At 45.4% G+C, this 256,817-nt stretch overlaps 1 protein-coding gene across 1 annotated transcript; it reads right to left on the bottom strand.

The window, feature by feature from the left end:
* Positions 1–104,851: 104,851 nt before the first annotated feature.
* LOC144797643 (hydroperoxide isomerase ALOXE3-like) lies at positions 104,852–231,975 on the bottom strand. Its single transcript, XM_078668344.1, has 14 exons — positions 231,779–231,975; positions 151,640–151,844; positions 149,406–149,487; positions 144,567–144,686; positions 135,051–135,154; positions 134,776–134,948; positions 134,293–134,436; positions 132,967–133,170; positions 120,270–120,356; positions 114,107–114,276; positions 112,621–112,742; positions 109,555–109,655; positions 109,181–109,351; positions 104,852–105,442 (listed from the first exon to the last, which is right to left on the bottom strand). The coding sequence occupies exons 1-14, from the start codon at positions 231,923–231,925 to the stop codon at positions 105,263–105,265; spliced, it is 2,010 nt and encodes a 669-aa protein (XP_078524470.1). The 5' UTR covers positions 231,926–231,975; the 3' UTR covers positions 104,852–105,262.
* Between the last annotated feature and the right edge of the window lie 24,842 nt (positions 231,976–256,817).

Genomic DNA, 256,817 nt, shown 5'->3' with positions numbered 1-256,817 from the left:
AGGATGGCCTTCAAGATCCAGACGTAACAGGGCCTAATACCGCAATCTCTCCTCCAGCAGATATTGGAGGTTTTCACAACTTAATGGAACGAGCATCCAAGAGATTTGGTCTTCCAGTTACCTCAGTTCAATCTGACTGTTTTTTGTATGACTTCAAAGAACCATTCCGGAAGTCAGTTCGTTCAATCCCCATCATTGAACATGTTTAGTCAGAGGGCTTAAAGGCTATGCACAATCCAGCCACGGTCCTCCCAGTACTCCCCAGACTGGAGAAAAAATATAAGGCGCCGGAGGGCAGCCCAGCATGTCTTCTAGGTCAACCAAAACCGGACTCTGTTATCTCCCAGGCCGCACAGAGTAAATCAAAGAATCCATCCACGCCGCTAACGACACCACCTGATAAAGAGGGGAGGCGTCTGGACAATGTTGGAAAATGATTCTCCGCAATGGCCAGCCTCCTCGTTAGGGCGGCTAATGCTTTGGCGATCCTGGGGGAGATATGATCGCCAGATGTGGTGTGACCTCTCCCTGTTTGTGGAAGAACTTCCGCATGGGTCTAAGGACGAGGTCAGAAAGATCTTGATGGAAGGGGAGCGTGCCTCTTCAGAGGCAATCGACCGCGCTATGGATATAGCAACTACGGCTTTCCGAGCGCTAGCCGGCTCGGCAGTTTTAAGACGCCAGGGTTGGCTGCGAGCCACGTGGTTTCGACAGAAGTACAGAACAAAATTCTGGATCTACCTTATGATGGAGAGATGTTGTTTGGCAAACACGTGGATGACGCCCTACAAGGCGAATGCCCCCCCAGCGTGCTACAACGCCTGAGTTACAGCGGAGTGGGATGGTGATGTGTATAACAGTGCTCTAACTGAAATGTGAGTATAACTGTGAGTGCAAAGTTAAAAAAAATACGAGGTTGAAACCTGTACAAAAATCTTTAATAAAGGCCAACCCGTATTAAGATTAAAAACAGTGTATGCGGACAAGACTAGGTTCTATATTAGGAAACCTGTGTCCTTAGATAAAATAATCGGTCAACATGTTTCTGCTGTTAACTACGCAAAATCGCTCAGCATTCGTCAGGACCATAACAAGTAGCACTCCGGTGGTGTGCATGCGCTAAGGAGCACCCTCCCGTGAGGCTATTTACCCGTGGCAGCTCACTGTGATTCACAGGAGCAAAAAGTACAGACTAAGAGAAAAGTGCTCTCATCCTGGGTTATGACGGCGCGGGTTCTTTTCACGCGGTGTCAAGTTTGTGCACATGCGACTCCCCGCATAGTACCTACGGTCAGGATTGCCGTCAGCCCGGAAGTCCTTTTACAAAGAGAAAGACTTGTCTTCCTCTCTTATTTGTAAACACACAAGGGCAAGGGTCGCCTTTTTGTGGTTTCCCAATTAGGGGTTACCTCACATTGGTTCACTTTTGTTTGGTGGGGGATTAATATAGTATAACACATTTATTATTGTGTGTCTCACTGAGTCACTCCTAAGTTGTTTTTGACATCATCAAGGAAGGACACACGTTGGAGTTTCAAGATCTTCCTCCAACGAGAGCTCCAGACGCCAATACATCCAAACATCTAAGACTTCTTCATCTCGAGGCCCACCAACTCTTCATCAAGGGGGCGATAGAGCCTGTGCCTCATTCCCAGAAGGGGAAGGGGTTCTATTCCAGGTTCTTCCTGGTTCGGAAGACGAAGGAGAAGTGGCGTCCGATTTTAGATCTACGGCAGCTCAACACTTATCTCATCAAGTTGCCCTTCAGGATGGTCACTCTTCAGGACATCCTCTGCCTTCTCAATCCAGGGGACTACATGGCAACCCTAGATTTGGAGGATGCTTATTTCCATGTGCCCATTCATCCAGCTCACAGGCAATATCTTCGATTTACAGTAGGCAAGAGCCATTTTCAATTCAGAGTACTGCCTTTTGGTCTCCGGTCCGCACCGAGGATCTTTACAAAGGTACTGGCTCCCGTGGCAGCTTTTCTCAGGAGGCAGTCTTTCAAAGTCTTCCCATATCTGTACGATTGGCTGGTAAAGGCTCCTTCATTCCAAGAAGCGTCCAGAACAGTCACGAGCTGCAGTCAACTGTTCGAGCAGCTGGGCCTTCGGCTCAACAAGGAGAAAACGATTTTGTGCCCCTCCAAGACAGCAAAGTTTTTGGGTGCGATCCTAGACACGGAGTGCTGCCTGGCTTTTCCTTCGGAAGAGCTCCAGACCAAACTGATTCTCTCAGCTCGCCTCCTACAGACAAGGAAGTTTCTGTCAGTTCGCCAATACAAATCGCTTCTCTGATCGATCTCATCCAGCATACCACACTGCAGGCTGCGAATGCGTCCACTGCAGGAACAGTTGGACAAACAATGGCGTCAGGTGACAGGCTCCTTCGACGACAAGATAGTGATCACACCGGTAATGCGAAAGGCCGGCGCTTGGTGGTTGCTAAAGGAGAATCTTTCAGTAGGTTTGCCATTCCAACTTCCACCATCTCCCATGGTATTGACAACAGATGCTTCCATGGAGGGGTGGGGAGCGGTCCTCCAAGAACTGAAAGTCAGTGGTCATTGGAGCACAGTCCAAAGCAAGTTCCACATCAATCTTCTGGAACTTATGGCCATTCGTCTAGCCTTACAGGCTTTCCTTCCAAGGATCCGCAACCGTTCAGTGCTGGTTCGTACAGACAACACCACAGCCATGCACTACATAAACAAGCAGGGCGGGACGAGATCTTGCACCCTTTCGAAGGAAGCATAGAGGCTTTGGAATTGGGTGATCCAACACAATATCACTCTTTCAGCGGACCATCTAGCGGGCTCGCTCAATGCCACAGCGGACGCTTTGAGTCACCAAAAGACTATCAGCCACTATTGGGAACTGGATCAGACCATTCTGGACAAACTGTTTTCGCGTTGGGGGACCCCAACCATCGATCTGTTTGCGACTCCTCAGAACACCAAATGCCAGTCCTACGCAAGCAGGGTTCACCATCAGGGATCCTTGGGGAATGCGCTTTTGATTGCCTGGTACGGCGCATTTGTTTACGCCTTTCCTCCTATTCCGCTGATCCCGAGGCTGATCCGCAAGCTCAAGGCGGAGCCGTGCAGAATGATTCTGATTGCACCAGCATGGCCCAGGCAGTTTTGGTACACAGAGCTTCTTCTTCTCTCCCAAGATCAACCGATTCTCCTGCGGCCTGTTCCATCTCTATTAACGATGGCTCATGGGCAGGTTCTGCATCCAGACCTGAAGTCACTACAATTGACAGCGCGGCTCCTGAGTTCAGAGAGTTCCAGGGTTTGAATCTTTCAGGAGAATGTAAATACATTTTGGCCCAGGCCCGAGCGCATAGTACGAATAAAAGTGGAAGAGATTCTGCCTTTGGTGTCAGAGACAAGGTCTACATCCATATACTTCTGCACCGCACCAACTCTTGCCTTACATCCTTTCTCTTGCAAAATCTGGATTGGCTCATTCTTCTGTAAAGGTACATCTAGCGGCCATTTCTAGATTTAGACGATCATCATCTAGTCTTTCCCTTTGGTCTGCAAGGATCATTAAACAGTTCCTGAAAGGTTTATTCAGGGTTTTTCCACCAGTCCGGCCTCCACCACCAGCCTGGCATCTTAATTTGGTGCTGTCACATCTAATGAAGACCCGTTTGAGCCTATTCATAGAGCTGACATGAAGTTTCTCTCATGGAAACTGGCTCTTCTCTTGGCCCTGACATCGGCTAGAAGAGTTAGTGAGCTCCAGGCTTTCACAATTGAGGAACCCTTTCTGCAATTTAAAAATGATGTTCTCATCCTACGAACAAATCCCAAATTTATTCCTAAGGTCCCCTCAGAATTTCATCTGAATGAGCCGGTGATTTTAAAGTCCTTCTTTCCGCGGCCCTCCACGCCAGCAGAGAGGGCGTTGCATTCTTTGGACATTCACAGATGTCTCAAATTCTACTTGGAGCGCACAAGACTGTTCAGGAAGTCTTCCCAGCTTTTTGTTTCATACAGTGCTCCACGAAAGGGTTGTCCAATTTCTAAACCCTGCATTTCCCGCTGGATTTCCAGTGCAATCCAGTTTTGCCATCGAGAAGGGGGAAAACCACTTCAGCGAGCAGTTCGTGCTCATTCTACGAGATCAATGGCTTCATTGGTGGCTCTCTTAGGTGTCCCGATCAAGGACATATGTAGAGCGGCGACATGGAGCAGTGTCCACACCTTCACTCTCCACTCTCCACTACTGCTTGGATTCTTCTGTGAAAGAGGATGCGGCAGTGGGCCAGGCGGGCTTGAGGAACCTTTTCCAATAAGTCGGTGAGCTTTCCTTTCTATCCTGCCTTCCTGTATTGCATATTTTATATTACTTGTTGTTGTTCTGCTTTGTGATGCAAATGTGTATCTGTTTTTCTTATCAGGATTATGTATGACATTTACAGGTACACAAATGACAAAATATGCTTTTCTCTTTACTGCTAGCTATTCTGATACAAAGCATGGGAATCTATGAAAGTTCCAATACTGGGGCAAGAAAATATGTTACTTACCTGTAACTTTGGTTCCCCCAGTATTGGTAACTTTCATAGATTCCCATGCGCCCACCCTCCTACCCTGGGAAAGCTCAGCCTTATTATCCAATGATGTTGCTGTTCACAACGGCTACGAAAATCTGAGGCTCTGAGGCTCTCTCAGAAAGGTTCTATGGGGTGAGGCTGCTCTGATTGGCTACTGCAAGAATTTGGTCTCTTTTACAAAAAGAGGTGGATAAGCTACAAAATGAGATGAGGCCTAGGCCTAGGCCTATTTTTTCACTTTGTGCTTACTACTATGGTATTTTTTATTTACAGAGGATCCCATTCTGACGACGGGGAATGATACAAAGCATGGGAATCTATCAAAGTTACCAATACTGGGGAACTAAAGTTACAGGTAAGTAACTTGTTTTCATTCTTGAGTTAGGCCCATGTAGCAAAGCATTGTCCTAGAAAAGAACATTTCAGCAAGGAACTTTTGCATACATTTGCATGGACGACAATGTTGGATTTGTTTCTCTGAAACTACTTTGTTTACACATCCAGCTTTGCACAACATTATCACAATGCCTTGAACCTCATGTACTAGGCCTCTCTACGCACTAGGTACAAAAGTTGTTCTGTCTTCATCCACGGGGTGACAGCGCTATCTACATATCCATAACATCACTAATGTAGCATGCACATCACGAAGGCTGCTTTTTTATTCTAAATAATAGGCATCTGATAGATTGGTAGATGAGGCACTTCTGACACTGAAGGTCCCTGCATGCTGAGAAATCACCACGCACCAGTCTGACATTCTGTGAGGGGGTGTCCAACCTGAGACAAGACTGGGTCATCAACTCTCTCCTATCAGGTAATGGGGTTGGATCATCCCTTGGGGGGGGACGGGGGGTGTTTCTTGGTTCTACACCCATATACACTAGGTACACTCAGAGTAGGGTCCACATCATAGGAGTACGTTAGATTAGCATTTTGCATTTATGCCTGCATATATTCATTGCTGCAGCCCCATAGTAGAAATATATCTACTCTTTTTCTGCTTGTAATGTCCTTTATTTGCTCCGGTCTTCTAATCATTGCAGCACATGTATTTTATACAAGAATCACATTGGTTCATTGCAAACGTCCCACTGTGTATTCGGTATACTTCTCTGGGAGAAAGTAAGCACGAGTGACTGAGCAAAAGATTCTGTACTGTTTCCACGATCCCCTGAGTGATTTAGGATTGTCATGTTCAGTGGTTGCCAGAAACTGCTCGCTCCCTGGTAGGTGAGGGGGGGGGGTGCTTACATTAGCACTGTGAGCTAGCTGGTCTATAGGCCAACACATCCTGCGGGGGTTTCCGGAACCAGTCTAGGCACCAAGACCTTAATTTACGTTGTCCAAATAATGCACACATTCTATGGATTGGTAGGAACTACACGACATGGCGCCCAATGTGGAGTATTTATTTAATGGACAAATCTGAGTAGTTCAGTCGTGCTTTCTCAGAGACCCCTCCTCACATTAAATCGGTGACTACTGTAGTGGGGAAAAGGGAATCCGTCTTGACTGAGTAGGTACGTCCTATGTATTGGCTATAGGTTTTATCAAGCTTGAAATATTAAAGAATATTCCCATATTGTACAAACAATCTCAATAAATAAATTTTCATAAAAAAAACTTTTCATTTTTACAATGTCCCAACATGGACAGGATGTTTTAGTACAAGCAGGTACTCTAAATATTTCAGAAAATTACAGACAGGCAGTTACTATGAGACTATTACAACATGGCCTCCCTGCAACGGGTGGAGATGTTACCTTTGTGGTTAAGGCACACGAAGCATTCAGGACAGAGGTATGCTATTCTTGGGTTCGTTTTCCAGCTTCGCACGCACACACAGTTGTTTCATACTTACATTGAAGAGGAGATACCAGAAGAATATGTTCCATAAGTGGACATAGAAGTCCCGTTAACTTACCAAGAGCATACAAATTGGTTTAAAGGCACCCTCCCCCCACACTGTAGAAAACTTGAGACTCTGTCCACTCAGAATACAAGGAGTAACCTTGCTGGTCTTAGCTACCTAGACATTCACAGGTCACCAGCAGCAGAAATGCACACACTACATGAAGATTTGATAAAAATTTACAGAAATCTCACACAATTCCTAATGCAAACACTTATTGTTCAACCTGCGAGGGCTGCTCATGCTGCACAAACTAATTTCTCTACTATGGGTATCGGCTCTCTAATGCTGAATGCCGTGATGGGACAAAAAAAACAGCACAGCTTGAAGCGTCTCCCCCCCCACCCCATACGGGTCCACAGGAAAAACACTGAATTCTAACAATTCGTTTGCGGGTCTGACTCCCCAGATGGTAGATTGTACCACTTGGTGTACAGTCTTTGCTGACGGTTACACCAGAACTCATGGTACCCCTTCAGTAGTGGTGATACCAGATGTATTGAAACAAATACAGAATGAGTACAGGGCAGAACCAGCCCCGGACTTTGGGATGAAACTAATTGGCGATTTTGCCCAAGTTTCCGCAATTATGTTATGCAACATAAAAGGGAAGGCAGATGTGATGGCTAAATGCCAAAGCCTAAGGGAATTCACTCCTATACAACAGGAGAGGGAGTTACCTAAGATTTTCATAGAAACACACGCTTCTCTGGGAAGAGATAATCTGGGAGCCAGACCTGGGAAACTGGTGGTTAAGGGTAATTCTGAAAAGGATAACTCTAAGCAAGCACTAGATTCTTCTAAAAAGACATGGGATAATAAACAAAATAAACAATAGTCACGGAGTGGGTCTCCTCAACGGGAGCGCACTGAAAAGAGATACAGCCTCAGAAACCTTGATAACATTAGAAAACCTGACATATCAGGATACTGGTACATGTTCCTCTCCGGATCAATTTGAGAAATGCTCGGAGAGAGGAGGACGGTCAGAGCAAAGAACAGAAGAGCGAGTCAAGCCGAAAAAGGAAACCATTGCACTTCAGACTACATCATCAAACAAGTAGATAAAAAAATGCATGAAACCTGGATTTAACAATAAAAAAGTAGCAGAGGTTAAGATCAGAAATGCCTAGGCTGCTGAGGACTCTGCTTCTGAACAGGGAATGGGCAGTGACGATGCTGGACAGCTCAGCAAAAGTCACAATAGCTTGCCAGAACCTGATGGATTTTCTGGAAGTAGCAGTGCTGAGTGAGTATATCACTGTGGAAATACCTGATACTAGAGTAAGTGTCCAACATCGTTTACACAAAATAACGCTCCAGAAAGAAGGGGACATATAAATGCAGGGGAAGGGTCTCTTTTGGGAGGACCTGACACATGGTTACAACATTCTTTTAGTTGAAAAGAATTGGCCACCTGAGTTATTAATAGATTGCCCAAAGGGGGGAGAAGTCATTTTACCTGCTTTCTCTGACCTCGTAGCAGGATCAGTTAAAAGCGTCTACGCACTGGAGTGGGCATCCGCTTTAGCGCCTGCTCTATACTGCAATCATATTGGGTACGATGATGAGTCTCCGCGATCCTGTTAAAAACGATCCCTAAACCACAGAGACAGTACCCAATTAAACATGAAGCTAAGCAACAAGTCCGAGATCTTAGATCAACTTGAGTACCAGGGTGTAATAGAGAATTACACCTCATTTATAAGTAATCCTTTGTTTCCTGTAATGAGAGAGAAGTACAAAACAACACTAGACATCTCAAATGTTGTTTTCTGCCAGAATATAGCACCTGGAAGTAGACATTTGACCACATTTTAAGCGCGAGCGTCTCAGCGGCAATTTTTTTTGTTAACCACGAGGGTTAAAGAATAGCCCTGGGCTATTTTCAGCCAGAGTAACAGTTACTTCAAAGTATTGATGAGGAGGCTGTATCCTATGTAGATGATATTTATCTGACGGACGACGAATTAATGGAACATTTGGCTAGAGTGAACAACTTTATAGTTGGGTTTGCTTACGTGGGCTACAAATTTAATTAAACAAAAATCTTAACTAGCCCCCCTTAGTGTCTTAATTTTTGGGATAAGAGTTATCAAGTGAAGGCAAAAGCTTGACAACATATTTTTTAGAAAAACGTTAATAGCTCCAACCTCCAACAACTCTGAAAAGACTGCAATCCATTTTAGGATATTTGGCAGAACTTACATTTTGGATTATGCAGAAAGAGTTAAACCATTCTACGACATAATTAGACCTGATTTTTCAGTACAATACTGGACACAGGAACACACTGGTAGTTTGCGTTCCGTACAAGCTGACATGCTACCTTCCAGGCATTTACATACATGTTGCAAAACAACAAGAGAGAGTGAGGGTGTTTTACAGGAATGTAAGGTAGGAACTCCTGGTCCCCTTCTTGAGAATTTAACACAACAGATGGAGGAGTACCCCCTGAAGGCGTGACAGAGAGAGTCTCTGTGCCTAACGCTTAAGGCTTAATCAAGCACTATGTGCCCAACCTTTACGCAGGACAAAGCATGGTACGCCCCCACGGGGTGTACCGTCTATGGAACCAAGTAGGTTACCAGTTTGAGGAGCAGAAGCCGCAAGTAACGTGAGCATCACCCTTGGAACCCGGACGCCCATGAAGCGGATTTATACCGCTCTTTGAGTTTTTCTTCCAGATTGGGGAGAAGACAACATTTTGTAAAGGAACACAAGTTTGTGTTTCCATCTTTTTATTGATCGAGGGCAGGGCGCGCCTTAGCGTGTGCGTACCACCCAGGTCATTGTCACTGGTCATGACGAAAACCCACAATCGCAAGATGGTTGAAACATGTAGACCTGTATTTTAAATCACATAGCACACGTCGCTATTTTATAACACTACACGTCTTGAACACTGGAGTCTACCTAACTAGATATAGCTGTCACAGTTCTTTTATTAGGGTGTCCAGTCACTCAGGAATAAATTCTTGTAGTGAGTAGAATTGGCCCCTTTTTAAACCACGTATCACTTTTGATATCACCGTTCATATAAAAAAGAAAAAATACCTGCTCCACTGTAATCAGGTGTCGAAGCACACCCTGTTGGCACTCGGCCTTCGGGGTGGGACCCCGATGATGAAGAATGTCACCAACTTGGTTGGTGAGTGAGGGGTCTTCTAAAAGGACATGCTTTGTCCTGCGTAAAGGTTGGGCACATAGTGCTTGATTAAGCCTTAAGCTTTAGGCACAGAGACTCTCTCTGTCACGCCTTCAGGGGGTACTCCTCCATTTGTTGTGTTAAATTTACATACATGTGTCAAGACAACTAACCTGGTGATCCACGCAGTCGCTGTACCAACCGGGTACACCTATATGACTTTCAATGAAGGTGATACGGTACCTATAGCATACAAATCACATTTGTATACAAGCCCTTAAATGCGTTTTGCATCCACTGAGAAAATTCTCACTGTAGTACAGACTGCTATAATGAGAAAGACAGAGAGCCGGGCTCAGAGAAAACGCATAATTGTTTTTACCCCAGTACTGACCCTAGAGGCCATTATGAAAGCAAGCATTCTGAATGCTAAGGCTCTACATCCAAGAGGGTTTCAGTGGGCTAACTCACTGCAACAAATGTAGATTATAGATTTAACGCTACACGACAAACAAGCATTCCTGCAGTATGATCAAGAATATCCTCCGCCGAATGAAATAATGCCTCCGGATCGAGAAGAATATATCATTTATACCTAGGCTGTGGGGTTTTAGGTTTAAACCTATAATAACTGATAAAACCCCACTGAAAGAAAAATAGCCCTCACCGGTGAAAACATATAAACACTGAAAAAACACCTGCACAACCACAAAATAAATGCCAATCAAAGACAGGAAAAAGAGAGTGAAAGAGTCATTTTTTTCTTCCTGAAGAGGTCAATACAATTTAACTTTGTTATACAAGCTAGCAGTAAGAAAGACTGGCTAACATTATTCTGCTTGAGTTTTGTTCTTTAGGAATGCCACTAAAATATTGTTTCTCCTTCCTTTTACTTTTTCCAGTTTGTGACCTTTGGTCTAAAGATGCAGGGTTTAGTTTTATATTTTAGGTGTAGTTTAATTATTTTATAAACTGAAGAGAATCAGGAAATATCAAACTCATATTTGATATTTTAGCTGTATTTGATTCTTTCACTGATAGGTAAAATGGCTTGTTTCATAAAAATCTTTCCTAATATGTGTCATCACATTTACCCAGAGAGAATGGGTAAAAACCCTTAATACATCAGACCATAGTTTCTAGTGGGTCAGTATTGATAGTAGGTGAATTACCAACACCTCAGGCTTTAAACATTCAATGCAAGGTTTAGTGACAAGCATGGTTCCCTCTAACCTGCGCGCCTGAGCGGCAGCGCACACCTAGGTTTCCCTCCGCGCAGACACCTACTATCTGCGCGCACTACAAAGGATTCCACGCATTCAGTAAATACTTTACTGGAGCCTCTGAAGTGCGGCTCCTGGTGATGCTGCTCCGCTTCCAAATGCATTTCTAAAGACGTGTTTTTCGTCTTTAGAAATGCTAATGGGGACGTTTAAATGCCTGCAACGCTGTCATTAAACAGCAGGAGACAATTCCCAGAGCTTTTTCTGCAGCCCTTGTCCCGTTTGCAAAGTCCACGGACCTCTGGCTCCTCCACATAGCTGCCAGGGTTTCAGATTGCCATGTGTGACATCTTTGTGATTCTAGAGTAATTATGAGTGCATTTCAATGACTATGAGTGACACTGAAAATGTCATTATAAATAAAATTGAGACCATTTTTGCTGAATGTATAGAAGAAATCTTTCAAGCTTTTAAAGTGAAGTAAAGGGGGTATAACATATAATTAAACTGCCGTTAATCAGGTCACAAATGGGCAATTTGGAAAGTACCAGGGATTGAGACTGCAAGGTTTAACGTCCCTAAGAAACATATGTGTTTACCTTTCGTATTACGCACTGTGGGACACATTTCAACTTGGAAGGAGGAGGAGGCACGAAAGGGGCATCTCCCACCTTACGAATAGTGATGATACTTATCCGTGCTTTGAGGGGTCCCATGAATCAGAAGCTGATTAATGATGCAAACGTTTTGTGAATTGTTCTGATCTGTTCCTTTGTAGTACGAGGGCATTTTACATCCCTGTAAAGAGAGCCTGAGCTGTAAACAATCTCTTTTGTACATTAAGAGATGTTCACTAAAAAATCAGCTTCACAGATTTGGGATATCCGTAGTTATCACTAACAAACATGGTTCCCTCTAACCGAAATCGATGACATTCAGAAACTAAAACAAGATATTTATCCACTGTACCAGTAAATATATCGATCCAAAACATTAGTATTGCTAAATCTCTCTCATGTAACAGATAGCAATGGCATTACATGCTGTGTCAGATACGTTTTTTTTTGTCGCCCGACTGATCTGAAAAAATAATGCCTGCATGTTCGTTTTTGTATGTGATTCATTTTACTGGTCAGGCATAGGAAGTAGAGCGGTGTGAAAGCCCACGTATTTAAGATGCAACACCATACTTATATAAAAAATATAGCATCCTACAACACTGAAAAGGAAGCTAGTAAAATTTGCTTTACTAGAGAACCCATAATAATACGTTGATTTTTTTATATAGCATTTTTCACTGCACTTTTGGCGCTTCTCGCTTCTCTATGTAACAGGTGTTTCCTAAACTAATGGCATTCAATTTATCGAGAGAAAAATCAAGCAATGAAGACAAGGGGAACACATAAATATCAGAAAGTTCACCCATTTGAGCAATGAGAAACTAAGTTAACTACTGCAAAATGTAAGAAATATAAACTACTTTGCGTTATCAGACTCTAGCCAATATTGCAGACGAAAGATAAGGCACACTAAAAGCTGCGTGACTCGCAGACTCACACACAGCGACATGATCAGTAAGCACAGCTGCATTCGAAAGCTGAGAGTGGGAGACATGCATTAGGTCACAACTAAGCAGGCAGCTGTACTTATTGGGAAGACACTGTGATTGACATGAGCCACACTTTACATGTACAACTGGGTGAGATGTTCACCTATGTTTGCACCGTCTGTTTCCATTAGAATACTTGCTCAAAATTCTTTGTATTTTAAGAAGATGGCCTAATAAATGGAAAGTAAACTGTGCCATTTAATTGGGCACCAAGAATAAACCGGACACAGCCTACGCTATTTTACAAGACACTCTAATGAATATTTGATCCCAATGGGATATAGTTTGCTGTGCTCTGATAGCTGATCAGGCTGGCCTGGCAGACTGAGGGTTTCTGGATTAGCTAAGTGAAGAATCCACCTTCATGTGCGGTTTCTGACTTTTTTCCCTCTGTATGTGAGGAAGAGAGACCTGGAGCTGTCAAGAAACAGGGGGGGCATGGGCCCTTGACCAAGAAATAAAACAAGCCACAAACTGCTTCAGATACCCGCTCTCCCAAGGCTCCACTGAGAGACACCCAAGGCGCAGCGGAACACAGGCCATGAGGATATATCAATATAAAACTAAACACTGACCTGACTGGGAACATGGACAACAGCAATTGGGGGGCCCCGCTGGCCGTAAGCAATGATTATGCTGAGTACCGTTGACTGACTGGCTCAGTCCTGTGGCAATGATTCTTCTGCTCAGCCCTGATTACACACATCTATCCATGATGGCGCCGGTGGGGCCGGGTCCGGTAGCAGCTGCCAGATACCACAGGTGTGCAAGCTACTAAAAGTTTTGCGGCAGTCAGCCATGGGGATGGTATCACAATGGGTCCATCAGCCAACCTTGATCTGCGTGGCGGCCCACCCGCTCCCGCCTCAGGAAGCTGAAGCCAGGCCCATCTAAAGTCACTAGCCAGTCAAGACACTAGGTAGCAATTGGGCTCTGACCCATCCTCCTCTGACGTTTGGGATATCGCGGCATGTTGGTGTATTTGTAACATTGTAGCACACCACTCTCTACAGCTGAACTAAGCTACAGCTCAGCCAAAGAGCACCCTTAGTTTGCCGGCAGCAGCGCACACCGCACGCTGCCACTGCAGCTTGTATGGTGCTTTATAATTATAGCAGCGCTCTCAGCTTTATAGCTGAGGCGCTATAATGCAGGACTTTGCATTTCACTGCGGTGATGCGGATCACCACACTGAAATGTGTTAGTATAATGCCTGATGCATGGTACTTGGCAGAGCTGCCTCTGCCTTTTGCTTTCTCCTTCTGTGTCTGGCTGTGGCATCACACATGCTTGTCTGAGGCCTTATCAGTCGGTATGCTGGTTGGTCTCAGTTCAGCAGCCTCTGCTATTTTTGCTGGCTATTCACCTCTGCAGTGACTTGTTAAACACTCATCACCAGCATGCCTCTGACCAGGCCACCTCCTGATTTCTCCAGTTCTTCTCTTTTTTTTGCACTGTGTGGCATCACTGGCTTCACATGTGCATTTACTGTTTGTAAGATGCTTCGTTCCAGTACAGCACCTTCAGCTGTTATTGTTAGTCAGTTAACCCCTTGGGCGCGGCCGCGATTCTGCGCCTGCGCAGCACTTCTGAAGAGTGGGCGGGTTCATGACGGCCCCTAGCCGTCATCAGCACACACCCAACGTGTTGCATGACGGACGGGGGCCGTCATCAGCATGGAAGGGGTTAAATATGTAGTGACTCCTAAAATGCTCCCTACTGCATGCTGCCATTCACATTCGTGTCTCCCGCCTCAAGCTGCTCAATATGTTAGTTTTTCATTCCACTTCTCGAAACTGTCAGGAGTGCTGCAGTATGTGCCGATGACACTTTGGCAGCGATTACACACACAGCAGCAGGGCTAGTTCTAGGGTTGATTTGGAACAAGTGAGTGCCCTTTTCGTATCTTTTATTAGTGAAACAGGTTATTGCCAACTGCATATACATGACAAAGCAAAAGATGAACAAATAGGGCAAACATTTTAGGCGTAGCAGAGAGTACACTCTAAGTGGCAACTGAAAATGCCTGCCAAGGCACTAAGTACTTAAAAGATCATCAGGCGTTTAGGTGCATTTGGGGAATGATTTCGTAATATTACTTATCTGTTATAAAAACAAACGTCAAGTACTTCGGAACGTGAGCCAGAAAGCAAGGACTGTCCGTGGACTTCCCAAACAATAGGTCTTTGCCTTTGCCCACAAATCAGTTCACAAAGTTCTCCCACTCACCTCCATTAGAAAAGTTGCTAATCAACATATTTCAAACAATCATAAGCTTTTGTAAAGTATCTTTATTTGAATCAATCAATCACTCAGCATTTCTAGTGTGCAGCGCTGTCACCCCAAAGGATACATGGGTGCTGGGATGCAAGGCCTCAATCAAAAAGCCAAGTTTAGAGTTTGTTTCTGAACTTCACCATGGAAGGTGTCCTGGGGGGAAGGAGGGGCACTGGGCAGCAGGAGGAGGAAAACGGCAGGAAGCGGGCAAGAGACGAGCAGAAAAAAGCAAAACAGAGAGCAAGAAGTAAGCAGAAAAGGCAAACGGAGGGTGAGAAATGAGCAGAGCAGAGAAGGCACCAACCGAGGGCAAGAAATTAAAAGAAAAGGCAAAAAGAGGGCAAGAAATAAGCGGAGAAGGCACAAACAGAGGGCAAGAAATTAGCTGCTTTGTTTAACTTTATTCTTGGACACATATGTCTGCCATTTTTAGCAGATAGCATGTTGTATTTTTTCTACTTTTATTCTTTCAATTTATCTTGCAAAGACTGGGTCCAAAGACAAAACCTCAAGAAAGAATATAAAAAGAAAATGTGGGAACACAAAAGATCTCTGAAAGATGACTTCTGGGCAAAACTACTCTGCACCGCCAAGAACACCAACTCAAACGCATTTTGGAGGATTATCAACAGCTTAAATCACCCTTCAAATCCAACATCATCGAATGTCCAAGAAGCAGACTGGGCCGCGTTTTTAACAGAGAGGTTCGCAGAGATAACACCAGATCAGTCTAACTCGGGGGCAATCCAACAAACTACCAACAAAGTGGCCCAAAAAAGAAAAGGGAGTATCACTCCCAGCGGTGGAATTAGAACTGCTTGTATGCAAACATCAAACAATAAGGATGAACGCAGAGAAAATCCATCACCAGACGGGGATCTCTTGGTAACCAGGCTTTACTGTGACGTGGCTAGCCCACAGGAGAAGAAGGATGTATCAAACAAGGTCAAACAAGCAAGGTACAGCGAAGAGGACATAAGTAGAATCATAAGGAAGTCACGTGGCAACGGTGCTCCAGGGCCGAATGGGATCCCCCCAATAGTCTACAAAACTGATCAGGACTTTTGGAGTAGGAAATTAAAACAATTATTTGAAGAGATAACAACTGTAAATAAAATACCGTCAAGCTGGCAGGGCTCCATAATATCACCAATTTTTAAAGGAGGAGACAGAACATCCCCAGCTAACTATAGACTGATCGCACTCCTAGACGTAGAGGCGAAGTACTTTGCATCCCTCATCTTGGAAGATCTAATAAACTGGTCCGACGACACAAAGAGAATTCCGTTGAACCAAACAGGCTTCAGGAAAGGAACCGGGACACTGACAAATATTATGTCTCTCTCAGTGCTAGCCGATAAATATCTTCGAAGAAAATAGCCCCTTCACCTGTGTTTTATTGACCTAAAGGCAGCATTCGACAGTGTAGATCGGAATATCTTATGGAGGAAATTGCGCAGTTGGAACATCCCGGATAAAATCCTGAGAGGGATCCTACTCCTTTATTCCAACACTTGGATGGTAGTTAAATTGGGGAATGGAACACGGCTCTCAAGGAAAATTAACACCAGTAAAGGTCTAAAGCAGGGCTGTGTCCTAGCCCCCCACCTCTTTAATCTTTTTATGGCAGACCTAACATCAAGTCTGAATAAGATCCCATCCCATCCACCTAAACTTGGCTCCTTTCCGCTAACTCATCTATCTTATGCGGACGATGTGGTACTGTTGAATCTAACAAAGATTAGCATTCAAAGGTTATTAGCAGGGCTGGCAGAATTCATAAAAAACAACAACCTGGAGATAAACACAACAAAAACAAAAACAATGCTGATCACCAGGCGGCAGACAGCCAGCGCATACATCTACCTGGATGGGTCAAAGCTAGAGGCCGTGTCCAACTTCAAGTACTTGGGCTTCCACTTTGATAACCGACAAAGCCACCAGCAGCAAATGTCCTACATCTCTCAGAGATCAAACTCACTCTCATTTGCTTTTAGATCTTTGGCTAAAAAGCTCTCGGGGCCATCATATAAACCTTTACTGGCAACAATAAAAGCAAAAGTCCTTCCAACCCTGTCATATGGCAGTGTAGGATTGCATGGGAAAGACGCAGATCTGCTCAACAAAATGCAGACAGCCATCTTCAAATCCACCTTCCACATACATCAGGGAGCCTCACCAGCTCAGACGAGGTTAGAATTCGGAATAATAAACGAGACACTGGGAAGAAAGTACGCAAGCATTAAGTACTGGTATACACTGAAACACAACACGTCAGCCTCGGAATTGCACCAAGCATTATGGGAAGAAATAAGATCTGATGTTAACTCCCCATACAATCAGTATCTCGAAAAGGCTATAACTGAGACCGGAACAAGAAAACTTTGGGAACTCAACCTGCCCTACCCGGCGTTCAAACAAGCTATAAACAAGTCGACAAAATTTCACTCCCTCTTACTCGATAAAGCCACGTTTAGCACCAGGAAACACGCATGGATGGTCATATCAAACTACAAAACACTCGTGGCAGCCCCATATCTAACAATCACATTCCCAGCTCACAGAAAACAGAAATTGATGGAACTCCGCTTGGGGAAATTTCCATCGACTATGGACCAACCAATCTGGGTGCACGACGGACCCAAAATCTGTAGATTATGTGGGAGGAGTAATGAGGACTTCATCCATCTTGTCTGTATCTGCCCGAATCTTGCTCAAGCTCGAATATCTCTTTTAAAAAAGTCTATGAACGAGCGGGGCATAACAACGTGCAGATCTGCAATTATGGCAACTTTGAACCCAGTAGACACGCGATTGAACTGCCTACTACTAAAGTTCCTTGCAGTCCACACCCAAGCGCTAAAGTACTCCCTGGCACCCAGTCAATAAAAGGATAACATAACTGTGGTAGCTCGGGGAGAGAGCTCTCTGGAACATTAAAAGTGATAAAAACCAAGACCTTCTGCACTAAATCAGACAGATTGTATTTTAATTACGTTTTATTCTATTTAAATAACAAATTTGGTATTAGACTGGAATTCTCTAGAACATACCAACAGAGATCGCACTTATATATTAAGAAATGTTAAACACATTAGTCGACTCTTTTTAAATGTATTGTTGTGGTTTTAACTAACTGAAACAATAAAAGTTTTCTACTACATTTAAAAAAAAAAAAAAAAAATGTATCTTGCAAATGTGGCTCAACTTGTGTATGTGCTGTATTATGGTTGTGTAAGTTGGTGAATGCAAGAATGAATAAGTGATTTATGGATGCATAAGTGCAAGGATAATTGACAGGGTGCATGTGTGATGACTTATTCAGTGTTTAAACCAATCAGTGACCAAAAAGTCACTTTAAATTAAAAGCAAGGCTTATTGACAGTGCCAATGCTTGTTATTTACCTATAAGTGGTAGCGGATCGACTTGCCTTGTTGCACATCTTATCACTCAGTTGCGCACACAGGCAATAAAAGAGTGCACACCAACATTCTATTGCCGCACATAAGAAAGAAAAATTAGAGGGAACATTGGTGACAAGTATATATATCACCAAGCATCTGGGATAGAGGTGAAAACATGACACCAGACTTTTGGAAAACATGGAACGCAGTGTCACTTGTAATGCTCTGCAAAAAAAGGTTCTTTCCAAGTTCAACAAAGATTGGAGTGATATTGTTTGTATTTGCAGTGATTCAGCTATGTATATAAAAAAGTTCTGTGATGACCTGTCAAATTGATACCCGAGCTGAAGTGATTCCCTGTAGGAGATCCTTGCCACTTGTTAGGTGGTATGCTGAAAGCATCTTTATAATCTTCAGCATTAATAAGGGATGCTATTGACTTTTTAGTCCATTCTGGTGCACTGTTTTCTTATGCACAGGAACTAAAACGCAAATATTTATCATTTTGTGCTTTATGTGGAATCAAAGAAAGAGTCATCCCAACTGTGTCCCTTAGCTGATGGTTCTCATCCCAAGGGGCTGTGAATGCTGAGAGGGCCTTTTCACAGAAGTTTACATGGGAAGGAAAGAGCGAGCGCACATGACCCAAAGACTCACTGAAGAAGTATTGTATGGTGTACTACAATAAGATTAATTTGCAAAAATCTATTTTGACCTCATATACACTATCTGTACACTGTTTATATACCATGTTCTTTCAGTGCAGAAAGCAAGCAATAATAAAAGCAAAACGCCCTATAAACACCGGAAAAACACTTTTTCTGTTGTTTTTAGTGGCACGAAAATGTGTAACCACTGATAACAACTGTTTTTTAAGATATTGAAAACACTGAAAAAACCCCACCAGAATTTACCAAAAATAGAAACTGAAAACAGGAAAGCCTATTTATACCAATGGATCTGCTCAACCTGTAGTAGGATCAAAACCGCAATATTCAGCGGCATGCGCAATAGTAAAAGGGTGCATGCGAAACGGAAAGTTTCTTCCTGAAAAAACACACACAGAGTCATAGGTGACTGTACAGCGTAGCTGGAAGAACTAAAATCCCTGATACTGGCACTACAAAATATGAATCTCAAATTCCCCACACTTATCATGTGTGATTCATTTTACTGTGTCCTGTCTTACAATGAATACCTTCACTATTGGGGCCAAAGTGAGTTTTGACATTCCAAGGGTTGTAAATTAAAGGACAAGATGCTTTGGGAACAAGTGGCAAAGCTGAAAGAAGGCCTGCAACACGCTCTTATTATTCCTACATTAAGTCATCAGAGTGTGGGCCTTCACGTTGAAGGGAATTCAATGCTGGATGAGGCCATCAAGGCGACCGTGTGAACCGTCATGGCTGCAATCACTCGTTCTAGTATGATGATAAATGGAACAACGAAGATAGCTGTCGGTGCCACACGCAACAACTCTTTAAACAAGGAACAAGAGCAACCCATATGTCCATGTGAACTGGGTGTAGCTAATCCGCCATTAAACAATGTTCACAAGGAACTAATTTCTACAATGGATGTGGAAGATATGATAAGGAGTGTTACTTCCTTTTGACAAACTTCGAATTTGTAGTTAGAATGGGGAGTTCTATCCTTCTCTGTTATATTAGATAAATGTAGACTCAATCAAGATTCTTAGAATTGAAGCCCACAAACAATGAATTTCTCTCAAGCCCACTTCAGCTGAACATGGGTGTAGCTTTTATTTTGCAAACAGCAATCATAAAAAAGGAGTTGAGCTAGTACTGTGCATTCACACTATATACAGAATAAACAGTGATCTAAGTGACTTTCGTGCCCTAGAATACTAACCTAAACCAACATTGACATATAATACAGTGACTAATGAAAAATGAGCGGTTAGTTATTGGAATATACTGGGAGGTCCCGAATGGAATCAATTTATCGGTTCAAATGATGGGGATTTTTTCAGTTTCCTAAGACTCTCCCTTTTAAAAGTCGATGACGTTTTGACCCTCTTGTGTTACTGGGTCTCTTCAGGACAAGGGATTCTGGGGACCCAGGCAATGATAGCTGAAGGTTTTAAATTATTTTGTCTTGATGTTGATGGTCAAGGAAGGGCGTCCCTTTAGTGGGTCAGGCAGACTCTGGCAGGAATCTGTAAATAGTAGTATGCAATGGTTGTCCAGTCTCAGAGGTACCAATCATAGGGATTCAGCGAAATTAATGTAAGGCACTGGTCACCCTACCAATTGATAAGGGCACTGGTCACCCTATCCTAGTAGTATAACCACCTTGTACTATAATCAGGCAAAAGGGAGGAGCACTGACCACCAGGGATTTCACATAAGTTACCTCTCTGCCACAGTCAGCAGTGGTGGAATTGAGCGCCAAGAACCCATTAAGTAAATCCCGGGCACTGGTCTCCCTAGCGTGACGATAAGGGCCACTTGTCACCCTATCAAATTAATGTAGCAGCCTTTCATTAAGATCAGGCAGGGAGGAGGGCACTGGTCACCCTGGAAACATTTAAGATCCCCTAGTGCTTCAGTCCGCATATATTAAGGTCTTAATGACGGATAATGTATTTCGTGATGCAGTGCTGAAACAACAGCTTAGCACTGCTGAAACATTACCCACTCCAGTACTCCTACAAGTAAGATGCACAAAATATTCTGAATGCTAAAATTCCAGGAGTGGGGTATTGAGTAATACCAAACACTGATTGTAGATTGGGATTGATACTAGCTGCACATGAGGGTCTGGGTTCAGCACATGCAGGGATTACTGCTACAGTTTCATTACTGAAGCAGCGCTACTGGTGGCCAGGGCTCACTAAACTGACCAAGGACTTAGTCCTCAAGTGCAACATCTGCCAGCAGATGAAAGGCTCCACCGTAGCACGTCCACTGCAAACACCTTTATTGTTCTCAGACAAACCTTTTGCATGTGTCTATTTGGATCACTGCAGCCCCTTACACTCTGACGGGGCTTATAAGTATATCTTGATGGCAGTGAATTTATGCTTTTGATTCCTATAGGTTTGGCCCCAGTGCTCTGTTAATGCCCTAACTGTTATAAAGGATTTGCAAGTCTTTATCGAGACATACACAATTGGCACACTACATTCCGACCAGAGTCCGGCTTTTAGCGGTCGGGCATACAAAGAAGCCATTGGAAGTTTGGGTATGGCCTTGCAGTACTCCTTCCCCCGCCATCCCGAGGGAAATTCGGACACCAGTCTAGGCACCTGCAGGGGTATCCGGAAACCAGTATAGGCACCAAGCTCTTAGTTTATGTTGTCGAAACAATGCACAGATCCAACGGATTAGTAGGTACTACACGACAGAACCTGCCCTGCAGGTGTGTGCGGTGAGTTACTGCACCCACCAGTAGGAGCTGCCAGATTCCCACTCACGATAGTCACCTTGAGGTCGAGGTGGGGGCTCACTGACTGGGCCACCTCTATGTACACAGTCAGAGCATCTGAAGGCCTTTTTGGCTCTGCACCCACGCCTGTAATGTTGCATGCACAAAGGTTTTGGTTGTTTGCTTGGCGCAGGCTTCCATGCAAATGAGGGTATACCCCCTGGGCATGAAGGTGCACATTTGGCATGAAGGCAATCCATATTACAGCAGGGTCATCTCCTTCTGCAATACCAAACTGCCACAGGGAGCAAAAGAACTCCTAGTGATCTTTGTATAATGGAAACCCAAGTGTCAGACCCTGTACGGGGAAAAGGGGTTGGCGCCCCACCCACGCACCCAACCGTCGAACCAACGCCCCCCACCGCCACCCTTCGCACCTGGACCACGGTGAACACCGAAGACACAGCCCGCACGATGAACACCATCCACTCCGGATCACCGACTGACCCCTGCCCACACCACGTCTTCAACAAGGCCGACTCCACCATCGCACCCCAACTCCGGAACATCATCAACGCCTCCTTCAACACCGCCACCTTCCCGGAGAGCTGGAAGCACGCCGAGATCAGCGCCCTCCTGAAGAAACCTACAGCGGACCCCACCGATCTCAAAAACTTCCGCCCCATCTCGCTCCTCACTTTTCCTGCTAAAGTCATCGAGAAGATCGTCAACAGACAGCTGACCGCCTTCCTCGAGACAAACGGATCCCTCGACCCCTCGCAGTCCGGCTTCAGAGCCAACCACAGCACCGAGACCGCCCTCATCGCAGCCACTGACGACATCCGGACCCTGCTCGACAAGGGGGAAACAGTGGCCCTCATCCTCCTGGACCTCTCCGCTGCGTTCGACATGGTCTGCCACCGCACCCTAGTCCAGCGCCTCAGCAACATCGGTATCCAAGAGAAGGCACTGGAGTGGATCATCTCGTTCCTCGCCGGAAGAACACAAAGAGTCTGCCTCCCCCCATTTCGCTCCGAGGCCACCGAAGTCATCTGCGGCGTCCCGCAAGGATCTTCACTCAGCCCCATCCTCTTCAACATCTACATGAAACCTCTCGCAGCCATCGCACGCCAGCACAACCTCAACATCATCTCTTACGCCGACGACACCCAGCTGATCCTCTCCCTCACCAGAGACCCCGACACCGCCAGAACCTGCCTCCACGAAGGGATGAAAGACGTCGCCGAGTGGATGAAGGACAGCCGCCTGAAACTGAACTCGGACAAGACGGAAGTCCTCATCCTGGGATCTTCGCCCTCTGCTGGGACGACTCCTGGTGGCCCCCAGCCCTGGGCACCGCACCCAAGCCAACCGACCACGCACGCAACCTGGGCTTCATCCTGGACCCCTCCCTCTCGATGACCACACAAGTCAACGCCGTCTCCTCATCGTGCTTCAACACCCTGCGTATGCTTCGCAAGATCTTCCGCTGGATCCCGACCGAGACCAGGAAGACTGTCACCCAGGCACTCGTCACCAGCCGACTGGACTACGGAAACGCCCTCTATGCCGGAACCACAGCCAAGCTACAGAAAAGACTCCAGCCCATCCAGAACGCCTCCGCCCGACTCATCCTGGATGTCCCCCGACGCAGCCACATCTCCAGCCACCTGAGGAACCTGCACTGGCCCCCCCGTCAACAAGAGGATCACGTTCCGGCTCCTCACCCACGCACACAAGTCTCTCCATAACCTGGGCCCCAAGTACCTCAACGACCGCCTGACCTTCTACACGCCCACCCACCAGCTACGGTCCACCAGCCTCACCCTCGCAGCCGTACCACGCATCCGAAGAGCCACCGCCGGAGGAAGATCCTTCTCTTACCTGGCTGCCAAGACTTGGAACTCCCTCCCCATCCACCTTCGGCTGACCCAGGACCATCTCGCCTTCAGGAAACAACTCAAGACCTGGCTGTTCGAGCAGTAGCATACCCCTCCCCCCAAGCTCCTTGAGACCCTCCCGGGTGAGTAGTGCGCTATACAAATGGCATGATTGATTGATTGATTGATTGACTGGGCAAGCTGGGATTATTGGGCCTATGGCGTGGTAACCGGGGTTCTGTACCTCTGAACTCAAGCTGTCCTACTATGGCTTTTTGAACTGGTCTGAGCGCAACTCCTTTGGCACTTGACTCTCAGTGGTAGTGATGGCAAACTGTCCTATGCTAATCAGGTAGGCTAGTGTGCGGGTACAACAGGCTCATTACTCAACAGATTTCCAACAGCTCAATATAATTGTCCAGCCCAGTGCTTATCTTTATATAATGAGAATAGTTTATTACTCAATGAAACTCCAAACTACACACTAATGTAATATAAATACTATAAAATACCTGAAGTATAGGCATTAAGGCGAATACTCCCAGGTAAAGGTGCCCCCCCCCCCCCTTTCACTCTGCCCCTTTCTATCGTTTTCCTTATTCTAGGTTTACTCAGGTGTTGGGCAGTAGTGCAGATGCAACCCTATCCTTTTCCCCTCCCCTAGTTACCAGTCTTTGGAAGTTACAGCAATTAGTCTCACCCTTATTCTGGGGCTGTGATATGTTTCGTATCAGCCTCCTGCTCTTCAGTTCTTGCTTTTCCCTTCTCTGGGTAGTCTGTCTGTGGGTGAGGCAGATGCTCCTCTTCTAGCAGGTAGACCAAGGCGGCACAGCTGTGTTCCAGAGGCAGCGGTGGCATGTGGCTGTCTGCAGATGGTGGTCCTCCTCTGGATGGACCGTGTTGGCAGCAGAGTAGCCCTAGTTGGGCTGCAGTCAGGCCTCCTTTTTCCGGACTGGGGAGTCTTAAGAATCAGCCACTCAGGCCTCCCTGGAATGAGGTGTTGGTGCAGGCCTCTTCCAGGCACAGGTCCGAAATTGTGACCCGGTTGCTGCAAGGCACTTCTGGACATCAGCGTACAGCACCCAATCAGGAGTACTTGCGGATAGCACCACTAGCAGCCACTCTGTCTTTTCAGCCCACTTACAGGTTTCACAAAGTAAAAGCTTCCCCTTCCTGCTGTTTTGTCTGCACAGGTGCACAATTGACAAGTGTTGTGGCTAGCCACAATCGTAATCCGTCGGTCACACTTGGGTGAGTGCCAGTTCATCAATGGATTCTTTCGTCTGAGCAGTTTGCTCCATGGAAGAAGTGTGCAAGTGCTATGGCTAAGTCATTGAGTCACTTCAGGCACATGAACACGTGCCACAACTCATGGTTGATCCCTAATTCAATAGAGCATTCTGCTTGGGCACACATAGACAAGTGCCATGGCTGCAGTGGCTGGGACAGTGAGCTGTTCTGCTCAAGCTAACTAAAGCAGTGTCATAAATCCTCAGCTTTAGCATCCATGATCGACTCATTCAGGAGACTGCCAGTCTCATTCTTCGCAAGTCTTTGGTGGTTTGACCAACAGCACCATGGTCATCTGGTCTTGTCCTCATTAGTGGTGGGCTCCTGCAGGGATTGCTTCCTCCTTTCTCTTTCTTCCAGGCAGCACTTTGCTATTCCAAAACAGGAACAACAGTTGTTCCTCGAGATTAGACCTCAGGTGGTATCCCCTTACGTCTGGAAAGCTAGCTGTCAGGCAGGCACCAGCTATGGTTGCACAGTAGTCCTTTGGATATTATGTGAGTAGTACCCCCTTCTTGGCCAAATGACTTTGAAATGTAACCAATGGATCAACAACTCTCACTTTTATGCAGTGGTGGTAGACACTATGGGCCCGATTTGCAAAGATTTGACACAACGTAGCAAGACAACTTGCTGCACTGCGACAGATGGAGAGAGCAGGAATGCCCTATATTTACAAAGATATGGCTTCAGTGGCGGTTTCTCTACGAGGGCGTCTGGGCTCCGCCCCCGCTACATTGCTGGATTCAACAAAGCTCAGCTCCTAGGCATTTACAACAACAACAAAAAATTTACATCACTTGCCAAAATGCATTAATAATATCTAACAAGTTTGGTACAACAGTACTTGCAGACGGGGCTGTGGGGCACTGTGTATGCCCCACTCACTGTTATCGCCGCTGTTGGACATCACGTGACTGGTTCTTTAATCTCTCCCCTGCCGTAAACATATGTGCCTACGTGGGTTTTTGCCGGCTGAGAATCTCACAGCCCTGAATGCTGTGATGTCATCAGCTCGGCAAAGACCTAGCTGCGAGGCACAGTCTCCACCCCCTGATGGTGTGGAGGTAAAGTTAGCGCCGGGTGTTTTAAACACAAGCCCGGGATCGCTAACCCTTCACGTCAATCAGAGGGAGTGGAGACTCTGAGCTTGTCACTCTACCCTTTCCCAACTCGTTACAGGGCGTGGTGGGACCCACCCTGTGACGACTTGGGAAAGGGGTGTGGCAGGCGGGAAGCCAATGAATCGAGCCTGCGCAGACTCGACTGCAAACGGCTTCCCGCGCATGATCCTGCACTGCAGTGGGACTGTGGCAGTCAGAGTACTGACAGGAAGCCATATTGGTTACTGCGTCACGGACGGACTACATTTTTGGAGCAGAGAGTTCATTACTGCCGGCAAGCAGCTAGTAGTCCACCATCTACTGCAGGTAGTTGCTGTCTGACGTTGTGACTCGGTCAGTTGTATTTCACCAGCCCAGGTAGGGCCCAAGCCGGCATTTTTAAACTTCTTACATACTATAGGCCCTTTTAGGGCCTTGTCTTCGCATGATGCCAATGGCATGGATGTCAGCCGGGGTGGGGGAGAGGGGGCTGGCACACAGTGCAATGTTTAAGCGTTTGCACTATGGGCTGTGTATTTGTTTTGCATTTTTCAATCGGCAGTCTGGCAAAAACTGCAGTTGCTGTTCTCCGGTGGCGGTGAGATGATTAGCGTGATTATTTTTTCCAGGCGATGGATTAAGAAGTGCCATTTTATGGATTGAGCTATGGACAGCTCAAATCCATAGCTCAATACTTAAAATGCACTTTATGGATTAAATAAAACATCGTTTTGCAGTTTTGAAGTTCACTAACGGGCCTCACTTGTATGGTGAAATAATTGAATTAGTCCTCCACAAATGTCTATCTTCATAAAACGTCTCTCCCCTCAAGATTTCTGTCAGGTTAGGGGTTGTGCACAGCTGGTAGCAGCTTTGCACAATAGGCTGGTAGCACTCTGGTGTGCACCACACACATTCTACACGTGTCAACTGTCTCAGCATCCTGACACTAATATTATGGTTTATTGATAGCCACAGAACTTTACGCGAGTGAGCCAGTAGGACTTCACTCTGATTATACAGATAAAAAAAGGTCTGGTGACAGTAAGATTAGTTTAGTAGTCCTAAAGCTTTCCATAACTTCAGTTCTAGCCAGATGGGGTGTAGGACTTTGTGGCTCCTTTGTAGCTTATATCCTCCAGATGACCTCCATGTCGTCTTCAGTTAGTTGATCATGGGGTCTGCACTGGACAGCAAATCTTCCAGCAGTCTGGCTTCTCAAGGTCCTAGGTCTGGACATGGTGTTGTAAAAAAATATCAGCACAATCATATTTGCTGGTGCACTGAGCGCCTCCTCCAGTCCGATCAAAGTGCATATACTGGCTTGAGGGGCCAAAATTTATGTAGGTTTGGGGTCACTGCTGGATGTCGAGGTGACTTGAAGCAAATCTTTCTACAAATATTTAGATACACTCTCACCGCAGAACATTGCATTTTTGCAGATACTTGCAGGACAGATTTGGAGGGCAGCCACCAAATGTCTGCTATATGGTAATTAAGTAATAAAACGTTAGTAAAAGATCAATACTTGCACTGCTATATTCTTAGTGTACAGGATTTCCTGAATTCGTATTAAAGTAGACTGGAAGAACTATGATAAGCTGCCACCAATATTAGAGTCCCCTCATCCTGATATGAGGCAGTAGCAACTTGTGACTGGAGGTACTCTTTGCATACCTCTGATACCTCTGAGCCTTCTCTGAGCCAGCAGATACTTGTTTTGCATTGGTGGACCCTAAGGGGAAAACATGGAGTTCATTACATGAACTTTCACATTTTTGAGTCTTCTGGGGGAATATCACAAAGAATGTCAGAAAATAGTCCCACAGCAGGCTGGCATAAATTTGATTTCTATTCAGTGATGGTTACTTTATTTTATTTTATTTATTTATGCGTTTTTATATAGTGCGGACTTTACCCGAAGGTGTCAGAGTGCTTCACAATAGGAACAGAACTGATACATGAGAACATTACAAGTGAGCAAAATACAAAAGCAAATGTTACATTAAATGAAGCAAAAATGACAATTGTGAGCCAACAAAATACAAGAGGTAGCAAACGGTGCATTACAAAAGTGACAATCGTGAGCCAACAAAATACAAGAGGTAGCAAACGGTGCATTACAGGAGGAAAAAGTGACGTGTGCAGGTTACAAAAGCGTACAAAGTAAACATAGAGGTATAATACTGCAATATATGGAGGACACTCAAGCACAAGAACAAACGTTACGTAGGCACTGGTGACACTTGTGCAGGTATCAAAAACAAACAAATGTAAGAGGTAGAAAACAGTGTGTTACAAGAGAAAGTGACGGGTGCATGTTACACACGAGTACCAAACACAGGTAGAAGGATAATACTGCAATAAATGGCAGACTCTCAAACCACAAGAACACACTGGGAAGACACTTCCATAGTCATGTAAAGTAGATTTTTCTATAATGGAAGGGCTTCCTTCAGATAATAGAGAGGGCATGGATTACATTTGGAAGTGTCTTTGAAGGAGGAGAACTTTGAGGTCAGTTTTGAAGGCCTGGGAGGAGGTGGTGGTCCGGAGCTGAGGCGGAAGTGAGTTCCAGATTCTCACTGTGCTGCCTGAAAAGGATTGGGCCATCGATCTTTCCTTCTTGAAAGTGGGAGGTTCAAGCAGTAGATTTTCCGCATTTCGTGATGGTCTAGAGCCCCCAGAGAGTTTCAGTTTATTCGCCAGGTAGCGCGGAGAGGAGGAGTGCAAGGCTTTGTGGGTGATGCAGGCAGTCTTATAGATAGCTCTAGCCTCGATGGGAAGCCAGCGGAGGGTGGATAACATGGGAGTGATGTGGTCGCTTCTTTTGGCCCCATTAATGAAACGAGCTGCTGAATGGAGAACAGACTTAAGGGGGGACAGGTGGGATTTGGGGAGGCCAGTCAGAAGAGAATTGCAGTAGTCCAGTCTGGAGAGGACCAGCGATTGGACCAGGGTTTTAAGGTCATACTCCAGGAAGAAGCAACGAATCCCCCAAATAAGGCGCAGTTGGTATCGGGCAGACTTTGCAATTGAATTAATGTGGGAGAGTAGATTGAGTTTTGTGTCGAGTATGACACCAAGGGATTTTGCGCTGTCGACAATGATGGGTTTATTGTTCAGCAGATTCATCTGGTCCATCCATGATTGAACCGGGGAGGAGAAAGTGAGGAGGAGAGGAGGAGGAATTCAGTTTTGGAGGGATTCAGAATCAGTTGATGTGTTGACATCCAGTTTTGAATGGAGTCCAGGGTAGAGCTTAGGACGGAAAGATCGTGAGTGAAGGCGACCTTAAGGTAGATTTGAGTGTCGTCTGCGTAGAGATGATAGTTGACCCCAGATTTACTTAGGAGATTTCCCAGAGGTTCCAAATAGAGATTGAACAATGTGGGTGCAAGAATAGAGCCTTGGGGAACACCTTGACCCACCACCAAAGGAGATGAAAGACTGTCCGCTATTTTGATCATTTGGGATCTATCAGAAAGGAAAGAAGCAAACCATTTAAGCACAGTGCCCTCCATGCCCATTCTCTGTTTAAGAGTGTTGAGGAGGGTGTCGTGATTGACAGTGTCAAAGGCTGCCGAAAGGTCAAGGAGAATTAGAAGACAAGACCCCCCCCCCCCGAGTCTAGTATTCGCAGCGCGTCATCTATCACTTGCAGCAGGGCAGTTTCAGTGCTGCAGTTTTGGATGAAGCCGCACTGAAAATTGTCGAGAAGATCATTGTCCTTGATATGACGAGAGAGTTGTTTCGCAACACATCTTTCTGTGATCTTCGCAAGAAAGGGTAGGTTTGTGATGGGGCGGAAGTTGTTGAGGTCATTCGCATCTGCAGTGGGTTTTTCAAGCAGAGGGGTGACCTGCCCAGTTTTGAAGGGAACAGGAAGGGAGCCTTGACAGAGGGAGAGGTTGCCCAGAGTGGTCCAATAGGGAAGAGAATGGGTATAGAAGTCAATGGCAATGGCACTAGGGATGGGGTCGAGCGAGTGGTTGGAGGGCTTTGTTTCGAGGATGCACTTGAGGAGGACATCTTCAGAGATGGGGTCGAAGTTCTGCCAAATGGCTAGTGATTTGCGCTCCTCTGGAGGGGTAGGATGAGCGACCTGAACCACAAGTGATTTCACATTTTCGTCAAAGAATACAGCGAAATCAGTAGATTTCTTTGTAGAATCCTCCAATTTGGAGGTTGGGGGAAAGTAGTTAGTATTCTTGATGAGTTCAAATAGTTGTTTGGGTCTATTTTTGGCTGAGTCAAGGAGGGTTCTGAAGTGTGATGCTTTCCCAAGGAAGATGTGCTTGTGGTACATGGATCTTGCTGAACGAAGAGTAGCCAAATTATCGGTGGAGGGTGCTTGCCTCCTTTGTTTCTCCAGGAGTCTTAGGTGCTTCCTTTCTTCATATAGGGATTTGTTGAACCAGGGTGTTGAGGGAATGGGCCTGTTCTTTTTGCTTTGGAGAGGAGCGACGCTATTGATTTCGACGGCAAGGACTGAGAGGCATTGTGAGGTGAGATCGTCAACATCTAGGTTCGGGTCTAGCCTTGGAAGTGACAGCAAAGCTGATTCACAGAGGGAAACAGTGTAAATATTTTTAGCGTCACAGAACCAGGAGGTAGCCCTCTTAGGTTGGCCAAGAGTTATAGAGTGTGCTAGGTGAAGAGAGAATGGAATGAGGAGGTGGTCAGACCAGTCTACGTGAATAGGGGTAGCGATAGAAAGCATGCCTGCTTTAGAAATAACTATGGGGCATATTACCAACGTTAAGCGATATTTATCGCTAACGATGCTTAGCAACGAATTTTTTACCGCTAAGCATACTCAGAAATTATCGCAGATAAACCTTTCTATTATCAAGGTTTATCGCAAATGCGATAAAAAACGGCCGCAATGCATGAATATCGCTGAAAAGTCAGCGATATTCATGCATTACCGAGCTAATGCTCTTAGCCATGTTATCCACCTCCCATTGGATAACATGGCTAAGAACTGCTCAGGGCAGGTGTTAGCTTTTGGAGATATTCACGCTTAGCGCGAATATCTCCAAAAGTTGATAATAGGAGATAGCGATGTTAGCGACTGTTTCCAGTAGCTAACATCTTGGCACGCCCACTTTGCATATCATTAGTGATAAATGTCACTGACATGCAAAGTGGGGCCCAAGATGGTCACTATCTCCTACTAGCTGTCGCTAACTGGTGTTAGCGACAGCTAGGTAATAGGGAGATAATTTTATCTCCGCTTTCTTGGCTTTTAAAGCCAAAAAAGCGGAGATAAACCCCCTTGATAATATGCCCCTATATATTATATTACTTAAGTTACTATAAGTGTCTCGGGAAAGACTGGCCCATGGTTCCAAGCCGAGCTATCACACAGCCATCACTCAAGCTCCTGAAGGAAGAGGGCACACTCAACTTACTCATTTCTCAGTGTTTCTTCAGGCAGGTGGTTCTTTATGATGCAGTGGTTCTTTGACAATCCAACCTTAATGTGTGGGTACTTGTGGTACCTATCATGCATGTAGAGGGAGAGTTTTCTTTTACCACAGTTCCTTTGGGCATGTTCTATGGGTTGTCTGCAGCAACCAGTGTTCCACAGAAAGAAAAAGCTTTTACCCAATATAGCTCAATCACATCAAATGCCTGGAAGGCAGATACCAGACTGGCCTCATCTTGCCAGTTTTGAACAGATGATGACTGTTGATGGAATCCAGTAACTTCACAGAGTAACACTTCAGTGCTCACCTTTGGTCAGTCAGAGTGTTTAATTCCTAATGACCTGCTGTCACAAAAACTGTAATTAGTGCACTCTTGGGTTTTCCCTGTAAGGGATTCTGTGGACACATTTGTGTGAAGAACTAGGCTACCCTAAAAATAAAGCTGGTGGGGATGTAGAGGTGGGGCATATTAGAAACAATCTACTTGTAGGACAGAGGGCATAAATAACAATGTTTATGAGTTTTCCAAACAAAACTGTTGTTGCTGGTCTTTAATCAGGAGGCTAGAGACAAATCTCATGATTGGCAAGGTTACCTAGGGATGGTACTGGTGGGCAGGGTATAGGAAAACTTGAAGGGTGAACGTTGGAAGGGATGCGAGGTATGAATACCTGTAGGAAATAAGCCTTTTTTGTATGTTCAACCCAGGTTTAGTTTGCCGTTTTCTCTACCATATTTGGGCTGGTTGTAAAACTCTGTGCACTTTACCCCTGCTAACCAGTAGTAAAGTTTTTGTGCTCCCCTTTAACCAAGGATACAATGGCTTGTTCCTGATTGACATTTTTAACTCTCCTGTAAGTTTCAAGTATGTGGTGTAAAAGGTGCACCCAGAGCCTGAAAGTTAAATGCCACATGTGGACTGTGGTACCTAGTGTGCCATCCATTACAGTAGCAGTACAAACGTGGCTTGAGGCCTAACCATGTTTATCCTGTCCACTGCTAGTGAAATCATGGAGTGCGAACTGTTAAAATAACCATTTTAACAAGTATAAACCTGCCTCTTACATATTAGTAAGCCACCCCAATGTAAGCCCTGTAGTCCACAGGGTAGGGTGGAGGATAGTTTAAGGTAGGGCATGTAGAAACTTATATTACCATCTCCCTGAAGGGAGAAGACCCAAATAGACATTTTTACTATGGGAGGCCTATCTGTCATATGTGGAAAACCAGAGCACAGATTTAAATGCTAATACCATTGAGTGGTGAGTCCGATTTTAATAAATATTAAGGAACAGAAACATTTAAGTCACATTTCGGCTAACTGGAGTACCTGGAGGCTTCACCTCTCCAGCTTTTCCCAGCCTGTGCTCCGCCTTGAATAGGTGTGAATGAAGTGTGAAATGCCTCCTAGGAGCAAACAATAGGCTGACCTGAATGGGCAGAAATGACAGGTCTATGGAGCTGCATGTAAAATTTGGATTGCGCTTGAGGAGAGAACAGGTTGCCAAGACAATTCTTATGTATTCTCTGTATGGTTGCTGAAGGATAGTGCTTTTATCCTACCAGACTTCTGTCTCTAGGTTTGTTGTGGGTACAGTGCCTCTTCAAACTGGATTTTTGTGTTAGATGTGGGAGGACATGAGGATTTGCACACCCCAGCTTTGCACACAATTTAGTGTGTCCGAAAACAGCATCTTGGATTTGACCAGACACATTGCATTTTGGGTGGGTGTGCCGTAAGGCACATAGGAACTACTGCAAAAGTAGGTGTGGAAAGGCCTTAGAACCTTTACTTCAGTGGTCTAAGAGGAAGTAGGGGGTTTAATGGTGTCCCCCACCCACATGCTGGTGAACCCTGAAAAGCTGGACCCTCAGCCAGCCTTATTCAAAACACCTACTGGACCTTCTGTCTGTGACCTGAAAGAAGCCCCTGAAGAATGGACCCACTTCCTCTTGTACCCAGGACAAAAAAAGTGGACTTCAAGGGTCAGTTAACTGATTTCGTTTGTGGTATGGGGAGACAACAAGCTGCAAGAATCAGTTTCCTGGCAGTACCCAGCTGACCAGTGGCAACTGGACCTGGTGGCCTGTGCTTGACACCCTGTGCGTCTGTCAGTGCCTTGCCTGAGGCCCTGGGAGCCTTAGAAGTGTACTCTTGTGGTTGGTTAAGATGTAAAAGACCAAGGCCCTCATTATGAGTCATGCAGTAAGTGGTTGCGGCATGACTCGCATGTTTACAAAGTCCTTAGGAGCCATCGGTTTAATTATGAGTGTTTCCGATGTATTATTCAGTGCATGTGTTAACTAACAATGGGTGGTATTTTCTGCATTAGGTTTTCACATGTGGTAAATACCAATAAGTGCTAATTAGTTCATGTGTTAAAGAACTTGTGCAATAATTTAAGAAATAATTAGGCACTACAAACGTTAAACAGAATTTAAGTTATCATTGACATCTTAAATAGCTACAGGCCTACATCTGGTGGTAAATATTTGTACTGTACAAACGACAAAAAGTTATTTGCATGCTTCTTAAAATTGTTTGTTTACATTAAAAGCATAAATATACATTTTAAATAGGAACAAGTGAATGACTTTCACTTCTTAGGAGACACACCTGCACCAGGAAAGGGTGTATGCTGAACATGGCCTTTTCAGTAACAACCATTTATATCCTAGTGAATTCCACCATGGATGCAGCTGCACTTGGCCACTTTATTCACCTACGCTAAATCCATGTGCTACTCAACGAGATATACAAGAATATGCATATAACCAGGCAGCACGCATTGTAGGTAAAGGATAGTCACAAGACGCCAGAGACAGCCAATAATAGAAAGAATCAAGTTAGATCTACTAAACCTGACTGAAACAGAACTTTAAAAAAACAGGTTGGACATGTGTACTATACAAGACGTCCTTATATAAATAGATGATGTTAGACAACCCTAATATAAGCATACGCCCAGCCATACCACCTCCCTTTGAAATTGTTACTGTTTGAATTTTTAGCTACTGACTCCACACAGCACACAGTGGTATGGCTCATGGTATAGCACAGTCAACCTATTGTAAAATCTTCAAGCAAGTTATTGATGTTTTCTTCAGTATTAGTCATAAACTCTTTTTCCAGCAGACAACCAACGAATTTCATCAAAGTCAAATGTTATGCTTTATCTAGTTTTCCTGATGTGCTAGGTGCCATAGACTGCAACCATGTTTCTTTAGTGGCTAGAACAAGTAGACATCGGAAAATGCAACGCACCATAGATGTGCAAATGGTGTGTGTTGGACTGGTCAGCCCTTTGGGTGGTCCCTCCTATTTATTTTTTTTTTTCCCATTTTCTGAATCCTAACTCCTTTTATTCTTTTATATGTCCACTAGCATTTTTGGTGTTGTCCTTGGGGTTAGGTGCTACCTTTTCCCTATACCATTTTTTTAGGCATAGGCGCTTTCTTAAAAAGGTGTATACAGAGACACAAAATGGTGGCTGCCAACTGACAAGGAATTTTACCTCAGGGACTGGCCCATAGACTAGTGAGAGGTTCTGGAACCTTCTGGGTGGAACATCGGCCTGGAGTGGACCACGCCAATGCAGACGGTCTCTCTAGGTATATCCGCCTTAGTGATGAGAACTCCCAATGGGTTGGGTACCTCTCCCCACTTTCAGCTGGGGGGGGACACATGTTAGACCTGTCAGACCTTCGGGTGGTACCCTCCTATTTATTTATTTATTTGTGTCCCCTTTTCTGCCTCATAACTCCTTTTATTCTTTTTTATGTCCACTAGCATTTTTGGTGTTGTCCTTGGGGTTAGGTGCTACCTTTTCCCTATACCATTGTTTTAGGCATAGACGCTTTCTTAAAATGGTGTATACAGAGACACAAAATGGTGGCTTCCAACTGACAAGGAATTTTACCTCAGGGACTGGCCCATAGACTAGTGAGAGGTTCTGGAACCTTCTGGTCCACTCTGGAACCTTGGGCACAGGCTATGTATAGGGGGACTGTGGCGCGACCATTTTGTGAAGACAGTGGACACTGAAGGGGTTGACTGGAGTCCAGGCTGCTGATTGAGGAGGTTGTCGCACTGAAGGGGTTGACTGCCTCCAGAGGCTGCTGCTTCCGCAGTTGATGCTGCCCCCCCATCTGTTGACCTGACCCGGTAATTATTAAACCAACTGGGCCCCTCTTCTATTCCACAGGAGGGAGATTTCCCTGACCAGGACGTGCGAGGGAAGCCAGGACAATTATCGAGGTGGTGAGTGCTGTTGTCCCAGCTTGGAAGGTAGCCTGGGTGAAGTTGTCCCTTGACGCCCTACTGTTGCCCGGAGCGACGGAGAGACTGAGTTTCCCCATGCATGGCCTCTAAGAATTCAGGGTTCTGCTCAGGATTCTGGAGCCCCTCTGTGTAGCCACCGCACTCAGTCAGGGATAATATTACCCCTCCCCCCCTCTCGTAACAAGCCTTTTCCACTCACCGCAGCAGCTTCCTGGTGAGCGGGATTCCGGGGGAGGGTTCCGGAGTACGGCGGCTGGTGGGCTTGCTGCTGGGGCGAGTCAGCTGGCGCAGCGACCTGGCCTGAGAAGGGGAGCCGGGCCGCGGAGACAGGAAACTGAGGCAGCGTTGGGAGAGACGCGGGGCGGAGTCGCCTGGGGACCGAGGCTCCCGCCCTGGCGCGTCACTCTCTCACGTCTATACTGCCGGCTCAAAATACCCCGGCGAACAGAGAGGGGTCAGCGGGTGAAGTGTCAGAGCGGCTGTGAGCCCTTTTTCCCGTATGAGCACCAACTGCATGTTAGTGAGAAAAGAAACCCACAGGTGAGGCGCTTGGAATAACGCGCTGGAGATGAGGTGCGGAGTTAGCGCATTAGCCACAGCTGTTAGGAAATCGAGGGAGCTGTTCTCCCATCTATCAAGGCGTGAGCAAATCCTGCCTGTCCGAGGAGGTGAGATCTCACGGTTGTGTGGGAGAACTAAGTGAGTGAACCTGCCATCTAAGGGGTGGTTGTTACCTTGAGTTCCTCAGGTCAGTGGTGACTGGGCAGGGGCATAGACTCGTGAGTCATCCTGTGTGGATCAGCTACCTTGTTGAACGACTGCAGCAAAGGAATTGGCCCATAGCACCTATACTTATCGGCCCTTGTTAAAATTGTGAATTGGGCCCGATCTCCTGCACGAGGTGGAGTTACCTTATTTTCTCACCTGAATTGTTGTCACAGCGTGGTACCAGGAACTGTTCACTAGAGTTCCATCAACTTATGAAACTGTATGATCTTATGTTGCGTAGGAGGGTAAGGAGTTATGTTGTTTTCCAGAACATGCACGCCTGCTAAGTGATTAATTGACCATAAAGACGTGTTGGCAATCTTATGTAAATTATTACCTTGGGACTATTCATGAATTTACGTGCTAATGTAATGAAAGATGTAGTCAATCACCTAATGTTTAACCCGTACCATTCGTCTCACTTGGTTATAGAGTTCTACCCAGGGCACATTGACCTGGTTACTGAAGATTGCTTGATGAGGTGTTAAGTCAAGTGAAACAGAATTGTCTTTTCTTATTTGAAGTTTATGCTGGGAATTTTTACCAAGCTAATAACCTGTCTATTTGTTATTTGCTTCAATTAAAACTGTGGAATATTCAATGCGTATATAAGGGCCAAGAATTATCACTGAGCTCCTTCCATCTGGTGAGGAATGTGTCATTAATGCTAATTGTAACTGTGAATGTGCTAACAATCAAATGCAGAGTTATTTTATGAACGAAATCTAAACACTGCTAAGAAACCAAGAGAAACCACAAAGAGAATTTTATAAAACAGCCCATATTTTTCTAAACTGGTGTAGTGTCATTATTTTCAGTGGTGGAGAGCTGGGTTACTGTGAGTGAGTGATGTAAGCACAACACAATTGCCTTTGGAGATTAGCCTGTTCCTACTCTGTGCCAGGCTACCCTATGTGGACTGGTAACTCCAGGTCTAACATAATTGGTGTTCAGCGGTGGGATTAGAGCTTGTGCTTGCATTCACTTAGTAGTAACGCGGTGTTTACCACATGCCTACACCTGGAGTTTTCTCCTAGCGGACTCGCTAATTAAAAGGTTTTTTTTTTTTCAAATTCTTTCCTGGTGGTGGGTGGAGGTAGCTTTTAATTATCGCCCCTTCTTGACTTCTTCCAAGTGACTGTCAGAGACACTGTTGGCAAAATGGAATTTGAATTGGAGGAGTTGGAGACCTACACTGCGGCCCATCTCAGGGAATTTTGCCAAAGTAAGGGGGTGTTTTTCAAGCGTGGTGCTAAAAAGGGGGAACTCCAAACCAGCTTGAGAGCATGGGTGGCATCTCACCCAGATCGGAAGAAGGAGGAGGAAGAGGGGGATCGGGACACTGTCATCGGAGTGGATGTACTGTACCAAACCGAAGGGGGGAACCTACTAACAGGTCCTAGGACACTTTCGAGGGAGGGCATTAGTGTCTCTGTAAGGAGCTTGACCGAAGCCGAATTAACTGACCGGAGAGAGAAAAGGCAGTTGAAGTGGGAGTTAGCTGAGAAGGAGAGGGAGGAAAAGAGGATGGCTCATGAATTGAGTTTAAAGGAGTTAGTACTCAAGGCCCTGCAAATAGGGACTCCTAGTACTCCTGTTGGTGGCAGCGAACCCAAAGAGATAACCAGGGAACCCAGACCCTATTTGCCAAAGGACGTAGTCGCCAGCTACAGTGTGGGGGACGATATTGCGAAATGGTTGGCTGCCTATGAGGTCTCGCTAAGAGCCCATGGGATATTGGAAAGACACTGGGGGGGTGGTCTGTATAAATACATGCCTCCTGTGGGAAAGGATGCACTTTTGGCCCTAGAGCAGGAGGAGCGGACTAACTACCCCACCATGAAAGTGGCACTGATGAGAAAGTTTGGGCTGACTCCTGAGAAGTACCGACAAAAATTCAGGAACAGACACAAACTGGCAATACAGAACTGGGTGGATTTCCTAGATTATGCCAAGAAGGCCTTAGAGGGTTGGGTGCAAGGCAGCGAGGTGGGGGACTATGAGGGGTTGTATGATCTAATCCTAAAGGAGCACCTACTCGAGAAATGTTTTCCCGAGCTGCGACAACACCTTGTGGACAGCAAGCTGACCAGTCCCCGGAAGCTTGCTGAGGAGGCGGACATCTGGGCTAGTACCCGGGTGTCCTCAAAGGGGACTGGAGGGGATTCCCAAAGGACTGGTCAGGGCGCTCCCCAGAAGAAAGAGGGGGGAGACAAGAAAAGGGAGTTCTCTAAAGGCCCCGAAAACAGTTTCCAAGGAAAGGGATCAGGATCCATTCCTAGGGCCAACCCGCCGAAAAACCCTCATCCTGACCATAGTCAGCAGCCAAGGGTTGTCCGCTGCTATGAATGTGGTGGGGTTGGGCACTATAAAGGAGACGTCAAGTGCCCAAAGAGACCACCCCCTCCCACTGGAGGAAAAGCCCCGGGAGTAGCTAGTGTAGTGCTCGGGGAGGAGTTGCCCTTCGATAAGGGAGGGGAGTGGGCGGGAGTCACCTTAGTGTCCCTGTGAGATCGGGAGATGGTTCCTAAGATTCAGGTGCCCTCAAATACTACCAAGTATGGGCAGTGGGTCACCATCAATGGCCAAAGAGGGGACGCTCTGAGGGATACAGGAGCCAGTATGACTATGGTAAGGAGTCATCTGGTGTCCCCAGAGCAGTTGATTCTACACGTACTCCACCCCGCCGCGATGGCTGACGGCAAATTAGGCCACTACCCGGTGGCTGAAGTTCCCTTTGAGTGGGAAGGGGTCGCAGGTCCTCTTTGAGTTGCCGTAAGCCCTGCCGTGCCAGTAGATTGTCTATTGGGGAATGATATGGAGCACAATGCTTGGAAAAAGGTGGAATACCGGACTCACTCAGAGATGCTGGGTACACCTGACTGGGCCTGTGCCAGCACAAGGTCCACGACTACCCGGAGGGGGAGTTCGCCAGGGCTGGAGCCTGGAACAAAGGCCCAGCCAGCTGCTAAAAAGGGAAAGATCCGGGGACAGGAGACACCTGCCTCGGCATCCACGCCCCGTGAGATGGATGGGCCATCGGTGGTGGTGGACCCGGAGTCCACGGAGGGGGATGTAGTCTCCCTGGAGAACCTACCCATCCCTGCTGAATGGCACGTGGAGGGGGGCCTACCAGGGAAGAGATTTGTAAGGGCCAAAAGGAGTGCCCTACCCTTGAGGGTCTGAGGCGACAGGCCGAAGCCCAGGCAGCAGGTAACATTGCAGGGAACTACCACATTTACTGGGAGGATGGACTCCTTTACAGTGAACCCAAGGCTCCAGTGCACGGCTCGTCACGGGCCTTGGTTGTCCCCCAGCGTTACCGAGCCTTTCTCTTAGAATTGGCTCACGAAATACCCTTGGCAGGACACCTGGGTCAGGACAAGACCTTTGCCCGGCTTGTCCCCCATTTCTACTGGCCTCAAATGAGGGTGGCGTCCGACACTTACTGTAGGACGTGTGTGTCTTGCCAAGCCAGTGGGAAAACAGGGGTGAAGCTGAAAGTTCACCTTGAACCACTACCTGTCGTTAGCACCCCCTTTGAAAGGGTGGGCATCGACATTGTTGGGCCATTGGATCCACCAACTTCAGCTGGTCACAGGTTTAATCTGGTACTGGTGGATCACGCCACTCGGTACCCAGAGGCAATTCCTTTAAGGACCGTTACTGCACCTGCAGTGGCTAGGGCCCTGATGGGGAGTTTTTACCCGAGTGGGTTTCCCCAAGGAAGTTGTGTCCGACAGGGGGATCAACATCATGTCAGCCTACATGCGGGCCATGTGGAAGGAGTGTGGGGTTACCTACTGGTTCTCCACCCCTTTCCATCCACGGACCAATGGTCTAGTGGAAAGGTTCAACAAAACCTTGAAAGGCATGATCAGAAGTCTGCCTGAAAGTCTGCGTAGGAAATGGGACGCCCTCCTACCCTGTCTGTTGTTTTCATACAGGGAAGGGAGTAGGCTTCAGCCCCTTCGAACTTCTGTATGGGCACCCTGTTCGTGGACCTCTCAGCCTGGTGAAAGACGGATAGGAAAAGACTCCCAGGTAGCTTCCCCAGGATGTAGTGAGCTACATGCTGGCCTTCCGAAGCCAAATGGCTAAGTTGTGGAAGCAAGCTTCTGACAACTTGGAAGCCAGCCAGGCAGTGATGAAGGAGTGGTATGACCACAATGCTCTCACTGTGGAGTTGGAGCCTGGCCAGAAAGTGTAGGCGATGGAACCTGGAGAGCTTAGTGCCCTCCAGGATCGCTGGACAGGCCCCTTTGAGGTGATTGAGAAAAAGGGCAAGGCCACCTACGTAGTGGACCTTAGGACCCCCAGGCAGCCCATCGGGTGCTCCATGCCAATCGCCTCAAACCCCACCATGAGAGGCCCAAGGTCATCTTGATGATGGTGACTGATGGAGCAGAGGAAGAGGAAAGTGAGCCTCTCCCTGATCTATTTTCATCTCAGGAAAAGGATGGGTCGGTGGAGGGAGTGATTCTCTCCCCATCCCTAACTCCTGAACAGCGTAGGGACTGCCAACAGGTCCCGGAACAGTTTTCCTCGCTGTTCTCCCTTATCCCGGGAAGGACCCATCTGTGTATCCATGATGTGGACACAGGAGACAGCCCACCTGTGAAGTCTAAGGCCTACCGGCTGTCAGATAAGGTGAAGGCCAGCATTCATAGTGAAGTCACTAAGATGCTGGAGCTAGGAGTAATTGAACCTTCGAGTAGCCCCTGGTCCAGTCCGATGGTTCTGGTACCAAAAGCTGCCCCGCCAGGCACCACACCAGAACTCAGGTTCTGTGTGGATTACCGGGGACTAAAGTCAGTGACAAAAACTGATGCTCATCCAATCCCGAGGGCGGATGAGCTCATTGACCGGCTGGGAGCTGCCCAATATTTGAGTACTTTTGACGTCACCTCAGGGTACTGGCAGATCTCCCTTACAGATGGAGCAAAAGAAAGGTCAGCTTTCTCCACGCCTGAGGGCCACTACCAGTTCTGTGTGATGCCCTTTGGGCTCAAGAACGCTCCTGCCACTTTTCAGCGGCTGGTGAACCAGGTCCTCTCCGGGATGGAGGCCTTCTCTGCTGCTTACCTAGACAACATTGCTGTCTTTAGCAGCAGCTGGGAGGACCACTTGTGTCACCTACAAGCTGTTCTCCAGGCCCTGAAACAGGCTGGCTTGACAATCAAGGCCAGCAAGTGCCAGATCGGGCAGGGGTCGGTGGTGTACCTAGGCCCCTTGGTGGGCAGGGGAACGGTGCAGCCCCTTCAGGCCAAGATTGAGGCTATCATGGCCTGGGAGCCCCACAAGACCCAAACCGATGTCCGAGCTTTCCTGGGCCTCACAGGATACTACCGTCGCTTTGTGAAGGGGTATGGCACCATTGTGACACCCCTAACTGAACTCACTTCCAAGAAGCTACCCCGACGGGTAGTCTGGAAGGAGGCTTGTCAGCAAGCCTTTGTCACCTTGAAACAAGCAATGTGTGCGGCTCCAGTCCCGAGAGCCCCTGATTTTTCTAAGGAATTCATTGTCCAAACGGACGCATCAGAGCATGGCATTGGGGCAGTGTTATCGCAAATCAACGAAGAGGGTCTGGATCAACCTGTTGTCTTCTTGTCCAGGAGACTGCTTCCCCGGGAACAGAGGTGGAGTGCGATTGAGCGGGAAGCCTTTGCGGTGGTATGTGCTCTGAAGAAGCTGCGGCCATACCTGTTTGGCTCGCACTTCCTTGTACAGACAGACCACCGACCCCTTCGTTGGCTGATGCAAATGAAGGGAGAGAATCCCAAGTTGTTGAGATGGTCCATCTCCCTACAGGGAATGGACTTCTGGGTGGAACATCGGCCTGGAGTGGACCACGCCAATGCAGACGGTCTCTCTAGGTATATCCGCCTTAGTGATGAGAACTCCCAATGGGTTGGGTACCTCTCCCCACTTTCAGCTGGGGGGGGACACATGTTAGACCTGTCAGACCTTCGGGTGGTACCCTCCTATTTATTTATTTATTTGTGTCCCCTTTTCTGCCTCATAACTCCTTTTATTCTTTTTTATGTCCACTAGCATTTTTGGTGTTGTCCTTGGGGTTAGGTGCTACCTTTTCCCTATACCATTGTTTTAGGCATAGACGCTTTCTTAAAATGGTGTATACAGAGACACAAAATGGTGGCTTCCAACTGACAAGGAATTTTACCTCAGGGACTGGCCCATAGACTAGTGAGAGGTTCTGGAACCTTCTGGTCCACTCTGGAACCTTGGGCACAGGCTATGTATAGGGGGACTGTGGCGCGACCATTTTGTGAAGACAGTGGACACTGAAGGGGTTGACTGGAGTCCAGGCTGCTGATTGAGGAGGTTGTCGCACTGAAGGGGTTGACTGCCTCCAGAGGCTGCTGCTTCCGCAGTTGATGCTGCCCCCCCATCTGTTGACCTGACCCGGTAATTATTAAACCAACTGGGCCCCTCTTCTATTCCACAGGAGGGAGATTTCCCTGACCAGGACGTGCGAGGGAAGCCAGGACAATTATCGAGGTGGTGAGTGCTGTTGTCCCAGCTGGGTAGGTAGCCTGGGTGAAGTTGTCCCTTGACGCCCTACTGTTGCCCGGATCGACGGAGAGACTGAGTTTCCCCATGCATGGCCTCTAAAAATTCAGGGTTCTGCTCAGGATTCCGGAGCCCCTCAGTGTAGCCACCGCAGTCAGTCTGGGATAATATTACCCCCCCCCCTCTCGTAACAAGTCTTTTCCACTCACCGCAGCAGCTTCCTGGTGAGCGGGATTCCGGGAGAGGGTTCCGGAGTACGGCGGCTGGTGGGCTTGCTGCTGGGGTGAGTCAGCTGGCGCAGCGATCCGGCCTGAGAAGGGAAGCCGGGCCGCGCAGACAGGAAACTGAGGCAGCGTTGGGAGAGACGCGGGCGGAGTCGCCTGGAGACCGATGCGCCCGCCCTGGTGCGTCACTCTCCCGCGTCTGTACTGCTGGCTCAAAATACCCCGGGGAACAGAGAGGGGTCAGCGGGTGAAGTGTCAGAGTGGCTGTGAGCCCTTTTTCCATATGAGCGCCAACTGCATGTTAGTGAGAAAAGAAACCCACAGGTGAGGCGCTTGGAATAACGCGCTGGAGCTGAGGTGCGGAGTTAGCGCATTAGCCACAGCTGTTAGGAAATCGAGGGAGCTGTTCTCCCATCTATCAAGGCGTGAGCAAATCCTGCCTCTCCGAGGAGGTGAGATCTCACCGGTTGTGTGGGAGAACGAAGTGAGTGAACCTGCCATCTAAGGGGTGGTTGTTACCTTGAGTTCCTCAGGTCAGTGGTGACTGGGCAGGGGCATAGACTCGTGAGTCATCCTGTGTGGATCAGCTACCTTGTTGAACGACTGCAGCAAAGGAATTGGCCCATAGCGCCTATACTTATCGGCCCTTGTTAAAATTGTGAATTGGGCCCGATCTCCTGCACGAGGTGGAGTTACCTTATTTTCTCACCTGAATTGTTGTCACAGCGTGGTACCAGGAACTGTTCACTAGAGTTCCATCAACTTATGAAACTGTATGATCTTATGTTGCGTAGGAGGGTAAGGAGTTATGTCGTTTTCCAGAACATGCACGCCTGCTCAGTGATTAATTGACCATAAAGACGTGTTGGCAATCTTATGTAAATTATTACCTTGGGACTATTCATGAATTTACGTGCTAATGTAATGAAAGATGTAGTCAATCACCTAATGTTTAACCCGTACCATTCGTCTCACTTGGTTATAGAGTTCTACCCAGGGCACATTGACCTGGTTACTGAAGATTGCTTGATGAGATGTTAAGTCAAGTGAAACAGAATTGTCTTTCCTTATTTGAAGTTTATGCTGGGAATTTTTACCAAGCTAAGAACCTGTCTATTTGTTATTTGCTTCAATTAAAACTGTGGAATATTCAATGCGTATATAAGGGCCAAGAATTATCACTGAGCTCCTTCCATCTGGGGAGGAATGTGTCATTAATGCTAATTGTAACTGTGAATGTGCTAACAATCAAATGCAGAGTTATTTTATGAACGAAATCTAAACACTGCTAAGAAACCAAGAGAAACCACAAAGAGAATTTTATAAAACAGCCCATATTTTTCTAAACTGGTGTAGTGTCATTATTTTCAGTGGTGGAGCGCTGGGTTATGTGAGTGAGTGATGTAAGCACAACACAATTGCCTTTGGAGATTAGCTGTTCCTACTCTGTGCCAGGCTACCCTATGTGGACTGGTAACTCCAGGTCTAACATAATTGGTGTTCAGCGGTGGGATTAGAGCTTGTGCTTGCATTCACTTAGTAGTAACGCGGTGTTTACCACATGCCTACACCTGGAGTTTTTTTTTTTCCAAATTCTTTCCTGGTGGTGGGTGGAGGTAGCTTTTAATTATCGCCCTTTCTTGACTTCTTCCAAGTGACGGTCAGAGACCCTGTTGGCAAAATGGAATTTGAATTGGAGGAGTTGGAGACCTACACTGCGGCCCATCTCAGGGAATTTTGCCAAAGTAAGGGGGTGTTTTTCAAGCGTGGTGCTAAAAAGGGGGAACTCCAAACCAGCTTGAGAGCATGGGTGGCATCTCAGCCGGATGGGAAGAAGGAGGAGGAAGAGGGGGATCGGGACACTGTCATCGGAGTGGATGTACTGTACCAAACCGAAGGGGGGAACCTACTAACAGGTCCTAGGACACTTTCGAGGGAGGGCATTAGTGTCTCTGTAAGGAGCTTGACCGAAGCCGAATTAACTGACCGGAGAGAGAAAAGGCAGTTGAAGTGGGAGTTAGCTGAGAAGGAGAGGGAGGAAAAGAGGATGGCTCATGAATTGAGTTTAAATGAGTTAGTACTCAAGGCCCTGCAAATAGGGACTCCTAGTACTCCTGTTGGTGGCAGCGAACCCAAAGAGATAACCAGGGAACCCAGACCCTATTTGCCAAAGGACGTAGTCGCCAGCTACAGTGTGGGGGACGATATTGCGAAATGGTTGGCTGCCTATGAGGTCTCGCTAAGAGCCCATGGGATATTGGAAAGACACTGGGGGGGTGGTCTGTATAAATACATGCCTCCTGTGGGAAAGGATGCACTTTTGGCCCTAGAGCAGGAGGAGCAGACTAACTACCCCACCATGAAAGTGGCACTGATAAGAAAGTTTGGGCTGACTCCTGAGAAGTACGGACAAAAATTCAGGAACAGACACAAACTGGCAATACAGAACTGGGTGGATTTCCTAGATTATGCCAAGAAGGCCTTAGAGGGTTGGGTGCAAGGCAGCAAGGTGGGGGACTATGAGGGGTTGTATGATCTAATCCTAAAGGAGCACCTACTCGAGAAATGTTTTCCCGAGCTGCGACAACACCTTGTGGACAGCAAGCTGACCAGTCCCCGGAAGCTTGCTGAGGAGGCGGACATCTGGGCTAGGACCCGGGTGTCCTCAAAGGGGACTGGAGGGGATTCCCAAAGGACTGGTCAGGGCGCTCCCCAGAAGAAAGAGGGGGGAGACAAGAAAAGGGAGTTCTCTAAAGGCCCCGAAAACAGTTTCCAAGGAAAGGGATCAGGATCCATTCCTAGGGCCAACCCGCCGAAAAACCCTCATCCTGACCATAGTCAGCAGCCAAGGGTTGTCCGCTGCTATGAATGTGGTGGGGTTGGGCACTATAAAGGAGACGTCAAGTGCCCAAAGAGACCACCCCCTCCCACTGGAGGAAAAGCCCCGGGAGTAGCTAGTGTAGTGCTCGGGGAGGAGTTGCCCTTCGATAGGGGAGTGGGCGGGAGTCACCTTAGTGTCCCTGTGAGATCGGGAGATGGTTCCTAAGATTCAGGTGCCCTCAAATACTACCAAGTATGGGCAGTGGGTCACCATCAATGGCCAAAGAGGGGAAGCTCTGAGGGATACAGGAGCCAGTATGACTATGGTAAGGATTCATCTGGTGTCCCCAGAGCAGTTGATTCCACACGTACTCCACCCCGCCGCGATGGCTGACGGCAGATTAGGCCACTACCCGGTGGCTGAAGTTCCCTTTGAGTGGGAAGGGGTCGCAGGTCCTCTTTGAGTTGCCGTAAGCCCTGCCGTGCCAGTAGATTGTCTATTGGGGAATGATATGGAGCACAATGCTTGGAAAAAGGTGGAATACCGGACTCACTCAGAGATGCTGGGTACACCTGACTGGGCCTGTGCCAGCACAAGGTCCACGACTACCCGGAGGGGGAGTTCGCCAGGGCTGGAGCCTGGAACAAAGGCCCAGCCAGCTGCTAAAAAGGGAAAGACACCTGCCTCGGCATCCACGCCCGTGAGATGGATGGGCCATCGGTGGTGGTGGACCCGGAGTCCACGGAGGGGGATGTAGTCTCCCTGGAGAACCTACCCATCCCTGCTGAATGGCACGTGGAGGGGGGCCTACCAGGGAAGAGATTTGTAAGGGCCAAAAGGAGTGCCCTACCCTTGAGGGTCTGAGGCAACAGGCCGAAGCCCAGGCAGCAGGTAATATTGCAGGGAACTACCACATTTACTGGGAGGATGGACTCCTTTACAGTGAACCCAAGGCTCCAGTGCACGGCTCGTCACGGGCCTTGGTTGTCCCCCAGTGTTACCAAGCCTTTCTCTTAGAATTGGCTCACGAAATACTCTTGGCAGGACACCTGGGTCAGGATAAGTCTTTTGCCCGGCTTGTCCCCCATTTCTACTGGCCTCAAATGAGGGTGGCGTCCGACACTTACTGTAGGACGTGTGTGTCTTGCCAATCCAGTGGGAAAACAGGGGTGAAGCTGAAAGTTCACCTGGAACCACTACCTGTCGTTAGCACCCCCTTTGAAAGGGTGGGCATCGACATTGTTGGGCCATTGGATCCACCAACTTCAGCTGGTCACAGGTTTAATCTGGTTCTGGTGGATCACACCACTCGGTACCCAGAGGCAATTCCTTTAAGGACCGTTACTGCACCTGCAGTGGCTAGGGCCCTGATGGGGATTTTTACCCGAGTGGGTTTCCCCAAGGAAGTTGTGTCCGACAGGGGGACCAACTTCATGTCAGCCTACATGCAGGCCATGTGGAAGGAGTGTGGGGTTACCTACTGGTTCTCCACCCCTTACCATCCACGGACCAATGGTCTAGTGGAAAGGTTCAACAAAACCTTGAAAGGCATGATCAGAAGTCTGCCTGAAAGTCTGCGTAGGAAATGGGACGCCCTCCTACCCTGTCTGTTGTTTTCATACAGGGAAGGGAGTGGGCTTCAGCCCCTTCGAACTTCTGTATGGGCACCCTGTTCGTGGACCTCTCAGCCTGGTGAAAGACGGATAGGAAAAGACTCCCAGGTAGCTTCCCCAGGATGTAGTGAGCTACATGCTGGCCTTCCGAAGCCAAATGGCTAAGTTGTGGAAGCAAGCTTCTGACAACTTGGAAGCCAGCCAGGCAGTGATGAAGGAGTGGTATGACCACAATGCTCTCACTGTGGAGTTGGAGCCTGGCCAGAAAGTGTAGGCGATGGAACCTGGAGAGCTTAGTGCCCTCCGGGATCGCTGGACAGGCCCCTTTGAGGTGATTGAGAAAAAGGGCAAGGCCACCTACGTAGTGGACCTTAAGACCCCCAGGCAGCCCCATCGGGTGCTCCATGCCAATCGCCTCAAACCCCACCATGAGAGGCCCATGGTCATCTTGATGATGGTGACTGATGGAGCAGAGGAAGAGGAAAGTGAGCCTCTCCCTGATCTATTTTCGTCTCAGGAAAAGGATGGGTCGGTGGAGGGAGTGATTCTCTCCCCATCCCTAACTCCTGAACAGCGTAGGGACTGCCAACAGGTCCCGAAACAGTTTTCCTCGCTGTTCTCCCTTATCCCGGGAAGGACCCATCTGTGTACCCATGATGTGGACACAGGAGACAGCCCACCTGTGAAGTCTAAGGCCTACCGGCTGTCAGATAAGGTGAAGGCCAGCATTCATAGTGAAGTCACTAAGATGCTGGAGCTAGGAGTAATTGAACCTTCGTGTAGCCCCTGGTCCAGTCCGGTGGTTCTGGTACCAAAAGCTGCCCCGCCAGGCACCACACCAGAACTCAGGTTCTGTGTGGATTACCGGGGACTAAAGTCAGTGACAAAAACTGATGCTCATCCAATCCCGAGGGCGGATGAGCTCATTGACCGGCTGGGAGCTGCCCAATATTTAAGTACTTTTGACCTCACCTCAGGGTACTGGCAGATCTCCCTTACAGATGGAGCAAAAGAAAGGTCAGCTTTCTCCACGCCTGAGGTCCACTACCAGTTCTGTGTGATTCCCTTTGGGCTCAAGAACGCTCCTGCCACTTTTCAGCGGCTGGTGAACCAGGTCCTCTCCGGGATGGAGGCCTTCTCTGCTGCTTACCTAGACAACATTGCTGTCTTTAGCAGCAGCTGGGAGGACCACTTGTGTCACCTACAAGCTGTTCTCCAGGCCCTGAAACAGGCTGGCTTGACAATCAAGGCCAGCAAGTGCTAGATCGGGCAGGGGTCGGTGGTTTACCTAGGCCCCTTGGTGGGCAGGGGAACGGTGCCGCCCCTTCAGGCCAAGATTGAGGCTATCATGGCCTGGGAGCCCCCCAAGACCCAAACTGATGTTCGAGCTTTCCTGGGCCTCACAGGATACTCCAGTCGCTTTGTGAAGGGGTATGGCACCATTGTGACACCCCTAACTGAACTCACTTCCAAGAAGCTACCCCGACGGGTAGTCTGGAAGGAGGCTTGTCAGCAAGCCTTTGACACCTTGAAACAAGCAATGTGTGCGGCTCCAGTCCCGAGAGCCCCTGATTTTTCTAAGGAATTCATTGTCCAAACGGACGCATCAGAGCATAGCATTGGGGCAGTGTTATCGCAAATCAACGAAGAGGGTCTGGACCAACCTGTTGTCTTCTTGTCCAGGAGACTGCTTCCCCGGGAACAGAGGTGGAGTGCGATTGAGCGGGAAGCCTTTGCGGTGGTATGTGCTCTGAAGAAGCTGCGGCCATACCTGTTTGGCTCGCACTTCCTTGTACAGACAGACCACCGACCCCTTCGTTGGCTGATGCAAATGAAGGGAGAGAATCCCAAGTTGTTGAGATGGTCCATCTCCCTACAGGGAATGGACTTCCGGGTGGAACATCGGCCTGGAGTGGACCACGCCAATGCAGACAGTCTCTCTAGGTATATCCGCCTTAGTGATGAGAACTCCCAAGGGGTTGGGTACCTCTCCCCACTTTCAGCTGGGGGGGACACATGTTAGACCTGTCAGACCTTCGGGTGGTCCCTCCTATTTATTTATTTATTTTTGTCCCCTTTTCTGCCTCCTAACTCCTTTTATTCTTTTTTATGTCCACTAGCATTTTTGGTGCTGTCCTTGGGGTTAGGTGCTACCTTTTCCCTATACCATTGTTTTAGGCATAAACGCTTTCTTAAAATGGTGTATACAGAGACACAAAATGGTGGCTTCCAACTGACAAGGAATTTTACCTCAGGGACTGGCCCATAGACTAGTGAGAGGTTCTGGAACCTTCTGGTCCACTCTGGAACCTTGGGCACAGGCTATGTATAGGGGGACTGTGGCGCGACCATTTTGTGAAGACAGTGGACACTGAAGGGGTTGACTGGAGTCCAGGCTGCTGATTGAGGAGGTTGTCGCACTGAAGGGGTTGACTGCCTCCAGAGGCTGCTGCTTCCGCACTTGATGCTGCCCCCCCATCTGTTGACCTGACCCGGTAATTATTAAACCAACTGGGCCCCTCTTCTATTCCACAGGAGGGAGATTTCCCTGACCAGGACGTGCGAGGGAAGCCAGGACAATTATCGATGTGGTGAGTGCTGTTGTCCCAGCTGGGTAGGTAGCCTGGGTGAAGTTGTCCCTTGACGCCCTACTGTTGCCCGGATCGACGGAGAGACTGAGTTTCCCCATGCATGGCCTCTAAGAATTCAGGGTTCTGCTCAGGATTCCGGAGCCCCTCTGTGTAGCCACCGCAGTCAGTCCGGGATAATATTACCCCCCCCCCCTCTCGTAACAAGTCTTTTCCACTCACCGCAGCAGCTTCCTCGTGAGCGGGATTCCGGGGGAGGGTTCCGGAGTACGGCGGCTGGTGAGCTTGCTGCTGGGGCGAGTCAGCTGGCGCAGCGATCCGACCTGAGAAGGGAAGCCGGGCCGCGCAGACAGGAAACTGAGGCAGCGTTGGGAGAGACGCGGGCGGAGTCGCCTGGAGACCGAGGCGCCCGCCCTGGTGCGTCACTCTCCCGCGTCTGTACTGCTGGCTCAAAATACCCCGGGGAACAGAGAGGGGTCAGGGGGTGAAGTGTCAGAGTGGCTGTGAGCCCTTTTTCCATATGAGCGCCAACTGCATGTTAGTGAGAAAAGAAACCCACAGGTGAGGCGCTTGGAATAACGCGCTGGAGCTGAGGTGCGGAGTTAGCGCATTAGCCACAGCTGTTAGGAAATCGAGGGAGCTGTTCTCCCATCTATCAAGGCGTGAGCAAATCCTGCCTGTCCGAGGCGGTGAGATCTCACCGGTTGTGTGGGAGAACGAAGTGAGTGAACCTGCCATCTAAGGGGTGGTTGTCACCTTGAGTTCCTCAGGTCAGTGGTGACTCGGCAGGGGCATAGACTCGTGAGTCATCCTGTATGGATCAGCTACCTTGTTGAACGACTGCAGCAAAGGAATTGGCCCATAGCGCCTATACTTATCGGCCCTTGTTAAAATTGTGAATTGGGCCCGATCTCCTGCACGAGTTGGAGTTACCTTATTTTCTCACCTGAATTGTTGTCACAGCGTGGTACCAGGAACTGTTCACTAGAGTTCCATCAACTTATGAAACTGTATGATCTTATCTTGAGTAGGAGGGTAAGGAGTTATGTCGTTTTCAAGAACATGCACGCCTGCTAAGTGATTAATTGACCATAAAGACGTGTTGGCAATCTTATGTAAATTATTACCTTGGGACTATTCATGAATTTACGTGATAATGTAATGAAAGATGTAGTTAATCACCTAATGTTTAGCCCGTACCATTCGTCTCACTTGGTTATAGAGTTCTACCCAGGGCACATTGACCTGGTTACTGAAGATTGCTTAATAAGGTGTTAAGTCAAGTGAAACAGAATTGTCTTTCCTTATTTGAAGTTTATGCTGGGTATTTTCACCAAGCCAAGAACCTGTCTATTTGTTATTTGCTTCAATTAAAACTGTGGAATATTCAATGCGTATATAAGGGCCAAGAATTACCACTGAGCTCCTTCCATCTGGGGAGGAGTGTGTCATTAATGCTAATTGTAACTGTGAATGTGCTAAAAATCAAATGCAGAGTTATTTTATGAACGAAATCTAAACACTGCTAAGAAACCAAGAGAAACCACAAAGAGAATTTTATAAAACAGCCCATATTTTTCTAAACTGGTGTAGTGTCATTATTTTCAGTGGTGGAGCGCTGGGTTACTGTGAGTGAGTGATGTAAGCACAACACAATTGCCTTTGGAGATTAGCTGTTCCTACTCTGTGCCAGGCTACCCTATGTGGACTGGTAACTCCAGGTCTAACATAATTGGTGTTCAGCGGTGGGATTAGAGCTTGTGCTTGCATCCACTTAGTAGTAACGTGGTGTGTACCACATGCCTACACCTGGAGTTTTCTCCTAGCGGACTCGCTAATTAAAAGTTTTTTTTTTCATATTCTTTCCTGGTGGTGGGTGGAGGTAGCTTTTAATTATCGCCCTTTCTTGACTTCTTCCAAATGCACAGGAGCAAGCATACAAGAGGGCAGTGGTTCAAAACCGTTTGACTTCTGTGGACACCCACTAAATCATTACTGGAACTCGGGGTCCCCACTGAATTATTGTTGGACTTCAAGGACCCCCACCATGGGCGTAACAATAACCCCCGCAGCCCCTGTGGTGTGGGATGGGGCGGGGTCCTGATCTCCAGGGGGCCCCCTTGGGCACTTTGCATGGCCAGGCATGAGAACTCATGTCTGGGTCCGGACCGTGACCCAGCCGTGCCAAGTATGGCCCCCCACTGACTCATTATTGGAAGCCAAGGACCCCGACCTAAACATTTTCAGTCACTTGAAATGCAAAACAATATCCCAAAAATACAGAAACAACCTTTCATGAAGCAAATACATAAGTGATGAAATATTTTATTGAATTCCCAAACCAATGTAAACAAAAAACTGGATTTTAATTTTATTGTGAAGGTTAGAGCTGTTCTAACGTCCTCTTCCATGATCTAGTCAGTTTGATTCACTTGCTTTGTTCCCACTTATCAATCTGAAGATACTAACTTAATTTTTAGCCTGCAATTTCAATTTCCTTCACATTTACAGAATGTTTTAACATTTTCAGTTTTGTTTGCTTCTTCATTGATATACACTCTATTAATATGTTAATATTATTTAATTTTCTAAGTAGTCTTGGACCCCCAGAGGTCCCTGGACAACAGGTTAAGACCACTGCACTATGGGCTCATAGCTCCATGGAATGGGCATTTGCACTTCTTAAGGCCAAAGTGCTATGTCTGCATCAAAGTGGTGGGGACTTGGAATACCAGCATGATAAACATTTGTGGCATTATTGTAGCGTGTACCATGCTGCATTGCATTGTTGTTACATGACGTGTGCTCATGCCTGGGGATGTGGAGGATATTGTTGAAGCTATTGATGAGGAGGGTGAGCCACCAGTAGCAAACCCGAGACTACAACTTTATGTGAATGCTAATGTGTAAAAATCCACAAACACAAATTTCTTCCTAAAAGCTTTAATCTGAACACGACATCTCCAGCTGAGCTCAACGCTCACCAGCTTCTTTAGTTACAATGCCTTAACATTCTCTTCCTAGATCTGACCTCATAACATTCCATGTTGCCAGCTTTGCATGTCTCCACACATCTACCCCCTTACAATACCTTGAATAGGAAATTCACACTTGTAAAGCAAAAGTTACAAACCAACTACAATACAACAATAACAGAACCCCCAAAATAAAATGCACATTACAATGTCATAGTAGAGTCATTCTGCATTCTTGTTCAAAAAGTTGCAGAGCACTTATCCCATAACCTTACACACATCACCCAGACTCCTTGTAGTGCCGTTCTGCAAGATCACCACACCACGTTTGACTTCCCTCACTCTGCACGGGGTAGAGTACTTGCTTTGGAGACAAAAGCTCTTTTCCACACAACACCCCAATTACCAGGCCTTACACTACACTTTCTCACACCCTTCCTTTAGTTGTAATATGCCACAGCTATATCAGGCCTGATGCTAGCAGCACTGTCTTCAGCAGTCGTGGTAGGTGCAGCTGAAGACTTAGAGGCAGGTGGCATAGCAGAAGTACCTGGAGCATCGACTTGTTTGAAGTGTTCCGGTGGGTTAATTGCTGAAGCAAAAGAGGGGTCCTTATTAGTAAGGTTTAAAATTATTCAATTATGCATAATAAGTTCTACTGGATTTGGTTAAAAAAATAAAAATGTAATGAATTGTGTCAGTTTCAAAGGTTACATAAAGCCTTCCTGTGAGTACATTTTATTTTGTAATATTGTTTTAATATTTTAGGCCAGTTGGTCTGGCTTTGTTGTTGCTCAGTGTATTTTATTTACGAAGTTATACATTGTTTTGAAAGATGCCAGGCCCTTGATCATTTGATGAAATATAATTGGAACAAATAAATCCCAAAAAACACCTGAAAAGCCATGGCAGTAGTCCCTGGCATCGAAGGGAATTACTTTGTGTGAGGAAGGGCTCCTGGTGAAAGGGTAGAATGTCTTCACGAACATTGAAGTTCGACAGTGGTTGCTGTTGATTGCTTCATGCTACACACGATAGGTAGTGGTTCAAACAATTGATTGATACTATTAAAGAACAGTGTTTGAAGAGGGTTCTGTAGTAGACGATGTAAATAAGAATATTATACATTTATTTAAGATTTCAATAATACTATTGGCTAATCCCAGACCTAAATAGGGCAATATAGGCTATGATATTAGGATGTATGTCGTTACAACGCATGCTTTTTCCATGCATGCCTTTACAACGCAGGTTTTACAACGCAAGTCGTTACAATGACTTGCGTTGAGGGGCGCTGGATAGTGAATAGTTTAATTTACTATTCCAACTCCAGTCCCCGTGGATAGTAGGGAAGGTTTTGGATAGTAAATTAAACTATTCCCTATCCTACAGCGCCCTCCAGCGCAAGTTGTTGTAACGACTTGCATTGTAATTCCTGCGTTGTAAAGGTACTGCGTGGAAAAAGTTCAGTTGTAAAGGATGTTTCCCATTATATTATATGGGAAATGTGTTGCTTGACAACGAATTCAGGCACTTTCCGCTCGATTCATAGTATCTTTTCCTCACATCTTTCATATCTTGAGGGTACGAAGATACATCATTCACTTTCACTTTTAATTGCTCCCACACTCGAGTCCTAATTTTAGGATGTGTTTTCATCATTAAATGATCCGATAATGGTGCTTCACTCTGCTGACATCTTTAATTCTGGGTTTTTTAACATATTTTCTTATTCTACAGGCAGCTATAATGCCATATACATAATTGTGTGGGAGTTCACTGTCTGGACGGTAATGCATGGCAGTGGTTTGAATCCACTTCTTACAAAAAGAAATAGGCAAAATCCAAAATGCATCCTTATGAAGGCCTGTGGAACAAGAGTAGGCTAAATAGATACCCCAATACATTAGAGAAACTTTGACAGAAGTTCCCAACTGTATTGTAGACTGGGTCAAAGATGCTGTTTTCCTTCAAATGTGCATAGGCTTCGTATAGCTCATGCTCTCAATAGCGTAAGTGCTAAATAGTGCATGAGATATTTACTGCTTGCAAAATGTAACCAATATCGATAAATAATGATTTCTTGGGGGGTGCTACAAACTCACAATCGGTCAATTTTCACCCTGCGGAATCGGTATTTAACGATACAGATTATGGTGCGATATTTAGCACCATACTCTTAGGGGCCTAAGTCAGAAGGTAAAATCTTTGACTAGGAAGAACCTGGTCGGTGTATCTGATTTGCCCTTCATCATTATGAGCATCATCAAATCACCCATAGGTCCCAGTCTACAGTAACCATTGATTATCATTGGCAAAGCTTCATAACACTATTTTTACTTAAAATGTTAAAAGCGTATATCACTGGTTCCCCTTATGTCATTTTGCGTATTACATTTTACTCTATTTTTCTAAATCGATTTGGGATTTTCATTGTTTGGCATTTTAATTTAATTACTGTTCTGGGACTGCATATATACTTTACACAGTGGCCTAAGTTAAGCCTGTCTGCTCTGTGCCATAGCTACCAGGGGATTTAGCTCAGGTTAATTTAGTGACTTTATGGGTTCATCCTGAGACGAGTTGTGATTAGTCATTGAGATGGGCAGTTGCCCACCCTGAATAATCATTTTCCTACTCTAACCATGCCTTTGTGTCCTCCAATGCAGGTAGCACAAATAAAGCTCCCGAACAGTACCTTTGAGCAACAAGGGGAGCCGATACCTAAAGAACAATGGATGGTTCACAATCAATTGGGAAGGGCATTCTTGCCTCTATGGAAAGAGATGAGTGAAAGGGGGTGGCACCATTGCGCCAAAATAAATAGAACGGGTGGGGGTGATATGCCTGGGTCATTAAGATGGGAGTTGTCATCAGAAAATGTTGCTCGACATGATTACATAGCTGATCGACTGAGGACTGGATAATGACAAAAGAAGGAATATTGCCTTGAAACTCACTGATTTCTACTAGTTACTAAACACACTTTTCCCAGGAGTCGTAGAGAGTATTGTGATAATGTCTGACCAGCCTCTGCTGTTATGGCAACACCCTAAGATCCACGGTAAGAGGAAAGAACCATCTCTCCCTCTTCTTTTTTCAACTGTATAATAAGGATCCTCAAAAAATCTTGATGGGGTAAAGCATATTCAACACTAAGCATGGTGATTTACAGCCTGATTCATCAATCTCCCGTTTTGCGAGCCCCTAATAGCGATTCATAAGGAATCGCTATTAAGGACTTGCAAAACGGGATTCATGTAGGAATTGCAAAAAATATTGCGATTCCTACATGTTCCTTATTTGCGATTAGCAAATTGCTAATCGCAAATAAGGAATAACTCCCCATGCATTCCTATGGGCCTACAGGCCCATAGGAATGCATGGGGAGTTATTCCTTATTTGCGATTAGCAATTAGCTAATCGCAAATAAGGATGCGATTTCAAGGGTGCAGGGGTGTCCAAAGGACACCCTGTAGCACCCCTGAAATGTAATCTACATTGGTGTTGCGCACACACATGTCCAAAGGACATGTGTGTGTGTAACATGCAACTTAGAAAAATGACTTTAAATGCATTTTTCTAAGTTTTTGCTATTTACCACGAGGTCTGACCTCTCGGTAAATAGCGGCCCAAAATTGCAATTTTGCAATTTTAAAATGATTCATGAATTGCATTTAAGGAATCTCAAATAGAGATTCCTTAAATGCAATTCTTCGCAAATGTGCGAATTCTTTAATAGCGAATTTTGCATTTTGGATGATGAATCCGAAATGCAAAAATTGCACTCGCAAAAGGCAAGATTCTGAGAATCTTGCCCTTTGCAAGTGCAATTTAGCTTGATGAATCAGGCAGTTAGTGTTAAAAGCAGGTCCTTTACCTTCAGATGATGGAGATGCATCTGGGGCTATCCCGCTATGGCGGAGGAGCGTCGCCCCCCCCTGCCAGCTGCCTCAAAAGTGCAGGAAAGGAAAAATAAAAGGATACTAAACATGTTTTATTATCATTTTTCTTTTCCTTCCCTGACGAGTCTTTGGGGGCGACAGGCACAGAAGGAGTAGTAGTGCTCTGTGATCAGTGTGCATGATGGTTTGGCAGGCCTTCTCTGGCAGGTCAAATTGTCATGCGCACTGTACCTGCCTCCAACCCAGCTGAGTTGCTGTCTGTGTTGGAGACAGCAGGCACAGGCTCCCATCCTCCCTGGGAGGGCAAATCCTTGGCGCTCAGGCCAATCCTGATGCGTCAGGATTTTCCGCTGTGAAGTCTGAGAGCCTGTGCCTCCGAAAAGAGGAGCAGAAGAGCGAGACACAGCCGGCCGCAGGTAAGTTTTTATTTATTTTTGTATTTCGTCCCCCTGCACCCTTCCCCCCTCACCCCTCCTCAACATTTTCCATAGCACCAGCCACTACTGAGGAGATGTTGGCTAGTCACCACCAGCTAGCTGTGGACTTTATTTGTTCCATCAATCAGACATTTAATGAGCACGCCAAATCACCAGTGAGGGTCTCAAGGAGGCTTGATTCTTCACGAACCAGAAAAAGGTCAATAATGGTAAAAAGTCAATTGTCCACACAATACATGATGACCTTACAGCTTGCTATGGGCAATCTAAATGAGCACATTACAGCAACCAGATAGTAAATCTAACAGAGCGTAAAAAAGTTTAAAAACATTTTATCATGGTCTACCTGACGTTTATGTCCTTTCTCCTAACTAGAATGTGACTATAGGATGAAGCCAGACATTTGAGCAACTCAGATATATGGTAAGAAGTTTAAATGTGGAATCATCTAATAATCAGTGCGTGTATAACGTAGGGCACCACCTAATTTCCCCCTCTGCAAGTAACTGTGTAAGTGATCCTCCAATTTTTGGCATATTAACGTGCCTACCATGCCTTAAGAAAGGGTAGACCATCAGCTGATGCTAAGAAAATTATAAGGGGACACTCTCCTCACCTGTGACTTTTGGGACTTAACATTTGACACAACATAATCTTGGGAAGTGCACATAGCCAGAATGGACAGCCTCCAGCCGTTAACGTGTGCAGTGAGTGCTTTATGCTGACAATACAAGCACCAGTCAATCTTGGGGAATCAATATATGGCGGGCCTCCTTTTTAACAGAGAAACCCCTTCCTAGATCACGGGTATATGGACACAGTATGACTTTTGGTCACTGATCATCCTTTTTCTGTCCCGAAGTATTTTTGACTTAGTACTGACTCATGTATATGCATGTAATGCACGGGTAGTTAAACAGGGATATACACACACACAGCCCTGACTAAGGCCCCAGACCCAATTGGGCTCTTGGTGTGTGCCGAAACATGTTGGCACTGTAAAATCAGGGTCAATTGAGCAACTAAAACTCAATCTAAACCCTGTAACACATTTTAATTATACCCCCAGTACCCTACAAATAAAGAATCCTTTTGGGTATACTGTGAGGTATGTTTAATCTTTCTTCCTTTTATCTGGATCCCTCCATTATCCAGTAAAATATTATTTAAGAAATTCCAATCTTTTGGTTTAGTCCGCCCTGGTGGTAAAATCCTACCAGGGTGTGGATAGGAGCCAATGGTGAAGCATGCCACGATTAAGTGAGTGAGACGTCTACTTCAGTATCTTTGGACACCCCCATAGAATGGCGGAGTAGTGCCATTATTGGACTCTGCTCCTTCCTCTTTTCTTTCGCCCATTCGCCTGTATGTGAAATAGTGATTATTTGGGAAAATGCACCTGGGTTATGTGAGATAGTTATTATTTGGGAGAATGCAACTGGGTATGTTATCTCTCGCTCTCTTATTGAGAGAATTATACCCATTACAAACCAACAACCTTTGGGAGCAAAAATGCCCCGCTTCTTTGATCAATGGTGGCAAATAACATCTGAAAGATGGGTTTGTGTTGGGGAGTAGGAAGTAGTGGCGCTCTGAGCAGTATGATACCGTAGCTGAGAATAGTGTGCAGTAAGCACGCGGTGCAACAGGATAGGGGAACACAAACCCTTCGGAAAAGAGGCCCCTGATTATGGTCTAGACCAGTCTAGATCAAATGTACTAAGAAGTGGTTCCTGTGCACACGCACGTTTGGTAGATGGTCCGATTGTGCGGACTACGTTGTCTACTTGTGTAGAGTAAAGGTTAAAAAAAGAAGCGTAAGATTCAAATTTCTTGTGAAAAAGTCTTTATAAGTCAAATAGTGGACCGTACAGTGAAGGAGTAGCCAGCCGACACGTGTTTCGTCACACCGTGAAGGAGATGTGACTCATCAGGGCTGTAGGGCTACAAGGAGGAGGTATCGATGGATTGAAAAGGTACGGTTAAACGTTTAGTCCGCCTTGAACAAGCGTTTCGAAAACGTGTGGTGAACAATTGCCTGGTGTCAGCAAGAATTAACAGGGCCAGTGGTACCATATCCCAGCAATAGGATGCACGGACCCTGTGCGCACCCTTCACAATTAGCCGCCCTTTCAGGACGCCACTGGCCCTGTTAATTCTTGCCGACACCAGGTAATTGTTCACCACACGTTTTCGAAACGCTTGTTCAAGGCGGACTAAACGTTCAACCGTACCTTTTCAATCCATCGATACCTCCTCCTTGTAGCCCTACAGCCCTGATGAGTCACATCTCCTTCACGGTATGACGAAACACGTGTCGGCTGGCTACTCCTTCACTGTACTGTCCACTATTTGACTTATAAAGACTTTTTCACAAGAAATTTGAATCTTACGCTTCTTCTTTTTTTAACCTTTACTCTACACAAGTAGACAACGTAGTCCGCACATTCGGACCATCTACCAAACGTGCGTGTGCACAGGAACCACTTCTTAACATCTGAAAGATGGGTGTTAGACCTGATCACCTATGGTCAGACTTTAGAATTCATACAAAATCTGCCAAACACTCCACCAAAGAGAGTGCACCCACCTCATCTCCACCTACCCAGTAAGGAAGTACTCACCATGCTAAACAAAGAAGCAATAGAAAAAATTCCCCACTCTCAAAAAGAAATGCATTTCTACTCCTGTTTTTTCCTAATAAAAAAGAAATCTGGAAATAGTGACCGGTTTTGGATCTCTGAAAACTAAATATCTGAGGAAACAATCCTTTCCCATGATAAACCTACAAGACATCCTACATCGCCTCAACCACTGAAATTACATGACAACCGTAGATCTACAGGATGCTTATTGTCATATCCCCATACATCCGAAACCTCAGTCAGTGATTCAGGGTAGCCGGCACTCACTATCAGTTCAAAGTCCTCCCCTTTGAGTTCAAATATGCCCTTTACAAAATGTCTAGCTCCTTTTGCAGCCTCCCTAAGGCAGGAGGGTGTTCAGGTATTCCCATACATCAATCATTGGCTAATAAAAGGACCAACGGTCCATTAAGCATCTTGTGCCACATGGGCTTGTCTAGCATTATTCAAAAATGTAGGTCTGAATGCCAATCACCAGAAGTTATTGATTCTTCCAACAAAAAGGATAATGTTCCTGGGAGCAGTTTTGGATACAACCCAAGACAAAGCATTCTTCAGGAAAGGCAAAAAAGGCTCAAACAACTAGCCTACAGGCTATAGACAAGAAAGTCTGTTTCAGTACACCTATTCAAATCGCTTCTAAGGATGATGTCCTCTGTCATCTCACTAATTCCTTTCTCCCGTCTGAGAATGAGGCCTTTACAGGAGGTATTAGGCAGACAATGGATTCAGATGGAGAGAACGGTCAAAGTTCTGATCAAGATAACTCCAGGCATGACAGAGACTTTACCCTCGTGGACAGAAGCCGACAATCTCTCAGAGGGACTAACATTCTTACCCCAGGGACCTGATTACTTGATTATCACACATGCTGCCTCAGAAGGTTGGGGTGTCCATTTGCAAGACCTTCAAATAAGTGGGAAATGGTCTCTGGGTCGAGGGAGCATGCACATAAATTGGTTAGAACCCAAAGCAATTTTATTAAGTCTCCAGGCATTTCTGCCAAGGATAACAGGCCCATCAGTGGTAATTCGCACAGACAATACCGCCAGTATGCACTATGTGAACAAATAAGGGGGCACAAAGAATCTGGAACTGTATTATGACACAGAATAACACTGCAAGCAGAACATGTTCCTGGTACGAGCAACATCTTGGCTGACACATTGAGCAGAACAAAGAACATCTGTCATTAATGGGAAGTGTGAGAAAATAGCTCTATGTATACTGGACCAAAGTAAGGTACAGTGTGTATAGAGTCCACAAACCCCAGAGGTATAACAGAGGTTAAAGTCAGGGCTGACCTTACTCTCAAAAGTGGTAGCTTGGTCGAGCAGTAAGGCAGTACCAGAGGACAGTGTAATGCACATGTTGTACACACTCAGTCAGCAAAGGGTTTCACACACTCAAGGACTGAACTCCAGGCCAATTGTTTTATATCAAAAGATATAGTTGTTTTATTTTTAGAACCAACAGGCATCAAAATATACTTTTCTCAATATGAGTGACCTCCGATGAATATTTTGTAGAAAGGCAATAAGCTTTGTAATCACAATAGGTACAGGGGTTGCAGTAGGCAACACAACTCTAAACACAATTTAGCATTGAGCTCAATGGGTTTTTCTTCCTAAATGCAGATAATTACTTAATAGATTAATTTTGTAATCCCAGGACTGGATCCTAGATTCAGTCTTGGGGTCTAAGCTGGAAACAGTTTAGTAAAAACGTTTTGGTTATTGCAGTGATTTATAAGGAATAAAAAGCTATTTTAAAAGTTCACACTTAGAAACTTTTCAATGGAAATCTGGCAATGTTATCCAATGGGTGAAAATTCAGGTTGCAGGTAAAGCACAATCTCGTTACTTTTGTAATCCAGTACTGGGCTCCTAGGTCCAGCACTGGGGTCTCAACTTCAAACAGGTAAGTAATTACGGTTCAGTATTTCGTATGATTTTTGAAGAAAATTTCAAGTTTTCAAAAGTAGACAGAAGAAATTTCATAGAAAAGCAGACAATGGATTCTTATGGAGAAAATACAGGTTACTAGTAAACTCGGTTAGGATTAATTTTGCGGTTCAGTACTGGGCTACAAGGTACAGTACTGGATTCTCTCCTGATCCCAGGTGAGAATTTGGTTGATTTTATATGAATATTGTAAGTTTTCAAAACTTCACACTTAGAAGATTTTTTGAGTCAAACCAGTCAATGTTATCCTACGGCAGGTAAGTGAGTTACCGGTTTCCAGGTGAGTACTCGACTGGTGAAGTTAAAGTTCTGGGCATAGACTCAGGGGTCCCCCAGGGTCAGGTAGGTACAGTTGGTTCACCCTCAGCTGCACAGGGGCGGCCGGGTGCAGAGGTAGTTAGGCCCAATGTTATCCAATGGGGGGCAGGGGGCCTCCGGTTGGTGGCTGCTGCCTAGCAGGCCACACGGCTGTGGGAGCTGGGCGCCTGGTCACTTGCTCAGGGCAAATGGGGAAGTAGGATAGGGTACAGGTTGCACTGCCAGGGGCACTCGGGCGGCTGGGTGCAGGGTGCTTTTGAGCCGTCAGGCGCTCAATGTTATTCAATGAGGAACTTGAAAAGGGAACAAAGGCTGCAGGCTCGGGGACGGAGGATCTTCTGGAGCGACCAACACTTCGAGGGGTAAGTTGGGATCTTGGAGGATAGGTAGGCACCCAGGAGTTGGGCACAGGGGCCGTGGGACGCCGGTGCAGGGGTGTCTTTCGAGGTCGGGAAATCTTACCCCTGCTGGTCGCGGTCAGAGGGGTCCTTTGTCCTGAGGCTGCAGGCGTCGTCTGGGTCGTCGAGGAGGGTCTTTGGGCACTGGACTTCAGGTCCCAGTCGCCGGGGGGACGTCCTCGTGGTCCTGGATCACTCGGTCACGGGCCGGGCTCGGCGGGTGCAGAGTGGGTTGGTCCGGAGCTTCCTGGCTGGCACCAGGGGTGTTGTTGCAGCAGATCCTCTGCTGATGGGAGTCCCAGGCTTTAAGAGGGTCATGGCAGACAGGTCCTCTGGGTGACCCAAGGTTGCTGTCCGCAGGGGTCACCGGGATTAGGCAGGAGCAGGTTCCAGGATCGACAGGCCGGTAGGGCTGGGGCCAAGTCAGTTGTTGTCTTCCTGTTGTTAGCAGCTGCACGGCGGGTGTTCTTCTTCTTGATCTTCTTTCTTCTTTTCTTATCGGGATCTGGGGAAGGAAGGTTCAGGGTGCCCCTAAATACTAAATTTAGGGGCGTTACAGGTAGGGCAAGGCCAGGAACCAATAGGTCCCTCTCCTGGGGTGGGTACACCCCCTAGCCTGCTCCTCTCCTGTGGGAGGGGGGCAGGAGTCTATCTGTGATTGGGCAGGGCTCCCCATCTTCAAGATGGCCGGAGCCCGGGGTCGTGCTTCGCCTCTCCCACCTGAGGGGTGGGGTTGGCACATGCTGGCCACCCCCCTTCCTGACATAGGGTATCTTGCCAGTCTTCCCACCAGAGTGGGGGTTAGAACCGGTGGGGGCCAGTTGCTGAGTACAGCAAAGGGTCTGGAGAAGCTCACAGAGGCGGCATTCCTTTGAAGCTTCCCCCTGCCCATCCTGGGGGAGGAGACCTAGCGCCTCGCCCAGGATGTGCATTTTTGCAGGCCGAGGAGAGCGGGGGGGCTCTCCACCCAGGGGTCCAGCAACATGTCTGCTGTGTGGCAGCCTCTGCAGCCACTCAGACCAGGCGTGGATTGTAGGTTAGGTTTTCAGGGGGCATCTCCAAGATGCCCTCTGGTGCATTTTACATTAAATCCCATACTGGCATCAGTGCGGGTTTAATGTGCTGAGAAGTTTGGTACCAAACTTGTCAGTCTTCAGTGTAGCCATTATGGTGCTGTGGAGTTCGTAATGACAACCTCCCAGCACCATATACTCTTAATGGCATCACTGCACTTACAGTGCCCAGGAATGGCCCTGGGTACTGTAGGGGCACTGGGCTCAAGCACCTGTGCCCACACCACTGGCATAGAGCACCCAGCTAGAAGGGTGACTGAAGTATGCCAGGGCAGTGGGTTCTGTGGGCATGGCACACAGGGATGTGTGCCATGCCGACTCTTTGTTTAGTTCTGTACTTAGACACTCGGCCTGCAAAGGCAGGGTGTGGGTGTCAAGGTACAGGGCCCCTGAGGGTGGCACATTAAGTGCTGCAGCCCTCAGGGGTCTTCTCTGGTCACTATGCCCTGGGTACCTAGGGTACCATTTACTAGGGGCTGACAGGTGGCCAGAGATGCCAATATGGTTTTAGTTTCAACACAGTTTTAGGGAAGAAACACAGGCCCTGGGTACCTGGTTGGCAGGAACCCAGGGCACACTCAGTCAAAGCACATCAGCAGTTCAGAAAAAGTGGGGGCATACCAATGCAAGAAAGATGGCACTTTCTCACAGGAAGTCGATCACTCCGTTCTGAACAAGATCTTTCCCCTATGGGGCAAACTCACACTGGATCTCTTGGTAACACAAGTTAACTGGAAATGCCTGTTTTATGCAAGTTGGCACCCACTACTGACTCCTTGGACAAAGCCTCGTGCAGCTTTTGATATCCCTGTTACCACACAACCATCTAAAGCTTGGAGTTCACTTCTTAGTCCTGGGTACAAGTAGGAGCAGTCCCAGTACTTCAGGTCTTCACACAGTAACAGACGACCAAAGCCCCAGTCTCCTTCTGTTCGGCCACAGGTTCAGAACATATTCGCTGGGGGTGAGGTGCTTCTTTTGTTCAATTCATTATCCAGTGTGTGGGGGGTGACTCCTAGACATTTCCTGAGAAATAGGCAGACCATTCCCAAGTGCAAACATTCCCACTTTTTCAGCGCATTCTGTTTGACTCATTGCAAACTATCCCACAGTGCACAGTTCTCAGTAAAGTTCAACATGGGAAATCCTTCCCTGGAGGGAGCATGTTGAACACCCATGGGTGTGTCTAAGGTAATCAAAAACCCCTCCCACTCAGCCACTTCAAAATGGTTCTTTGCCCATCTCCCTCCTCCACTGAGACTAAAGCCAGGAGACCAAAGTGTATTTTGGGATCAAAACACACTACCCCACCCATGTGACATTTTCCCAAGGTTGGCACCCCTGTGACAAAAGGGGACATGAATCAACATGTATGTCAAAGGTCAACTGCCGAGAAGGAAAAGGAAACGTCACATTGTACCAGTAGTTTTCCTCTTTTCTGTTTATGCTTTGGGTCTAGGCAGGTACACAGATACAATTATCCAACCCTCGAATAAACACTGAATCGAATTTAAAATGTTACATCTTGTTGACAATTCTGTTCACAGCTGTGTACCTTTGCATCTCTCCGTGGGAAGGATGAAGGAGAAAGGTAGATCTGGAGATAGGAAAACAACCAAAGGCAGACAGCAGGGATGAAATAGTGAGATAAAGAGACAGGAAGTATAGAGAATTGGATAAGACACAGGCACTTGAGGGAATCAAAAAGTCTTGACATTCAGAAGTGTTGAACAGGTAAGAAAATGTTAAGGTTCTGCACTTCCTTTTTTTTTTGTTTACAAATTAAGTAGACGCCTCTCCAGCTTTGAGACACCTTATCTGACGCTTGCAGTCAGACACCCAGGAAAGACGTCCATTAGGTGAGAGAGAAGGATTTGGGGGGTAGAATGCCCAACATAAAGGATTCCACTCTCTTGAACCTTATTTCCTGCCCTTAATCTTGAAGAGCACTTTTCTAGTTTTTGAAATATCCTGAAAACACATTTGTTCAGCCAGGCCTTTGAATTAACACTGTGGCACGTACAAATGTGGGAGATCGCAGTATGGCCAGGTACTACCTAGACCCCCTCCTCCACTGTCAATATTAAGATAACATGAGAAGATTTTTGGATTAGGGGGTCATAAACCCCCGGCCGTATTTATTTACATGAAAATATTAAAACAAAAATTAATATACAATATTTACACAATACGCAGAAAACCATTACATTACATTGATTACATTGATAGGTGCAGATGTTAGATGGCTAACCTTAACATATCTCTAATACAAAGGTATTCCTATCCAAATCTAAACATACCATAATCAATAATCATAATAACATTTTATTATTCTGCATATCCCTATTGTGAGGCTACCGCAAGGTCGATAACTGGCGCCAGATCCTTATCAAATTATGCCCGCCCTCTAACCGGAGTGCGCATGCCCAGTGGGCCCGTTCCCTGTGAGGGTACTTCTCCCCCCCCCCCCAGGTCACCCCCGTAAGCCCTGTAGATTATCTCCATAATGGGGCCCTTGCAGTTATGCGCCGTTTATTTGCGCCATTGTGCACATGCGGGGTGGCCAAGCAGCCTACCGGAAAACGTAACTCCCCCTCCCCCGCACCCATCCAGCCAACTGGCTGTAACTGCCCCTGGAGTTCTAGGAGAGACCACTTGTCCCTCCCCCTTGGGCGACCCCATTCAAGAATGGCGCCGCCCTCTTAGGACCTTCAATTTACTGCTCACCAATCATGACCTTACCGCCACAGGCCTGCATAGTTGCCAGACTATCAGGCCCCCCAAAAGCTCACTGAAAGGTCATGACCTGTCCCTATACACAACTAATTAGGCCAGTAGATTCTCCCTGAAGATTTCATTCTTTACTTTGGACAAATAGACATTGTCTTTTTAAGAAGCACAACTCCCCCCAGATGTACCCATGTGCTATAGTCTGCAGGTGTAAAAACCCTAGATAGCCTCCCCAATTTGTTAATTTTTTACAGAGTGGCTCAATGTCCTCACAGGCTCACTTCCCCTCCATTGGAATCACTGCAGTCTCTGTACCGAGGTGTACCCCGGGCATAGACGTGTCAACCCACTCACTTCAGTGAGTAGTGTTACAAACAGCCCCCCTTCTACCCAGGCGTACCCAGTCATTCGTCCTAAATGCAGGATAATAATACTAGGGCTTGCTGACCCAGAGAAAATTGACACACTCTCTTGGAGCCACTAAATGGCCTCGATTGATAGTATCCCAATGTGCCCGATAAACACGTTGCCCCAGACAATGATACTCATTGCTGGTGTAACTGCACCATTGGAAGGTTACTCAGGGAGTGCCCCACAGGCCCCAAGGTCTCCCTTAAGCATATCATGGAATCCGGGAACAACCTACACCTGACCACTATGTTCAGGGATCGGCTCTGTGTAAGCTTATCCCCCTAATACGGAGCATCCCAACCACATAGTGTCCACTATGATGGCACCTGCGAGCACAGGCGCCGTAATGGCAGAATACTTTTTAACGACAGGGGATTTGAGGTGTTGCATCCGCCCGTTACCCCTGGATTTGGTCAAGCTGGTAAGGCATACACCTGTAAGTGGAGTGGTGTGGCTCACTGGTTAGAGGCGGCAGACCCGGGAGCAGAAGACGGCCCGGGACCAGGGTTCAATTCCCGACGCGGCAGGGTCTTGGACCAGGGTCAGCGGACTCGATAATTCTCGCCTCGGTGCCTACTCTAACTAGGGATCACACTCGGCAACTCTGGGCATTAGCTTGCCTCATCTCCACAACGGCCCCACACATACGCCGGGGATGCCTGGTTTCACCTTGGAGATACCCAGTAGGGACCATCTCACAAGGAAAAACCAGGAAGGGTTCCCCAGTGGTCTATAGCGTAGAGATACTCCTTCGGGAGTCGATTCTAGCGCGTTAGAAACCCACAATTAATCAATTCATTAATTAAGGCAGAGTACTGCTAAAATATCCCGACTGGCAACAACAAATGGTTGACACACCCATACTCAACCAATATAGTGCATGGGCTGCACCATCTCACCCACTGCATGCTGGCACCTCTTGAGCTTTTCCAATGATCGCCCATCATACTTGATGCAGTCGCCTGCCACTCACGTTCCGGATCTTCCAGTCCCATTGCCTGTCCACATCTTGCAGTCATTGCGGTGTGGAGCTCCTCCCATGCATCACAGTCATGGATCCAGCCATACATAAATGAAAATCAAACAGATGATTAGTGCTTTTAGTCCTTGGATAAAAGATAAAATGTACATGCCAGCCCTATTGACTAAATCAGGAGACTGTACCCCCCCTTGTCACCCACACCCTCAGCCCAAGATGCACCGGTAATGTGTGACACAACCCGGATGTATGACAACATAGGCATCCAAAGCACTAAATGTGCACAAGCCCACGGGAAATAGGTACAGTGTAACAACAAAGAAATAGCGTGCAGAGATACCGCGTGACAAACCATAGGCTTATAATGCTTGATAAAGCACATAGGGTGCCACGGTACTGTCGGACGGACCTCCAGTGCACCAGTGCTCAGGCACCTGGGTGCAGAGGTACTGTGTGACACAATATATTAGTAGTATGCATACGTGTGGAGCACACGGGTGCACCGGCACCGTGTGACAAACCACCGGTCTATATTACTATACCCCCGTGACATAACCCCCATTCTAATGCATACGGGTACCTGCAGTAGGTGCCTAGATGCTTTTGGTACAGACCCCTAATTCATATGTGTAACCCCACATTCGTGTTCAAGTACTCCTGAAGGTGTGACAACAAGGCCTGGGACATGCTGATGCGACATCATAAGTGCTGATAATTGAGTACCCTCAAAACTGTGGAATGGGTTGCTGTGGTATGACGGCTTGGAATATATTGATGTGATGCAAACAGTAAGGCAAATAATGTTTCGCACTGAAGACGTTCATGGTTTGCCCATTCCGGTGGCAAGAAACTGCCACGGCCAAACCTTTAGTACTAAAGGCCTGACGCTGACACACTTAAAATGTGATAAAACCACCATGGGTGCATAACATTGAGCTCTTCACACTCTGATTAACCAGCCCCCTCATCAAGTGTAACTTCCCGGGTAAGTAATAGCACAAAATGTGGAATGAGTGTGTAACCGGTAAATGCTGAATCTATCCTTGCGTTTCTTGTGATGCGGCCCAAACAATTTTTTTTACCATGAATGAACCTTGGCCTGCGATGGCTGGCTTACATTGAAATCAGATTTTTTTTTGTGAGAGACTAGCATAGCATCAGTTTTATCAAATAAGGAACATTGAAAGCGTACTTTCAATAAGAGCACCTAGCATAGCACCAGTTGGATTACATGGGACCCCTTCATATTTTTTGCACGAGAGGTTAAATGATCTGCCCAGCATCACCTGTGTCCCCTTTCATTGCCAAGATATTCTGTTGACCCGATAAATGCAACCTTTGAAGGGGAAGGACAGGTGACATCTCCCCTCTTGGATCTCTATGAGAAGAGCTGCGAAAAGAGTGAAATGCCCATGGCTAACCCACTGCGCAGACTGGGCTTTAAAACTTACATTGAAATCAGACGATTTATTGTGCAAGTCCAGCCTGACGTCCGTTGTATTACGCGAAGAACCTTGAAATTAGACTTTCAATGAGAGCGCCTAGCATAGCACCAATTGCATTACCATCAGACTTTCAACTGAGTGCGATTAGCTTTGCACTAGTTGTATTACATGAGAAACATTGAAATTAGGCTTTTAATGAGAGTACTTAGCATAGCACTAGTTGCATTACAGGGGGACCCCTTCATATATTTCCGCAGGGGATTAAATGATTTGCCCAGCATCACCTGTGTTCTAGGTCATTGCTATGACCCAAAAAATAAAACCCGTGAAAGGGGAAGGACAAGTGCCATCTCCCCTCTTGGGTCCCCATGGGAAGAGCTGAAAACAAAATGAAATGCCCGTGGCTAACCCCCACCTTGTCCGATGCGAAGGGAATGCAATCCACTAATTAATTTTTTGGAAAGGGCTAATGTTTACCAACATAACATGTACCCGGCTCCCCTGAAAGTGTACACCAAAAGTGCGAGCCATACTAACTGAAGAATAGACCTGCATTGCAAAGTTGAGTGTAATAGTCCTGATTACTTAAGGAATGCTGAAGCTAAAACGTCTGGTCAAAATCAAAGCAGAATCCACACATGATGGTTTCACTTATCTCCAGATCTAAAAGAAGTCCATTGTACATGACTGCTCATGCAAAGCTCTTGAATGGTATGCTCCCTGCCCCTTAAAATAGCAACTCGCAATTATCTTTGCCCCTTTATCTCTGTGTAACCGAGGCTGTCGGTAATCAAAATGACTGCTCAAGGGATTAGAGGAAAGATAAACGGGCAGATGTGGCTACTGTGCTAATAATGCCTTTGGGCCCTAGAGAAACACTTGTGGCAAACCAGTGAAATCCTTCCTTTGACTATTTGATGTATGCACTTATGTAAGGAGCTGACCCAGAGAAAAACGGAAGAGCATTTGCCAATATCTATACTAATATAATAAAGAGAGAGCCTAAACCTTTGAGGCGGGTAATCGCAGGAACCACAGCACCAATCACAACACCCAATACAGCGTTAGAAAGGGCAGTTGTCAGCTTGTTGCCTCTGGTCACAATTAAACCGATCAAGTGTGGCCTCTATGCGAGGCTGAGGGGGCAATAAGGCAACTGCCCACCCTTGCTCCCTTTGCGATACCACCCCACACAAAAGAACACAATCGTGCTGTTATTACGCTGTCTCCAGATCACCAAACAGATTCAGTGTGGCCTCTATGTGAGGCTGAGGAGGCAATGTGACAACAGCCAGCCCTTGCTCCCATCACTGTCTCCCCCACACAGAGAAACAACATCGCACTGTAAACGCGCTACCCACAATGCACAACTGCCCTCCTTCTAAAACGACATGCACTTAATATTGGCAATTTCTTGTCCCCCGCAGCCCGGCTGATGCTCTGGTCCGTACGCGCTGCACTCCGCTAGTGCTCTTACACCTCTCCTTTTGCGCCGGCGCTCGCACTTTCACACACGCTGCACCCTCACCTCTGATCCTTGTAAAAATATGAGGAGGCAGATGCTACCCCGCACCGGCAGTACCGTTAAACGGCCGGCGATCGTCTGCCCACCGCTCTGTATCCCCGCAAAACTCCGGGGCATATTATCAACAACTAGCGACATTTATTGCTAAATAAGCTTAGCGACATTTTTTTTTATCGCCGTGCATCGCCGGATTTTATCGCAGAGATAACGTGCTATTAGCAACGTTTATCTCCAAAGCGATAAAATATCCGGCGATAGCGGCAAAATCCGTGAATATCACTGGAAATCCAGCGATATTCAGGCATTACCGCTAATGGGGACTTAGCCTGAATATCCACCTCCAATTGGATATACAGGCTAAGAACTGGTCTGAGCAGGCGTTAGTTTTCAGCGATATTAGCGCTTAGTGCAAATTTTTTTGTCGCTACGCCTGCGTTGATAATAGGCGATAGCGATGTTAGTGACTTCTTCCAGTCGCTAACAGGTTGGGTACGCCCACTTTGCATGTCATTAGCGATTAAAGTCGCTGACATGCAAAGCGGGCCCCAAACCGCTCGCTACCACCTAAAAGCTGTCGCTAACTGATGTTAGCGACAGCTTGCTAATAGGGCGATGAAATTATCGCCGCAAAAGCAGCTATAATTTCATTTCGACTGCCTTGGTAATATGCCCCTCCGATCCTTAAGCGGCTCGCCGACGTCCCGATAGAGTCTAATTTTGTGCGCCAAGTAAAGTAGTGTGCCTCAGATGCTCAGTCCGACGGCACCGAATCAAGCGCATTTCTTTCCGCCTCTGATGAACTGCAAAACAGAAAAAGAAATAAAAATACAGCCTCCTAGCGAGGCTGGTGTGACTAATGGCAGGCTGAGGGAGCAGCGAGCAAAGAGGCAGACTCCGTCGCTCCCCAGCCTTTTATTGGCCAGATTCCAGCCAGGCCAGTTCTAACCGGCCTGGCGTTAGCCCAAGTGCGTGACCCGGAAGTGCTTTCAATAACTTCCGGGTCACGCCCTAAACTTCGACCAATTAGTGGCGGGCGCGCCTGTCGCATCATCAATGCGCGTGACATGCCCGCCCCTGTATGGTCATCGGGGGCCGGCACGACTGCCATAGCTTCGGCGTGGCCGATGCCGGCCCGCCTTTCAATTATTTATGCTTCAATAGCAAATCTTGTGTTCATCTGCACATTTACTGGCCTGGCAGTTACTGAAAACTGTGGGGCAGATTTATGTGAGACTTGCGCCATGTTTACGCCGCTGTTGCTTCACACAACGGTGCGGAAACGTGACGCATCCCTGCAACCTATTTACAACGTGACGCATCTAGGCAGATGCGTCACGTTGTAAAGCCCTGCGTCACATGAAACCTGCGTCAGGTTTCATGTGGGCGTTCTGTCGCAGGGTGGGCGTTCCCTCGTAGTAAAGCCCCGTAAAACTGACGCAGTGAAATCTACAAGATTTCACTGAGTCAGTTTTACGACGCTGCTGGGTCAAATCCTTACGCCTGCTTGAAGCAGGCGTAAGGAGTGACGCACCACGTTATGTATGGGTGGCCTCTGTACATTGCAGGAGTTGCGTCGCACTTGCGACGCTACTCCAGCAATGCGCCGCCCGTACACCACAGGATGCGTCACGCATCTGCCCTTCCTTGCACCATGGTGCGCCGCATTGTAAATGCGGCGCATCGGTGGTGCCGCAAGGAGGGAATTGCGTGACGCATCAGTTCTGGCGCATCCCTGCTGATTTGCAGAGATGCGCCAGAACTCATAAATCTGCCCCTGTAAGCGCTACATGTGTTTTCCACCAGGTGAAAGGCTTTACTGTGTTTCAAGCAAATGTGTTTGGCAACCACCCCCTTTTTTCCAACTCGATGGTGAGCCTGTACTTACTGTGTGTGGGTGTAACAGCCCTGATATATCGCCTGCCATTCGTCACCGTTACTAAAGGTGGTACTACATTAAGGCTAGTGCAGGTAACTGTCTGACCGCTGCACCACCAATAGCCTCAGGAGAGCACCGGAATGTAAAGGCCTTGCTGCTAGAGGTAAGTAAATGCATGAACAGCAAAATGTCACTTTGCCTGGGGATCTATGACCAATTGTTTTGGAGGTGGCCGCCGCTTACAAGATATACAAATGTGTAGTAGTAAACTTTATTGTTTAGTTAATAAAAACCACAACAGCTAGATTAAAACAGATAAAAAGCAATTAAATATTCAGAATACAATGTGCAATATACCAATGTGCAGTTAAAGAAAGCCATCAGTGCATTATTGAGACAATCAAACACTAAAAGTAGCTAAACAGCCACCAACTACCAAGTTCACCAGATTAGGTCCAGACATAGATTGCTGGATAACTACCAGATCGTGTTAAATGCCCCAAGGCCATTTACCCCAGAGTCGAGGGTCTCCGTTTAACTCTCTTTCTCCGTTCCCAGCTATTTGTTCTTCCCAGCGTGGACAATGTAATTTGTTATTAGGTTTTACCCTTGCTTTTAGCTGGGTGTTGCCACAGTTATTGGGGAGAGCTGTCCCCTTAGTCCAATAACCTACTTGGCACATCTTGCCAGAGCCCATGGAGTGATATTCCTGAAGCAGGTTGAAGATGCTTCCTGGCATGTATGAACCACCAGAGCAAGGAAGACTGATATGAGCAGTATTCGCCGTTGAAGGTCTAAAGTGGGGCAACAACATAACAGGTGTAGCCACAATTCATGGCTATAATTGCATAACCATCATTCCCACATACCTCCATGGCCTATTCAGGCTGGATTAAAATCTTTTATTGGAAGCTCTAGAAGTCTCATGTACAGAACCGGTCTGCTTATTAGCCCATTTATGGCTTCCAAAAGACAAGGTTGCGGCTTTCCGGCCTGGTAAGTGTCATTCGTGGGCTCTACCTGCACCAAGTTATCTAGCAATAGTACATCTTGCTCCTTTGAAGTCTTCTTTAATTGCTGATTAATTAATTTTTTTCAGGCTATGTGACGTCCCCTGCTCTGTCTGAAGGGACATAATAGTGTTCATTACTTGGTTGAACCATGGTTGCCCGGAAACCTTTAGTGAATTGATCAAGCCTTCCTTGTGCTGATGTAAAATTTCAACATTGAGGTTTTACTTTCTAATGATTAATTCACCAGGCCAAATTCTAGTCTTAATCTTGAACAGCGTATATATCGTGGCTGGTGGAATATTGTTCTATAGGAGCTTCAGTGAATTTGCTCCAAGACTGAATCTAGTGCACCTGGATAAGCGCGATGTTTGTACTGCAAGGCTGGAAGGAGTGTTGCCTTCATTACCCTGAGTATAGGGACCTCTGTGGCACTACTTAGTAGCCGGTTCAGCCATAGATAAAGGCAGCTCCTTTCTTTTTGAAAAACCTAATTTGTACCACTGGTTTACTCTTTTCACTGAACCAAACACCCAGGTAGTTATATTTCCTCATTGTATGAATTGTCATGCGGCCCGGATGACCGGATACGTTCTTTTAGTTCCAGTATCTCCTAAATATAAGGACTTGTCTTGATTTACCTGGAGGTGGTTGGCCAAGTTGTATATATTCAGTGCATTCAATGCGAGTTGGATAGCTGTTTTCGTGTGATCCATAATCACAATGTTGAATTACGTACAACTTGGGAGTAACCATACAACCAGACTCCAAGGATTTCCCTAAATTGGCGATATATAGATTAAAAGCAGGGGGCCAAGACGCAACCTTGCTTTATACCTTGATTGGTAAATTTTTTACGTGTGAACGTGCGAAGCCTAGTTTTCACTCGCACCTATTTCTCAGAGTATAATAAAGTTATTGCTCAAAGCAGCATTGTGGGTATACCCCAGGTATCAAGCATCCTCCATAGGGTTGCCTGGTCAACCCTATCAAATGTCATGCTGTAATCGATAAAACAGCAGAAGCAGGAAGAAGGTAACCTGTTTAGTGTTGCTTGATATTTCTGGAAGGAAAGTGCCATGATGTTGTCCACAGTAGGTGCTGCGACCCGGAAGCCTGATTACAAAAAACGGCAGGACTTTCTGCACTTGTACCCAATCCTGTAGCTGCTCCATCAGGATGTGGGCGTAGGCAAGTGCAATCAGAAGATAGTTACGCGATGCATTCTCAGTACAAACCCCTGCATCCCTCATCGACGGCAGCCCAGACTGTGCCAATAGCCTTAGCATAGTAGCCTTACAGATCCTTGGGGAAAAAAAACATCGCCCCAACTGTGCGTGTTGGACCTCTGTCTGACACTTGCAACGGACACGCCTGCGGACTTGAATACCAGGCTGGAACCCTTGAGTGCTCATGTTCGGCAATGTCTGCAGCGTATTCCTATACTGACGACCCCATTCCTTGAGAATCTGCAGGTGCCTTTTACAACTGGGATGAGCTTCAGCTCCACCACTAGCACCCAGGTATCGACTACAGCACCTACAGCTGCCTCTACACCAGCTATTGGCAGTACTGAATATAATCTGTGCTCCATTGACGTACTCTGCGGGGTGTTACAAGGACCGTCACCTGCAGCTGCAAGCAGCGATGATGTTGCGTCTCCCAGCCAGGACATTTAATCTATAATTGGCTCATCGTGTGCTGGGAAATAATTCAGATTTTCCCTTCTTCTAAACTTAACTAAATTTGAAACACTTCCTAAAAAATTACACTTTCTCGCTGAAAAGCATGGCCTTTTGACGCTTGTAGACATTCAAATTATATAAGCAAACTCAATTAGGACTATGTCTTAAATGACAATTCCAAACAACTGATTTTTGTAATAAATGTTTTCCCTTTTTTAAACTGTTTTTTAAATTATTTTAAAACTAGTTTTTTATGAAGCTCATTGAAAAATGTTCTATGCACTACTATCTAGTAAAGAGAATAATCCACTAGCATTTTTTATCACTGTTGACTGTTCGTAAGAGGAGTGGGTGTTATGTTTCATATAGGTACCCTAATATAGGCCCGGGTAACATCATACCCTTTCACTTACATCGCCTTCCCTACACTACACAGTAACAAGACTTTTAGGATTAAACCTTTACCTAGTTCTAGTCCTGGGCGCAGAAGGAGGGTTTCCCTGAACAATGGCGTTCTATGACTTCATCTTTAGACTGACACAGTATGAATGAATAGTCATAAGGGTTCCTGGAAACCAGGCTGGGGCTACACCACCTTTCTCCCCATATCTATGTACACGGCTCATCCCATACATCATACTGAAATCCAACAATGGCTAATACAAGCAACAAGGGACCAAGGAACCCTCGATACTTTCTGTATAAATATAGCACCTCTTGCTAGTATTAGTCATTGGGCTAAGACTTCCAGGCTGACACACTGACCAGAGACTCTGAGGCTCCTGCATGCAGATGCTCCAGCTAACAGTGGTCTGAACATTCCTTGCGGGGTGTCCAACTCGAGACCAAGAGGGGCTCCTACATTCCCGCACTTCAGGTAATGGGGTTCAACTATTTCCTAGAGGGATTCTTGGCTACACACCTACTCACATTCTAGGTACACTTAGGTACATCTAGATAGGCATTGTGGGAGTACGCACATTTTTTTTGTGCATTTTATATTCATGTATTTAATCATGCTTATTGCAAAATGGTAGAACTGTACTATTCTTTTATATTCTTAGGCCTGCTAATCATATATCTCTGCTACTGTCTAATGGATGTTGCAGATCATATATTTTACATGAGAATAACAACTGTTCAATAAATCCTTATTGAAACGTCCAGACAGTTTATTCTGTGCATCTCTGAAATAAACTAAATGAGCGCGAGTGACTGAGCGAAAAGTAGCACATTGTTTCCACGATCTTGAGGGGATCAGGGTTATCATGTTCTAAAGTTGCCAGAAACAAATCTTTCCCCGATAAGAGGAGACACTAGTGGCACTGTGAGCTAGCTTAAATGCAAACAGGCTAACATTTCTCAGTGGGGGTGCACAGAACCAATCTGCCACCAATCCCACAGTTTATGTTATCCAAATGTGCAGGTCCTGAATGGGTACTATAGGAACTACATAACACAGTGCTGGACTTCACATTCCTAGCCTCATCGAAGGGATCCTTGACAATGACTCGGGCACTCACATCATAGCCTTGCCATGTCTTGGATTCATCGTCTCTTCGTCAAAGATCCTTGCAATGCTCCACAAACCAGTAAAACCAGTATGAAATGTATTTTGTTCAGCGGGTCCAACTGGTTCCCTGTCCCCGGCCTGTGCTCCATTGCGTTCAGTCTGAACCGGTGACTTTACCCCGGTCCCGCGTGATCAGCTAGCCACAGTTGGCAATTTGTACTTTTTGGCTATTTTTCTAAAACCTTTAAAATTGCATATCTCGGTTCTACTGATTGGATTCTTGTCGGATTGATCTTGTTTTATTTACTAAAGTTCTATTTATCTAACTTGGTGTAGGGTTTATTTGTGTGTGCTGTTTTCACTTTATTGTTGTTTGAAGTGTTACACAACTACTTTACACACTGCCTCAAAATTAGGCCGGATTGCCTATGTCCAAAGCTACAAGAGGGTTTTGCACAAGTTAATTTAGGGTTGGGTTGTGCCTCGCCCCAACAAGGATTGTGGTTGCTGCTTGACCAGGGCTCACACCCCATTCAACCAACAACCCAGTTTCTTTCAAGTTTCCTCACTGGAAAATCTCTGTGTGCCCGATTTTTAAAAAAGTGTAACATAGCTTACATCGGACTGTAATGCTGCGAGTGCTCTTATGTCCTTGTGCAATGTTCACACTATCTGAATGTCAAAAATAAAATATGGAGTCTACCAGCCACCCATGCCTTAACACCAGCCCCAAGAATTAAGGACAAAGTATTAACCTTTATTGTCAGAAGGAGATTCCCATCCAGTGGCTGAAATGCACAGTGTGAAACAGTAATAATTGAGATCAAGTCCAGCATCCCTGCTTGACCAGATTGTATGACCCTACGTAAATACTTTAACCAAGCCTCCTTTTTGTTCATTGACACATACCAGGGCACTATCACACATGGGAGTTCAGGATGTACGCTGAAGAAAAGCTGTGATAATTAGCACTGCAGCTTTTATTAACACTGCAGCTTTAATAGAATCTTAGTTATGTCACTTCATGTGAACATAGGAATGTTCTGTTATGAGTCAGTTGATCTCTGCTGGCACTGTATGTGGATGGGATCTTTATTCCAGGATTAAACTTCATTGAACCTATCTACCTGCATCTTGGATTTATTTATGGAAATACTTCAAAAGCCTTTTCCCCTTTGCATTAATAGCCTACATTGTTGCATCGTCTATAATAAGCATGGAGGTCAACATGTAGCTTACACAGGACAACTGACGTACCATTTAGTTGACTAATAGGATTGTGGTCGGTAGGGTTGGGTTGGAATGTTTCTCAGTACATGTTTAAAAACTTTCACTTAGAATAAATACTTCTCAAAGCAGAGGTATAATGATGCCTTAAGGTGAAACACTTCCACGTGTAAAGAAAGACACATTTTTTAATTGTGAGGACACATTCTCACATTGTCTTTGTTGATTTCCATGTCGCATGTTTTCAAGACTCGGCTCGTGCAAGGGCCTTAGAGCCAGAGCCGACTCTTGGCTCGACTCGGCTCTGCCTGTTCAGTTGTTCGCTCGCCCACCTCTAGGTTTGCATGAGACCTTAAGATTCAGATGCAGCTCCAAGAATTGTTCTTTTCATGAAATTTTGGAGCCTCTTTATGTGATAATGTGTTTATAAGAAGTAAAGTAAGCACATGGTTTCCATAGCTTCTAAACAGGCTCAATTAAATGCTTGCAGCTGTAGTAGTAGGTTCACCAGGGATCCCTAAATCACCTAATTTCCAATGCAGCAGGATAGCAGTTAGACTGTTATTTGGCTAAAATTGTTTGACAGCCCCACAAAATTAATTAAGATTAAATTATATTTTTCTAGGCAATAAATGTGCATAATATTAAAATAGAAATATCAATATAGGACTAGCTAGGTTGTGTTAGTGAGACTCAGGAGGTACATCTGTGGGCAAACCATTAGGTTTGGTCATGAAGCCCTCACACACCAACCTAGTTGGTGTCATGCTTCATCATCGGGCCCACCACAGTGACACCGAATGTGTCCCGGGTGTGCTGCGACTCCAGATTACTGAGGAGCTGGTATGCTTACTGAGTGTGCAGTGATAGTGAGAATGAACGTGAAAAGTTAAAAGCTATACAGGTGGTCCCAGTTCCCGAGGGTGAAAGGTAAATTTTAATATCTGGGCCCCTGTTAGCAAGATAAAAAGGCTTGGACGATGTGGAGTGTGTTAAGAGCTCCTACGTCCTTTGTGGTCTACATGTTTCAGCCAGGCCTTTTGGTTAAAACTGGCTTTCCTCAGGACCAATAAGTATGTGTGGGTGATAATAAACTGTATTAAGTGACAGTGTGTGGTAAAAAGTGTCGCACTCGCTAAGGTGCTGTACGTGTTAGAGGGGGATTCCCTCTGCTTTACTGTACATAGAACATAGAGACAATACAGACATACAAGGGAGAACCAGTGAGAATGGTATTTTAGAAAACACAACTTTTGGCCGACTTCTAGTGTGCGTGAGCGACCTAGAGCGGCAGATAACGTGGCCATGAGCGTCTTTCATGGCTGTAGTGAAATATGGCGGTAAAGTTTTAAAACGCAGTGGCGGTGGTGGGCTACACAGCGAAACAAGCATAGCGTGAGGTACAGGTAAGTATGGTACATAATTCCTCACACTTGCTACTTGCTGTTAAAGCCTCATGGGTCACTTGGCAGGGAGGGGAAGAAGACCCTAAACATTGTAAAAGGCCAGAGTTAGGATAGTACCTGTGGAGAGAAAATGCTGCTTACCCAGAGCGTCGTGAAGAGATCACTCGTTTACTCACGGTAATTCCGATCAGCGTGCTCCTGCGACCTATCGTCCTGCTCCAGTGTCCCGAGTGAAATTGCATGGCTCAGGCACGGGCTTAAATAGCTGGTTCAATTGATTGCACCTGGAAATGAGAGAGGAGGGTGCGGTCGCGCTGGCTCTGAGTGCGCGTGTGTAAGGAGACAGTGCCACTCGCGTCGCGCATGCGCGGAGGTCAGCGCGGCGCATGCGTGTACTGCAGACACCTACACACTGCGCATGCGCATTAGAGATGTTATAGGAAAATTATAGAAAAGGCCATGGGACCGATTAATAATGGTGGGTAAATAGATGATAAAAAGCAACTGTTAACGAGTTAAAAGGGCAAAGAGGCAAATACAGAGTTGGGACAGACCACCAGTCTAAGCGTGGACAGGGATACAGACTTATTGCTGTGAGCAGACAGGGAATGTTTATTTGGATAAAGCATTCCACGGAATGGAATCATTAAGCCCCTCTATGTGGGTAGAAAGGCGATAAATCCAGCGTTGCTCTTTGGAGAGTAGTGTTTTCTCATCGCAGTTGGATGGTGCGAATTGTTCAATGACTGTCCAGGAGAAGTCATTTGGGGTGTGATTTTGGGTGATGAAGTGTTGGGTCAGTTTGCTGATGTTTTTTCCACAGCGCATTGTACTTCTATGTTCAGTCATCCTGGTTCTGACTTTCCTGGTGGTCATACCGATGTATCTCAAACCACAACGACAGGTGATCAAGTATATTAAGTTGGATGAGTTACAGTTGGTAAATTGTCGTTGTGTCCAGGTTTTTCCGTTTTCCAAAGATAATGTTTTGGAAGGGGTGGTCAGGTGGCAGACGCTGCAATTGTAACATGGTTGATGGCCTGTTTTTTCGGGTAGCCCCCATGCATTCAGAATTGTCTGGCCTGTTTGTTGTTTCTTTCTGGGTCTGGTGGATACCAGTTGGTCTTTCAGATTTTGGGCTCTTTTATATGCAAACCGAGGGGGATCCCAGTTCCTGGTGCCTGAATTGATGATCTTCCAGTTCTTGCGGATTATGTTTGAGACCTGGTTTGAGGCGGTATTGTAGGTGGTGACACATGTCATAGTGGGCGTTTCTTGTGGTTTGACAAATGTTTCCAGAAGAGCCTCTCTGTTCTGGTTGCGTGCTCTTTTGCAGGATTTGGAAATGATTCTGGATGGATAACCCCGGTCTTCCAACTTGTGGACCAAGGCTTTTGACTGGTGTTTAAAATCCTGGAGGTTGCTGCAGTTCCGTCGTATACGCAGAAACTGCCCAAATGGTAAATTCTCCCTCAGAGGTCTGGGGTGGAAACTGTCAAAACGCAGCAAAGAGTTCCTGGATGTCGGTTTGTAGTGAGTGGTTGTTGTTAGGCCTCCCTGATCAGGTCTTATATTAAGGTCTAGAAATGCTAGTTCAGTTGGGCTGCTGGTGCAGGTGAACTTGAGAAACGGGTCAAGGTTGTTGATCCAAGTGAGGAAGTCTTTTAGTGTTTCCTCATTGACTTCCCAGACAATGAAAATGTCGTCGATATATCGACGCCAAATTGTGATGTTAGCTGAGTAGGGGTTCGTGGGGGCTTCGATGTTCGTCTGTTCAAAATGGTGGACGTATAGCCCTGCCACGCTCGGGGCAAAGACACTCCCCATAGAGGTCCCATTGGTTTGTAGGAAGAATGTGTCTTCATATTCGAAATAATTCTCTTTCAATGCTAATGAGGCGCAGTCCAAGATGAAGTGACGTGGGGTGCGATGTTGCCAATCAATCTCCATCAGGACATCATGGAGTACCTTCAGTGTGGCGTCTTGGGGGAGGCTCGTATATAAGCTCTCAATATCCAGTCCGACCAGGAGATGTTTATCTGGATCGAAGCTGACATCTTTGATGATGTTGAGGAGATGTTTCGTGTCTCCTTACACTCGCGCACTCAGAGCCAGCGCGACCGCACCCTCCTCTCTCATTTCCAGGTGCAATCAATTGAACCAGCTATTTAAGCCCGTGCCTGAGCCATGCAATTTCACTCGGGACACTGGAGCAGGACGATAGGTCGCAGGAGCACGCTGATCGGAATTACCGTGAGTAAACGAGTGATCTCTTCACGACGCTCTGGGTAAGCAGCATTTTCTCTCCACAGGTACTATCCTAACTCTGGCCTTTTACAATGTTTAGGGTCTTCTTCCCCTCCCTGCCAAGTGACCCATGAGGCTTTAACAGCAAGTAGCAAGTGTGAGGAATTATGTACCATACTTACCTGTACCTCACGCTATGCTTGTTTCGCTGTGTAGCCCACCACCGCCACTGCGTTTTAAAACTTTACCGCCATATTTCACTACAGCCATGAAAGACGCTCATGGCCACGTTATCTGCCGCTCTAGGTCGCTCACGCACACTAGAAGTCGGCCAAAAGTTGTGTTTTCTAAAATACCATTCTCACTGGTTCTCCCTTGTATGTCTGTATTGTCTCTATGTTCTATGTACAGTAAAGCAGAGGGAATCCCCCTCTAACACGTACAGCACCTTAGCGAGTGCGACACTTTTTACCACACACTGTCACTTAATACAGTTTGTCACCCACACATACTCATTGGTCCTGAGGAAAGCCAGTTTTAACCAAAAGGCCTGGCTGAAACATGTAGACCACAAAGGACGTAGGAGCTCTTAACACACTCCACATCGTCCAAGCCTTTTTATCTTGCTAACAGGGGCCCAGATATTAAAATTTACCTTTCACCCTCGGGAACTGGGACCACCTGTATAGCTTTTAACTTTTCACGTTCATTCTCACTATCACTGCACACTCAGTAAGCATACCAGCTCCTCAGTAATCTGGAGTCGCAGCACACCCGGGACACATTCGGTGTCACTGTGGTGGGCCCGATGATGAAGCATGACACCAACTAGGTTGGTGTGTGAGGGCTTCATGACCAAACCTAATGGTTTGCCCACAGATGTACCTCCTGAGTCTCACTAACACAACCTAGCTAGTCCTATATTGATATTTCTACATATAATCAGGGGACCCGGACTAGCTTACCTAGTCCTCTCTCTCCCTTTTGATTTGCTCATAATATTAAAATTCCATATCTTAAATTTGTTCTGCTTTTGCTGGCAGTTTGGCCTATATGGTAATGGGTTAAACCTAAAAACGAGTTTCCAGTCCAGGAAAAATGTCACGCGTTGCAGACTGTCAGATTTAGCATGAAGACCAAGGAAGGGTTGCAGGTCAAAATCTCATTTGCCGCATTCACATCCTCCTATGCGTTTAAGGCGGCTGCTTTTGTACTGCTTTTCTTATTAAACTGGCCCAATGCCTGTACCATCCTTGCCATTTAACTCCTCTTTCTCCGCTGGTCCTCTCTGTGCATGTTTTACCCTTCCCTTCATGCTCTCGCTCGCTTCCTGTCCATTGCTGTCCTATGTGGCCTCAGTGTTACTTATGTTCATGTCACAATGTCCTCGGGGTCATTCTAAGCTGTTGCTCTCTATGCCCTTGCATACTTTGCCTCTACCTGTCCTCATTGGTCGCCTTGTCTCCTTTTCATAGTTTTCTTTTAAGCTGTAGCATAGAGACTGCTTTAGCTGACTCACCAGTCTCTTCTAATAAAAAATTATAATACATAAACTATATATTGCCACTGGGTAGTTATAGTTAGGACCACTTTTCTATAGGGAATTTATTTTTTTGCGTTACTAATTATTTGTGCACCTTTTGATGAATCTTCACTAAACTTTCCACAAAAAAAAGGTCTCATCCAGTCCAGCTTCTCCCTGGAAAGCTATGGGGTGATCCATCCAGCGGAGTCCGAGAAAAGGAGTCGTACCAAAACGTGTTTTCCCCATGCAATTTTCCATAGGAAAACCGACAGCAATAGCACAAAAACGTCTGAACTGCACCTTCCTTCCCAGAGTTGTTAGAAGACCTTAAGGACGCCATCACCCTGGCCTGACTTAGTAATTGGGAGTAGGGGGCATGTTTCAGGGCCCTCTACCTGAACCATACGGGGGCCAAGGCCCTCCCCGCCCACCCTAGGGCCTGACAAAGGATGTGTCCTGAGGAGACCATTCCCTGGGACAAAGAGTTGTTCCATGTCCTGAGAGAGCAGACAGGGAATATAATCTGCATGCACTCTCCCAGGGAGGTAAAAGCTTTGCTCCTGCTGGGCAGGAGCATTAGAAAAAAAAGCTGCTCTCGCCCCGGCAGGCAGGGGAAAAGCAGCAGAGTTGGCTCCCGCCAGCACCTAGATTGGGTGCTGGCTCGTAAGCTGGCAGGGGCCGCTGGGCATCTCCATTACCCCCAAGATGGGCTTGTTGTGGTGGCACCCACTGTAACATAACAGCCGGCTTCCACCGGCACCCTAGATAGGTGTTGGCTAGGGTGCTCCTTTAATCTTTTTTTCAATGAATTTTTAAGGTTTGCTTTTTAAAATATAGAGTAAGATTTTATTTCAAGACCAAAATATACACATACCTACTCTGGAAGTGGTTTTGCGTTAGCCCTTTTCATGCAATGGTCTAGTCATTCCTCTGTGCGTCTGACATTTTACTTCATCCCATCACAGGGCAATGAGCCCAAGAACTGGCTTTCTCTTCCTTTGTGTGAGAGTTTTGGCTGGTTATAGGTATACGTTGAACTGAATAGCTGCACTTCAGTGCCAAAATTTTACCTTAACAATGTTTTTTTCCATTCTTGCTCCTTTTATTTGTTTACTCATCATAGTCTATGTTAATTAGCTCATCAGGTTACAGTAATTACAATCACATAGTACATTTTCTTTTTGCCTGTAGAAACCACTTTCTTGTGATATGCATGAAAACGAAATAATCTTTTTATACATATTCCAAGCCCACCTGTTGCAAGGAAGCACCTGTACTGTTCTATAAAAAGTACATGTGATTACTTTTTTGTAACTAACATTTTTTTCGGGCTAGGATGGGCATGCCACTTGTAACTTGCAACTTGTTTTTTGTTTGGGTCTGGTCTAGACACTTCAATCTGCTCTTTTCCCAAACATTCTAAATAAAGGCTTTGCTCAACCCTCTTTATCCATTGGTCTGTACAAATGTGATTCACATTTTGCTTTCACCACCACCGCTAACAACGTGGGCAAAATCTGTTCTCTTCAGTGTTATTCATGTTTTTTCCTTGTGCCCATCTGCCTAAAAAGTATTTCACTTTAATGTTTCGGCTGGTAGGTTTCGGCATTCAATATTTGTTTTAATTTACTTTTTTTTTTAACCTTTTGTTTCCAAACACTCGTTCTGCACGATATGTTAAATGCACATTTTTGAAAAAAGTAACCGCAGTTTCAGAGCTCCGCATGTTCTCTCTCATCAATGCATTGTGGTTTTTTTAAAGCTATTTGTTGCAGTTTGGCACCATCTCGTGGCAGTTTGTGGTGGCGAAAGGAAGCGGATCTAGTGGCAGTCGTAACATACTGGCCTCGCTGATCCACCAGTTGTATCAATTTCAGGCACACTTAGGAAAGCAAAAAAGTATATATTTAAGTAGTTATGATTGTTGAAGAAGCAGAAGTATGGGATGATTCCCCCCGCCCCTTAAAGTGGAATCCTCTTCCAGGTAAGCAACTGAGAACACAGTGTGCTACTTTGCTGTTCCTCACCTCGTCTGAATTCCGAATATGGCTCATTTCTCAAACACCCATCAATCACCCTGCTGGCTCACAGAAACAGTTGTGTATTAGCAGTATTTGGTGGTGATAAAAGCTGTTTGAGTGAATTTAAATACCACAACCGAAAAAAAAGTTCTAACATTCAACATCTCCAGGACCACAAAAGTAACTCTAGACAAATTCAGCTGCCTCTGAGCTTATAACGCCGTCACAAATCTGGTTCTTACATGAACTATATTCATGTTTTCATTGACTGTTTTCCGAAGGGACAATGGATTATGCACAAATAGAACTGCAAGCTTATCCAATTCCAGTTTTGTATTACAGAATCTTAATGGTCTTTTACTGCATGATATATTTCCATTTTACAAAGACTGCAATCACAGCCATGTGAGAGAAGGGAATGCAACAGTAATTTATGGTTAATGGGCACGAGGAGGTATGCATGGCCTGCACAAAGTGGTAGTCTGTCAAACGACTTTGGGGCTGGAATGGAAGCAGAATTGTGTAGGCATGATACGAGGGGGAAGACGTTGCTTGGGCAGGGAAGTGAACTGGTCTAAGCATAAACAAACATTTGCAAAACCAGTAGCTTTAACTAAAGTATTATGGACAGCGTTGGCCTTAGAAAAACAGCGGCCCACTTCCTCATTACCTAATGGCTTCACTATGGCAACTAAATGCTGCTGCTTGCCTGGTCTTGAATCTCGTGCCTACCGCATCCATGTCAGATCGTGTGAAAGTTCTTCTTTGGCTTCGCATTAAAAAGCACTCCGAGATCCCACTACTTGACCCACAGTGCTCTTCCCAACTCAAGACCGGTGTAATTTAGGAAAAAAAAAATCCAGATATAATTTCTTGCTAGTACTTTATTCTTCCTCTACCAACCTTGTAGTAGTCCTATATATATATATATATATATATATATATATATATATATATATATATATATATATATATATATATATATATATATATAAACACAGACTGTTGGCTGAACCTTTGCCTCTGTGTCGGCGGGCTCACGGCAGGGGTAGCCACCCCCAAAAATCAACACACTCCACCAGCGTCGTCTTTCTCGTACTTTCAGAAAGAAATAACACAGGAGCCGTGGCCTCAATAAACGGTGCAGATTTAATGCGGATACAACGTCCTACGCGTTTGAGTAAGCCTACTCCTTCATCACGGGCCCGTACTCCGAAACGCGTAGGACGTTGTATCCGCATTAAATCTGCACCGTTTATTGAGGCCACGGCTCCTGTGTTATTTCTTTCTGAAAGTACGAGAAAGACGACGCTGGTGGAGTGTGTTGATATATATATATATATATATATATATAAAAAAAAAATAAAAGGCTGGTTGGCTGTTCTTTCACCAACTTAAATGCAGACCAGAACTTCGTTCCCATTTCCCTTAAGAATAATCTAGTTCTAGCTCTGTTCAAGAAAAAAAACCCTCAAAATCCGATTCTCCAGTAGTGAAACTTTCCTTGATTCACATGCTTGTATCATTCCCTGTCGAAGTGGGAGTACCCCCGGTATAATAAAGCAGTATGTATCATTATCATAGGCTATGTTGGCAATGATCACTTGAATAGCCTATCTACATCCTTTTAAAAAAGGACCACACTTCAGCAAATGGCAAAGTCTAGAATAATCCAAAGAGAGGCTCAATCCCTCAGATTTTCTACTGCATGCCATGTGAAGGGAATCTCCCTTAGCTCTGCTCAGTTTTTTTCAAACTAGTTTCTGGAAACTACTACTTCTATGATGTCAGAGAAGTAAAAAAAAAAAAAACAAACACATGGAAATAAAGAAAAGGTTTCATGTGGATGATCCCCACAAGGAATGTCTGTACTGCCTAGAACCTCAGCGCAAGATAAAAGACTGTATGTCTGTCATAGTTTTCCACCATTTCTTGAAGGACAGTGAGGGGAGCCTTCTTCTGCGGCTTCAGAAAGCCATTACACAGATCTCTTTCTTCTGAGCAGGATAGTGACTCCTCTTCCATATCTCAGAAGAGATCCCGTAAGAGGGGCAGATCCCATGACCTGTGGACATCAGAGTAAGGCAGAAAAGCCCTTAAAAATGTCCACCATGGGTGTGCCAAGGACAGCTCAAAGAAAGAGAAGACAAATATCTGCAGATACTTCCAGATCTGAACCTAGTAACCCATATGTTAAAGCAGAAGCACATCCTCCAAATCCCTCTTCTGAACATTCAACAAAGCATAAAACTGCTCTAAAACTCACATCAATGGTATCCTCAATTTCGAGAGCAACATCGTTGACTATTACTACAATTTCATCGAAAACGGCATCAACGTCGCTTTCCATCTCCGCGTCAATCCATTCTACGAAGGCTTCTTTGGCAGCTACACCAACGCTTCCATCGATGACAACCCCACCAATGAGAATAACATGGACGATGGTGAAAGTCACTCTGCAACCTCAGCTACCTCTACCAGCTCATCAATGACACTAAAATTGAAGACTTACATGTTACCTGAGCATACCTCACAGCAAGGTATCTCCTTTTCCCTCAAGCCATGTTCTGGACGTGGAGGAGTTGGAGGATTGAGGCCATTTCGGAACAGCCCATAAAAACTCCATGTAAAATATCAGGATGAAAAAGATCAATATTATGGAGAATATTACAACCCACAGACATGATATCCTGACAAGCCTAGGCAGTACCAGCATTATGGTAAATCACCTTTTGAGAGGGTGTAGTTCAAGTACCTATATCTGCTGAAGGACTACCATAAGAGGTTTCCCGAATATCCACAAGAACAGCCCACTGCTCCACCTCAGTCTCCCGGAATGCCAAGGACTTTCCCTCCACCTATTACACCCAGGATGGTGCCAGAAATAAAACCTGCATCCTCTACAGGCATCAGCGGAGCAGATAATATCCTTTCTCTTCTCACTAGCTCAGTCAGGGTTGGTGCATGGGTCTAAATAGGTACATCTCACTGCCATATCTAGATATAGATGCTCATCATATTCTCTCCTTATGCTCGAGCCAAATTAAAAGGTTCATGAAAGGATTGTTTAGAGTTTTTCCTCCAGTAAATGCTCCTCCCCTGGACTGACACTTGAACATAGTTCTATCTCAACTCATGAAGAGCCCATACGAGCCCACACATAAAGCAGACCGCAAATTTCTCACATGGGAGGCTGCATTATTGCTAGTGCGCACTTCGGCAAGAAGGTTAAGTGAGATACAGGCTTTCACAACTCGAACCCTTTTGTGCTTCAAAGACGATTCTTTCATTCTACAGAACCAATCCAAAGTCCATTCCCAAGGTCCCTTCAGAGTTTCACCTAAATGAACCTATAATATTACAGACTTTCTTCCCGAATCTGACATTACCAGTGGAAAGGTCCCTCTATACACTAGATATCAAAAGATGTCTAAAATTCTACTTGTATTGCACTGAATAGCTTAGAAAAACATACCAACTGTTGGTCTCATATGAACACACTCAGGCGATTATGTTTCACGCTTGTGCTTTGAAAATCTGAGGGATACAGTCTCTTTTGGGAGTATTCTAGAGGGTGCCATCACCCAATGTCCCTTTTTTTTTAAAGACATATGTAGGCTATTAAAGTGATTCTTCATTGCCATGGAGCCTCTGATAATGATACATACTGCTTTATTATGCTACCATGGATCTCCCACTAGCAATGGATAACGATTCAAGCATGTGAATCTATTAAAGATATCACTACTGGAGAGTTACAGGTAAGTAACTGATATTCTTAGCAGTATTGGAACTTTCCTACATTCACATACTTGAATCATGCCAGCCGTCGACCTGGGAGTCCTACTGTAGATATTAATGTTAAAGCTAAAAGAATAGCTTTAACATGGCCAACACAGTAACCTACTCACATCATTATATATAATAAAAAAAAACTGAAACGCAGCCAATCAGAGCAAAGCACAGTAGTCACCTCTCCTCACATAGGTCACAGTTCACATTTCTACCGCACGTCATTTGAGAAGGGAGTCCTTGTGGTCTGTTCATTTAGTCATGTAGGTGACTATTTCTCAGTGTGGTCTTCAAAATTTAGAAATAATTCAATAACTTACTAAGCTACAGACAGAACAGTCCATATCTGAGGTTTCAAAGAAAGGCCTTTTTAGACCATTAAGTACTTGTGGGGGAAAAGAGGCTTCATTGTGAGGATTGAAACAAGGAATGCATGTATTGCATAAGGCAGACAACTAATAGTTGTAGAACATTTTCAACAAAAACCCCAAAGGACAAATAAGCCAGACTGTTAGGGTTCCAAAAGTAAACAAGCATTGGCAATGCAATCAGTCGGTCTCACCTTTGGGACCTTAGATGTATTTAGCTATGCAGCACATTAGCCTGGGTGCTGAAATATCTGTTCTTTAACATGGAGGGAAACTAAGCACCAAACTGCATGACACGCCCGGTATGGGAACACATGGAGAGAAATATTGCCTTTTAACGGGAAATTGTATAGTCCAAAGCTCTATACTATAAAATCAGGGCCTTCGGTGGTCATATCACTGAAAATACAAGATTTGAAATAAATATTATTGTTTACAGGTGCTCGAAGAAGGCAATTTCTATGGATTGGAATCTAGAGTATGCTAAAGTGATTCTGGTATTTTACTAACCTCTGCTTGTCGTTTTCTAGCAAGAAAGTTATATAGAGGAAGTTGCCAGAAAAATAAAACAAGTATTTGCAATGTAATTGGTCTTGCCTTTGGGACCTTTTATGTATTTAACTATACAGCATATTAGCCTGGCCATTCGTTCGGTGTAGGGATTCTGCACCTACACCAAACTATGCGCAGGAAAACTGGATTTCAGTGTATAGGGGTGTACCACCTATCATCTTAGTACCCAAAATCGACTAGCTATAGTGTCTTTTGTACTCCTACAAAATCACGAATCTACAAATGATTAGACAACCCACAACACTCTCGACTCTCAGGAATCGCAGTAGCAAGACATACCCTTTCGCTCGCTCACTCGTACTTGTCCACAATAAGAATTGGCAGAGTCACTAATAATTTAAAATATTTATTGTGCTCTACAATACACACGCCACTACCAGCAGCAAAATGTATAAACTCAAAACAATTTGCATTGTTACAGTTCCATAGAGTACAAAGGGGGAAGTCATTATATAAAGACATTGGAAAAAGGACTATTAGGCCTAGCCACCCTCCCCTTGACTGGAAGAAGTTTATTATATAAAAGAAGTTCTCTGGGTTTTGTCAGCAGTCCCCACACCTTAAAGCCTAGATGGAAGGTTTATATCATAGGAACAGCATAGCTTTTCTCCATGGAAAAGGCTCTCTCCAAGTGTGTGTTAAAACATGGATCCCTATGCATAATCCGTTAGCCTCCGGTCTTGTCATTAAAACATGGATCCCCGTAATATCAAAGCACGATTATCCAGCTGTGTTTAGCAGGTCCTGTCTAGGTGCTAGGGATGGACCAGAACAGAACAAGGGACATTGCTTATCGACCTTGCTCATCGTGTTTAGACTAAACTCCAGGAACTCAGCAGAGAACGTGAAAAGCAGACAGTTCTCATGTGAAAAGCATAATCCGAGTCTTGCAAAATAAAGAGCATGTAGTAACGTGTGTAAAAGCAGTATCATGGCAGCATAGCTCATGCTAACTTAGCAATGTCGACAATTACCCTAATGGCCGTATAACACCCTCCCCTTGGTAAGGTCATAGGACATAGACAAAGGACCAAAACAGTGTTCAACAGCTGAGCAGAGTTCAAAGGCGTTGGAAAAACCAAATTGGAAAAAACAGAGAAAGAGAAAAGAAAAAATGTAATTGTTACTTTTTGATGTGCAAAAGAGTGGTGTCTCCTTGAAAACGTTATCATGAAGGAGGTGTTCAATTCATCAAAGAACGTGAACTTAAGAATGCAATTCCCTCCAAAAGATCACTATCATTAGCAGAAAAAAGGGATGCCATCCAATCCTGTAGGTCAAAGGAAAGAAATGTGCTCTTCATAATCTGATGCTTCCAAAAGCATAACCAGGCAACTTTCATTATATTCGATGAAACTCTGATGCAGGAGGTTCTGCGCAGCAGCTCAGCCAATTCTCCAAGTGCTGCCTCATGCGCCATACGGCCATCCCCAGAACAAGCCTGGTCATGGGCCTCTAAAGGACCCATTAACTGGTTATAATCAGGGACTGGACATGACGTATTGGAGAGGCATAAATCCATAGCCCAGTATTAGGGGCACTGTCGACAGAAGAACACTGGTTGCACGCACGTAAAGTAGGCAAAGCAAAAGTTAATCCATAACTCACTCCAAGAGTTGCTAATGGCAAGCATCCAAAAACCAGTTTCATTCGATCACAGTACAGTTGCAATTGGTTTTAGTCTGTGCATTACCACAAGATGAGCAGCTATTGCGCAGCAAGAACAGAAGAAGCAGGATTCCACCAGCTAACGTTAGTAATAAAGGAAATTCTCATAAGACGCTGGAAAAAATAGAATGAATAAAAGCCAGTATTACTCCAAATATCGTCTGAAAGGAAGTCACTAGGCCGGATCCCACATGTTTAAAAATATGGGCAAGGCATTTAGTGTCAGATGCATTAAATATTTAAGGTATAAGCTCCCCAAAGTGAAGTGGGAGGTTAATGTTCAGAAGTAAATCTCGCTAGAAGTTCTAGCCACCTGTAAATCAAAGGTCACTCGAGCCAAAGGGAGTGCCACTTCTTGTTGGAACAATATCGCTTTGAGCCTGCTTAATTTGTTGAAATCTGTTTTAAAAGTCAGAATGGAAGGCCAAACGGAACTATCTACACTCCCATGCGGGGTCAGAAAAAGCACATTGCTACAAGTTACGCGATGTGTTACCAAATACGGGATTCCTGCCCGTAAACCACAGCAGTCTTGGTTGTTCAAAATAAGATAACTGTCGTTAGTAGGCAAGGTAAAAGCGGAAATTATTGATGGGACTGGAGTTCCTTTAAAAAAAACAGCAAGATTAGGCACAGATACATTACAAGCGCAGTGCAATTTAACGTGTTTACAAACCAGGGAATGTCCTACTGTGGAATCTGAGTCCTCTCCTGTTAGGAAAACTTCCTTATCCTCCCACTGACATCTGTAAATAAAAGGTAGGGACCATAATTCATGGAGAAATGCACCACCCAGTGGTTCAATTGGACATTCAGAAAATGCTGTATGCATGATTTAAATTGAAACAGCGAAAATGGGAGAGAGAAAACCCCATGAATTAACCAAACAGAAGTCAGTTTCTGCTACAGAGAACGGCAAGGGCTCCAGTTGTTCAATATACAACAGTGTGTATGCGGCATCTTTCATGGACATAAATCCGTTCAGTCAGATTAAACTTTAGGAACAAAGCAGAAGCATTCAAATAATCCCCAGGGACTTTCCCCATTTTTAGGGTCTGTAATGTCCATGCAAACTGCCTAACTGATCGGAACTGATTTTGACCATGATATAACACAGATACATTACTCTGGGTAATGTTGTCTCTTCTTTTTTTGATATTGTTCAATGTAAGGATGTACGATGAAAGTGCATTAATACTATTGTTGACCACAGCAAGGACTTTCTCTAAACTGGAATGATCAATTAGGTGCAGACGAAGCGCAGCCTCAATCTGCGAAAGTTTCCAAATTTCACTATAAGCTGCATATATAAACCTCTTTTATCTAGGGATCCTAGATCCCAAGATAAAATCAGCCAAATTGATGTCACTTGACAAGTGTGAGGTGTTGTTTCACAGGTAAGGTGGAAAGTTACAACCATTGTTTGCATAATTTACCCAATGAGTATGTTGTGACCGAATGTATAAGTGGATAATGAGGATCTAGTCTGTGCAAAACCAGGCGTTACATTATAAAAATGCAATTGACATGCGTTTGACTTGGTTTGCCACACCAACCATCCGGATGAATCAATTTCAGAGACATTCAAAGTGTAATTTTGAAATAAAGCCTGTAATGTATCAATAGTATAATTCGTTTGAACACGCCAATTGTTGTATTCCGCTAAGGACCGAATGGATGGGATAAGTAATTTTTTTAGTTGCCAGGCCGAAAGTGGTTTGGTACTCTATCATTTAAAAATAAAATTTGAGTCGGGATCAGGCAGGCACAATGCAGAGCCTCAGTTCCCTGAACCTGCCAAGGCTTCGTGCTCGATTTCAAATTAATGGTCTCTTTCCAGTGATCATAACCCTGTTTGGCTAATTTAGTCCTAAGTGAGTTGGCGTAAATCATTTTAGTGTGGATCAAGATAAATTTGGATTGAGATGACAATTGTAGTTTAAAGAAATAGGATTCCGGATTAGACGCATCATAATCTGTAAAATATGTGAACTTATCTCGAAGAGTTTTAGAACTCCCCTGTATGGGAGTAGAACAATGTTCCCTTCGAGTACAATTAAGAACAGGTCTTAAGGTGTTTGTTTTGTGCAAAAAATGATGCCCATAATTTTGGAAACAGAAGAGATCAGCATAATTGGCAAAACAAATACAAATCTTCAGCATCAAAAGCAGCATAATATTTTGAATCTGAAAATAATGAATGTACTGCTTGCACATCCCAATCGTCAGAATGTATGTCCCATGTTACCACATCTAATGAGACGCAAAACACGTACAGCAACCCTGAGCCCCTCAGTCGTACTCTGAATTTCAAAAGCAAATTTGTTTCAAACGATGCCATCTGCAACCGGGAATGGCGAAATGTTCACAAGTGTCTGATCAAGTTTCATGATATGGACCGATGTGTGAGGGGCCAGAATTCCATTGACCAAGTTCACAGTAGAGCGTTCTGGCAAATAATGACCATTGATGAATACAAAGAATACGGTTTCAAATCCAATAGACCTGAAGAGGAAAATCAGGATAAGCACCATCCAAATGTAGGTCCCGGGGGGGGGGGGGGGGGGGGGGGGGGGGGACACCAGGTAAGTCTTTTTGAACCTAGAGTCGTAAGAGAATCTGGCATGGTCCCCAAAATAACCGTTGGCACCCCTCGGTATTAAAGGCAGGCAGGACGTATCAGCGTGATGTTGAGGACTGCTCGGGACACATCTGTGGGATACGTATGCTCAACATCCACGGTGGAAGAGGATGGAGGCAGAACAGGTGAAAGGTCAACAGCAGTTTCCATCTCTCCCTCACCGGTATAGGTTTTAGTCATGGAGGTTGATGTTACCGGATTCAAAGACATAGCATTGCAGGAAACAGCTGGTGTGACACTATTCAGAATCAGCCAGACTGTGTAACTTGACATTGTCCACCGAGATGTATCTGTTGTCTTTGTGACCAGGTAAAGGTGGTAAAATGACTGTACAAGTACCCTTCAATCCAAGGACCAAAACTGGTGCACGATAAGAGGCACCAAATTATTTTTTGTTCTCTAGATTTTCCTCGTACCAGATTTCTAACCATAGGAAGCCAGCCGGCAACAGGAATCAGCTTTGCTGCATCATTGGAAGAGGGTAAATGTTCAGTTGCGTAGCACTCATGGGTCTTTTGTAGATCCTGTAACACAGTAGAATGATTATCTAAGTCCAGGTTTGTGGGTGCCGCCACAATGTCTAGACCATCAAGGTCTGGCACAAACATTTTAATGCCAAAGAGCATTGCGTATGGGGCCGCCCACCCAGAGATCTTTTAGGGAGATTATGGAGTGCATGTTGAACACCATACAAATGGGCCAGCTGGTTCCTGCCAGTACCTAAGACTCTACCTGTCAAGGATTGCTTTAAGTCAGGGTTAATTCGCTCCCCTATGGAATTGCCCTCATGCCTATATTGAGACGAAAACTGCATCAGCACCCCCATCGACTTCATCGCGCCCTTGTACGCCTTAGAGGCAAACGCAGGACCTTGGTTAGAATGGAGGGTGCCACAGGCAAACATCCCGACAAAGACACGCAAATCCCTGATGACATTGAGCGTCAGCACTGCATTGTGGCCAAACCCAAACGAATGCAGTGCACAAATCAACTGCAACAAATATATATTTATATGCATTATCAGAAGAAAATGGACCATAGTGATCAAGATATACACAGCCAAATGGTTGATTAGAAATAGATAGCTGTGCTTGAGGTGGGCGTGTGACTAGACTGTTTAATTTGTTGACAAATGTCAGAGAAAAGCACATAATTATTGGTCTATTTATATAAACCAAGCCACCAATAACGTTGCCTCAAAATCCAGACTGTCGCTGACACATCAGCATGAGCAGAAGCCATGCCCTCGTGTGAGGCTTTGATCAGCATAAGTCTGCAGTCAGCCAATCCCCAACTGAAGGAATCTTAGAATAAGTAACTTGTTTGGGAGATATATGATAAGAGTATTTCAAAGGCAAACCCTGAGGAGAAGTAGTTCCCTCCCTCGTAGCAGCTACCGCTGCCAGAATATCATTACCTTTTTTAGCCATGGACCTTGTAACTGCTGCTACGGAACACGTGGCTACTGCAGATTTGGCCGCTTGGTCAGCCAACTAATTACTAAGAGCATGTGCTTCCACACGCTGATGGCCAAGAGTATGTATAACTTGTGAGGGGTGTGTTTAAGGTCTGCCACTCTAACCCAAAGCATTTTATGCTTAATTGCACTGCCTTTAGAGTCTCTATACTCATTTTTAGACCAAAAGAATAAGTTGTCATTAAATGACTGACCACAGCAGTAAGAATCGCATACAATAGGAGTATTCACAGTAGGATCAGCAAACTCTAGAGCAAGAGCACGCAGCTCAACCAACTGTGCCGTACAGTCCCCAAGTGCTCGAGTATGCACTATGGAAGACTTGCATGCTCCATTGACAATTGAGCCAGCAACAATTGCGGACGCCACTGAATAAGCGCGTTTGGAGCCGGTGGCTGGCTGAGCAGAGCCATCGGTATGAATGATGCATTGGTACTCATGTAAAGGAAGCAATGACAACGGAGGAGGATGAACATGTTCATACTGTCAAAACTCTTGTGTCTGTAGTCAAAGATAAACGTGACAGAGGATGTCAAAGACGTAGCCCATTGTTTCCAACGGGGATGTAGTGCCTTAGAGTTAGGTACACTTGCCTTAGTCACGGCCTCCAAAGCAGGGAAGGGAGTGACCATAAGAATGTGTTTACCTTACGCCAATGAGCGTTTTCAAAATCGCCATTTGGACCGCTGTCAAAGTATTTCAACACTCAAACATCGCATTTCAGCTGCAGTGTACAAATCTGATTTGTAAGCGATAGGTACTGTGTCCCCCTCATTGAACATCAATTAAGTGAAAAACACCCTCCCCGGTACTATACGCATCACCAGGTTTGTAGTGTTATCACGTGTCAACAAGTAGTTAGTTGCAAGCATGTCAGATTGCAAAGATTGCAAGATAGAGGTATGTTCCAGAAGCCAGCTGGCAGAAGAATATGTTGGTTGTATCAAGGCATAAAGCGCTGGGCATATTGGGGAATGTATGTCCTCCCGAAATTCAAAAATCCCAACAAAGACTGAAGTTTATTCAGTATAGAAGGTGTTTGCAATTGTGCACATTTCTCTAGGAAGTGGGGGGCTAACTTCTTACCGTCATTATTAAGCTCAAAGCCAAAAAGAGAAATGCCAAATGAGCAATGTGCGATTTCACAAATTTGAACTTATATCCATAGTCGGCAAATGATAAAATGATTTGGTCGACTAATGAGATGCAGCATAAGTTAATCATCCATGAGATAAGTGTCATCAATGTGCAACACATCTGGATCTATGTCGTGCAACAAAGATAACACGTGCCGCAAATGCCTCGGGCTATTTTATAGCCCATAGGCAAGCGCGTACATTTTTTTCTGATTCCCGACAGCGGTAAATGCGGTTGAGTCACGACTCTCAGGAGCAAGATTATGACTGTAGAAGTCATTGGAAATGTCCAGTGTTTTGTATTTTTTTACGAATAAGATGGTTTACCAGTGCAGAGCTGTGTGTTTTGTACTGCAAAAGTTCGCCAAGGACTATTCAAATTTCTGTAATTTAATACAATGCAATATAAACTGCCAGGTTTTGATACCGTAAAGAGGATTATTCATCGGGGATGTACATGATTCAATCACTCCTTGATACTTTGTGCTAGAATATTACAAACCGGAGCCTTAGCTTCATGTCTGATTGGATATTGTGGTTGTGGCATAGATCGTAAAGGTATCTCATGGGCCGGTGAATCAATATCCCAGCCTACCGGATTACGGTACACCACTGGGGCAAGGGCCAAAGCCCTGCGAAAGCCGGCGCATGCTCCTCCGGGAAAGAACGCGAAAAACTTGGAAGTATCATGTTCTCCCCTCTAGAAGTGGCTCACACAAAGGGTGGAGGCCAATCTGCCTCCGCCAACAAAATGTTATGCGAGGAGATTAGATTTTACCCAAAAAACTCTGATTGGATGCTGTATATCACCTTCAATTTGGTAAATAATCTCATTCTATACGGGGGAGGGGGGGAGGGCGGGCAACCTGGGTATCGGCTGTTTCTACTGTAATGAATGTATCAGTTGCTGTTGCCTCCAGACAGGGACGCAGTGCCTCCCGCACTATGGTAACCTCCACTGTGGAGCAGAGTCACTGCCCATGTCCAGTCCAGGAGTTGCGTTCTCACCATCCGAGGCATATCTCGCTGTTAAAGCGGCAACTCTTTTCTTCTGATCTGATACAGGGGTCAAAAACGAGGCAGGTCCTCTTGTTTGACTTTAACATCAAACTGTCGAGGTTGATCTCGTCCCTGTTTTTAGTCGGCCCTGAGCCTCGATCCTGGTGCTCCCCTCCACCGCCGAGAGTCCGATGTGTCCTGTAAAGCACTGATCAGGGACCTGAAATCTAACAGGAGTCTTAATTTTTGCGCAGTCGTGCAGGTCATAAGTGCGCTCAGAAGTCTCGGTCGTAAGTGAATCACATGCGAACATTGCTTCTGCTGTTGCTGCCCCGGTTTATTTTTTCAGTTCTTTTTAGGAAAGAGCGGGTGCCCGTCTTTATCAGCTTGGGCCTTTTGCGTTTGAGATTGCATCTGAGTAAAAGGCTTAACTCCCAGACTATTGTGGCCTATGGTTTTATAAGCCTTTGCAATGATCTTCGGTAATTCGCGCGGCTTGTCAGTGTCCAAGCAGTTAGCCATTTTTAACATATCACCCTTGACATTGGCAAGGATCATATCAGCAACCACGTTGAACACCCTCACCAGTCTCATTCCTAATTCCAGAGCTGCCATGGCTCCGTGTTCATCTTTAACACGTTTTATCACGGAAGGGAGTACGGTCATTGAGGGTGTGCTGAAACACTTCGGATACACCGCTGCAAACACCTTGCAAAATAAAGAGCATGTAGTAATGTGCGCAAAAGCAGCATCATGGCAGCAAAGCTCATACTAACTTAGCAATGTCGACAATGACCCTAATGACCATATAACAGCGGGAAATTGTATAGTCCAAAGCTCTGTTTTTAATAGAAAATCAGGGCCTTCGGTGGTCATATCACTGAAAATACAAGATTTAAAAAAAGATATTGTCTACCGGTGCTTGTGGAACACAATTTCTATGGACTGGAATCTAGAGAATGCTAAAGTGATTCTGGTATTTTACTGACCTATGCTGGTAGTTTTCTATCAAGAAAGTTAAATAGAGGCAGTTGCCAGAAAAATAAAAAGTCCCTCAGCAGAAAGCAATTCTGGTATTTTACAGACACGTACTGGTCGATTTCTATCAAGACACTTAAATAGAGGCAGTTGAACAGAAAAAAAGTCCCTAAGCGGAAGCAGACAAGTCCTAGGGCTGATCTCCAGAGCCCACAAAGTACATACACACAACTATATACTAAAGTATATACAAGAGGTTGTGTTAGAAGGGGCGATCTCAGAGGGCCAGGTTGTGCTCACCCGACCACCCCAGGACCCACCTCTCCCACAGATATTGCCGAATCTTATCATGAGGTCCCCACCGGGGGGTGACTTCGAGTCTAGGATCGTACACACTGAGCTCACACCACACTTCCGAACAGATACCACACCGTAGGTTTTCTGTAATAAGTTCTTTATAAACAGTAAAAAGAAAGTAGCACTCTTATGTACAAGCGATCGAGGGATCGTAAAGTCTTTAGGGATGGGGGAAGCGGGACAGTCTTTTAGTCTTTAGGCCAGTACGAAGCGTACCCTGCGCACAGCTCAATCCTCGAGCCGGGGGTACAGAAGGTGAAAGTCGTACTAGCTGCTTCTCTCACGTCGCGTCGGCTCAGCTCGTGATGGTAGCGTCGATGGTCCAGCCGGACCAGGGTACTCCTTGAGCCGCGACGAGGTCAGCAGGGCTCGATCCGGAGATGTTCTTGAAGAGCCGCGACAGCGTCAGCAGGGCTCAGATGGTTTTGGGTTCAAGCTCGAGCCGCGACAGCGTCAGCAGGGCTCCGAGGTTTTAGTTCGGTCTTGGAGAGGACGAGCCACGACCGCGTCAGCAGGGCTCCGATGGTTCAGTTCCGTGTTCGAGAAGGAGCCACGACAGCGTCAGCAGGGCTCAGCGATTCGAAGGTTCAGTTCTCCTTGAGGTCAGCCGCGATCAGATCAGCAGGGCTTTTCTTGTCCAGGATACAACTGCCCGCTAGTTGTGGTGCGGGCCTTGATATAGTCCAGTGGCCCTTTGATGTCGGGACCCTCGCAGGCGGAGGTCTCATGCCTTGGGGGCTGGTCGTTGGCAAGGTCCGGCGGTTGGCTCTTTTATCCTTTGAGGATGCGCCCGGGAATTCCCAGACGCCCAGCAGGTCTGGAGCCAGCACTCGGGGAGGCCAGAGGTGCAATCGAAACTGGCCCACAGGGGAGGGCCAAAGGTGTGACAGAAACCAGTCTCTCTGGGGAGGCCGGAGGTGCCATCGAAACTCCCTGGCTTATCTCACTCGGGGAGCCCTTTACCACCCATCCGGGACTGGCGCGCCTTGTCGTCTAAGTTTCGCTGGTCTCGGGGTCACGGTAGGCCCAGGGAGTCAGGGGTCTTGGGAAGGGAAAATGGCTGCCGGGCCTTGTGGGGCATGCAGGTTCTAGGCGCTCGGAGCCGGGAGTGGGACGGGATAAGGGGGGCTGGTCATTGGTTACGGGGTCTGGGCATACAGGGAGCAGGCCGACCAGGGACTCTGGGTGCCGGCTCGCTAACGGGGTACTGCGCAGGGAACTCGGGGTGCATGTCTATGCTAACGGGGTGCTGAGGAACAGGGGGGGGAACCACGCCACAAGGCCAGGTCCAACAGGTTGCAAATGCTCGACCTAAAAACTGAAGATTTCCAGTCTCCAAACGTGATGGATATCCAGTCTCCCGTATTACAAGAGCCATTGTATATAATGCACCTGTAATACGGCGGATGGGATAGCCACCATGTTTGTGATGCAGTAACACATTCGCTGAATTCCAAGTCAGGCCTGCTGTGTACTGTGGGGCTGCTAGATTTACGACAGGGATGATTCAAGCATGTGAATCTATGAAATAATGACTACATAGAAATCTGGCGGTCAAACACAAAGAAGTTAAGAAAAAGAGAAACCACAACCATCTGCTATGTAGCCTACTGATACTATAGAGTATTCCAAAGGGAATATTAAATTCCATAGTCAAAACTACCATCAGAGACAGAAACCACTACGAAATAGTCAGATTTCCATCAACTGCCAGACGTGGCCAGTGTCATCGGGATATCCTTTTCTTACCACTCAACCTTTTTAACACAAAAGGCAATCATGTGGTGTAAATTTTGTATCAGTTTCTGTGACCTTCGAATGGAGTGATAGAAGACCAATGATCAGTTGGACTACTTGATCATCCGTGTACCTGGAAGATATCTACCAAACGTAGTGATGGAAAGAGATTAAGTGCTGTGCAAGGGAAGTAGTGATCTAAAAAGGATATGGAAGAGAAAAACCCTTTATTCTAATATCTCTCCCAAACCTAATAAAAATAATTGCAGATGCAGCGTAAACCAAATATGCAGCTGCTCGTGAAAAGTAGTCACTTTTCACGAGCAGCGGCATATTTGGTTTACGCCGCTGCTGCAATTATTTTTATTAGGTTTGGGAGAGATTAGAATGTATTTAGTAGATATCTTCCAGGTACATCAGATGATCAAGTAGTCCACTGGTCATTGGTCTTTCTATGTAGTGAATGTAGTTGAATTGGGGATTGAATCTGGTAATTGGTCGGTAAACTGTCCCTTAGACCCTTGTCCCTTGTGGATGTGATAGGATCTATGAAATATACCAAATGCTGGAAAACCTCAGTTATAGATAGGTAAGCAACTTTTTTCTTCTGTCACTAGATCCTCCCTGCTGTGCCATTTCTTTTAGCAGCACTTTGGAGGTATTTGCCACGCTTTGCAAACCTGATACCATATCATAAGAGAAATGGTTCTGTACAGCTAGGTCTTGACTGTTTGAAGACCAGGGACTCTTTCACAATTCACAGTCTGATGTCACACTATAATTACAATACATTTATAAACCGAGAAAATATATGGACTGCCATTCCGATATAGTTCGCCCATTCCCTTTCAAGCTGCACAGCTTAAACCCTACTTCGTTCCAGGTCTGTCTTTGCACTCCTGCCATCAATACATTATATGTAGATAGGTAGATAATAAAACCCGAAGACAATATCAAATGCAAGAATTAACATTAATTGTATTGTTCCACCACTTCACTCTAACACCTAATAAATCTTGAGAACACACAAATTAATTGAAGGGTTATTAATCCCTTCACTGCGGCGGCTATTCCGCCGGAGTGCTAAGGGGGCGGGGCGGCCACACGGCACTCCCATGCTCGTGACGGAACCGCTCCGACACGAGCCTCGGGCGCGCTGTGCTTGTGACGGAACGGTTCCGTCACGGCCCCGCCCGCCCAATAGAACGCTCAGCGCAGGTGCGGAATTCGCGCTGCGCAGGCGCGGCGAGCGGGCCGTGACGGAACCGTTCCGTCACAAGCACAGCACACCCAAAGCTTGTGACGGAACGGTTCTGTCATAATCATGCAATGGGTTAAACGTTAATAAACCAAATGTTAAACAGTATAGATCTATAAAATGTAAAGGCAATAGGAATTTTTTAAATTACAAATGTGCACTGAAATGATGGTCCTTGGAAAAAAAAATAAAACTCAACATTGTCAATATTGTTAAACTCAAAAAACACAAATTGGCCAGTTTTGGTTAGATACACAAACATAGCTCTCCAAGCTTTGGGTTGTGCACATGCCCTGTGGGTACTTGCCCAGCATCAGCCCATTCTGAAATATTTTTTACAGCAGTCCATTGGTCTCTGGAAACATTTCTTTGCATCTAAATTTGATACCCTGCACAAAATATTGAATATTAATTTGTTTACCCATGGTTGAAATGAGATTTTTAAGGGCCTTTTGAACGCTCCTCTACAGAGTGCCCGGATTCCCCCTCAGCCAGGGTATGGTATGGTCCCCCTGCTTCCACAATGGATTTCCCCAATAGGTTAAAACCACTGGAACTACTTCATGATCTTATGAGGACAACCGGAGAAGAAGGCTTCAGCTCCTGTAAACCAATACCATCACCAGAACAGATTCGAATTTGTCTGTAATCAGTGCGCCTACAACTTCCAAAATGCTGAACGTCTAGAGACCAATTCTTTGAGAGTGGGTGGATTGGCAGAAAAAAAATAAATAATTAAGTGTGAAACCTGATCTGCTGTTCGCTAATTTTTCAGCCATTTGTTACCGGTCCTTACGAAAAGCGTCTGGTTTGATTTTAAATGGGAAAATGTACTTTTGGAACCCCTCTCAAGGTTTCACACTCACCAGTTACACAACACTTCAAGGTGAACCTATGGTAGAACAAATAATGGGTTTTGGAATGTTACCTGTGGGATTTGTCAAACATGTGCAGAGTTACAAGTGAGTCACCAGTAAGTCACAAAAAGCTACCAGATGTTCCCTGTAGATTTGTCAAACATGTGCAGAGTTACCAGTAAGTCACAAAAAGCTATCAACAAAATGACATTGCATCTTAGTTAGAGTCACTATCTTCGTTGAGACAAGGATAACACAATACGGGACTAAGTACAGGTGTGTTGGGGCAAACTTTAGGAAATCAGGAAAGTGTGAGCACTTTGACGTCCATATAAGTCCGCTCATCCTTTTGCCATAAAACATCTTCATGCTAAAAGCAAACAAAAAACCTCTGCACACTTCACTAAAAAGCTTGATCTATTGCCTTGGAGCTTGCTCCCTTAGACCTTTATTGAAAATTCCTCTGTACTTGGAGAATTATTCATTTCATTTAGTGTCCATTGGCTAACGTGATCAAGATTCTTCTTACCTGGGTCACTTTCTCGTCTTCGAAGACGTTTCGCTGTTTTAGAGCACATCTCTGAATGAGATCCTCTATACTGCGTTCTGGAAGCACAACCCTTTGAATTTGGATCTTCGTGTTCAGGGGCATTTTTGCCTATTGTCAAGTTGTGTCCCAGACCAGCCTTTGTTATAACTACTTCATGGAACCGGAGGCGTCCTAGATCCTGTGGACCTGCCACTGGAGATTACGCTGTCATGGTGGTTCTAACACCTTTCGATGAATGCCCCAGCCCCTTCCACCCCAGTGCAGATACCTCACTTGGGTTTTGACCTTTCCCGATATTTTCAGGGACATTACTTCGTGCTCCCCACCCTCCCCCATGTTAAAAGTAAGCGTATGTGGACAATATCATTAGATGTAGAAGTTAGTAGCAAATTCTACCCACAACTTCTCCCCTCATGCCAGGGCACGGCCATCCGCCTCATAGTCAAGGGCTCATGATTGCAGGAAATGAATGTAACCGGGGACCTGCGAGCCCTCATTACTGCTGAAGTTTCCACCTCTGGCCATTGCCGTACAATAAATATGAGGCAGCTCAATAAGGGAGTTAGGGATCAACACTTGGTCATTGTTGGCCAGAGAAAATTCCAGATTTGTAAAGATCGACATATCACCCCTAGGGGTATCCAGGTACTGGGGGCAGTCGGGGAGATTAAGTGAGCCATTGCCCAGAGTCACAGAATGCTGAGTTGAGGACGGCGATCAAACCGTGAGTCTGCGCTCTGGAGTCTGCCGCTCTGGCCGCTGTGCCACACATCTCCCATGAAGGGGCTTCTGCACCCCTTTGTATTTTGGTGAACTGATGTACCCCTCCTGCATTATGTAAACATTTGGGCCTAGATTTATAACACGGTTGAATGGGTGCAAGGAAACTTTGTGCTGTGCGATTTATAATCGATTCAATGCTTTGTGCCAGGGGAACGCCCACACAAAACCTTGGTGCATATCCGCCATGGTTTGAGGTTTGGAAAATACGTTCTAGACAATTCTTGGGTGCATAATGTTTCGTTATTGCAGGTTTTAAAAAAAATGAGACGCAAGCCAAATTGGTTTACTTTTATAAAGCATTTATAAAGTATCGTTGAAAAAACACCAAGAAGAGCAAGGCAAACTGGTGGCATTTCTGAGCTAAATAAGGCAACTTTAATTTAGCAAATCCGGCACATTTAACATTTCACAGCAAGGGTTCTTTGGCAGTAGACATCCCTGGCAGCAGATGGCCTCTGGATCAAGGATCAGGTGCTGCAGCATTACAAAACAGGCTGAGAAGTCGCCAGTGCAGTGCCGTGCCAACAAAAGTAAGGACCCACTTGGCCAGTTTGGAACCACAGCAAAGGGCAGTATGGACCAGATTAGAGAAGGGTCATATGCCAACAGATGGCAGGCTTCAGGGTCAACAGTGCTTGATAGGTTAGTCATACAGGCATACAAAGGTGTTCCATTCAACAGAGGGCTTCATTCTCAAATCGAGATACTGTTCTCAATGAGCAGGGGGTCCAGATAGGCGTACTTCACTGGCAGGTCTTGGTTCCTCTTCTGGATCTCAACAGAGATCTCACTCAGCCTTTTCTGGAAAGCCTTGATGCACTGAGCTGCCTTTTCCTCTGTGAAGAGCTGGTCTGGATAATTTCCAAGAAGGACCTTCAGGAGAGAAAAAAACCAAACATTCATTTCTGTGTTGAATCAAAGCATCGTGGCTACCAAGGTAGTCTGAGGACACTCCCACCCCTCTTGCCCCATGGACCAGTCCAGTCTGAGTGTGTACTCTAAATCAAGTCAGTGAAGGAGTCCACCCGAATTTAACACTGGTTGCGGGTGCCACGCAACTACAGCACTCACAGACTGCTCCAAGGTGGGAGACCAGTGACCATTCAAAGAAGCATCTCCAAGCCTAGACTGCCTGCACAGTTGACTTGATTTATTAATGTGAGGTATTCACACAAGGTGACCTTACACTTGCAAATCCTTTTATTCATGTGATATCAGCCTACAATAGATTACTATTGCACATAAGTAAATCTCACTCAAGTGGTGCAGAGTGAATGTAGCAGGTAATAATCAAATATTGGTATAGGTGTAGAGAAAAGGATTTCTCCACAGGACAGTTTCCAGTGTGGGGTGCGGGGGGGGGGGGGTTGAATAAATTGTGCATTGCACAAAGGAGATGCCACAAATAGCAAGTGGCTGTTCAAAGATAGACAAAAGTCCCTGGCCTCATTTGAGGAACTCAATTTCTCCAAATATGTATGCTCAACTCAACTGCTCATCCCAGCAAAAGGCACCTTTACAAGTCTATTCTTGGACACCTGCCTCAGTACTCTAAAAATCGGATGCACCAAGAGGATCAAGAAGGCCCCGAAGCCTGCAGCACATGCCACCTACAGACTGATTTCTAATGGTCACTTAGAACAATAATCAAAAGAGCAGCTGTGATGCAGATCTTCAATTTCATGAACGAAAACAATCTACTCTCCAATCATAAAACTGGCTTCTGTTCTAGCAAAGTGGCCAAATCTCCCCCCCACCCCCCTTTCCCTTCTGGGATGACGAGAGGACTACTATAGACAGACTCAATGTCCTACTATTGCTGGAACAATCCATATGTCCACTATCCCTTCCCTCTTCTCAGGCTACAGAAATGTGAGATCTATGGAACCATCCTGAACTGGACCTCCAGCCTCCGACAGATTGTCCTACACACATCTGGATTAGACTTTGCCTCCAAGCCTTCGATAAGTAGCCGTTGATGGACCACCTAAAGCTACACTCATCCCAAACAGATCCTCAACTGCAGTGAATGGAATAGCTACCACTGTAGGATCATCTGGGTCCGGAAATCCCATAGCCACTGTAACATCTACTGAAGGAAGGGTCTTGGGAATGATTATTCATTCCAATGTATCACTATTCTTTCAAATGAACTAAGTTACCAGAAGTGGTTACTTCACCATGAAAACCCTCTGGCGCGTTGTCCCTCCCCTAGGTTTGCCCCAAATGTTGTACGCTATAAACATTCTAGATCGGTCATGACTGAACTGGGCAAATGTCTTCACATCTTATCTTATGGGGAACTTGTATAGCGCACTGACACCGAAAGGTTTCCTGGCGCTGGCTGAGTGCAGGTGAGATGGAGAGACGGGGGTCTAGCCAGTCTGTGTGAAGAGGTGGGTTTTCAAAAGTTTTCTAAAAGCCAAAAGAGAATTGGCAGATTTAAGAGATAGAGGTAACTGGTTCCAGAGGGCGGGGGCTAGGGAGGCAAATCTCCGACCGCCAGTTTTTTTAAATTTGGTGGCAGGGACAGCTAGCAAGAGGCGATGGGAGGAACGAAGATTACGTGCTGGACAGTAGGGGATGACCAATGATTTGAGAAAGGCAGGGGAGATCCCGAACACAGCTTTGAAGGTCAGGCAGCCGATCTTAAATGCGGTCCTCTGCCCTACCGGTAACCAGTGAAGTCTGTGAAGCAGAGGTCTCGCAGATTGCCACTTCGGGGTTTTATAGGCCAGCCTTGCCGCTTGGTTCAGTACAATCTGGAGCCTACTAAGGAGGAATTTAGGTAGGCGGTAGTACAGGGAGTTTGAAAAATCCAAGCGGGAGAGCACCAGGGCGATCAGGACTTGTATCAGGGCCTCTGGTGTCAGGAGATGGGAGACTTTCCTGATCTTTCTGAGCTGGAACATACATGGACACAACCGCACCGATCTGGGGCTTAAGAGAAAGGTACGAGTTAATTATGACCCCCTAGGCTCTTTGATGACTTAGCCGGGGCGGGCGGGCAACCAAGCTCAGTTGGCCCGAACTGTGGGCCCCAGTGAGTAAGACTGTTTCCTGGGAGGATTAACTCAGGCTTCCCCGGGTTCAATTTGAGCTGATGGGAGTTCATCCAATGTTGGATGTGTAGCATCACTGCCTGACAGTCGAGGGCTGCATTGGGGGTGTTAAGCGGAAAAATGATTTGCAGATCGTCTACATAGTTGAATACGGTGATATTCCACCTCTTCAAGGAAAAGATAAGCGGCTGAAGATGGAGATTAAAAAGCAGAGGGGACAGGGAAGATCCCTGAGGCACTCCGAATTGTTTCATAGGTTGGCAAATCGAAACATACAAAAGATTTCCAGCACTAGGATTTGAAATCTATGAATGTTGTAACTTTCCAGGTATACTTCTTAAAAGTTTTGTGATTTCCTATAAGTTGTGACTGCACTCATCTGCTGTTTTGGACCCGTGGAAGCAAGTTCACAACTTTCTGAACTGGGCCCTGATGCATCCTTTTGACACCAATGCGCGTGGGACTCTAAGCCTGCGATCAGAATGAAGTTTTGGATCTCCTCCTAGGACCTAGACACAATATTCAGGGCCTGATTCACAAAGGTAACACCGTTTTGAGTAAATTTTCACTTCCAAGTAAGTTTACTACTTTAGGTATTCATAAACTGCACTTTTGTAGTAAAATACAGGTTTTGTAGTAATTTACAGATTTGTAGTAAGTCCAGCAGTACACATGGCCAACCAAGGGTACTGTAACACCCTCCCATAAAAATAATGGAGGCACTTAAACCCATGGAAAATAATGTTACACTAAATTATTCAAAACCGTTAAAAATATTAATTAAGGTTAAAACATATAGTATACATCTTAACTAAAAAGTATTCATTAGCCTATTTTGAATGTAAAAGATAATGTAACAATCTGGATTAATGTATAGTTACATTATTTGTGACATTTCTGGTTATATTTTTTAAATTCAAAATAGGTTACTAACTATTTTATAATTAAATTGATATGTACTGTTTATTTAAACTATTTTTTTTTTTTCCCCCACAGAGTTTTATATAGCGCAAGCTTGACCCGAATCGGGTATCAGAGCGCTTTACATAGCACCAGTTGCATTACATGAGGATACATTCATTTTTGTCAGGCACAGGGAGATTAGGTGATGTATCCAGAATCACAGGATGTTCAGCGTCATTGCAGAGACTTGAACCCAGTTCCACAGATTCGCGGTCAACCGCCCTAGCCGTTAGGCCAACTCCTATATATATATATTTAACATTAATTTATATCATTTAGCTACTTCAAAAATGTTACTTTAATATTTCCTGTTGGGTTTCATGTTAAGTCGCTACCTCCATTATTTTGTATGGGAGGGGGCTGCAGTACCAGTGGCTGGCCATCCATAGTGTTGAACTACAAAAGTGGAAATTACTGCAAAAGTGCAGTTTGTAAATACTGTGAAGCAGTAAACTTGCTCAACAGTGCAGTTTGTGTATCAGACGCCCAGTGTTGATTTCCAGCAGTGCCTCAAACAACTTCGTGCCACAACCCACCACTAGAGGTACCAACCCGCTGAGCCATGTGCAACCCGCTGAATGTTTACCCTATCTGAGGACGTGCTGGTTAGCACCCACATCAGCACCATGATACGGCAGGTACTGTCCACTTCAGGCAGAGTCTTCAGAATGTTTTCAATTGTCGCAGCACCCTTGGTCTTAGGAGGAGGATTCCTCATCGTGGCAGGAGAATTTGGCATCCAGTAGAGGAAGTCAAACTAATGTTTAAAGAGAGAGAGTGTCAACGAGGTTAGGGGTACTGAAAAATAAACAGTATTAAATCTGACAGGAACAAGTTGCCATTCTTAGAATATCAGGAATTTGGCCAATTGGGAAATTGCACATTTTTCTAACCGCTGCACACAGTATCAGTTGGGCCCAAACTAGTGGCCCAGTTGACCCCACCCATGGCCCGATCTACCTGTGGACTGTTGACAGAAGCATGCTTGGCTGAACAGGTGTAGATAATCATGGTCAGATACTTGACCAACTCTGCGCGACTCTTCAAGGCGGAAGGCACACCTGCATGGAAATAGGTTTTCTATAAGTAAGTGCATAGATGTCTAGGTTTCAAAAAACAAGTCACCTTATTTTCAGGGCCAGTTTTGCAGACTTCATATACCATATGGAATTACAAATAAAGTAAACTTCAGTTAGAACCTTCCCAAAAACTGTTTATTTAGAATCATTCCAGAAAATAGTCTTGCTTCCATTCCTCCCTATTAAAAGAAGTCTATCAAACAGATAGTCGCATACACTAAGTTAATACACCATTATAGCCTACTGCTGAACACGTTCATTGTCCTCAAAAGCCAATTTGGAGGGATAGAGAACCGGGGCGGCTCCACCGCTATGGCGGAGGATCGTCGCCCCCCCTGCTGGAACCAGCAGACGTGCGTAAAATAAAATCATAATAAAGCAGTTAAAACTGCTTTATTATCCTTCTATTTTATTCCAGAGCTGCCGCAGAGTCTTCCGGCAGCAGGAGGAGTTGTGGGCTCAGGGCACTACCAGTGCGCATTTTGGTTTGGTCAGCCCTCTACTGCCCGCCAAACCAAGATGCGCACTTGGATATCTCCAAACTGTTGCTTGGTGATACACGCAACAGCTGGTCATATACAAGAGTGATGTAAATACACACTGCAGCCATATATGGCATTTAACTTCCCATATAATAGAGGCACTTTAGGGACTATCAACACTGGTAGGAAAGTTAAATAGAATGTTCTAAAGTACAGCACATTTTGGTGGGCAAGCATAGATACTTAAATATGGTTTAGCTGTGGTAAAGTGCACAACGTCCTAAAGTCCTGAAAATGGTGAAAACACTGGGGGTGACCTTGCAGGTAAGGTGGATCTTCTAAATGTTATAATCACTTTATACCACTGCTCCCTGCAGCTCAGGCCTAAAACAAACTGCTTATCCCTCTGCAGTGGGCTGTAAACCTAGTACAGCCCAAAGCTGGAGGGGCGTAATCTTAGAACATTCCAGCAGTTGAGAGCAGTTTTCCAAATTAAAGGAGAAGAAAGGCATCTCCTTCGGATCCTAGACTTGTATCAATACTTGGAAAAATAGCGCTATCCACACGTGGAAGCGTCCTTACAAATGGAAATCAAAGGCCAACCTTGAATCAGTTTTCTGAATTACAAATGAATTCAGTTTATTGTTTCAGTATTTTTTTTGTTCAAAATCAATTCTTCCAACATCATTTTTAGTTCATTTTAAATTCCTTATGGACACTCCATATGTGTCCATAATGTACGTAATTAGTTTTGTGCCACCAATGCATATCGGGCATACCTCATTGGCGATCTGTCCGGTAAACACTATACCACCCCGTACAGATAAGTTATATTTGGAACCACAGTATGAAGTCCCAGTTACCATTTTTGAACTAACACCAATACACAATGTTACTTAATTAACACGCGCTGATTTAGAAAGCAAATATATTTCCGCATCAAGTAGCCAATATAAGCCTCAGACTGAACCTCAGGTGGTGGTTTTAGTTCCACACCCTGGCAGACTTCATTTTCGCTTCATTTGTTGTTTATAGGAACACACGCACTGACGACTGGCAGAGGTATGCTCAAAATGCATTGGGGACACATGACACATTGTGTACATTATGCAAACATATGGAGTGTCCATAAGGAATTTAATATGAACTCAAAATGTTGGAATTGATTTTGACCAAAAGACAAACAAAAAAAATACTGAAGCAATAAACTGAATAATTTTTTAATTCCGAAAACTAATTTGCCTTTGATTTCCATTTGGAACCCCGGCAGTGCATATAAGGGACGCTTCCACATGTGGATAATGCTATTTTTCCCCATTACAAATTTAATATATGTACGGCCACTAAGAGTTATGCATTATCTTAGAGGTGCATCATTTAGGTGGATGCAGAAAACAACCACTGTAAATAGAGGGCTCATCCTGAGTTCAAGAGATACATTGGAAATTAATTTAGATCCCCTATGATGCCTACTGAAATGTCAAGTCCTGGCTGTCAATGCTCTGGCGGAAAAGGACAGGGTAAAGAGCTAAGCAAAGGGCCTTAAACATTACTGGGAATTAAACAGGGAGACATCCGTTACCCTAAATTCAGTTAGTTCAGGGGAAGAACAAAAGGAGTATTGTCTAAATAGTATTAAGTCGTAGCAGGGTGCTGAGTGGTGCATTTAGTTTAGAACATCGCTCACATATTATTTGTGGACGGGGACTGAAGATATAAAAAAATGGGTCCTCTTTGTGTGTCATTTGTGTTTTTTTATTAATCTAATTCCAAAGTGTAACCTCAGAAACCTTGAGAGTTATGTCATTCTCAGCACTTTGAAACCTTTTTAATGTCACCTTCCATTCCAGACAGTCCTAAGCGGATGGAAACAAAATAGAGACAATTGTATTTGCAAAGCCAAGAACTCTAGCATGCAATTTTTAAACATTTATTTGCACAGATCTGCAATAGAAGTTAAAAGTAAATACTTTCATAAATTGGTGGTTATATACTTTTAAGGAAAGTAAAAGAAACCAGCCATTGCAGATCTTGCCCAACACTTTGGCCAACCAGCCATGTCAATGAAGCACACTATTTTGGTTAGGAGGATGTGCACAAGTGACCTAGTCAATGCCACAACTCAGGGTGCAATACAACCAATGGCTAAAGTGGGTGGATCCCCTGGCCTATGGTGTTATAGGTGGAAGCACAATTTGAATGGCTTTCCACCAGACCAGTGGCTGAAGAGGTCTCACCGAAGCCCACACTCTGGATATTTGTGTTTTCTTTATTTATGAATTTTTGTAATCACATGAGGTTGGGTGAGACAACTAAAGCGCCTCTAGGCCAGATTTACACAAAGATACTCTATACATGCAATCCACAGGTTAGCTATCATTTGCAGGGATCCACCAAATGCAGAAGTTTTTACCCAGCTGGATAAACATTGCACATCCCAATACTAACAGAAATCCAGATCCTACCGGAGGATTCTCTTGCTAGGAAGGCTTTAGCGAAGATTTCATCCACCCAGGCCTGTAGCTCAGAATCCTTCTGGACACAGCTGTCATCCTGGTAGTAACAGTCAACGATAGAAGACACAAAGCTAAAAGAGAAACCAGCAAAAGGTGACGAAAAATAAAACTCATTAGCTTTAGCAGAAGATTAAGAACCATGGGCCACATGTACCACCATTTTTAGCGGTTACAAACGGAGACTCAGGCCGTTTGCGGCCGCTAAAAAGGGTTGTAGCATGTATCAACTCTATTTTGCAAGTCAGTAACCTGTTAGACTTGCAAAATAGGGCTTTGCGAGTCACTATTAGGAAGGGGCGTGCCAAGGGCGTCCCTTCCTAATATGTAGTCGCACGGGCATGTACAACGGTTTTGTGACTGAAATGAGGTCGTAAAATAATTGCAGTTTACTGCCTACTTCAAGTAGGTAGTGAGACACTCGGAAAGGGATTTGCAGCTAAAACATTTTTCAATAGCAGGCACTCCTAAAAAATTGGACTTTTCCTCATTTTGTTTTTGAAATGCATTGTGTGTTCCTTTAAGTCAAACAGGAAGAATTAAAAAACAAAAAGTTGCTTTATTTAAAAAGAAAACGCAGACATGGGGGTCTGCCGTCCCCAGTAGGCCACCATCCCCGTGTTATTGCCCATTCCCAATATTAAAGAGGCAGGTCATTTGTGACCCCATTAGGAATCACAAAATGTGTCTGAGACACATTAGTAAATTTTCTTTTGTGACTCGCAAATTGAGTCGTAAAAGGAAATGTAGTCTCATATTCAGAAATTTGTCAAAACTTGAGGTGGCTTGGCTGTGCTGCCACAATCTAGAAACTTTAGCCAATATTTAGGGGAGTGCCTTGGCCATGCTGCAACATTCTGAATCTTTGCCCACAATTGGAGAAGCAGAGGGTGGCTGATGTGCCACACTGTCACATTCAGGACAGAGTTATACTAGCAAAGTCGTGCCGTTTTTGTTTCCCATTGGAAATACTCTGGATAGGTCAATGGCGACCCACAAATGAGCAGTGCGTGTAAATGTAGAGACCACAGTGACAGTCTGGTAGTGTAATGTGCACAGTTAAGGGTCGGACAGCCTTTAGCTGCTTTGGAATTGTATGCATCAATAGACTACTGGACTGAGAAACACTACATTGTATAGTTTGACTTCGATACAATATTGCCCATATGTAAAAAAAAACAACAACAAAAAAAACCATGGTTACTGTACCTTACACCTCAAAACTCATTGTCTAGTTACAAGTCTCACACCTCTCTGAACTATGTCCACCTTTGAACATATCCATGGCCCTGTGGTCTCTTATGAATTTTACCAACTACAGGGTTTATTAGACTTTCCCCTAATCCCCAATACTATAGTGGCATTTGAGTAGATTGCTGGTGCAGCGACAGGCTGTGCTTTGTCTGCATAGGTGTGTAGACACTGTGCGTAACCTCACCTCTCAGTCGCTGCCCACAGCTTCAGGCTGTCATCTCTGAAGTAGTATTTAGGGAGCTTGTCCATCCCTCGGGATACGATGTTGTCGACAATGCACAGCGAGCTGTAGGTCAGTATTTCAAGGCCATTCTTCATGAAGTCGTTGAAGTGCTCCGCACCAGTTGATGCACTCTAGGGACACAAAGAAAGCACTCTGAAGCATGGACCCCACACTTCACCCCCCTCTGAAAAAAGCCTGGGGGTTCAGGGGGGGGGGGGGGGAAGAGCTGCACCTTAGGACCCTACATAAACACCAAGGGCCTGATTCACAAAGGGCCCACCTACTTGTGGCTGAGGACCCGCAGTCGTAGGGAGTCTCCACACTCGGGGCGGGGTCTCCATACTCAGGGCGGGGTCTCCATACTCAGGGCGGGGTCTCCGCAATGAGAATTCTCATTGGGGAGATTCCATCCAGAGTGTTGAGACTCCCGCCACGACGAGGGAGCAGGACCTTTGTGGATCAGGCCGCAAGGATAGTCATGACCAATGTGACTCCCTCCAATCCTCCAATCCTCCAACCCCCCCCCCCCCCCCTCCCCCCCCCCCCCCCCTTTCAAAGGGCCATTCATTGTCAACAAGTGAATGTATACAGAAAGTGCGTTTGGGGCCAGGGATTCTAAAAGAGCAAACTCTTGGCCCTGGAGAATGTTAATTGGGATAAACTAAGGCCTTTGTGAGACCAAACAGACTGTATTTGAGTTCAATCCGATGGCCAAATATGAATATTAATAGTTAAGAATTCTGGTGTAGAAATAGGAATATTTATTAATTTTTGAAGGTGTTTCTAAGCCAACACGTGTTGCATGACATGTCGCTTCTCCAGGGCCAAAATATTAATATTACAAAATGCTGTATTTGTAATACAGCAGTACAGAAAACACGATTATAATATTACAATTCGAAGAATAGATCATAGTGAAATAAAAAGAATTGATAAGAAAAAATGCAAATGACAAATTAATAAAATGATTTATACATCATAAAAATGATTAAGAATAATATCATCAAATGTAGATGTTCTAACCTAAGATAAGGAGAACAAACCGAAGCTTAAGATTAATAAAACAAGTGCCAGGGAAAAAGAGGGAAAATATACTTATTAAAACAAGCATTGGGATAGCCAATAGGTCTCGTTTTTGCCAGGGCTATTGGCTTTGCAAATGTGTTTAAATTATGTTGTAGAGCAGTGTGGCTGCTGAACAGCATATTGAAAAGTGATGAAGTGTTAAGCATTTATGTTATCTTATAAATAGCCAAGAAGACATTATGTACAACTGAACAACCCCATTAAAAAAATGGAAACAAAAAAAAAAAGTCTTCTAGTATTTTGTCCTTGTAATGCTGGTAACGTTTACCTGCCTGTTCCAATGCTGGTTTGTTATAGCTTTATTTTTGTGATGGGGAGGGGTGGGACAAACAGGAGGCTGAACTACAACACGAGCAATGGACGGACAGTACGGGAGAATTAACAGATGCTAGATTCCAAGGGCAGACTGAAGTGGCGCTGAGATGGTGATGTAAAGGTGCGGAGGCATGGTCAGGTGATGCTGAATGATACTCAGGTGATTCTGAATGATGCTGAGGTGGTGTGGTGGAGCAGAGGTGGGGGTGTGCTGATGCGGAAATGGTACTGAGGTGGTGCACTGATGAGGTGGTAACCCTGTGTTGATGTTGAGATGTGATGGTGCGGAGGCATGGTCAGGTGATGCTGAATAATAATAATAATAATACTGGATTTTATACAGCGCTAACAGCTACCTCACAAGGAGGTGTCCCGGCGCTAGTAGAACACTAATGACCAGGGCTAAAGAATAGAGAAGCTAGCGTGGCTGGGTGAATAGCCAGGTCTTAAGTAATTTCTTAAAACAGGGTTCAGACGGGGCCTGTTGGATTGCTTGAGGTAGTGAGTTCCACAGAGCGGGGACGTTTGCTGAAAAGGTCCGCCCGCCTAGTCGGGCCTTTTTTTCGCGCGGGACGGCCAGCTGGACGCGGTCGTTGGACCGTAGTGCGCGACTTTGAAGATATCTTGGGAGGCGATTTTTCAGGTATTGTGGGCAGGAGCCATGCAGAGATCTGAACGCCAGCGTCAGAGCTTTGAATTTTATTCTGTTGACTATTGGCAACCAGTGCAGGGTTCGGAGATGCGGAGAGACTGACTGCTTGAACGGAATTCGCAGTAGTAGTCTCGCAGCCGCATTTTGAACTACCTGAAGCTTGTGCGTCAGGTATTTTGGAAGGCCAAGGTATAAACCATTGGCATAATCCAGTCGGGAGGTGACAGTCGCGTGGACAACCGTTTTTCTGCAGCTCACTGGTAGGAGTCTTAGGATTTTTCGTAGGTTTCTCAGCTTACTCAGGCAGCATCCGGCGACTTGTTGGATATGGGATGAGAAGGACATGTTATCATCCCATCTCACACCAAGATTTTTTGCCGAGTGGCTGGGTTGGGGGGGCGGGCCCATCTCCGTTGGCCACCAGAATTCTGGGGGGGGGGGGGAGGGACCCTTGCCGAAGAAAATGACTTCGGTTTTATTAGCATTAAGTTTTAATTTATTAGTGTTCATCCAGTGTGCTATATCCTGGAGACACCCTTTGAAATTAGAGAACGACTACTGCGTCATCTCAGAGTAAGGAAATACCAACTGGGTGTCGTCGGCATATGATATTGCCTTGACCCCCCAGTTGGCAATTAACGTAAAGAGAGGAGCCAGGTAGATGTTGAACAGAAGGGGGCTGAGGGCCGACCCCTGCGGGACTCCACAGCTGAGGGTTTTAGGTGTAGAAGAAATCGTTCCAAGTGCCACCTTCTGCGTTCTCTGCGATAGGTAGGAGTTTATCCACCCCAGCGCTCTGTCCTGAATACCTATCTCAGCCAGCAATCACTCAGGTGATTCTGAATGATGCTGAAGTGGTGTGGTGGTGGTGTGCTGGTGCGGAGATGGTACTGAGGTGGTGCACTGATGAGGAGGTGACCCTGTGTGGATGCTGAGATGGTGCGGAGGCATGGTCAGGTGATGCTGAATGATATTCAGGTGTTCTGAATGATGCGGAGGTGGTGCGCTGGTTCGGAGATGAAGAGGTGACTGTTGATGCGGAGATGGTGCTTTGGTGGTGCTGCACTTGTAAGGAGGTGGTGCTGTGCTGCTGCTTGTTAATCATCTTGTCTGGCCACATTTGCTGTGTATTTAAAGGAGGACCGCGGACGCAGCTTCCTGCGGGGCCTGTTTACTTTCGTTCCCCAACTTCAAAAGGTGACTTGTTTGTGCAAGCTTCACTTTTTTGTTTTCCTCGTGCTTTTGTGGCATTTGAACAGCAGACCCTTCAATGGCAATTCTTTTTTATTGTGTTTAAAAGTTTAAAGGCTATTACATATTTATAAAAAAAATATATGCAAGATGTAGTGGAGATGCCAATTATAGCATGACACCACAAGTAATTTAGGCGCTTGCAGGCTCAATGGAACAATTATGCACTATTGGTCTGCGCCAGATGCCCCTTCCTGGAGGGTTGTCTTCTACAGCCAGGAACCTGAACACCCTCTCAGTTGCAATCACCAGGTTCCACAGCCTCCCGACTGATTCCACTGACGCCAGGTGCCCTTCAAGTAAAGGCCAGTCCTCAAAACTCCCAGTAGACCCATCCAGGGTTCTAATGCAATTCTATTACCCCCAACTGTTCCTCAAAGGGTTTATTTGGGCCAGTGACCCTGACCCTGTAGAGACCCATCTTAGTCCTGGAGACCAGCTGAGGTCAAGGGCCTTCAGTCCATCTGTACAGTGGTGTCAGGTAACTTCTGGCTGGGCATTATTCTGGCATCACACCCCCAAGTTCACAAATTGCTCCTTTTTGCAGGTTCTCTTTTTTTTTTTAAGTTGGGTGGAATTTTCTAAAAGCCAAGGAACCATGGCCAATCCTAGGATGCCACATCACTGCACCCCTGCACTAACCCTCTTGCAAAGTATTCTGAACAGTTAGAAATGACGACTTCAAGTGGTCTATGTAAAGACCTTCCCTGGGAGTCTCAGCCTCACCCATGACTGAAGTTTTGGCGAGAAAGCATCAGCAGCTGTCAAAGTGAAGCTCCTCTTGCGTTTGGCTCCAGAGGTCTGGCCTTCCTCCTTTGTGGGCTTGGACTTACCCTGCCAAGGTGCAGTGTGGGTAGTTAACACATGCAGATTGCCTCCCCGCCCCTTCATTTGAATTGGCTCACACATGGTTATTGGTTCCATTGTGTGGTGAGGACTTGGATCCTCCTGCTGGCCAGCAGATTATTTAATTTAGCCCAGCAAGTGGTTCGGAGGGAGAACCTGGATTATTGACAAAGACCTGGAATCGGATTATGGCAGAGCCAATGAAACAAACATTCTTCAAATGTGATAAGGAGTGTAGTTATGACAAAATTGACAGTGGATCTGCACTCGGGATACATGTTTAATCTAAGCTGGCTAACTCACTGGACCCTGTATGCTTACGTGGGGAAAAGTTACTTTGTAGTGGGTAAATAAATTGCACATTATAGGAGAAATCTGCCCCAGACTGTCAGTAAGTACCACAGGTCTACACTAAGAAGGCCGCAGAATTTACCATGTGAGACTCACTAATTAACGGTCAAAACCAGGTAGCGAAAAACAAAAAACCCTTTAATCTTGGTTTTTTCCCTGAATTTCAAGTTTTTTTTGTTTTTAACGCAAATACATTTTTTATTACTGTACCTAACTAGAAGGCGACATTAACCACTTTTCAGTGAATTTCTCTGACCAGGCCCTGCCGCAATCCTTACCTTGGACAGGCACAGTCCTTTCTGCACACAGCCTTTGGCCTCTGTCCCGTTGTGTCGCCCACACAATTCCCGGGGGTTTTGGTGTCCCTGCCCACCCCCTTCTACCCAGTTTTAAAAACATTTTGAGTACACAGAGATAGAGTCCCTGTCTCCTATAATGGAGGGCTCAACATTTTCTTCTTGGTTGCTGCAAGCCAAACAGATTGCTTGGTACCTCAGAATTGGTTTCAGTCTTGTGGTGCTAAAATAGCCAATAGGAGAAAAAGCTCCTTTCACCGATCAGAGGTCCCAATTTTTCTCTCTCCAAGTTTTCAGTTATCACAGGTGCCAGCAGGAGCAGCCGTCCAGAAATACCTTAATTTCTAACCCATACAAGTCCAACCCACACACCTCTTTAAATACAAATTCCTCAAATTGCTGAACAGATTTACGCTAGATCACAAAAATAAAAAATGTTAAATTCTAACTTTTTGCTGAATTTGGTGTCATGGAGTTCAGCAGTTTTTCTGTAGTCGAGAGCAAGTTTTCCCATGTTAATTAACACAAGAAATGCAAAAATTTTGCCCCCCCCCCTTTCAGTCCAGCCCCTTTTTCTTGTCCACTGCTTGATTGATCAGCACAAAACATTCCAGGAAGAAGCAGAGGGGGTGATTTTTTTTGGGATAGTTTTGTGCAGATTCAAATGGCGCAAAATGTATTAACACAATAAAAAACTCTTCCTATAGAAGCTCTGACCCAACTAGCTGTACAGTGTTGACTGCTGCATTATATCCATCCATATAGGTCAATGTAGCCAGGATTGCCGCTTCGACAGCACATAGTTGTATAGAGGGAGAGAGGGTTGCTTTTGCATAGAGAAACAATCTTTTTAGAAAAGTATTGCTGAGAAACAATACATTTTTGTAATTGTAGCAGAAAGTGGTACATTTTGAAACGTTTATTCCCTAACTTTGATTTGAAAGGATACATTGCCATTCCCCACGGTTAACTACTATTCAGTTACATATTTAATATACTTTCTAACTGGAGTACAGTAAAATATTGTTTAGTTATTCCAGTTTATTTTAAAATATAATTGTCAATGTGATTGTATTTCCTTAAAATTCTTTCCTTCAAAATGTTCCAATTTTGTTTCCTCCAATGCATTCTCAGTACTCGTTTCCCCATCCATTAATCCACATACATAAGATAATCCTACTGTTTACATTGTGTTGCTCAAAAGAATGGCTTTAGAAGCCCTCTACAACCTCTATATGTGTTCCAACATCTAATGTCAAGAGCAGTTGCCACATGGTCTAAAAAATGTATGTATTCAGTATCTGCATGCAGCACTAGTATGACTCACCTGATCAAAAACACCCCCAGGTCCCACAAGTTTGTCCCGCGCTGCCATATTGGCGTAGAGTGTGTAGCGGAAGTGGGGGAGCAGGAGCTGGAAGAAAAGCAAATAAGATGCGATTGTGTGGCAGGCAAGTACAAGTCAAATTTTGAGGGTTGGGTGGGGGTAAGTAGAAGAGGGAAGGGTGTGAAGAGGTTGACAATAGGCACACTTTCTTCACCTAGAGACTATTAAATTTAAATCCTCCAAGGCTTGACTACAGCTCTGCCAAAGCAACTCACTTGACATGCATCTCCTGAATACTTTCCTTCACTCTGACCCAGTGGCGGCTCCTCCACTATGGTGAAGGAACGTCGCCTCCCCCCGCCAGCTTCAAAATTTAGAAAATAAAATGGATCATTTTATTATAAGTGCTGAGTACTGGGGCGGGCCATCACTGGAGCAGGCACAAGAGTGGTGGTAAGCACTGCCATCAGTGCGCATGTGGGTTTGGCCGGCCATCTCAGGCTAGCCAAACCCTCATGTGCACTGAGCTCTCTTCAAACCGAGCTACGTTGTCGGGTTGCAGACAGCAGGCAGAGTCCATTAGAGCGCAACTCGAGCGCACTCAGGCCAATCCTGAAGCAACTCGTGCATGAGAACAGCTTCAGGATTGGCTGCAAGGGAGGTCTATGCCTGAGTGGAGCGACGAGAGGAGCAGAAGACCGGTGATGCAGCGGGCTGCAGGTATGGTTTGTTTTATTTCTTTCTTTTGCCCCCACCCCCCCACCCTTCTACCCTAATGCCAGCCACTACCCAGATCCAGAGCTCAAAGACTCAAATACGAGGGGCTATAAATCTAGGAGAATGAGGTGTGGGTGGAGCATGAGGGCTTGTGGGGTTACGAAGAGATTATAGAAAATAGAAAGGGAGGCATAAATGCAGAGAACATGCTGGAATACATCCTATACGTTTACATTCAGATTGGTCTCCGTTATGATCTTGCATGGTTATGTTCCCTAACCTAGGCAGCAAAACGACTTTTCCTACATTTGTCCTACCTTTCACTGCACAACGGTTCTAGCAATGACCTTTTGCCCAGTTATGTGCTGAATAAATGTAGATTGGTTTCCTTGAAATTAGCCTAATTTATTATACCAGAGGATTCTTAGCATCATATCTTAATCCTCTGCACATGACTTGTATAACAGGATTAACATACTCTGTACAAAAGTCAGCGCTATCTTCATCCTTTGACGACAGTAGTCATCGCTATCTTCATCCTTTGACGACAATGCTACCTTGCATAATTACAATTATTGATTTAGGCCTATCTACATAATTGTACTCACAAAATAGCGATTGTGGTAGAACCCCTGAGGCTACCTTTTTAGTATAAAAGAACGGCACCTTCAATAGGTAACTAGAGGAGAAGCTTCTGTGCGGACACGGACACAGAGGTCCCTGCACACTGAGACTTCAACATACGGCTTTCTGACATCCCATGCAACGTGTCCAACTCGTGAGCAAGACCGGGTCCTTCATTCTCTCCGAGGTTGGCTCTTTCACAACCATATACCTGCTAGGTACATTGAGGTACACTTAGGTAGGGTATGCATAGTAGGAGTACGCTAACATCACTGTTTTTAGGTCTCGCCTGACCCAGCGCATGCACTGTGCTGGCGAGACTTTTAGTGAGGGCTCAAAAAATGCTACCGTGGCCAGCCTAGAGCTACAGTGCATGTGCGCGCGCTTAGTAGCAGGGGCGCCATATGGCAAACTACGTCATGCTCATTAAGCGCCCGCGATCACTTTCGCGGCGCCCCTTTGATGTTCTCATTCAAAGATCAAACATCAAAGAACGAGATGTTGTGTTAATGCTTTGCTGCTGCCCATTTGACTTACAGCATGCTTTCTCTTTCCACAGACTATGTTTGTGTTCCTTTATTTTGAGATGCTTTTAGTATTACTGTCACACACAACCACACACACAACCACACGCACACACAACCACACCCCCACACACAACCACACCAACCCACAACACAACCACACAACCACACCGACCCACACCACACACCCACAACCACCCACCCACACCCAACTACACCCACACACAACCACACCAAGCAATGGCATAGCCAATAGGTCTCGCCTTTGGGACCTTATAAGTGTTTAGCCACGCAACAGTTGATGTGGTTGCACCAAGGATATTGTGCTGCATAACTAAATACTTAGAAGGTACCAATAGCGAGACCTATTGGCTATGCCAATGCTTGTTTTATATGCCTGCATATATTCGTTGCTTAGCACCACGGTAGAAATGTATCTGTTTACTCTATTGGTGCTTGTAATATCTTAAATTTGCTTCTGTGTATTGATTGCCGCAGCAATTGAATTGAATTGAAAATAAATTTATAAACGCGCAACTTTGCCCAAAGGCATCAAGGCGCCTACAAAGAAAATCAGAAAAGAGACAAAGGCTAAAACCCAAGGCTAAGGATATGCTCTGCCAAAGAGCCAAGTTTTTAAAGCCCTTCTGAAAGAAGGCATTGAAGGTAGGCTCCTGATCTCCAGGGGAACCATATTCCACCATCTTGGGGCCAGGTTAGAAAAAGCTCTGCCTCCCCATTTGGCTCTGCGCACCCGAGGTACAGTTTCGACGAGGAGCGGAGGTTCCTTTCAGGTGAGTACAAGGAGAGGAGGTTTTTTAGGTCTCCGGTCTCCTTGTTTAACGCACCGTATGCCAGGCATAGCACTTTAAATGAGATCCTAGCCTCAATTGGGAACCAGTGTAGGGATTTTCTGGCAGCGGTCGCAGACGACCTTTTTGAGAGATCCAGGACAAACTTCGCCGCAGCGTTTTGCACCGATTGGAGACCTTGCAGCAGACCTTTATTGGCCCCGGCATACAAGGCATTGCAATAGTCGAGCCTAGATGTTATCAAGGCCACGACCGTCTATTTTCGAGCTTACACAGATAGATAGTATTTGATTTTGCGCAAGATTGCAATGATGCCCCAGCAGGTAGATATGGTCCGCCTTACTTGAAGAGCCATGTCAAGGGAGGGATCAATCATGACCCCCAGATTTCGTGCTGCCCGCGTTGGAGCCGGGCAGGTCCCCAGAGATTCCGGCCACCATTCCGCCGACCAGATGTCATCCTTCTCGCCGAATACGAGGATCTCTGTCTTTTCCCCATTTAGCCGCAGTGAATTGTTAATCATCCAGAGGGCGACTGCCTCCATGCAGAGTCTAAACTTGGAGGCAGAGGAGCTGACAGACTCGGCGAGAGACAGTAGGATCTGCGTAGGATACTACCTCCATCCCAAAAGATCTAATAAGCCTGGCCAGGGGGGTCACATAGATGTTAAACAGGGTCGGGCTTAACGCCGACCCCTGTGGGACCCCCCAATTCAGCGGCAGGGATGGTGTAGGAACTCTCCCAGCTTCACTCTCTGTTCCCTCCGGTCCAGGAAGGAGGCTAACAAGCTTAACGCCTGCCCCTCCACCCCTATCTCCCTTAGACGAGATGTTAAGACGAGGGGAGACAGGGTATCAAAAGCAGCTGTGAGATCCAGAAGGATCAGCAACGTACTTCCGCCCCTATCAACCGTGGTGCGGATGTTATCAAGCACCACGGTAAGGGCGGATTCCGTGCTATGACCCCTCCGGAAGCCATGCTGCGAGTGATCCAAGAGACCGGCGGTCTCCAGAAAGGAAGAAAGGTGCTGGTGTAGGTGGATTTCCAGCATCTTAGCGGGGGCTGGGAGCAGCGAAATGGGGCGACAGTTTTTCAGCACTTCTGGGTCCAATGACGGCTTCTTCAAGAGCGGCTTCACAACCGCTTTCTTCCATTGGGAAGGGAAAGTACCTTCGCTTAAGGCCTTGTTCATTATTTGAAGTAGCGGGGGCAAGAGCGTCTCCTTGCATTGGTTAAAAATATGGAGAGGACAGGGATCGAGGGGCGAGCCAGATTTAGTCTTACTCAACAGGACTTCCAGTTCCTGTAAAGAAAGTGGAGGAAAAGTAGACAGCGAGCTCGAACTTGCATGTCCGACTGGTTCAGTATCGAGGGAGGTCTGGGGAACAAGGACAGGTGGAGATACAGAGATCCTTTGGAGCTCAAGAGTCGCGACAATATCGTCGATTTTATCCTGAAAGAATTCAGCTATGTTATCACACAGCTGCTGTGAGTTAGTAACAGGATCAGGAGTCTTCAGGGTAATTAAAGAGTCGACGATGTTGAAGAGCTCTTTTGATGAAGTAAGAGCCCCAGTAAGATTTGAAAAGTATTCTTGTTTGACTCTAATGAGCTCCGTCCTGTATTCCCTCAAAAGATTTTTATGAGATTCTCTATCCTGCATGCTCCCACTAGATCTCCAACACCGTTCCCGCCTTCTACAGGCTTGTCTCAAAAGCCTTAGGGATTCAACATACCAAGGGGCCGAAGGCCTTTTTCTAGCATTGTAGCGCAAAGAGAGAGGTGCAAGCACATCCAGCGCTGCGGAGGTAACATCTTCAAACCTCTGCACCGCAAATATGTTTTATACTAGAATCACGCTGGTTCATTAAATGCTTATTGAAAATGTCCCCAGTGTTTATTCTGTGTATCTCTCAGAGACTAAGTGAGCACAAGTGACCAAGCAAAAAGTACTGTATCCACAATCCATGAAGGGTCAAGGGTTGTCCTCTTCAATGGTTGCCAGAAACTATCCGATCCTACGTTTCAGGGGCTTATAGTGCCACTGTGAGCTTGCAAGTATATAGCTGGCCTATAGGGCGGACATATCCTGTGGGGGTGTTGGAATCAGTCTAGACATCAATCCCTTAGTTTATGTTGTCCAACAAACGTGTGGATCCTATGTATTTTTAAAACTACTTAGTAGCACCCTTTCACCTCAGAAACATGCAGTTCCTAGCCATCTTGAACATATAGTAAAGGTTCGACCATATGCTGTTACCACTCACTTGAGTCCTGCATTGCCCTTGCTGCCGCCCCCTCCCAAAAGCCTCTAGACCCTCAATAGTTCAAGTAGTTTTGTATTTTCTATAGTGGAAGATTTCCTTAAACATACAACACTAGCACTAAATGGGGAGCACCACTGAAAACTGTCATTTTAAGTGGGGAAATAAGTAACTTATAACCAAATTCTAACACTTGTGTATTACTCCTGCTTTCCCGTATTCAGAAGCCCGAATGGTAAGCATTACTGTTGCAGTTTCAATTTCTTACCAGACTCCAGATGGACTAGGGTTTGACACTTCGGAGACTAACCTGTACACTGTTCTCCATGATGGTTCTTCCCTAACGATAGGAGGCAGCAACTAAACCAAATGCTCACAATTTCTTGGGTTGAAGTTTAGTTTGTAATTGGATGGCCTCGGAAACAGTACTTGGTCTGGCAGCCAGAGGATGTGAACTCGTGAGGAACCTCTGTACAAAAGTGACCAGCAGCAGTTTGCACATACTGGAGTTCCTTCAAGGCATATTTGGAAAAACCCAAATACAAGTTCTTATTACATCCAAGATTGTACTATTGGTGGAGTAGGATAAATACCTCAGGGATGTGTAATCTTTCCAAATAGCCTTTGTAGAGATTACCAGTGGGAACCTGCAGCCTTTTCCTGCAGTGCTCGATTTGTGCCAGTGTTTGCCACTTATTACAGCAGCACTTATTGCAGACAGTCCACCACATGGTGGTGCGGTCTTTCTATTTTTAAGCAATGCAAAGCAGCAGCGTGTTTAAAATATCAATATACATTAAAACCAAAGTAATAATTTAGATGCTTGGGTATCACAAAATTGACCAAATTGACACATTTGTTAGAGAGTGACAGTAGCCAAGGGTCAAAAACCTTGGGGAAAGCACTTCAGAGTCAAGACTCAACCCAGCAGGGGCTAGCAGCAGAGTCTAATGCAGGTCCAATTGGAACTGGTCAGGTGGGAAATTGCAGAAAAGGCCTCTTGTAGCTGTGTCCCCAAGACTGAAAAGAAAGTCTTACGGCTTAGGCCTTTCGACCCTTGGAGGCCACTTCTTTTTTCTGGGTACAAAAGGTAGAGCAGGTCCAGTCTTCAATGCTCTTCTCAGGTCACACCCAGCAGGTCTAGTAGTCTTCTGTTCCTTCACAGGTCCAGAAAGCATTTTCAGGAGGGTACTCTGGGTGCCCCATTTATGGATGGCATTATCCTGTGGGTGGGAGTGACTCCTGGCCCCTCTCTCACCAATAGGATATATGTTCCCAAGGGCAACTCCACCCTACTGGAAACAGCGCCCTACCACGCTATGCATTACCCACTGTATGCCACTCCACTCTATGACCCTCCACCCTGCTCTACACCATACTCGGCCACTGTACTAAGTTCTAAGCCACTCCACTCTGTGGCATTCTACTCTACTTTATGCCACTCCACGACACTCCACAACATTTTGGGCCACTCTAGGCCACTTTACAACGTTCCACTCTATCCAACTCCACGATATTTCATGCCACTCAACTCTACAACACCCTACCTGCTGAACAGCAGCCACCCTACAATACAACATGGTTTAAACACATTGGTAAAGCAGATAGCTTGGGCATAGGTGAGATCTATTGACTTTGCCATTGCTTGTTCCATAATGGGACCAGTGTTTCCTTGGACAGTTCTAGATTATGAGACTTCAATCTGTTATTACTCTTTTATATGTGGTGGTTTCTACAATAATTTAGAAGGCAGGTTTGTTCTTGTGGGCCCTTGGTGCTCACAACCACTCACGTAGGCTGAAACTCATCATCAACAGTGGGGCAGTATGGCGATTTTGGATTGGGTGGAGTAACGCATCATGAAGTTGGTTGAAGAACACCTACTTATTCATAGACACTGAGGCCCAAGAGAGATGTTTACTCTGTACTGGCATCAGGTCTAAAGCATTCAAAGACCATGGTGATCTGCATGAAGGGATCAGCATTCAGGAACAGTGAGAAACATTTTCTGATGTGGACTGCTATAGCGGATGCCATCTCCAACACCATTTGTGGCTCATTTGTGGTTTTGAGACCCTGCCTTGTTAATTCCTCATGAGTATATTATCTCTTCTGGTCCCAGGCAGGTCAGAGGTTTTTGCTGGTTCTGGGTCAAAAACAATCCAGTGGAGAAGAAAACCTGGCAGCTGTATCATCTGGCACCATCTACTAGTATTAGCAGCCTGATCATTAATAAAATGGAGCATATATATGCTTCCAAAACTAATAAAGTAAGTTTGAAAAATTAGAATGGGGTTCTGATAAAGTGTGGGGCCTGGGAGCAACATTGGCCTATCCTCCCTTCTGAGGCCCTTCCTGCTGCTCAGAGCCCCAAGCAGCATCGCTGGCTGCTTAGTCCGGGGCTGATCTCTTTAAACCAACATTGTAGAGCCCATTGTGTGCCCAGGGCTCATGCTCACCTTTGCAGTTCCTACATGAATGGTCACTTGCCTCCTGTCCTGTTCAAGACCTAACAATGAGACATGCCCTTGCATGAACAGAGAAGGTAAGCAAGGGACACATTGAGAGGCAAAGCGCATCAGAGCGTATAAATAAAGCACCATATCGGATGACCTTAGAAGGTTAGCGAAGGATGCATCAGGCAATAGTGGGAGTCAAGGGGAGGAAAAGCGATTACTTCAGGACGTCAATATTGTGTGTGATCCCACTCACTAATTAGGATTGAGCTCGGGCTGGCTCCTCTTGAGCTTAAAGCAAGCTTACCTGAGGAGTTTCCCTGAAATTAGAAAACAAAAAATACCAAAGTGGTGAAGAGTGTCAGGGGTACATAAAGCATGTAAAACAAAGTCTAACCTGCGCTCCACTGGCCCAGTGGGAGCGATGCACAGGGTTTTGCCGCCTATGCTACCTAGTGCTCTCTGGAGTGGATGGAATGTACACTTTCTCCAAGATGGCACAAAGTGGAAGGGGGAGAATGGAAATGAGCCAAAATAGACCGATTTGTGCTGTTTCACACAGCAAGTACCTTGTGTTGCTTCACGCGCATTTGGACGCCTCATCTGCTATCTGACCCGGATTGCGGTTTCAGTTTGGTGGGATTTGAAGAGAGTTCACAGGTTTGCTCATATTCTCCATAACCAGTAAGAAGACCATCATATCTCTGATATTAGGTTTGCACTACGCACCTTATGGCCCTTCTGTAAAATCTCAGAAAGTGAGTACGTAGTGCATAGAAGGGTTTGCTGACTTTCGAAAAACTTGTGAATGCAATGTAAATACTTGTAAATGTAAATGTAAATGTAGTTGAGCTTATATAGCGCACAGCTACCCGCAGTGGGTTTCCCGGCGCTTGCTTAGGGAACCCGTCCTGGTATTCCCCTGTGAGATATCAGGGTATCCACAAGGTGAAAGTCAGGCATCCCGCCGCGAGGGGCCGTTGTGGAGATTAAGCAAGCTATTGCCCAGAGTCGCAGAGTGTGAACCCGAGAGTCGAGGAGGCACCGGGGCGAGAATTATCGAGTCCGTGGAATTTTTAGCCCAAGACCCGCCGAGGCGGGGAATTGAACCCTGGTCCAGGACCGATCTCAGCTTCCAGGTCTGCTGCCTCTAACCCCTGAGCCACACTTCTCCACAACTTACTTAGTACTTAGTTCCTGTTTTATTCTTTTATTAATCTCAGTTATTTGCCCAACTATAAGTATTAGGTTTTAAATAGATGACTACACTCAATGATCAAATTTCAATCTAAGGTTGAGATAATGGAAATTTTGTTGTGGTTGACCTTACTTATTGATCATATTTTTATTCATGCTTGAGACCGATAATTAAAACCATAACAAAAATTTCCATTAACTGAACAATAAAAATTAAATGCTTAAATGGGTTTGCACGAAGGAACACAAGGGGCTGCAATAAGAAGGCCCTACACAGAATTAAACAACTTCGCTCCAACAAGGATCTTGTGCAATAAAACAGAATATTCCTGCTCCTGCTGAAGAAACATTTAGCTCCCTGGATCCCTATAGACTCCTCTCCAACCTTCCCTTTGTTAGCGAAATCATGAAGGTAGAATCAATGCAGCAGCTACAAAGGTTTGTAGAATGTATTCTCCTTGACAATCAGGTTTCAGACAGAGAAGGGGCACAGGAATGACAGAGGATATGGGATATCTGCTCCCCAGTCTCAAGGAGGGAAATGTAATACTACATGATCTGCCTGCCGCTAATGATACACTGGATCGTCAAATATGGTTAGAACTTCTGGGTCGGTGCTCCCAAAAATTTCTATTAGACTGAAGCCAGTGAATTATATTTGATGCTGCCTTAGCCTCACCGGAGATCTCTATTAGGACTGGCTTTGCATCTATGACAGTAAAACCAGTCTTATGTAGTGTCCTCTGGGATTTCCTCTGTCCTTTCCCTAAGACATTTACACTAGACCATGACCCTAGGTAATCAACACAACATACAGTTCCAAACATATGTTGGAGATATTGTGAATTCACATATGGTTGGGTGGCCACCAAGCCCACCACAAAAACTTCACAGGCTTCTTAAAATAGACCTCTGGATGAAGGACCGCATAAACTCCCAAAAAAGTTTGAAGCATGCTTCAGCTCAAATCGTTCATTTAGCCATCAAATTGAATTGTGATCTAACACCAAATTTTACCGAAGGCTCCTGAAAACTATTACCCCGAAGCTCCAGTTCACCACATTGGCCCCGATTTAGAGTAGAGAGGTGCATGGTGCCCAAAGTAGTGGGGCAGTGTCCCCAAGTCTGTAATGTCCCTCCTGTACCATGCTAATAGGATTTCTTCTGACAGGAATCAGTAATAACTTGTAAGACACAGATTTAAAATGCACATTCTTGTGTTTTTCTGGTTCAGCCTGCGTTTCTCAACAGTTTAAGACTGCTTTCAGCAATAGGAATGAATTGCGCAGAACTGCAAATAGACACCAGACGTAAATGTACACCCGGTGCAACTTGCAATTGGGCTGGTCTTTATATCCCACAGGAAGATCATTCCACCAGATTTGAAAACTGGGGATTAAGCACTGAACTGATCAGGACCTTGGTGATATTAAGGCAAGACTTCTGCATCGCTATCTATGCTGGTGTGCCAGAGGAAGATATTTTAAAACTATAGAAACTAAAAAACCAGCCTGCTACCCTCGGTTTTAACTTCAAGAAACCAGAGTAGATCACCCTTGCACTAAAAGCCTTTCATGGACTCTTGGTGCCTTAAAGAAGCTCAAATTTCTCTTGATGGTCTCCAAAGCTTGGAGCACCAGGGCCAAAAATACTTCCAATCACTTTCCTAGACTATATACAAAGTCACGCCGTAAGAACCAGCAAAGCTAGCCTGATCAAGTAAGGTTCAACTGCATGTCACATGGAGGAAACACCATCTGGTTGATTGAAACAGATAAACAGTTGCAACCAAACCAGTTTTCCTTAAAATGTGGTTCTTTAAAGAGGCCTTGGCTTCCCATCAAGACTTCACCAGTATTTTCCAAAAAGTGACAGGGCTGCAGAGTTCAACTTAACCTGTGACAATTCATAGACCTAAATATCCTCTTAAGATTATGTAGCTCTTGCAGGCGTGGATTCATAAAGTACGAGAAAGGCCTAGGTCAAGATTACTAGCATCACACTACATTAGCAATACTATAATGTGGCTATAGGAACTGGATGGTGTTGGGAAACGCGGTCTGAACCACACATGCCATTACAATGAAAGTTTAACACATGCATCTTTAATACATGCCTTTACCAAGCCGTTTTTTACCACAACCTGCCTTTACAATGCATGCCATTGCCATGTAAAATGCAAGTATAAAAAGGTACGTGTATTATATACACATTACCTATTGGCGGTCAGCAGTAGGTAGTTATAGTTCGGACCAGGTTTCCATTGCAAAAGCATTTTCTGACTTGCCTTTATCTTTGGCGAAGTTGGACAAATCTTCACAAACTTTTCACCAAAAAGTGCACCAGTGATTTTTGTTGTGCATGGAACGTTTTGGGGCAATATGTCAAGCAGGGGCAGAGAAAAAGGGTGGCGTCAAAAAAAGTGTCTCCCATGTTAATTCCCATAGGAGCTTTGAACACTATTACAGCCAGAACCATTGGGTGTAAATCCATCGATGAGAAATTTAACGAAATCCAAATGAGAATATCTGGGATCATGGCTAATTTGCTACGATTTCACAATTAATCGCGAATGCATGTGCCAACAGGAATGCCATTGACTGGCCGCAACCTGACAGTTGCGGCTGCCATTTTACCTCATCTGAACAGTTCTCCAAGTGGAATCAAATGGCAGACCTTTGTATAAGGGGTCAGGTTGGATGTGTCCTGACCCCATGGGAGTCAAAAAGCATCTTTCAGGAGCTCCACATGTGTACAATAGGTCACTAAACACTTTTTTTCCAACACGCGATATTCGTCTCAACTGCCAGCGTCGTGAAGATCACCAAACAAATCAAATAAATAAACATTGACAGACCCATTCGGATAATGATGCACCCACTCACAGATACACAAATACACTTATGCATCCACTCAGACACACCCACTCACAGAACCAGAGAGACTCATGCACCCACTCAGAGATCCAGTGAGATACTCATGCACTCGCTTACGGATTCACACTCCCAGACCCACTCAGGACTCACTCACCCGTGACAGTCCCACTCAGAAGCCCACACATTCACAGACCTAGGCATCCACTCACAGACACAGATATACCCACACACAGTCACCCATTTAGAGATTCACACACCACTCAAAGCCCAACCCAAACACCCATTCATAGACCCACTCAGACACGCACGCACTCAGATACACATAACCCCTCACACCTACTTACACACCCATTCACAGCCCCATACAGCCACTCACACCCCCACGCTCAAAGGTTACTGGTTATAGTCAGGAAAGATATATTTTTTTAAACTCTGAAATTTACTGAAAAAGCCAAATGGTACAGGGATGTTCTAGTTAGGCTTAGATTTCACTCGTACCCAACCAGTGAAATTCAGCAGTTGTAGTTACTTGAGTTTACTATAACTTATGCCTGCGCAATGCATTGCTTAAGACCTCACATATTAACTCACTCGGGACAGTAACTCAGTGTGTGATCAAGACTGTTAGCAGTTGAAATGTGTAACTGAAATAAATTGGATCTTGCAGTGCATATTTTGCCTGAGTTGCACTTTATTTGTGACTGTGGAACATTTTAATGTCCGGCAAACCACCTGTTTACGGGCCTGGAGAACGGAAGGAGCATCTTGCGTGTATATATTTTCTTTTAATGGATTTATACTTACCTGCTAAATACTTACTTTTGTAAAGGCATGCGTAGTAAAGGCATATGTGTGGTAAAGGCCTATACGTGGAAAATTCTTGATCGATGTATGACTAAACTACACATGCCATTAAAATGCATGTCCTAACAACGTGATCATTACAACAGATGGTATTAAAGGTAGTGTGAAATTCGACAGTTCAGCAGTAGCAATTGAGAAAGCCCGACCATCCCAGACAGATCTTTTTAACTTGAGGACTTGGACACATGGCAAGTGGGGATGTCAGAGTGCAATATATAGAAAAAGCAGATTGGAAGAAGAAACACTAGTTTAACACAGCAATTCAAAACCTCACATTGAAACTTCTGGGTAAATCCTAAAATGCGCTTTTAAAGAAAGCAACTTCTGTGACAGAAACACTCTGTTCTCAAATCTACCCCATACCTTGTAAACAGGGTGGCAGGATGGCAGCTGGTGCAGAGTGCTGACCATGAACGTCTCAGCGAGGAGGTGCGTGCCAAGGAAGTGTGAATGCCCACCTTGAACCAGGAAGTCAGCATTGCGTACCCAGATCTTGGCCAGCATCCAGTCCCACTCTGAGTCACTAGGCAGAAAGATTGGACTTCCTGGCCCTGGAGTTTGGTTGAGCTGCAGGAGAGGAGAAACAATAGGAGATACATAAAGAAACAGGAACCAGAAGTCCAGACACTTGGCAGTGATTCACTGCATGTGGACATTCCCTTTTTTAGGAAACTCACAATGAATCTACATGGAAATGGTATACATGGTTTTTCCAGAAAAATTGATGTGAATCCAGAGATCCTTGACATACTTGTCCACCTTAAAAGTGCCTTTCAAGAACACAATGAAATATAAATGGGTCTTGTGTGTTGATGTCAGGTAGTCTAACTTTAAGAACAGTTTGGCTGAACCTCTTCGGTATTGCATGGCTCTGGCTTATGACCTTCTGGGAAAACGCCAGGAAGGGGTGAGCCAACCCTGCTAGCAGACATGTCTGAGATACAGCTCTGTTTATAGGCTTGTGTTTTTTCTCTGATCATTTCTCAATTAATCCATCTCCCATAGTATGGGGACTAGATGACTACATGTCAACATGAGTTAAGATGCCCTGTGTTTTTATTTAACAAACTAGTATATTACTTGGAATGTCTACAACGTACAATATGGTCTACTCCTATCTGCAATGTGGACCTACCAACTCACAACTGGCATCTGTGCTCCTGTATGAAAAGCTCAGAGAACAGGTTGATAATACTGGAAAGCAAATCTGGGATGTGTGAGATAAAACAAAGTAAAAGTCCCACCTCTCTGATGGTTTACCATCTACTGCTGGGCTGAGCTGAGCTCGTCATCAGCGTGAAAGGTGTTAAGGGTCCGTAAATGTTCTATAAATATGAGACCTAGTTTATAGAGTTTAAATTCATCCTAAATCCCAATGTTTTTATGACCTCCACAATACAAATGTTGTCATCTGAAAGCATTAGGTTTATTGTGGTTCGCATCAATTGAAGAGGTGGATCAAAAAACATAAATCCAGATACCATGATTTTAAAAAGAAATGGCAGGCATGAAATGATCATACACTGGAACAATTAAGTCACTCAGTAATTTAGGGACTTCTGTACTGAAAGACGCCCGAAGAAGAGGGAGCTGGAAGTACTTAAGTCAATGGGTGCCCGTCGCTTGATCAGCCACAGTGACTGGTGCACAGGTCGGTCTCTAAGAAGAGGCGGGGATCCTGCTAGGTACCTGGATGGCAATGGGAATGATATCATCGGCTGGGGTTCTGTAGAGGAGGCACATGGGGGTTGCGATGTGTTGCTGCTGACCTCGGATCACATTGGGGGGAATCCCTTCGAGAACCTTGTAATCCACAATGAAGATGTTACCTTTCTGCAAAACACAAAAAAAAAGTGAAAAAAGATTGATTTGGCAAGTCTTGTAGCAAGAGTTCCCGGCTAAACAGAAGGTAAAGTAGTAGGAGAGACTACATTCTGGCTAGTGCAAGGCAACTCAAGGCCTCAGCACTTGACCACATTTTATTTGAAAGCATATTTAAGGACCTGCAAGAATCCTGGCTTGCCCTCTAGAACTGGAGGTGGTGAGGCCCAGTCCAACCTGCTTTAGTTGTATCCCAACATGGCCATTCAGGCCTTTGTCTGGAAAGATTGTCTTTCATCATCATTCCTATCAAACACCATCTCATCCGTTTGCACAAGTCGACATTCCTACCTGCAGCTCATTGTGGAGGCTGGTGTGGTCTCCTAGAGAATGTTTAACCATCTCATCTGTCACCGGGAAGTTGGGTGGAACTTTAGTGCATTTCTGGATCTGCAGTGGGTTGGCCCCATTCAGTAATTGGTATCCAAAGAAAGTGTCTTCTTTCCAGTGCTGGGACACATACTCTAAGAGAAGTAAACAGAGAAACTAGTGAGTGGAAGCATCCTTTAAAGAGTTAGGAAAGGCAAAAGCCAGATAAGTGATGGAAGGAGTGAGGAATCTCATACCTGAGACTTCTGTCCTCTTTTTCCAGAAAACCCTCTCAATATCTTCAAAAGACTTCCAAGATTCTTGCAGATTTAGCAGGCCCTTCAGCTTCAGCTCCAGGACCCTGAACATCACAAGAAGAAACAAAACAAATACTGACCATCCTGCTCAATTTAGCGAGCGATTCATATTGCAAAGGTCCTGATGGAGCTAAACATTCATCAACACCATCTCTGTAGTTTTCCGCCATAATTCTACTATAACATCTTTACAAAGGAGCTATGTTTCTTCATGTGGGGCAGGTGAGGGAGGAGAACCATGCGGGCCCCATGGCGCAGTGTCTACAGAACACCCTAAAATCTACATTTATCATAAAACGCAATACTGTGCATTTACCAGACTATGCACATCAACCTATTTTTGTATGCCAGACAAAGGTTTGTAGCACGTTATTCAGGTATCACCTATATGGTCCGCAGAGCAATGCCAGACACTACACATTGATCCGACATGGAACCCAATACCAGATACCAGCGATGAATGCCAGCCCCATGCCCCCCCCCCCCACCAACAAACCAGTGCTAGATATCAATTCCTGCCACAGCCCCCCAATACCAGGTTTCAATAACAATCCACTCCACAGACCAAAAAGCCAGGTACCAAGTACTGATCCCTCTTTCTGAACCCAATGTTAGGTAGCAGGTATGGACCACTTCACAGATCCCCGCTCAGTAACTTCAGGTCCTGCGGGCAGTGCAGTAATCAGAGGCTACAACGACACAGTCTGCAGACTGTCGTGTTGGGGATGTAGATTGCAATGCTCTGACAGAGGTCCTCCCATCCAGCATAACTGTGGCAGAATTACAAATGAACATTCTATCCAAGGAGGGAATCACCAAACCAGATTTCAGAGTTTAAACACTGGAATATTAGCCTAACACCCCCTTGGTGCTACTCTTTGCCTTCAGGAAACCAAGCCTCAATGTGCTCACCTAGTCCAGGTTTACTCCACTGCATATTGTAGCCAAGAGATAGTGTGACAGTCTGTGACTGGGAAACACAAATCACACAGCAGAGTTGTGAGGTCATCCTTTGCTCACATTGGATATTGTTAGCACCATTGTACATGCCAATTTGTGACTTCTGTACTTAAATCTATGTTCGGACATGTATTTAACGTGGGCTGTATAGCAGTACAGTATATGTATAGGGTATGCACATATATGGTATTTCTCTAGCTTAAACGTAGCCAATGGCACTTCAAAGCTGTACAGGTTCAAAGAGAAGCATAAAGTCAATATGTGATAGGAGAGGTAGCTGGGTTGTGGAAAGATAATGCATTGCGATGTAATATTTCAAGCAGCGAGTCTTCAACTCTTTCCTTAATTGGAGGAGCGTTAAGGTGGTCCTGATAGATACAGGGATTTTGCTTCCGAACCTGGGAGCATAGATGGAAAAGGCCTGCTGCTTTGTTTTCCATTCTTACACTTCTTAGATGCAGTCTAAATGTCCTGGTCAGCAGCAGTGCCAAGAACCACCAGAAATAGTGAGTTTGTCTGCAAGATTAGCAGGGGTGCTGGTTGTGAGGATTTTGTAAATGATGCCGCTGGTTTTCATTAGGCCAGCAAAGGGGCTCAATGAAGGTCCATTAGGAAGGAAGTGATGTGACCATATTTCTTCAGATACTGGTTAATTGGCATATAGGGTGCCAGTGGATTATAGGTTGCAGTTGAGACAGACACCTGAGCGGCCATAGAGGAGGGCATCATCACCGTCCAGATGCAAAAGTACCAGGGCTTGAACAGCAGTCCTGAAGTTACTTTCTGGAAAAGCCATATTCCTTTCATTAGAAGAGCTGGCATCAGGCTGCCTGTTTTTTGGCAATATGTCCCCAGTCACCTTTTTACACTTGAATGTGAGCCATCTCATTGATGTTTTCTCCATGTACCATGCAGCAGTTGGTGTATATGACTAGGCATTTGGAAGGGTTTAGTTCAAGTTGCGATGTAAGTAACTTCTTGTGGGATCAAATCAGGGCAAGATGGGAAGTGCAGGTAAACAATCATTGGCAAAGAGAACATGTTTGGCTTTGGCAAGTGTGTAATTGTATTTATTTTTCCACAGACATGCAAGCTAATGGGGTGAACTCATCAACAATATAAAACAGTGACCCAGTCGCCTAGGTGCACTGCAGTGATAGAACATCAGATCCCCAAAGCTCCAGGGGACCCACTCCGGCACAGTGCATGGGTGGCAAGCCCCTGGCCTGAGAGCTCCCGACTGGATTGGCAGGGCGCCTACTTAGCAGGGGGACTCTCAAATTCGGGGAATTGAGGTGCACCAATAGATTAAGTGGGCGCACCCATTGTCCATGTTGTACGCTTTGGTGGGTAGAACCAAAATGTGAATGATATTTTAATGGATGGAGCAGATGGAGGGTGGGCCTTAAGCCCTCGTTTGTATGCATTTTTATTATAATTGCCTAATTTATTTTTTTATAAAAACATGAGGCAGCCAAGTATGGCTTAAAGAAAGCTTTAGTGTAGATTGAAGTGTACAAAGGCGTGTCCTTGAAGGATACTGGCAGATAGACCTACCCCACCTGCAGACTGGACTATCTCCTTCAATCTGAGATTAATATCTGAGGGAGGCACTGGAGCCAATTCTGTGGTGTAGGAGATATGACTCGCCTTGACACACTGAATCACATTTTGTTTAAACTTTAATTTAAATTTTACAAAGTGAAAAAAAATGCAGAGGTGACAATAGTAGACCAATGCTAGCCTTTGAGTGGTTGAACAATAATTGAAAAAAAAAAACAGTTAGATCATTTTATTCTATCTATTCCTCATACGGAAAATTCTTTAATGACAACGGTAGGCACAAGTACCATCTGATTTTACAGTCTGAAAATAATGTATCTTTCACACTGGCTTATGTTGGTTTCATTATTCTGCTGTAGTCAGAAGGTTTGTGCCCCGCCTTGTACCCTGCAGATGGACAGTGTCTAAGTGCAAGTTAATAATCTCTATTCTGGCTCAGCTGCCTTTATAAAGCATGGTTACCAGTTTAATATGCCAGGCACTCACACCTATACAATGGAGCACTTTGAGCAGGAAAGGCCATTGCATCAAATGATTATTCAGCATGAGCAGGAAAGCTGCTGCCGATACATTTGGATCCATATGAAGCAGTAGAGCCACCAGGGAGGCGCAAGGTAAAAGCTGTGGTTCATTTGGGTATAAATACAGCTTGTTGTGATACAGTAGCATCAGTGGTTGCAGCCTCTAAGATAAGAAATTATTCAGCATGTTGTTACCCACATTCAACAATGAGAGCAGCCTGTCTGAAGAACATTGGCTGGGGTCACAACCTGGAGTCAGCAGTACAGTGATTGTAGCCTCTAATATTGTTGAGGGTAATTGACCCATGCCAATGGATGCATGGGCAGCTAAAATATCTGAACTTCTTATTATTCTGTCAGTAGGCCATCCACACCTGGAGCTCTACCACTTGCTGTGCTGGCTATGGCATTCATCATGTCAACATTTAAAGTGGAGTTCAACATTTGTTTAATTGAACGGTCAATTCAAACAAGCACATTGTTATTTAAGTGGCTAGCTATTGCACTCCGAGTGATTCAGCCTAGATACTTAAAGGTGCCCTTAATATTGCTTGAATACATTTAAAATGGAAGGCATTGTAACCAAGCCACTTGGTGCACATACTAGATGGTTGTGTGTGATTTCATAGAAAGCGATTTAATGGAATACCGACGCTGAGAAACCATTTCATCTAAACTGTTTTAATTGAAATTTTCAGGCTGGATGGTATTTACCTTTTTGTAGAAACCAATTCATAAAATGTCTTTTTGGTCGAAATTGGATTTTGAATGCGTATTTTTTTAAGTGTAAATGTAATGGTTGCAGGTCTTACTTTCAGAAACAGTTTTGTCAGAGATATTTATTTCAGTGCTTTACTTCAGGGGACATTTCATAGTTCTATATTTTACACTGTCAGACAGAGGTTTTAGGGTTCAGGAATGTGTGGCGTTCGGGGTAGTGATTGATTTAATGGTCCAGGAATGGGGGATTTATGGGATAGAAAGAATTTTTAGGGTTCAAGGGGGAGTGCAGTTTAGGTGCGGTAAAGGGATTTTAGGGGTCATGGAGTGATGGTGTTTAGGAGTTGAGAGGTCATCAATGAAAGGTGTTTACGGGTGGCGATGAGTCAGCAAATGAAAAGCATCGAAAGTAATTTTCTATGCCTAAATCCAACTCATGCCATACCCCTTAAAACACCTCAGCACACCCAAACTTCATCCATCCCTTAAATCCCCTCACCACCCGAAAAATGCTGCTGCATCTTAAAAGGTATTCCACACATTGTGACTGTCACAATATATAGTTTGCTGTAAAAACGTACTGTTTCCTCCCTCACAGGGGCGCTTCGATACCTCGATTTGGCCTCCCATTCCGACCTTAAAGGCAGAGTTTGACAAGCTGAGCCCAATAAGAGCCTTATTGTCCCAGAAAGAAATTTTTCACTTCTGACCTTGAGACTTATGTCCTGCAGGTGGCCAACACGAAAACAGAAGTTCATTATCTTTTAAACCCTGATCTCCCACAACATTTTTCTGAACTAATTCATTCTATTTTCAATGCTTCGCATACAACAGGGATAGCGCATTTTTTTAGCTTGTGAGATCCGGCCTTGTAACGGGTTTTCAAACTATTTTTGGTGTGATCCCTGTTTTCATTCATTCTATTCGAGTGTTTTTGGCAGGTTGCCACTTCGACTAGCTTTGGCTGCCGGACTTTTCCTCTTGATCTTAATGCTCAGAAATGGCTGCTCGGCCTGCGCTCGTTCACAACCCAGCCGTACTACAGCTACTTTGCAACCGCATGCTTGACTATTATGGTACCTTGCCGCTGGCCACTCTCAGCGTAGCTTACAATTTGTCTTTCTGCTATCCCTGGTATACTTGCATCCAGTCAGTGTTCTCATGCAGGTCCTGTCCCTTCCAATGGGCATTGGATCTATGCCTCACAAACACAGCGTCGCCTGAACCGGATTTTACTTTACTGATGAACCCTTTGGTGAATCATAAGCGTGAATGTTCCAGTATTGGTTTCATGGCATATGCTACCGCACTTGGTGTACTAGCTCAGTGAGATGTATGTACGGCGGCACATGATTTCCTGCAACGGAGTTACATCGAGTACCACGCAAGTTGCCCTGCTATGGTGCTGGAAGCACCGATAATCAATGAGCATGTTTCCTCTTTCGAATTGCTCAATTAGATGGCTTCTACTTTTTCAGACGAAAATAATGATTTCCTATTGGAAGGTGTTGCAACTTACTGCTCTCACACACGAATGGATTAATTTGGCTGTGCCACATGTTTTATTTTCTCTCTCACCATGGTATTATTACATTTTTCTGGTTTTAACAAGGTTGACATTCTTCGCCTACTTAATTTTCCTATATTGGATATCTTCTCTTCTTGGATCAGACTTTTTGGACTCGGTTCTACTTTGCTCACTGTGCGTTGGACCGCCCAAAGGGGAGGGTGTCGTGGGGGTTACGAGATGCCAACAAACGTTGCTAAGTTAGCATGAGTTTGTACCTTGCATCACAGCCATTTAAGCCGCTTTTTCCACATGTCTCTAAATGCACTAGTTCTTGTAAACACTTCTGTTTTCGCTGCTTCGCATGGGAACTGTCTGCTTTTCACTATTTCTGCAGAAAACATTGCTGATTATTCAGCTTTGGCCCGTCCCACGCACATAAAGACATAACATGGACCAGACCTCAGCTTCTAAAATTTTGAGTGCTTTTAATAAAGCACAGGATGCAAATTACACACACTTGGAGAACAATCTTTACCGACGAAAACCTGTGCTTGTCTGGAGATGCAAATCCCATCATATAAGACTTGAGGTAGGGGGTTCCGCTGTCCACTAATATAATAAACGTAGCTCGTAGCATCAGGAGGGTGGTAACCTCTTTATGGCTTAATCCACTGACATAATATACTTTCCCCATTTGTACTTTCTGCAATTATAACTAGGCTAATTTTATTGTTTACATGTATTTCTTTCTTATAGAGCTTGTGAGTTGAATTAAACATTTTAAACTATACAAAAAGTCTCTTGTTACTCACATTGTGAACAAGTATCAGTGTTAGGCGAAAGTGTGTCCTGTTCACACGAATTCTGAGAGGACCAGGAGTTGCATTGTTCTAGGATATCTAACCATTGCTAGCTTCCCTGCAGTACGGAGAACGAGGTCTTCCACTGATATCATAAACATAGCTCGTAGCTTGGGGAGGATGTTAAGCCCTATTTGGCCTAATCCACTGACATTATATGCTTTTCCCATTCATACTTTATGCAATTGTAACTATGCCGATTGTATTGTTTACATGCATTTCTTTGCTCACCTTAGCACATGTACTACATTATAGAGCTCAATAGTAGAAAGCAACATTTTAAACTATACAAAGTCTCTGGTTACTCACATTCTGAACAGCTATGAGTAACTGAAAGAGGGTCTTGTTTCCATGAGTTCTGAGAGGACCCAAGTCGCATTGTTCTAGGATATCTAATCAATGGTAGCTCCGCTGTAGTACGGAAAACGAATGACATACTATAGCTAGCCGTATAGGGGTTTCTGTGCACTGAGGCATGTTTTTGGTATACCACAACATACCGAAGTCCTGGTTTCCTGTGATGTGGGGAGCGAGCCGGTGATGTGGGTAGAGGGACCGTGAAAGGGGTATCTTGCACAGACAGATGTGGTATATTTTCAGTGTTGCCTCACACAGGTAGAACTACGGCCTGATGGCTTGTAGAGGGTTAGCAACACTTCCTAGTTTCAACCGTTCACAGCCAATCAACCACAAGCTCGTGCTTGTATTCCCTCAGCCAATCACATGTCAGAATTCCCAAATATCGAAATCTGTCAAATTTGATTTTTCTCAAAAACTACTGAACAGATTTACACCATTTAAACAAAAGCGTACTTTCTGGACCAAGACCTTTCTTCCTGCCAAATGTGGCATAATTCCATTCAGCAATCTGACCTGTAGCCTTGTCTAAAGTTTACTATGGAAAATGCATTGAGAAAACATGTTTTTGGACTCCTTTTTCTCAGCCCCCCCTTGACCAATCCCCCCCAAACTTTCAAGATAAGAGCTGATCAAAAAAGAGAAATTTTGGTAAATTTTGTAAGATTCATCAAACGACACCAAAGTTATAAGCACATGAAGGGCTCCAGGACAGGGGCTGCGCAACTCCCCCTCCCAACATGAGTGAAGCCCCGGGGATGCGGGGGCCCCAGCTGGCCCAGACTCACCCAGCTAAACTCGGACCAACGCCCTCCAAATAGCCCATGCACCCACAGGACCCGAACTTCTCCCCAATGGCAGTCAAAAGCCCTGGCAGGAGGCAACCTCATTACTCACCCTCGGAGCACCATAGGACCACACCTGGCTGCCCCAGAAGCCTGGGACCAACAGGGAGAGCGATGTAAAACTACACTTCCAGCAGGTGGGGCCAGATTGCGTTCCCTACAGCAGCTGCATTCGCCGGCGAACCACATCCTCAACAGCTCCCCAGGGCACCACCACACTCCATTAGGGTCCCGTCTGAGGCCCCCAGACCTATAAGATCCAGGACAAGCATCACATCTACGGAGCCTTTGGAGCCGTCCGACGCAGACAGTCAGAAGGCTCCACTCTTATACCCTCCCAGATGGCCCCTCCAAAGTCGAGCTTCTCTTCAGTCACTGAACCCTCAGGCAACATGTCTGGTGGCCAGCACCAGCTGATTGCCAGATGGCAATTGAGGGTACTGACAGAGCACAATCACCACTGGCTAGCTACCCGCAATAGCACCCCAGCAGGACCTCCTACTGCACCACACTACAGCTCACAGGCCGGTTTAAAAAGCTTTTAGTCAGTTATGTAGTGTCCCGCCTCGGCACAATGACACAGGTAAGGGACTATTAGTTGGGTCAGGAAAGCATGCAGGTCATGGGTCCTGTTGCTTTACAGCCATCTGGTACCCCCAATGATAGAACTTCTTATGGACCAGAACCCTGTAGGATTGAATCTTGCTGAGTTGCTGTGGAAATAAGCAAGCATGAAGAGTCTGCCCAATTGACGTGAACTTGCAGATACTACGAAGAGAGTATTACTCACATGCTCACATTATGGTTAATTGAATATATCTGCCTGCATAAGGTTGGCTTAAAGTGTTTCCTCTAAGTAAGGATGTTGGGTTCAACTCTTAAGGTCAAATTCAAGTTGTTGCAGAGTTTGACCTCCGACCACAAGAGATTTTCCATACTTCAGGAATTTTTTTATGGTTTGGTTGATTGTGTGTGATTTTATTGTGTAGTGAATAGCTAGTTTCTCAAGACAGGTCAGGATGGAATGTGAAAGTGAGCTAAGTTACAAAGGCAATGGCCTCGAAACTGTGCTAATTCTTTATGAAGTTCCACCACCCTTGATGTGCAAGGCTGGTGAAGTTATTAAACAAAATAAAAAAAAAATCTAAATTAGTGTTTTGGGAAGGGCACTGCACTTTGACGCTAACTTTCCTACTAGAGCACAAGGCCTGGTAGGGCAGCTACTTACCATTACCATGAGCCATGCTGCACTCTTTTGCAATCCTAGAAGTACCAGAGATGATCTTTTGGGATTGGAGAAAGAAGATGCAACTGAGCAGCTACTTTTGTATTTTCCGGCTACCGCTCAGGCGACAGCGGGGAAACAAATCCCAGAAGCCTAATCTCCCATCCATGCTGGGCCGTACATCTGACTGCATCAGTGGGAGTAATTTGAAACTGAAACTGCCAGGGGCAAACACTTGGAACTTGATATGATCGTTTTATAAAGCGTGCAATATCCGAGGGTGTCTTAGCGCTGGGGTTGGACAGCAGAAACCGCCCGCCAGACTGAGAGACAACTAATCTGACAGCAACTTAACTCACGGTTTCAGTAAAAAGCCAGGTCTTCAGTTGCTTCCTAAATTGCAGCAGGGTAGGTTGGCATCTTAGGAGGCAGGGAGTTCCATAGTGTCCCTGCACAGATGGAGAACGCTCTTCCTCCCCATCTTGCTTTGTTTGTACCTTTGTACCGCAAAGTGCGAAACTCCCAGAGTTCGCCAGCCCATGCAGGAGTAATCAAACATTTACTCACCCGTTGCCTCTGCTGCAGTAAGCGTTGTGCATGGTTCTCAGGATCTTTCATGGGATCCTAGCATCAAACATGAGCCAGTGGAGGGATCTCATGGAGGTGATGTGATGGCCTCTTTTCTACATTGAACTAAAGCTCAGCCTCTTCGCTCTGACCTCAAATAAGCCTATTTGGATTCGGATATTCCTACTCTTGGAAGTGTGTGGCCACCAAAAGATACACATTTCACAGCATCTAATGCTGAACACCTCTCTTTGCCTCCCACCACCAAAGACCCATCTACTACCAGGGTATAGGTCTTACACCCCCCCCCCCTCATAGTAATACTCACGCCACTCCACTTTGCAGCCCCAGCCCACCCTTCTTGGTGAGTGAGTACTTGTAGTCATCATCCAGCTCTTCTGGGCTATTGACATCCAGCCCCCATGGAGCACCGGGGTAAGCCTTCCACCTGTGGAGTTACAAGAGATCACACTCGTAGGATACGCGTCAATATGCCATGAAATACTTATACAGGTTTGAAACAAAAAGGTGCTACCATTACATATAAAATACGTATAAATTTTACACCTTGTATATGGAATGGGGGATGCAAGAGGATTCTATAAACTTAGCAACTTCTGTAGCTCCATTACAATTTCTTTTCCAAGTGCAGTAATAATATAGTATTGCCACTCCCAGTATCAATAATAGGAATATAAAAATTGCCATGCGATTACAAGTAAAATATACACGTCTCCTATGGAATGTAAAATAACCTGCAGAAATCGGTGCTATCGCACTAAGCACATAGCCCCCGAGGCACCAGTGTTTTTGCAAAAACTCCTTCCCTTGAAAACCAGGTCTTTGAACCATGAAACTGCGGGGAAATACCTCCCCATTCTTCTCTATTGTGATCTGTGCAGGGTTCTTGTGACCCATTGACCTGAAGTGCTGTTTCACTTTAGCACCTGTAAACATGCATATCTCATGCACTTCTTATGCAGTTCATGTCATTTTGGTCTTCTTGTGTGATTCAGAATATAGAAATCTATTTTTATAAATCAGGTGCGAGTCATGTGGTATATTCATTGTGTTTCTGTATGGGTGTTGCACAAATGATCTACACAATGCATCCGTAGATAAGCCTGCCTGCTTTGCGCCAAGCTACCATGGGGGAGCACAGGTTCTCTTTAGTAAGGGTAAGTCAGGTACACATCAGAGTGGTGGGTTCTGCCTAGCTGGGGTGCACACTTTAGCCAACCAGAACCCCCATTTCTAATACCAAGCAAATTAATATTAAGAGGCAATCTGTAAATGCGCCTTTGCGTCACATTAAAATATGAGAAACCATTGCCACTGTCTGGTGAACCACACTGAGTGCAATGACAGCCCTACATAGACACTCCGCTTAGCATAATTGGGCATAAAATTGGGCCAGCACTAAACTGCCTCATTTAAATGCATTAGGAACAATATTACCGGCTCCTTCAGACCGTCTCCACCCCCACCCCACCTCCCTTTGAAAGTCACTGGGAAAAACCAGGATCCAGCATCAGTACGGCTTGTGGCTGCTTTTGATCGAATAGGTGAGCGTCACCAAACTGCATGGAAAGGCTGTGGTCACAAAGGGACTGCTGGAAGTCTGCCTCATTTATTACCCACTAAAAAGTGCAGGGAATACATTAAGAGAACTTCTGGGACTTTTAAATACATCACTGTGGATGAAAACCTGCATTGCTGCAGGTCCTGGTAATGCAATTTCTCTACCACCAGGAGGCAATGCTCTATGAACCATGGTCAAAGTGGCCATTTGACAGAGCCACCAAAACCCATAAAGCAGGGTCAACGTGGAGATCGAAACAAAAGGAAGTAAGGCCTTCTTGCTCGCATCTGGAGGCAACTGATACTAGGCACAAAGGCCAAGCATTAAAGTGACAGAGGCTAAAGTACTTGCATTTATGGTTGCCACCAGACCAGTAATTTACTGGCATGGCTGGTATATAGCTTTTAGGTCTCGCCTAGGCAGCGCTTGCGCGGTCTTTGAGACATGTTGTATTCTGAATATGGGCGTTAAGCTCCACTCATCTTCCACCCATGTTTTAATTGGCTCCTTTGACTGCGTTTTGGAAATGCTTCTTTTTCTTTGAAGTCCCTCCTTTTCTACTCTTATAACCTCCCATGAGGACTGCCCCCGTTACATGTGACCTTACTCTGTACTTTTATTAACAAATTCTAAGCACTCTTTGTTACTGACTCCTTTGTCGTAGCTGGCATTGCAGGGCAAACAGCTACGCAATTCCCTGACAAGTTATTCCTGTAATTGGAGTGGTTTCTATTTTTCAAGTGGTTAGCGTGCGCGGTTTAATAAGAGTACCAGCATCAAAACATTCTATATTTTATAGTCTGTAGAGCTGCACACCGTGCTTCATCTTCAACATGGTGGCTGCGCCCCCTTTTCTTCTGCGCAGCTCGCCCAACGTAACTTCATACCAGGATTTTTTTGGGGGGCAGCACGCCATGAAGCTCTTTAACTTTAATAATGGCGACCACGCGCCTTTCTTGTGTTCTGTGCGACTTGAGTCAGTAGATGCCACTTATAGCAGTAGCCATGAATGTGGAACGTGGAGCCAGCACTCAGAGCGGTCTCTTGTATAGTAGATAACACTCCCCCGGCTGAGCACCAGCTGGAAATCCGACCATGCAACAGCCGGTATCTTGACAAAGAAACCATCAAGTGGGAAATCCGATCCGCTCCGCTCCCATTTAGCAAGATTACTCACAAAGAGCAGAGACAGCTCAAGGCACTTTGAGACAGCAGCTTAGGAAGTACCTCCCTGTCTCCAAAATGTAATAAGGACATTCACACCAGGAGTTTGATGAGTGAGTAACTTATTACAAGAATGAGCACACCCACGTGACTGCACGCCAACAAAAGATCTCCAGCTGAATAGAAACAGTCAGGAGACGCCCCCTTATAGCAGCAGCCACGGACGTGGAACTTTAAAAGAAAAACACATAACAATACGAGCTCTCGCGCACACATGTATTAGCAGGCCAAATGTGCGAGAGTAGAAATGCAAATGTATAGTAACTAAATGTGTTTAGTCTTCTGCATGCTACTACAACACCGGTGCCGTCGCCTTTAAATCCAGACTTCAGCACTCGGGGTTGTGACGTGAGAGTTGCTGTGAAAGCTTGTTTTTTTAGCACTTTGTTAGAGTGTGTGTGTTTCCTTACTTTCTCTTGTGCTCCTTTTCCACAAAAATTCCCCCGTTTCCATACTGCTCATCTCTCAGCTTTCTGACTTTCACTGTACACCTCCAACATTCGGTGTGGCTCCTCACCCCTTCAGCCTCCAGGTTTCTTGCTTTTATTTAGATTGTAAACCCCTCCCCATAAAAAGTCCCACTCCTGCCTCCGCTCTCTGCTACCCTAGCCATTACTTTCTCTCACTCCCCTCCCCGTCTTAATTAATAAAAATAATAATTTTTTTAGAGGGCCCGTCAGCTGCAGATTGCTCAAGGACCACTCTTCTGTACAAAAATACGCTTCAGATCACTCATCATGGTTCTTTATTTATTGTTTTAAGAACGGCCTCTGGCAGCTTAGAACAGTGAATAAAAGTAAAATACTAAATGGCCAGTGGATAATAATGCATGCATATACGCTCATGCGTGATGACGCCAGTGCCGCTGAGCATCGTAACGCATAGGTGTCAATGTGTGATGATGCATCGGTGCGTATTCATTTACAGTTCTCCTTTAAAACTTTTTTTGCCAGTGCTATTTGGCATCAACAGCAGCATCAGCAGAAAAAAGTACTGAGAAAGACAAGAGGCCTGCAAAGCAAATAATTTTGGCTTTGCCAAGGATTGTCTCCAAACAGCCTTAAAATAAATTGGTGTTTGACCTCCTTGTATATGGCATTAACAATCTTCACTGGCCATGGCATACAATTACTTTAACAAACCATGATTTTACTTTTTGAAAGAAGAAGTGATATACTATCTAGAATGACCCATTGAACCCAATGTATTTAAGCTTCATTGTATAGCACTATCATAATTACTGACATACATAATTGCCAATATTAAAAAAAAAAAACACATTACTGGCATGCCTTGCAGGGAGGAAAATATCAGGAGCAAGTAAGGAATACGCGATTTATAATATTTATGGTGGCAAAGTGATAGAAAAAAGGAGATATGGATACATCAGGGAACACTAATGCTATGGTTGCCTCATCCCTTTAAACAGAACACCAAGCAGGACATCAGAGTAGCCCCTGCTAAACTAGACCCGGTGGTAATACACAACTCATACTCTCTGGCCATCCTTTCTAGCTCCCATTAGTAGATCTTCCTACTACTTCTCAGCCCTTGCAGAGGCTGCATCAGTCCTTTCTGCTACTCAACCTTTGAGCTATTGCCTACTCCTTCCTCCCCAGGCTTCAGCTCAGTTATTTCTGTAACACAGCTTAGTCTTTTCTACCTCTGCTCAGTCATTTTTGTCCTGCCCTCCTCCCCCGACACACTGGGGGGTTTTTCACTTTTTTTTTCTACTTCAGCCCATCCAATATTTGCCAGTTTCTGTAATCCCCACTAAACCCCAAACTTTCGTCTCTCCCTCTCTCTGCCTCATTTTAGTCTTCTTAATCTTGGCACCCCACTTTCATTCCCTCCGTTTAATCCCCTACCCCTAACCACTTTTTATATTATTTACCTCTTACCATTTCCTGCCCACAATGTCATGCACCAATTCCTCCTGCCCTCAATTCCTGTATTTTTCTGCTCCCTCTCAGATGCCATTACTTAGCATTCAACACTCACACTACTCTCCGCCCTTTCAGAATCATTAAGTGTGTGTGGCTTTGCCCTATTTTGCATTACTGAGACCTCAAGCCCCCACCCCCTTTACTGTAAGTAAAGTGCTATCCAAAAATCATTTATGACGCAAGTAGCTTTAACTTGCGCAATGCGAGAGATTGCATTGCAAATGCTTGTATTTTGTCAGCAAAAATATTGATGGGAAAAAAAGCATTAAAGGACAGTATTTTTTCGCATTAAATATAAACTTAAAGCAGACGCCAAACAATTCATTCCCATTCATATCATAGGCCACAGCAGCAAAGCACGATGAAGGTAGAGAAGCCCGCGGACTTGCTCTTTCTTGCGTTAGCCTTGCCTTACCCAAAGGAAGCCTGGTTGTTCTTCAACTCCGCCACCCGGTGTTGCAAAAGAAGGGGCTGGGCGTCTTCTTGGATCAATGTGGCTGAAAAAACATCACTGCGTTAAAGAAGGGATGATGGGGAGGACAAGATGTACATTTACAGGTCACTCCGCTTGTCCACAATAGGTACTTTTACGTTTATTAGTGCAAGATTCCCACATAGGTGAGCAGTGGGAATTATTATTGGTGACATCTTCTCACTAGGAAGCCCTCAACTTTGGCCCAATGCCATCATGCTTTACCCATTCTATTAAGGCCTTTCCCCATTCAGCAAACGCTGTTCGCCATTCAGCAAACGCAATACCTCACCCTGTGTCACTTCATCACTTTTATATCCCAAGCCATCCCATTGCTATACTAATTATAAAACACTAACCCACTTACCCAGTGCCATCCTAATGCTTCTCTGCTCACCCAACTATACCATTTTTAACTAGTGACATCACCTTACTAACCACCCTATTTACCCACTACCACCACAAAGCTAACCTTTCTTCTCAAGGCCATCCCAATGCTTTCCTGCTGAATACCTCCAAATGAGAAGACAGAACATTGGAATGGTGGGCACTCCTGTGAAGAACATTAAGGGGCCCAGGATCAATAATGGCTACTATTCATCTTCTGCTCCAGCATTTCAATGTTTGTCTTTCGGTTTCTCTTTGGTTACTTCATAACAATCTACCTGTTGTGGGTGGAATGTTCAAATGTCTCTATAATCCTTTTGCTTGGATGTGTAGTGGTGGTTACCTCCCCCTGCCTAGTTATAAGCCTTTGTGATTGGGAAGACTGCCTTTAACAACTGTTATAACCCTCACAATTGGGCTATGCTGGTACCCAGGACATTCTGCCCTCATAAGGTGGAATGTTCCAAAAGCCTTGTAGCCCACTCTAGCTTTAGCAGGCCTTTAATGACCGCTACAGCCTACTGCAGTGAGCTATGATGGTGTAATATTTAACCTTTACCATCCCAACTCCAGCCTTTAAATTAAATTCCATTACATTTACCACACATTTCATTCCCCATCGCATCTACCCAGGACATCCTAATATTTTGTCTATCCTGTGCCCTCCCTGGATATTCCATTTACCTACACCATCCAAGCACTTGCCCATTTACCCACTGCAAACCCAATGCTACTCTACTCACCCAACTATCTGTTTTAGCTAGTGCTATCCTATTTACCCAGAGCCACCCCAGCATTTTCCTGCAAACCCAGTTACTTCTCAATGAAATACTTTTGTAATGTGGATTTGTAATGATGCACTGGCTTGGTTTCTCCACTCTAAAATTGCCGTAACCACCAAAACGCAACAATACTCTCCAATCACTTGACAATTTCCTCAGTAATGCACTTTGTGTTGCATTTAGCGAATACCTCAGGATAGTGGGGAATTCCCTCACAGTGCTTAATACCATTAGTGACCATAATTCACCAGATCTTGTCTAAAACTCTCAGATCCAAGCAGGAAGCCATATGAAATGAAGGGTTTCCTTGTGACATACACAGAACCTTTAACAAAGAGTCCTAAGGAAATATTTAAAGACCAGGTAGTGCTTAATCCCCAATCGACCAGTAAAAAACACCAAGAAACCTACCAGTCTAGGAACCATGAGACATAATATAACAGACACTGAAATGTCTAGGCCAAAAAGAAACGAAGAAAAGAAAACCTGCTTCAAGTAGAAAAGAATCCCATCGACCCACATACGTGGCTACACTTCGTCATCTTGGTTTCATAGTTGGTGTTCACCTTTTTTTGCACAGCAAACATTCAGCACCACTGATCAAGACTGGCGAGTGGCTGTACCGATTACTGGGGTACGAAATAAGTATAGTTTTGACATAATTCTCAGTTGGACGCACTAATGGTGCAACCAACTATGAATCCCAGGTGACGAAGTGTAGCCACGTATGTGGGTTGATGGGATTATTTTCTACTTGAAGCAGGTTTTCTTTTTGGCCTAGACATTTCAGTGTGTTATATTAGGTCTCATGGTTCCTAGACCAGTAGGTTTCTTGGTTTTTAGGGGTTTCCTTGTGACCCAGATGACTCCGGAGTCAACATAAAGTCAAGCGCGGTCACCCTCCTCAACTAACAAAATAAAGAACATCCCAACTGAGGCAAGGTGCAGGTTGGTGAATTTCCCAAGATGAAGTGCCCCTTTCGTTGGTCTTCATGGCTGTGGTCTTACCCGTTCCTTCTCTAAGCTCTATGGTTATGTAGCCTTCGATCCAGCGGTAGCACGGGAAGTGGTAGGGCTTTCCATTAGGGGGTTCGACAGTCACTTCGTTGCAGTACCAGCTGTCCTCGGGGAAGATGGAGAAGGCCTCCTTCTGTAGGCGAACCAGCAGTATCCGGCCCAGGTCCTGTTCAGCCTTCACATGGTACAGGTCCACCTGGGTAGCAAAAAAAGAAATATGATGAAAAATAAAATATATATTAAATACATGCATACAAGACAGTGGTAAATTACAAAGTCCATGAGAATCAACACTGCAAATCAATGCATGGAGGATTATTTAGGGTGTAGTAAGGTTTTTGTGTAGTGCTATTGTGAGTTACATATTTTAAAAAGTTTTTTAAATGGAAATAGATATTTCAGTACTTTAGAAATACTTTGTCTTGAAAATGAAGGAGTCAGTCTTTCAAAAATTGGACACTTTGGCAGAAAATAGCTAGTGGATTAGTTCCAAAGTTACTTTCCATTGCATCGCCACTCTGTCAAAGTAGAGCTTCCAAGCTTCCAAAGCAGTGCAAGGATAGCAAAGTGTGGGGTTACTGGCTTACTGCCCATGTGCATTGATCCTCATGAAAGGGAGGAAGGTAGCTTAAGTCTGAGGCCATGTTGCAAGTGTTCCATATATTGCACACTCACTGGCATTGAGGTATCAATGGAACATGTTTGATATGGCTCTCGCTCAAATCATTGTTGTTTATGCCCCGTCTGAGCCCTTCTTCGATGCTTTGTAAACTCTTGCCCCAGCTCGTCGCCCTCTTGTATTTGGTTATGTCAATTCTACAGCAATATTATCCACCCTACCCAAATTCTCAGCTTTTTTGTAACTCATTCAATTTTCTGTGAAAGAAATCAAAACTAAAGAAAAAATTTCAGACAACTGAAGGACAAAAAAACCAAAATAAAGAAAAAGTTTGTGTGACTAAAATGTTCATTCACCAAATTGTCCCAACTAACATTTTTAATTTCCGATCAGCCAGGCCCGTAATAGGTCTTGCACACTCATACCTGGTGTGTCCACCATACCTAGTTAATCCTTTCCAAAGGGATTTATGCCGTGAATTCCATATTTTCTTAAAGTTTTGAGGACAGTTGCTGCTCCCGAACATCACCTGTTCTATGTTCATACACCAAACCATCACTTCGTCACCTTGCCATTTTTGGTGACGTCACGCTTCCTCCCACCATCAGTCCATCGCAACCCTAATCATACATCCCTTTCAGTCGAATTTGGTTTCCACAGATACAGCTAGCATTGCAAGGCTTCTTAGGTTTTATTTCACCTCTTAACGCTTACGGTCTCTTTACTTCATTTTTACAAGTTTTTTAATCTTTCTCCCTTTGAAACTCCCCCTTTCTTCCCCTCCCCATCATCCTCTTCCCCTATTATTTCTGTGTATTTCTCAAATTCTTGATGCAATACATAGCCAAACTGTTTAATAAAAGGTCCGGTTATCCAAAAATTTGTGCTGGTGCCCACCATCTGCAGGCATCGACTCAAATTAAGTACTGCCAACAGCTCAGCACCACAATGTGATCTACATTGTATGCAGGAGTTATCCTTCCTCCACTGCACACCTCAGGCAACTTTTGCCCCTAATCTAGACATTTTGCGCCTCAAGTGGAATGTTAATTAGATTTTCAGATACATTTCTTTATTAGCTATTATCATTAGCCTAGTGGACTGTGCCTCTTAGGTTACATATTCATCAACTTAGGCTGTATTTTCTGGCTTCTGGTCGTTCATCAGTCCGACAATCTAGGCCAATACAGTCATGAAAGAAAGCGAAAAATCACTAGTACCTCTGTGGCTTTGAATAACCATGATAAACATCAATAAGTTCCTAGTGTCCCGCCCAGTATTCATACTCGCCCCAATTCAAGAATCCTTCTAGGACCCACGGTCTCAGATTTAGATTAAGCGAAATCATGTGCAGAAATTTGGGGCGGTGAGGGACTCTGCTTAGGGATCTACATAGTGTTAAAAGGGACCCCCAGATCGCCTCACACTTTAATAGTTTTTTTATTTTATATATTTATCTTGCATCTGGCTAACCAAAAGAAATCCACCATCCAATCCTGGTGCATGGGTGTATTTGAGGAGCACAAGTTTGAGACACGTTTTAGCCACCCTAAGGGCAGTTGAGCTGCACCTTCTCCAGTGGGAGGAGGCTTCCTCTGTCGGAGGGGTCAAAGAACTAATTTGGCCAATTCCACCAAGTGACATATGCTGGTGTCATGTGGTGCGGGCCACAGGCCTCTCGGTTAAGAGTCTAGTTGCGTGCCGGGTATAGGATGAGAAGAGGGTCCCATTCTGGGTCTGTGCACCTCAAAGGCCAACTCACACCAGCTGGCAAATGCTTAAGTTTGAAGGGAGACCTATATTAATTCTTAAGCACCTTAAAAGTAGGAGAACTTCAGCCTTGCTTGTGTCAGGGTTTGTTCATAGTGTTCCATAAGGACTGTCCAATCTTAGTCTGTAGTTTAATACTAATCTGGTCTGCCAATATGCCTTGATATTGGACCTTGTATGCCAGGAGACATTCGAGACTATGCCCCTAGCCTTTCACCAGGTGACCAGGTATTGGTGATCAGTGATTCCGGTAGAGTGGTTTGTCCGGCCAAAATCGGTCTCTTAAGTGCCTTAGCAAATGGAATGTTCTATGCAGAAGGTTGGCATGGACCACCCTCAAGCTTGCATATCAATGCCTCACTTCAGTACGTTTTCTTCATGTCCCCTAGTTTATCATCAGCCCATAACGGCCTCAATTAAGTGACTGGTTTATTGTGTTGAATATCAGACGTTAGTATGCATATACCATGCACACCAATACCACACAGTACGTTACAACAATAGCAACTGAAACTATGCAGGCGTTATATTTTCCGCAGAACTACCAATTTGCTGCATTTGCCAGATAATCCATTACCTGATGCATAATTTTTAGCCCAAAAAATGTTTAGCACAAATTGATCAAAAATTACTAAAATGCAGTGACCGGTGTTGCAGCAGAGTGGAAGGCCCTTCACAAAATAAGACCGGTCCCTTTTCTTTTGCGTATTGCTGTATTTGGTTGTTAAACTTATACTTATGAGGTGAAACGTTTACCCAGACCATGTTAACCTGTTTAAAGCTGACAAATTAATGAAGATACCATCCTAAAATATGCTGCATTACACTGCGTAATTTGCCTCAACTTGCCACATCATTTATTCAACCTTACATTTGTGTTTTCTAAATATTCATTTGCGAGGGCCCCCAACCTACATATACACACAGTTAAAATGCAGAAACCCCCAATCTAAAATATATATGTATTTTAAAATCCTATCCTAAACTTTAAACCTCAAAAACCCCTGACCATCCTCTAATGGTGCTTGGACAAAATATCGGTTTAAAAATATTGGGAGGCAGAAATATTGGAAAATAAATATAGTGATACACAAAAATTGTTGACAAGAATATACTTTTTTAGGTAATCTCGTTAATATTGGTTTTCAGTAATATTGTGGTAAAAATTATAGTTTTATTTGAATGCCTTTTTGTGGAAATTCATTATGTATTACTGTTTATATAAAGGTTATCTATTTAAAAAAAATAAAGTTTGTAATTTTAAGTGATTTAGAAAGTATTTAATTGTTATAGCAATTTATAATGTTGTACGGGGTTATTGGGTTTGCAGATGGGTAAGCTGGGAAGTAAATGAAGGAATAATTAACAATTAACTGTTATATAATTGATTTCAATTATGTAATTTATTTTATTTATTTAGTCATTTGTAAAGCGCATAACAGCTACCCCCAACGGGGTTGTCCCGGCGCTAACAGCAAGTGAGGTCCCAGAAGGTTCAGTAGAGAGTTCCTGCAGGTTAAATCTGAGAGAAAAACCAGGTTTTAAGTTTACTGCGAAAAACAGCCTCGGATGACAGGAGTCTAAGTTCTACTGGCAGAGCATTCCACAGTCTAGAAGTGGCCACGACGAATGCTCTACCGCCTGTTCGGGCCAGACGAAAACGAGGGCAAAACATAAGTCCAAGATGGTTGGATCTTAAATCCCTCGTAGCAAGAGATCGTCGGATTCTGTGCCTCAAGAAAGCCGGGCCACGATCGTTAAGAGCTCTAAAGGCCAGGACCAGAGCCTTGAACTGGATGCGATATCTCACAGGCAGCCAGTGGAGTTTGGCTAGGTAGGGAGAAATCGAGTGGCGATAAGGGATGTTACATATTAGCCGGGCTGCTGAATTCTGCACAAGTTGCAACTGATTAATAAGATAGGCAGGGGCACCCACATAAAGGCTGTTTGAATAATCCAGATGGGATGTGATTAGAGCATGTACCACTGCTCTACGGGAAGCGAGAGGTATAAAAGGAATGATTTTTTTAATCATTCGAAGTTTACCAAAACAGGCTGATGAAACCTTAGTGATTTGGGTTTTGCAAGACAATGCTGTGTCAAATTGAAAACCCAGGTTACGGGCCGCTTGCACCGGTACAGGGGGGGATTGAGTTGGGAAGGCCACCAGATGTTGGAGGGGATAGGGGACTTTTGATTAAAAAATAGCACCTCAGTTTTGTCGGTGTTCAATTTTAAGTTATTAGTGGACATCCATGAGGCGATGTTAACTAGACAGTGGCGGAAGTGGGCCATGGTGCTGTCAGAGTGATCCCTAAAAGAAAACACTAACTGAGTATCATCAGCATAGGAAATCACTCTGACGCCACTCGCCTCAACTAACTCCGCCAATGGCCTCAGGTATACATTAAATAAAAGGGGACTGAGGGCAGATCCCTGCGGTACTCCCCATCTCAATGATTTTTTAGAGGAGACAAAAAGGTCCAAGGGAGACCTGTTGAAATCTATCAGACAGGAATGATTTCACCCAAGCCAGGGGAGTTCCTCCTACACCCACCTCCTGTAGGCGAATCAGCAGAGTGTCGTGCGAGATGGTATCGAAAGCTGCGGATAGGTCGAGGAGGACCAACATGGCCTCCTCACCCCTATCCACACACTCCCGAATAGATTCAGACACTTCAAGCAGAGCTGATTCTGTGCTAAAATCAGGCCTAAATCCTGACTGTATCATGGAGAAGATGGTTAGCTTCCAGATATTCAGACAACTGCTCCTGTACCGCTTTCTCCAACACTTTTGCGGGCTTGGGGAGCAGTGAGATGGGTCGATAGTTGTTGAAACATAGTGGGTCGGCACCTGTTTTTTTTAGGATGGGTATCAACAGAGCCTGTTTCCATAGAGAAGGAAAAAGACCCAGCTGCAGAGAGGAGTTCCAAATATCTAGCAAAGGTTTCAACAGGATTGGTGCTCGGTCACTCAATACACGGGCAGGGGCAGGGTCCAAGGGAGAGCCAGATTTACATTTCAGATACAGAGATAGAGCGTGGTCCTTCATGAGTGGCTGAAATGAGGTGAACACTGCCGTATCGTTAATGACCTGAGCTGTCGGCATATCAAGGGGATTGTGCTGGAAGTTTACAGTAATGTTATTAATCTTTTCATTAAAAAAGTCAGATAGTCCTTCACTGAGTGAGGGGGTTGGAATGATTGGGGATTCTAGTGCAGAGGGGTTGGCGAATTCCTTAACAATGTTAAAGAGAATCTTAGTGGAATTTTCCGCATTTTTAATTTTATCTGCGAAGTACTCTTTCATGGTCGAGCGTTTCAATTTATGAAAATCTTTTAGCGCAGATCTGTAGCGGGCTTTAGCTTCCAGGTCATATTCACGGCGCCAGCTACGCTCCAGTTTCTTACAGTGGCTTCTATTATCTCGTAAAGGCTGGGTAAACCAAGGGGCCGAAGGTTTAGATCTTAGAGAGGAAAGGTTTTTTAAGGGGGCAATTTGCTCAATAGCATCAAGGAGATTATTGAGAGTGGCCACACGTTCATTAAGATCATAAACTGGAGAAGCCAGGGTACATTTGAATTCCTGTTCAAGAGCAGAGCAGGTAACTTTATGCCAATTTCTTCCCTTATCCCTACAAAGAGTTTCTTTCCTAGGTGTTTTGGACAAAGACACCTCAAACGGGATTAGATAGTGATCCGTCCACGTAAGGGGCACGGGCGGAAGGACTATAAGATCAGACAAATTAGAGAAAATCAGATCGAGGGTGTGGCCAGCAGAATGGGTCGGGCCACACACCCTTTGGGATAGGTTCAGGCCTTGCATTGCGTCAAGAAGATTTTTAGCAGGTGTACAGTCGTGTACATCCACATGATGATTAAAATCTCCCAGAACAATGAAGTCGGAATGCTTTAAAGAAAGGTCAGCCGTAATGGCTATTAGCTGGGTGAGTGCCGACTGAGGGGAGCGTGGAGGGTTATATACCAACAGTCCAGAAAATATGGCAATAGATGACTCAGTAATGGAAAAATACAAAGCCTCTATAGGTTCTAAATTTAGAATTTTCCTAGAGGTAATAGTGAGATGTTCCCGTATAATAACAGCTATGCCTCCGCCTTGTTTTGAGCCCTCACGGCTGATACCTATAAAGCGATAGCCCGGGGGAATGGCTAGAGCTATATCTGGGTTGGATGTATCTTTAATCCAGGTCTCGGTAAGAAACAGTAAATCCCAGGAGGTGGAAGATAGTAGTATCCAAATATCGCTCGAATGGCATGGCAAGGAGCGGCAGTTTAATAGCCCCGCCGTGAGGGTTCGGGTAGCTAAGGCGGGAGGCTTTACGGTGGAAGTAGGGGTGGTGGTAAAGGCAAAGGAACAATTTTTACAAGTATAATTGGAGCAGTAGGAAGAGGCCAAGTTACAACGCTTCTCGGGGGTGCAGGGTGCGTGGTTGAATGCCATGAGCTCGGCTCTGGACCAAGAACAACAACGAGGGGGGGGGGGAGGCGGCAGCATGGCCGGCCCCCGGCACGGAGCTGGCGTGGACGGGCGCAGACGGGCTCGCCTTTGGCGCGCCGTCGGCGGGCCCGCTGCGCTCGTCCGCTGCGCTTCCGGTGCCAGGTGGCCATTTATGCTTGTGGGCGGGAGGGGCCGAGCACTAGACTGCTCGCCGGCTCCTCGCCTCACCCAAGATGGCGCCCGAACTAGTCGGGCCCAGCCAGACCTTCGTCGTCTGGAATGGGGGCTACAGCGCTTGGGGGCAAGGTAAGAAGTGCCCAGAGAGCAAGCGCTAAGTGCGCAGGGAAGAAGGTGAATATTCAAAAAATATCATCAAACACAAAACAGCAATAAAATCAATTTGGCCACAGTTTAAAATCGTATGCACCAAATTCCTATATTTACAAATGTCACAAGCAGGGTCCCAGCTTTCCGCCTCAGGACTTACTCACAGAGCTGTTAATGTAATGTATGGAATACTTATTTTACTTCAATTAGTTGTGGGCTGCTAGGTTTGTAGAGCTATAGGGTGGGAAGTTATTTACTTACTATTTAAGTATTATTTGTAAATTAATTATTTAATTGAAGTTTAAATATCTAAATTATTGACTGATTATATTTAATTGTGGGCTGCTAGATTTCTAGGGGTCTTGGCTGGGACGTAAATACATTTTTAATTGTTATTTAATTGATTTTAAATATGTAACTAATAGAATACTTGTTTAAGTTCTATTTTAGGTGTGGGCCGCTAGGTTTGTAGGGGTATAGGGTGAGAAGTTAATTGAACAATATTTATTTATTACTTTATAATTATGTTCACAAATATGTAAATAGTTTTATTGCATAAAAATTTATGTGGAATTTTTATATTATATTTTTCATACATTCATTGTGTTACTTATATATGTAATGTGTTTGAAGTGAAGTACTTTCCTAACTCTTGTTCAGACTGCAATAGGAATTGTAAAATTAACCTCTTTGCAATTCGAAAATGTCCTTACTGTTGTGCTGTTTGGAGTGAGAATAGCACATTTCTCCGCTTCAAAATACAATGCTTCTCCTACTGTTGCGGACTGGAGTGGGAATAGTGCATTTTACTCCTCCAAAGTCTAACGCTTTCCCCACTGTTGTATAAATTAGAGTGTGAATTGTATTTTTCATATTCTTAGACTCCATTTTCTTTAATAAATTGATTAACTAGAGTTTATAGCATTCATTTTTCATATGTAACATTTGTTTTTATTTAAATAGAGTATTTTTAATAATTGCTTTTTTAGATTTAAATTTTTTATTTATTGTGTACATTGATATTTTATCTCACTTATATTTTTATGGTTTTATGGTGTATTTTGTATTTATAGTCTAATAAAAGACAATTAGTACGAATATATAGATCAATATTTTCATATTAATTTAAAATGAAAATATGATGTAAAATATTTTTTTAATTATCTTATACTGTCTATATATTAATATAAATATAAACATATATTCATATACGTATATAGTATTAAATATTTGTGGAATAAATTTGATGTGCATTAAAATTCTAAATTAAAATATTTAAGATTTACTCATTTAAATTCCATTTATAGAATAGATATGTTTGTCAATTATGCTCCAATATTTTTGTACTTACTATTCCAAGTATAGGATCGCAACATTATACTAAACAATATTTTTTCCTGATATTTGACAATATTACTCACAACAATATTGTGTCAGTGACCCCCCTTTACTCCTACCTATCCTTTAAACCAAAAAACCCTTTCTACTTCTTGCTCCTATCCATTCCTTAAACTTAAAAAACAAAAAAACTTTTAATCCCCTTTATCCATCTCAATCCGTAAAAACCCCTTTCTATTTTTTGTAAGTGATTTTATATGTTTTTCAATGAAAAAACAGAAGGTTAAAATGGAGTACTACACAAAGAAGGGAGTGAGACTCAACTTGCATTAAAAACATTAGACATTTACTGAGAAAGTACTACCATTTTAAAAAAAATGGAAAATCACCAGTTATATTTAAATGACATAAGTATAACTTGTGTATTAACTGTCACGTCTTTTCAGCATTCTGTAGGCCAATGGGAGAATGAAATGAGTTAATCGATTTAAGATAAGACATGACAAAGAAATAAATTATATAAAGATAATCTACCTTTCATAAAATCAGTTTTGTAAGGATGAATAGCGCATATTACATTGAATGATTTGTTTGCTAATATTTCTGCACGCATTTTATCATCTTGATTTATTAGTAATATGGGGCTTTAATTGGATAGGAGGTATGTTTTTTATCTGGCTTGGATAAAATGACAATTAAAACTTCAGTGACAGAACCAGCAACAGTTCCATTAATCTTAAATTCAAAGAATTAATTTAGGAGGTAGAGTGATCAGTTTTCATAAACAAACTTTAGAAACTTCAGCTGGGATGCCTCCAAAACAAGGCTTTTCCCAGAGTTGAGAGAGTTGCCTGCATTGATAGTATTGTGAACTTCATTTAAAGAGATTGGCATATCTAACAGTTATTTAATCAGATTGTTAAACAATAAGTAATTTACAAGCCTTCTACAAAATGTTCCATTACATCATTCAGAGTTTCTTCAGGTTTTTCATGAAGAGTAGGATAAAAGGCCCCAAGCTTGTTAATTATATCTTAAGTAGAGAGCAAAAACCTGCCAACTATACTTCAGTGTGAATTAGATTAATTTCTGGTCTCTTCTGATACGCACAAAATCAGGTTTCTAGGTGTGTTAACATTAGAGTAATATTTAGGGACTGATTTCGATGCCGTTGGGAACAGCTCCGACCGTTGGTCATAGCCATTCTGACCACATTCTGCACCCATTGGCAGGCACCTTGAGGTGCCTGCCAGGGGGTGGAGGGATGAACTGCACCTCTGCTCTTTGCAATGAGAGCATGCATTCCGTTCAGAATGCATGCTCCAATTGTAAATAGGATTGCGACCATGTTCAGTCGCATCCTACTTCCCGGACTTGAACCGATGACAGGAGGTCGTTCAGTTCCAGTTCCAAACTGATGTCGGACAGACTACAGTCCGTACCACATCGTAATCGGGCCCTTAGTGTGGTCATTAGATATTTAAAACCCAGCTTATTTACAAAGCCTAGAATTTTATTCATAGCAATAGTTTTGCAATTTACATTTATAGGAGCTATCAATTCAGGTAATTAAAGTCTCCGAATGGCATTCGGTTCGTCCAAATCAGATTTGGAACCAGTCTTTCCAACCGAAACGGAAAGTCTGACTGACCATTTACGATAGTTGGAAACCGTTCGGCCTTTCAGATTCGTTCCGAACAGCATTTGGAGTAACAGCTCTTCTGAGCTGACTCCTACAGGTCTACGGACCACGTTTTTGACCAACATATTACAATGTCTGATTCGGACAGCCTTTCCGAATCGGTTGTTCCAACAAGGATCAGCTGTAGGAATCAGACTTTGGGGGCCCGTAGCTGGTCCCCCCTTCAACCAGAGCCTTTCGAATGGGGCCCGTGTGGGTACCCTTGGGACCCCTCTTCTATGCCAAACACAGTGTGGCAGGCACCATGGCGGGCCCGCCACAGGGTGCACGATTTTCCCCACCCCCTCCTTTCTTCAATGAGAGCCTGTGTAGTCTGTCGGAATACAGGCTCCCATTGAAGTCAATGGAAGTCTGACCGAACGGTGTTCAGAAACATTGTAATCAGACTCCCCAAATCCAATTCGGTTGGCAACCATTCCGAGACTGAGGCGGTCGGAATGCTTTCTGACAAACATCGTAATCAGTCCCTCTATTTTCATTTGCCATAGTAGAGATTGCTGAATCTCTTGGACAAGCTTTAAAAGCATCTGAATATATAATTTCAACATATCGATCAAAAGACTACTCAAAATGTTTAATGTTTTGGCTTTGATATTTTCATTTAAAATTCTACCTACATCTAAGGACTAAAAATTGAAAATCCTCTCATTTGATAAACATTGAAATAGGAGCATTTGGGGACTCAAAATTAAATGGCCTGCAAATTTAGCATTTTTTTTAAACAAGTTATAAACAATGCAAAAGATCTTCAAGGCTGAAATATGACATAAATCAGTCTAGTATGCATCTTTAATAATGTTAGAACCACTAACAATGAATGTATGCTGCCAAGACTAATCTTTTTCTGAAGTGATCCCTATAAAAAAAATAGTGGCAGTTAGGCCACATTTGTATTAAATAGATAATACACTTGCATAATTTCAACATAACATCCATACATCTTCCATCCAGCCTTTTTGCCCACTTAGAATTTGGAGTTAAGGAGCCAGATATATGACCATTTGCTTTTACAACTAGCAAATTGCGAAACATTGTGAATCGCAATTTGCGAGTCACAAAAGGAAATGTACAACAGTGTCACACGGTTAGCAATTCCCAATGGGGTTGCAAAATGCGAGGCTCATGACTATTAATGACCCACTCGCAATTTGCGACCCCATTGGTAATGGCAGCCCTCCCAGGGATGAGGGCTCTCGCAGGGATAGTGGCCTGCGGACGCGAAGCATTCTTACATAGGGTGGAGACGCGCTATTAGGGATTGCTTTTGACATTTATGGCGAATGCTTACTGATAACGCATGCTGGTACTAGCGCGCCTCCTGCCACTAGATACAGATTTTAAAACTGAACCCGCCGACGGACGCTCTCTCACGCTGGGCTCCTAGCGGTTTTAAATAGTTGCATTTTATTTTTCTGCACTATTGTTGTTATGCACATTATAATTTGAATACGAAATGACTGTATTGCTGCTACAGGCGCGATCCCCGTTCCACCACCGATGATTCGGCTTGTTGTGGAGGGATAGACCGCCGTAGTGGGAAGGGTTACACTTGACTTCCGGGCTAGAGGTTAGCAGTCTAGCTGCTCGCCTACTCTGCTATTTAAACTCTATGCTCCTACGGAAGTGCAGCGGACGAGCGCAGCGGGCGCGCCGAAGGCACGCTTAAGGCAAGCCCGTCTGCGCCCGTCCGCGGCGGGACCGGGCCCAGGGCCACCCCCCTGTGCGAAACACCTCGCCACGTCAAGCCCCACGTTTGTTATACCGCTGACCAGTTAAAGGAGATAAATGTAAGTGTTTTTCCATCCTGTTGCTCTCCTTTGCCCATTGTGTCGTTTTTTACATCCCCCATCACTTCCTGTTCCACATGCCTCCACTCTCCCGGTTCCTCGCCCACTTATCCAGCCTTCCCTTCCAAAGCTACGGCCCCCTTATCTTGCTGCTCTCATTAATGCACGCTCATTACCTAGGCATAATCTGGAAATCTTGGAGCTAATTAAAAGCCTAGAGCTGGACATTCTGTTTATCACAGAAACCTGGGGTGATGCGGCCTCAGGACCGGACTTTTGCTCAGCTATCCCGGAGGGTTTCTGAGTATCCAAATTAGACAGGTAGGGGCGGGGGACTTGCCATAGTTCACAAAGCTAGATTCTCTAAAAACTGAACCTATGTCTACTCTGGACTGTGAGGCCCTTAAGTTTTCCATCATACTAAATAACAACCAAGTATTTAAGGGTACTCTTCTTTACCGACCTCCTGGTCCACGTAAACATTTTCTCTCAAATCTTGGTGAGATAATAGAACCTTGCACAGGACCCTCGGATTACACAGTCCTGGGAGATTTTAATTTCCATCTTGAAGCCCCCTTGGACAAAGATACGATTCAATTTACCACCGACCTGGAAGTGCTAGGACTACATCAGTTAGTCTCAGTCCCGACCCATCAAGCTGGCCACACCCTGGATGGGCTGTTCACTAACAACTCGGCCATATCTTTGATTAACGTGCTGCCCCTAACCTGGTCAGACCATGACGTAGTTATTTTTAGCATAAAAGCACATAACCCTAATCCAGCACAATATAAATCGCGAATTGCGCAAAGTACTCGAGACTGGAAAAATGTAGACCTCTCTTCTCACGCAATTACTCACCACCCCCCTTTTTGAGGCTGCTGCTAACCCTACTCAGGCGTCTATCGGGTACCAGGATTGGCTCCTGGACGCACTCAGTACGGCTGTACCCACTAAATTAATTTTTCCTAATCGATCCACCCAGTCTGCGAGATGGTTTTCGGAGGAACTCAGACTGCAGAGGCAGCACTGCAGGAACCTTGAGAGGCACTGGCGTAAACATTATAACCTTCATGACAAACAATGCTATAAAGTTGCCTTAGCCATTTACAAACGTGCCATAATCTCTCATAAGAGTGCTTACTATCTATCTCAAATTGAGCTTGCACAAAACTCATCCAAAAAACTGTTCCAAACAGTTAACATCTTATGGACTCCTCCATCAGTTTCTGCTATTGAGCCATCAAGACCTCTGCAACTCCTTGGCGGATTACTTTGCCACTAAAGTTACCAATATATACTCAACATTTTCTTCATTAACTCACTCACAAGGCTTGGACCCTCGACCTGTGCCTACACCAGCTGGCTCAACCTTTCCTCTTTCATCCCGTTTCAGCTGACATGATCAGTAAATATACAGTAACTATCACTTCAGGCTCCCCTCTAGACCCTTGCCCACCTTCGGTACTTAATCTGCTTTGCGAGACTATCACTCCGCCTCTTGCGGATATCTGTAATTCCATGTTTCTCACGGGTGAGTATCCAGAGATGGAAAAAACAATTAAACCTCTGTTAAAAAAAACCTTCTCTAGACCCTCAAGAACTAGCCAGTTACAGACCCATAGCCTACCTTCCTTTCCCAGCTAAAATTTTCGAATCACTTATGAACCATCAGCTTTCGGAATATATCAAACAACATCACTTGCTGGATGATACCCAGTTTGGGTTTAGGCAAGGCCATGGGACAGAAACGGCACTGATAAAGGAGGCTGATGAGATCAGGACAATTCTATATCATGGTGGGGCGGCGGCCCTCATATTGTTAGATCTCTCCGCCGCCTTTGACACGGTCAATCATTCCACCTTGATCGACTGTCTCAACACTGGGGGTCAACCATCTAGCCAAAGATCTCGTAGCCTCGTTCTTGGCTAACCGCTCCCAATCGGTGAAATTGGGCACATTTTACTCGCCCACATCCACGTTGCCGTGCGGGGTGCCCCAGGGATCATCGCTAAGTCCGACACTATTTAATATCTGTGTGTCGGACTTGGCGAGGGTCATAAAATCATATGGGCTGAGTTTAACCACTGTTGGACGGCGACCTCAGGGGAGAGCAGGAAATGTACCTGACCACCCTGGGGCCCACCTTCCCAAGTACAAAGTTGAGCCCTGGAGGGAGACTTCCCAGGGGGGAGTCTCGAATCTAGGATCGTACACACTATCCCAGCACCACACGACAAAGGGACACCACACCGTAGCTTCTTAAGAATGTTTCTTTATCTCGTGATTCAAAAGGATCTTTATGATCGGTAAAGGCAGGTATTTACAAACAGGGCAAGGGCCCATAAAGTCTCGGTCAGGTAAGGGTAGCGGGACAGTCTTATGGCTCAATGTCAATATCGGGGCGTATCCGGCGCACAGCTCTCAATCCTCGAGCCGGGGGATACGATGCGATCTTTGGGGTCCAGCCGGACCAGAAGAGTCAGAGAGCCGCAAGTCACTCAGCAGGGCTCAAGCAAGATGTCGGAGGTCTTACGAACTTCAGGGGGAGCCGCGAGTCACTCAGCAGGCTCAGGTGGTTCCGGCAGAAGTCCTTCTCTGCCAAGCGAGCCGCGACCAAGTCAGCAGGGCTCTCGTCGTTCGAGTCCAATCTGTTGATAGTCCCGGAGCACCCCCAGTTATAGGACTGCTCCTCTTTGATCTCCGAAGTTCTGGTATGCGGGGTCTTGACACCTGGGGGCCGCTTGTTGGGGTTTTCTGCCACGCGGACCTTTGATGCATTCATGTCAGGTTCGGGAGGAGTCCCAGACAGCAGGCGTGGAGCCAGCCCTCAGCAGGGTGGCCGGAGGGGCGATCAAAACCCATCTCTTGAGGGGGTGGGGGGGTTGGAGGTGTGAGAGAAACTGCTCCTCCCTCTCTCACTCAAGGGGAGCGCGCTGTCCTCCAGCCGGGGTGGTACCCCTCGTCCTAGGCCGAGCTGGATCGGCGGCCATCTTAGATGCCGGAAAGTGGGCACACAGGCCGGGAAGAGGGAGGCACGGACGGGACAGTCCGGGGACGGGTGTGGCAACATGGAGGGAAGGGTTTGGCTAGGCCGGGGGACTCAGGGGTCTGTTGTAGGGCACAGCTTGGAAGGGGGTGCCTAAGGGTCAGGGAGGACCACGCCACGAGGCCGGGTCTAACAACCACCTATGCAGACGACACCCAATTGGTGTGTGCTGTTCACAAGGATGGATTGGCAGTTGCATTGAGATTCCAGGAGGCTATGCTAGCCATAGGGTCCTGGATGTCGAACTGCTTAAAATTAAACTCGGACAAGACGGAGGTGATGACTTTTGGCAACTTGTCTCCGGTATGGCCGGACAGCTGGTGGCCTATTGACCTGGGCACCCCGCCAGTACCGGTTGCCAAGGTCAGAAATCTTGGAGTCATATTCGACACCAAATTAACATTTCACCATCATGTTAATGCAGTGATCTCATCCTCCTTTTTCACTCAGGAAAATCAAAAAATACTCCCTTATTTACCTCCCGTGGCAGGGAAAACTTATAACCACTCTACTATTTTCAAAATTGGACTACTGCAATGCCCTCTTGCTAAATGCCCAGCAGCAGGTTTTGGACAAACTGCAATCGGTCCAAAATGCGGCGGTAAGAGTACTACTTTCCATCCCCAAGCATCACGCCGTCTCTGCGGCCATACGTCAACTGCACTGGCTGAGAGTCAGAAGCCGCATAAAATTTAAAGCCCTTTGTATTGCGTATAAGGCTATCCACAACTCTGGGCCACAATTTCCAATAAAGGCCTTCAAGATCTATACTCCGAGCAGGCCCCTTCGCTCGGCATCCAATTACCTTCTGCCTCTCCCTCTCACTAGAACAGTTGCCTGGGCAGACAGAATTTTTCTATTAGCTACTGCGAGGCTTTGGAATACTCTTCCTTTTAATTTTCCGTAAACAACTGAAAACCTGGCTCTTTGAACAATGACTTCCTTCATCATGAAATATGTCAATTGACAATCCTCTGCGCCGAGACACCTTTGGGTATTTGTGCGCAATATAAATCTAATAAACCTAAACATAAACAAACAGGAAGGGACGCCCTTGGCACGCTCCCTTCCTAATAGGGACTCGCAATTCCCAATTAGCAGGTCGCAAATAAATTGTGACTCGCTAATTAGGAATTGTACAAGGCCCTGTAACATTTTCATGCGCAAACGGGTCGCAAACTGGTTTGTGCTTTCAATTTAGGCCGTACCTCAGGCCCTATGTTTCTTAGAAGAAAGAGGAAAGAAATGACAACGCCGGTTTCCTTCTTACAGCAGCGGAGGGGAAAAAATGACCAAACCAACCCTTAGTAGATCACATCTGATTGGTAATGTGTGTGTGTTGGAAAAGACCTATGTGCTTCATGTCTTGCTAAGCATTCAATGTTTATTTCTTTTAACAGATTCGATCAGCCTTTTAACATCAGTGAAGCGAGTTTGAAATTGCAAGTCCTTATATTGAGAAAGAAAAGAAAGGAGTGAAAGAACATAAGCGTTGCAAGAGGACCAAAATAATTAGCGGACTAGCTCACAAAATGGACAAACAAGACAAAAAATATGTAATAAATTTCATTTGAAGAACCACATAAATGAGAAACTGGAGTATAGCTGTGCAATAAAATGGCTCCCGCTAATAAAATATCAGAAGTGTACATAGATTGGATGTGGAGAAGTGTGGCTCACTGGTTAGAGGCGGCAGACCCTGATGCAGAGGTCTGGCCCGGGACCAGGGTTCAATTCCCGACGCGGCAGGGTACCGGGCTCAATGTCCGCGGACTCGACAATTCTCGCATTGGCGCCTACTCTAATCATGGGTCCCACTCTGCAACTCTGGGCAATAGCTTGCTTAATCTCCACAACGGCCCCAGTGGCGCTGGGATGCCTGGTTCCACCTTGGGGGTGCCCAGTAGGGGGCATCTCACAGGGAAAACCAGGAAGGGTTCCACAGAGGTATACAGCGCCAGGATACCCTGAGTAGGGTGACAGTGCGCTTTACAAGTAAACCCACATTTACATTTACATTAATATGAAAAGATTCTGGCTACGATTTCCAATAAAATGTTTATTCTGAAACTAGATGTAGATTGTTTTGTGCCAGATAAGCAATCAAGTCATCAGGAGACTTGAAGGATTTTTAAATACAATGTTTCTGTATTCTCGTAGATGGGTCCAAAAAACCATGTCGTTTCACCTGGAGCAGGAGGTTCACAGAAGAGCCGCCATCATGGATCCACACCGCCAGACTCTAAGGGTCTGTATGTAGAGAGGAGTCTGAGCTGTCCTCAGTTAGCCTGACAGGCTGTAGGGGGCACCAACTGAGGGGCTCTGCATCACCCCCTAGTACTTGTTGGATATGCATATGGCAGGAAAGCTGTTGAGTCCACTCAATGGAGCTCATTGCAGGAAAGGAATCTAGAACTGACTAAATACAGCAGCGCTCCAATTACTTTGATCAATATGTATCTGAACTCGGACCATCTCTCCAGCACAGGCTTAAAGATCAGACTGTAGCTGAAGGAGTGTGGTGAGCGCAAAGGAACGACATGCTCAAGGAGCGTGGTGAGCTCAAAGGAGCAACCTGCCGAAGGAGCGTGGTGAGCTCAAAGGAGCAACCTGCCGAAGGAGCGTGGTGAGCTCAAAGGAGCAACCTGCCGAAGGAGCGTGGTGAGCTCAAAGGAGCAACCTGCCGAAGGAGCGTGGTGAGCTCAAAGGAGCAACCTGCCGAAGGAGCGTGGTGAGCTCAAAGGAGCAACCTGCCGAAGGAGCGTGGTGAGCTCAAAGGAGCAACCTGCCGAAGGAGCGTGGTGAGCTCAAAGGAGCAACCTGCCGAAGGAGCGTGGTGAGCTCAAAGGAGCAACCTGCCGAAGGAGCGTGGTGAGCTCAAAGGAGCAACCTGCCGAAGGAGCGTGGTGAGCTCAAAGGAGCAACCTGCCGAAGGAGCGTGGTGAGCTCAAAGGAGCAACCTGCCGAAGGAGCGTGGTGAGCTCAAAGGAGCAACCTGCCGAAGGAGCGTGGTGAGCTCAAAGGAGCAACCTGCCGAAGGAGCAACCTGCCGAAGGAGCGTGGTGAGCTCAATGGAGCAACCTGCCGAAGGAGCGACCAGCCGAAGGAGCGTGGTGAGCTCAATGGAGCAACGTGCCGAAGGAGCGTGGTGAGCTCAAAGGAGTGACCTGCTGAAGGAGCGTGGTGAGCTCAAAGGAGCGACCTGCCGAAGGAGCGTGGTGAGCTCAAAGGAGCGACCTGCCGAAGGAGCGTGGTGAGCTCAAAGGAGCGACCTGCCGAAGGAGCGTGGTGAGCTCAAAGGAGCGACCTGCCGAAGGAGCGTGGTGAGCTCAAAGGAGCGACCTGCCGAAGGAGCGCGATGAGCTCAAAGGAGCGACCTGCCGAAGGAGCGTGATGAGCTCAAAGGAGCGACCTGCCGAAGGAGCGTGGTGAGCTCAAAGGAGCGACCTGCTGAAGGAGCATGGTGAGCTCAAAGGAGGAACCTGCTGAAGGGGCGTAGTGAGCTCAATGGAGGGTGTTGCGCTCAAACGAGCAACCTGCTGAAGGAGCCTGGTGAGCTCAAAGAGCGACCTGCTGAAGCAGCGTGGTGAGCTCAAAGCACGACCTGCTGAAGGACCGTGGTAAGCTCAAAGAGCGACCAGCTGAAGGAGCGTATGGTGCAGCTTGTTCAGATGAATCTTGTGCTGCCTTTGGTCCTCAATTAAAGATATATCAATTGTGCCTTTTTGAAACTAAAACAGTTTTTTTCCAGTGAATTAGCTGGTAACTCAAGCATTTTTCAGGTGATTCCAAGCTCACCAGTCAGGATATTATTAAGTCTGCCATTCCACTCTCAGACTTCTATGCCAGCCTTGCCACTTTTTCCTATATCTTGAAGATCTATGCGAGTAACTCCTCACAACCTTCAGTTGTCTCAGCCAGCTGGAGCAGTTTCGTCCCAACCATTTGCCAGAAGGACTCCTATAATCAGCCCCTTAGCAATCTCAGAAACTGAAGTGTCTGATCCTTTACTCATTGAGAAAAAAAAAAATCAGGCTTCCTTTGTGAATATGGTAAAAAATAACTTCTCAATGATCACCTCCATATTTAACTCCAGTCTTTTGTTGACTCAATGGGGTGAAAAGAAGCAGTTGTCAGGGTCCTGCTGAAAAAGACATCTCAATCCTTATTGGAAGTAAACTGTAGATCCAGCTCCCTGTGTTAGCCAATAATTGGCAAGAAGTTTGCTGCCTATTAGCTTTAAAATTATTTAGAAGAAAACCTATTAGATATCTATCAAATTGGCTTTAGACCTGGCCTCAGTACATAGGCTGATGTGCGATCCTTGCTAAATACAATAGGCCTTGATTTAGGTACTCCCATCTACATCACACTACTGGACTGCTCAACCACATGTGATACAGTTAACCACTATCTTAGTCAAAGCTGAAGGAGGGGGGTTTAGCCGGTGTCAGTCAGAGCTTGGTTTGCATCCCTCCTCTCGGAAGACCGCAATATCCTTCCACCTTACAGCTCCAAATCTTCACTCCTATGTGGGGTTCCCCACGGATCGCTTTCCCCAATTTTCTTTAACATTCAAATTAGACCTCTAGCGCAGGGATAAAGGCTTTTTGGACTCAGCCTCTTATGCAAACGACATGCAGCTTATTCTGGGGCTTAATAAACCCCCTATAAATTTAAGGAGCAACGGGCTCTGCCATCCTATATTGGACGAGTGACAACTTTCTGAGCTGTAACCGTTCCAAACCAGAAGTGCGGTTAGGTTATAATTCTCTTTGGACTTCTGTCCTCTTTTTTAGGAGCAGCCGAAAAGGCCAAAAGCTTTGCCTTGATGATTTGTTCCTTGAACCCCAATCAGTGTGGTGTTATATGTTTGCCTTTATTAAATTAGTATTTGTAAGAAAACTCCATTGTTTCTTCTCATTTGAAAACCCTTGTAGTTAATGCTGCCATAAATTTAAGATTAGACCAGTCTCATGCCGGCTAGCTTGACCTTCCATCTTCCTCGATGCTCAAAGCGTAGACTGCCAGGGGTTCAGAACATGGCAGTCAGGTGGTTACAAAACTTAAGGTATGAGAGGGTCTTGGCGGCCCATCGCTGCTTCACTGGTATCTAACTGCAAGCGTATTCACTTCAAAGCTCTGTGTTCCAGCCATAAAGGCTTGTAAAACGCAACCCCAATCTCTCTAGGACCTGTTAGAGAGGTACTCCCTCCAGCATTATCCGGTCCTTGTGAGGAATTTTCCTAGCCATGTCCATAAATTACAGAATTAGCTCTTGCTCTCAGATCCTCCCAGCACTCACCCAGTTTCCAATAAAAAAAAAACACACAAAAAAAAAAAAAAACTTACGACTGTTCTGTTGAGCGCCCAATCATTTCTGATTATACTGCAGGGTAACATTCTATAAACGTATTCATTCATTTTTTTATTCAAGTGACGGGTGGAAATATTGCCAGTGCTAGGACTGAAGAGCAGGGTAGTATTGACAATGATGTGCACAGGTTGAAAAGCCTCCCTTCAGTAGATTTTAAAAGCTAGGCTATTACGGACTGGCGTGAGAGATAGGAAGTGCGCCTATACTAACAGACAGATCTAGAGTTCGGCAGACAGGCACTCCATCACAAATCTAATGATATTCTGCCCACTTACTCCCAACTATACAATACTTGGAATTCCGCAGTCCCTGTATAAAATAAACATTTCTAATTTCTTAATAACACATCCAGTGAAGTATTCAGTCACAGATTCTAGAGAAAAGACTCCAAAACTAAACTGTAATAAGTTATTGCAGTCGAGTTCTGATATCACAATGCCTGCTGCCAGAGCCAGCTGCAGAGCTGAAAGGCAGTTGGTCATGAGCAGCTGTTTAAAGCAATGAAAAGGAAATGTTACTTTTCTTTCTTCTGCTCCGTTTTTCTAGCTATCAGTCACTAGCAGAAAGAACAGGATTCTTTTTTGCAGTCCTCCAATAATTATAGAAAAGTTTGAATCTTTCTGCATCTTTCTACACATTGAGTTACTGCAGCTTTTTTAAACTGACCTGTATTGACCCGTTTCTAAGGTCTTTTTGCAAAAAATATTTAACAGGTTTTTGATGGGTTTAATTTTGCACTAGAGGTTTTATTTGTATTCTTCATGGTAGCAAATATGCTCTCTCTTTCATACGAAAGACCTATGCACCAAGGTTTTAAGTGGCTTGTGGGAAAGGTGATGGTGCGAACATGTTTAATATGGGATAAAGTACTCCCTGACATACATAAGGATATTGCAAGTCGCCTCAGTTCCATAACCTTATAAAGGAACTCACCCTTTGACTTATCCTCTATATGGTTACGGAACTCCTCTGACTTGCAATATCCTTATAATGTATTGCAGAGGGTGTGTTATCCCTTATATTAGGGTATAATCCGGACTACTGGAATTATGCGATTGTGCGGCGATTTTTGCATAGTTATAGATTTGCCGCATTTGTCACATAATCCATCATCTGCTGCATAATCTGCAGATTTTAACTAAACTAAAATGTGGTTTCTAGCTTAAACGGTTCAAAAGTTACTAATGCAGTGACACGTGATGCACAGTGGAAGGCCCTTTTTGCCATAGTTGACTGGTCACCTTCTGTAGCTTATTGTTATATTTGGGTTTTAAACTGGTCCTAATGAGGTGCAACTAATAAGTGGCGTAAAAGCCCCGCCCCTCCCCTCAAGTTCCCGGGGGGGCCCCTCAGAACAGTACTCTGCCTGGGGAGTTCCTTAATGAGTCCGGAGGGGGCCCTTCCATGTACCTTGCAGGGGGCCCCCTAAAGTTTCCTTACGCCACTGCAACTAATGTTCAGAGTGTTAACAAGTTTAGAAATGACAAAATAATGAAATGCTATCACAAAATGTGCCGCATAATTTATCTTTTTCCCCTTATAATTTACTCAACCCTGCCACATAATTTGGCCCTCCCATGCCACATAATTCTGGGTATAATGCACTTGTGGTGAGGTGAATGGGATATTTGCTACATGTGTTACAGACTAGAAGTCAGCCAATTCTAAACCTGGCCCCAAGTTTCAAAGACTGTAGTAGTGACACCGATAGAGGATGGGACGTGTCAGTACTACTCGAGCCCCTGAAATGTAGTACAGACATGACAGGTTAGGGATGGGAAGCCTGCCTGTGCTACGTTTTAAACACTTGGCTATTACGGATAATGAGACAGACGACGGGAACTCTCCATGTACTATTGTACTGTGTTTGAAGAGCTGGGGTAGTACCGAGACCATGATGGGAAGCTTGCCAGTGCTGTGTTTCGATTACTGTGGTAGTACAGACACCACGATGTCCTGAGGACCGGAAACCTGCCTGTACAGGAAACGGCCACTACAACGCGGCTACAACGAAAAGCCTTTACCACGCATACCTTTACTATGAGATACGTAGTAAAGGCATGTGTGCAAAAGGTTTACAAAAAAAAAAAAAAGGGGGAGCTTAACCCCCACAAAAGAAAGAAACTCACATGATTCCACAAAATGAAGAATCTGAAGAGAAAAAATGTGGAGGCAATCTGCGTCGTTAGAGGAAACAGAAAGACACTTCAGTTTCCTCTTAACGATGTGAAAAGTCACCTCAGAAGGGCTTGGAGTGGAGCGGTAAGGAGGAATTAGGGGAAGGTGTTGCGCCGGTGAAAATTATAAGGGTTAATAAATAGTGATCGGAGATTTCCTTTAACATAAAAATGCCATTAACATGCATAGTTTCACAACGAAAATCATTGTAAAAGTGCGCGTATTAAAGGCATTTTCGTGGTAAAGGATATGCGTGGGGAAGGCATTTGCGTTGCAACGCGTGTGTGGTAAAGGCATGCGTTGCAACGGAATGTGTTTCAACATCATACAACCGCCTTTACGGTGTTTCAAGAGATAGGGTAGTAAGTACAGGCACAGTACTACACTGAGGATGCATGCATGTCGGTAGTAGTATCTACATGAGACTGGTTGTAGTTTTAGTAGAGACAAGGCAGGGGCCAGAGACGTTTTAAGGCATGGGCAAAGTGGGCTCAGGCCCAGGGCCCCAGCCTTTCAGGGGGGACCCTGATCGAGCTGTTCTGCAGAGAATCTTTACCTTATTCACCTTGCATAATCCTTAAACAGATTGTTTAAACACAATTTTCTGATAATGTGAGTGATGAGATCAAACAGGCCATCACACATGAGAAATGGAAGGGTGTCACAGATTATTTCCAGTAATATTAGTGAGCTGCTGCTGCGTTACAATATTGAAACCACACGTAATTGTCCCTGAACAGTAGATGTAAACACATTAAGAATTTGGACAAGTATGCCAGTGCATGTCAGTGATCAGGTCAAAGAGAGGGCACCAAAGAGCGGAAATTGGATCATAAACTAATATCTGTTCGGAACAGGGGCCATCAAAATACAGGGCCTCAAAATCCTTAAAATGTCTCTGGGCCGGGCCTAGGATTAATACTGTTTAGAGTTTACTATTATTTCCGCGGTGGTGACTGCTCCACACAGGCTCTGGAGTCCCGCCTCCGAGGCCACAGTACCTCTGGCTGAGGAGGACACTGAACCGCGGGAGAGTCTCGCGCCTGCTCTTGGCGGGGCGCCAGAGGGCCAATCAGCTAAAAGCCCGAGGCCATGACGCGCGGCTCCTCTAATGAACCACAACCTGATTTACTGGAGGCTGCGGACGTAATAATGCGGCGCTTCACTTTAATCTCAAGTGAAACGGAGCCAAAACGCAAGGAACACGACACAGTAGATGTGAAAAGCCAGAAAGCGTCTTGCGGTACTTGAGTTAACACAAGTACTGTACAAGTGTGCAAGTGTCCAAGTACAAGTGTTTTTGCCCCGAGATGACCGACTTTAGTTCAGCCACTGAAGGAGCTTTCTGTGCAAAAAAGACGTAAACAAACTCATAGGAAGAAGAAAGACCGAGACAAGACAGAAAGCGCCTCGACGTCTTGCGGTCTGCAAAGCTGTGCTTTATGGGTTAACTCATCCATTCAAGTGTAGGACCGTCTATCAAAGTGATAAGAATTGAATGAAGAGCCAGAGTGATGATCGGTAGAAACAAAGCTGGCAGGGGCTGCTGGCCATTAATTCTGTTTGAAAACACTCTCCCACACGTCACGCTCAGTCATCCATTGACTTGTGCAACGTTCTTAGAGACGTTTTAATGCATGGGCAAAGGGGCCCTGGCCCCCAGCCTTCCAGGGGGCCCATTGAGAGAGCCAGCTCTGCAGAGAGTCTTGCCCCGATGCCCTTGAATATTTGTTAAAAACTGAGCAGGCCCCCAGCACTACCATTTTCTTTTAATTTATTTTTTAATGGGGGTTAGGTGTGTAGGATTCCATTACAGATATTTTGCAGGGAAATGTTGTGTATGTTTCATGCACCATCCATAAAAAAGTTTAGATCATAAAATAACCTCACATATGAGAAATGGGAGTGTGTCACAGAGATTATTTGCAGTCATAGTAGTGAGCTGCTGATGTTTTGCAACAGTGAAGACACAGCGCTCAAACATGCGGAGAACTCAATTCCCCTTTATACACGGAAAGATGAAGATATAAAACCTATATGTCCCCAACTTTCTTCTTTTTAATTTTCTCTGTAAGCCGCTCTAGGGCCTATAATACTAACAGTAGCTAAACTAAGGAAGCTTTGCTTGGGTCCCTGTGGCACGAGACCTCCTTGAAGCACTGACTGCCAGGATGCCCATTGTTTCGAAGGGACAGGTCCCCTGCATGGCATTGCCAGGCTGCACCCTTGCCATAAATAATCAGACTGCGAGTTTCCACAGTAATACAAATTTGTTGTGCCCAGCACACATGGTAACTATGGGAGCCCACTTAGGGCTGGCATGAGTACAGGTACTGGAGTGGCGAGAGTACCTCCCACTACATGGGCGTCCTGTCCTTGTACCAACATCTACACTCCTGGCAGTGGTGGCAGGCTACCATTGTTTTTAATTATATCAAGAGTGCCAGGCCTTTGCCAGATCCTGGTAACAAGCTAGTAGTTTGCTGGCTTTGCCCTGTGCTGCTCGGTGGCAGTGCTATAACTGGGTCCGAACACTGACAACCCATGTGCGTGGTATGCAAGTGATGAGAGCAGAAATGACCAACATGGAGCTGTAGGGCCAATGAGTGAGTGGTATCAGGCCAGTGGGGTGCATTTTGGATGGCACAAGATGCGGCTGGGTGTCAGCCTTCCAGATCACCAAGTGTGTTGCAGAATCCCAGAGGCTTTTGGGATGGTCTAGATATTCAGGTGTAGGAGGATGGAGACAGGACTGCCTTTAGAAATTATTTAGAAACCTTTTTATGAGCCGTCTGCCTTATCATCCCTTCCTGTGCAGTCCCATTGGATTGAGTGTGGAGGTGGAAACCGTGATCTCCTTGGTCTGGCCTGGTCTTGTCTTTCTGTCAGGGCCTGCTTTTTGCCTCTTCTTGTGATGTGGACAGCCAGTCTCCTTGAAGTGAGTGGACATCACTTGGAAGTGCTTATGGGACAAGAGCTCGCAAAGAACCTTGTACAAAAGGGGGTGGTGATGGACGGAGCACCTGAACCAATCAAACACTCACACCCAGTCAACAGATCTGGATTTAATCCATCACCGTTCTTTAGCCCACTCTGCCACCCCAGTTCAGACATGGCCATATGCAAATTAGTCGACCCTGCGCCCAATAGGAACAGTCCAGCCCGAACTGCCAAGCCATGCCTTCCCTGGACCGGATTCAAGCTTCCTAGGACTGGTTTCTGGCAGAAACTTGACTGCGCTCCACTGTTTCTCTGTGCTGTGCCTAAGGATTGACACCTGACCCTAAGCGCTTGCTTCACAAAGACCTGTCAATTTATTTTCCGTACTTTTGATCCTCATTTCACAGTCCAGCGAAATACCCTTTTTACACGACTGCATTTTGTGCAATCGAACGAGTCAAACATGTATTACATATACATTGCAACTACTTGGCTTCTCCCACATTGCAGTACTCCATATCCAAAATCTTGTAAAATAGCCCTCTAATTCGGTTTATATTTTCACAAAAAATGGCTAGCTCGGAGTTTGCTGTTCAGAAACGTAATGTTTATTTCCATCTGTTCTCACGTTTCACCCACACACCTTAACAGGAAACATACTTACCACTGAATGATACCTCACACCTCAGTAGCAACCACATTAACCCACACAGTTACACAAACGCCATACTAAGAACCACAGGATCCACACAGGATCAGAAGGTGTGCCAATGTTTTTGAACCTTTGGTTGGCAGGATTAGTGCAACATTTGAGGGTGATCTAGCCGGATCCCAAATCCGGCACCTGTTGAGCTGGATCTGCCTGGTCCCAGTGAAATATGCCGAATTTGTCCCGGTGTGACTTGCTGACACCAGGATACATTCATCAGTGCCTGCACGTGGTCTACTTTCCACTTTGAGCGGCAAACTGCGGTGAAGGGTCTTATTTTCACCTTCGACCCAAAACAAAGGCTGGATTTAAGAGGCCAGCAGCCCTCCTTTTGTAGGACTTTGATCCTCGCTGAGAGTGATCTGAGGCCCAGCACCTAGATGCCAATGCAATAGAGGGAAATAGAGGTGCTCAGTTTGTCACGTCACACATTCTTAAGATAAACTACGATTTGGGGGTAGGCTGTGGTCTTTGTTCAATCCCAGTAAGTAAGAGACGCACACAAGGCTCATCAGAAGGTCAGATTTATTGAACGCTATTAGTTTCATGAACAACAATTCAAGTAGCACGGAATGTATTTTAATTTAATTTTTTATAGGCTAAAAATCCCAGTGTAAGCTGAGAGAGTGTTTTGCACACATACATTCACGATAAATCATACAAGTTTGTAAATCAATGTACAGGGAGGGTTCGAGGACAAGTAGGGCTTCACGGTGTAGGCGCCAACAGTCTTTACTGGTAGGCATATAGGTTAAGAGCGCATGGCTGGGGGGGAAACAGGGTGGGTTAAAAACATGTCAGTGCTCGAGGTAGTCTGTACTACTAAGACTTTATTACTACCCACAGAAATCGTTTTCAGTAGCCTTATAATAACTACGGATTGAGAAAAAATACGGGTTCAAACCCATGCCTTGCAGTTTGCAAACAGCTCCTTGATGCCAGTTTATGCCTCGCTGTGCTAGAGTAGAACGATTGCAGTTTAGGAACCGCTAGTTCAAAAGGATTTGGTGTCAAAAACCAGTAAAGCACTTAACTTTATATATGAAGATAATAATCTGCCATCTGGATGTTACACTACATTTTGCAATGGACATTTAACCCTCAGTGCTACTTTATGGGTCAAAACTAGGGCTGGGCGTAGTTTGCGAATAAGCGCTTCGCGAAGCTATGCGAAGTGCGTGGTAGCATGTTCGCACTGTGCAAGATGCAGCTTTCAATGATTGCACAGTGCGGACAAGCATCCGGCACTGTGCAATCATTGAAAACAGCATCTTGCACAGTGTGAGCTGTCGTTTTCTGCCGCTCGAGGAGTTTTTTCCTCGAGCGGCTGCTTCCTCAACGCGGACTGGTAGTTTCTCATCGCAAGCGATCGCGAGCATACGCGACCACTCGCAATGAGATAACAGACCTCCCCGCGTTGAGAATCTCGCAGGGAGGTTTATTTTCCACGCTCACGATCGACAACTTCATGTTGCTGATCGCGAACGAGGAAAAAGTCTCACAAGGATGTCATTTTGCTTGCGGTCACCAACTTGACGTTGAGGACTGCGAGCAAGCAAAAAATGACCGCTACGCGTGTTCACACTGTGCTACGTGCAGCTCACATAGTGCGAAGTTGCGCAAACTACGCAAGCGTTGCGTAGTGCTTTGCCCAGGCCTAGTCAACTGAAACTAGACCTAGTCAACTGAAACTAGACAAAAACAGATCACTAGAAGGTGCAATCACCAGACTTGTCTTACCATTATTATATTATTATTCCCCGACATTTACTGGACACACAAAGATCTCTGCAGCATGTGCATTAACCCATATGCTGTTTTAAAATGCTGCCTTTGTGATCAATTAAACCAGGGCAGATTTACGGTCACCTTTGTCCTTGTTGCAAATGTATTTGTGGCAGAGTTATTAACAAATAAAAGTATAGGTTGACTGTCAGCTCTGCCCCTCATGATTCCACCCACCCCCTGTCTCTTGCCAGACCTTGAATCCTAAATTGTAGGTGCACACATTCACTGTTTTCCCCGGATACCGGCACTTGGTAGAATACACAGATTCCAGCACCAGTTGCACACAAACAACCATTAAAGGAAACCATGGCCAAAAGGAGACACACTGGTTGGAGAACCATTAACTCACTGATGTACTCGACCAGCGTTCAAACCGGTTGCCTCTTGAATGTACAAAGATTGCAGCAACATTAACCCACTGAGCTACCTGACCAGGATGTGATCTGCAAATTAAACAAAGAGTTTAGCAGAATGTACATTCGCTCATCCAGGTTGGTCCATTGGATTCTACCACGAGACCTGCAGGCTACACCCATACCTCCGCAGCAGGAGCATTAACCCACAGGACTGTTTTACCAGCTAGTGCTCCGCCATTTGTTTTCGGGCTTCCATAGCCGCCTGCGTGTGATGGGACAAGGGTCAGTGCAAACCTTACTGCCCCTAGAGAGGATCATGTGTGGGAGAGATGCTCTCGGGTGCACCTGCCCCCCCCCCCCGCCCCCCCCCCCCAGCCACTCCTACTCACGGCGTCCGCGCTGAAGTCCTTCGTGAAGTTGTTGAGGGGGTGCTTGGGGCTCAGCCCCCGCTCCCCCACCAGGGTGAGGGAGATGGAGTCCATGGTCCCGGCCTGGAGGAAGCAGCCGGTGGCCACCGTCACCTTGTACGTCGCCATCACGAGGAGACAGTGATGGGGCTCTCGGGAGGGAAAGGCTCCTGCGGCAGGGAGGAGGATGCGACAAATGCTGCTCAAGGGGGTGTGGACAGGCGCGAGGCAGCGCCACGGACTGCAGACTGAAAGCATTCAACGCAGCCTCAGCACTCAAGCCAAAAGCAATCTGGGTCTCAGCCAATAGGAACCGTAGACTACAAGTTCCAGAATGCAATGTGCCAAAAAGCCAAAAGGGGGTGGTGTAGATAGTGGTGTCACAAATTAGTTCGAATTACTCGGAATTAATGCCTACTCACTTGTAGTAGTGGTATCTGTTATGCTGTACAATGCGATAATCTTCAGTATAACGCTGCACTATGCCATACAAAGCTGCATAGCTACAAAAATCTGTCGAATGCACTTCAGCCAGTGCCTTGAATGGGCCGCACAGTCCGGTGCCGAGTACCTGCACTTCTTTAATTTGAAAGGAGGAATACCTGCACTTCTCAGCAGGGCTGCAACACTTAATGGGAGAGTACCGGCACTTCTGAGATGCACTTTCTTAATTTGGAAGGGAGAATACCTTTCAGCAGGTCTGCAATGTTCTTAATAGGCCAGTACTTGCACTTCTCTGTAGCAAACATGCACTGCGACGGGGAGTACCTGCACTTGTAAATGTCCATTTCAAGATCCGGTTCCATCTCACGTTGTACAATAGATAGGGATTTAGTGAATGGGAACACTTATTAGCAAAGGTATGTTATCAATCTTGTTCCTGTATATTCCTGTAGTAATTAAAGAATCTGGGGGCTGAAGTTCAAGTGCTTTCCTTACACTCCTGGACTTATTGCCCCAAAGTATATCCACATACTCAGCCCCACCCTTGTTAATCTTTGTGACCCCCCTGGCTTAGTTGGTGAGATCTTTCAGCTTTCAGGTCCTCTCTTATGCGGACGACGCGCAGATCATAATTTCCATCTCCAATGATCTGCAGCTGGTTGTCCAAAAGTTCAATGAATGTATGACCAGCATTATACAATGGATGAAGGACAACTCTTAAAATCAACACGGACCAAACCAAAGTGTTTTTTGGCCCCCAAACCTTGATTTGGTCTGCCGCCTGGTGGCCAGAAATCTGCGGTCACCTTCCTGTTCCAGTGAAAATGGCCAAAAATCTGGGAGGCCTCTTTGATGAGGGCCTGTCTTTTGATGCCCAGGTGAATCGCACAGTTAGTCCTTGCTTCTATTTTCTTAAAACTCTGAAGAAAGTGTTTCCGTACAGTCCCTCGGAACTACATCGGCCCACCATCATTGCACTAGTTACCTCTCGGTTAGACTACTGCAATGGATTATATCTCAATGCCAGAATAGGCTCTCCGAATAAGCTTCAGGTGGTGCAAAACGCAGCAGCAAGACTTATTCTTAACATCCCTAAACACCAGTCCGCCAGGGAAGGAATCCATGCCTTGCATTGACTTTCAATTAGGAAGCGCATCACCTTCAAAGCTCTGAACTTTGTGTACAAAGCTATGCATTGCATAGACTCATCACAGCTCAAATCATTGTTCCATTGGTACACTCCTGGCAGAGCCTGAGATCCTCCACTCAGAAAAAAACTTCTAGATTCCGTGGGTCCAAATGGGGTTGCCGTTCATTTTCCGTGGCGGCCGCTAAACTCTGGAATTCTTTGCCCCTTCTATCACCACAGCAGACTCACTCCAGACCTTCATGAAGCTTTTAAAGACCTGTCTTTTTGCCGCTAGCTGGCTGGTCTCTTCCGTCTCACCCAGCGCCTTGACACCGTTTGGTTTTAGTGCGCTTTATAAATATTTATCCTATTAAAAGCGACCTCACCCAGCTGTTCTATCCATGGTGGCATTTGTACTACTCTATATTTAAGTGTGTGTGGGGGGGGGGGCACTTCTCTACATAATACGGCAGAATTTGGCCAGGGTGGGGATGCAGTGGGGGCAACAGTTACAGATCCCTTGCACAGTATTGTTTTATTTGTTTTAGGCGTGGCTTGAGTGTAGCTGTCCGCAGAAATATGGTTTGATTCTTCTAAATATTCACAAGAGGGCTTTAGCCCCACACAGACTGATCCTGCTACTCTCAGCTCATCCGGTTTGCTACTTCCCATTAATCCACCTACCAGGAAGTGATTCCATTAAAATACATGCAGGAATGGTTTGCACTGGAAATTACACACTGTCAGTCAAACCGTTACTTCCAGGGCACAAGTCAGAAAGTGGGGAGACGCTGACATGACAGGAAGTGACGTCACGAAAGGTGGCTTGCACTCAGTTGAAGTTTTTAGTTACTGAGCTCCTGGTAAAATAAATGGGGGGACGCAGTCACCCGTGTGGTACCCCGACTCGAGCCCTGGTTACCTCCTATGTTGAAGGCAATCCGTTTCTGCTTCTTTTTCCTAGCGCTAGCAAAGCCAATCAGCAGATTTTAATGTGATAAACTGCATTTGGGAATGCCTGTGATTGCATGCATTGGAACAAGAAAACCTCTTTCCGTAAAAGGTTAGAATCTAAAGAACACCTTTGGCGATCCAAATCGCTAAATTTAAATTGAAGAAAAAAAAGGCGGTTGAATTTTCTGTGGGATGGCCAAAAATGTATCCAATCATGAGCTTGAATCATATTAAGTCGAATGAATTTCTAGATAGAATACTGATCATATAAGTGAAGGTCATCAAAAACCATTAGCATGATGCTAGCATGTTAGAAATGTGTTCCCAATGCATTTCGAGCCATAGCTCTTCTTCAGGAGGAATGTCAGCAGGGCCGAAAGCGGGTCACACGAGTAAACCAAGGTACCAGGGACGCCTTCAGAGCTACCGCGGCTCGCCCGTGTATTGGCACATGAAAATCAGACCCATTTGGTTTGCTAATGCTTGTTTTAGTATCCAGTGCTGAAGAAGGCGCTGCAGGCCTTCACTTACTGGGTCAATTTCTATCCTTTACTCCAAGGTAATGGTACTGAAGTACTGAGCGCTTGAGATGCAGAACAGGCTTGTCAGGGTGATGCCTTGAGGCCTCACTCCTGCAGTCAGTTGAGGGCTTTCAGCAGAGATCACTCCGGTGCCTCCAGTGTCTTTATGAAGACATATAATCGAGGCACCCTGGTAGATACAGAGGACCAGTGTCCTCACTTCCTTCTCCATGAGTCTCTGGATATCACCAAGGCTATTGGGGGGCCTGGAGCTAGCCATCTGAACTTCTAGTAGCCCAGGAGGCAGCCAAATAAGTCTTCCATGGGTTTTACTTCTACCTGTGATTCAGAGGGCGTCTGCTCTTTGGGTCCGGCCCTGAAAACTGCAGCTTCCAGCAGGGCTGTGTTGGCCATCATTCGCACAAGGCCTTTTGCACTGCACTGGTTTGGTAATCTAAGCCCATTTACGATCCATTTGGTATTTACTGCCCATGACTATGAGCAAAGTGTGGAGAATGTGAAACTGTCATATGGTACCCGCTGCTTTTAGACCCTCAAGATTACTCCTTATGCTCCCCGCGACAAATGTTGCTGAAGACACTTCGCAAAGGTGGACTATTCAATTTTCAGTTGCATGTTGCTGTATTTGGTTGTTAACTAATTCGGGGAAACCTTTGTCCAAACAGTGGGAAAATTTCAAAATAATTAACTATACCATCAGAAGATGTGCAGCGTTATGCTGCACAGTTTAGTAAACCATGCACATAATTTAGACATTTCTTGCCACAATTCCAGTCCCCTTGACAAATATAGAGGGGATCAGGATCCCTGCACAGCCTCCCTTAAAACATACAAACCACGAGAGCTAGGACCCAGTTCAGGGGCTAGCTAGGTCTGAAGCCCCTGAGAGAAACCAGAGCAGCAGAGGTTCACTACAGGTTTTGGAAAGGTCACATGACCCACAGATCATGACATAGTTCATCATCGCTGGCCTGACCACACCAAGGTAAGAAAATATGAGCAGGGATCCAGATAAACCAAGCATTGGAAATGCAATAGGTCTCGCACCATTAGAGTTAGTGTTTTTAGAATTGTTTATGGTTTTTTTTTGTAAATGTTTAACATTTTTGTTTCCTGTAGCCAATGCTAAAGAATTACAAATAAAAAAAGCCATAAACATTTCTAAAAGCTCTAACTGAAATGGTCTGAGACCTATTGCACTGTGTGAGGGTGAGGGGTTGAGGGTGAGTGAGGGTGAGTGAGGGTGAGTGAGGGTGAGTGAGGGTGAGTGAGGGTGGGTGAGGGTGGGTGAGGGTGGGTGAGGGTGGGTGGGTGAGGGTGGGTGAGGGTGGGTGAGGGTGGGTGAGGGTGGGTGAGGGTGGGTGAGGGTGGGTGAGGGTGGGTGAGGGTGGGTGAGGGTGGGTGAGGGTGGGTGAGGGTGGGTGAGGGTGGGTGAGGGTGGGTGAGGGTGAGGGTGAGTGAGGATGAGTGAGAGTGAGGATGAGTGAGAGTGAGGATGAGTGAGAGTGAGGATGGGTGAGGGGTTGAGGGTGAGGGGTTGAGGGTGAGGGGTTGAGGGTGAGTGAGGGTGAGGGGTTGAGGGTGAGTGAGGGTGAGTGAGGGTGAGGGGTTGAGGGTGAGTGAGGGTGAGGGGTTGAGGGTGAGTGAGGATGAGTGAGAGTGAGGGTGAGTGAGGGGGTGAGGGGTTGAGGGTGAGTGAGGGTGAGGGGTTGAGGGTGAGTGAGGATGAGGGTGAGTGAGGGTGAGTGAGGGTGAGTGAGGGGGTGAGGGGTTGAGGGTGAGTGAGGGTGAGTGAGGGGTTGAGGGTGAGTGAGGGTGAGGGTGAGTGAGGGTGAGTGAGGGTGAGGGTGAGTGAGGGTGAGGGTGAGTGAGGGTGAGTGAGGGTGAGGGGTTGAGGGTGAGTGAGGGTGAGGGTGAGGGGTTGAGGGTGGTGAGGGTGAGTGAGGGTGAGGTGTTGAGGGTGAGTGAGGGTGAGTGGTTGAGGGTGAGTGAGGGTGAGTGAGGGGTTGTGTCTTAACTTTGGTCCCAGCACCATGAAACAGGAGTCTCTTGAGGGGATAAAGGTGGGCCTGGCAGTCAAATGTGTGCTGTCATTGGCGAGGAGTCAAATAATCAGTGATGTCACTTTCGCTATCCTCAGCGAATTAATGAGCTGATGTCCATGTGCATATACATTCCACTCTGTACCGCGAGGATTGTTGTGGGTGAAAAACGCTCTTAAACTTATATCCTGGAGGCGTGATCCAAACCAGGTTTTCTAGACGCACAACAAAAAGCAACGGTTTATAAAAAATATATAATTGGAGAGGTTAAAATGTGATTCAAATAGTAATTCAATTTCCCCCCCCCCCTCTCTCGCGGTCCTTGCTTCCTGGAAGGGAGCCATGCCCTTGGGGCGGGGTGCTGCAAAGCAGGACAGGCTGTGGTATGCACGTGCAACAGGAAATGAGGCAGCCTGCGCCCACGAGGACTCTCTCGAGCAGGGTTAGGTGCACAGTTTGTTTAGAATGTGTCCGTCCTGTAAACTGAATGTTGCACCTTTGAACTTGTCGCGGGAAAGGCAGAGTTTTGTTTTTAATATACAAAATGTTTTACCTCTGCAGAGACGTCTGGTCCTCGAGGAAGGAATGCATGGTTTCCCAAAGTCCAGCAGCATGCCCTACTCCCAGAGTCGAGGCGAACATCCATCACCCCATAAACCGTTTCCCACGGCTTTTTACGAAAGTCAATAGATTACAGATATAAACAAGACGGAGGGAAGGAAGATAAGGGGAGGGGGGAGGAGAAATGCGACACGGCGGGCAGGGGAGGGGGCGGAGCAGGGAGAAGGAACGGCAGATAAGGGGAGGGGGAGGAGAAATGCCCCCTGGAGGTCTGAACCTGGTGCTTACTTCTGGAGGGCGTTGGAATCACCCTGTGAGAAGCGGCTTATTGTGGCTCGAGGGACGGAGGGAGAGAGCAGCAGCCCGGGTGGGGCTTTTTCCTGTGCGCGGGATGTTTGTCAAGCATGGTCGCATTTCAGTTACAGGAAACGGTACCCACGTGAGAGCCGGCATACTGACCGCGTTGCTCAATGTGGGAAGCACGTGGTGGCTGACGGGGGGTGGGGGGGGGGGTATATGGGATGTGTGCGTTTGAACATTGTGCACCTAAAGCAACTGCTTTCAGCGTTGATGAAGCAATAAATGTTCACGCTCTTGAGCAGTCATCTGTGCAACTCCCAAAATGCACAGTAATCGGCCGAAGCACACTTGCGTGCAGTTGTGACATTAATAACTCCCTTTTAGGGTTGGACGCTTTGCTGTGAACTCCGTGAACTGCAAATTATTGTAATGTTTCTGAAGAAAAAAAGCAAAACTCACGCTTTTTTCAATGAAAAGTAACAATATAGATACTTCAAAGTTCTGCTCAGACTGTGGAGTATTCCCCAATCATCGGTGTGCTTATACATTGCGAATTCAGAGCTACAGATTTATCTATACTGGCCGTAGGCTGCTTTGGAGCGACACGGCGGGCAGGGGAGGGGGCGGAGCAGGGGCCTGGCAGCTGGCAGGGGTCAGGGCATCTAAATTTGAGTGACACAAAATGGGACTATAACTAATGTGGCAGAGATATGGGGAGTGGGTGGGCGAAGCTAATCCCCATATGTACGTTAAAAATGCTAAAAAAATCTGCTGCTGTTTTTATCTCACCATTAACTGATTTCCAAACTCAAAAACCGTGCAAGAAAATAGCAGCAAGGAATTATCACAAGCACTCAGTGGGATTCCATGATGGCGGTACATCAACTACTGGGCTGAGGTGGACTGGAACTGACCTAGGAGGGGGGAGGAGGGAGGAGAAATGCGTCTCGGCCGGAGCAGGGGGCGGAGCAGGGAGAGCGGGCTTTTAAAATGTACTTCACACGGCCGGCCGGTCGTGAAACTGAAAGCATGGCCGGCCGGCCGTGAAAGCCTTTGATGCCGCAGGGGGTGGAGCGGCACCAGCTGGGAGAGTAGGCAAGGCAGGCGGCTGGGGGCATGTGCACGCGCTTTTAAGCTCAATGCGCATGCGCATTGAGCTTAAATTTCTCGTGCACTGCAAGGAATCGCCACGATTCCTTGCAAGTTGGATAAAGAGTGGATAAGCCACCATAGTCTCGCTTGCTCGATGCGCATGCGCATCGACAGGCGAGACCTAAAAAAATAGCTTAGGGTAAGCCCCCTCAGATTGCTCTTTAATTATAGGATACTCTAGATATGAGTGAAATACGATTCTTGCATGGATGTCTGGTCTAAATGCTTCACCCATCCAATCGGATATCCTTTTGAATTATGTATTTATCCGGTTACATTGACCTCTGTCTTTGAACTGACGCAAAAGGTTAAGCAATGTCTTCTGACAAATTGCGGCCTATGTTTTTACCATGGGAATTGGCATTTTAGAAACTCCTCACCGCAGTTGGAGAAAGACAAAAATGAATTGTGACAAATGAATTGTGACAGTCTTGTTTGGATATTGGGGCTGTGGGATGCAACTTTGTCATTCAACAAAATTACAGGGGCTGTAGGATTTGTCATATTCAACAAAATGTACCTGTAAATGTACTGTATACATTCAGCAGTTACAAAAAAGTGCTTCATTTTTGCTTTTGTAATTTCGAAGTGTGATGAAAACAAAGGTTTTTAATAGGATCAACACAAATAAAAACACTTTACTTGGTAATTAACAAATGTTCACTGGAATGTCTGTGCAAATTTAGTGGCAATTTCAGTGTAAAAAATGCTGTGTGCAAACGACTGGCTGAGTCACGAAAGTCTGTCGGGCTAAAAATTGGGTCATGGTTCTATAAACTCTAGGGAGCACTTTATTTAGGAAATGGCTCAGCCCACCTCAGCCATTGCCTCCCTTCATTTAGAGGGGCACTATTTTGCTTGTAAACATTATGCACATCCTTCTTACAAGTAGGTCTTATTTGTCACAAGTTTATCTCTTTCTAAATATTTTTTTTAATTTTGTTTTTTAATCTTCACTCTACTGCCCCAGCAATACTCCAGTCCTCATGGGAGTCCTATCAGTTTTTTTCCCTAGCTCACACTATTTCTCTGCTGCACCCTCCACCTCCCTCGGCTTACGACACTCGGGCGATTCTCAGCATTCTTTCGTTATTACAAATGTTAAGCGCACAACTGTCACCAACGTAAAGTCCCATGACCCCTCCAATGTGAATATATGTGAATGCTAGCCTCCAGGAAGTGATGGTCGCAGACCAGTCTCCCCCCGGGGTGCTTCGTGCATAAGCTGGAAGGAGAGGGTGGGGATAGGGCAAGATTGGGGGCAGGGTGTTAGCTAGGGTTATAATACGGGTCAGGAGAGCAGCATCCGGCCTCTTCCTGACACCATGGACCACCAGGAGGGGTTTTGAAAATGGTGTCCTCACGCCCACCTTACATGTTGTAAGAGGATGGGTAAGGGAAGAGGCTTGGTTACAGCGTTTCCAGTTTAGGACAAGTTGCAGGGCATAGGCATAGGTTTTTCCTCTGTACACTAACTGTTCATGTCATGCTTGGTCTTTTCTTCATATAATTTCCTTTATTATTTGTTATGTTATTTGTGATTTCTCATTTCTTGTTATGTATAACAAGCTTTGTTTATTGTAAAGCGCTCCGATATCTGCAAGGAGCTTGTCTGCGCTTTTTAAAACCCTCAAAATAAAATAAATAAATAGGGATACTTTGGAGTGGCGGTGAGTCACATACGGGCAGATCCACCCCTCGGAGAGGGAAGGGGGCGCACAGGAGACTGATGGCAGTGCGCGGGTTGCAAGTAGCAATAGAAGGAACTTCAAGGGAGGATGTTCGGAGGGCAAGTGAAAGATTGGGTATATGGAAGGGGGTCAGCGACTGAAAGGGGGAGGAGTGAAGCAGAGGAGATGGTGAGTTGCGAATGGCGCGGGGAGAATGAAACAGTACAGTCTTATGTCAGGATTTATAGTTGAATTAGTTAAAAGTTCATTAGTTTGTTTGCAACCTTGTCCTCATAAATGGCCTTTTACTCTTCAACAACAGCGTGGAGTGTGGTTATTGCACTTTAATTCTACTTCTTTGTGTGTATCTAAATTCTTGTTACATTAGTAAAGTGGTTCCGTTATCAGATGTCAGCTGGTCTCCAGCTTTGCCGGATTTCCTCTTTACTTCACTTCCTCTTTCTACAGCGTGCATCATGATGGAATCAGCTGAAGTTTTTCTGCGCTGCCTTCGGCCAGCACTTTGATTCCTCTCCTCCCTCATCCCCTGCCACTAAGTGGAAATCTTCCCTGCCACTGCAGCGCGTTCTTGCATAAAAGCTGCAGCTGCATTTCATTTCATTCATGGAGCGAATGCAATTTTGCCGTATGCTTGTGGATTTTTTTGAAATTGGGCAATGCAAAAAACAATCATTCTTTTAGCATTATAATATATTCTATTTTGAACTTTTTATTTTTTATTTTATTAACCAGGTGTTTTCCTGGTTTTTATGGACTTTTATAAACCAATAGTGGCATTTGCTAGTTGTATGTTTATTCATACAAACAAACGTATGGATTTTATATATGGAATTTGGAAAGATTCGAAGCATGGACACACGTACTTTTGCTACTCATGCATGTTCGGTTCTACACTGATGCACGAGTTGTTCTTGCGGATGAGGGACAGACTCAAGCGGGGCTCTAGCATAAAGAGTTAAGAAGGGGTATCTGTGTGTGAGGCATAAAGAGGCAAAGGCAGTGCTTAATTTCTAAAAACGTAAGCGCCCGGGCCCTCAACAGGAAGCCCCGCTGAAGCTTGCTTCACCCATTGCCCCTGCAAGCGCTGCCAATGATAGTACCAACACAACCACTAACCACCACACTCGTACAAGTGTGTCAATTCAGACTATTCCAGGATCCCAAAGCTATATGAATGGCTTGAATGGGAAGGTATTACTCCTTGTTAGGTCTCCCCTAGGTAGCGCTTGCTCAATCTCTTCGAGACATGCTGTATTCAGGATATGGACTTTAATCTCCGCCCGTGGTTCCAATTTGCTTCTTTGACTGCCTTTTCCAAAAGCTTTTGTTTCTTTGGTTAATATCTTTAACTGATTCCTCAGCACTACCTTTTCTGCTGTTGAACGCTTCCATAAGGACTGCTCCTGTGACATGGGTCATTCAACTATTTACAGTTTGTGAGTAGTATTTTTCTAAATACTTTATCAGAACAAAGCAGCACATCACTCCACACTTCACCTTTAACAATGTCAGTTGCACGTTTTTAGTTTTCTTATGTGTGGCTCGCCAAACTATTGCAAGGAGACTGGTATTCACCCTTTGATCTTGAACTATGGCTGTCTAGCGCCTTTATAGCGCGGTTCGACTAAATACTTTTTTTTCTAAATTATTTTTTTTATGCAGGCGGCACGCCACACTTTAGCTTTGTGGTGGCAGTGCACCTTGCTTTTATTTTGGTCCGGAACCCAAACTGTCTTTAAATATGTTTTTGACACAAGAGCGGGCACGCTGCGCTTGATCTTCAATATTAGCACCCGCGCACCTTCCTTTTCTTTGGCACAGCGGCTTGCACAACATTATAAACAGGTTTGCCGCTGTTCCAATACCTAGCACAAGTGGTTTTCGGAACTGCTATGCGCGATGAGTGTGGTCTACCGTCATGCTTCTCCCCCCCCCCCCCCATGCAAGGTACTTTACCGTCACATCATGCAGCCGACTGATTTTAAATACAAAATACAATCCTAACACATATTCCATGCAAAATGGGTGGGTTGTTAATTTCAGCATAAGACTTATAAAGAGCCTCACAGGAAATACTTAAAGGCACTTTAACTGCAACAAAATACTTTTTTTTGTAGTATTATCTTTTACAGCACTACCCAAACGGTGAGTCTAATCATTTCATTTTATTAATTACGGGTGCAATTCCTTATCGGACTAATAGAGGTCCCTTTACAACTACACAGGGACACATAGTAACAGCCTGTGGTACCTTTCCTGTCTTCGTGGAATTTGTTTCAAGGCTTAAGCTACTGCTGGGATATTATTTCACACAAAAAACACATAACTTGCACCAGTAGCTCTAAATGTTACTCATGTGAGTCCGAATGCATTGCAAATGCTTGTTATTCAATTAATATCCTATTGTTGCACTAATCTGTAAATTAGACAAACAGTGCTACCATGTGGCAGAGTGTCATCAGTGCCAGTGTTGACATTTTGGCATCAGTGCGGAGCACCGGAAACCACCAGCGCAAATTATGCACTGGGTAAAGGGTGTCTGCATGTAAGGCAAAGATCTTTACAACTGCCAGTCCTGTTTTTAGGGCCTTGCCTTTCCGGTCTGAAGCATACCTGAGGCGTAGCTAGCACGGACTTCTTGTCATGGCTAAAATATGCCGTGACCGGGAGGTCAACTCTGAACAAGGCCTTCTCTGCATTCCATCCTGAGAAAGGTAAATTCAGTATCAGTAAATTGGACAGTAGCAGAACTGCTAAATTAGGTAATAGTAATGCATGCTATTTAAAGTACCTAGAAACAGCATAAGAGCGCTAATAAAAGCAACATGTAGCAAATAGGATTCGAAACAAAGGAATCCGGACCTTGAATCAAGTCAAGAGATAAATAGATATATAGATATATTTGTAGAAGTCGGATGCCCAGTAGGGAACATTCTACTACTATTATGTAAAACTAGCTCCTAGTTGGGTAAGCACTGCTTTTCTAAGACAGCCTTTTCTACCCTTTATTAGGGCAGGACTGAGATGGAAGGCGACAGAGAACGTGGGTTAATCAATACCAGCCAACACTTGTACCAAGATACCACTCAATTCCCAGATCATTTTCATAAAATAACGGGAATTTTATGATCACGTTTTTGACATTTTGGCCTTCTTAGTCAATGGGAAGTTCAAGCTTGCTGAAGCGGCAGTTCCATTCCACGTGGCTCCTCTTTGCTGCATGGACAGTCAATGAAATTTCCTGCACAGTGCTCAAGTGGCCACTGAAGACTTCCTCTTCTCCCCCTACCCCCCCCCCTCCCCGCCCCGCCACATGGCAAGACCCCTAGGACCGAGCTGCTTCTAGGCTTCAGTCAGAGTGATATCTGGTGTTACCTAAATGACCCTATATCTTCCTGTGTAACAAAACTGTATGCACAAATAAAGGCTCGCTATAGATATTGAATCCTTGTTAAATTTGCTATTCAATAGTGAGGTTAGCCACTACTGGCGACCAATATATGCTCAACTGGCAATTAATAAATCTCTTCTCATGCATTCATTTTGAACCCTTCTCACAAACAAGTACCATGGAGATTAATCATAATTTATTCAGTGTTCCATGAAATAATGCATTACAAATTTTACATTTCAACAATTGTGCAGTCCTTGCACAGATGTGCATTCTTGCGTTATTTCAATTGGGGCGTTCCAAACTAATGAATATCCATAATACAGGCAACAAGCGTTCCAAAGAGTGTTTTTGGAGAAATTTAGAAGCATTGTGGTCTGTATTTTTAATGTCTAATTCAATACATTCAAGATTTTGTGCTGAATGGAATTACCGGACACTGTTGATGGGTTTCGGCCCATCATTCAGGCCGCCTCATGACAATGCTTTTAGACAACAAAAAGAGTTAAGGTAGTCTTAATGACGTTGTCTACATCAGACATTAAAATCATTTTTCATCATCAACTCCCTTTTACCTCTTAGGAATCTTGCACGTACATAAGATGCATTTGCTATGGGTCTAGCTCATCACCCAGTACTGTACCAGCAATCACCAACTGAATAGGAATGGAATAACTAATGAGATATACCACTGAGCATGTAGAAAGACAGAAGAGGCATCATTAGAAAGGGGGGAATCTCCCTTTCCAAGGGTACCCCCCCTCTATTGAATCCCTGCCTGGAGATTGCCCCAGGAGGGTGATACCAAGCAGGGATCCACCCACTGGATACCCCCAGTGTTTTCTTACCCAGAATCCCCCGCAAACCTCAAATTTACTTACAAAGTCACATTTTCCTCACATTTCTGTGTGGAAAAGTTGTAGGATCACCACACAGGCACACATTTCCTACAACCCAGCGTGTGGAAAATTAGTACGGTCTGGTAAACATTATCTGCGCCATCTTGCCTTTTGCCCCTGATGCCACACTTTGTCGTGCGCACCCGCCATTTTAGGTGCCTCGATCAGAACAACCCTTTTTTTCCTGCCACTGGCCCCCAGCATAGCCCTCCTCCCTCACAAAGCCCGCACTCTGACAACCCCCGCTCGCACATGCCTTGGGTCATAAACCCCTCTTCAGCGCAGCTCTGCCTCAGAACTCCATCCTGTCCCCAGCGCGACACCTCCCTTCCTTCCTTTCATGGTCCCAGGCCTTTTTGATACAAATCCCCTTTTCCTGTGTGCCCGTTTGTCTTCCTCGTTCCCAGGCCGACACCTAGCTCTGCCGATACAGTTTATTGCCCCCCCCGTACAGTAGGAAGCTTCCCTCATTGAAGGACCCTCGAGTTGATCAAAGCCCCCTCCCTATGAGATCCGATCAAACCCCCCACATTCCGTGAATCGGCGGAATGTCCCGCTGCGCGATAATCATCACCTGTTGTGACCGGGGTGGGGACTTCTACTGTATATGTGTGTGGGAACGGGCTTGGAGTGGGGATTCCGAGAATGTCCTTCCGTACATCAAAGCATTGCCAAGAATGTGTTGTATGTAATAAAGCAATAAAGCTGTGTATAAGAGGCCAGGCCTCAGAGATGCGGTTAGAGCACCTCAGAACGATACCTGCTGTTTGAACTGATGTGTTCTCCTCCGGAGAGAATAAACCTTGTTTCCTGCCTTCCCGTCCCCAGCGCCTGCCTCTTCATTGATTAATAATTCGTGGGTTAAAGAGGCGATACCGCCGGGCAAATATCGATTGTCCCTTGACCTTAGATTTAACAAGCGTTCCCCTTGGTCTCCTGAGAAAAATGATACCTCACTTGTGTGGGTGACCAAAGTAGCCTCAGCCTAAAAACTTCTAAACAAACTGCCCTTTTGGACCCGCTTTGGGGATAGAATTTTGTGGCTCCATGCAGATGGTACAAAAGGGGGTGGTGATGGACGGAGCATCAGAACAAATCAAACCAAAGATCTGGGTTTGATCCATCACCGTTCTTTAGCCCACTCTGCCACCCCAGTTCAGACATGGCTATATGCAAATCAGTCTGACCCTGTGCCTCATGGGAACAGTCCAGCCCGAACTGCCAAGCCATGCCTTCCCTGGATCGGAAACAAGCTTCCGAGGACCGGTTTCTGGCATTACAGCCGTCTTCAGCCCGGCTTGCTTGAATCCAGTGGCAAAGTGAGCAAGGGACTCACGTCTGAGCATACCCTGCCACACTTATGGCGGTACAAAAGGGGGTGGTGATGGACGGAGCATCAGAACCAATCAAACACTCTCACCCAGTCAAAAGATCTGGGTTTGATCCATCACCATTCTTTCCAGAATTTTCCATCACAGAAATGTGAGGATTTTTTTTTTTTTTTTACAAAGTTTGAGGTTTGCAATGGATTTGGGGTAACAGAACCTGGTGAGAGCCACACAAGTCACCCCATCCTGGATTCCTCTGGGAATCTAGTCCTCAAAATTGAATATATTTGCTAGGTTCCCTAGCTGCTGGCAGAGCTAGGGCTCAAAATCCACAGCTACGCACTTAAAAAAAAGTCTGTTTTCACAGTAAAAATTTGTTATGTCCTCATTGCCCGTTTCCGGTCGCGGGTACTAAGCCTAACCACACAAGTGAGGTAACATTTTTATCAGGAGGCTACCATTTCAGAAATACACAGGTGTCCTCGATACCTATTTTTCACTCTTTATATTTTATCACATGAATTGCTACATACCCCCTTACACAATGAAAAACCTTTGCAAGACGCAGCTCAGTTATTGGCTCTGGGTTACTCAGGTTCTTAGCGAACCTACATGTCCTATAGATCCTCAAAACCAGAAGGGTCCAGCAGATGTAATGGTATATTGCTTTAAAAAAAATCTGTCATACTTAGAAGTTACAGGTGAAAACGTTGGCACAAATGGCTGTGTTTTTCAAAACATTTTCAATATTTCTTACTGTCAACTGTTTGGCACAAAAAAAAACCCAAAAGTTAGCTGTGTTTTGCCTAATTTCTGTGTCCCCTCCAGGGAAATCTACAACCCTGGGTACCTTTAAAATCCCCATGATTGTGGAAGAAAAAGCCACAAATTGGTGTTAATCTTATGTGGACAAAGTTACAGGGGGCCTAATAGGGTTAATTCATTGTTTTTTTCCTCACCACGCCATATCAATTTGAACCCAGCCAGATGCAAATTAGTCTTGACCCGGCTCCTTGTGAGAACAGTTCAGCCCGAACTGTCAAGCCATGTCCTGCCTGGACCAGAACCAACCTAAACCCAGTCCCAAGATGCTCGTTTCTGGTCCAGGGCAATAGCAGCACAGCAGTCCTTCCTGGCAGAGTATCCACAGGTCCAGAAGTGTACTGGCTTGGTGGGGTCAGAAGCCCAGTTATACCCAGTGGTGCCTTTGAAGTGAGGAGACTTCAAAGAGGGGCTTTTCTGTCCTGGCTCCAGACACACTATAGGAGGGAATGCAGATCTGTGTGTGGGGAAAGGCACAGGCCTATTAAGGTGCAAGTGTCAGCTACTCTCTCCCATCTAGCTCAAGGCGGCCCATGAGCCTAGTGATGGGCGTCAGGGTGTGAATGACATTTCAGCTCCCTTTGTGTGTGACGGTCTATAGTGAGTGCACAAAGCCCAGCTGTCACCCCCCCCAGACGTGCATGGGAGGCCGGTAGAGACAAGACTCAAAAGCAGAAAAATGCTAACTTTGTAAACGTAGCATTTTTAAAGTTGTAATCATAAATCCAACTCTGCCATTAAAGATGCTTTAGCATTACATGTTCATAACAAACACAACTAATCTACTCCTTCACAATCAGGAATTACACTAAATAAACATATCAAGGAATCCCCATTGTTAACCTATCACAGTAGTGAAAAACAAAAATAGGAGTTTCACTACTATCACATGTAAAACTAAAAGGTATATGTCCTGCCTTTTACTTACACAGGAAACTGCCCTAGGGGCTACCTAGTGCCTACATTAGGGCTCACATGTATTAAAAGTGGAGTTTAAGGCTTGGCAAGGGGTTTAAATGCAAAGTAGACATGGCAGTCAAACTGCATGTACAGGCCTTGCAATGGCAGCCCTGAGACATGTCTGAAGTTTATTTAAGCGGGTGGCACAATCAGTGCTGCGGCACCAATAGTATCATGTAATTTACAAGACCTGAGCACATATATTGCACTTTACTAGGGACCTATAAGTAAATTGAATATGCCACTTGTGGGCACACCAATATTACCATGTTTAGGGGGAGTGAGCACACGCACTTTAGCACTGGTTAGTAGTAGTAAAGCACCCAGAATCTTAAGGCCAACAGAACACAATCAGCAAAAACAGCAAAATGTTTAAGGAAAGGCCACCTTAAGATCGAACACCTCATCTTTACTAACTTGGACGACAAACCCACCCCTCTCACTTGGACAGACCATTTGCTCATCCACGCGTAATGTCATCCTACCGCCCTACACCTCTGATGCCACCAGGCTGGTCTGAGAAGTCCTCCAGGGATCATCACTGAGACCAACTCTATTCAATTTTAACATGGTCCCACTCACCAACATGGTAGGCACTATATATATATATATATATATATATATATATATATATATATATTACACAGACACACAACTCATCCTCTTCAAGGACACCACCAACAACTAACCAAGATTCATTGAGTGAATATCAATAGTCACCCTCTGGGCGAAGTCCAACTGCCTTAAACTCAACTCAGACAAGACAGATAGTATTCTTCTGGAAACACCTGACTCTCTGGTCCTACTCCCATTCCTACCAAATCCAACCAAGCCAGGAAATTAGAAATTGTCGTCAGTCACCTCTATCCCTTCCTCTTGCTTGCACATCCTTAAAATCTTCAGGAAAACCTTCAGGTGGCTTCCTCTAGACACCCACCAAATGATAACCCAGGCTCTCTTCACCTGCAAGCTAGACTACGGAAACGACATTGAAATCTCTGCCCAAATCACCAAGCTGCTCCATAATATTCAGAATACAGCATCTAGACTTACACTCAACCTCCCTCCATGCACCCCATGCTTCACCACCTCAGAAATTTCCACAGTCTCCCCATACACAAACATCACTCACAAATAAAAACCACTAAACAACTTAGGCTCAGTGTAGGAAGGTGGATATCTGACTATGGTTACCCCCAACTTTTTGCCTGGTGTTCTGCTGGTTTTTAGGTCTCGCCTGTCGATGAGCATCGAGCTTGCGAGACTATTGGGGCTTAAACAGTCTTTAACCAACTTGCAAGGAATCGTGGCGATTCCTTGCAGTGCCCGTGAAATTCAAGCTCAATGCGCATGCGCATTGACATTAAAAGCGCGTGCACATGCCCCCAGCCGCCTGCCTTGCATGTCTTTTCCCTCAGCCGCACTCCTCCCACACCCCCGCTCCGCCCCCTCCCCTGTCTGCCGTGTCGCATTTCTTCAGGGCACTTTCTCCACGGCCGCCAGGCCACATCAAAGGCTTCCCCAGCACTGCCCACCTATCAATCACCATCCCACTGCCACCCCCCTCCCTCTCCATATGGTGCGCTCTGCCTCAGGCCTCTGAGCCGTCCCTACGCTCCCCACCCACCCCCATCCTTCACACCCTTTGTCATTACTTCGGCCCAAGCCTGAGCCATCCCTACGCTCCACGCCCACCCCCCTCCTTCACACCCTTCGGCACCACTCCGGCCCCGATCCTGAGCCGTCACTTATTCACGGCCGCAGGCCATGACTCGCATGTACTTCCCCGGCTCTGCTCCCCGCCCCGCCTCCTCTCTATCCCTCGCTCCTTGTTTTGTTCTCATTCTCGCAAGCTTTTACCAAGTCTCAAGGCCGCACTTTCAAGGCCTGTCTCTTTCACGGCCAATGCTTGTTTACTTCGTCTCCCCCTAACCCCAACACTTCGAGATCGCTGTTATTTTTTTTTATTTAATTAGTCGATTCCCGTGATTTGTGTATTTAAATTAGTAGTTTAGGAGATTAACGTTGAGCCAACGCCTAGGCTCGAACTCTGGTCTCCAAGTCTCTGGTCGGTGAAACTGTTTCAGCACAACAACAGCCACGTCACAACCCACCATTTGGAGCAATGCGCTCCTGCCATGCCCCCCACAGCAGTGCCAAGAGCTTGTTAATTCTTAACTAACTGCGCAAATTGCTCTGTACAACAAACTGCTAACCCCCACGCCTCAACTCTCCACGTCTGCACTTCTACTCTTCCCTACTCTCTAACACTACACCCTCTCACGCAGGCTCTCCACACTTTCACTCGCTTTCCCTGCTCCTTCACCTGTCAGACTCCTCTTCGTCCTCTCACATTTATCCCTGTTTAGTCCCATCTTTCCGGCTTTCCCTTCCCATCTCCTCCCTCTGCCTCATCTCCCTGACTTGTCATTCGACGACCCCCTCACACACAGCCCAAGCCTTCCATCCATCGTACTCGCTTGCTTCCTCCCACCTTCCTCACCCTTTAACAATGTCCTACCCTCCAAGGTATCTCCCACATGCTTTACCTCTTACACTCCCCCTAACACACATGCTCTCCCCTCTTCATCGGCTCTTCTCTCCCTGTTACTTCTTCCCTTCCAACACCTTCTCCTCCCTTACCCACTCCTTCTCTCGGCCCCATGCTCCCTTCACACTCTGCCCCCCCCCCCCATCTCTTTTTTTCTGCCTACGCTGCCTTTACTGCCCTGTCCTCGCCTTTACGACTTTACGCTGTTTACCGTGTGTCTCTTCTTTTACAACTTATTTGAGTGTTTTTTGTGTCTACACTCCAGGCTTTTGGGGTTCTGTTAACCCAGGGGTGTAACGCAGGCACCTGGAGAGGGGCATAATTTGAGCCGGTGGTTACCGGTACGCACATGGGGAAATGCCATTAAAATATAACAGTTACTCCACTGTATGGTCTTAAATGTAAGGTTAGGTGGCTATGGGGGAGAGGAGTCACAAGTGCAGTGAAATAAACTTTCACTTTTAGCTTTCGTGTGGCCGCGCTTGCTAAAGCCTCCTGCCCTACCCCTTCCTTATCCCCTCTCCTTTGTGCCTCTTCCAAGAGCCAGCTGAAACGGGAGGAGATGGACTTGTTTTCGAGGTGCAAATGGGTTTTATTTAAAGGCGGTTCTGTACACTGACTGTCCAGTTGTGCAGTGTGAGAGATGACATTGTGTACACCGTTGCATCAGCCTTGAACGTGTGCAGTGTTTAGTGTGCATGTGTTTGTTGCATCCACCACCACCACATCCACCACCACCACCACATCCACCATCACCACCACATCCACCATCACCACATCCACCGCATCCACCATCACCACATCCACCGCATCCACCACCACCACATCCACCGCATCCACCACATCCACCTCCACCTCCACCATCACCTCCACCATCACCTCCACCATCACCTCCACCATCACCTCCACCACCACCACCCCATCCACCACCACCCCATCCACCACCACCCCATCCACCACCACCCCATCCACCACATCCACCACCACCACCGCATCCACCAACACCACCGCATCCACCAACACCACCGCATCCACCATCACCACCGCATCCACCATCACCACCGCATCCACCATCACCACCATCACCACCACATCCACCATCACCACCACATCCACCATCACCACCACATCCACCATCACCACCACATCCACCATCACCACCACATCCACCATCACCACCACATCCACCATCACCACCATCACCACCGCATTCACCGCATTCACCATCACCACATCCACCGCATCCATCACCACCACATCCACCGCATCCACCACCACCACATCCACCACCACATCCTTCATCACCACCACATCCACCGCCAGACCCACATCCACCACCACATCCACCACCACCACCACATCCACCACCACCACTACATCCACCACCACCACTACATCCACCACCACCACCACCACCCCATCCACCACCACCGCCACATCCACCACCACCACCACCACCGCCACATCCACCACCGCCACATCCACCACCGCCACATCCTCCACCGCCACATCCTCCACCGCCACATCCTCCACCGCCACATCCTCCACCGCCACATCCTCCACCGCCACATCCTCCACCGCCACATCCTCCACCGCCACATCCTCCACCGCCACATCCTCCACCGCCACATCCTCCACCGCCACATCCTCCACCGCCACCACATCCACTACACCCACCACATCCACTACATCCACCACCACTACATCCACCACCACTACATCCACCACCACTACATCCACCACCACTACATCCACCACCACTACATCCACCACCACCCCATCCACCACCACCCCATCCACCACCACCGCATCCACCACCACCACCGCATCCACCACCACCACCGCATCCACCACCACCACATCCACCATCACCACCACATCCACCTCCACATCCACCATCACCTCCACATCCACCATGACATCCAACGCCACATCCACCACCACAACCACATCCACCACATGCACCACCGCATCCACCACCACATGCACCACCGCATCCACCACATCCACCACCACCGCATCCACCACCACCACCACATCCACCCCCATCACCACCAGATCCACCATCACCACCACCACCACATCCACCACCACCACATCTATATGTGTGTGTATGTCGCTCTGTGTGTGTGGAGGTGCAAATGCAAGGTTCTTGGATTTTCGTCACAATAAAATACACTGAACATAATCTTCACAAAAGATATTTACAAACGTTTAAGCTATTGCCATTATAAATTACAATACATTTTATTTCAGTAATAATTATTCACAAAATTAAAAGCCATTGTTATTTGTAATATCAATACATCTAAGTCACGTAAATCCAACACACATTGCATTACAAATGCTATAGGTGTCACATTTGCGAAAGTTAAAACTATTGACATTGTAACTGACAAAGCTATTAATTTTGCTATTTTCAAAACCAACACATAAATAAAAAAAGTCAAACTTTCCTAATGCGAGACCTATTGCATTTCCAATGCTTGTTGACTTAGTTGGCCTGGGATCCTGCTATTCAGGACCCCAGGCTTCCTGCTCTCTGTTAAAATGGACTCCATGTACCCTAGGTACATATCTAATTGGATACGGAGTTACCTTATCAGTCCCTGTACAGTGTACCTTAGGTATCCAGGGCATAGGTGTACCCAGGGGCTGAAGCATGTATTATGTCACCCCTGGCTGGCCATCTAAAACTGACACAACTGGCTGCATGACAGCTGGGGCAAGGTGGTGTAATCACCCTTTGCTATAGATATAGTATACCTATATCTAACCCTAAAATGGACACATATGTTCCTATCAGTCACTCCTATGGCAGGCCTTATCAATCCTGAAGGCAGAAAGCTTGAAATTATGGGAGATGGTGCTCTGGCATGAGCTGAGCCCGTCTGCAGCTTGCGGAACCAAGTCCTAATAGCTGTTCCATGATAACGCTATACCATATACTCTTAAGTGCATTATCAACCTCGCGGTTAAAATGCTAACTCTGGTATAACATTATCAAAACGTGTCGAGTAAGGTGTCATACGAATTGGAATACTACCGCCTCGCTAATTCTGGCGACGGGGTAGCATTCCACCCTTCTAGAGGGGCACGACATGCAAGTAACTGTGAACCCCGGTTAAAGTTAACTCGAGCCTCAGCATCACAAAATGGATGCTGCCACCACAGACACAAGTCTGACCTCCTGCTGCTGGGAGTCCTTCCAGCGAGGGAGGGTTGGACAAAGGGTTTCCTGCCTTGGGAGGTGCTAGCACCATCCCAGACAGGATTTTGTGTATTGGGTAGGATAGACCTGAAAGGAATGAGACATGCCTGGGGCACACAAGGTGCCCTGTGCATGCACCGGTTCAAACCAGTTGCTGGGGCACTCCAGCCCCAGCTCTGGCGGGAAACCGGACAAAGGATAGGGGGTGTAACCACCCCCCTTCCTGGTCCCACCCAGGGGAGGGACCTAGTCAGTAGTGCAGCCCCCTTTAGCAGGATAAAGGTAGGAGCTGGTCCCATTCCAAATTAGATTAATCCTGAACTACTCTACAAGAAGAAACTCTGGACTTCGACATTCTGCTCCACAGAAGACTGAAGAAAATCTCCCTTGTGGGCAAGGAGTGTCCACACTGCATCTGCAGGCACCATCAAGCGTCCAGCAGCTTCACTTTGTCTTCCCTCGAGGATCCAGACTTCAGAGCCCGACGAGACCCGGATTCCCAAACCTCTCCGACCTCAACTCATATCTGCAGCAAAGCTGAGACCCGTGGGTGCGACGAGACACGTGGGACCGGCCATCTTGAATGAACCTGCACTTCGCTTCCAGTACGACTCCCGAGGTAAACTCGACCAAGTGCTTTGGGGACTGAGAAGCCCCAGCCCCGAGCAGCCCCTGCACCGAAGATCAGCCCTCCAGCATCCACGAGATCTGCGTGGGGCCCTTCTGCTTGTTTGCTGCTCGACGCGTTGTCTGGTCACTTGCCGGCTGGCTAGTGGCCTCCTAGATGACGAACCTTTGAATCTTTGCTGCTGGTCTGGTTGCTCCAGACTGGCCCTTGCTCTCTTCCAAAAGAGGGGCACCCCGGACTCTCCTAGTCCGCACCAGACGCTTTCTCCACTCACCGCGTGGGTTGCCTTTGCCAAGGCATGTTAACGCCGATTCCGGATCCAACACCGCCGACAGCGAGAGCCTGCGTGGGACAGCTCGTGCCTCCATCCTGGTTGTCGAAGACACCTCCTGGTCCACGTGGCTGCAGAGTCAAGCGTCCACTCTTCACCTGATCGCGACGACATCTGGTTCCTTCCTGGTTCCACTCCAGTCACTGGCTAGTGACTGAACACTGTCCCCTCTGCTTTCAGGTCCTCTTCTTCACCGATCCACCCTTGGATCGCACCGGACATCTTCCTCCTGGTCGCCTGCAGCATCTTTTCTTTCAGGCTCCATTGACTTCAACGCGAGAACCCAACACACTTTGGCACCTATGCACCCGCAGCCCGTGGGTGAGGTAACGAGAGCATTTCGGTGCTCAAGGGTAGTTTAACTGTCCTAGTGTCCAGTTCTACAGTCGTTTTAGTCCTACCTAGTCAGGATTGTCCGTACTCACCTTTAACTTGAACTGTACTGTCCATAGACGTTGTTACGCATCTCGCGTGTGAGTTCACACTCTGCACACGCGTCCCGTGGGCATCCTATTACTTACCTAAGGTGAAGATAGCCTAGTGCTAGCGAACCTCCAGCCTCTGGACAGCTCCATTCCTTTTATCGACCTTCACATTCCACTTACTTAGTATATGGTTTGTCATGCCTCTAAGGCACCATTGTAATTTTGTGCAACTTGTCGTATTTTTCGTAAGAGATTGTCATGTGCTTAGCCCTCTGACCTCATAAAGAGTTCAGAGGTGTTATTAATAAATATACTGTTTATTTTCATAACAACCTGTGTGGTGTCCTTTCATCTGGTATTCAAGGGGTTATATTGTGGTAAAACAGCTGGCTTCACATGCCAAAAGAGTTTAGCCTAAGACTGCTTTGTCCATGCTACCATTAGGATAGCTGGTCTATAAGGTTGACTTACAACCAATCACCATAAGGGTTGTTTGGACTGATACAAGGTGATCACTAGAACTAGTGAGCATCATATATCAGGCCAACTTCTCACACTCAGCATTTCTAAAAAAATTGTATCAGCTTCTATCCCCCCAACCAGACACCTATGCTCTGCAAACGTCCTGCTTTTTACTATCCCATGCAGCCAAAGAGTTGGAGCTGGTGGCCGCACCTTGTCAAACCTGGGTCCTATAGCATGGAATGTACTACCCCCTTGACATAAGGGCTACCAGCTCTGTCCTGGAATTCAGAAAGATATTGAAAACTTGGAGCTTCACATAGGATCTATACAAAGCAGCAAGCTACCCCCCCTCACCCGTCACTTAAGCACCAGAAAACCCTTCAGGATGAGATGCAGCTGTGGCCGGTTGGGGTAAGAGTGGTAGGGCAGGGTGGATGGGAGGGGGGTTGGAGTCAGTCGACGAGGGCTAATTAAATAAAAAACAAAACAAATCCCCTCTTTGTCATGGTCTGTAAACCCCCTCCTCCCAACCTCCTGGCCCACTGCACTTACCTGCACCAGCTGATGAGATGGATGCTTTACAAGTATACTTAACATAACGGATAAACAGGTTGGTCGAGTGACTGCAAGGGAATGGGTAAGAGTTAGTGGGTGGATTGCTTAGGCTTGGAGGGGAAGAGGTTGGAAAAACTACAATGCAAGGCAGTTAAGTGGCTGTTCTTCGAGATCGTGCCAAGACGAGCCCTGTCATCTTCACGGTCATTTGGGAAGGCAGAATCTTGCCGCCGCTCTTGGAGGAGAACGCCATTTCCCTCCCGCTCCCTGGGACCATTTACTGCACTAGCCCAATCGGTTCGCATTCAGCACCGGGATAACATCGCGTCCATTGTCGTCTTCAGAGATATTTGACTTTGCTTATCTGGAATTGCTTATCTGGAATTAAATTGCGACCTTAGGAGAGTGGTCGATGCGGTTAGCCCACGCCTTATCTTGACCACCCTTATCACCTGGGCAAGATACAGTCTTCAGATCTGCCTTTATTCGTACCTCTTGGCCCTGGACTTTCCTCACTTCGAGGCATCATGTATCTGTACGCGATCGGAATTCTGTTCTGCTTTTTAGGTCTCGACTATTCTATCCTGCAGGGATAGATAGGAGAGTATATAGTAGGCAGTTCAAAATCTCTACCAACTGCGGATCACGTACAGTTCATGTGGACACAATCACGCGCATTGTCAACAGCTGCCACAACCACGCACATTTTTTTTAAGAGCTTCCATTTGCTCCCAGACACTTCATGCGCCCGCGCCATGCTCTCCCCTGTTGCCACGGGCATTAAACTCACCAGGCAGCACACGCCCTCCCTCTCCATATGGCCACTTGAGTTTATTTCAGAGTGCTTTCCCCGACAGGCTCTGCCCCACTGCCCCATCTGTTTATGCCTCGCATCAGACTTCAAAGGCTGCCGCTCCTCCGCACCCCCCCCCCGCATCAGACTGCAAAGACTTCAAGCTGTGGCCGTAATTAGGCTCCTCTACTTGTCGTAACCCCTCCCTTCTCCCCCTCCCTCCTGGTCAGCCTTGCTCTCCCAAGCACCTCGCTTAGGCATACATACACCACTTGCGTGCTCCCCCCATCACTTTCGCTTTCACGTCCGCCGTAACCCCTCTTTTCCCCCTCCCTCCTGGTCAGTCTTGTTTTGTTAGTGTAACTTCAACTCTTGTGCCCGATCCATCTAGTTTTATTGCTCATTGATCCAACCCCTCTTTGTTGCTTTTCCTCCGGGGCATATCCCTCCCACTTCACCATGGCCGTGTGCCTTTATTTATTTAATAACAGCACCGGTTTCACTTAAGGCGCATCTGCTTAGAGTGTTTTTTGTGGGATTTCCTACAAAGCAAACTTCTCCCACCTCCCGACACCTTTATTTAATAACCGCGCCGCATTCCGACCCCTCCCACCTCCCAACCCAGCATGGCCGTGCACCTTTATTTATTTATTAACTGAGCCCGTGTGCTTCTAAAAAAGTTCGTAGCTTGCCTCCAAAACAGATCCATTAGATCTCTGACAAAGCATGTCCGGGCACTTTTATTTATTAACCGTGCTGGTTTCAATTTGGGAACATCTGCTTGGAGTGTTATTTGTGAGATTTCCTTCAAAGCAGACCCCTCCCACCCCCCAACACAGCATGGCTGCACGCCTTTATATATTTAATAACAGCGCCTGTGTGCTTAAAATGTGTTTCTTGTCTTTCCCCCAAAGCAGGCTCTTCCTATCTCTGACACAGCATCGCTGCACCCCTTTATTAATTTAATAACCGCTCCGCATTCAGACCCCTCCCGCCTCCGACACAGCATGGGCGCGCGCCTTTATTGATTTTTATCTGCGCCCACGTGCTTCATAACTATTTCTTGTCTTTACTCAAAACCAGACCTCTCACACCTGTCACAGCATGCCTGTGCTCCTTGATTTATTTAGTAACCCTGCCGCTTCCAGTCCCCTCCCATCTCTGACATAGCATGCCTTTTACGCCTTTATTTAATAAATAACAGTGCCGCTTTTATTTTGTGCTCATCTGCTTGGTGTGTTGCTTGTGGGATTTCCTCAAAAGAACACCTCTTCCACCTCACGACACAGCATGAACGTGCACCTTTATTTATCAAAAACACTGCTTTTATTTTACATTTAAGGGCTAGAGCTGAGAGCTACGCTTCAAAACTCTCAGCTCTATTTCTCCGCAGCGCCATGCAACTCCGCCCCTGTTGGTTGCTTCCCCTGCAGCTCTCACTTCAGAGGGGCTGTGGTTGCGGACTTCGATCCACTCCTTAATTGCTGCCGTTAATACATTAAGATTCAGATGGTAATGTCCCCACCACCAGCATCCTGTGCAAAGAAGCTGCAGCCTGGGGCTCTACCTGCTTCTGCTCTGTGCACAGTACATAGGGTCTGAAGCTAGCCTGTTACTGCCTTCCACAGCTATCAGTAAGTGCAGGACATTACTTTCATGCATCCCGCAGCCCCAGGCTGCCGTGCCATGAAGTGCGCATCCCGGCAGTGCTGTGTGCTGCCTCACACTGCTCACCCCATCAACCCCTGTGTGGTGTCCCCAGTACTCAGCCTAGCACCTCCAACACTATAAAATATTGTCATTCAGGCCAGCGCCAATAGCTCCAACTCTCGTTGTATTTCAGCTAGATCCCCAGCCGTGACACTTTACATAGAGCACATACAATCATGGCATCAATCTGTCTATGCTACCTGCTGCCTTGTTTTAACAATGCTACATTCTTGAATACTATGCATTTAACAGACAGTCGCCAATGGGCCTGAAGCCACACAGAGCCATCCTGCCATCCTGCTTGATTAATGGATTTGCATTTGCATGTGAAAACAAACATGCCCGAGGCGCCAGCAGAGCTCAAGCCACGCGGAGACATCCAGACATCCTCCTTAAGGGTTGTTTCCTCTGTGAGCAGAGTTATTTTACACGTAACTCCCAACATACAAAAGGTTCTTTTTTTTTAGAAATATACAGTATCTTACACAGTAATGTGTTTGTGGTAAAATTGGAAATTAGATGATTGTTTTTCTCCCTTCTCTCTTTTTCTGTTACATTAGTGCAAAGGGTATATAACTTTCCATTGTGTATCTTGAATGGAGATGAGAGGCTCTCACATCTTTGGTCTCTTTGTCTCACACTCTACACTTATTTTACACTCGTTATTTTTGTTTCACACTTTCTTTGGCACACACATTACCAGCCGTCAGTGCACACTTTCACCAGGCAGACACACAACGGCAGCTGTCGGTGCACGTTTTAACCAACACACTCCTCCAACCGCCAGTGTACACTTTCACCAAGTATACACACCACCAGCCATCAGTGCACGATTCCAACAGGCACACACACACACATCACCAGCCATCAGTGCACGCTTCCACCAGGCAAACACACACCACTAGCCATTAGTGCACGCTTCCTATAGACACACATCACCAGTCAGTGCATACTTCCATCATGCACACACACCACTAGCCGTCAGTGCATGCTTCCATCAGGCACACATCACCATCCGTTAGTGCACGCTTTCACCAGACAGACACACAACGCCAGCTGTCATTGCATGTTTTAACAGGCACACTCCTCCAGCCGTCAGTGCACATCTTCACCAAACACACACCAACAGCTATAATTGCATGCTTCCACCAAGCACACACACCACCAGCCATCAGTGCACGCTTCCACCAGGCACACACCACCAGCCGTTAGTGCACGCTTTCACTAGGCACACGCACACCACCAACTGTCAGTGCACGTTTTAACAGGCACACTCCAGGCATCAGGACACGCTTTCACTAGGCTAACACACCACCAGCTATAATTGCACGCTTCCACCAGGCACACACCACCTGCCATCATCACCAGTCGTCAGTGCACGCTTCCACCATGCACACACATTACTCAGCTCATTTCATCAGCTCTCTGCCATCCTCGTTAGCTTCAAATGTTTCTGGGTCCTCACAAGGCCCCTCCAGCTCTCGCCTTGCTACATTTTACAATGCTACAGCACCACTCAACGCCACAGCATCACTCTGTGCAACCATTCAACAACAACTGGTTCAAATATGTTCTCTCAATGTTTCAAGCTTTATTACAAATGTCACAAAAAGATGTTAATATTTCACTTCTGTTCTTGGATTTTCCTCACAATAAAATACACTGAACATAATCTTCACAAAAGTTATTTACAAAAGTTTAAGCTATTGCCATAAATTACAAAAACTTTTATTTAAGTATTAATTATTTAAAAAAATTAAAAGCCATTGTTATTTGTAATATTAATACATCTAAGTAACGTAAATACAACACATTGCATTACAAATGCTATAGGTGTCACGTTTGCGAAAGGTACAACTATTGGCATTGTAAATGACAAAACAATTAATTTCGCTATTTTCAAAACCAACACATAAATAAAAAAATTGTCATTTACAATACCAATAGCTCAAACTTTCCTAATGCGATAACTATTGCATTGCAAATGCTTGTTTCTTGAAGGAATCATCTGAGGACGGGCTGGTGACTGGATCCTCACCTGTACAGAGCTGCTGCTTATGAAAAGTGTACCTTTGGCACCCATGCTGAGCTTGTTAACCAACCCCCCCCCCCCCCCCCCCCCCCCCGAGGAAGGTGATGGTTCTTGCTAGCCCAGCACCGAAACACGCGTCGGCACCATGCATGCCAGAAACCTTTGGGCAACTAACTTCTGGCAGCACTTATCAGGTGCACTATTGCCCTGTATCTTCTGTGGGTTTCTGCCTTCTGTATAATTGTCTATATATAATCTGTTGTATGTGACTTTTGTGAGTGTGAATTGTATAAATGGTAAGACTGGTGGAAATATAGGTTTTTGGTCTTTAGGTTCATATTAATGTTTAGAGCTGTTTCGTGGGGATAGAGAGAATTGATCTGTCTATGTAGTTATCTTTATCAGTCCAGACATATTTGCCTTGCTTGTTTATTACAAATTTGTTTGTGCAGATTGTTGTTTTGTTTGCTCCGTAACTTAATACTTGAAGTCCTAATAAATTGATTACAATCATTTCTAAATAAGAACCTCTGAGTATCCTTGCTTGATTTTCTATTTTTGCTATGCATTTGGTTCTCCCCCGAACCCAGTGAATTGCCCATTCTTATCCATTTGAGACGTTCTTACGCTCCTTGAGTATACTTTGGCAGGTGACACTTTCCGCCCTCGCCTTAGGGGGTGGACCTTTTCTTACAGTTAAGTGGCTGAGCCTAGACCTTCGACACGATCGAGAGTACATCATGTGCATGTACACAATACCAGGGCATCGCCTTCTGCTGGAACTGCCTTCTTCTGCGCCCAGTTTACCCCTAGGCACTCATGCTGGCCCGGCATGGCTCCGTTTAAAACTTTGAGGACAAACCTTTGAGTGACAGCGAGTACTTTTACAATACAGCACAAAATGCAAGAGATGCTCAACTTTGCAAAATCACAAGACTTGGTGGACTAAAAAAGTATTTCACATTTGGATTTAGCAGTGGCGGCTGGTGAGATTTGAGGCTGCAATTTTTTTGCGTAGAACGGTGTGCGAGCGAGCGCAGCGAGCGAGCCCGAACCACCTAAGGAGGGTTCGGGGGGGTTCTCCCCCCGAGAAAATTTTGAAAAATTAGCAGCCAAATGGTGGATTTTCAAGACTTTCGGAAGCCATTGTGCTTAACAGAAACAGGCCACTGCCTCCCCTAAAACTATCATCAGTTCCAAGGCCTCATGAATAAACCATTCTAAATTCACATCATTTGAACACTTACAGCAATGTGCAAGAAATGTTTACTCAGTCACCTGGCTGTCATTGGATTCCACATTAAACGTATGTGTCACCGCTATACAGGTATTAACGTCGTATGCCGAGTACAGTAATGAGGACTTCTAGTCTGCATATTTAAATGAAATCACTGTGAAGGCAGCTGAAATCTGCAAAAGGTGCTTTTTCAGTGACACTCTTTATACAAAACCCTTAATTAATCTTGAGAGATCACCACCAGTACTTCACAACATAACACCCATTTGTGTCGTTCAGGAACAGTTAAAGCATGTCTGGAGTCCTATAAGTTATTTTTTCAAGCATTGCAATCTGTATCCATTTTACCTTTATCTTTCATTGACATCTTTATTTTTTTCTTTGACAAATATGTAATGTCTAATGTTTTTCACAGTGCTGCTTCAGCTGGTTTTGCAGCCATTGTACTGTAATTACCGAGGGCCTCGTAGTTAAGTGAGTGAAGCATGTTGTCCGCCTCATTAGAAGTAAAGGCTGCAGTACCCTACTGAGATTCAAACAGTTTACACATAAACCCCCAACAAATGTGCATTACTGGGACGGATAGCCACACATATATGCTAATGCATACATACACGTGCTCACCATGTGCATTAAGTGCAACACATACAACATGTGGTTAAATACTCATAGCTGCCAAGGTTTCAGATTGCCATGTGTGACATTTTCATAATTTCTGTGAAATTATGAGTGACATTTCAACAACTATGAGTGACACTTTCTCGCGAGCTAAAATCATCCAATGAAGACGAGGGAAACTTCGAAATATCAGAAATTACAGCCATATGAGCAACAATAAACTCCAAGAAGTTCTTGAAACTGCTGCAGAGCACCAGAAATGAGAGGGCACTAACCCTAGTGCTCCCTCCTGTAACATGACTGCACTGTAAGGAATGGGTAGGCATGCAAACAGCGGTGTGCCCTATACTACATGCTCCGCTTTTTGCATCTTCTTTTACCATCACCACATCACGTCTTTCCTCTTCTTCACGTGTTATTCTTCAACCATCATCAAATGCTGACCTTCTTTCTTAGTTCTTACCAACCAAACACCATCCGCCTTTCGTCATTAGCCCATTGGATACCTTTCTTTGCTACCTGTACCTTACACCATAACTGCATGCTGCACCTGTCCCCACTCACCATCCCCTTCGCTTTCACCGTCACTACTACTAGCCTTCCATTACAAGGTGTACTTCGTTTTCACCACAGCCATAATTTGCACCATTAACAAACGCCGGGCCCTGCACCTTTCATCATCATTGCACCTGACCTGAGCCTTTCTTTCACCATTTCTAAAGAGCGATCCTTACACCTTCTTAAACACCAGTATTACACCATAACTGCATCCTGCACCTGTCCCCGCTCACCATCCCCTTCGCTTTCACCATAACTACTAGCCTTCCATTACAACATGTACTTAGTTTTCACCACAGCCACATCTTGCAGGGTCAGACTGAGGATAAGAAAATAAGTTCAGATCTCCAAAAATGAGGACCTACTCCAAAACAAATTAAGCTCTGCCATTCTCACAAGTACCAACCCGCTATTCCATTCAAGTGTGAGTTGCCCAATTTGACCATTAGTTGTGCTGTGGCGTTTAGGGTTTTCCTGCATTTTCTGAACTTTACAAAGAATTCCACACTAGGCAAGATGTCTCTCGGTTAAATAAAAACCAGGAGTTATAATTACATTGCAGTCCTACAGTCGTTGTCATCGGGTACCAGCAACTGTTGACAGATCTCATACTCTGCGTATCACTGAAATGGCAGCAGTCAAGTGTGGGCAGCCCACAATAGAAACAGCGGCACTTTATCTCATTGTGTTCCAGCAGATTGTCTCAGAGAGCATCACTACGCTATCCTCACACTACCAGCCAAGTCTGCCCTGAGATCCCTGCGCCTGGTGTTGTGTTACTAGTGGCTGGGTGTCAGCAAGGCAGACGCACAACAGCTATGTCCTCCCTGCCCTGCCAGCCTTACCTGCCCTCACCCCTACCCCCGCACAAGGTCCTACGCATTTGGTGTTGAAGAATGTAGTGAGCAAAACACTATGCCCTTGCCACTATTAGTGAGCTCATTATTATGAACACCTATGATGCAAATGCCCTTGTAATGTATAGGTGAGGGAAAAAACACAAAGTGCTAGTGTGATTCACAAAGCTAGCTCTCTTGCTAGGTAAACAGACCCTTTCATCACACTGGAGAGCCACCAAACCCACAGATGTCTTGCAGCTGCACATTACACTCCTCCAATGGGGGTGGCCGATAGCTGTCAGGCTTCCTCGTAATGTAGGGCTACACTATGTAAAAGATCTGTAGTGGTAGCCCGGGACGCCATGCTCACCCAGTTTACAAAACTGGTACGTTAGGACACCCCGTGACCAGTACTGCCCGTGACCAAATGACTGCATATAATTTTGCCCTAAACCTGGCCCTCTGCTCTGACCTCAATCGCTGAGACACAGAACAACATGGTTTGAATTTGATTGCACATAGGCAGGTCCCATGGGCAGAGGTGGTGCTTTTGATGGATCTGCTCCGTGGGGGCTCCCGCCTGTACATGTATTATCTGAGGTTACCCTGCCAGCCCCTGCTCGTGCAGCTGTTTAGTTGCTCCCTCCCTAAAAGTTATGACATTCTTCTCCCCTTCTATCTTTTGCAGTTACACATACTTCATAACTTAGTATTGTGGCTCAGATTCCACATAGCGGACTCAGCCTCAACACACATGGACAACACCAGCACACGCTATTCCCTATGCAAGATCTGCCTTGAAGTTTTATATTTCCCTCAAACACTAGCCTGGTAATAAAGTGCAGAACGTAGGCTGAGCTTCGCCAACATCTAACTCGTGCTAATCGTTTCTTTTGTGGCTGTATCTAATATTCAGATGTATCCAAACCTCTACAACTTTTTTTTAAAAAGGGGTGTTTCTCCTTGTACTACAATTTGTAAAACACTCTACCTCAGAGACACCAATGCTTTTAAAATGGAAAGCGTGCGATGCTTCCTTAACAGTGTCTTGTGCTTAACAGTCTCTTGTGCGGGAGAGAACTGTACAATTTCCTTTAAGTAAATTATATTACCAAACGTTTACAGATATGAGATATCATAATACCATGCCTGAATGGAAGATCCCACTGTGACTTGTTGCCGGCGAAGCCTTCTTTCGTTGAAAATAAATAATGTTCAAGCATATTTTGCCAGTCCTTTGCCACACTCTTTAGAGAGAAAGCAGTTAGTGTGTGTGGTGTGTGATTGGTGCGTGCTCCACACATCAATGCACCATGTGCAGTGTATGTTCAGCCCTTACGCCACTGCAAATGGCTAAAACATAGCGAATGTATTCATTTGGTGATGCAGATATCTATCTGTGTGCTATCGAATGTGGTAAATCACTCAAGCAAAAGAAAGCAAAGCATTATATTCGCTGCAAGATTTAGGATGCCTCCCTACTTAACCATGATATGAAATTAACTGAAAAAAAATATATCCTACTTGCAGTGCTTTATTTTAGCTGGTGCTTGCAGATGAGTACCACAGACACTTTATTTCGAGGTACAGGACATATTTTTAATCATTAAACTTTGACTCCCCAAAAGAGGAAAAAGAAGGAACTTATGGCAGCAGCGCCAGTGGACGTCTGAGAAAAATTTGGGGCCAGGTACTTATTCTTTCACGAGTGAAGGCTTTGCATACTCGTGAGTTTTTTGGTTTGTGTCAATACTGATGTGTCAAATTACCACTAGTCCAATACTACTCAATACTACGTGTATCATTAGTTTCAAGTAAATTGTCACAACTTGTGACGCCGTTTATAATCTGGTACTTAAACTGCAAATTGGTCTAAACTGCTACAAAATAAATGTTTGTTTTGTGACTGATTTTCTAAAAGAAAATCGTATAATTATATTCTTTTTATTAAAACCGCTCTCTCGTCGGGATTTTCAGAGTATAAAATGCTGGGACATGCAGACTTCGTCCTGGAGGCTTTGTCAGTATTTCCAGTAAGGGGAGGGTGGTACCTTATTTAAAATGGAATGCTACAGTTTTCTTAGCACACTTTCTTAAAGCGCTCAGTAGATTTGGTTACAAACAAATATGTGGACACTGGACGTTGTTGAAAATAGTATCGATAATTATGTGCAGCAAGGCATTATCACAATTTAACGATCGACGGTTATTTTTCTCCTTTCTGGCTTTGAAATAATGATTTCAAAACACCATCGAAATCCTGCACAAGGCATGCAGTTATTTCCCAGGCTTTCTAGGATGTGCTGAGTGCATGAGTCGGTTTCTAAGTTTAGAACGTGAAATTTTCACCTTCGATCTGAGATATTATATTTTTGACACCAGAGTGTGTGGGTCCTAACTTATTTTGCAATTAAACATAACTAAACATTTCACTAAATTGCTGGTATTTTCTGCACCTTACAGGATGATGCTTGGGTGTTTCTCTTAGATCTGATCTGAAATTTCGGTGACTAGCATCGCATGTTTGTTTATAGGCCACTCTAGTTTTATTTGGAAATCTGCAGTTCAACACCATTTATTTTCTAATCTGCGCCACCTTCCATAACTGTAGGCCCGGCCGCGACCTGAAGAGTTTGAATCATGAAGGGGAGGACTCGGAGAGCGCCGCGGCATTAGAAGACACTCAGACAACGTCTATGTCAAGACTGTGACCACACATTCCTGGCTCCGCTTAATCAATTAATTAGGATGCATGATCGCGATGTGCGAAATAAATGAAAAACTTCCCGCCTGTGGGGCCCTACCTGCCCGAGTTCAGTTCACACGTCTCACTCTACTCTCTACTCTCTCCGGAGCCCGGTGACCGGTCTGCCCAGCCTGCCTGCAACCAAAACGGCAGGGCACGACCGGTAGAGTCGACTGCTTTCCTTCAGGCTCCCCGCTCAGACCTTGACCTCGTCGGTTAGCGTGAAAGACAGTCCGTCACTGACGGTCTAGAAAATGGCTGCTAGTCTTCTCCTGATGCGCGGCGGCGGGAAGAAGTCAGAGTCTGCGCAGACGATACCCACTCGTCACAGGGGTGGGTCTCACCACGTCCTGTGACTAGTTGGGAGGGGTGACAGTGACACACACGACAGCAAGCTCTCCTCCTCCACCTGATTGACGTGGAGACGTTAGCAATCCCGGGCTTGTGTGAAAAACGCCCGGGGCTAACTTAATCTCCACGCCATCAGGGGGTGGAGACTGGGCATCCAGGCTATGTCTTTGCGAGCTGATGACATCACAGCCTTCAGGGCTCTGAGGGTCTCAGCCGGCAAAGACATAGCAGGTGGTGCAGCGCGGCGGTATTGGCAGTGGGGGGCAGCAGGCTTCGAGGCAGTGCCCAGTGTTCTTTGCCCCGATGTAATTTTTTTTATTATAATTGAAAAAGAAACTAGTTAAGAAAAATTGCCTGGGGCTAAATAACCTGGGGCGGAGCCCCAACGCCCACAAAGAGAAACCGCCACTGGGATTTAGCCATTACCTCCGTAGCCAGGGTTAAGGTGGGGCGGGCTCCTCGGAGACTCAGACCCGGCAGTAATTAAAAACGGACATTGAAACGGGTCTCTATGGGGCCCTATATTGATGCCCTTAACTCTGCAGGCAAAAACACAGGCCGCTTTCTGAACAAGGACTATAAAAACCATTAGGGTAGTCCATGCAAGTGACGTATCTTTACTTAATCTTGCATTCCCTAATAATCTTGCGTTTTCCAGGATGCATTTCTGTAGTTTATTTCTCCTGCAGCATTACTATGAAAATTGAAATGAAAATTGGTATTTGTAAAGCGCACGGCTGCTCCACAGAGTGTCCCAGCACTACAGGACCGACTAGGGACAGAGAAATCACAGTTCGAAAGTCGCATTAAAGACAAATCCAGAGGCATTATATCCGGAAAAGCCAGGTTTTTAGCGGTCTCCTGAAAACAAGCAGGTCTTGGTTAGTGTATTTTGTCAGCCGAGTCTCCTCTCGGCGTCTGTGGGTGTTCAGGTTATGGATGGGTGTTAATCGGTTTTAGCCCCCTAACTAGCCAGACATAATTCACCAGTATACATTAATAAAACCCGCTTTCTGGTTCTATGTTCAAAAACAAGCATTTGTATTGCAAATTGGTCTCGTGTTTGAGAGAGTTAGAGGTATTGGCACTGTAAATGACAATGTCTTTTTCCTACCAAAGGAGTCCAAGGAAAGAAAATGGAAACAGAATGGATGATAGAGAAAGGAGGAAAATCAAACAGATGTGACGACTGCGGAAAAGGGACAACTCGGGTGAAAAGAAAATATAGGGGAAAATGGAAACGGCACAATAAGATAGAATGATCAAAAAGAGAAGTAAAGAAAGTAAAAATGCACAAAGATCAACAAAGTAAAGAAAGCAGGAAATCGAGACAAACAGAAGAAGAAAATAACCAATAAAAGCAGAGCGAAACAGAAGCAAGGTGGGTGAAATGAATCAGAAGGGCGTGGCTTGCTAACCCAGGTTGGTAATTTCCATGAAATCCCCTCTCACAGACTAACAAAGCATTTCATTTCTCCAGATTGTGCAAAATGTAAGGAAAGCAGCCAATGCATAAAATCAGTTTTAAAGTAGTTTGAAACTTGTAGCCTTTAAATGTATCCAGTTCCCCCTCCCTTTGGTTATTCACTGCAATAACGGAGTCAGGTGTGGCGCTACCAGCTGGTAGCACAAAATAAAGAACTGCAAAGCGCCTGAGGTGCCATCGGTTGAGTTCCAGCCTGCAGATTAAGCCATGGAGGTGTGGGTGAGTCATGTCTTGGGCGATGGCATTTCAGAGTCGTACAAATCACGATTTGGCAAGGTTCCTTTGGCACCCGTTCAAAACTAGAGCATCGATAAACCTGCTCGGGCTGTTTGGGAGCCTTTCTCTTATTATGCTAGCTTGGTAGAGGGAGAGAAGGGCAGTAGGAACGGGCAGAGAATGCGAGGGGGATAGAAGGGGAGTAGGAACGCCAGATAATGTGAGAATGAGAGATAGGAAGAGAGGTGCAGCGAGAAACATAGCGAGTAGGAGAAAAACAGCAAAAAGACTGGCAAAGAAAGGAAAGGGCAACCGCACAGAAAGGGAGACAGGAGGAATAAAGATAAACAGATGAAAAAAGAATGGGAGGAAGGGAGAGAAAGACTGGCACTGAGATTAAGAAGGACTGAGATGCAAGGAGAGACTAGGAGACGCACAGAATAAAAAGAAATGAAAAGAGGGACACGGGGCAAGACAATGGGACTTTTACAGACCGGTGCAAAGAGAAATGGAAAAAGATCAGAAAATCTGAAGAATACAAAGAAGCCCATTTTGCATCGTTCACGTAACCAAGTGTGTAACGTGGGGTTGCAATTACGGTAACCTCATACATGCACTCTGCTCTGAAGCTGCTAGTAGGCGGAGGTGCTGACAAACGCTTTAAAAGAGGGCGGTGGCAAACCAAAATGTTAGAAATAAAGTGTCCAAATAAACATTTGATCATTATTTTTTAACACGCACTCCATGATCTTGCATGGTCACTGTGCTGTGCAATACACTCCACTGTCTTATATGGCTAGATCGGTGCTACACAAATACTGAAAATAAAATACAAACATATATGAAATGCAGCAAAACTGTAAAATTAGGCACAAACCCTGGATCATCGCTGCTGTGTACACTTCACATATTCTTGCCATACGGTGTTCAGAGAACACAATCACGCTTCTAATTTAGCTAATCTTGCCATTTCCAGTAAAATACAATTATTCTATCACATTTAGCAGTTTTGGTTATAATCCTTCATCTATGGATCACTACATGGGCAACAAAGCGGGTCTATACTGCAGTAAGCTAATCACAAGCAGTAATACAGCTTGCAGAACTGAGCAAAGCCAAACATCAACTATGAAATGCTAAATTGCCAGTGACAGAAAGCTCAGAATCACTTCACACAACATCAAAACTATGCATTGAGCAGCTAGAGAACATTGGAATGGGCTTCCATTTTCAAACTCGAGCAATCACAATATTTTGCCCATTAAACACGTGTAGCAGTATCTGCAGTGCCCATGCACACAAGGCACTCCACCACACCGGACCAATGTACCTCAGACGACTCAGCTTCTACACCCCCACCCGCCAGCTCCGCTCCGCCGACCTCGCCCTCGCTACAGTCCCCCACTTCCGAAGAGCGACCTCAGGCGGCAGATCGTTCTCCCACCTCGCCGCCAAGACCTGGAACACCCTCCCCATCCACTTACGGCAGACCCAAGACCTGCTGACCTTCAGAAAACTCCTCAAGAAATGGCTTTTCGAGCAGTAGCAACATTCCCCATCCCAGCGCCTTGAGACCCTCACGGATGAGTAGTGCGCTTTATAATTGATATGATTGATTGCACAGGTGAGCGATACGGGCACTTCGAGTGAGTTTGTTTATTAACAGTTATATTCCAACACGATTTAAACAGACTAAGAATGCAGTCTATTAGACAATATGCAAATTGCACATTGCTAATATTTCCCCCAAGGAAAATAATAAGGTTTTAAAGCATTAATTCATGAAATTACCTGCGTTGGGAATTCACACGGGTTCACCATATAAGGTGACCAATCTCCCATTTCCCATTAATTACACGGGCCGTCCGTATATGCAGCCTAATATCCGTTCCCAGTTATTGCTCTCTTTGAAAGGAAGATAATTATCAGTAATTACAGTACTTCCGGGCTACTGACATGAGCTGCAAGGAGAGGGTGAAAGAAAAAGAAGTGCACTGAAACAAAATATATTGACACTAGTGAAAGGATCCATGTAGCAGGGTCAGTAGCCAGGGTGGCAACAAAACAGCCACAAGGCGGGACAAATGTTCACTATTCACCAACAAAAGCAATGCAATTTGTCATGGCAGACCAAGCAACCAGTGAAAAAGCAGTGGGCATGTTCAAACCTCAGAGGGTATACAGCATGCCTCGCAGAGCAATGCATGCTCTGCAGACTCTGGGCTCACCCTAATAAATGCAGACCAGGAAATGTAGGTTTTTCCCCTCTGTCTGTGAAAGAAACATTTCGGTTCTTAATTCTGCTTCTAAGACCTTCAGTAGTGGCTAGAAAGATGCCCGGCATTCAGCTGTGCTAGCCAGGCTGCAGTGATGATTAGGCCTACTTCTGTCCCAGCAGCTGGAGCAGCCAGGGAGTGCTGGCTGGTCCAGGTACTAGTGTGTGGGCAGCAGCCTTCATGCAGAGCTGGCACCATTGCTGCTAGTGGGAGCCAGTTTGTGCAGGAAGTGGTGTATAGTTGTGAATGCTGTGGCACAGGCCAGTTTTGGGTTGCCATTCTGTGAGGTGCAATCATGTGTGCATGTTGCTATTTGTTCTTCATTAGTGGAGTTTGTGTCTCTGGCCTGTGATTCACATAGTCTGCCTCTTCTGGATGTTCTGGGGAGTGGGGCTCGGTGAAGGTCAAATTGCAATGTGGAGAATTGTTGTGTTTATCTTTAAACTACCATGTGCTGTACATACTCATACTGGAGTCAACACGTTGTTGCTGTTTATATTGGAATATGGGAATGTTGGGGAGATGTGGGAGTTGGGTAGTTACTGTGGGACTTCGTAAGTGGAAGGACGTGTTGGACTCTTTCCTGCGTGTTTGTTAAATAAAGTAGTCTACCCACTTCGTTGTTTAGGTGGCATCCCTTCATAACAAGTTTGGTGACTAGCTGGGTGTGATTTCAAGGAATTTCTGCAGCTTTGCGGCAATGGAACAGGGAGTTTTTTTAAACCAGTCCGGAGGTTCCTGCTTGCCCGAACAGGACTGGTGGACTGAGGACAACTGCAGCGGTGCAAGCAGCGACTCACAGGAAGATCTTTGTTTTGAGAAGCACCTGTAGAGGGCTGTAGGAACATGCGCATATGCGTCATAAGGTTGCAAGGATGCAACCTTTGATTGTGCGGTTGCTAGGCAACTAGTGACGTGCAACCCTGTCTGGGCACATCACGTGACCTTCATTTTGGAATGGTGTAGAGTAAAATGATACATTACAGTCAGTGCATCACCGAGCGCTTTGTGAGGCGGGATCATTTAAAGGTGCTGGCAAAGCTCAGGAGGGCAATACTTGCTGGCACAAGGATCCATTGGCCAGGAGGGCTTTTTCTCCATGGAGTTGGTGCCCATACATCCTACTGTTAGCCAAGGAGGCTGTAACTGTGCGCGCCTGTATAAGATGAGGAGCCAGTATTTGTGATGATCCTAGCCAGTGTTTCTTTTTGACTGGGAGACACTAATTTTTATTGCAATTTCTGGCAAATTTATGCACAAATGAAGTTTGGCACATCTTTGGGCTTGACCTTTGCAGGATGATTTCCACATTTTTGTGCATGTCAATAGCACTGCAGGGATTTCATTCTAAGACTGCGGCGCAAGCTGGATTATATTTAAATGATGGTTGCAGGTCTTCGGCAGCGCACAAGCAAAATATTTTCATATCTTAATTCTGCGGTGACTCTCCCCCAAGTTGTGCACAGCTAGTGTTTACCAATGTCACCTTTCAATTGTATGTATGTCTATTGGTGATGTGGTAGAAGGAAGTAACTTGCATAGTCATGTGTGCTTCTCATACATTTGAGTTGGCACTACCACAACTATTTTTAACTTTCTCTGGTGATCAAGTCATTAAGTGGCATGAGTGGAAAGAGCATTTTCTTAATTATATTGACACCATTGAGGATAAAGAGTTGTCACAATAAAAAAAGAGAAGCACTCTTAGCCTCATTAGGTCCTCAAGGGCTCATAGTGTACAATGCCATGGAAGAAAAACCTCACCGTTCTAGTGATTCGGAGGTTTACCAACATGTACTAGAGGTTGTGGATAAATATTACTCTACTTCCATGTGTACTGCAATTGACAGGCGTAATTTTTTTAAAGAGAAAACAGACCAAATGGAGCCTGTGAAAGACAATATCTCTGCTTTAAAAAGGCTTGAACTAACTTATGTGTAGGTTAGTGACATTACATGATGAGCTAATTCATGACCAGATCCACATATATGTCAATAAGAAGAAAAGCAGAGGTTGTGGATATATGGGGAGGCATCTTTAACAGATGTGATTGCAGTGGTTAAGAAGGCTGAAATTTCAAATTTGTGTGCAAAGGAAGCTGCAAAGTTAATCAGAAAGTCAAAAGAGACTAATCCAAAGTACAGGATGACACCAAGAGTGTCGGTAAGAGTAAGGAGAGATAATGCTACAGATGTCAGAGTAAAGATCACTTACATATAATAAAAAAAAGTCCTGCAAGAGACCAAATGCGTATGGAGTGTGGCACCAAAGGGCATTTCTCCAAGGTGTGCAGGATTGAAAAAGCAGGTAAAACTGTAGCTAGAGTGCAGGAGGAAACTGACTCGGATTCTGGCTCAGAATAGTCTCAGAGTCAAAACACAGCGACAATGATTTTGTGCTGGGTATCAATTAACATGTTAATGGCAGCGATGTCAATCTCCTTTGCAAACACTCTATATCAAAACGGGTGTGTGACATGAAGATTTCGATTGTGGCTGACTGGTTCGCCATACACAATCATGGACAAAAAGGTGTGGAAAGAGAAATTTGTAGAAGTTTTAGGAACTCCCTATCCGTACCAGATGTAACCCCTGAGAGCTTTATGGAGGACCCCAGTCCTATGATTGGGTTTAGGAAGTTGTCACTTGAGTTCAAACAGAGAAAAGCAATGTGTAAACTTTACGTGGCCGAAGAGGGGTCTTCCGTTCTAGGATGGGTTGATCAGAGGTCCCTCAACATTATCTTGGACCCTAATAGTTATGAACAAGTTTTAGTGTTTGGGGATGAGAAGCAAGTAGAGTTAGCTTACCAAGAGAAATACCAATTGTGTTTATAGGGAAGATTGGCACACTAAATGGTTTTTTGCATAGAATTGTGCTAAAGAAGAATACTATTCCCAAGGTACAAAAGGTCAGAGACATTCCATGGATTCTCAGAGGAAGATGTGAGCAATTAGATTGAAAAATTGCTCCTTGCAGGGGTCATAGAACCGGTGAAGGCTTCTGAGAAGAATTTTTTTTTTATTGAAATACTCTCGACCTCATACCTGCATTTAAAATTGAATTTACTCACCCGCTGCTTAGCGGAAGCCCAGTTCAGAGAATCGCAGACCACCATCTTAGGTGAAGGCAGGAAGATCAGGTTAATCCGCCATCTTGTGCTACAGTCTAGTTGTTTGAAGAGGCCCAAACACACCAGCATACTTAAGGGAGTAATATGCAAGTGCGCAGCGGGCGCGCTGATAGTGCGCAGCGGGCAGCGCGCCAGAGCAAGCCAGTCTGCGCCCGTCTGCGCTTCGGTCACGCCTACCGCTAGGTATGCTGCCGGTCGGAAGGTAGAAGCTGGACGAATATCCTACTCCAGGAAACAACTGTTAGACATAGGTAAAAGACAGATTAATCAAGAGCATCTCCTGCGACCCCCAACAGGATGTGCCAAACAATACTTGAATTTTTGACTGGTCAACTGTAGGTCTATGATAAAGCATCATACAGAGATATCCTTGCTGACTGAAGATATCAACTTAGATGCTTTGTTCTTGACCGAGACTTGGACCAGTTTGGATTCTGCTGTCGGGTTGGGGCTGGCCTGCCCAGAAGGCTATAAAATCTTCCACAAACCCAGGAAGGAGGAAGAGGTGGAGGGGTCGGGCTAATTTATAAAGAAAATGGAACTTCAACCCTTTGAAGATTGATGAGTTAATAGGGATAGAACTCTTAGGCTTTTCTCTTTGACTCGAAATGATGCCTGCTTACAGGAGTGATCTGTTATAGACCCCCAGGACAATGCACCTATTATCAAATGTTGCTAGACACCATCACCAATTTAGCTCTTACCCACTCCAAACTGATTATATTGGGTGATTTCAACCTATGGGACAACGGGTGTTTAGGACATTTGAGAGATCTGAATCACACCTGCAACTCTATCAATTTACAACAACTAACACAACCAATACACCAAGGGGGACATATTGGACCTTGAATACGCCAATGCAGAAGAAATGAAAATTGTTAATATTCTGCCCCAAAGCTGGAAGGATCGTTATCTGATCCACTTCCATTTCACATTGAATAAAACTAGGGATATTAATAAACATCCAGTGTTGTGTCGGATGGGCAGGGAGTGGTCAAAACTTGAGAAAATGATAAACCATTAACTCTTCTGGAAAAAAATCTATTTGCTCCAACCAGCTCAGTGAAGAATAATTATTCTGCACTCTGCAAACTTAATCTCCTCCCTAAACTCAATAGGCCCACAAAGAATACTTAAAGTCCGGAAAAAAGCTTCAGCCCCTTGGTACACTGGTGAATTGTAGCTATTACAAGTGGCATGCAGGATAGTGGAAAGAAAATGGAGGAAAAATTACTTGGCCCTAGATAAGAAGGAGTTAAGATATATACAAATAAAGTATAAGGAGGCCATCTTAAGGCAAAAGCTGACTTTTATGCGGAATCCATCTTATAGGCCCCAAATAGCGCTAAAGCCCTCTTCACCATTTTTAAGAGCTTGTCAAACCCTACCTGTATGAATAATAGGGTAATTAATTCGCAATCACTCTGCTACGAGATTGCATCTTACTTTAATGAAAAAATAGTTGGTGATCTTCAAGTTAATACGATCATGAATTCAGATAATTCCCCTCTATACAAGGACAGTCAACAGCAGGCAAGTAATAGCCTGTAAAACTTCGAAATCATTACGGAGGATGCTTTTTACCTTTTGGCCCATGGTGTATCTTCCGGATCCACTCTTGATCCCCTTCCACACAGGTTTTGGAAAAATTTAGCTCAAGGTACCTTTCCTTGGCTAAATCAGATTTGCAATCAGTCTCTGGAGATGGGAGAAGTTACGGATGCTTGGAAGCAAGTTGTGGTGACACCACTACTAAGAAAAAAACACGTTAGATCCCTTGCTTCCAGCAAAATTTAGAACCATCTCGCTTCTCCCTTATCCCATCAAAATCCTAGAGAAAGCTGTCAGCAAAACTCTTTCACGCTATCTAGAGACCAACTCTGTTGGTTGAGGATCAATTTTTTTTTCCGCCCCTGTCATGGAACCGAATCAGCATTGATCACCGTGATGGATAATTTATGGATGCGTGCTAACGGTAGCGACACCATTTTGGTGCTACTCGATATGTCAGCCACCTTCGATAGAGTGAGCCATGCGGTACTGCTGGAACGTTTAAATAAGATCGGAGTTAAAGGACTGGCACTTAAGTGGTTCCAGTCCTATTTAACGTGCAGACAGCAAATGGTAACACTGGAACCATTTACATCAGCGAAAACACTAGTACATCATGGAGTCCCTCAGGGATCTTCAATAAGTCCCATTCTTTTTAATATTTATTTGCAGACTCTTTTCCCACTGATTAAATCCTTCGGAATTGACCTAGCCAACTACGCCGACGATACCCAACTGATATTCTCTTTGGAAGGGAAACAGGCAATCTCCCTGGATACCTTTCAGGAGTGTATGGGTCGAACAGCTGAGTGGCCGAGAGGCTGAGAAGTAATTCACTTCAACTAAACAGAGGTAAATCAGAAGTGATATACTGTCCAAGTGCTAAAATTCCTAGGCAAAATCTAAACAACTTTAGACTTAACCCCAACCGACGAACCTCCGATTCCAACAAATACAGTGCGAAATCTCAGAGTACTGATAGACAACAACCTCCAGGTGGAGTCTCAGGTAAACAAAACAACTAGTACCTGTATATCATTACTTCGGATGCTGCGACAAGTTCTTCTGCTGCTTCCTAGCGAATCACGTTCTTCCGTGGTAAGCAGTATAATCTCTAGCAGGCTGGACTACTGCAACTCTCTGTATTTAGGTGCCCCCCAATACATCATTCAGAGACTGCAAAGGATTCAATCAATGGCTGCAAAACTGGCACTTAATAGAAAATGCAGATCCTCACCCTCCCTAGCATTAAGGGATCTCCATTGACTCCCAATTCAGGCAAGGATCCACTTTAAATCTTTGTGCATGATATATAAGGCACTACATAAGTTAGGCCCATTGCAAAAGAAATTCAATTGGTATGTGCCTGTCAGGCAACACCGGTCATCCAACACAGGCCTGATTAAAATCATTAGATCCAATCGTACCAGGATGGGAGACCGAGCCTTTAGTGTGGATGCCGCCCATCTCTGGAATGAGCTTCCTCAATCCCTAAGGCAGGTCAATTCACTGATGTTAAGAAGCCTGAAAACATGGCTCTTCCCTAAGATCTGACTTTATCTCCTGTTATATGCAACCTTTTCGATGAGTGAGAGCTTCTTTTATTCAATTTCTGAGCGCCTAGATACCCGTAGGGTGATAGCTGTGCTATACAAGAACCCAACTCAACTCTTAGTGGATCTCCCCCATTAGTGGTGGCCAGACGTGCCAATCGAAAGATCCGCTTACCTCATGTACCTTAACAGAAACATTGTTATTAAGGGTTTTCGTTATTCAAAACTAACGAGCCGGACCGTGACTAAAGGCATAGAATGGTTTTCCTCAATTGATCTGTCCTCCGCTTACCACCAGGTGAAACTTCATGAGGAAAGTAAACCATATTTATGACACCCCCTGCCACAATGGATCCTCAAGGTTGTTATCAATTTGTATGCAGCCCGATTAGACTTGCAGCTGCCGTTTTCCAAAAGTTAATGCACAAATTGTTCAAAGGGGAAAAGGAGACTATTCTTCCAGAATTACATTTTGGTCAGGGGGGAATACAGGGACCAGCATGACTGCAGGTTGCATGATGTTTTGGAAGTTCTGAAGGAAAATGGGCCTACGGCGGAGCTTAAGGAATGTAAGTTTGCAGTGAAAGTATTAAACTACCTTGGACATGAGATCACAGCAAAAGGAATTAAGTCAAAACAAAGCCCACTTAAGGCAGTTAAGGAGGCTCCAGAACCAACTAGTAAGGATGAACTACGATCATTCCTTGGGCTAGTGAAAGTTTATTAAGTTTGTGATTAACTTTCCAGAGAAAACCTAAACGTTACGCCAGCTTCTAAAAACAGGGTCACATTTGCCTAGACAGACACTTTACACGTTGATTTCCAAAAAGTTAAAGACTGAATATGTATGGCTGGAAGTCACTCAGCAAGGTTTTTGCGTTATGACTACAGATGCGAATTACAAAGGGATAGGAGCTGTACTATCTTGGAAGGGTCCCGGGGAAACATGTATAAATGTTTTGCTCTTCATTTATAGAAAAAGATTCACTGGCCATTTTATGGAGTTTGGAGCTATTCAGGAATTGTGTGAGGGTATGAAGTGGAGGTAAAGTGTGACCATAAACCTTTACTTAAGGTGCTGCCCTCAGGTGCTCCACCTAGAATTGCGAGAATGTCTGTACGTTTATTGGATTACAGATACACTTTGAAGTATCTTCCAGGTGTTAGAAATAAGGCAGCTGACTGCCAGTAGGTTACCATTACCGTTGGAAGAGAGGGTCAGAAATGAAGGAGGAAATGTGCGTGGCTTGAATGGGTGATGAAAGGATGATGGACATTTCTCAGGGGCGGCCTTAGGCATGTGCAAGCTGTGCACCTGCACAGGGCCACCAAACCCCAGGGGCCACCATGCCAATATATATCCTTAATATAATAATCCTCTGAGGATGGATACATATTTGTGTGGCGACCCCTGGCAGGGATTTGGCAGCCTCGGGCTCCACTTCCAAACACCCTGACACCCCCCCCCCCTTCCTGGCTTCCGCGCTCCGCCCCGCCCGGACCCCCTCTTCCGGGCCCCCTACCTACGCTCCCTGCCCAGGGCCGCCATGAGCCTAGAGCCGCCCCTGCATTTCCAAAGAAGAAGGGTGCAAGGCAAGGGAAAAGAATATCACCATGGAGAATGCGAAGAGATTTTCATTGAAGGCTGGCCAGAAAAGACAGGATTGGATGATGGTTGAAGGGCTTTTTGGGAGATTGGAGTGAACTCACAGTCATGCAAGAGAATGTTATGAGGGAGGTGAAAGGTGTTCCCCCTAAGGAAATGAGGGAGTCTGTCAAAGTTGTGCCATAATGGACATTTGAGTATTGTCAAAAGTAAAAGGAGGATTCAAGAGAATTATTGGTGGCCTGGCACTGAAGCTGAAAGCGAGAGAATTGTCAGGGATTGTTATTTATACATGGATGCAGATTAAGTCACAGGTGCAGTTACAAACCCAGTTGCGTGCTGTATCTTGTCCAGAAGTGGCTTGGGAGATGCTGAGTGTGGGCATCATGGCGCCTATTGACGACAAGGGGGAAGAATCTGGGTATGCCTTAGTAACTATTAATTATTTTTCAAAGTGGCCTGAAGTAGCATTTATTAATAATAGTAATGCAGAGAATGTGGTTAGGGTTCTAGAGTACATTTTTCAGAGTGAAGGGCTACCAATGATGGTCATTACAGACAATGAGGTTTAGTTTCAGAGTGAGATGATGGAGCAGATCTTGTGTCGCAATGGAAGTCACTTTGGTTTACCATCCTAGTGTCAACGCAAATGCTTGTTTTTTTAACCACCTCTACCTTATTGCCACTCCTATCAGTATAGCCCTCACGCTTTCCCTGTGATTGGGCAGGCACAGGGAAAGCATAAGGTCTATACTGATAGGAGTGGCAATAAGGTAGTGGTGGTTAAAAAAACAAGCATTTGCAATGCAATCGGTCTCGCCTTTGGGATCTTATATGTATTTATCTATGCAGCATATTAGCCTGGGTGCTGAAACGTTTACTGTTTCTGCAGTACCACCTTTCACTGCCCTTGATAGAACTTTAAAGAGACTTGTTGTAGTTGTTTTAGAGTATCATTATGTTAGACCTAAAGCATTTTAATGCTATATACAAGAAAGCCATACATGGTGCTTATTTATTATATGCAACTAACTACTATTGACAAACCAAATATTTTAAACAACCTAACAAGCTCACACACTTGTTCTCGGCCTTCCTTGCCCTGCTCAGCTCTCTACTTACTGCAGCAAGGTAGCGGGGTTTGGGGGACTGGTAAGCAATGAGGAGAGAAGAAAGAATGCAAAGTGAGTGGTGGGGGTAGGAACGAGAGGTAAGAGCGGAGGAGGAAAGATGACAGCCTGCAACTGCACTAATATAGAGTGTTACATAGCAAACCCTTCACTGAGGGTACTGTAGCACTATAAGAAATATTATCCAATATGGATGTGTGTTTACTGACCACTGTGTGCCTTAATAATTACCCAACACCATCTAGGTCAACAAAACAGGAGGGGTAGCGGGCATGGCAATGTGAGGGACATCACAAGGGTGACCTTCTCTGTATAGTTTTAACATTAGATATGAAATTGTATTCTGAACCTTATAATATTATGAATTATAATTGAAGCACCAAATCCACTGGGTAACTTTGGTAGATGAAGGAGGGCAGTGTTGACACTCAGCCCAAAATTTAATTTGCATAGACAGGATCTTATTATGTAATACAGAAATATCCACCATCAATGAAACTGTAATGGCCCTAAGAAGCCACTGGAACACCATTCTTCCCACTGGTACCAGCAGTTCGCCATTATAACACATTTCCCCCACTAGCACCAATGACATCTCCATTGCCACATTACAGTTATTTGCCTTTCACAGCCAGCCACCCCCTCTGATTAAAGACCGGTCCCAGGATGCTTGTTTCCGGTCCAGGGAAGACATGGCTTGGCAGTTCGGGCTGGACTGTTCCCATGAGGCACAGGGTCAGACTGATTTGCATATAGCCATGTCTGAACTGGGGTGGCAGAGTGGGCTAAAGAACGGTGATGGATTAAACCCAGATCAGTTGACTGGGGGTGAGTGTTTGATTTGCTCAAACGCTCCGTCCATCATCCCCTTTGGTATCGCTTTGTTTGTCCTAAGTTTGCAGGGTATACCCGGACGTGGGTCCCTTGCTCACTTTGCCACTGGATTCAAGATAGCCTGGCTGATTAGGGTTATGAACCCGAAACCGGTCCCAGGATGCTCATTTCCGATCCAGGGAAGACATGGCTTGGCAGTTCGGGCTGGACTGTTCCCATGAGGCACAGGGTCAGATTGATTTGCATATGGCCATGTCTGAACTGGGCTGGTGGAGTGAGCTAAAGAACGGTGATGGATTAAACCCAGATCAGTTGACTGGGGGTGAGTGCTTGCAATGTTCAACACTCCATCCATCATCCCCTTTGGGTTTTGCTATCTACTAATAAAGACAACTATTTGCATGAATTCACATATCCCACACCTAACCTATATTAATGTCATCTACCACATACAAACTGGAGTAAATGCATGGAACGGGTTTCTTAAGAGCGCAATTATAATTCCACCAGTAAATAATAATAAACTCTGTAAAAAATACACTAATCTTGTGTTCTGGAGCAGTGTGCAGCCCAGAGAAAGTGTTTCGGGGTTTTATCAGGGACAGTAAGCACTATATAAATGCAATTAACAATGCAATAAGATATAGAAACCACCTGGTCCACATTAATACTGTAACACTCCGGTCAGGTTGTCAATTGTAGTACATACAGACTTTAATAAATCCGTATACTTAACACACTTACATTCACCTAGGATGAAACGGGTCTTGTCCATCACCCAGCACTGTACCAGTCCACAGCATTAAACCACCCATGACCAGCTAAACAGACACGGAGCATAAGAGACCTGGAACATGACTGCTGGCCAATGGAGGACTTTAGTTTACTCCATCACTGCATGTCCTAGAATCTACATATGACGACCACTTCTTGACCTCTTTTTAGGACAGTCAGATATGGGATGATATTACCAAACGCTACCCCAGCAGAGCACCCCCACCCCTTCTCCCTCCAACCTCTGCCTGTTCAGGACCACAAACTGTAAACAAAATATCTCAGAATGGACATCCCAGTGCAGTCACCACCCAAGTGGACTGATCATAAGAAATGCCAGATAGGGTCCTGCAATTGTGTTCGAGTCTGCGAGTTTACGGAAAACCCTAATCTATGGGTCTGTCTCACTTCATCCACCACACTGCTTCATGCCTCGTCCCACAACACAATAGCCACACCCCAGGGGTCAGCACAAACACGACAATACGTCACACACAGGATCAAAACAAAGTAAGAGGCTTGCAACCACACACCCTACTCGGTGTTACACAACACCCACGTGCACACGCACTTCAAAGCCCCACATAGTCTTCATTGTGTCCTCGTGTAATGCAACTGGTGCTATGTAAAGAGCACCGATACCCGGGTCAAGTTCGCGCTATATAAAACTCTGTAAAAAAATAAAGTGGTAGTAAGCAGTGCTTGAAATGGAAAAATAGAGGAGCAGGTACTCGTTTCTAAGAAGTGCCGGTACTCTCCCATTAAAAGTATTACATTTCTCTTGAGAAGTACTCTTCGTCTAAAAACAAAAAGGTGCAGTACTGGCCCATTTAAAGCACTGGTAGTAAGCGCTATATAACTATTGAATAAGAGTTGTATAAATGTTGCAATACAATGAGTGCTTAATTTGAGCCGGTGGGGGCGAACAGCATTAATTTTTGGGGACCTTACTCATGTTTTACAATCAGACTTTTACCGAAAGCAACAGAATGAAACACACTAACCGGAAAGAGGGGGGGACAAACAGGAAAGGAGGAAGATAAAGAGGTAAAACCCGTCACCAGGGAAGAGTGTAAGCAGCTGCAAGAGTGAGCTAAAGCGGCAGGGAGAGTCTTGCAGTGGATTATAGAGACCTGAAGTGGATTAAGGAGCAGCAGCCTTGGAATTCGGGGTGCTGAGATTTAATTGCGCCGTCGGGAGGATTTTGAGCAGCGCATTGGGCACCGGCACTTACTATTTTACAAATTAAGCACTGATTACACAGACTGACGCGCAGGGCGTGCTAGCAGCCACAAGTGTGCAATTTGTTCTAACATTTCTGACAGGGTCTGGGGGGGGGGGGGGCAGGGGCAGCAGAGAATGCAAGTTTACGTCGATATCGGGCAAGTGCCTTAAAAAGGGGGTGAGCGGTCGGATAGGAAGTCGGGGAGCACTTTACCACTTGCCCCACCCCCCGATGCACTTTACTAGCTGCCCGCCCCGGACCTCTTACTTACGGAGCCTGAGGTTAAGTCCCTTCCGTAGTTGTTGAGGTGGTGCTTGGGGCTCTGCCCCCGCTCCCCCACCAGGGTGACGGAGATGCAGTCCACGGTCCCGGCTTCAAAGAAGGAGCCGGTGGCCACCGTCACTTTGTACGTCGCCATCGTGAGGAGTGTGGCGCAGCGCTCCTCGGAGGGCAGAATAACTACAAGGAGGAGGAGTTTGGGAAGGAACCAGGGCGCCTCGAAGGCAGGGTGGGACAGAAAATGCACATCAAAAAGACTCGTTTCCTGCTTCAGCCTGCATTTATAGCCAATGGCATGCTGGGACTTGAGAACAGGAAACTACAAGTCCCATAATGCAAGGCTGTTAGCCGGTAAAAAGCCAAGAATGTCTAAAGGGAGGTCATAGACTGGCGCCCCTCGTGGCGCTGCCCAAACTAGAGTTGGTCAAGGCAGCAACTTTAAAGGGAGAGATGTCAGGGTCTGGCTCAACTCGAGGTCTCCTTGGACCCTCGCGCCCAGAGGAGCCGAGCCTTCAAGAGGCTTCTGCCTGCACCCCTGCTGGAATGTCAAGCTCCTGGAATTAAACTCGGTACATTAATATTTGGTGTAAATGCGAGAAAGAAATACAGAGCAATCTGTAGCTGAAATGCACAATTTGATCAGTCTCAGCTCTCCAGCTTGACCAAATTGTGTGATCCGAGGAAATTATTTTATTTAATCGTGCCTCCTCTTTCTTGATAATCTCATAGGAAAGCACCTTGCAATGAATGAGTTCTGGATATGTGCGATACAATAATCTTTCTTGTGTTTAATAGTGTTTAACATTAATCCGTATCTAGTAATCTAGTAAACTAGGGCATGTAGCTTGCACACGAGAACTGACTTGCCTCTTGGTTCACTGATGGCATCGTGCCAAGGCCGGGGGCATGAATGCTTCCAAATTCATGTTTAAACGAGAACTTCTAATAAGTGCCTCTCAACAGTGTGATAATCTGATGTACTAAGTGAACTGCTTCTGCATGTTAACAACATTCACGTTTTTTAATTTCGAAGACTGTCTATCATATTTTTACATAATGTTTATGCATAATTTATATGCCAAACATTTTCAAGTGCAGGCTTGTGCACGGGCTCTTAGACCCATGCCCGGACCCACTGACTCGGCTCCTTGTTATTTTTTTGGCTTGTCCACCTCTACCTGTGAGATATGCAGCAAACAGGAAAACATGACATAGTCTTTCAAGTTAAACACCTTTTTTGCTTGAACTCTTTTTGTGTTATCTGCTGTCGTATTACTGGGCACTAGTTGCATCCATTGAAGTCTTTCACCACTGCTGTCCAGTTGGACCCCAAACTGGACAACCATGGACTCTTCTCCAGCCCTTGACTTCCTTAGGGAAGTGAGACGAAGCTGTCCAAGGCTGACTCAGGAGGTAAGGTATTGGTTCGAAATGCAGAATACAGTTTACACTGTAATGCTAGTTAATAGGTTCAACGTCTGGCATGTGCTTTACTTTATGAAATAAAAGTTCTATAATCAACACATGCAAAAAACACTACACCTAAAACTAAGATACTCAGTGAAAACTAGAAGTCTCTATGACTTTCTGGGCAAAAGAGTTCTCACCTCAAACAATATTATAGCACTTAGACACTTAGCACTATAACATTATTTAATACAATGGCAACTCCTGCACTTCTTCCTAAACTTGAGTATGGTAGCCCTACCCTTGTGGGCCTCCGGAAAACCTCACTTGCTTCTCTCAAGACCACTCTTACTGCAGTAGGTAGGCTCATCATGGGATCTAAAAAAGAAAGCAATCACATCAACCGTGACCTTCGTGCTCTGAATTGGCTACCATTCCAGGCCAGGGCCGATTTCAAAATTGCTTGCATGTCTCATAAGCACTGCACCACAACACCCCTCCATACCGATCCCAGGAACTGATCCTTTCAGGTGGAAACAGATCATCAAGACGTATGAGTTCCCGACTGCTCAAGCCACAAAAACTCAAGTAAAAGAAAACCTACTACTGTAGTGTAGTTCCTATATTCCCAATAGGCTCTGCGCATTGGAATAATATATCCTGCAGCTTAGACGTAGGACTTAAGTCAACTAGGTCTCTGCCGAATATATTAGACTTAATTGTGAGTGCCAGCTAGCTCAGAGGTCACTAGAAACTTTCTCGAAAGTACAAGAAGGGATTAGTCTCTGACAACCATATAACATGACAACTTTGTTTCCCCAGAATGAAACGTATCTCTAGAGCCGCGGAAACAATAGACGGCTATTTCACTCAGTCAGATGTGCATGCTTCGTTTCACCAGAGTTGCTTAGAAATAGAGAGACGGGCGTTTTCAATAAAAGTATTTATTGAACAGTCTCATTTCTTAAGCATAAGAAATGCACTGCTACAATTGAAATGCTAGTTAAGAAGTACAATGCATATAATAAGAATAGTATTATAAAATAGTACTGTAAAAGCATAATATGGTTTCAAAGCCATAAACATAGAATACATAAAATGCATAAAATACATACAGTGATAAAATAGTGGCTAAAAGTACTCGACTGGTGCTTCTAAAATACGCCTACCCCGGTGTACCTAACCTAAGTCTAGTACGAGGGAGGAGTAAGTGTGGTGTAGCTTAAGTCTAGTAATTTTCTGCCAAGAATCTGTTCCAAGAATTCTCTAAGGGTCTAATCAGCTCAGTACCTTGGTTTTAGAATGATAGAGGTCCTGTGTCTCTCTCTCAGGACTCGATCTCCCAGCAACCCGCCAGGGTAGCCTGGAAACACCGGAGCTGGATTTCTCGGCAAGAGAAAGGACAGCGTCTTCTCAGTGCGTCAGTTGGAGGGTCGACTTCCTTCGGCACTTGCAGTAGCAGGGCGTCGGGCAAGTAGTTAGTCGATCTGCTCCTAAACCACCGTGTATTTGACTGGGCAAATGTAGGCATATTTATACTTTGAAGGTGCCGAGTTTGACGTAAGATTGGACATAATATCATCACTAGTGCCTCAGTTCCTTAAAAATTCCAGGACTTCTTGGATAAATTGGTATTCAATTGGTATTCAATTCCCTGACTGCTGAAGGCTGGTTTTTTCCAAGAAATCGTTGTGGATTCTCTGAGTTTAGTATAAGTAGCCATGCCGTATTTGGGCTGCACAGGCTAAGACTAAAGAAGGCAATGATTCCTATGCCTATATAAGGATTGGGTGAATTATTCCTATATATGGACATGGATCGGGAAAATTACACTAGGGTCCTAGATTCCCACATAACACCCACTCCACGATTATTAAGTTCAATAACACCTAAGCACTGAAGATATCTAAAGCAAAGTGTTCACAATCCCACCCCAAAATACAAAAATGCATTTGAATAGGCTTGTTCACATGAAATGAGTATATACTGTATGCACAAGTTATAGGCGTCATTTGAAATCAAGCATAAATCATGAGCATATATTCTCTCATTAAATAAAACGAAAGTACATTCATCAATTGATACCTGAAATCTGTCCCATAGCATGAGTTTTAAACTGTGTTTGTTTTCGAGGTTGAAGCCAAATATTGTCATTTTAGGAAGTTCAGACACAAAATCTTGTTCTCTAAGAATAGTTCTACTCTAAGCAGATTACTCTGTGACAAATAGTTCTATTTTGGAAAAAGTTCAAATTAGTGGATTGTTTTTGAAAAATGAAGGCCGAATTGCAGAGTTCAGGGAACGCTGTGTGAAATAATCAAAAGTTATTCTCAGGAGTGTCAGGAGAAAACATCAGATCATCTAGGATGGCAAAGAAACCGTCTACCGTGGTAGGTGAAAGTGGAACCACTTCAGTTAGCAGATCAAAAGTGCAGAAGTGTGGATCATCACTGTCAGCGTTTGATGCATTAGCAATGTCCATAGTAGATGGTACCTGTATGCCTGTAGTTTCTCGTATCTCACCCTCAATTATACTTACCGGTGAGACCTCAATGAATGCCGTCATCAGAATAGGCAGCCGCTGGGGGCAACACGATGCATGAGCCATTACTGGACCTAGCAAAGCGTCAACATCCGATGGCAGTACTGATGGAAGTGTAAGACAAATGTCCAACACGCATTCCTGTCCTCAAAGGAGGCATCGAAGAACAGGTAAGATGCAATCTTCCCAGATTGGTCTGAACGATAGAAACCAGGTTGTGTTCAGATCTCTTAAACAAGCCAAGCCAAGAATCTGTGAAATCCTCTCACGATACCTCATGGCAAGGAGGCATTGTTCCATGGTAGTTTCGGTGTTGCTGGTGACCGGACTTGCCATATCGGAGCAGAAGGAATGAAAATAGAATTCCTGCTACTAGTCCCAAGATGAGTGGCAGGCCGCCGGACACAGAGTGCACGAAATTTGAGAAAATGCTGAGGACTGCTTCAAATGGTGTTAACAGTCCCGAAAAAATCGTCTTAAATACATGTGCGATGCCGCTGGTATCAGACATGTTTAAGATTTGACTTAACATTTCTGCGAAATGTACTGGGCAGTTTGTTGATAATAATGCATGTATCTCTGCAGAAGACCTTGCTACTTGCAGATCATACATTTCTCTAGACGAGGTCAGTGGCACATTTTTTTGTAAAAGAATGGCTTTCATTCTGCTTAAAGTATCAATTCGTATAGACGAGATATTCAGTGAAGGCCATAAAGCCGTCTCTCTTCCTGTCTCACTTTTTGGATACAATACTTGCATACAACAAGTGACTATGGATGACACAGTTACGAGATAACCTTTTCCTGGCAACATGCCACAACAGCTGTGATCATTGAGAATAACGTAGCTGCCATTGGATAGCTGTCTGAAAATTGGTACTGTTCTGTGGAGGGGGAACCATGCAGGAGGCACGAAAGGTTATTTGTAGAACCGTCGCAGGCTCCGTGCAAATTAATACCCTGGCACGGTAGGCGGGTAGGCAGACGGCGCTGACCAAGGCAGCAGGAACCTTAAACCCCTATGGTTCTTTCCCCTTGAAGTAAAAACTACCGGGTATCAATCAATCAATCAATCAGGAGTTTGTTAAAGCGCGACTACTCACCCGTAAGGGTCTCAAGGCGCTAGGGGTGGGGGGGGGGTTGGGGGGTGCAGGTTCCATTCCATCAAGGAGGGGGTCTGTCGAAGAGCCAGGTTTTGAGGTTTCTTGCGAAGATGGGTACTGTTGACACCTAGACACTTTGACTATTAGGCAAGAGCTGTCCCATACAGGTAGTACAACCTTTTAAAACTGACACTTAACTAGGTCATGTTTGTTTGAGGATAGATGTTAACCACTAGGTCCTGAAGAATCGCAGCCAGAGGGCATAAGCGAGAAACATGTTGACCACACGATAAAATTTGTAGCCCTGGATCGCCACGTGGAATCCTAATTTCCAGCGATCACAGGCCACCCACTGTTTTTAACTGTGACAGGGGACCACCAGAATAAATTGCTCTCAGGTACCTCATGTCACATTTTAACTCACATGCTTACACTATCCGTTCCTTTTCTGGCCCCTCACCCGCACTTCACCCGAGGCAGTTGGTAAAAAGATCTCCGCTAAAGAGCCCCTCTTTGAGGTGAGCCCGTGGGGCATTGCACCGCCTGCCCGACGAGGAGCAACCGCCAATGATGAAGCATGACACTCGCAAGGGTGTGTGAGGCCATTAATACCAACATATTGGATACCCAGGGTAGCCCTCCACTGAGCACTACCTGCTCTCCCCTTGTGACCGTATCTTCACCTCCTACAACTTTCTATTCTACAGGAACAGCCGAGTCTTTCTTTGCCTTACAAAAGTGTACCACTCAGTGAGTTTTTACAATTCTTTCCACTAAGGAATACTTCATGTCCCCCATTCCAACATCTGTGTGTGTATGGTAAAACCCAGGTCGACTTAATGTATTCTTTACCCAACCTTTCATACCGGCCCGCTGGTATATGCTCCAGACAATACTAAAATAGGAAAGACGTCACTGGTATCGTAATGCTGCCATGAATTATCCATTCAATGACAGGTTTCTCAGAAACTGTTAATTGTAATCTTTCGAGTTTTTCAATGCTCAGCACCGTATAGTCTGCTCCTCTTTGTGCCAAAGAGATTTGTTTATCTGTAAGGTTAAATACAGCAAACAATGATGTGGTATTGATTAGATGCCATGGCACATAGCCTGAACGCAGATTTTGCAACGTCCAGCATAGCAGCATAATAGAACGTAATTGAGACTGGCTATGTTGTAACATTAACACGTCTTGTTCTATGATGTCAATGGCAGATGACACGATGCTGTCCAAAGAATGAATTCTGGTGGACAGAGTTGTTAACCCATTGTCCACTACAGAGAGGCTTTTTTCTAAATTTATACAATCAATTTCTCGTATTCTTTCTGCAGTTTCCATTTGCGTCCCTTTCCATATTTTGTTGTATGCCGCTTATATTCCGGCATATATGAAACACTTTTGTCGCGGTTTGCGAGACCCCATTAAGAAATCTCACAAATCATTGCTTTCTTTGAGTAAAGATAAGTGTTGTTTAATTTCTGGAAGTGTAGATTTCTGAAGCCACTCAAGGCACAGCTTTCCTACACTGTAAGTGGTTACTATCCCTGGATGTTGTCTCTGGGAATATCTTGGATCTGGCCTATTCATTTTGAACCCCTGTGTTTTTCCCAGGAATCTATCATGACAGTTATTAGTGTCTGTGGGCCAGATTAACCATTTTTTCCAATCACGATTAGTTCTGTTCTGTTTTAAAATATAGGGTACTTCTACCTCCTCTTCTGTAGCATTATCACTGTCAGATGTGGGTTTAGGTATAGACTGTTTATTTAAATCTTTTATCTTAGCTAGGTCAAGACAAGAAGTTTGTTGAACAGTGTCATTTAAAAACATTATTTGTTCTGGTATTATGCAGGCTCCGAAGAGGGCTTCTAAACCGTGCACCTGCCAGTCTTTTGTGCCCCAGACAGTTTTTGTCTCGATGTTGTCTTTCCAAAAGTCAAAACCTAATGTAGACAGCTGAGCATAAAGGTTTGCAGAATAAATTTGTTTAGTATTGGTCAACATTGTTTTCATTCCTGTCTTATTCTCATTTTTGAAATAAAACATTTCTGGATTTGTAACATTAAACCCTGTGAAGTATGGAAACTTTTCATAGAACGTTTTTGAGCTGCATTTTGGAGGCGTTGGACAATGTTCCCATTGATTTTAGCGAACCACATTTCTAGGGCTTGCAGATTTATGCAAATAATGGTGACCATAATGATTAAAGCAATACATTTGTTCATAAACTGATGACCCTTCTAAGTAGTCATGTTCTGTAAATTTAGCTGACATTTCTAAATCTTTCATCATGTTGTTAACAGTCTCAAAGTCCCAATCATCAGAAAATTTACTGGGTGCGACACAGTCACTCAAAGAAACCTTAAACTGATGTACAATCTTCAATAATTCCACCGGACCATAGATGTCATAATCAGTTCTGTCCCATGCTATACCCCAGGTATAGGGATGGCTGTGATGTTTACTGCTGACAGGCCTCATCTTTCACGATGAGATGATTTGTAAGGTTTCAGTACCAAGTTGATTTTCTTACTTGCTGTGTCCATAGTACTATATTTTCCATCAATCATCCTTCCCAAGCTTAACACTAATACGAGCCAGAGCAGGAGGAAAAATACACCTAATCCAATCCAAAATTCAACCCATGGTGAAACCAGATATGTTTATTCCAGTAGGTGAAGGAGTTCTGTTACTTTTTCCTTGAAGTTTGTCTTTGCTGGCTTATCCTCAGGTTCACTGGGATCCTCAGAAAAAGTATCGAAGTTAATAAAGTAGCCAGAAGCAGATCTGTCAATTGTTGGAATTGCATCAGGATTACTTGAAATCACTGTAGCTGTTTCTTGTTTCGCCATGTTTGTATAGTCAGATGTCACTTCATTGTAGACAGGCGTGTCTTGACGAACTGTTATTTGGGTTTCCAGAGGTACAAGTTCCATGGCTTTGTTGCATAGTCCTTCTTTTCTTACTGCAGGTTTATCAAAGGTGATAAGTCTTTCAGTTTGAACCTCTTGGATTGTAGCAAGATTTGGTCGTCTGCTACTTCTCGGGAGTCCACTGGGCCTACTACTTATTATCGGCCACATGTTGTGGTTTAACCAGGTCGATGGATACAACTCTGTTCTCCCTTTTACCAGCAAGGGGCGGTAGTACTACTGATCTTGTTCCTTGGATTCCTAAGACAGGTACTGCTTTTCTGTAAGAAGGCCCAAATTCCTTCTTTACCGCGATCTTCTCTCTGACTAGATCCCCAATCTTTGGAATCCAGACAGGCCTTTCTGGGACAGGTGGTTTTCTTCAGTGGGCGTTTGCTTCTGTATTGTATTACTCAGACTTCTTCTTGTTTCATTTAAGTCCTGTAAAACAGCCAAACGATCTTTGACATCAAAGGGTTTTTGTTCCACCACTGAAATGTGAACATCGAGGTCTTCGATTATCATTCTAGTACCAAACATTAGTTCATACGGAGTGAATCCACCCAGAGAATTTATTGGCAGATTGTTAAGACTACGTTGGACACTTATTAGATGTTTGACCCACCCATCACCCGAACCTAATACCTTAGCTGTTATGGATTGCTTTATGTCACGGTTTTTTCTTTCCACTACCGCATTACCCTCAGGATGGAAGGGACTAGAATACCGCAATGCAACGCCCAAGCTAGCCATGGCCTCCTTGTAAGCTCGAGAGCTAAACGCAGGACCCTGGTCAGAATGTAGCGTGCCAATTCCGTATGTGCCGATAAAGACTCGCAAATCCTTTATAACAGTCCTGGCGTCAGCCAAGCACTGGGGCCACATCCAAATAAATCTTGTTAAGGAATCCACTGCGACCATGATCTATTTATAGTTACCATCCCTTTGTAAGGGACCACAGTGGTCCAGATAAACACACGCTAGCGGTTTATCTGAAATCAAGAGGGGCGTCTGTGCAGGACGTTTCACTGTTGACACTTTTATTTTCTGGCAGATTTCACATTCTAGAACATAGTTTCTAGTTTTTTTCCTCATGCGCGGCCACCAATATCTCTGTTTTAATAATGATACTGTGGCGGAAACTCCTGCGTGTGCAGATGCCAGTCCTTCATGTGCTGCTAAGATCAGTCCTAACCTATGTTCCATTTTTGGAATTGCCCTATCCCCCACTCCAGGGATTTTAGCAACAGGAACATTATTCGCATCAGTTATATATGAGTACTTTATTGGAAAGCCTTTCGGGAGTGTCTTACCACTGTCTTTAACTGAAGCAGTGAGTCTTTTGTAGTTCTTTCTGTAAAAGAACTACTTGTTCCCAAAGCGTTTTATGCTTAATTGTGCCACCTTTTGCGTCTTTGAAACCGTTTTGAACCCAGTTCTGTAGATACTCATTGTAAGATTGTACGCAGTAATACGAATCGCACACTATTAGTGTGGGGAATTTGCGATCTGTATTTTCAAGCGCCATCTTGAAAGCCTGTAGTTCAGCTCGCTGAGCCTTACAGTCTCCGAGTGATTGAGTTTTAGTGACCATAGGTCTGAATTTACCTTCACGCCAACGACCTTTAACGATCGCGCACGCAGCACTATAGGCTTGTTTACCCCCAATTGCGGGCTGTGCTGATCCGTCTCTATATATTATACAACCGTAATGCTCTAGAGGCAGAATTTCGGTCGGCAGAGGACATTCGTATTCGTATTGTAGGAATTCTTGTGTCTTCAAGTAGGGGTCAAAACGTATTCAACGTCTGTTGCAGCAAGAGAGTTAACCCATTGTATCCATCTCAGATGTAAAGCTTTAGCATTTGGAATGCCTGCTTTCGTCACTGCCTCTAAGGCAGGTACAGGTGTAACGATCATTATGGTGGAGAAGTGTGGCTCAATGGTTAGAGCAGGCAGACCTTGATGCAGAGCTCTGGCCAGGGACCAGGGTTTGATTCCCGCCTCGGCGGGTCTCCGGCTCAATAATTCCCCTGACTGGATATTCTCGCCTCAGTGCCTGTTCTGATCATGGGTCCCACGCTGCAACTCTGGGCAATAGCTTGCTTAGTCTCCACAACGGCCCCAAAAGAGCTGGGATGCCTGGCTGCACCTGGGGGGTGCCCAGGAGTGGACATTTCCCAGGAAAGCCAGAAAGGGTCCCTAAGCGGTATACGGACAACGCCGGGACACCTCCGGTGGAGGTAGCTGTGCGCTTTACAAATTCCTACATTTACATTTACCCTGCATGAGATCTCTCTCTTTTGCTACTGCAGTTTGAACTGCTGTCAGAATTTTTTCTGTTGAAGTGAGTTTCATTTCAGCTTGTGTGTACAAGTGTGATTTGTATGCAATTGGTACCTTTTCACCTTCATTAAAAGTCAGGTATGTGAATCCGTATTTCCCTGGGATGACACGGATCACGAGAATGCGCGCATTGTTGCGTGTATCTAATTGTGTTTTTGCTAACATGTCTGTTTGTACTGAACGCAAAATTTCTGTATGTTTCTGAGTCCAATTTGTTGGTTTGAAATCAGGTTTGATTAGTTCGTAGAAAGGTTTAACCCTTTCTGCGTAATTTAGAACATAAATTCTTCCAAAATTTAGGAAACCCAGAATTGACTGTAAGTTTTTCAGCGTCTTTGGAGGTTGGAGCAGCGCACATTTCTCAAGAAAGTTTGCTGCCAGGCTTTTGCCTTCATTTGACAACTCGTATCCTAAAAATAGGACTTTGAGGTGGGCAATTCGTGATTTCTTAAAATTGAATTTGTACCCTTCAGAAGCGAACCCAAGTATTATGGTGTTCACTCTTTTGAAGTGCACGTCCAAATCATCGTCTGTAAGATATATGTCATCGACATAAGATAATGCCTCATCATCGTACATTTGTAGTATTTCAGTTACTCTCACTGAAAATAACCCTGGACTATTGTTGAATCCCTGGGGAGACGGCAAAATTGTCGCTGTGTCCCCAAGATTGAGAAAGCGGTCAAGTGCCTACTTTCCGGTGCAATGTTTTGACAGAAAAACCCTTTCGAAATGTCTAATGTGGTTTTATATCTTTTGTGCACAATGTTATTCATCAGTGCTGCACTATGTGAATTTTGTACTGCAAAAGTTTTGCAACAAGAGTTTAGGTGTCTGTAATCCAAAACTAGACGATATGAATTGTCTGGCTTGGAGACAGGAAACAAAGGATTGTTCATAGATGAGGTGCATGTTTCAATCACCCCTTGATATTCAAGTTGATCTAAGATCTCTCTGACTTGTTTTTTAGCTTCTTGCGTCACTGGATACTGCCTCTGTGCAGTAGGTTGATTTTTTAACTGGATTTTGTGGTGAGGTGAATCCTCATCCCATCCTACGTGATTTTTATATAATGCTGGAGCTTGGGCCACAGCCCATTTCCTGGCACATGTATATTTTTTATGAATTGGAATGTGATTTGAGAAGGCTGGCATAATTATCTCTTCGCCGTGTGGGCACTCCCTAACAACTGCAGGTGGCCAGTCTCTTTCAGCTAGAAGTATATCATAACCCTTGGAAAGCTTGTCCCAAAAGAGAGCTTTTATTTTTCTAGTCCCTGTGGGGAGGAGGAGCGGCTGGAGCACCCTTTCGCCGACCAGGAGGAGGAACAATACCCCACTTCCTGGTTGCCAACAATCCTTGGTCCACCAAGAATCTAACATTGTCCAATACTGCAAGGAGTGTGGCTTCTGTGCTATTTGAAGCTCTGAAACTAGTCCGAGATGGGTCGAAAAGTTCATTAGTGTCTAAAAAATTAACCAGCTGTTTGTTGACCAGTCTCTCCAAGACCTTTGATTGGTAGGGAAGTTGGGAGACTAGTCGGTAGTTTGCGGGGTTATGGGCCTCCATGCCAGCTTTTTTTAACAGCGGAAATACGCCGGATTCCCTCCAGAGGTCCAGAAAGACAGCCAAATCTAGGGATTTGTAAAAAATCTGGGTGATATATAGGTTTAAGATCATTCTAAGCAGAGAATAGAGAAAAAGCGAGGGCATGGGTCGAGTGTGGATCCCGAATTGACTTTTGCTACCTGTTCCACTGAGAAGGAGGTTAGGTTGCCTAGGTGAGCTTGTGCTTTGGGTTGAAGGGTCAAGTTCTCTCAATCCGCTTAATTGATGGATGGTTGGTTTTTAAAGGAGGATTACATTTTAGAAATGTTATCAATGAGAAAATTGCTGATCATCTCACAGTTATCTATTTAGGGAGTCATTGTTTGAGTCGTACTGGTTGGTTTACACAGTTCTTTCACCATTTTATAGAGCTCCTTTAGTGAATTACCATTGTTCTCTATACATCTTGTGTAGTAGTTTCTCTTAGTGCATTTGAGGGCCTTGTGATAGGTCCTCAATTCTTTTTTGTAGAGCTGTTTATCACTACCGCCTTTAGTCAGTCTCCACTTGTGTTCTAGTGTTTTACATTTTCTTTTTACTAATTTGTGTTCTGGTAAGTACCATTGTACTTGAGGTGTTTTCAAGTCAGGTTTGTTTTTCAGCCTAGGGGCACACATGTCCAGTGTATTAGTGGTTTCAGACTTTAAAAGTTCAGCCTCTATCTGAATAGAAGGTATCCTTAGAGTGTTTTGGCTGATTAAGGGGAAATGGGAGGCAAACATGTCAGGGGTGATAAGCTTCCATACCCTTTTTACTGTTGATGAGAGTGGGATTGGGCAACACAGATTTGTGGGTAGCCTAAAAGTAAAGGAGCTTAGGGAGTGGTCAGTCCAAGTTAATGGTGCAACCTCAGGAAATAATAGGGTCTACGTTGGCAGACAGCAAGTCCAATGTATGACCGGCAATGTGTGTTGGCCCTTTGATCCATTGTTTTAGCTGCAGTATCTGCATATCACTCTCAAAGTGTTTAGCTGCTGGATCATGGGGATTTTCATAATGAATATTAAAATCGCCTATGGCTAAGAAGTGCTCATGTTTTAAGCATGAAGAGAATAGTTGAGTCAGCAGTTCAGAGCTAAAATCCAGTTTAAATCCTGGGGGATTATACACTTCTGCACACCCAAGAATATTCTGATTTTTGCAAGATACCGAGAACACTAGGATCTCGTGCTTGCCTAGTACAACTCTTGGCTCGGGGAGACAGGTAAAGCAATCTTTTAAAAGAATGGCTGCTCCGCCTTCCTTCCCTCCTTTCCTGTCCCGTTTTAACTGTGTAACCTTCTGGTAGGGCTGCGGCTATGTCGGGGGAGTTGTTGTCATCCAGCCAGGTTTCTGTCATAAAAACTAAATGGGGTTTTGACTCTGCTAGGATATCCCAGATTTCTAAGCAGTGTTTGGGTAGTGATCTAGAATTAAAAGTGGATGCACTTCAGCTGAGGTCGAGCCTGATTAACCCGTGTCCTGGAGTGCTCCAGTTGCACCTGGCTGTCCCATTGACAATGGAGGTACGCCAATGGCCCTTCCGTGTTTTTGGGGAAGCTTCCATGCAAACAGCCCCATTTTGATGTATTGTTGTATTAAGTTTCAGAAGTGCCTCCCTGGAATATTGATCGTGGTTGGGGGGGGGGGTTCTGGAATGTAAGGGGCAGGGTTCCTGTCTGCTGGTCCCATTCGGGCGCGGGTGGGCGCACATGGGCTTGCCTTTGGTACGCTCGCTCTGTTTTATGGTCACCCATAGACAACAAGACCACCGCCCATCCTGCAGTGCTGTTTCCAGCCTTCTGGTTGTGCTGTGCTTTGGGCGCAGTTTGGCGCCCTCCCGCCCTTCCAAATGGGTCAGAGCAAGGAGTTGTGTGCAAAAGGCAATGTTTTAAACATACTTAATCACAAAGCTAGTTCAATTCAGATTCATATGCAATTTGAATTTGAATTTGAATTTAAAAGTACTTTTAGAGCGCACGTATACCAGCGGTTTCTTGGCGCTATAGCTAACGGACTCTGAGGTTACAAACAAGGAGGGCAAAGGGAGTATTTATTCAAAGGACTTCGTGAATAGGTGGGTTTTAAGACATTTACGGAATTGTGGGTAGAGGGCAATGGAACGAAGTTCAAGGGGGAGGGAATTCCAGAGGGTGGGGGCAAGGACAGCGAATTTAGAGCCTCCCCATTTCTTTCTCCGGAAGCGTGGGATGGTGAGGAGGGACTGGGAAGAAGAGCGAAGATCCCTGGTGGGAACATATAAGACAATCTCGGAGGAGATGAACGCTGGCGCCATGCCAAGTCGGGCCAGGAAAGTAATGGATGCGAGCTTGAATTGGATTCTAGCTCGTACAGGAAGCCAGTGTAGGGATTTCAGAAGAGGGGTAGAGTGGTGAAATTTAGGGAGATTGAAGGCCAGGCGGGCCGCCTGGTTTTGTATCTGTTGTAGGCGACGCAGACTGTATGCAGGAATACCGGCATACAGGGTGTTACCATAGTCCAGGCGGGACACCACCATGGCCAGGATGATAAGTTTGAGGGCAGAAAAGGTAAAGAAGCGAGACACCCTGCGAATAGTGCGTAGTGAAAGAAAAGAAGAAGATACCACGGAGCTAACCTGGGAGTGAAGGGTGAGTTGAGAATTAAGTTTTATACCTAGTGTTTTGACTGAGGGAGAGGGAACAGGAGAAGGACCAAGAGAGGGGGGCCAAAAGAGGGAGGACCAGGGGCTGGATGAACCACCCGTCAACACCAGCTCGGTTTTGTCAGGGTTGAGTTTGAGGTGGTTGTGGTTCATCCAGTCCCTGATATGGAGCAACACAGTTTGAAAGTTTCGGACAGCAGAGGGAGAAGAGAGATTGAAGACCAGCTGGAGGTCGTCCGCATAATTGAATACGGCGACCTCCATCTGTTGAAGAGAGAAAATCAGGGGAGCAATATACAGATTGAACAAGAGGGGAGAAAGAGAAGATCCTTGGGGGACCCCGCACTGAACTTTCCGGACGTCCGCCGTGAAGTCACCCAGGCGAACGGCCTGGGTGCGGCCGCTCAGGAAGGAGGATAACCAGACCAGGGCAGTCCCTCCGATCCCCGCCGCCTTGACACGGGAAAGTAGAATGGTATAATCCACCGTATCAAAAGCGGCTGAGAGATCAAGGAGCACAAGGGCCTGGTGCTGATTAGTATCCATACCCTCCCTGAGGGTGTCCAGGACCGACATGACGACAGACTCCGTAGAGTGTGCGGGGCGAAATCCAGCTTGGCGGGGGGCAAGAGCTCCATACTTCTCCACAAAGGAGCTCAGGGCGCTGGTGACGTGGCGCTCGAGCACCTTGGCCAAAAATGGCAGAAGGGAGATGGGGCGGAAATTGGCGGGGACAGAGGGATCTGCCCCAGATTTTTTCAGGATGGGCACAATTACCGCAGATTTCAAGGAGTTAGGAACTATGCCTTGGGCTAGAGAGCTGTTAAGGAGGTGAAGGGGGGGGTCTGGACAAGAGACAAAGATATGACGGAGGATGTGAGCGGGGCAGGGGTCGAGCGGAGAGCCAGATTTGATCAAGGGCACCAAGGAGGTCAAGCTTTCCAGAGTGATAGGGGGAAGGGTGGTGAATACACCCTTGGGGGGGGGACAATGAGGATCAACAAAAGATAAGGAAGGAGAAGGGATATTGGCCTTGATGGTGGTAATTTTGTCAATAAAATAATTATTGAGAGAAAAACAGAGTTCTTCGGATGGGGCTGGTTTGAGAGTGGTTCTGTCCGAGAACGCCAGGTTGTGAACGATGGTAAAAATTTCCTTGGACTGGTTCTCCGCGGCTAGGATTTTGGAGGAGAAGTATGATGTTTTGGCCCCCAAGATGTCTTTTTTATACTGGATGAGTATGTTGGTATATTCCAGTTTCAAAGCGGGGCAGTAGTTTCTCCTCCAAGCCCGCTCCGCGCGGCGCACTGTTAGTTTGGTGGCCTTAAGCTCTTCATTGAACCACCGGTTGGCGTCCTTATCGCGTTTAGAAGTAATGCGTTTGAGCGGGGCAACAGAGTCGCGGCCGTGGGAGAGCCACTGATCTATGGCTTCAACCTGGGAGACGGTGGTAAGGCCCTGAAGAGAAGGGAGAGAGGAGGTGAGGAGGGCAGAAAGATTCTCAAGGTTGACACGGCCCCATGATCGGACCCAGGTGTTTTTGGGTCGGGGAAGCTTAATTGGGGGAAGAGTAGGAAGGAGAAATGAGATCAGGTGGTGGTCAGACCAAGAGCAAGGAGAGATAGAGAGTGATTGTACAGGGCAGTTCAGGGACCAAATCTGGTCAAGCAAGTGACCTTTAATGTGAGTGGGGGAGTGAACATGGGGTGTGAAATTAAGGGAGTGAAGGGTTTCAGAAAATTCCTTCGAGGATGGGCATTCGGCGGGGTCGGAGGGCCAGAAATTAAAATCGCCAAGGAGCAGGATAGAAGAATTGATTACTGTAATGGTGGCCAGGACCTCCAAGAAGTCAGGGAGAAACTGTAGGGGGGACTGAGGGGGACGATAGGTAAGAAAGCAAGTCAGGGGAGGAGAGGTGGAGACTGTGCGGATCACCAGAAATTCGGTGGTCGCAATGTTAGGCAGGGATAAAATTTGAAAGGGAAGATCGGTGCGTGCGATGACCGCCACGCCACCCCCGGCTCTACCTGATGGACGGTCCGCCCTGAGGGCATAGTAGGTGGCCGGTAAGGTGGATAAAAGGGCGGGGAGGGAGTCATCGCTGAACCATGTCTCAGTTAAAAAGAGAAGATCGGGGGAATGGAGATCCAGTAGGACCGAGAGCTCATGTGCATGAGCGACAGCGGACCGGGTATTAAGGTAGAAGGCCGTAAAGGTTTTGGGGGTTGATGAAGGAACCGTGCTACCAGACGTGGGAGAGAAATCAACTATGGAGAGAGGAGAGAGAGGGGCGGTGGGGGGAGTTAGACCAAGAGAGGAGATGCGGGAGCAGATGGAGACCGTGATGGGCCAAGGGCCCTGGAGGCTACGAAGTAGGTCCGGGGTGTAGGTGATAAGTGGGGCGGAGTGACATGCCCCTAGTCCCGGCCAGTCGCGGACGGGCGCAGACGGGCTTGCCTTAGGCGCGCCTTCGGCGCGCAATCGTCGCGCCCGCTGCGCTCGTCCGCTGCGCTTCCTGCCAAGACACATGATTTAAGGCAGTGGGACAGGATGTTGGAGGGGGCGTGGCCAACAGAGGGGGCGTGTCTGTGGCGCGCCTCGCGCTCGAGAATGGCGGCAGAGAGAAGGGGGTCGTTGCAGCGTGTAGCGCTGTTTAAAAGATGCCAAGGAGTGCAGGTAGGAGGGGAGAGTTACAGGAACACAGTACACAATCAAGTTTTTTAAAATCAAACTTATGCTTTCTCCCGGCTATTTTGCCTCAGGAGTCCAATTTATATTGAAGAACATTTAAATTGCCATTAAATCAAGCTAAAACTCGGTATTTCAAATTTTAAAGTTAAAGTGCAGAGTGCGGGTGAAACGTCCGATTAAATATTGTTTCAGAACAAGAGTGCATCTAAAAACACAGTTTTAAAAGGCAATCACTGCCTTACTACAAAGCATACCAAGCAATAGAATAGCCATACAGCAATAAGCACTCCTAGACATGTATTTTGACTTGTCCACATAAAATCATAGGCCTGGAAGTCCCTACCTGTCCTGCAGCACTTCAAGAAGCTGAATGTCACTCGATGACTAGGTACAAGTGGCTGTTTTGTTTAGGGCTTTAAGTAGCATGAAAAATGAGGGGGTCTCTAAAGAGGACATGGGCAAGAGGTGGGACCTATAAAATGAAAGTGTGCCTTAAAAGATAAAATCTAAAATCCTGTGAGTCACACAACATGCTGATTGACTTGTACTTGAGTGCCTCTCTGTGAGTTTTCTGTTATTAAATTCAGACACATCACACAATAATGGCCATGCAACAAGCTAGACCTATTGGATTTGACAGTGCTTGTTTTTTGGTATCTGATGAATGAGTACGATGATATTGTATTGACAAATTATAATTCTTAGATTCCTATTAAAGATGGAGCAACTTTAGATTTTATTAAGTCAGATGTAAGAGGTTTTTGTACAGCACACATCCTGAAATCATATATTTGAAGGTGTTCTGTTATGTGATAATGAAGAAAGCAATGGCTCTGTGAATTTAAATATTTGCTTAAGATCAAACAATTATGTTAAGCGAGTCAGCAGTAATTCAGACCGGGTTTTCTGGTTTCACTGTACCATTTAGCCACTAACCGGGAATCACTTTTCTGTCTGCGTTCCACATGGAATATTAATGCTTTCTCTTTACTTTTTTTGGCTGGAGGCTAAGGCGTCCCCTCTGAGAACCGCCAGCAGGCGCCTGCCAGGGCTCACCCACATTCCAACTCTGTGTGCACAGCTCCAAAACAAGCCTACAGATAACAGAGGGGCATATTACCAACAACTAGCGATAATTATCGCTATGTTGGCTTAGCGGCAATAATTTTATCGCTGTGTTGCGGCGATTTTTATCGCTTAGGAGCCTTGCTATTATCAAGGTTTATCTCCTAAGCGATAAAAATCGGCCGAAATGCATGAATATCGCTGTAAAGTCAGCGATATTCATGCATTACCGAGCTAATGCTCTTAGCCATGTTATCCACCTCCCATTGGATAACATGGCTAAGAACTGCTCAGGGCAGGTGCTAGCTTTTGGAGATTTTCGCGCTTAGCGCGAATATCTCCAAAAGTTGGTAATAGGAGATAGCGATGTTAGCGACTGTTTCCAATCGCTAACATCTTGGCACGCCCACTTTGCATGTCATTAGTGATAAATATCTCTGACATGCAAAGCGGGGTCCAAGATGGTCGCTATCTCCTAATAGCTGTCGCTAACTGGTGTTAGCGACAGCTAGGTAATTCCCCGCTTTCTTGGCTTTTAAAGCCAAAAAAGCGGAGATAAATCCCTTGATAATATGCCCCAAAGTTCTCAAAGTCGAGGAGATGTATCTCGCTCCTTGGAGCTGTTTTGTAATACACAACAAAACACATTGTATGTTGCCATTTGCATCAGGTGCACTGAGTTGTTTATGCACATCTTACAACAGCATGGCAAGGCTCATGCATCTACTCACTTCTGTTGACTCTACACATGTGATTGCTGTTGTCCAAAACAGATTTTTGTTCCTGCACTTCAGACATCTTACAGTCAGCAGACCCTGGAGAAGGTGTCTGCTCATGAATGGTGGTTAGTAGGTTGACGTCCCTCTGTCCGCTTGCTTGATGGCCAGCAGTCCTATGCAATGCAAAGCGCTGGACTGCTGCTTTCTTTAGCTCTGTAGGAAAAACCCTGGCTCTACCCATGCAGGAGAGCCCATGGAAAACAACTTCTTAACAAGCATTGACATAGCCAATAGGTCTCGCCTTTGTGACTTTATAAGTGTTTAGCCGTGCAGCACATTATCTGGGTGCTGTGCCGCCAGGGATTGAAGAGCTATACAGATACTGCACACTGGGTCATGCAGTGCATACATGCTTGCCTCAGGAAACATTTACACAGTGGTCATTGATAAGATGTATATGATACCAGAAGTGCAGTGTTGGGTCTGGTTACATTAAGTATATTATACAAATAGTAAAATACTTATAGTCCATGTGCCGGGATGCATTGATGGCATAAGGCAAGTAGTGCAGTATTTTGAACCTGCCTGCATTTCTCACAACTTTTGGAAGGGTTCTCCAATGTGTGGTTGGTCTGCACCAACCATGATGCCCATAGTGTAGTGTTTACATTATTCTGGTATGTGTGTAAACATGATCCCCATGTTTGAAGTGTAGTCAGTGTGAGGCAGGCAGCACAAAAGCAGCACTTTCCGCTCGGATCAGAGAGGAGCTGTTGTCTGCTTGATTACAGCCTGGAATGTGGTGCCTGTGTTTACAAATCCTGGGCCTGCCCGCAGTTTGCTCGCGGCCCCATCAGGCTTTGTTGGGGCAGTGTGTGCCGGAGAAACACCACTCTCTCGCGCAGCGCTGCGATTACCAGCACAGCCACCATGCTGCTTGTAAACACGCATGCGCGAATAATGGAATGTAATGAAAAATATAGACTCCCTTCTGGGGGGCATGTCACTCAGTGCTTTAAATGGGCCGGTACTCACCGGTACTGAGTACCGGCACTTCCTAAATTTTTCACTTTGAGTACCGGCACTTCTCTACTGCCCGAGGAGAGTACCGGTACTCATGAAAAGGTCTGCTCGTGGCTGGGCTGGTGAGCGGAGTGGGACATGTCACTGGCAGCCGAGTCGCCGCTTCTGCAGCCCCCTCCCGCCCATCAGAGCCCCAGCTGAGCTATTCAGCAGAGGTCTTTTGGATAATGACCGGTGCTCGCCGTCATGCTGTGCTTGACAGAGCTGGGTGGAGATTCATTTTACCTGCTAGTGTGCGCGCGTGTGATTTTCAAAGCGCAGCACTTCAGGTAGTGAAAAGTAAAAAGTCAATGCAGGGTAACACTTTGAACATAAGAAATGTTATCAGACAAAAGGGCGTCGGAATTTCACACGTCCTTTCTCTTGATCTGAGGGTTAATGCCCTGTCTGGGCATTAACCCTACAGTTAGATTAGCGCTCCAGGGGCCTCTTAAGAGGCCCCTGGAGCGCTAAACTGTTTTCTGCACTGAGGCGCCCACCTTCCTAACGTCAAATGCCTCAAGGTCTGTTTCTTATATGCCCAGGCTGTGGCAGGATGTTGCCTTTCCTGACTGCCAGCCGGCCCCAGTGCACCCATGAAATTCCCCTGCTGCATGGAGTTGGAATTTAATGTGCAAAATAAAGGCTACGCCCTGGTTAAAACACCACAAGTGCTTTTCTTTCCTGAGAGCCCACTGGTGCCTGTTGTGGTGGTGGATGGCGACTTGCACGTTGTGCTCCTCGCACTATATTTATACTGTGTGAGGAAGAGCTGGCAGCGAAAGACTGCCTCCTTCCTAAAAGAAATGTAAATGTGGTGAATACGTTAATTAGCAAAGCTAAAGGTCTCCTGGAGAACACTGTATGGCTTTGGTTTGGAATGGAAACGGTTACAAAAGGCTTACACTAGTTTCCAACCATGTTTGGTAATGTGTTTGTGTTCTGGATTTTACGTGGCACAGAGCATTTACCATATCAGCAGAAGAGAACTCTAACACTAGGATACTTGCAACTTGCAGAGGGTCCGGGTTCAGCTCCTGCACACCTCCTCCTGACCTCTGCCCCAGACTCACCACGCCATTGTGAGTCTCATGGTGTGAGCAGAGGGCACAGGCAGAGACACTGCGCCAGGGCTCGCTGTTTGACTCCCCGAAGAAGAGACAGGCTAGAGATCCACGCGGTGCCAGGCCAGCAGCTCCTCGGTCCATCGTTCTGACAGCTCTAAAGAGATCATTTAATATTCTCCTGCTGCTGACATTTAAAATGTTTGTTACGAAAATGATTATGGTGCTCCAGCATGGCAGGGGGCCTTGCAAATGGGCACACTAGAGTTGTCTGTCTGGGCTTAATATGCGCTACGTTTTGTCTAAACTAGCAGTTTTGGCAATCCCCTGGCAGTGGCAATTAAAAAAGCCATACTGAAGAGTATAACATGGCTTTTAACATACCGAAATCTTTTGTGTGTCTGCTTATGTTTGTCTGTTTGCCTGCATTTGTAAGCCTGTTTATTTAAAGCCAAAAAACTGAGAGAGAAAGAATCAAGAAACTCTCAGGAGGTATTTTAAAGAAAATGGGTGGCCCTTTGTGTGCACGTGTCTGCTCGGCGACAAAGGTTCATAAATAACATAGTAGGGAGGGTTGGTGAGTGAGTGAGTGGATGGGTGGATGAGTGAGCCAGGGTGGATGTGCAGATGAATGGATGGATGAGTGAATGGATGGGTGAAAGAGGGTGGATGATAGGATATAAGGGCCGATGATGGGTGGGTAAGTTAAATATTGGATGGATGAATGAAAGGTAGAGAGGATGGATGAAAGGGGGATAATGGATGAGTGAAAAGAGGGATTGAGTGAAAGGGTGGATGGAATGAAAGGGCGGATGGTATTAAGGAGTGAAAGGGTTGATGGATTGATGAGCGAAAGGATTGATGGATGAGTGAAAAGGTGGATAAAGAGATGGATGAGTGAAAAGATTAATGGATAGGTTTAAGGAAGGATGGATAGGTTTGGATATGAAGGGTGGACAGACGGAATGGTGAAAATCGGGAAACATCCCTTACAACGAAACGTTTACAACGCACTACCATTACGACGCAACTTTTACAACGCAAACTATTATAACGCATAGCGCTTGGGGGCGCTCTAGGATAGGGAATAGGTTAATTTACTATCCAATAACCTTCCCTAGTCCAGTCCACGGGGGCTGGAGTTGGAATAGTAAATTAAACTATTCACTATCCAGCGCCCAAAAGCATTATGCGTTGTAATGGTATGCGTTGTAAAACTTGCGATGTAAAGGTAGGCATTGTAAAAGTATGGGTTGTAACGTCATACATCCGTGAAAATCAACTGAATGATGGATGAAAAACTGAATAGACAACAGAATGTAAACGGTAAATGGTGAACATCAGCAGGTAAATGGTTGGATGAAAGGATGAATGGATAGATCGATGGAAGAGACAAGAGATATTTTCTGGGGAGGGTCATGATGATTTGCTTGGTGCCATAAGAGCTTTGGTTCGAAGTGGGGATATTTTCAGTTTCTTCCTACTCACTTGCTCAAAAATATATAGTATTGTGCTAAACAACAGCAATTAACAGTATGGCATTAAGAAGGTGTAACTATTGCAAAAAAAAAAGGAAATGTTAACATATTATTGCATTTCTCTTACATTTTGTGTAATGAGTTAACCTGCTTTGTTTATATAAACACATTTATCATGTGTTTTGCTGTGTGCTGCAACTATTATAGAAGTCGTTAAGTATCATCATGTCCTGCGCTTAGCCCCGCCCCTAGCCCCGCCCACTCACTACACCTCTTGCGCATTTTAATGAGTACCTGCACTTATTTTTTCCCATTTAAAGCACTGATGTCACTGTCATGGAAGCAGCTGTAATCCACGTAAACAAAACATGCAAAGTTGCTTACGCCCTCACCCACTCCCCTCAGTAAACCTTTAGAGTCTGAAGATGGGTACACTGCACATCAGCTGTGATTCCACCAGGTTAGCGCTTCCTTTGAGGCTGTCTGGGATCAAAGAGCTGTGACGTCACTTCTGGTAACCCTGGCACTTTGAAGAACCAGCTCACGACGAGGTCAGATTGAAGAGTAGGTAACTTGCTTCTATAATACTGTTAGTATTCTTATTGCTTTATACACTGTCGCTTGTTTGGATATTTTTTGTACGCTGTTAATGCAATTTAGCGCCTTGAGGCTGACAGTTCGACAGTTTGAACTCCACATAACCAACAAAAAATAGTCCGGAGCACTAATGGTTGGGGTGTAATATGACACTAAAAAAGGTTCATGCATATACTCTTCACAATAAAATATCACAGCCTGCCATCACCCTACAGTGCCAATGCAGAACTGTTTACATACAGTGCTTCAACACGGAAAGCACTTTTCAAACTGTAAATAGTGCATAAAGGCCATGTTGATTTGTGTTGCTTAATATTAATTTCATAACGAAGGTGTACCTGAATTCAGTCCCCCCAGCACAATCTTGTTGTCAGCGACAGTCAGGCTGCAAGTAAACCAAGTCATCAAGTGCGAAAATCACAATCTGTAAAAACCTGAGGCGGGTCGGGGGCAATCGATATTTGCCCGGCGGTATTGCCTCTGTGACCCTCTAGTTATTTAATCAATGAAGAGGCAGGCGCTGGAGACTGGAAAGCAGGAAACAAGGTTTTTATTCTCTCCGGAGGAGAACACAATGAAACGGACAGAAGGTATCGTTCTGAGGTGCTCTAACTGCATCCCTGAGGCCTGGCCTCTTATACACAAGGTTATGACTTTATTGTACATTACACATTCATGTTAAAGCTTTGATGTATGAAAAAGACATTCCCGGAACTCCCTTTGAGCCCGTTCCCACACACATTTACAGTCGAAGTCCCCACCCTAGTCACAACAGGTGATGAGTATCACGCAGCTGGATATTCCGCCGATTCACGGAATGTGGGGGTTTGATCGGATCTCATGGAGTGGGGGCTTTGATCAACCCGGGGGTCCTTTGATGGGGGAAGCTTTCTATTGTACGGGGAGGGGCAAGGGATGGTATCGGCAGAGCTGGGTGTCGGCTTGGGAACGGGGAAGACAAAACGGGCACACGGGGAAAAAGGGGGTTTGCATCTAAGGGCCGGAGATCATGAAAGGGAAGCAGGGAGGTGTCGCGCTGGGAACAGGATGAGGGCCTGGGGCAGAGCAGCGCCGAAGAGGGGTTTATGACTCAAGGCAGGTGCAAGCAGGGGGTGGTCAGCGTGCAGGCTTAGTGAAGGCGAAAGGCTATGTCAGGGGCCAGCGGCATGCAAAAGGGTTCGTTCTGATCGGGGCATCTAACAAAATGGCGGGCGCGCACGACAAAAGTGTGGCATCAGGGGGAGAGGCAAGATGGCGCAGATAATGTTCACCGAAACGTACTAATTTTCAACAGTCCTCCCTTTAACATATTCAAGACATCTTGCTGGTTCATTTTCTACTCGGTTCTATTGTGGTGGACATGAGAAAGAAAACGGTAGGAACCCTAGATGAAAAGAGTCGTAAACAATACATTTTAACATTTCTAGTTTTTAGGAGGTGGGCCTATTTGATAAACTTTGATCAATTTGTCTAGCAGGAAAGTCATAGAAATGCAATACAAAAACGATTCTGTAGCGTGAGCAGCAAGTACCTTTCATACTGGCAGGTGATTACATATATATCAGGTTCGGATTGGAGCATGATCAATACAAGGGCGGCTGGGAGAGAAATGAGGTCTAGCAGAAACGGCGATTGGGGATGTCAAATGTTCTTTGCTGCCTTTCGTTGGCGCTGTTGAGCACCGGCGGTGGAGCTACGAGTCCAGCTCGGTTCTAAGTTCTGCGTTGCAGGGCACGACCCTTTCCTCGCGTTCCTGGTCGGAAAGGTCCCTTTCGCCCTGTGTCCTTTGAGGTGATTGTCAGAAAGTTCAGAT

Source organism: Lissotriton helveticus, chromosome 12 (assembly GCF_964261635.1).
Source record: "Lissotriton helveticus chromosome 12, aLisHel1.1, whole genome shotgun sequence".
Lineage (NCBI taxonomy): Eukaryota > Metazoa > Chordata > Amphibia > Caudata > Salamandridae > Lissotriton > Lissotriton helveticus.
Note: the sequence above shows the minus strand (reverse complement) of the source record. Positions and strands in the feature narration are given on the sequence as shown.

Bases quoted from the DNA above. Each gene is read 5' to 3' on its own strand.
- LOC144797643 (XM_078668344.1), bottom strand. From the start codon at position 231,925: ATGGCGACGTACAAAGTGACGGTGGCCACCGGCTCCTTCTTTGAAGCC. The intron at 149,488-151,639 runs GTAAGACCACAG...ATGTTTTTTCAG, and splicing joins AGAGCTTAGAGAAGGAACGG to CCACATTGATCCAAGAAGAC. The intron at 144,687-149,405 runs GTAAGGCAAGGC...GTAACTCCACAG, and splicing joins AACAACCAGGCTTCCTTTGG to GTGGAAGGCTTACCCCGGTG.